Raw genomic sequence first — 288,358 nt, forward strand, 5'->3', positions numbered from 1 at the left:
ATGTAAATGAAAAATCTTAGTTGATAAAAACTTTATTCAAAACATATAAAGAACCATATAGTTCAAAACTGCAAAAATAAAAGACAATTTCTTGTAACTTAAAAATAAAGTATATATCTAGAAACCACCACATTAACATCTACTATTTATAATACAATTGCTAATTCAAAGCTAATCTTTGTATTTCTGTATTTTGCAAACTTTGAGCTAGAATCTTCCTCCCTATCCAACTACACTGTAATGTAACCCCATTGTTTTAACATTTAACAATACAACTTGGGTATTCTCTAACAAGCAAGAATATATACTATTGATCACTTCTACCCACCAAAATAAAAATAGTTCAAATGACTAGAAACTAATTTTACAAAAAACAAAAACAAAAACAAACAAACAAAAAAAGCAGGTTAGTGAAACATTTCTTTTGAAAACAATGGGTAAATTAGTATTCTGAATTGAGCTAGAGCACATTTCTGCTTGAAGACTCTCCATATTAGGCACTATGCATTTATATAGTACAGAACATTTGCAAAATGCTTTTCACCATTTATTAGGACTCACAACACCTGGGTGCTGGGGAATAGCCGGATTACCTCAGTTTACACAGGGAGAACCAAGGCACACTGTGAGATCTTGCCAGGGCCAGAGTGAGACCTTATTAGCTTCTGACTTCTTGTAAGAAGAGTAAGATATTTCTTTGTGGAGGACATTAATTTGTTTAATGATAGAAGTAAAAGTATATCGGATTTGTTGTGGGAAAATTAGTTTGGGCTCCATAAATAAAAAGTTCAGAGCATGGATAAGGTAGAGATTTCACTGTGAAAAGGGTTAATGAGAAGTTAAAACCAGATATAAGGCTCTTTTCAGACAGATCACTTTTCAGAAATAAAAACAGCAAAATGAGAATAGGGAAAAAAAAATAGCTATAGAGTTTCTCATTTCTAACCCAAGGGGCTTTGATAAAATCACTTTAAAAGAAGGATCTCTCTCTTAAAACAACCCTTAAACATCTTATTTTTCCCCCCTCATTAACCCCTGTGAGGTAGAGAGCACTTACAAGGATGAAGCTAAGAAGTAAAGAAGGGTTTAAAACCACATGGATAGTGAATAGGCTGGAGCAGATGTTATGTCTTAAAGCATTGACTTAGAAATAGAAACAGAGGTAGAGAATAAACAGGAACTTTTATGGATGGACAAGTGGGATAATCCAGGGACCTAGTAGCAACACCAGCTACTTAACATTTCTTTTAAAAAGGACTTGGAATTTCAAGTATGCAATGAGGCCTAAAATGACAAACACTTGTCTGGGTATTGAAATGCTCAGCTGAAGGGAATATATGCAATATGTTCTCATAAGATCTTGTGGGAAAAAGCAGAGGCATAAAAGAGCTACAACCTGGACAAGTGCAAACTAATGCATTTAGGACAAACTGCTGTTACCTCTAGTTAAAATATAATGAGCACTGAGCCATCAATAAAGCTTGAGAGAGGAACTTAATTTAGCCTGATCAACATGCTAGGGTAGGTTTTTTAAAAATACCAGTCATTACTGGAAAGGGTATTTAAAACCAAAACAATGGCGCCCATTCACTTGGAAAATCATGTACAACTCTGGTATTCATAGATCTGCTGTGAGTTATTAGGGGAAATTAACTTCTGGAAGAGACATATAAAACATCTCTTCATGGCTGACAGACATATCTGTAGTAGGATAGGCCACAGTTCTAAGCCAGCATAGCAAATCTGATGTTCTGGATCTCCAGAGAGGCTTTCCCTCAAGGTCTCTAATCAACTTTCACAGTCAAATTCCATACTAGGATAATAAATACAACCAATTTAGGTCATGGTACCAAGGATCCTGCTGGGTCATAGGGCACCTGATTATAGGAACTTTATAAATTGTATTGCTGGGAAAAACCACAAGAGGACAACTGTTTGGTTTCCCATCTTTCACTGCAGCAAAAGAATGATATAGCTCACCTGGGTTTTGTTTATTAAAGATTGTGTGGGATGGCATTTATAATCTAATCATCTTAAGTCCATGAGTGTATCTCCTTGGGTCCAGCTGATATGCCTCTTCTAGAAATCATGTGCTAGTGGCAGCTGTAAACACAGCTACAGAATGGGACCATTTAGGGGACAGTACCCTGCCCATTTTCAACTCGAAAATGTTGTTTTCCATAAATATATGTGGCAACAATATTCAAAATATCTATTCCTCTGAAATTATGGAAGTTAATCCTAAACCTCACAGCTTTTAAGACAACAGAATGTAACTAGTACTTTTTGATGCAGGGAGGCATGTCATTTGATATATATCATAACTTCAGCCCCCAAACACTGACTAGAATATTCTGGGGGAAGGATTAATGGAATTGATTTATTCATAACTAATGGAATGGAGAATGTTTTTATTTGTCAATGGTAGTTTTCTCTCTCCCTGAGGCCCAGAGGGAACTTATATGTCATTGCCCCAATTGAAAACGTATGACAAAATTTTCGATGTTCTTCTGAATTGTTTACGTTCTCTTTTATTTTTAGTCTACTCTGCTTCAAACTTCTACAGTCAAATTAAACCTTGAGTAGAGAAGAATAACAAACATAGAAGAAAAAAACATAGAAGTAACCTAATGTTTCAAGTATTGAGAGAAGGTTGCAGGGGTGGGATTCTCTTGTACATGTGAACTGCAAAATGTTTTTGTGAGCTGCAAATTTTAAGTAGACATTTCTTGCTGTCTTACACATGCACACACATGTGCACACACACATGTGCACGCACACACACCCTTAAGAAAGAACAGGCTATCTGTCACTAAGGATAAATGCCAGTTCAACTCTGTGCAGCAGTGTAGAGTATTAAAAGAACTCCACTCCACCCTAGTGTGAAGGTATAATAACCTGTGAAATCTTTAACAAGTTCTGTTATACTTGATATAATTTTTAAAAATTATTTTGGCATATGTTAATCAGTCATAATACTTACTCTGGGGGTGCTTGCTTAACATCTGACATATCCTAATTGGGAATACAACTTCAGGGCTGTTAGCATTTGAAAAAAACTCTAGTCACTTCAGACACTACCACAAAAGCTTTATCTGTAGCTTAACACAGACTGTTAATAAGTAAATATTTCCAATGATCAAATTAATGGCATTAAAGATATGTGGATTGGCCCAAATATTGTAGGGCACCCTAGCCCTTCCACGAGCAGTATATAAGAATCTGACAAGCCCAGCAGTTTGGGATTTCTAACTTACTCTTTTAGAAGTGAAACTAAGAATTGACTCGGCTGACTGAATCTGCTAGAATATTGCTGGATTCACTTCTAATAACTCTTCCAGGTAGGATAATGTTGGGTTGCACAGAAGGACAGAATTGGGACTTTTTCAAGCTTACAGGACAGGTTGCATGACTGTTCTAATGCCTGCTTGCTCATAAAAACACATGACAGCACTTGGTCTAAGACCTGATTTCAGTGCAAAGTATCACCTGGTGAGGTTGGGAGACCTATAGCCCTCACACATTTCTATCTACTGAAGGCTACCAAAACAACCTAATAATTGTGAGTGCCCAAACTGGCAAAGGCCAGGTTATAATTTTCTCTAGCGGAGGAAACTCAATACTTTTATAGATATAACAATATTAATCCAGTCATAGTCTACAGTTGAAATAAGCTTGCAAATAGCAGCTTCTAGTTTAACAGGGATGAAAGTCCCTCGTCCTGCTATAAGGTCTGCAAATGACTTCAGAAAGAAGGAAGGTCCTTGTCAGCCAAACACAGGAAGAAGAGAACCACAGAGCTGAGCCATGGGTGGGGACTGTGACATTTCTATTTGATGTTTTTCTATTCTTCTGCCTTTTTGGCTTCTTTCCAGTTGTCCAGCATAGGAGTGTCGCCACTCCTGGGAGTTCAATAAAGGTGAAACACACAGAGCAATGAGCATATTGAACAACTAAATTGAGGGAGAGATGTTAGAGAGAAGTCTGTGCCCACTAAAACTGAGCCAACTGAGATGGAGTGGTTATAATTATTTGGTTGGTTGTCTTTGTAGCTATGGGTAATCTAATGAATATGAGAGTCTGAGCATTTGGATTACCCATAGTGAAGTAAAAAAAAAAAAAATGAGCATATGTACTTGCTTTTGTCAATAAACATTTCTTATGGTTTTATTCCATATACTCTCTTATATCTCTGCTTTAAAAATAATGTAAATGTACTCCCCACTCCCCAAAAGCAGATGTGAAAGAAGTAACAGCCAACTGATGCTCAGCATACCCTATGATTGTACAGTAGGGGAGTATGAGCCTGTCTATCCCCACAGGAGCTCCTGGGAAGAGGGCAAAACAGGAGTCTGGTTCTATTCCTTGAGATGATTCATGTAAGGTACTTGCCCTAGAACCCAATCCATATTACATACTCAATAATGTTACTTGCTATTAGTAGTAATTTTTAAAATAAGAGTAAATACTGGTAATAGTAACATGCATTTTCAATTCTAGCTAAAGCCTAAGCAGCTAAGATTCAGATAAAAAGCTTTTCACATGACAATTATTTGTTATAGTGAAAGGAATCTCTCTAACTTGGACTTGGCTATACGTGAATTCAATCAAACTGAATTTTTCATTTTGCCACTTGGTAATCCCTAAAGAAACTACAGTACTCTCAATACTGGCAAGGACCCTGGACGTTTAGGTTCAATATGCAAAGATAATAGAGTAATAGGCATTTGTCAGTTTTTGAAGGAAAATTACAATTCTCCAATTCCCCATCCATTATCATCTTCTTTAACTCTCACAATTCTGAGAGGTTGCAAATGATACCCCAGACAGGTCGTGACTTGCCTGTTTCAATGGCTAGAAAGAGGTGAAGCTGGGAGTACCTTTTCTTCTGATTCTTGGTAAATGGTCTATCTTCCAAACTCCAGGGAATGAGGCTTAAAGGAAGGCTCTACTGTGAATTTTAGACTACTGTGAAAGAGGTCTTAGGAAATCATTTGCAATAGCAGGACGAAGAAACTATCTTGTCCCTTTTAGTAAACAAGCTCATAGGAAAGTAATGGGGAAACCAGTTCATTGTAGTTTTCAGCACATTTCTTAAGTATCTATTATGCACATGTTACACAGAAGCCTAGCCCAGGTAAGAATTTTCTATTAGATGCCCCAAAGAGCATGGACTTCTTATACCATTGCATGTGGTGTGTAAAGAACATGGTGATCTGCTACTGTAGCAACAATGCACACTCCTGGAGCTTGGGCTGCCTACAAAATAGGCAATAAAGGCTGTGCATTTAAGGTAAGCATGCACACCCCCACCAGAAATGCAAAGTTGCAACCATAAGTAGATAAGTGCTCTGGGGATTTATTTCTGTTTCAGAGTGTTTTACTAAACAATTTATGGGAAGAGTATCTAATATCAGCTGCGGATTATATCCCTAAACCCCAATCACTGACCTTTAATAATCTAACTTCCAAATTTAAATGGCATCGTCAAGTAGTCTAGGCTCCAAATTTAGAGATCAACAGGCTACTTTTGGATGGCAGTTTTTGGTAGAGAGGGCTGGTTGATCAAACCCTTTTAAAACTGCTTTCTATTTAGCCCAGTTTTTAGAGAGAACAGATGGAAGGCACCAGGATAAGCTATTATAGAGCTTATATGACCTGTGTAAAGGGCCAAGAGTTATACCATCTACCAGTATGTTAAAGAAGTATCATAGCTAACACAAAGGCAAGGAAGATAATTGAACTCACTGGCTGCAGGAGAGGTGAGACTACATCCTGAAATTTCTTTTCCATAACTACACTGAGAATTTTAAAAGGTAGACAGTGGGTTCCTCAAAGTATGGAGGGTGCTGAAGACAGGTCACAGGGCTCCTGAGAACCAGTGTTTCCAAATCCCTTTCTCTGGTGCAAATGAAGGCAGCTACTCCCCTGGGTCTATAGAATGCTTTTGTGAAACTAAGTCAACAATTTACTTCCCAGCAGGACCCTACCCTGGAAACCATCCCCAAGGCATTGACATTTTTGAAGCTTTCTAAAGGAGATGATGTACTACCTTATTGTGTCCATAGCATCCAGTGTTTATGAAACACTTCCCTGTCAAGCAGAGCTCTGATCACAGCCATCCTCCTATTGGAAAACAAATGCCAGGATTCCTACACTTTCAGTTATACTAACTTAGCGTCGGCCTTCCAAATAATAAAGTTGAATATTTTCTTTGCTACAAAGGGCAGTACACTCCTACTCTGAGTAGCACAGTAGCAATGGGTGTCCTTGGAATTTACCCTTTGATCCTTACAGCTACAGACTTTAAAATTGCTCATTACCTAGCTAAAGCATTGAGTTGAAATTTAAGCATCCTTTCTCCCAGAGTTGCTGGTCACTCGGGTAAATGGGGGAGAATATATTTCTGCTGTAGAACTACCGAGATAATTTGATAAAGCATGACAACTGGAAAAAAGAAACAAACACACAAAAAAGAACTAGAGCCAGCACAACATAAATCATAACGTATCTTTGGCATCTCATTAGAAATCTGTGCTAACATTCTCCTCTACCATTGAAGTTTAGGTTGGAAATATACACTACTTTATGTATTTTATTGCTTATGTCACTCTTTCTTAAACACTCTTTGTAGTGTTTTCTATACCTTTGACACACCTCTAATCTTCCAGAACACAAAGTAAGATGCTTTCCTTAAGATGTGAGAGAAGTGATGGACATTCATGTGAAACTGCATTCCTTCCACCTCTGTCTGTAATGACCTCATTGCAATTATTACTGTCAATCTCAGGGATGGAAAGTTGGCAAAGGGAGATGAGAAAACTCAAGACAGACATTTACAGACACTAAAGAGTTGCAGGACACCCCAGTAGACAAGTCATTATATTATTTACTTTTTAGCATCTCTTGACTCTTGGTGACCAGGTAAAGTAGGGGAGAAGGGATAAAAAACACGTCAGTTTAACATACATGCCACATTGAAGTGCCTCTTCTTTTAAGTTTTCTAAATTTTCACCTGGCTTTTAAAAGCAGAAGTTATTACATGGTGACTTTCCAGCAGGCTTTTCTGAGGTAGATAAAACATGGATGATAAGTAGTCTGAAGAATGCAAAAGGGAAGGTAAAGACTATGTGGCTGGGATTCGTTTGAAAGAAATTTCAGAAGTGAAAGCTGAGCCTGTCATGTACAATACTAGAGAAAAGAGGAACAAGGTTAAAGGCTGTACAACATTTAAAGAAGGTTTTTAGAATTTAATAGGTGCAAAATAGGCTAATCTAGCTAATAAAGAACAGTATTGTAGGAACAGTGACAGAGCAAAAGAAGAGCCTTTGTTACATACAGCTAGTCAAAAGTAGGCAGAAAACAGAAAGAGATATGTATCCCTCAGGACCTCAGTGTTCAACAAGGAATATATATCATAATAACACAAGGGTTTAAAAGCAACCAACAGGCTTGAAGGTTTCAACTGCCTTTTGTTGCTGTTTTGATGAAGAACAAATTTTGCCTCTTTCCTCAGGCCTCTGTTTGTACACAGGTATTGTAATTGTATTAAGTATGTCAGGGAAATCCAAATCCCAGCTAAAGAATTAGTGAAATAGATTTTGAACTCATTTTCATGCCCATGTGAATTACAGATGAACAGGCTAGCATGCCTGAGACCCAACGAGGTTAATAGTACCAGCTGGGGCCTTTTTTTCTGGAGAATCACTGCAGTTATCACAGGCAGATGCCGTACTGTTAAATGAAAATGCCATTGTAGGCCAAATGTTAGCAGTTAAACACCATCGTCACAGAAACACACAAAGCTATAGTCAAGTTCACAAACACAGCTGGTGGTTAAGGAACCCTTAATGAAGAAAAGAAATTTGCTATTGGCTTTACGTCATTCATTAGGACTTCCAATACCCTTAGAGTGGGACTGTTCTATATGAGAGACAGTAAAACAACTATTGGCCTTAGTTTCTCTCCCCAATCTAAGAATAAACATTTGTTATAACGGCCATTGGAAAAAGAGAAAAATCACACATAATGCTCTCGTGGGTCGATGTAGACTCTCTTAGGGTCGTTATTTTGATGATGTTTGCCAGGGCTCCGGTCTTGGTAGCACATCTGATTGTAAAGGGGGTACATCTGCTGAATGCCATCTTCCCCAACTGGATTCTCATCTTCATAGTCAAAACTCCTGCTATTTAGTCCATTCTAAAAATTCAAACATTGCTTACATTAGCAGAGCAGCTGTTTGCATTTTTTCTAGCACTGGTAAAAACAGGCACGAATAGAATTCATTACAGTTTAGTGTCCCTGATTCACTACCCCAAAAACTACTGAATGGCAAGATAAGTTCAACAACTTATATTTTCCAGTCATTTGTTGCTTACGTTACCCTGAATAAGAATAGTAGTAGCTCCTAGATACAAAATTGTGACTAATGGAGACTGGGATCAGTTTCACATTTTGAAATTTGGAGTTGCTATCAGTTAAGGTAAACTGGAGAAGAACAGGGTTATAAACCTCAGGAGTCTCTAAAGCAAGGCTCAAGCTTGAAATGAACATACGAGGTATACAGAGAATTAAACCAACCAAACAAAAGAAACCTCGACTCAGCTCTGGGGAACTGGGGAAAGGACACAGAAAAATGAACTGGCATTTGAACATATGCCTGATAAAACTGAAAATAAACTCTGCCAAAAATATCGTCTTGTCTTGACCTTTCCTTCTGGCTTGACCTTGCCACAGCTAGCACTTATAAAATGAACCCCCCATGATGTTCTGTGGTGTCTCTGGTACAGATTCTTCTGCCCGTTATTGGTTTCATAAAACTTGATTACTTCTAAGAGTAAAATTCAAGGACTACCAGATCTTAGCAGAGACACTCCAATAGGGGAAAGATGAATAAAATGAACTTGTATAGAATTAAATGATATTTTAATAAGCATGTTAGCTACCAGCTCCACCTGGGCTGATAACCACAACATGGTTACTTACAGAGTGCTGAAGATTGCCAACTTCTCTTTCTTTGAACTGAGTCTGCAAAGGCAAGTGTTCAGGCTGGAAGAAAACACAAAAAGACATGCACTGTAAAACACATGGCAAACATATCAACCACTAAGATTCCTATTTTTAAAAGAGCCAATCATGTCTTGTTATAAATGTCTACCAACTAAGCAAAATGTTCCACATGAGAGTAAGAAAAGCAACCATATTTTTTAACAGTTTCACTCACTCTCTCCTGGCTCTTGATTTCTAGAAAGAAGAAAATATAGGATTGGGCACAGTGGCTCTTACCTGTAATCCTAGCACTTTGAGAGGCCGAGACAGGTGGATAACTTGAGGCCAGAAGTTTGAAACCAGCCTGATCAACATGTGAAACCCCGTCTCCACTAAAAATACAAAAATTAGTTGGGCGTGGTGGTGCACACCTGTAATCCCAGCTATTTGGGAGGCTGAGGCAGGAGAATTGTTTGAACTGGGGAAGCAGACGTTACAGTGAGCCAAGATCGTGCCACTGCACTCCAGCCTGGGCTACAGAGCAACTGAGACTTGGTCTTAAAAAAAAAGAAAGAGAAAACATAGACAACATCTGCTGCAGAAGTTCTCATGCAAACTGGTTTACATCTTATATGAGGGAGAGGTCACCACAGAAGGTCTCCTGTCTTTTCTCAGTGGAAGAGTCTGATATTTTGAATCAGGTAAAAGTGGTTTGGGGTGGTTAATGAGACATTATTTTTTTGTCTTTATACATAGATTTAAAGGATATATGATCATCCTTTTCTTGCTTGCTACTCTCCCATTCTTATCCCCACCCTCACCCCACATAGATTATAAAGGGAGTTCATTTTCAAACCTCACCCTAGGTAGAATTTTTTTCAGTTTTCCTCAGCTTACAAACACATGACTCACCCTTCAGACTTCAGTTCAAATATCACCTCTTTCACGAAGCCTTGCACAACAGCCTCGAGCAGAGATAGCCACCCTTTTCTGAGCCTTCATAGCATTTATTATCACAATTATAAGTCTACTTGCTTTCCCCTTTTCCAGATAGAGAGTGCTGGCTGAAGTGTTTCACAAGTATTATCTCACCTAATACTTCAACAAGACTAGTATCTTTATTTTACAGATGACTAAAACTGAGGCTTAGTTAAGCAAGTTGTCTCCAGTCACACAACTGGTAAGTGGTAAAGAGTGATTCAAATGTGGCTTTTTCTAATTCCAAATTCTGTATTTTTACATCCCTGCTTTCATTTTAGTGTCAGGAAAATAGATTTTCAGTCAATATAATAAAATAATGCCTGAATCAGATATGCCATATGCAGGCATATCTATCAACAAGCTCTGCATTTCACTATCTTTGCTCATACTGTCCCTTTTGGTTTGGAAGGACAAATTTCTGGGAGTAGAAATTCTACCTAGCCAACATGGGCTGACTAAAGTGATTTTCTTTTTTCACAAGGCTTGTCCACATTCCATCAAAGTTAATCTCTTTACTCCTAGTTTTCCTATTGTTCTTGTTTTTATCTCTATTACAGCACACATCATGACTGTCTTGTTTTACAGTCCCTAATGTTAACTTTCAACTCCAGTAAGTAGTGAGCCTTTCTTAGCCATTGCTAATGGTCTGAATGTTTGTACACTCCCAAAATTCATATGTTGACACCTAATCGCAATGTGAAAGTACTAAAAGGTAAGGGGCCCTTGGGAGGTGAATAGGGTATAAGGGTGGAGCTGTCATAAATGGGATTAGTGCCCTTATAAGGGATTGAAGAGATCAGAGTTCTCCCCTTCCTTCTTATGAAGTTATAGTGAGAAGACAGCCATCTATCAGGAATAAGGCCCTCATCAGACACTAAATCTGCTGATACCTTGATCTTGGACTTCCCAGCCTCCAGAAATATAAGAAATAAATTTCTGTTGTTTGTTAGCTACCTAGTTTACAGTGTTTTGTTACAGAAGCCTGAACAGACTAACATAGTCATCCTCCTCCATCCCTCTACCTTAGTGTGGGTTTGTGCAATAATAAGAATAGTTCACTAATGAATGTATTGGAATCTAAACTATCATCAATTCTTGATATTTATGTCAAGGTTATCTATGTTACAAATATGTGACATGTTCACTCCTCCTGTAAAAGTCAGCATAATTCTACAGTGCTTCCCACATGATGGGGTGATATTAACCAGTAAACACTAGTAGAAGTCCAGGGCAGGGCCAGTCATGGATGGATGGCCAATCATACAGGGCCCCTGGGGTTTAATACTTTTAATACTTTGCAGTTGCCATCTAAGATTTCTTAATAATTTCGCCATTAATTTCTGTTGTAAGTGGTCTAACAAGACAAAAAAGCATGCTTCAGGGACTTGTAGGCTAGGCTCACAGGCATCCCTGCCTCCTGCTGTGTGGTTCTTGGCCACTGCTTCCCCATCTTGCTGCCCTAGGTCCTACGTGGCCTCCCTCTCAGTGTACCCTCTCCAGTGACTGCTGCTGTCCTCGGCCCAGGCAGGTGCCTGGGCATTGGTTCAGGAGCACATGCCCACAGTCATGGTGCATACGGCAGGTGCCTGGAGGCCATGTCCCAGTGAAGATGAGCCTCTCATTCATCCCCTATCTAGGCACCTAATAATGCCATCTTGACAGCCTTAATTTTTGAACATGGGGACCAACGTTTTCATTTTTCACTGTGCCTCAGGAATTATGTAGCAGTCCTGGTCAAAGGAAATTAGACTTGGGAAAAAATACCTTATATTAAAATCAGCATTTTCATTTGTTTCTTTGCCGTTTATTATTCTCCATCCATTAATACAGATAATTAAGAAATGATTTCACATCACTCACTGCTGCATCTAACTTGACAAGAGGTGGTGTAATCAGAAGCTTCTCTGTAAAGGGGGTGGGTGTGAATTTTCTAAGCCATGAAAGAGTTAATCTATATTTTAAAAAGTGGTATTTGGATATCTTTAAAAAATCAAATTACAATCTCATTTCCTCCCACTTCAAGTTTCCCTTTATTACAATAATAAAACCTAAAGACATTTGTGTTGATTCTTAGGACAAGTCAGCAGAAGCCATCATAACCCACTACCTCTTTTACCAGCATGAAGGAACCTCTGACAGACAGGCCACAGTCTGCTCATACCATTTTCTTCAGCAGTCCCTCATGTCTAATAGTGTGACTTAATTTCTAAGTCTGACACTTGTAGAAGGAAAAGGCAATTTAAGTGATGTTCTAAGCAACCTTGGCTTCCAAGAAATAAACAGTAGCTACCAAATGGAGGGCAGCCAAAGATTTCTGGTGGTTGTTTCTATTCCTTAACAGTAGTACATTCATGTTGAAAAGTTAAAAAAAAAAAAAAAGGAAAAGAAATCTTGAACATAGTCTCTGATAACAATATGGTCCTTGCCTATTCCTCGTGGCAGTGTGGGGGAAAGCAGGGGTACAGTCAACACTGAAAGGGAGCATATTCTAGGAACACAGTGTTTATGGCCTCAACAGTTCAAGGGAAGATTTGGTTGGAAGATGTGCTGTTCTATGCTTATATTTAAAATTCCAAATGGTAAATTTAACATGACCGGAAAATAAATGATCATTCACACTTTGCTGGACACCCTGGGTTAAGACCTGTATTTGGTCATTACCTATCAAATGTGGTAACAACTTTCAAGTCTCTGGAAGTCAGTAATGCAGTGTCATAAGTAACAATATAAGAAGTATTAATAGTATTTGGGAACTACATAGATAAATGATCTGTCTATTCTGCTTCAATACAAACAGATTTTAAAGAGCCATAGCTTTATGAGTAATAATAACATTGCTGTCTTTTGCTCATGGTAGAAGATTTTTTTTTAAATAGCCAGAAGTGGTGCATTTGACAATCAGGACAAGAAGAGAAAGTTCTCAGGCTTGAACAGGAAAAATTGGTGCCTGGACACTACAAACAATCTTCACTTGCACTGATTGGACAATAAGTGAATGGGTAAGTTCCTTTTCTCTACCCCATATTCTGAATCTTCATCATTAAATCATCATAACTTTTGTAATCTAACATTTAATAAAATTGTGTATGCAGACAAAGACCCAACCCACCCTAGAAAAGGCCCTGAATTAGGAAGTGGGCTATGGAAAGCGTTATGTATCTGTTTCTGCACTGTGTGGCTATCTAATCTCTGATAAAAATTAGCCAGGCACACATCACCACGCCTGGCTAATTTTTTAAATTTATTTTTCATAGAGACAGGGTATTGCTATATTGCCCAGGCTCATCTCAAACTCCTGGTCTCAAATGATCCTCCCACAGTGTTGGGATTATAGGCATGAGGTATATGCTTAGTTTTTAAGAAACTGCCAAACTGTCTCCCAAAGCATCTATACCATTTTGTATTCCCACCAGTAATGAATGAGAGTCTCAGCTGCTCCATGTCCTCAACAGGATTTGGTATTAAAAAAAAAAAAATTAACAAAATATCTATGTTTGAAAAGTGTCTTAAATAATACTGTATATATATTTGGTGACTAATATCTATGTACTGAATAAAACTCTAATACTTTAACTGATGGATACACAGCATATGTTATTCTATTATTCTTGTATCTTTTCCTAGAAAGTCTGGGGCTACTCTAAATCTGTAATACATATTTCAACTTCTCTTTCATGTATTATCTTACAGCAATTTCTACTGAGTTATAATCCATATTCACTCTCCTGATTTGCTAAAGTCACAGAGGCTTTCATCCCTGGTTTCAAAAGTGTTAACACTAGTTTTTCAGGCTTGTTTTTGACTTTATTTTAAGTTCAGGGGTACATGTGCAGGTTTGTTACATAGGTTAATTGTGTATCATGGGGATCTAATGTACAGATTATTTCATCACCCAGGTAATAGGCATAGTATCCAATAGGTAGGAGTTGATTTTTTGTATAATGTGTAAGGAAGGGGTCCAGTTTTGATTTTCTGTATATGGCTAGCCATTTACCCTAGCACCATTTATTGAATACAGAGTCCTTTCCTCATTGCTTGTTTTTTGTTGACTTTGTCAAAGATCAGATGATGTTAGTTGTACAGCTTTATTTTTGGGCTCGCCATTCTGTCATATTAGTCTGTTACCTGTTTTTGTACCAGTACTATGCGGTTTTGGTTACTGTAGCCTTATAATACAGTTTGAAGTTGGATTACATGATGCCTCTAGCTTTGTTCTTTTTGCTTATGATTGTCTTGGCTATTCAAACTCTTTTTTGGTTCCATATGAATTTTAAAACAGTTTTTCCTAATTGTGAGAAATTTTAAAGTTCCATGTAAATTTTGTTTTATTTTTTCATTTTACTTTTTGAGATAGTCTTGCTCTTTCACCCAGGATGGAGTACAGAGGCATGATCTCAGCTGACTGCAACCTCCGCCTCCCAGGTTCAAGTGATTCTCGTGTCTCAGCCTCCTGAGTAGCTGAGATTACAAGGGTGTGCCACCATGACCTGGCTAATTTTTGTATTTTTAGTAAAGATGGGGTTTCACCATGTTAGCCAGGCTGGTCCTGAACTCCTGACTTCAAGTGATCCACCCACCTTGGCTTCCCAAATTGCTGGGACTACAAATGTGATCCACTGTGACGAGCTACATGTGAATTTTTAAAGTATTTTTTTTTCCTAATTCTGTGAGAAATGTCATTGGTAGTTTGCTAGGAATAGCATTGAATCTGTAAATTGCTTTGGGCAGTAGGGCCATTTTCACAACACTGATTCTTGCTATCCATAAGCAAGAAATGTTTTTCCATTTGTTTGTGTCATTTGATTTCTTTGAACAGTGTTTTGTAGTTTTTGTTATACAGATCTTTCACCTCCCTGGTTAGCTATATTCCTAGGTATTTTATTCTTTTTGTGGCTATTGTGAATGGGATTGTGTTCTTCATCTGGCACTCAGGTTGTAGGTTCTCGATATAAAGGAATGCTACTGATTTTTGTGCACTGATTTTGCCACCTGAAATTTTGCTGAAGTTGTTTTTCAGATCTAGGAACCTTTGGGCAGAGGCTATCTAGTTTTTAGGCAAAGAAGCATATCATCTGCAAACAGATGGTTTGACTTCCTCTCTATTTGGATGCCTTTTATTTCTTTATCTTGCCTGATTATTCTGGCCAGGCCTTCCAGTACTATGTTGAATAGGAGTGGTGAGACTGAGTATCCTTGTTTTGTACCAGTTCTCAAGGGGAATGCTTCCAGCCTTTGCCTGTTCAGTATGATGTTGGCTGTGAGTTATAATTGTTATAGATGGCTTTTATTATAATATTTTGAAGGATGTTCCTTCAATGCTTAGTTTGTTGAGGGTTTTTAACATGAAGGGATGTTGATTTTCATCAAAAGTCTTTCTTGCATCCATTGGGGTGATCATATGGTTTTGTTTTTAGTTCTGTTTTATGTGATGAATCACATTTACTGAGTTCCATTATACTGAACCAACCTTGCATCCCAGGAATAAAGCCTAATAGGTTGTGGTGGATTAGTTTTTTGATTTCCTGCTGGATTTTGTTTGCTGGTATTTTGTTGAGGATTTTTGCATCTATGTTCATCAAGGATATTGCCTGCAGTTTTCTTTTTTTGTTGTCCCATGTGTGCCAGTGGGGGAGGCGAGGTCTGCCCATGTGCATGCACTGGCAAGGAAGTAGGGGAGTCACGGGGGCATGGGTGTGTCACGGCAAAGTGGTGCAGGGAGGCTGTGGGTGGGCCGGTGCATGTCAGTGGAGGGCAGTCTGCTGGAGTTCTCCAACAGCTGGGCACAGTCTGCTGGTGAAGGAGCTATGATGCAGTCCTCCAGGAAGCACCCTGGTTGGGTATTCAAAGTTGTGCGGCAGGCATGCACAGCCAGACTGGGAGAGGCCAGAAGAGAGGGGAGCATTCAGATCAGACTAGCCCCATCCCAAGGGCAAGACTGCCCTGCTCTGTCCAGATCCGACAGTCACCCAAAGGCTAAAGTCTCCTAGAGGAGCATGGCAAGCCTTGGGAGATGGGCACCCTTGGCCATACTCCACTGTAGCTATTCTCACACCAAACCCTCTGGTTTCCACACAGGCTGGAGTGCTGCCCCGCCACCTCTTTAAGCAGCTCAAGTGTCTGTGGAGGTTGTGGGTCTCCTCCTGCTAGGATCCCAGAGGTCCAAGGCTCACTCCTCAACTGTTCAGCTCACCCCTTCACCAGGAGTCACTCGGGGTTAGGAAAAAGTTCTGGTGCTCAGCCACCCTGGCCAGAGTTCCCAACTTCCTCCTGCTTCAGCCCAGTCCCAGCGTCCTCCCTCCATCCACTCTCAATTCCTTCCCTCTGAAGATTTTCTAGAGTGTGCTAGTCTTCCCAATGTCCTTGTCTCTCAGCAGCAGATGTTCCTCCTTGCTGCATCTAGTTGGCTATCTGGAATCTGGAATCTTATTTGTTATCTTAGTAAACATTTTACCTTCTCTGATCCAACAAATAAACCAGAGCCTCTCCTCTTTCATATGTATTATATTTCATCCTGTTTCCATATAGATAATGCTTAAAATCCTACCAGTAGAGCTTTCAGAGTTGTTAAGGTTTATTCTCAGCGGTGACAGAACTAAGATTTCAAGTTGCTATTGTCACAGGACATAAAATAACCCTAAACACTCTCCTGGCTCTGGCAGTAAAAAACCTTCAAACTACAGTTCCATTTGGAACCATTGTCCCTGATGCCGAATTTAAGTCTCTTTAATCTTCTATTTTCTTTCATAATTTCATCCCCCAAAGCTCTGTTCTTCCTTCCTTAGAACCATACTTCTCTTTTACCCTAACTCACTGCAATTTGTAAACCTTAAACAATACTACTTTTAAAACTCCTACCTTCTCAAACTTTTCCCTAACCCGTTACCTCTAACTGCTATCACCAACTGATATCTACCTCTTCCAGGATTTTCTGAAACCTAGAGAGAGCAGAACTCCTTCTAGCTACCACCTTATAGTCACAACAGCTTTCCCACCAAGGACTTTGGCATCTAGGTTACTCTCTTCTCCATTCTGTTCGGGCCATCATCTTAAAGGACCTCGATGTTCACAAAAATGACTCATCTTATGCCTCCAATTCACTCTTTTTTGGCTCTTCTCCCCACTTCAGCAAATCATTCCCACACCTTCAAGAACTTCCATATCATTTCCTTGTCTTGCAACTCTCTTACTTTTCTTGTCACTGATTCTTTCCTCCTGGCATACAAGCATGTTTGAGCTTCTCCTATCTTAAAAATGAAATGAAACAATAATATCTTTTAAAACTTCAACTTCCTAAATTTTTAAAGGCCCCTAACTTACCTCTGAAAACCTCACCTTGACAAGATACTTCAAACTCACCACCTTCCTGTTGAAGGACCATCCATCTTCCTTCAGTTCCTAAGGCTGTGATAAAGATACACTAAGCACCCTCTGTCACACCTCACGTGTAACTGGTCTATTTTCCCCTGCTGCCTTTCCAATTCAAGCAGTTTCCCAGCTTCCCTGTCACATCCTTGGGTAACTTCCCACTGCCACTCACTGCATACTAGACATAATTAAATATTTTAATGTGCACTCACTGTTTTTTATGGAGTACCGAGTATATGAAGAATGCATAATGAATATGTTACTTAATTACTTTGATTCTGCCTGAATTCTTGTGTCGTGCCTTAGAAAAAAGGAACAAATTACTATATACTGCTCTCCTATGCCTGTCAAGAAACTCTGAATCCAAGTAATAATACAATATTTTATAATTACCCTTTCCTGTTTAGTTCACTTCTATTTGTGCTTCTGTTATTCTCCCAATTCTACTGTCGACCAGGGAATTGTGTCTCTTTTTTTTACCCACCCACCAGAACTTTAGATTAATACCTAGGATTCTTGTTGAAATTATTTTTCATTCAACCCTAAACAAAGAGATTTCTGGAATTACTGGATCATGGAAAACCCAGTGATTTTCTCTGCTGAGTCTTTCTTCCATGACCTTCCTACTTCTTCCTTAGGTTTATTTTCTACAATGTGCTCTGTATCTATCTGATGGCATTTTCCCTCTCTTCTGCTTATAACTCCACAAGGCATTGTGAAAGTTTCATTTGATTGATATATCTTGTCCTAATGCTTCTTCCTCATACTGACAAGTGATACATTTTTACTTCTGCTTCCAGTCATGATGGAGAACTAATACCAGACTAATCTTCCTGTCATAAACTAATAGAAAATTGGACAAAATACACAAAACAACAGTTTTCCCAGACACTGGACAACTGAGTTGTATAGGACTGGGATCCCAGATAATGGAAAAATACATACACACAAAATATCCACACACACACGCACATGTGTTATCTTTTGATAACTTTTTTTTTTTTTTTTGGTGGCATAAGAAGAGAAAAAATCAAGAAAAGTACAGGATCTTGCTGAACCGCGGAGACGGAGTTTGGCATTCAGGAAAGTTGAAGTGACTGAAATCTGTGGAACAGGGTCCTGAAGAAGAGAAAGACACACACAGAAAAAGTTCCAGAACTCTGCATGAGAGTTCCCTGGCAGGATACTAGGCTGGGCATCCACAGAGCAAAGAATAACTGTTGGAGAAAAAAAATTTGCTAGGGATCTGTTATCTTAACAATTACAGAACTTAATTAGAGTTGAGTGACACTTATGATCCAACCAGCTGAAGTAGAACATCCTCACTGAACTTGTGAGACATCCAGCAGAGACCCAGGTTCACCCCTTAGAATGCTAAAGCAGCTCTAGAAGATAGGTTATTCTAGAACCATCCTAACAAAACTTAAAAACAAACTTCCAGAAGATCAGGTTGATCTTGAAGTAAATTAACTGATTTCCAGAAATAACTGAATTCTTATTAAGAAATAAGAGCAAAATTCAAACAAATGAAAACACAACATTCATAGTGTCCAGCATCCAATTGAAATGTACTGACCAGGAAAAAACAAAAAAGTGAGAAAAAATAAGTATATAGAAACTAAACCAGAAATAACATGTCTTAGTCTGTTTTGTGTTGCTATAAAAGAATGCCACAGACTGGGTAATTTATAAACAATAGAAGTTTATTTGGCTCATGAAGGCTGGGAAGTTCAATATCAAGGTGCTAGCATCTGGCAAAGGCCTTCATGTTACATCAATCTACGGTGGAAAGCAGAAGGCCAAGCAAGCACACAATGCAGAGAGAAAAGTAGGGCTGCAGTCTCGAGATAACTAACCCACTTCAAAGATAATGGTATTAATCTATTAATGAAGGTAGAAGGTGATTAGATCAACAGTATTACAATGGCAATTAAATTTCAACATGAGTTTTCAAAGCATAACATGACATATGATGGAATTAGCAGACAAAAACTTTAAAATGGCTATTATAAATATGTTTAAGGCTATAAAGGAAAACATGAACAAAACATGAGAGTTGATAACTATAAAAAATAACCAAAAAGAACTTTAGAGCTGGAAAAAAATACAATGTTTGAAATGGAAAAAGTCACTGGATCGCCTTAGTTGCAGAGTAGACACTGCAGAAGAAAAAAATCACTGTACTTCAGGCAGAAACTATCAACAGAAAAGAACAGAGGGCAAAAAAGGCTGAAAATATTGAATACAGCCTTAGTAATCTGTGAGATAATATTAAAAAATCTACCATTTGTGGAATCACAGAAGGAAGGGAAAACTACAATATTCAAAGAACTGCCAAAATTTTTCAAATTTTATGAAATATATAAACCTACAGTTCTATGAAGCTCAATGAACCCCAAAAATGGTAAACATAAAGAAAGCCACTCTAACACCTTTCAAAATCTAATTGCTAAAAACTAACAATAAAGAGAAAATCAAAGATGTAGCTAGAGGGAAAAACAAGACATAGTCCAATTAGAGAAATAAAGCATTATCACTGGCTTCTCACTAGGAAAAAGAAAGAGTACAGAAGACAATAAAACTATGATTTTAAAGTGCTAAATGAAAAAAAATTAAAAAACTAGAATTCTATATCCCACAAAATATTCAAAAATAGGCTGGGCATTGTGGCTCATGTCTGTAATCCTAGCACTTTGGGAGGCTGAGGTGGGCAGATCACCTCAGATCAGGAGTTTGAGACTAGCCTGGCCAACATGGTAAAACTCCGTCTCCAATAAAAATACAAAAAAATTAGCCAGGTGTGGTGGCAGGCGCCTGTAATCCCAGCTACTTGAGAGGCTAAGGTCAGAGAATCACTTGAACCTGGGAGGCAGAGGTTGCAGTGAACTGAGACCACACCATTGCACTCCAGCCTGGGAAACAAGAATGAAACTTCGTTTCCAAAAAAAAAAAAAAAAAAAAAAAAAAATTGTGAAATAAAGAAAAAATTGTTTTATCAGTAGATCTGTACCATAAGAAATGTTATGGAAAAGTTATTCAGGTTGAAGAAAATGGACTTCGAACATAACTTTATCAGTTTGTAGTTTTTAAAAAAAGGACATATTATGGTTTAAAACAAAAATAGTAATAATGTATTGTCAGGTTTATAACACAGGGAGAAATAAAATGCATAAGATGATAAGTAAAGAAGGAAAGAAATTGAAATGTATATTAAAATTCATCTAATATATATGAAGTAGTATTATGTAATATTAAGGTAGAGATAAGTTAACAATGTGTATGCTAAACTCTAGATAAATCATGATAACAGTAAAAACAAAGTGGTACAGCTAATAATTCAATAGACTAAATAAGGCTTTAAATTAAAAAATACTAAAAATACTAAATCCCTCAGCTAATTTAAAAGAACGCAAAAAAGGCCAGGCGCAGTGGCTCATGCCTGTAATCCCAGCACTTTGGGAGGCCGAGGCAGGTGGATCACAAAGTCAGGAGATCGAGACCATCCTGGCTAACACGGTGAAACCCCATCTCTACTAAAAATACAAGAAATTAGCTGGGTGTGCTGGCGGGTGCCTGTAGTCCCAGCTACACGGGAGGCTGAGGCAGGAGAATGGCGTGAACCTGGGGGGCGGAGCTTGCAGTGAGCCCAGATCGTGCCACTGCAGTCCAGCCTGGGAGACAGAGTAAGACTCCGTCTCAAAAAAAAAAAGGAAAAGTGAAAAAAAGGACAAAGATCCAATGGGACAAGCAGAAGACAAATAACAAGATGATGGACTTAAGACCAACCACAGCAATAAATAAGTAATAATGGCAATAAACATAAACATAGTAATTTAAGGTAAGGATTTTCAGATTGGTAACAAGGCTATTTACCCAACTACATGTGACCAATATGAAAATTATTGTAAATATGTAAGACATAGACTGGCTAAAAGCAAAGGGATAGAAAAACACACACTATACACAAATCATAAAAAAAAAAGTTTGACAACCAGAGTAGCTATAGTAATATCAAAGTAAAGTAACTTGAGAACAAAGAAAATGACCAGAAATAAAAAAGGATCTTTCATAAATGATAAAAGGATCAGTTCATCAAGAAGACATAACAATCCTAAATGTGTACATATCCAATAAGAGAACTACAAAAATATATGAATAACCGACAGAACTGAAAGGAGAAATGGATATATTCACAAATGTAGTAGAAAATAACATTCCCATCTTAGTTACTATAGAAATGAAAAAGGAAAATCAGTACATATTTATAAGACCTGAACAACACTATCAACCAACTTAAGTGACATAGACTACCACATCCAACAACAGGATAATATACATTAGTTTCAGTACACATAGAACATTCACTAAGACAGACCATACACTGGGTTTTAAAAGAAGTCTCAATATACTTAAAAGATTGAAGTCAAACAGATATATTTTCTAACCATAAAAGAATTAATGAAAAATCAATAATTTAAACATTTGAAAATTACAAAATGTTTGTAAAATAAATATACTTCATTGAGCCAAGAAATAAAAGAGAAACTAGAAAATATTTTCCTGAATAATAGTATCTTAAAAAACTCAAGTTTGCATAATTTCAAACAAAGAAGTGCTCAAAGGAAACTTTATATTTTAAATGCTTGTATTAGAAAAGAAGAAAGGTCTCAAATTAATGATATAAACTTAAGAAACTGAAAAAAGAAGAACAAATTAAATCCAAAGGAAATAGAAAAAAAGTGAAAAATCAATAAACAAGCAAAACAAACACACAAATGTTGGAAAGAATAAAACCAAAAGCTGTGTCTTTGAAAATATTAATAAAATGGGAAAACCCCAGCAAGAAAAACAGAGAAAACACAAATCAATATCAAAACGAAAAAGGTGACATTACTGCTGATCCCATATAAATTAAAAGGATAAAAAAGTGTATTATGAAAAATTTGATGCTAATTAATTTCGACAACCTAGATGAAACAAATATACTGAAAGGCACAATTAAAATCCTTAAACAAAGAAACTCCAGGCCCAGATGATTTCACTAGTAAATTTTACCAAACATTTTAAAGAAGGAATAACACTGCTCTTAAAAATTATTTCAGCAAATGGAGAAAAAGAGAATACTCTGGAACTCCTTTTATGAAATTAACATCACCTGGATACTAAAACCACACAAATATATTACAAAAAAAGGATAAAAGTTTTTTTTTTTCTTCACAACATCCCAAAACTTTAAACCAAAATGGTCCTCAACAGGTGAATGAATATAAAAAATTATGGTATACTCTTAAAATGGAACACTTCTCAGCAAAAAAGAAAGTTTATTCATGCAATAAGATGGGTGAATCTTAAAAACATTATACTGAGCTAAAGAAACTAGATGAAAAGAACACACTGGGATTCCATTCATGTGAGGTTCTTTAAAAATGGCATAACTAATATATTGAGATAGAAATCCCATCGGTGGTTGCCAGAGATAGGAGGTGTGTGGGATGACGGTGGTGGTAGTGATGATAATGATGATGGTGGAGGGTATACATGAGAAATTTTTCAGGCGATGGAAAAGTTCTTGCTTGGACAATGGTTACACCCATGTATACATTTGCCAAAGCTTATCAAAATGTACACTTAAAATATGGCATGGTATTATGTAAACTCCAACTCAAACTTTTTTTAAAAAAAACTCTTAACTTGGCCGGGCGCGGTGGCTCAAGCCTGTAATCCCAGCACTTTGGGAGGCCGAGACGGGCGGATCACGAGGTCAGGAGATCGAGACCATCCTGGCTAACATGGTGAAACCCCCTCTCTACTAATAAAATACAAAAAACTAGCCGGGCGAGGTGGCGGGCGCCTGTAGTCCCAGCTACTCGGGAGGCTGAGGCAGGAGAATGGCATAAACCCGGGAGGCGGAGCTTGCAGTGAGCTGAGATCCGGCCACTGCACTCCAGCCTGGGCAACAGAGCAAGACTCCGTCTCAAAAAAAACAAAAACAAACAAACAAAAAAAACAAAAAAACCCTCTAACTTGTCATTTTATTATAATTACTTCGTTTTAGAGAAACATGGGTAGGGAGATTTAGTAAACTGAGAAGTCATTGACATAGTCTGGAATCTGCTATGATAAAAGTACATATTAAATTATTAATAAATACTTTATAACAGACTGTCCCTGATGTAGAAGTTTCTCCGTTAAAAAGTATCCAATTGCTTATTTGGATGACTGAGTTTCTAGAGAGATGATTTCTCCACACTAAAGGAGCAGCACATAAACAACTGGTCACCATATATGATTCACAAAATACGGATTCTTCAAGGCATATAGGATATTACACTCGTATCTATGAAGTACCTCTCTAAAAGAATTAATATAATATTATTAAAACTGTGAACCAAAGGTTGATTTCCCTTTTACTTTTTAAAATAGTTATGAGAGAGGTCGACCATGTTTCAGGATCAGCAACTATAAAGATTGTATCCTAATCAGGCAAAATTTACAACAACATTAATTAGGCAGTTGTTTAATGAGATACATAATTGTTACTGTTCTCCAAGATAATTACACACATGGGTATGCTAGTCACATGAATGTCTTAATAATTTAGCAGACCCTTAGTATTCACAGATTCAACATTGCTGGTTAATGTTAAAGCTGACTCATTCATGAGTAAGCTTAAAAGGTTTATGATAGGTAGTAATGTGTAATTTTGTTGAGACATAAATTAGAATCAAGACCTGGAAGGTTTTCAATATGAGGCTAATCATTTAGCTATATCCACCTCTCAAGGTGTTTTTTATTCTCAACTCTTATATATGAGTTTTATAAAAGATAGGGGTATTTAGTAATGTAGGTTTCTCAAAATTCTATGAAGTATTCTCTGTGAATGTCAACGGGGTTGCTGTAGTATTATTAATCAACTTTTTTCTTTTACATTTGAAATTCTGCCTTTGTTATTTTTTAAGTTGATTCTTTGTTCTCTAGTATCTACAATCAGTTGTGATCAATGCAGACTGCCACCACATATTATATGAGTTAAATGTGTAAAGTCTGCCCGGATCTTACTCCCCAAGACTTGAGATTTATTTGCTTATACTTCCTCTATCCCAATGTCTTCTGTCCATGTATTCCATCCCATAAATCCTCTACTGTTAACCCTCTAAGAGAATGACAGATTTCTCCCAAACCACACATGCTGCTATCAAAGCAGGTGCTCAGAAAACACTTATTGAAAAACTATCAACACACAGAAACTGACTCCCACTTTTAGTCAGAGGTCCCCACAGATATCTTGGGTGCTAGATTATGTAGAGAAACCTGCCTGTGCCAGCTGGACTAGAAATCTTGAGGTCTGAATTACCACTTGCAAAGAACAGGGCAGACATAGGTCTGAGATGGTTCATGGGAAGGGAGTGAATGCTGTGAAAAGAGGTTCTAGATCCTTGGGACTTAGACTGAAGAAGAGGTTCTAGCATTAAAGAAAGAAGGCAAGGGAACATGGAAGTTGGCTCAATAATGGCAACATTATTAAAATAGACAAAATTAGTCTCAGCTTAGGAAAAACTACAATTACAACTTATAAGGACTGACAAAAGATTCTTCCCCTACTACCTGCCTTATCCATTAGCTAATACTCCTCTTTAATTTTTTACTATACAATCTCAGGCTAAAAGCTTCAATTGAAAATGTCTCAGAGATTTAACATATTAATATAATTACATTTTCCTGAAAGTATAATATAAACAAGTTTTATTACAGCCAAGATTTATAGCAAGATAAGCACTGTTTAAGATGCTTTGGTTATACTCATAGTCTTACACTATGCCCTTGAGGCAATATCATTGTCCCCATATCACAGATGGAGCAACTGAGGCTTAGAATGATTGAACAATGGTTCCAAGTACGTACAGCTAAGATTCAAATTCATCTTTATGTAACTCCAAAGTCTGTGCCTTAAACCATCACATAAAACTTCTCATCTTGAGTATATCCAGTCTCTTAATCTGTTTGCAGAAGGGGGCTAAAAAGCGGGAAGACAATGAACATTTGAGAGGGCAGATGGCAGATAAGTGAGGGGAAAGACTAGTGATGCTCAAGACTGGTGAGCTTTGCCACATGCTCTGGTTTATCTTCATCTGTACGAGTCTAAGTTACTTCACCTCCTGCTTGAGCTCCAGCCTCAATTAGAGGAAAACAAAGGCAAGGCTTTTCTCAAGCAGTCATGAGACTCTGAGAGTTTCCCATTCTGCCCCAGCCCAGGGCTGAACACACAGTGGTCATTTGTTGTAGGATAATGCCTTAAAAATTTATTAGGAGGGTATTTCCCCTCTCTTTTTGAGTGTTTGTTTATATTCACAGTGATATAGTGCAGTACCTCAAAATGCAATGTCTTATCCCCTAATTTATAATATTACAATGAGTCAGTTAAAGAAGAAATGACTATAGAAAGTCCTCATGGCAAAGTTTTCAAATATAGGCTACTATCATGAGGTTTATTTGCAAGATAGAAGAATATTGGATATTTTATCCCACAAGGTAGCACTGAATTTTTCTCAAGTCACCAGAGTTATAGCAGCTTTTTTGCTGAAAATGCTGTCTTCACCAAAAGACAGGCAGTGTTTCTTGTTATCACTGGTAAATACATTTCATTACTTCTACTGAGTATACATTCTAGGTTTTAATTTTTCAAAGCGAAATTTGATATGACACATTTTAATGAAATTTCTTATCTTGGTTTATGGTCTTGTTTAATTCTCATATTAAAATACACAAGAAAATGATACTTTACCTAAATTGTAATATATATGCAAAGCAAAGTATCTAATTAAAGCAGATAGATGGTAAAGGTGATGAATTATTTGCAGGCAAATGATACCCAAATATAATTCCAAGATGTTCTTAATTGTAAATCCTAACCATTTATGGGGTACAAATGCAGTTTTCCATAACTAATAAATGCCTACACATTTTAACACCAGAAAACCAGGCTGTCATTTTCACAAAGGGCATTTCTGCTCTTCAATGAGATGCCCTAATGCAGTACCTAATTACCCACTCATACCATTTTATCTCCAAATTTTCCCATAAGGTAAACCTCAGTTTAATCTACACACCCAAACACCCTCAAAGATGGTAGCTGCCTTTTCTGTATCAAGCACACTATTGCCACAAAGCCAACAAGTACAGAAATATTACCTATCATCTTACTACTACATAGTATCTTAAAAAACACATATCTTAAAAGATGTGTTCTCAGAGAAGCTATGCCAAAAATCATTCCATTACTGCCTAGATGTTGTAATGATCAAAATTTTACATGCCAAAATAACAACCAAAATTGAATTCCTCTCTAGAGATCATTAATATGGGCCTTCCCAAATCTCATATTTAATCTAGTATCTAAGTTCCTTCTTGCTTTCATGTCTTCCTTATCTACATGTATAATAAATATCAATTAGAGAAAAATTAGATATACATTTTAAAATAATGAATAAAAAAGGGTATAGATAAATGTGGGCTTCCTTAAAAATGCCACCTTATTTCATATATTAACTAAGTTCTTTTTAAAAACTTAATTTTTATGTCTTTTTGAAATAAGTAATTTCAAAGCTGACTGCTGACCCTTCACTCACAGAACTGGAAAAAGACACTCTGTTAAGATTTTTCATGTAGTTAATAATTTATGCCATTCTTTGCAAAAATGAAAGTAAAAATCAAAACAGAAAAGGCCTCCCAAAATCTTCAATACTGAATGTATTTTAGATCCCAAAACAATAGGCTATATACTAAGTGAAGAAAGCCAGTTCCCTTATATTCCTTCTTATCGAAAGATAAGACAATACAGAAATAACTGCCCTTACCAACAATCTATTTTTCCTATTGAGGGTGTAAAAGAAATGTAGAAAATGAAATACAAAAGGGTCTCTATCCATTTACCTAATGGTTACTTTCTATAAGCCTTCTAAGTTATCTCTTGAACATATTTAGTTAATACATGTATTTTTCTTGGGATCTTAATTAATTGAATATTTTTCAACATATTCCCAGAAGAAAAAAAAAGAAAATAAAGGTAACATATATAGTTTGTCCTTCTGAAGGAAAATAACCTAATAATGGTTAAGAAGGTAAAATACAAAGATTAACTGTCTGCTATGGAAAGTTAATATTAACTTTCAGGAACACCAATTTTATAAATATAAAACCCAAAGAATGCAGTTTTATTTGAATTAGAGAAGTAACTGTAGTCTCAATTTGGCATTTCCCCCCAACAGAAACACTAAAGTTTTAAGTGACCTGCACAGAGGCAGCTTGAGCTAGAATCCAGCTTATGACTTCAGGAGAGCCAGGTGCATCAGTGATTAGGATGAAGGCTCACAGCACCAGTGACTTTAAAAGGAAAGTGAAGCAGATGATACAAAAGCTGGAGAATCCTTCCAGTGAAGGTAGGTTGCATGACTAATAAAATGAGTCAAAGATTTTTCTTATGTCTTCAATTCACCCTACAGCATCACTATTTCATTTTCACATAGTGATACTGACTTAGATGCTACTCCATGAGGCAAGAACAGTGAAAACTATTTTCTCTTCATGTACACATAATTCATATGGCCAAATAGAGTTTGGGTATTTTCTTTTTTTTTTTTTTGAGACAGAGTCTCGCTTAGTCGCCCAGGCTGGAGTGCAGTGGCGCGATCTCAGCTCACTGCAAGCTCCGCCTCCCGGGTTCACGCCATTCTCCTGCCTCAGCCTCCCGAGTGGCTGGGACTACAGGCGCCCGCCGCCTCGCCCGGCTAATTTTTTGCATTTTTAGTAGAGACGGGGTTTCACAGTGTTAGCCAGGATGGTCTCGATCTCCTGACCTTGTGATCCGCCCGCCTTGGCCTCCCAAAGTGCTGGGATTACAGGCGTAAGCCACCGCGCCCGGCCGAGTTTGGGTATTTTCTATTGGCCCTCAAAACATGCTAATAACTACAAATAACAGGCCATCTACTTAGTGTGGAATTGGTAAATGTCATTGCAGGATGACATTCCTTGACCTGATAGTGAAAGGAGTCACTCTGTTAAGATAGGAGCATTTTCATTGTAACAAATAACTAAATGTAGACTTTTGGAAAAATAGTAGAGGAAATAAATTTTTAAAAAATACCAATGCAAAAAATACTTAACAGTTAAATACTTATCATTTTACCTACTCCCTGAACAAACTGGAATGGCCCCACCCTCTGGGTGACGCTGGCTGGAATTGGTAATACCTAGGGATACCTCCTTGGGAGCCATCAGAGGGTTTTACTGAAGCAGAAGCAGCTCTTCCCTCAGTCCCAGGAAGTTAGTTAAAAGACAACGAGAAATGTCATCATGTTTCCAGTATCTAGTTTGAAATCTGATGAGAATTGTGGTTCTGTGTCTATGAGAACTGAGCTCTACAGAGGTGAATGGACTGAAAATTAATAATCTGATCTTCTGAAATAATCTCATCATAAGTAGGATCTACTTGTAAAAGAATGTATAGGCCCCTGTCCTCCAGGAATTTATAATCTTGTTTCATGTAGCTTGTCATTCAAATGGTTAAACAACAAAGTGAGGCAATTTGAACACAAGTGGGAAGCCTTTCTATGCTTTTACTTGTCTTTATGTCCCATGGTACTGATACAAACAGAAGAAACTGGGTAGAAGAGGGTGGTTGCTTGGCAAAGGTTCCACTCTCAAGCCTGGAGACCAGCGGCCCTAAATGAGGACAGGCATTCCTGTTTTCATGCCCCAAAAGTTGCATTTTGGTCCACCATGCCCACTATTGTACCCATATAAACCTGAACCCCAGGCTCCAGAAGCAGACCAGCAGTCAAGGAGAGGAAGGGACAAGCAGTCGGATGGTGGAACAATGTGGCAGAGAAATAGAGAAGAGGAGCAACACCTGAACACTGAGAGGAGTTTGGCTGGGGATGGTGGAAGAGGAGTTTGGCCACTGGATGGCCAGGCTCCAGGGGAAGATCATCTTCCCACTCCATCCCTGCTGCCAGCTCCCCATCCATCCCACTGAGAGCCACCTCCACCACTCAATGAAATCCTGCATTCATCCTTCAAGTCCACACTGATCCACTGAGTCCGTGTGTGACCCAATTCTACCAGGACACTGGACAAGAGTTCAGGATACAGAAAGTTGTCACACTGGCCTTCTGCCCTTGCAGAAAGGCAGAGGGTCCAGTGAGCTGGTTAACACTCAAGCCATCTGCAGACAGCAGGGCTAAAAGGACACACTGTAACACATGCCCACTTGGGCTCTTGCACCTGTCCGTCTGCATGCTCACCCCACACCCGCTCCCCGCAAACCTCAGTGATTTGAGCAGCAGTGGTGATGGAACAGGCAAGCCACAACCCTGCTGTATGTCCTTGAAAGGGGATCAAAGAATCCCCTGTTTCAGTACCCAGCACACTGTAGACATGTAACTACCTGTTGACCTAATATGATTAAATGGCTAAATCACTACAAGTCTACAGTCTCTCTTCTGAAACTCTTAGGACCAGATGTGTTTTGGAATTCAGAGTTTTTCTGATTTTACAAAAGTTACAGGTATATAGTCCATGCATTTATAAAGCACCTCCAGGAGGATATAGTACAGAACCCTATGATCAAGCACATAAATATATCTGCAGTGGGAAACTGAATGTTCATATTAAGTGAGAAAAATGATTATAAATAACACTGTGAGAATCAGTAGTTCAGCTCAGATTTGAGTGCAAAATGGGTTAGGAAAAACTTGATTTGCTTAGAGATTTTTGAAATTGTAGATCACACACTGAAGACTTATAATACAGACTACAGAAATGACAGGGGTTCAGAGGCTACCACAATCAACATAAGCTATGAAGAGGTAAAGGTTAACCAGTATTAGTGAGGACTCACACTTTATTGGTTGGATGGGAGAACTCACTTGAACATACTGGGAGTACTGGGTTAGGTATGGTGGAGTCACATCACATAGGGCTAGACTCAGAGTCCCAAGCCTCCAGAGCCACCCAGCTCCTAGGTGAAAGCAACACAGTGAGAGCAGGACTTGAGAAACATTAATCTGGATGATGACGACGATGATAATGATGATGATGATAGCTAGGTTCTCAGAGCCCAGGAGAATCCAGGATTTTACTATTAACAATAGGGAGTCAAGAAGGGGAAACAAAACCATGCAAAAAATACCAATGGACTGTAATCAAGTATGCAGAAGCTGCAGGTGTACAAAAAAAAAAAAAAAAAAGGAGAAGATATAAGAAAAAATGTAGGCTGTAAATTTTACTAAAGGCTTGTGAGACAAAAGGATATTATTTGTCTATGAAAGGATAGCAGTGTGGATAATAAAAGAGACTATTACTGTACACTGAGTCTAAGAGTGAGGAGGATCATATTCTACCCAGGAAATCACAACACAGATTTTTCAAAACAACAATAGAAGGAGAAAGGAATACCAGCTCAACTGAAGAAAGGAATGTAGTACAGGGGCTGACTACAGGGAGAAGCGATTGTTCTTCAAGAGAGGACAAAGACTGTAAATTCCCTGGGTGGTGACTGGGCAGCTCATATTACAAACCAAATGTGAGGTTCAGGGAGGTGGAGCAGAAGGTGTAAGACTGCCATGAACTGAAACAGATGCGTAAGAGTTTATAAGCCCTGTAGAGGATCTTGACTGAAAAAATCATGTATGATTACAGGTGAAAGATCCAGAAGAGATGAAAGCTGTTCATGTTTTGATAATAAGTTGTAAGAAAATGGGAAGGGCTAAATGTTATCACCTGCAGGAAAAGACCACTGGTCTTGTAAAGATGTGGAGCAGATGCAGGTTCAGAAATAGATTTTCCTTGTTCACAGAGATGAAGCATCTTGTATTAAAGGGGAGTGGCATGCTCTTGGAATAGGAGTCAAGTTTTCCTAACAGACCCAGAAAGCGTAACACATCAAAGAGAATATGCACCATCTATGTATTAAAAGAAAAAGGCACAATTGTTTACTTTTCACTGTAGCCCTGTTTCTAAAAGAATATGGCATTTGTATGAAAGTTGCTTGGAGGAAAAAATGGAAAGATCATACTGGATATAAGTGACTTCAAAAGCTGTAAAAAATCTATCACATTTCTTTCACAGCAGCTTGGAATGATTTGCTGCAATCTCATGTTTAGTTCAAAAGACCTGAGGAAACTGGATAATATACAGTAAAACACAAAAGGTTCTCAGAACAACGTGTGCAGGATTTCACAAATAAGTCTAGGTGCTATAAAATGTTTATAGAAAAATGGGGCCTCCAACCAATGTGCATGGTAAATGGCAGATCAAGGAAACAGGTCAATAGGAAAAATATCCACCTGATAACAATTTGTGGGTGGAGAATTCTATGATGAGTATTATGTCACCATTAAGCATGAAAGTTTAATTTGTTAGCACGTTCAATAATTCAACTTTAGGATCCACTTTCTTTTTTTTCCCTTCTATTAATAATATCATTTTTGAACACAATACCATCTTACATTTAGTAAGGTTTGAAGAAATGTAAGCTTTTAAAAAATGAGCACATAAAGAAGCTGAGGTAATCCGAAGTTCTGTAAAACAAAATCCAAGATAACTCTGGACACTTTAAATGTGTCAAAGTAGATGGAAATGATATTATTTTTATTTCTATCCTTCCTCATCCAAGATCTAAGCATGTTTATGTCACCTCATATGTATCTTAACATAGTATCATTAAGCCTTCTGCATCGAAGTGACAAGTGCCCAGAATAATACATGATGTGTGGGTATGCTTGTGTGCACATGCATGAGTGTATGTGGAGCTGGAAGTAGGGGAGTGACGGTGATGAGAGGCACTAAAATGAGGAAGTTAGAAGGAAGAAAGAGGATCATGAAAGGAAGCAGCTGCTACAAACACAAGGGAAAACGATAAGCACTAAGATTACAGGGCTTAAAAAATCTACTTGTAGAACTCACGGAGAAAAGTCTTAAAATATGGCAAGTGTCCATAAGAAAAAAGAGTTGTGACAGTACTAAGTACCCAATTTCTTTATTTTAACATATCATTTTAGTTGAATCTGCATATCGTTCAAAACAAGAAGATGCAGAATATTTAGGTAACTCTTGTTGGCAAAAATGCCTCAATGTTTCCTTATTTTATAAAATGTTGAAAATAATCTACTTCAAGTACTTGGCCACAAATCTGTGTAACAGACGTTTAGCAGGGCAAGTTGGAAAAAGAAGTGAATTGTTCTAAGAAAATATGTGCACTTTACACTGTAAGTTAACTTTTTTCTTAAGCTTACCAGGAGATGACATGTGTATCCTTCAACTGCTTTCCAGAGTTTTTTTTTTTTTTTTTTTTCTTACGAGGTCCCACCCACATGTGCAGTAGGGTCATATAATATCTCTATAAGTAGGTTTCAAATGTCAATATGCACTGGTATATGGAGCTCTGTCCTACAGAGATGTAAATGCACCTGATGTGTTGGGAAAAGGATGGTATATTAAATTGCGGAAGGTGAGCATCTTCTGGGTACAATCCCAGAGGCTGTGGAATAACCTAACTACTAAAGTCTAAGGTTATCCTCAACAACTGATGAATGAGAAGTAGCACACTTGTTCAACCCCTTTCATTGATAAACCTAAAGTGTTAGTGCAAGTAGTCCACTTGTTCAACCCCTTTCATTGATAAACCTAAAGTGTTAGTGCAAGTAGTCCCTCAGGACTATGGAGAAACAAACGCCCTCCTTTTACACGAGGAAACAGAATTGAGGTGAAAGGATTTCCCCCAAGGGTTCACTCATGATGTAGCTGGGACACAAATCCAAATCCATGCTCCTTGACTGGTGGGCCAGTGATCTTTTCAGTACTTGAAACCCATTGTAGGCTCTTGAGCTAGACTGCATGGGTTCTAATTCTACCTCAGATAGATGGTGGCACTAATGAAGTGATTAACCTTCTGAGCTTCAGTATGCTCATCTTAAATGTGAGGATAATAATGGCATGTGCTTCACAATATTATGAGAATTTCATGAGGTAATGTGTATAAAGAACTTAGAACAATGCCATACATTTAGAAAATGCTAAATATCAGCTTTAATTAGTATTAACATATGTTCTCTTGGTTGGTAGGCAGCAAGGAATAGAAGAACCCAAACTTAGAAGCTGTATATTAAAGAAGGTCTTGGTAAAATTACTTAATCTGTGAGAAAGATTCCTTGCTTGGCCAAGCTTGAGTGAGTCTTCTGAACCTTCTCCAAGGCCCATCTGTCCACTTCCTCATAAACTCTGTGTTTTAGCAATCCCTGCTAAGTTAGTTTAGCAAGAATTTCCCACCCTCAATATATGATCATCCCAGATAGCTCATCAGGTGCTTAATCCTCCACTATCTCCCAGGTAATATCTGATCACACTGCCCTGTCTTCAACAGGAATCCTGTTAGGTTGGTTTAGCCAGATATTCCCCTTACCTCCGATGTTTCCTCTTAGTAATTTTTCATCCACTGACCCCCCACTCTGCTCCTTGGTTATAAATGCCCACTTGTATATGCTGTATTCAGAATTAAGCCCAATCTTTCTCCCCTATCGCAAGACTCCCTATATCTATTTCTATGGTCCTGAATAAAGTCTGCCTTACTATGCTTTAATAAAGTATCACTGAATTTTTTTTTCCTTAATACCCCTTAAAGCCTCAGTTTCCTCACTGATAGAAGGGAGAAAACAGTAATTCCCACCTGAGGGGTTGACTGTAAGAATTAAATGAGACCGTTCATGTAAAGTGCTTGTAACAATGCCTACCATATAAGTAGCGCTCAATAATAGCTATTATTCACAATAGAGTAATTCAATAAAAGCTTTAACGTTTTATCACCAACCTAATTCCATCCTACCCTCACTTACTGTCTCCCTCTACCTTTCACTTTTCTTCATCTTCATGCCTAATAAAGAAGAACAGAGTTGGAGATTTATGCTTCAACTTAAATATGGCAAGGAAGAATAAAAGTTTAAAGAGCATTTCACTTAATATATAAACAGCCAAATTTATCCAATACATCAATGGATAAGAGCTCACACTTTGGATAGAGACAAAGGGGGGCACACAAGAACACTTTCAACTGGACAGTATATCACTTAGTAGCATAGCAATGGTTTTGTTAAATGCCAAGCTAGCTAATAACTAAAGAACATACTTTCCTCTCATATGCTATCAGTGGCAGTGTACGTTGGTACAAAGTATAAATTCATTAGCAATAACCATCAAAATTAAAATCCATGTATCCATGAGTTTTCACTTCTAAGGGATTCATCTGATTGGTATGCTTCCATATGCATTAATATTTATATTTGCAATTTCATTACTGCAGCTGAATATAACACGGTTGCCCTAATTCTTAGTTTGAGATTTTAGGCATCTTTCCAGGAGTTAGGAGATAAATAGAATGTACTTGTCGTTGAGTGTTTTAATGGAGAAAGGACATCTTCACATTAGACCGTGGAAATGAATGGAATAATCATCAACAACTTTAAAATGTGCTCTAGTAACTGTGCTTATAATCTATTAATTTTCTATGACAGTGCATTTTACTTATCCTTGAGCATAATTTAACAGGCAAAAATATTTATTGACAATATCCCAATACGTTGTATTATGCTTGATGTCAAATTTTGATTTAAGACATCAAGCATCTTGAATATCCAACTGTATTCTCTTTAAAAAAATATTGTGGGGGATAGCATTAGGAGATATACCTAATGTAAATGACGAGTTAATGGGTGCAGCACACCAACATGGCACATGTATACATATGTAACAAACCTGCACGTTGTGCACATGTACTCTAGAACATAAAGTATAATAAAAAAAATGTGAATAGTCCTGATATACTAGTATAAACTACATTTGTCCTAGGATTTCCTTTCTTTTTGAATAAAGAAAAGTATATTTGTTTTCTTTTCCCTAATCATTATTCTAGTAATCCAAAAACTTACAGAGCCCCAGTACAAGGTAATATAGGGAGGACTACAGAATTAAGAGCTAAATGATATAGATATTACTCTAATAACTGCAGATCCAACCATCTATCCATCAAGGTACTGAATGCCTAATGTGTGCCAGACATATGCTAAAAGGCAGCAGTAGAGGATTCAAATAACTAAGGCATGCTCCTATCCTCAATTGTGATTAGCTTTGAAAACCTATATTCTTTTGGTAGTCTCTGAACTTTCCTTTGCCCAGAATCTGCTTCTGCAAATTATCCCTATAGCAGCTTGTAAACTGTCCTCCCAAAGCATAAGATCATGTCACTGCCCTTCTCAAACACTTTTGATTGATTAATCCACTCAATAAACATTTGAGCACCAACCATTTGCCAGACACTTTTGTAGATGCTTAAGACAGGGCAGTGTTGACAAAAACTTCCTGTCCTAATGTATTCTAATAGGATATATAATATTCCTAATGTACATACTTGTATATTATTCCTAATGTATTCTAATAGGATAGAAAAACATTTATATATGTGTGTGTGCGTGTATATGTGTGTGTATATACACGCACACACACACATATACATATATTAGTAATAAGTACTAGGGGAAGATATAAAAGGGAAGGGGGTAGGAAGTCTGTGTATGTATGTGTGTATGAACATATCTAGCTTATTCTTGTCTTCCTGCTTCTGCTCACCTATTTACTCTACCTGGGAATGTCTTCTGCTGCTTCTCTGCCTACTAAAATTCTTCCATTTTAAATACTTACTTCAAATTACTGTCTCTCTTTGCAAAGCCTTCGCAGATTCCTAACTAGAATGAATGACTCTATCTTCTCCTCTGTATTACCACAGCTCTTTGTATTTCTAGCATGTTATTTTTTTTCCCCTTATCTGGCTGTTCATCCAAGGTTACTACAAGTTGAGTATTACGAATCTGAATATGTAAAATGCTCCAAAATTCTAAACTTTTCGAGCACTGATGTGACACTCAAAGAAAATGCTTTTTGGAGCATTTCAGATTTTCAGATTAGGGATGCTCAACTGGTAAGCACAACACAAATATTCTGAAGTCTGAAATAAAAAACCTGAAATCCAAAACACTTCTAGTCCCAAGTGTCATCTGTATGGAGTGCCTAACACAAAGGCTGGTAACTAACATCCAAAAAAACAAAACAAAACAAAACAAAAGTGAGTTGTCTAGGATTATAATGCTGTCCTAATCTTCTTGTTGTGAAAAGGGGGCTTTTTCCCAATGATACAGACACTGATGTCTGTGGCCTCTCTGCTCACCCTGGAGCAGATGTGTATATAAAGTTTATACACAGGGAGACACAAAAATACCACCAGCAAAGGAGACCACTCACCTCCAAATGTTCTAACGCCATTTACCTACCAATCCCCAGCATAATCTCTCATTATATCCCATAACTCACAGAATTATTTTCACCATCTTCATCAACCTACTCTAAGTTGTATCTACAACACACCAGCTTTTATACTCAATATAAAAAATTGAGCTTTTATTGTTTCTTTTTGTGATTATAACAACAAATATAAAGAATAGGTCAGTTTGTAAGAGGAACTCACTTCATCCTTCTATTTATGGCTAGCATAGGCCCTTTTACTCAGCAACAGCTAGTGTCTCATTACAACTCTCAATATTAGAAGAAATTGCATGTTGTTTTAGATAATAATTACGTACTTAAAAGAGGAAAGGGGGTTAGATAATGTGCTTTCTGAGGTCTCTTACCGCTGAAAATGCTGATTCTAATGCCTTTCTTAAAATAGTACTAACAAACTAGTCTGCTAGTCTTTATTCTTGAACTATTTCCCAGCTGCAGAAATATCTCCAGATGTAGAGTTATCTCTTTAAATATCTTTTGACTCATTGCAAAAATTCACTTCTAATTGACGTTCAATTTTACAAAGTGAATGTGGCTACATAATGCAAATATCACTTAGCTCAAATGGGTGAATCACCTACATGTACATCTGATTCAGTCATTTATGGGTTCAAATCTACCTACCTACCTACCTACCTATCTTTATTAAATATTATAAACACAATTTACTACTTATATATTATTCCTACATTACATGTATTCACATATACATAGTATATATAGCTTTAGTGATACAAATTCTAAACAGAAAGATTACTGGGGCTTGAGATATAGCCAAAGAGAATGGACCCAAAGCTTTTGATCATTACTGTCAAGTGAGTATCATTCCCCTCAAGATTACCAAAGCCAATATTTACACACATCTAATAATCCACATTCATGCTGCACCCAGGAGTTCTGTCTCTTAAAGGCAGACCTTAATCTAGATTGATCCCAGATCTCAAATTAGATAAACATCAAGTAGGCACAGAAAACAGAATATAAGAAAGTCATTTATCTTGGGCTGATTTCCTAGTCTTAACTACAACTCAGAGAACAGTTAATGTAGTCCCATCTGAGACTTCTGCAGGTTCTACAAAGGAATTAGGTAGATAATTATGAGTTTAGTTTGGGGATTATTCAATTTCCTTGCTGCTCATTGTTTTCTTTGGTTGTGTATCATGTCACAAGAAAGTGGACAGGGATCAAAAAAGGAGCACGGGGGACATAACATTGTTCACTGGCATGTTGTTCCCCTCTTTCTAGGTACTTGAGAGGATTATATAACCCATCCCCCTTGAAGTTATGTGACTTGCTGGAGCCAACAGAATGGGAGAAAGAAAGATAGCACTTGAAGCTTCAAGTATTTAATTGCTGGGGGTCAATTCTCCAGCCTTCCTTTGCCCATTCCAGTGACTATGGCAGTATGTGTTGACATGAAACTGCAACTCTAAATTGGCAAATGTAGAGAAGCTACCCAGGAGCATCACCAAAACTTGCAGCAGACCTCAGGCACGCAGCAACCAACTTGTTGTTTTAAGACCCTGAAATCTGAGGATTGTTGGTTCCTGCAGCATAACCAAGCCTGTCCTGACTGATACAAGAAGTACCCAATTTTGCCACATTTAGCAGCTCAGGAAAACTTTTTTGGAGAATGAGTTTAGGTTACTGGTTTCTGAATTACTGCTGGAATTTAGCTATCTCTCTTTTACTTATGTTATTCATATTTGGCTACAATTCAGACCAGGCAATTTCCCAAATATTGTTCTTGAAATAGAGTATCTTACTCATTAGTAATTCATTATTCTATAACTATAGCCTTCCATTGTGCAACTAATACAAGCTTATGGAATAGTGATGCTCATGCAAAGTAGCCAAGTTGCTTATCTGTGATGGCTTTTTAAATTTTACAGGCATGGTGAAGCATCCAAGTTTGCCCTCTGGGAAAATCAGAACTAAAAAGACTTCCTTTGTGCTCTGTCAATGGCTCATCTGTCAATTCCATACCATACTCAGGCAGTATGGGGCAGTTTCAGTCTTCTCCTTACATTTCCTTAAAAGATTCTGTCTACTCATACATATTCTGGTTCTTTCAGGAAAGCCATTTTGAAGAAATCCATCTCATTCTCTAAGTAGTAAAGATCTAACATGTCATGTGAACAACTTTTGGCTGAAGAATTTCATCAGTTCAGTTACCATAATGTGGACAGCAAAAAGAATGCTTTTAAAAAAGTATCTGCATTCTGATTAAAGTTAAGCTTAGCTGTATTCAATGGTAAAATTTTGACAATAAAAGATGAAACAGGCATGAAATGTTTTGTCATTTCAAAATGCTTTTGGCATTAAGTCTAGTGCCTGAGTTACATGGTGGTGTGTGCTGAACTGTGTTTTCAAAAAAGTTACGTCTAAGTTCTAATCCTGGGTACCTGTGAATGTGGCCTTATTTAGAAATGGAATTTTTGCCAATGTCATCGAGTTAAAATGAGGACATGCTGATTCGGGTGGACCCTAGTTCAACGACTGGTGTTCTTGTAAGAAAAAGAAAATGTAGTTATAGAGAGGAAGAACACCATGTAAAGATTATACGCCAGTGAATGTCAAGGATTCCCAGCAACCACCAGAACCAAAAGAGAGGCATGGAAAAGATTTCCCCTCAGGGCCTCAGACACCGTGCCAACACCTTGATTTGGGATTTCTGCCTCCAGAATTGTGAGAGAATAAATTTCAGTTGTTTTAAGTCACCCAGTTTTTGGTACTTTGTTAAGGCAGTGGGGAAATATATAACATATGGTAATATATTTCAGTCACAGTATTTGCTAATGGTAGTAACATGAGGAAAGAAACCCCTTTTGAAGGCTGACTATGCAAAACCAGGGCAGGACATGATGGTATACAGCTGACAGAAATAAAGCTGAGAGACTCCACATGGGAGATAGCTTCAACGCAAAGCATCTACATATTTAACAAATACAACTATATTTGAGGAAATTAAATATTTAAATTTGATGTAAATGATGTATCTTGATAACTAGACTTTTAAAAAATGACAAATGTATACAAGGTAAAGATTTACAAAAACTGGGTCTTAAAACTATGGTATTTTGCTAACTTTCAAATCTTAATTCTAGTTAAAAATTTCACAAACATTTGATTGTCAATATATCAATTATGAAATACAAATACTTTGCATATTTGGTACTTTTCTTTTGTACTTAAGTTTTCTTTTGGTTTCACAAATAGTAATGCCTGTTTCTTATTTGACTTTTTTTGTTTTCAGATTTACTTTGATAGTATTCCCAGATCGTACTTGTTTCATCTTTTCACTGTGAAATCTTTTCTTGATTCTGAATTCTCCATTTACTTTATAGATCTGATCTATCCATATATAAAAATTAGAAAATCCTCTTTCTCAATATACTATTTATTCAAGTAACTGCAGTCATGACAATGCACAAAGAAAAAAATCATTGTGACATAAAAAATTAATGTATAACCACCTATAAAATGAATCTTCCCTCTCATAGCCTTCCCTAATTAATTCTTTCCTATTAGCATTAAAATTTTACTTTCAGTCTTTCATTGGTCAGCAGATGTTATGACCATCCACTGATGTATAACAATACAATGCAAATATAAGGTAAATGAATTATAAAGTGACATTATAAACCTTGCAAAGATTTACTGACCTCTATTGATATTTACCCTTCATTTTAGTTTTATATTTGCATGTTTCAAAACATTCTGGATATATGACAACACAGAGGACACAGACTGTATTTTCCAAAACCTGCTACAGCATTATTTCTAGTCACACAGACTTCCCAGAATACTGCCACTCCCCCATTAAGAACTGGAGTTTACATAAAACCTTGCCTTATGAGTGGGCCTTTGTAGTTGCTTCAACTATTAAAGTATGGTGGAAGTGATCCTATGGTAACACAGCTTTCACTTACCTTTCTCTCTGTGAACATGCACCTCAGGAATCCTGAGCTGCCATGTAAGAAGTCTAGCTACTAGGAAGCTACCATGCTGGAGAGACCATGTAGAAAGACTATAAAGAGAGACCCTTGGGCAGTGGGAGTGTAAACTGTTCAGCCCCCATCTGTTTGTGTTTTGTTATCCCAGGAACCAAACAAGTGAGTGAGCATTCAGATGACTACAGCCCCAGCCACCATCTGACTGCAACTATGTGAGAAACCCTAAGCTGCCCAGGGCTTCTCACAAAGCACCCTGTCAACTTCAGAATCATGAGAGAGAGTAATAAAATGGCTGCTGTTCATTTAAGCCACTAAATTGAGGTTGTTACATAGCAAAAGAAAGCCAAAAGATTTTTACACATGGAAGTAGAGTGCTGCTGTAACAAAACCTAAAACACGTGGCAACAGCTTTGAGACCAGGCTATGGGCAGATGTTGGAAGGGCCTTAGAAGAGACAGCTAACAGAAGAAGCTTGGTGGTCTTCAAGGAGGCTGTTGGTAAAAGGTTAAAGAAAGATCAGGAAAATGTTACTGGAAGCTGAAAGGGAATCATTACATGGTAGGAGAAAGTTTAACAACACTGTTGGCTGTGGTGCTGTAAACAAAATTATATATATAATGAATCGGTGAATTTATCTGAGATTTCTAGGCAGTTTGATTGCATTAGTCTGTTCTCACACTGCTATAAAGGAAAGCCTGAGACTGCGTACTTTACAAAGGAAAGAGGTTTAATTGACTCACAGTTCCGCATGGCTGGTGAGGCCTTGAGAAACTTACAGTCATGGCAGAAAGGGAAGCAAACACATCCTTCTTCACATTAGCAAAAGGGGGAAAAGCCCCTTATAACACCATCAGGTTTCATGAGAACTTATTACCACAAGAACAGCAGCATGGGGAAGCCTGCCTCCATGATTCAATTACCTCCCACCAGGTCCTTCCCATGATGTGGGGATTATGGGAACTACAATTCAAGATGAGATTTAGGTGGGGACACTGCCAAACCATATCAATGATATGAGTGCCAAATATTTCCTTTTAACTGTCTATGACTGAGTTTTTTTTCAAAGGCAGTGTTTAATTTTCAAGATCTATTTAACTCAGAGGTTAAATCACAAAGAGTGACCTGCCCTCCCAAGAAAACCCTGCAAGATATTGCCAAATTAGAGAGAGAAATCTTAAGAATCTACATGGAAAGGGATGCTAAGGGGTTGGAATCAGAATGGAAGGATCATAATGTTGACTTAAAATTTGTTTATACAGATCTGCTAAGTTGTGATTCTGGATTCAATGTATTGGAGTGGCTATTAGTGGTAACAGGTTGGCTGGCTGACTGAAATCCAGGCTCAAAGGTGGACTACACTAAATGAAGGTGAAATTCTAGAACTTCCTTGATATACTGTAGAAGAAAGAATTCAAATGCTTAAGGAGATAAAATGCTAAGGTGGATTTCTCTTATGTAAGATCTGTTTAATCACCTGTTAACTTTGTCCTCCAGAACAGCAGTGACCAACCTTTTTGGAACGAGGGATGGGTTTCATGGAAGACATTTTTTCCATGGATCAGGGTACAGGGGATGGTTTCGGGATGAAACTGTTCCACAAGGAGCATGCAACCTAGATCCCTTGCATGCACAGTTCGCAATAGTTTGCGCTCCTATGAGAATCTGATGCCACTGCTGATCTGACAGGAGGTGGAGCTCAGGCGGTAATGCTCACTCCCCTGCTGCTGTGTGGCCTGGTTCCTAACAAGCCACAGACCACTACTGGTCTGTGGCATGGGGGTTGGGGACCCCTGCTCCAGAGGTCTTGAGAACATTCCCTTCACCAATTCTGTGTGAAATACATTCATGAGGGGAGATCTGGCATCCTTGAGAATTCACTGGTTGCTCTTCTCTGTAGACCCAAGCATGGCAGTGGGTTAAAAAAAATGGCATTTTGCGGTGACAAAGGCCAAGTGGCAGCATTTAACCACCAGAAACAAGGTGGATATGGTGCCAGACTAACACCGTGAGACAGCAATTTCTGTTTGAAACTTTAATTACCTCATTAGTATAATACGCCTTATGTCTCCAGGTTGTGTTTGAAAAGCTTTGGAAGCTCACACATATCTACCATTTCTCCCTGCTCTACTTTTACTCCATACCGTCACACTAATTCTTACTTTCAAGATTACTAGAGATATAAATTCATTCTCTAATTCCGTTCCCAAAACTCATCTTCCCTACTCTCCATTCTTTTTTATTTTTTTTGAGACGTAGTCTCGCTCTGTCGCCCAGGCTGGACTGCAGTGGTGCTATCTCAGTTCACTGCAAGCTCTGCCTCCCAGGTTCACGCCATTCTCCTGCCTCAGCCTCCCGAGTCGCTGGGACTACAGGTGCCCACCACCATGTCCGGCTAAGTTTTTGTATTTTTAGTAGAGACGGGGTTTCACCGTGTTAGCCAGGATGGTCTCGATCTCCTGACCTCCTGATCCTCCTGCCTTGGCCTCCCAAAGTGCCGGGATTATAGGCATTAGCCACTGTGCCCAGCCCCCTAAACTCCATTCTATTTTATTCTCCCTTTAGCTCCAATTTTCCACTAGAAATAATTTTTAAAATTGGAAAATATATGATCATCACTTTGGTTGCAAAAAGAAAAAAAATCTATACAGTGGAAAAATATATAAAGTAAAATAAAAATCATGTAAAAAAGAGTTAATGTGAAACATGGGTAAAAATAGCAAGATACTAATAACTGATTTTGATAATCCAACTGGGTTTGGCCATTTCCTTTTACTGTTGTTTTGAGTCTTATCACTTTGGTTTCCCATTTTTCACATCAGTTCAGGGCACTAGAAAAATCAAAATTTATGAATCTTGACTGTAAAAAAAAAAAACTGGCAAAAAAGGAACATTAATCTAAAAGAAAGGTTAAATTTAAGAGACAGAAACACAATTAGGTTAACAAAATGAATATATCTGTATGGAAGATGTCTGAATTGACAGGGATTTTAAGATACTAAGATGGTAGCTAGCTGTGAAATATATATACATACATGCAGAAATGGAAGCAGATAACTTTAACAGAAGTACAGGGATTAGAAAAGGTTATAAATTCATTTGGCACTTATCACCATGGAGTATTCTATTTTGTTCCAGAAACATATTTCATGATGAATATTACATTTCAATGAAATGAAACACAGGGACCAGTGAGGGGAGATAAAATACATTATATTAGAAATGGTTAAAAATACTGGGAGTACTCAAGCTAGTTTAAATAAAATAGTGACAGCAAGTCAGAGAACTTTAAATACTTGAAAGGCTATCAAACAATTCCTGAAGGATTGTTGCAAGCATTTAATTTTTGTAGAAAAAGTGGGCTAAGAAATTTATGTTCTTAATAAATGTAGCTTAAAATGCTTAAGAGATTTTTTAAAATTACAGAGATCATAATCAGGGCTAATTAAGTTGAAAGGAGGGTAGATTTCTAATTTGCTAGCAATTTGGCCTATCAAAAAAGAAATATAATGTCTCATGAGGTAGTAAAATTGTTAACTGAAGTGTTTTCAGTTGAAAGCTAGATGGCGATCTTTTAGGAGTGATGTTGGAGGAAATTTCGCCTTGAGTAGAAGACTGAGCTTTGAGACCTCAAATGGTGTTTCCAACTCCAGGGCAATGACTCATACTTGCCATGTGCTGCCCTGACAACTCTCTCCCTTGTCAAGTTAGGTAACTCATAATATCACATTCCTCACTTAAAAAGAAAAAAAAAAAAAAAAGAGTACAGTGGATTACTTAATTAATTCCAGTTAGTTCACTATGGAAAACTACCATCAAGGATAGGATTACTCAGTTGTAGAGGACTTTAAAATAAAAATAAACTTGAGTAACTTTTTATGAGCCAAAAACCATACTCATTATAAATCCCTGTATACAAGAACTATAATGGGAGTGGAAGTGAAGGAATATTCCCCCAGAACAATTTTGGTGTTTGGACTTACAATTACATGCAGTATTTTGGGATGTAAGAATAGAAAACAATAAAATATAAACCTACTAGAGCAAAAATAGAAAATAATAAAATTAAGTATAAATTGTTATATAAACTCAGCACGTATAAAAACAGATTTACAAAAGAAACTGGAAGCTATTAATTATAATATCAACAAACAGTTCAGTCAGTCTTAATGTTAGCAAATCTAATGGATGTGCAGTGGCAATTCATTGTGGTTTAACTTGTATTTATCTGGTGACTAGTAATGTTGAGTATTTTTTCATGTGCTTATTGGCCATTAGTACATTTTCTTTGACAAAAAGTCTAAATAAATCTGCTCATTTTAAAAAACTGGGTTGTCTTCCTATTGAGTTCTAAGACTTCTTCATATATTCTGGAAGATAGTCTTTTGTCTGATACAAATTTTGTTTGTGTCTGTGGTTTGCCTTTGCTTTCCTAATGGTGTCTTTCAAAGACCTAAAGTTTTTAATTTTAATGAAGTCCAACTTATCACTTTAAGTTTTATGTTTTTATGATCTGGTACAATTAATGTGTGTGTGTGTGTGTGTGTAAACATGCCACACATGGTTTAACAATTATACATGCAGTTCATTTCTCAATGGGAAATACCCACAGTAAAATTATTCAACTTTGTAACTACCTTTTCTTAAATATAGTCTGCAATTTCTCAGGTTCTACTTAAAAGTAAAGCTACTATTTTACATTATTTTTCTAAAAAGGTATTTGTGGTTTCCTTGGGAATACATGTATCAATAATAAGGCATTTGAAAAGTTTCAGACAAATACATTTACATGCCATTTCTTTTCATAAACAGGACTGATAGTCTATAGAATTACCGCCCGCCAAACATCTGAAATTGAGATTATTACCTTCTGTAAAGTGCCAATGAATTTAAAATACGAATCTTCATAAAGCTAAGCATTTCCTTTTAAAGGCCTTTAACAAATCTCATTCTTCTAAAGTTACTTATGTACAAAAAATACTCCACCGACAGCAAGTTTTATATCTCATCTATATTCATTGTGGTTAAAGCTACTGTAAAGATATCATTCAAAGTGCATTTTAAGCTTCTAGTATCTATGTGAGCTGTCAAATAGTCCTAAGTGTAAAGCAACCAAAATACAATGTTTAATTCACATTTTTAAGAAGAAAATCTTGTTCTTAAAGCAAAAAAAAATTTGAAGTAATTTTTGTCTACATTGTTTTTTAAATTCAATGATATTTGGATTGGCAACAGTTCTTAAAATGAAACTCGAAAACATGTACAGAATAGTGTTGGTTACTTCTACTGTGTGTGCTTTTATAATAACCCATTAACTAATCAACTGTATAGTTAAATGTTACACTAAGAATCACATGAAGATATCTATGTAGAACATTGGTCTCAAGTAATACCAATGTTACTTTTGAATCTACCATCTGTATTATTTTCCCAGGGGAAAAAAAAGGAGTCAAGATGTAGAACTGGAAGAGGCCTTAAAACGTAACTTTATTCCCAATGCAGGAATGCTTCCTATAACCTACAACAATAGACAAAAGCTGAGTCCAATACACAATGTCAGTATTACTGTGCAAAGTATCAGCCCCACTATCAGACAAATCTAATTATTGGAAACGTCATCTTATGCTGAGTATTCTATTCTACCTTCTTGTGACCTTCACCTTGCGGTTCAAGTTCTGTTTTTTAAAATTATAAAGAAAAACTACACTCCCCCATCAATGGAACAGTAAGAAATCATCATGGAGTTTGGCTCTGTGGAAGAAACAGACAAATTATGCAGTCATAGAAATGTTAAATGAAGCCGGGCGCGGTGGCTCACGCTTGTAATCCCAGCACTTTGGGAGGCCGAGGCGGGCGGATCACAAGGTCAGGAGATCGAGACCATCCTGGCTAACATGGTGAAACCCCGTCTCTACTAAAAATACAAAAAAATTAGCCGGGCGCGGTGGCGAGCGCCTGTAGTCCCAGCTACTCGGGAGGCTGAGGCAGGAGAATGGCATGATCCCGGGAGGCGGAGCTTGCAGTGAGCCGAGATAGTGCCACTGCACTCCAGCCAGGGGGACAGGGCAAAACTCCGTCTCAAAAAAAAAAAAAAAAAAAAAAAAAAAAAAAAAGAAATAAAAAAAAAAAAGAAATGTTAAATGAACTCAAGCTGGATCTCTTGAAAAACCAGAAGTAGGCCTAAAAGAATTTAATGTATTTTAAGTTCTAAGTTTTTTGTTTGGTTGTCATGGAAACTCATCAAAAAGAATGATCCTGAATATGAATGTGTAACCTATGTATTTTGCTATTAATCAAAGGTAAGGAAAGTAAGTTGTGACATGTTAGTAAATATGAAAATGATTTTAACAGGCCTAATGCGTTTTGAAACATATTTGTAAAGCAGTATCAATGATTCAAACTAAAGTACCACTCCAGATAGGGCCCCTCCCCTAAAACAGTGGGTCTTACTAACTTTTCAATAATAAAATGCTGTTTAGTCTGAATTTCAAGATTAACATTTTAATTTACATGCCCAAAAATACACATATGTTACTGTGGGGCTTATTTCTCAGAATAAGATTCCCAAGTAGCAAGTGATATATATTTAAAAAGATGGAGTTACCAACTGGCTAACTGCTTGCCCTGAACACATTCCCAATCAAGATATATCAATAAATCAAATAATGGGATGTTATTATACAAAAACCTAAGTGGATGAACATCTGGGTTTGAAAATATGTTCCAAGAAACCAGCAAAATAAATTTGGAATCATACCACAACCAGATTTAGCCAGTGGTGAAAACATGTCTGTGGGGAAAGAGAGGTAACTATGTCTATTATCATGCCTAGAAACAGGAATTTGAACTATGGTAGCTTGGTAGCTATGGAAACCTATCTGACAGTTTGCCAAGGCAAACTGGGTTAAAGATTCCCATTCTCATAAAAGAAAATGGAATAATTTGGTGGCTGCAGATAAGGTCAACTCAACCAAGAATAAACTGTGGTCATGACTACTTTCCCCAAAACAAATCCTTTTGAATGTTTTCCCATTTATTCAGTTATTTTTAAACATTTCTTAATTTTTGGCATTTTAAATCTTTCTAAACCAAAACGTATCTTGAATTTAATCTAGTATTTCTAACTTACTTGAAAACTGTAGCCTTTTAAAGAGTTATGGTCTATTTTTTTTTAACCAATGAACTCTTTATAAACATTTAAATTAATTCATTCTAACATGTCTTCTTCAAACTTAAGATGTTTCTAAATAAAAATTTTACTTTAACAAAAGTTTTAATTCTAATTTCATTTTATTTAAGGTATCTGAATAGATTCAAAAACAAAAGTGTGCTAAGTATTCAATAAATTTGTTCTAAGACACTTCCAGAGTACTAGAGAAGTATCTTAGAGAGCTTTAAGTACCAGTGAAGGCTGGTGATTTGAGATAAAAGTCGAAAAGTCATGTTTTCAGTGGAACACTATCACAGGAGTTAATATAACACCATGATTATTTAGCAGCTCAAAGTCAGGCTACATGGACTTAAATACATACTGGCACTAGGACATAAATACGTGAAATCAGGACAATCCTGGACATTCTAGGATATAAGATTACTGTGCTCATATATAAGGAGGGTTATCAATAGCCTGAGATAGTCTCCCCATTGGTATTTTCGTGTAAACAGGTAGTAACGGATATTATTAATCTCTAATCCTGGGAAGTAAGGCAAGCACTGAGGTCTCACTGGCATTGCTAATGTCACAATATGAAGATAGCTAACTTGGACAACTCTCCACTTAGGGCAGCCTTAATTTAGCCTAATTTTTATTCTCTCAGAAGTCCATAAATAGACCAATTTTCTATTTTTAACGTATCAAAAGAACTTCAACAAAACCATCTGTTCAGAATAAAATCAACACTAAATGGCCAAATTCAAAGTAAAATTAGATTAATAGTGGTTATGTAAAATTTAATTCACAAATAATATGTCCATTCTCTGACAACAATTTAGTTTCTTTGTTCTGAACATTTATAAATAGTTCAGCTCTCTGTCCAGACTTCTTCGTATTTACAAAGGAACTGCTCCCAATACATAAACATCATGCTTTTATGAAGAAAGCTACTAGGTGCTCTGAAATTGGGAGGAAATTTCATTGTACTTGGCTTACCACATTAAGCTTCAATGGTTCCTTATTTCTGTTTACTCATGAGTCAATCAAGTTTTGATTAAATAAAACGACAACTAACAAAAAATAGGTCCTCCACAGCCCCATTCCAGAGATAAAAGCATAGCACTACATTGTTATCATATAATCTGAATATCATCAAAATTAACATCTTCTTTTAAAAAGTCACTGTTGACTGGGCGCAGTGGCTCACGCCCGCAATCCCAACACTTTGGGAGGCTGAGGTGGGCGGATCACGAGGTCAAGAGATCAAGATTATCCTGGACAACATGGTGAAACCCCATCTCTACTAAAATACAGAAATTAGCTGGGCCTGCTGGTGTGCGCCTGTAGTCCCAGCTACTTGGGAGGCTGAGGCAGGAGAATCGCTCGAACCCGGGAGCAGGAAGTTGCAGTGAGCCAAGATTGCACCACTGCACTCCAGTCTGGCAACAGAGCAAGACTTGTTTCAAAAAAAAAGAAAAGAAAAGAAAGTCACTGTTAAAGAGAATGACAAGCAAAAGAATAGGAGAAAATATCTGCTAATTATATAGCTGACAAAGGATTTGTATCTAAAATATATAAAGAACTCTCAAAACTCATCAATAAGAAAGTGATCCAATAAAAATGAAAAATCTGAACAGATATTTCACCAAAGAACATAAACTGATGACAAACCAGCAAATGAAAAAATGTTCTACATATTAGTAACTAGGAAAAATGAAAATATAAACCTAAATAAAACACAACCACACAACTATTAGAATATCTAAAAATTTTAATGTCTGATCATAGTAAGTGTTGGTAAGGGTATGAAGCAACTCACATGGCTGATAGGAACATAAATGGTAAAACCATTTAGGATGACAGTTTGGCATTTTCTTAGAAAGTTAAACACACACTTACCATATGACCCAGTCATTCCACTCCTAGGTGTTTACCCAAGAGAAATGAAAGCATATATTTACACAAAGACTTGTACATAAATGTTCATAGCAACTCTGTAATAGTCTCAAACTGGAAACAAAAATGTCCATCAACAGATAAATATATAAACAAAAATGCAGTATATTATAGCTACGTAAAAGGAATTAACTACTGATCAACATAACATGAATGAATCTCAGAATTGCTATGTAAAGTGAAAGAAGCAAGACCAAAAGAGAGAACAAATTGTATAAAATTTGTGTAAAATTTGAGAATATGTAAACTAATACATGACAGAAAGCAGATGAGTGGTTAGTTTCCAGAGGATATGAAAGAGAAGCTGGTAAAGGACTAGAGGGGGGAGATTACAAAGGGACACTAGGACTTTTGGAAATGATGGATATGTACAGTATTTTCATTGTGGTGATATCTGCCAGGTATATTTGTGTGTGTGCGCAGTATATGTAAAACATATCAAATTTACATTCCTAATATGTGAAGTTTAGTGTGTGTTAATTAACATTTTAATAAAGCTCTTCTTAAAAAAGGAAGAAAGCTGTCACCATAGATGTTGTCCATTCATCACTAAAACGTAAGCTCCATAGACAATTTTTTTCATCTTTTATTAACTACATATTCTCAGTACTGGCACATATTAAATATTCAAGAAATATTTATTTGATAAATGAATGACAAAGGAAAAAAAACAAAACACTACTATGAATCAAAAATTGTAGATCCCATATATTCTAGTTTCATTTCAAGCACTACTAAGGTTATAATAAAGGTATGAATATTTCCAAAAGAAACATATGCTAAGTTTAAATAAATCAAAGTGGCATCAGCTTTGTTTTTCTACTGAAATAATTTCACTGCTTAGCATCTTTAATATTTTTATCAAGAATTATACAGCTTCTTTTAAAATAATAATAGCAAATGCACAGTAATTACTGTGTTGTCAGGCACTATTCTAAGGATGTAGCATATATTAGTTTATTAATCCCTATAAACCCTTATAAAACAAGCTTATCTTTTTCTCATTTATAAGACAGATAGCAAAAGCTTTGATATGATGAAGACATCAATCTTTTACACTTCACATGTTACAGCTATATCTCCTTTAAATTTATGATTCTTGACAAATATTTTTAGATATTTAGATTTTTAATATTTCTTTTTGCTTTGAAGGGCGCTCCCCAACTAAAATTAGTTAATAAATCATTATTTTAACCGAGCTTTGTTGATCACAAAATTTTTTTTCACCTCAGAGCAGAATAAGGACCCACAATTCTTGCACTACTTGTCTCAATAACTGCCAGTACTTACTAACTGAAGGCAATATGAAAGATGAAAACATTTTTCTACTCAAGGGGAAAACTATGCTAGAAATAATCCTTATTTGAATAATCCACTCGGTCATATACTTTTATATAATTTGGGAAAAAAATATTAACTCTTCTATCATATTCCTCTCTCCCTTCCCTAATCCCAAAGATCATAACTACTGGTAGTGCCTGGAAACATGTTAAAATATTCAGATCCTGAGAGAAAATAAGACCATCAATGATTACTAACAAAAGCAGCCTACCTAAAAATTACTATTGGAAGATGGCAATGATGTATTGGAAAAATGACTTTTAAAAAGATATAATAAAAATACATGAAACTATAAAGAGGAGAAAAGTGAATGGGTTCAAGAAAGGTTTAAATGAAATATGGCCTGATTATAACTGAATACCTGGAGGGACTTATCTCTTGAACTTAAATTCTTAAAACCACAAATTTTAGTAACATTTGAGTTCCAACCATAATTGTTTTGCTTTTCTAAAACTTCTTATAACATAAACCAATGGAGACACATGATTCATCTTACTAAACTGTTTTTGCCACAGATTTGGATACCATGGAGCAATGCACATGAAACAAAATATTTTCACATCTACTTATAAAACGTTTAGAAAACGTTCATCACAATTTTGTCCAATAAATAAATAGACAAAAGAATAACAATTTGCAGGAAAAAATGGCTTTTTAAACACTTGAAAGGATGCAGAAACTCACTAAAAGATTGCAAAATTACAATTATATGTACGTGCCATTCCTATCAGATTAGCAATAATCAAGAGGAATACATATACATACTATTGGTGAGGTTGTGGAGAAACAGGTATTTTTATATATTATTAGTAGAAGTGCAAAATAGTACAGTTCTTATAGAGGATTATTTGGCAATATATATCAAAACTATAAATACATTTACTGTTTGATGTAGCAAGATCAAATTTAAAAATTTACCCTGCAGATACTTGCATACATACAAAAGAGCATAGATACCAGGCTATTCGTTATAGCATTATTGGTTTATTAAAATCTTTTGACATTGCAAACTACGTAATATACACACATTACAATACTATGTAGACATAAAAAAGGTTGAGAATGCTCTCTGCATCTCAATAATAAAAGATCTGCAGTATATTTTAGGAGAAAATGGCAAGATATGTAACAAGGTATATGTATACATTACTTTTAAACAGGGGGAAAATAAATTAAAATGCACCTGAGTGTGTGTGCGTGTGTGTGTTTTCTTGTCTATGCTTAAAGAAACAGTACGAAGACATAAATTAATAAAAGTGGTTATCTGTAGATGATGGGGGTAGGGTAAATAGGTATGGGAATGAGACCTTAGAAAACAACTCTTTATATTGTTGTGTATGTATTATCTATACACTTCAAAACATGTAACAACATTCTTTCTCTACTAACACTGTCATGAATATTTACAAACATTTACTAAAGAAAGAAATATACTATAGTAAATTATTGGAAAGAAATTCAGTTTTTTCAGATAGTTAACACTGCTGACACACTGACCAGTATGACTAGCTTAACATTCCAGGTCAGCGACTCAGGTATTCAATAGATCTCTATTTTCTTATGCTAAAAGGCTACTTACAGAGGCGGGTAAAGGCACTGCAGAAAAAACAGAAACTACAGAAAATATTAAAAAAATAATATTCACTGAGAAATCTATTACAAAGATAATTGCTAACATTTAAAAATATTTCTATAGTCTGTTTTTCTCTGTTCTTTTACATATATTATATATTGATATCTCATACTTGATACAGTGATATTATGGACACTGACATTAAATATACTGAAATATAGTATCTGTGATACGGATATTATAAATGATGCAGAGGCCGGGCGCGGTGGCTCAAGCCTGTAATCCCAGCACTTTGGGAGGCCGAGGCGGGTGGATCACGAGGTCAGGAGATCGAGACTATCCTGGCTAACACGGTAAAACCCCGTCTCTACTAAAAATACAAAAAAATTAGCCGGGCGTGGTAGCGGGCGCCTGTAGTCCCAGCTACTTGGGAGGCTGAGTCGGGAGAATGGCGTGAACCCAGGGGGCGGAGCTTGCAGTGAGCCGAGATCGCGCCACTGCACTCCAGCCTGGGAGACACAGCGAGACTCCGTCTCAAAAAAATAAATAAATAAATAAATAAATAAATAAATGATGCAGAAATTTTCACAGATTATAAACTGAAGAGGATATAAAAAAGGGCTTGATTCTTTCACCTACTCATTCAAAAACTGTTTATCAGAATACATAAGGTGATGCATATGTTAATTTGCTTTAGTTATTCCACATACATTAAAGCATCGCGTTGCATGTTGTATATCACGAAAATATACAATTTTGATCTAATTAAAAAAAAATTATCAGGTACTTATATGTGCCAAGCACTGTATTATGCACTAAGATTATGGTACTAAACCACAGTGACATGACCCCTGCCTTCATACCACTTACAATTTACAACAGCAGTTCTCAAATTTTTGGCCCCAGGACCCCTTTACGAACTTTTACATTTTGAGAACCCCAAGCACTTTCATTTATAGGAATAACAGCTATCTATATTTATCATGTTATTCATTTAAACTAAGAGTTTTTAAAAATTTAATTCATTTAAAAAGAATAGGAAACCTATTATAGGTTAATATAAACAGTATCTCCTAAATTTTATAAATCTTTTAATATCTGGGTCAAAAGAGGAAAGTTTGATTTTCATATCTGCTACAGCATTCAGTCTACCATAATATGTTGTTTAGTTGAAGTATATAAAGAAAAATAAAAGCTTCACACAAATACATTAGTTGGAAAAGGGAGACTATTTCAATAGTCTTCAGATAATTAGAAAAATACTTCTGCAATACTAAACTAAAATGCTACAAGTGGTAGTTTCTTAAGGTTAGTTGCTATGTGGAATCTAAAAACATACCAATAAGCTTTTTATATTCTGTGTCATTCATTAAAGTACTTTATGCATATATTACATTTCATCACATAGAAAGCTTACACACACATATACAAATATACATATTGTGTATACATAAACCAAATATCTGTCATGAAAACTGGTATGTGTATTCTTATACATGAAATACTGTTCATAAAACTGTTTTAGGATTGTTAAAAATTAAACATTTACCAAAAATCATCTGACAGACAACTACTGTGAAAATAGGTATAAGGAGAGAAAAATCTCATGATAGTTCAAGCGATTGAAAAGCTTTTATTAACATGGTATGTCAGCACTGTAAAAATAACTTCAAAAGCCTCATTCCCCGTAATATTGCTGCTAAACTGAAATTCCTATTATCATTCTCAGTAGAGTCAAATAAATATCCATTTCATGGGATCTCCTGGTCATCATTTCTAGAGTAAATGCTACTTTAGGCTGAAACACAGACTATTCTAAAAGATTCACATTTTCATTAAGATTTTTCCATATCAGAAATCCAACTATATTCAAAATATTAGATATGTTTTCCTGAAAATGTTCCCTACATCATTTTACTTGATTTGGAAAATAGTTTTCACAATGTTTTTAATTCTTTCAAATCAAGGCTAAAAAACAGCATTATTCATAGAATGCAGTGTTTTCAAAAATTTTAATGCAAGGAAATTCTATATTAGTCTTCAATTATTTCATATCAGATTTAAAATTGAATGACATAAGGAAACCCCTCATATGTATTCCCCTGAGAAATCACAATATGCAAAGGATAAAAAGGAGAACGTCATTTGCAGCAAATAGATTATATTCCTAAAAAAATAAAATGAAAAACCATTAGAATGAATCAAAAACTTGATAAAAGAGGCTGCATATAAGATTCATATTTTTAATCAGGCATTTCTATATGCTAATAGCCAATTTAAAAAGTTCACAGGGGGAGGGTGGAGAGAAATCCCAGTGACTATCAAAATACTTAAAATGCCTAAAGTAAACCTAATAGGAATGTGGAAAGCATGTACCAGAAAGAGATTTTATTCCAGCATACACACACACACACACACACACATACACACAGACACACCCCACCAGAAACCAGAATAGAGGCTTATCTGGTTTCTAGATGGGAAGAAATGACGTTATCATAAAGTTGTCAATTCTTATTAAATTAATTCAGGAGTTCAATAGAATGTTTATGGAATCTGGGAAGGTAATTCTGAAGCAGACAGAGAAAAGAAAAGTCAAGAAAAATTTTGAAAGCAAGAACAGAGATAAGGGAATTTACTGAATATCAAATCATATTATAAAACAATTATAATTGAAATACCAGTATCCTGGTTTAGGAAGAGAAAGACATAGCAATATAACAGAATTAAGAGTTCAGAAACAGACCTAATATGTATGAGAATTTACCTTAGGGTAAAAGTGCTCTTGAACCATGCAGAAGTATAGGTAATTGAAAAGTATTTGGACAACTGGTTATCCCATTGGGAAAAAAATGGGTCTCTACCTCTTTATTAAGTTTAATAAAGTTTCAGATTAAAATGAAACATAAACCATAAAACTATTAGTTTTCTTTTTTTTTTTTTTTTGAGACGGAGTCTCACTCTGTCTCCCAGGCTGGAGTGCAGTGGCGCAATCTCGGCTCACTGCAAGCTCCGCCTCCCGGGTTCACGCCATTCTCCTGCCTCAGACTCCCGAGTAGCTGGGACTACAGGTGCCCGCCACCGCACCTGGCTAATTTTTTTGTATTTTTAGTAGAGACGGGGTTTCACCGCGTTAGCCAGGATGGTCTCGATCTCCTGACCTCGTGATCCGCCCGTCTCGGCCTCCCAGAGTGCTGGGATTACAGAAGTGAGCCAAAACTATTAGTTTTCTAAGACTTTTTTCTACACTCTAGTTCAAGGATAGAGAAGGAAATGTAAGGAAGTAATTTCAGACAACACACAACTTCCAACAAACACAATGAAAGAAATAGATTTTTACTACATATAAACGTAATATTTTCTATATGACACTATACGGTTAAAAAATAAGAGATAAATATAATACAAAAGATTACTATCCATATCAAAGAGTTCCTAAAAAACTAAGAAGCAAAATTCAAAAAGTAACCAAAAATCTGAAAAATGACGCAAAAAGGTAATTTACATAATTATTAATACCTATAGCCAATCGATTATGAAAAGCAGACCAACTTCATCTAGGAATCTACAAAACATTTTAATGAGCTACTTTTTCAGTTATCTAACTGGCAAAAAAACAAACCCAAACCCAAACCAAAACCAAAACGAAAACAAAACACAACAAAAAAACCCAACAGCTCCAGCTAAGAATTTTATGACATTTCACACTGCTTGTCAATTTCATTTATTTGCCAAGAGATGAGACTACACTCTTTATGTGAGAACGAAAGGTCTGAAAAAATGGCACATCTTCACTATCAGGACACCTAACTGTGTAAGATGACAAAGCTAGCACCCACTGACAGTGGGTCCACGTGCCAGGGAATGCTCCTTCCTGCCCCATTCTTGGTCAGTAGACTGACTACACAGTCAGCTAAGGAAGAGAAGCTGAGAACATCTTGGCAGAAACATTCCTTTAGAATTTTTCCACCAAATTAAATCAATGAATGGATGGGCTAATGATTTGCCTTATTCAGGCTGAAGATACAGGACATATTTTAGGAGGAAAGTATTATAAGATATGCCCCCAGACGTTATAAAACCCCAGTACAGGCTTAGAGATCCAATATGTTGTGTTGGTGATAGAGAAAAAGACAAAACAAACATACAAACACAACCACTAAAGTTGAGAATCAAAGAATTCAAATATTCTGATAGTTTATAACTTTCTCAAATAACAAGTACAGCACATTAATCCAGGTATAGAATACAAGATAAAAGCACTGAATCATACTTTCACATGAATTAATGGGAACTGATTCCAAAACAGAATAAAATACTGTACACTCCAAGGAAAAGAAGCCCTTCATGCTACTCAACAGATATTCATTTTCTACTTTTTATTTTACAATAAACTTGTATGTCAATAAAACTGTGTTAACAGTAAGTCTTCAACAAGTATTCAGTGAAAAGCCTAATATAATGTTGATTTGTCTTATCTATACTGGCCATAACAACTTGTTGACAAAATTTGATCTCTTAAATGTTTCAGCGAAATGACTGAGCAAGTTAAAACTTAGGTACTGCTATGTAATCTTTAATGCATAATGACTGAACAACATTTTGAAAGAAATAATATAAATGGCTTAGTATTTTTTTAATTGTATCTCACATTATCTTAAGTGTACTCATGAACACATACCTGATACAGGTCTTTCTGAGGCAAAGGTGGGGATCGTTCTTCATACATAGGAGGTGGTTTATGTGTGGGTGGAAGGTCAATCCTGCATTGCAAAGGTTAAAATATGTGATTGTCACATTTAGGAAAAAAAAAAAAAAAGAGCAAAAGAAAATCAAGGTTCTCATAAGTTTTGAGAATATTTTCCTCATACTATATAATATTTACACTAGCCTACATGTTTAATTCAGTTCTTAGATTGCCATTAATCAAAGATCAAAAATAAAAGTAAACACTGGTGTTAAAGGTTCCTGTATGTAGAACCAATCATGTTTAAAGAAGGAATTAAAATAGAAGAACTGAAATTAAGTAATTCAGTATACGACATGACTTTAGTGCATGTTTTAATATTTGACTATGTCTATCAACATTTTAGAGTGTCACTACACTTTCCTCCAAAGTGTCGTAATAAGAAATATTTACACTGTATTTTAGAAATACTTCCAAAACTGATTTTCAAAAGCTTTAGTCACAATTACAATATTGTCAGATAATTTTTTCAATCTACAGACCATTATAAATCTTGCCATCTGAAATAAACAAAATAATCATTACATTTTTAGTGAATGCATTTTTTTCCAAAGTTGCATATCAGAAAATCAATATTTTCATATATTTTAAATATTGTTTACTTATAACAAATATAGGTTTTAATATACCTTGTAGCTCTCTGCATTTTACAAGATTTTATATAGTCTCATGCTTTTGAAGATCACAGGTAACATTTTCAGTACTTGTGCTTAGAAAATCAAAAAGTTAACTATATTAAAGGATAAAGGGAATGAAAACTATAGATCCTGAAGTAATAAATTCTGTGGTCTAATAATGTCTCCATGAACATAAACTAGTATTTTAAATGATTAAAACTTAAGTGATAAATAAAATGGCTACATTAATTTGTTAGCCTATCAGTACATTATGTTTTTGAAATTATAGAAAAGCCAAGATAATCTGGAAATTAAGATTAAGTAACCACATGCTAATCACTCTTGAAAGATTGAAGGACTCCAGTCCCACAAGTATTATACTGAAAGAGCATTTTTTCATCCTTTGTTTAAATAATTGTTTCTTCTTATCTAACGAAAATCACAGCAAATTTCTAGCTCCAAGGTGCCATAGGCCATTTAGGTGAGAAACTGAGGCTCATTGAGATAAAGTAACTTACTTGTTCATGGTCATAGTACTAATTTGATCATGACAGAGCTGTAACTGACACACAAGTGTCTTTGATCCAAAGACTACTGCTATAATTGTGCCAAATTAGAGAAGCAAAGACATATACAAAGCATTTATGAAGATAGAACTATCTTATGTCCTAACATAAAAACATTAATAAACCACATAAGAAATAATGCCATGTGTAAAGAGCTTCACAGTTTATAAAATATTATCTTATTCTACTATCATCTCAACCATGTGAGGCAAGTAGGAAGAGCATTATTCATATTTCTCAGATGAAGCAACAAAGCTGTTGATGGAATTAATAGAACTGAGACAGTGGTCATCTGATTCTACTGCACGGTGCAATTTCTGCCTTACAATTCTATCTCAATGACTAGGACAAAAATATTGCTTATTCTTTAAATAAGAAGATGTATATTTTACAATTCACTAAAAAAAAGTGTTTTTAAGAAAAAAGTTATAAAACTCAATCTATTTAATAACTTGATAGTTCAAAGTTATATCTATACATAAGACATGCATATACAACCTGAAGAAGCCATTAAAACTTCAAAGATATTTTTATATGTCTTTTGGTTACCACTTCATGAAAGACTTACATTTCTATTCAGAAGGCAGGACCACATAAAGTATTACTATGTTACCCTCTAGAAAGATGTCTAATACACTCTAGGTGAAAAATGTAAAGCTGTTCTGTACCTCTAGCAGTCCCTTGACAATGTTCATTTACCAAGATACAGTTTGAGATATTCTGATGAAACCAGGGTCATCTAACAAAGGCCTAATATTATCCTTACTTCTATCCCTTAATTTCTTTATGAGGAGCTGTAAAGGTAAACATAGACACATACTGATATGCATAGTTGAACGAAGGCAGAAACAGTTACCTACACTTTGTCAAGATAGGATGGTCTCTTTTTTCGGGGAGTCAGCAGCACAGTCACAAAGATAGCAATGATGAAAAGGGCAAGAACAGCTCCAATTACCGCTCCAGCTACAGCTATGGAAGAGGTCTGCTTAAATGGAACATCTGTAAAGTAACAAAAATTAGGCTTTTCAAATAATCTTAAAATTAATTCTTGAAATTGCATACCTTTTCTACAATATGCAAACTATTTGACTGAAGTATGTTATTCAAGAGCCAGGTTACAGGACTCCAAATTTGATTCATTAGGTTTAGTGGCATTATGCTAAAACCCTTCCTTCTTTTATTACTTTAATACCTCAACTTAACTTTTTAAAAATTATGTAAGTATCCCCAAACATCATCAGGAGAATATATTCTCGATATGCAAAGAGTATCTGGAGAAGATAGAGAAAAAGATGAAAGTAATTTTAAGTTTGTACTCTAAAAGGTAATTTTAAAAATCAGTATTCTCTAATATAAACGACCAGTAATACAGACATTTAGCATTTTTATTCTCTTAAAATAAACTATTAACAGAATTGAAAAATTTCAGGTGCGAAACAGAAAATATCCCATATCAAAAAAAATTGACATTGGACATTGTAAAATTTGAAAAGTATTTTAAAATGTAAATATTAAAACAGGACTTGCACAAAATTTCCCTTAATTCATGAACATTTAATACAAAGTGCACTAAAAATAGCTTCTCTACTACAACATTAAATAGAAATTCTGACTATCTCCTGGCCATAGACATATGTCATCTCTGAATACCAACTTCTCTTTCCCACATTGCACCACAATTTTGTAAGAAAGGATTTAAAAAACATATTTGGCTGTTAGCATTTCACACTTTTCCCAGAAAATTGAATAACAATTTTATGAACTCCCAAATAACGGAATGTACTAAAACTATTACAAGTACTACATATTTTCAAATGTTAAGTATTAAGGAATGTAACAAAACAATCTTTATGTGTATTACTTTGACAATTTCGGCTATATTAAATCCAGTAACTAAATTTTGTGGAGATTCGTGAATTACAAAGTTCCTTCACACATCTGATTTTGTCTTTCTTACCAACAAAAAAAAGATACTGAGATAACATTCTATAAATAAAGATATTGCAGTTCTGAAGTTAAATAATCTGCCAAGACCATTCAATCAATGAATAGTAGAGAGCAGAGAGAGAAATAAAGTTAGGTTGGAGGAGGGTAGAAGCCTCCACTGTTACCCCTTGTTGGAAGACAAGAATGTTTTTGTTAACATTAATATAGACTAATGAAGAAGTCTCAGCTTTACTTAAATTGACATAATCTTCACATATACTCTTAAATAACTGCAATAATTGTTGTGAACCAGACACAGCAAAGTTACAGAATTAGCACTGTTGGTTTTGAAATATGTTTCACCTACTTACCATGATAGTATTCCCATATAAATACGTAAGTATTTTCTAATTGTTTTTATTAAAATGTGGGTAACATGGTACTTTAGATTACCAAAAAGAATGTTTTACTTTCTTTCAAATTATAAAAATGTCTTTAGAATACTAACAATCCTGAGTTTATTAATGGCTTATTTTGTTAGACTCATTTTGAGATAAAGATCTTACACCAGTAAGTGCAAGTCACTCATTTCAATAATGTTTCCAATGTATAGATTCTGAAACATTATAACTCAATCATTCATGGTGACCTTCATTTGCTAATACCAGCCTGGTTTATCTATTGTTGCTAAATTTTCTAATCTATCTCTATTTGGATATGTACTAGATAAAAAAAAAAAATTTGAAATCCAGTACATCCAAATATCATTCTGCACTTGTAAATGTGAGATTTGGGATGACCTACGGATAATCTCTACTATCATTTTCCCCACCATATAGATTACAGCTTTAACCACTGAACACAGCCATAAAGTAGATGGTCTTACTTAATCCTTAATAATAGGCCAGTTAAAACTATTAAGATTATGCCATTTGACCAAAGTCATATATCTCTAGTCAGTGGCACAAATAAAAAATACTAATTGTCAAGTACGTTATTTACTCCACATCAATTATTCTAAAGGTTTTCCTCTCTTGGAAATTTTTCTTTTGCTAAAGATGACCTATCATGTTTGCCCAACTGTACAGAATTTAAATTTTTGTTCTTATTTTGATGACAAATTTTTTCAAAATTGGTTTTGAAAAGTTCATGTTACTCTTTGAGGCCAAACTGAGATTCTCAATCTAGAGATCATTACAAATTTTTATCAAACTATACATCTCCTCTAAGAAAGCCTTTCATTTAACTTCAGCAATAATCTAAGGTTTGGTAGTGCTGTGTAATAAAACAACATAATGTAGACTTTTAATCTCTTAGTTTCCAACTTTAAATACTATTTTTTAATATATTCAAGTAACGCTTGTCTAAATATGTATTATTTCTTAAACATTTTAATTACAATCTATCCAATTTTGTCACACTAGTCTTATAAAATTTTTAGCTCTAGGATTCTGTGAGAGTTGACTGTATCACAACACTTCCTTCTGTCTTAATTTGGGCATCTTCATTTTACCTGGTTCCATTCATTCTTTATCATATGTATCCTCTTTCTCCAATACCTCTTTGTAGTATTAGAATAGGCTGGTAGCTGCTGAAATGAGCAAATGGAGGACAGACTAGATATGAATCTATTTCCCAAATAGATAATCTACTTTATTTAGGTCAATTGATTATGCTAAATATGCATATGGGATATTTTTCATGTTTTCTGATTCTAATTGAGGGGAAAAAAAGAGGTAAGTACTTAAGGTGTTAATAATTTAAGGGTATTAACAGTTGATGAAAACTAGTATGAAAGCAAAGGAGGTGCCTGAATCTTTTGCATTCAAGTATTTTGATGAAAATTGATAATTTAGCCCCAACACTGTTTCCCACATATCCCAGACGAAATAAACAAGTATTTTGGCGAAAACTGAGAATTTAGCCTCAACACTGTTTCCCGCATATCTCAGCCCAAATAAACACATACATACTACATAAATTCTGTATTCCAACCAAACCACTACAGAGGAAAAAAATTAAGTGATCAAATGTATAAACACAGCATTTTTAAACACTAAGGTAGTTTACTGAGTGAATAACATGAAACATTACCATCAACCTAAGGAGATGTTCTACTAAGAGCAATATATGCTTATAAGAGGCAGAAAACAAGACAAAAATTATAGACTATTTACCATTAAAATACTGGTGCATGCATTGCTAAAAAGAAGACCAGTTTGCTGTTATCACAATAGTAACGGTAACTCGTATTCACTGGAAACTTACCTCCAAAAACAGAAAAAGAGCATTCCCCAACACAAGATTATACTGCCACATCTAATTAAAAGATAGCATGCACATGTCTTCTGGGGAAGATGTTTAAAAATCAACTAGCTACCAACCATAAAAAAATGAATATGGATATAAGAAATGATTCACTTTTTGGAAAATAGTACACAAATATTATAGATAATAAAGTGAAGTTTTTAAATCATTCATAAACAAATAATTTTTTAAAGTAAAGCTATTGAAACGTGTACACCTAATTCACATCTAAAAAAACTGAGACATGCCCTATTTTTTCTCTTCAGGCCCTTTGACAAAACTTTAGTGATGGCATCACAGGTTTATGTGTTGGTCTACAAAGTTATCTTCCCACCTTTGATTTGCTCCCATACTATATATTATTGTATTACCAATTTTCCCCCATAAATAATCCCATTCTCCAATTGTAACAGCCCCTTTAATGTTTATCTTCTCAATATGACTTATTAGCTTTTATATCCATCCAAACATTTATGTCTCACTACTTATTTATTTATTTGGATCAGGTCAGTCTCCTCAGCCTCTCAACCAAAAAATTACCCCAAGCACCTAGTATGTGTCAGGCCTTGTGCTAAGTGCCAGGAATGCAGGGATAAATTTTACGTGGTAATAGAGAGCAAAATCCCCCAAAGTAGAGTCAAAGAATCCACAAAATATATATCATCCAGTAAGTATAGAAATATTACCACTTATCTTTAAAAAAGACATTTCATGAAAATAATTGTTTACTAGTATATAATACATGGATTGGCATTGGTTGCTCCCCTTGTCCAAGTATCAGGTGTTTTCCTGTCACACAGAGCACCCACTATATCTATGGGGAAAGTGAAATGGGATAGTTCCAGAACAAAATTAAGTAGACAGCGCTTCACTTGGTTGTTCCTTCATGTCTTGTGACACGATTCATGAGAGCTCAGCAGAGTGAACTAGTGACTTATCTAGATTTAGCCAGTAATCAAACATGTAAAGGAAGAATTGTATGAGTGTCCCATGTGACAGGTAAAAAGCTAAGACACATGGACTCTGTGGAGGTATCAGTGCTAATCTACATGTTATATATTAGAAAGTATTTATTCCTAGTATCATTCCTGCAAATAATTGGCAAAAAATCCCCACATAACACTAATAATACCGGTACTAATAACTGGCAATACAGATATCTTACTCTTAATACACAAATTTTATCAGTTAGCTACAGTATGAAGTAAAATTTGCATGGCAATCAAACCAGATGTAACAAGTCAACAAAAAAAAAAAAAAAAAAAAAAAAAAAGATCAAATGCATCAGCAGACCAGTTAAAATATATTTACATTTACTCATTAACAATAAACCTCACCCTCTTACACTAAGCCTATAATGTGCTGAAAGAGTAGCTAATGTGAAGGAGACGTTATTGATTAGCAAGACATTGAACAATCAAATATCTAGGACATAAAGATACACTCTAAAAATAGTGGTTGGGATGAAAACTGTTAACATCCAAACAATGTACTTCTTCCATTTGAATCTATCTGAGGTGGCATTTTAGTTATCACATCTAAAACCCAAGTATCAACATACACTGACCATGATATGAGACCTTTCAATCACTGAATCAAAAGGTATAAAATTGAAAATAAAAAATGCATAAAGAACATTCAATTATGTAGTTTTACCAAAAATGTTTTAGTAATAAAAAAGTTAACTTTTAAAATAAAATGCAATCATACTGTTTCCCCCAAATCTTAGTTTTAGTGAGAAAAAATTAACATGTTAAATGTATCATCAGATATCTAAAATTTCCATTTTTGAATATTTTATAATGCATGTAACAAACTGCTGTAGTAGCTCATGTATAATGGGAGTACATACTAATTTTGAGCTGGTACGTACACTTAAAGGAGTTTTCACTCATCTGGAGAAGAGGAGAAATAAAAACTAGAAGAAGATGTGAGGTTATGATAGACGAAGTTGATAGGAAACACCATGACAATTATTCAGACATCTATGATATGGTAAAAGAACAGGGTTAATAGATCTAGGCATTGAGCACCAAATGACAGCTAATATCACACACAAAAAAGTAGGCATTATATGCTTTCTGATGGAAAAACATAGCACCACTTATGTATGATGTAATCTTGCCTTCAAATTAAACCTCAGTCTAACCAAGGCTCTAGATCTCACTACCAATTTACAGTAAACACAGAGGGATGTGTGTGGAATGCAAATGGGACTTTAAACCAGAAAAATTTAGAACAAATGAAGCAGTTTCTTTAAGAAATAAATTGCAAGGGAAAATGGGGTGGGGGGTAAACAGAGTAAAAGATATTTCTATCAATCACCATGAATGGATCATATTTGGAAAACCTGATTAAAACTGCAAAATACATATGATTAGAAATTTGAATGCTCACTTGATACAATGTTAGGGAATTATTATTAATTTTTGGTATAATAACGATACTGTGGTTTTTAAAATGGTCCTTATCTTTCAGAGCTATATACTGATTTATTTACAGATGAAATAAAACCAGGAGGGATTATATAGGTAGGGGTCTAAATGGAATAAGACTGACCAGGAATTGATGATAACTGAAGCTAGTACATGGAGGTCCATTTCATTATTCTGTCCTATTTTTGTATAATTTTCCATAACAAGAAGTTTTTGTGTTGTTGTTGTTTAGGTTTTCCTTTTTTAAAGAGAGGCCAAGTCACCTAGATCCTACTTTTGGCTTTTAGATAAAACTGTCACTTTACAATTAGGTTTTCCCTGGGATATTTCTCGTAACTGAGACTGTACAACTTGCATTATTATGTCTATGTAGAAATACTATGCATATAAGGAAATGAGGCTCTAAACTATTCTCAAGTTTTGAAGATTACATTATAAAGTTATTGCTCTGAAAGGTCATTGCTCTAAAAGGTCACTTTCAATCAGCTTCATTAGCAACCAGCCAGAAAAAGCAGCAGCTACTAATTAAAAGGCAAATGAAACAAGATATATCCCAAAACTGAATCATGTTTTATCCTTCTAAATTGAAATAAACATAACTGTCACGAAGGTTCAAGAAAATAAATGATACCTAAGGGAATACAAGGCAAAGCTTTTGTAAACAATTTTGGTTTCAAGCTCTTGATAAAAACCTAACACTACTCAAGTCAAAGTGGTCAAGTCAAAGTATATATGTACTTCACAAAAAAGCAGATGACTGGACTATAACAGAAAAAAATATATATATAAACAGAAAGCATTTTAAAAAAACAGATAAAAGTTGGTTTACTGTGCAAACCCCTCAAAGACTGTTTCATGCATGAATTTTTTTATTGGGATACCAAGAAGGGAACAAAACAATCCAGTCTAATTGTGTATTATCAAAGAAAAACCCTGGTCAAAAATAGTTTAAAAAATACAGTTTAAAAAGCCAGAAATAGGAAACAAAGTGATGCATCACAAGGTGATTATAAACAATTCAAAGCAATGGCATTTCTAATCAAAGTAGCTCACAAAAATAAGTAAAAAAAAAAAAAATGTCAACTTAAGAAATACCTTATAAAGTGTTAATTCGAAATTGAAAGCAATATATAAAATTTGACTTATGCCAAAGTAATAGCAAAAACATCTAAAATGGGTTTTAAGAGCTACAGCTACAGAGATAAGATAATTTATAACTATGGAGAACGTTAATTCATGACTGGGAATTAAATGGTTAATTAAAAATCAAATATTATAGTTAATGCATGCTGGGCTTAATACCTAAGTGATGGGTTGATTTTTGTAGTAAACCACCATGGCACGTTACCTGTGTAACAAACCTGCACATGCACCCCTGAACTTAAAAGTGGAAGAAAAAAACCCAACCACCTAAAAACAAAAAACAGAACAAAAAAGGACAAAATCATACAGTGGCCCACATGCCAACTATCCTCGACCTGATATTACAGTCTTGTTTTAGGAAGAGAAAACAGGTTTCTGATTCCCACAAATCATTTTAATTACACTTTGATAATTAAAATAAACTAGGTTACACACACACACACTTTAACAAATATAATGATCATTATACAAACACACACATACACACATTTAGCAAATATAATGAGGACAAAGAAGGTAACACAGAGCAATGAACTTATTACAGAAATATGCCTCTAAATAACTTTTTAAACTTTTATTTAAAGATTTCTTGCATGGCTACTGGGGCTAACACCTAATACACAGGTTGGTTAAAAAAGAAACAAACAAAAAAACAAAACAAAATAAAAAAACCACCAAACAAAACCAAACCAAAACTTAGTGCTGGTACAAAATAAAACCCAAACCCAAACACAATATACGAAAAATTTGAGAAAGGAGCTGTTTATGAAGGATGCATTTTCTAATTAACAAGTAAACAGGAAAGACAATTCAATCTACAATCTACTCCCCTATTAGAATTAAAAATTCAAATTGGGTACCATTTATTCCTTTCTTATATTTTACATTGATTACTTTCATACATAAACTTACTTGTTCATATACTGTGTTTTAGCAGTATTTATCAAAAACAAACTCCAATCAGATGTTTTCACATTTAAAATGACTACATTTCTTTTTATTTCTGTACTTATACACTGTACTCCTACAGTTCCTTAATGCAAAATATTTAGCCATGGGTTATCTTATAAAACTTTCCTGTATACGGCTATTAGAAGCAACACTTACTACTGAAAAACCTTAATAGTTTCCTTAATATTAGACTTAGCAAATAGAACCCTACTAGGCACATGGTAAAATACTAAATCTTTCAACTCTAAAGCACTTCTCAAATATCACTTTTAAAGTTAACCCCTAGCCTACTTTAGTTTCAATGTATTTTAATAAAAATGGCAGAAAAAATAAGAGTTGCATTCTTCTTCATTATATTATTGAAATATTTTAACCAGTATGAAAGAAAACTCTCAAGTGAATTTACAAAAATGCAAAAACAGTTCAAACCATATGAAAGAAATAAATATAAATATGGCAAAAAATAGTACAAATATATATTTTTTCAAGATAGCAGAACTTTCATATATACCTGTCAAATAGCTATGAATATCACTGGAATTCAAAAACTAATTTAGCAATATGTTTATTTAATGACTATTCATGTTTTCAAACAAGTCTCTATGTACAGTAAATATACATAAAGTTCTAATAAACAACAGTGCAATGCTTCCCAAAGTGTTAAGCACTAGTATCAGATTCTTCTAACACAGAAACCTTCTAGTTTGCCAAATGATTGGTTTAAGGATACAGAATATGTCAAATACTCACTTGTGGTTTTCCAGGTCACACTCTCCCGCCAAAAAAACACAAAACAAACAAACAAACAAAAAAACCCACTCACACACACAACCTCAATGTAAAAGGAAGTTCATAACCGGTATTTATAGTTTTGAAATATATTTCTTAAAATACATTGCTAAATTCCTTCAGATGTATACTCCAGTTCAGATTTATATAGAATCCTAAATGTGATTATTCTGTTCAGATCCATACAGTATTTCAAACCATTATTTTTAAAAGATGAAATTTTGATTTAAAAAAAAAGTTATAGTTTTACATCTTTCATGGGAAGAAATTTTAGACCCATCTTTCTTCTGGCCACCTCATGAATGATATTTAAATTAAAAATAAACTTACGCCAATAACAGTGTTTTATCAAAAAGTTTTCTTCCAAAAACTTGTACTAAAAAGCTGTAGTATTTGTATATAAGTGATTAACCATATTAAAACCGAGACATTTGTAAGAAGATATAAGTGAACTTTATTTACCTGTATCCTTAACCTGATACTACAGTCTTATACTAAGTATTACTTTTGGGAAGAGAAATAAAATAGGTTTCTAATTTCCACAAAATAGTGCTAGTTATAATGAAGAAAACTAGTTTATAATCCTTCAGAATACGCCTTCCACTATTTGCAAGATACTATGAACATGTTAGAATTTTACCCCCTAAATGTTTTAGATTTGATGAATATTGAGAAAGGGCTGGTTGGGAGGGTTTAAAAAGTACCTACTACTTTGCCTTTTTATTAACAAAATAATATATTTATGATTCTCCTACTAACTTCCACTTCATTGCACTGGCAATGTAGTCACTTTTTCAAATGACTTATCAATAGAAAAACATATCCTTTCAGCTTCAAAATAGTTGTCATTATTATAATTTTGTAAGACTCCACTGTAGAAGCAATTTAATTACCTTACAAACAAAAAGCACATTTGAAGTTTAGGTAACATTTCTTTCTCAAAAGATAAATGATTCAGAAGGAATATACATAATTATGTAATAAACAAAAACAAAAAACCTCATGTTTCCAGTTTTAATTGTAAAAACAAAAATCTTAAAATACATACATAAACGTAGGAGGAAAAAGGAGATGAATGCCAATATCCATTAGCAAATGTCACCAACTGATTCTATACTTTAGATTTTTCTAGTTAAATCCAATGTTTCCAAGTTTACTCTAAAATTTTCTTTGTATACATTTACCCGTTTGAACATCAACATTAAATAACTAAAACAAGATGGTCTAGAAAATTCTTTCTATAGATTGTTGGCTGAAATGTCTCATTTCTAAAACTAGTACCTCAGTATTCTGAAATGCTCTCTCTGCATCTTTTCATTTCTATTAGTATGTTTAGGACATAAAGCATTAAAATAAGGCTACTGCTAATGTGCCAAAATCCATGTTCACATGACAATATAAGAATTGTTTTCCAAAAAGGAAAAAAAAAACTAATAATTATCACGTTTGAAAGGCATGTATTTTATTACTCTTGTAGGTATTTTGGACAAAAATATTGACCAGCTAATTATGCTCTTCCACACATCATGTTCACTGAGTTTACTACCACAGTTTTAGTGCAACAAAGTATCTTTGAAAAGCCACTCTACAGTAATTATGGCAAGGCTCATTAATATGCAGAGGTAAAGATTTCATTTGTATAGAAACTTAGAAAATAATGTTTGAAAAGGAAAGCCATTCCATCAGGCTAAATATTTTTTGTATATTAAAAAATATATATAAATATTTCTTGAATTAGTTTTATAGTCAATTTTGATGCAGTGTCATTGAGTGGTGATAAATTTTGAGAGGTATATGTTAAACAAACATACTTGAGATTATTGTCTTAGGTAAACATTTAATACACAATGTCAAGGTAGTTCCCTTTTTTAAAAATTTTTGTACCAAATAAGTCATACATTTAATGTTGACATTTCTTCTTACCTGTGTGCCTCACACCAATAAAGTACTCTGCATTAAAATTTAAATCTTGAGACAGTAGTACAGCATTGAAAAAAAATTGTAAAGCAGCTTAGATACACTGAACTCAGATTTTACATTTTCATTTGTCAGATTAGAATATAAAAAGCTTGAAAATCAACTTGAAAAAGCTTATTCTTCCTCAAGAAAAAGTATGAACAATCTGAAAATGATCAACTAGTATGAATGAACATTGTACATAGTTAAGTCACATTCAGTGGTTGCTAAACATACCACTCCCTCCTGGAAATTACGGAACCATCTACATGTGAAACTAAGTCATCTTCATTTTCATTATAATGTTCATCACTGACGAACTTCATTCCCATTTTTAGATCTTCATAATAATCCATTGGTCTTTCAAACCTATTGAGATTTTCTACATTGTTCCACTGAGTTTTTTCAGGCTCCTCTATATAGTCTTTACGTATTAGATTGTTCACTGGATTTTTGTTTTCTTTTTTTACACTATCTGGGTAAGAATCAAGCTCATCTTGTTGAAGAACATCTATTTGTGATTCTTTTTGCATATCTGATGGTGGAATGTAGTTCTTGGCAAAGTAGTCTCCACGAAACGTCCGTCTTCTCCTATAGCAGAATATTCCAGCCAAAACACTTACAAGTACTATGAAGAGAGCCCCACCCACTACACTAGCAATGATCGTGGCAATTGTGTCATCCTTAATTGTTGCCAAAGTTGACAATGGGAAGGGCAATTTTTTAGGTTCTGTTGCTAGATCCTCGATGTCAGCAGTTGAGGGATGCCACTGAATTGTAGGCTGAAGGGTGGTAGTAGTAGGAGGATCTAATGGAAACAGTAAAGACAGAGAAGACACAGAAAGGCAAAGAATGTCAATGCAGGCTGATTCAGCAGCATGTTGACAAGACAGCACAGTTAATGAATATATATTCATAGTAACAATAGTTTTTCATTCTTAATTTGATTAAGATTAGAATGTAGTGGTACTTATCTATTTAAAAAGAAAACAAAACTGACATTTAGTCAGTCACCAATAAAGAGAAAGGAATAAAACCTATGGTGTAAACCTATGTTGTAATTCTTCCATTCCACGTTTATGAGTGATATTGTACTCTAGAAAAGAGGAACTTATTTTTTTTAAAGAAGAGTATTACTTAAGCGTCCCATTACATAGCCGGTTTAAAAATTACTATAACAAAAAAGTAAATCAAATAATTCAAATGTACATTTTCTTAGCCAGTAGCTCAAGAAAATAAAAAGAATAAAAAAATTAAAGTTTTTCTCAATATCCATTTTACCTACCAATAATATGGTTTATTTTTATAAGAGCTGAGCATATCTTTAAAAGAATGAAAAACTATAGACTCTTGTTAAGTGGGCATAGTATAAGCTGTTGGTTTAATAATTCTCTCAAAAATATTTTCTTTAAATAAAAAAGCTCAAAATTTTTGGAAGGAGATATATTGTAAATACTATTATTTAGTAATTAAAAAAAATAAAAAAGCATATGCTTAAACTTATGTTAGCCTGATAGGCTATTACCAAATGAGACTAATAGACAAAGTAAAAATATGTTATAAAGTAATTAAAATATCATCGCCATGTCTAACACCCTATGAGCAAGTTATCTAAACATTCAGAAATTTAAAAACTTCAACTATATCTGCAAAATTTTATGTCACTACTTTAGGATGGAGTCTCAAAAAGAACAGCTAATATTTTAGAGAGAACATTCTAATAATATTTAAATATTAGATGCCAATGAACCTGTGTATCGACATTAGATAATAGAGTAAATAGCCAGTAATATTAAAAAGCAACTAAACATAAATAGCAAAAATTAAAGACTGGTTAATTATCAATTAAGTAGTATTTATAGGTCATGTAACACAAAACTGTAGAGTTTGAAGAAAGGATAAGTTTAAAAATATTGTTTCCTTCACAGTGAAAGAAATAAATGACCCAAATGGTAATCTCCTATAATTAATTTTTAAATGAGTGATACTGATAAAGCTTTAAAAAATGATTGTTAGAAAAATACTAAATCTACATGGGGTAAGTTATTCTAATATTACAAGCTAAAGAAAAATACTTACTGAACAGGTTTCATCACGGAATGCCATATGTATAGAATGTGGTAAAAATTTAGCAAGTACAGTATAAAATTTAATAAGTACAATATAACTAATTTTCTATGAGTTTAAATTTATAATCGGTAACCCTGTCAAGTACTTTCAGATGAGTATGAGTTATCAGAGTATATTTAAGTGAATCAAGGAAGTTTTAATTTATGAAAACATTCACTAATGGAACAAATTAAATCTCAAGAAAACAAGTGTAGAATTGAAGGATCATGTCTAGTATAAAAGTAGTAAAGTCTCACATCATTCAACTTCACAGCATTAGAACATTAAAAATATAGACTAAAAATGAAATCATTTGTAAGACAATTCATGTATTTTCTGAGGAAGCAGGAGTACTGGGAAAGTCAACTTTAATGTATTGAATGTCATCCTTATAATGATTCGCAAAGAAAAAAAATTACAATAAACTGGCATCAGCATATTTAAAGTAAAAATCTAATTATTTATAATTTGCTTTTCTGCCAGTAGAGTTTTAAAGTTTTTCATGGTTCTTTATATGCTAGTTTTTTTCAGAACAGTGACTATACTTGAGCTCTCACCAAATAAGACACATTTTTACCAAGTATCCTAAATAATGAAACCCTAACATTTATTACTTCTACTTGCAAATTTCTTTATGAACACAAATGGTCATCTATTGTCCATTTCACTCAGATTTAACAAAATACAGCTTTGAGAAAAATCTAACCAAAAGGATTATTTTAAAATCTTATTTTTGTTCATGGTTCTAGAAATGTTTCAACCCACCATCCCACTCCTTAATCAATGTTAAAAAAAAAAAAACTGAGCCTCACTAGTAATGTCATTCTATGAAAGAAAGGACATTTAGTACTTCATTATTTTGCCTTTTAAGCAATGGAAATATGACAATGCATACAAAATATTTCTTCCGTTTTCTAATTTACAATGAAAGTCACAATTATTATAAGGCAGAATTATTTTTAATCACCATATCATGATGTTAAATCCTTCCCAAAAGCACTCCTCATTTTTCAGTTAGATATTATTTTTCATACTCTTTGCTGACTGTGTGATAAATGAGTATATAATGGACATAATGACTTTCATAGTTCTTCTCACCCAAATGAAGAACTTTAAGTTTCCTTTTCTAATGAATTCTGCCAAACCATAAAACAAGTCATGTAATGCCCCATAAAAGGCATATTTCAGTCTTCTAAGGTATATTTTCAGTGTCATAAAAATTAATTGGCTTATTTTTCTTTTAGACTATCATATGGGTTATTTAAATATATGAAATAAATGCATTTTAAAGTTTAAGGACTGCTAAGTAAGCAAATTCTTAAGTCTGACACTACACTTGGATCCTAACATCAATATGACCTGAAATTCAAGTTTTGCACAGGAATAAGAGTTTTAGACATAGTGGCACTTATTTGACATATCAAAATTTGCTTTTCTAAATTTAAAGAGAAGTAACAGGTGTTAAGGGAAAAATATACATCAAAAGCAAACCAGAAAAACACAATTTCCAGTAGTCAGTAAGTACTAGTCAAAGAGCTACTATACCCCTTGAGAGTATTACTATTATATAATAGAGTACAATTTAATAACTGAGGTTGAATATTGCAATCCTAAATCAAAAACCTCTTATCCAAAAATCTTACATTTATCAATATGGGAAAATGTGTAACAAAATTAAGAACAATTTCCCTCAGAGTTGCTTATTCTGTTCTGAGCAGAACTTTCATCTCTAGTCCTAAGATGCATTTATTTAACATATATTAAAAATAATTTCTCAAATTTTTAAATATCTATTTTAATACTGAGGTAAAATTTTTTTCCTAGAGGACAATGAGTACATGCAACAATGAAAAGGATTAATTGGTCATTTATTTTGTGAATTGTGGCTTCTTACTCTTGTAAAAGCCCACTAAGTTTTACTAAATAGTCATTCTGGAAAGGCAGCATTATACCTAGGGCACCTGACATACTTCAAGCAGTTGTTAGATGAGTTAACTAATCTCAGCATAGTATGCTGTATTACAGACTCTGGATAGAAAAGTAAAGTCTAACTATTGATTACTAAAAAAAAAAAATTCTCGGCTGGGCACGGTGGCTTATGCCTGTAATCCCAGCACTTTGGGAGGCCAAGGCAGGTGGATCATGAGGTCAGGAGATTGAAACCATCCTGGCTAACACGGTGAAACCCCGTCTCTACTAAAAATACAAAAAATTAGCCGGGTGTGGTGGTGGGCGCCTGTGGTCCCAGCTACTCGGGAGGCTGAGGCAGGAGAATGGCGTGAACCTGGGAGGGAGAGCTTGCTGTGAGCCGAGATCGCGACACTGCACTCCAGTCTGGGCGACACAGTGAGATTCCGTCTCAAAAAAAATAATAAATAAATAAAATAAAAAATTCTCTGCTGGGCACGGTGGCTCACATCTGTAATCCTAGCACAATGGGAGCCTGAGGCCGGTGGATTACCTGAGCTCAGGAGTTCAAGACCAGCCTGGGCAACACAGTGAAACCCCATCTCTACCAAAATACAAAAAATTAGTCAAGCATGGCAGCATGTGCCTGTAGTTCCAGCTACTTGGGAGGCTGAGGCAGGAGAACCGCTTGAATCCGGGAGGCAGAGGTGGCAGTGAGCCAAGATAGCGCCACGGTACTCCAGCCTGGGCAACAGAGCAAGCCTCCATCTCCAAAAAAAAAACCCCCCCAAAATTATGTCATATAATGCCACTTCTTCGAAAGTGCTGAAACTGTGATTTTGTTCATATTTACTCAAAATTTGAGTTCCCTTTTTAAGTTACATAAAAGCAGACTCTGGATTTGTAAACTGATTCCTGATTGTTTTATTCTCAAATTTATTCATTCATGCAACAAAACTTTATTGAACACCTATCATATGCTAAACATCATTGTAGATAATGGAAATATGGCAGTAATTAAAGCAGGCTTTATGTTTAGACTTATGTTCTGAGGGTAAAAACAGAGAAGCATATAAAAAACAATAAAATTTACATGGCAATACGTGCTAAAAAGAAAAAGAAGGGGACCAATAGTAGTAAAGGGGTGAGAAGGGAGGGTATTTTATTTCAAATATAATCATGAAGAAAGACCTCGCTGAAAAAGGTGAAGGTGAAGGCCTTAAGAAATGAGGTAAAGAACTCAGATGATCCCTGGTAAAAGCATTCCAGGCAGTGAAAACAGTTACTGTAAAAGACTCTGAGGTAGGAATGTGCCTGCTATGTTCGAAGAACAGCAAGGAGTCCAGTAGTGACTCATCCAATGAGCAAAACATGTAAGAAATGAAGTTAGAGAGATCATCTGGAAGGAGGGCTTGTATGGAGTCTTGTAAGTCCAACTGTAAGGATTTGGTTTTCATTGTGGGTAAAATGGGAAGCCCATGGAAGGTTTTGAGGAGAGGAGTGACAAGAGCTGACATGTCCTTTAAAAGAACCACCCTAGCTGTTCATTTGCTGAGAAACTGAAGGGGGACAGAGGCAAAGTAGGGAGATTAAATGGTTATTGTAATAGTGAAGTAAGAGTGGCTTATGGCTTAGACTAGTGTGTAGTAGCAGTAGTAGAAGAGTTGAAGAACTGGTAAGATTCTGCATTTAACATAATGGAAGAGCTGGTATTGATTTGTTAATGAACTAACTAGGGTGTGAGAGAAAAAGCAAAATCAAGAATAACTATCAAGGGTTGTATCCTGAACAAATGTGAGGAAAGAAGTACCAGTAACTGAAAGAAGGAAGATGGGTACAGAAATATGTTTGGTATCAAGGAGCAACAGAAACATCAGGACCTCTGTTTTGAATATGTTAAGTTGTAAATACCTATTAAACTACTACATAGAGTTAATGATCATTAATAGGCAACTGGACACACAAGTCAAGAGTACTTAACACTGAACTCAGAATGATAAGAGTATAAATCTAGGATACCATTAATTAAATCAGTACATACAAAAGCATCCAAAATGAGTCTGGATATTTATTAATTTATTTTAAATTTTTTTTTTTTTTTGAGACAGTTTCGCTCCGTCATGCATGGTACGATCTGGGCTCAGTGCAACCTCTGCCTCCCAGGTTCAAGCGATTCTCCTGCCTTAGACTCCTGAGTAGCTGGGATCACAGGCGCATACCACCTTGCTGGCTAATTTTTGTATTTTCAGTAGAAACAGGTTTTCACCGTGGTGGCCAGGCTGATCTCAAGCTCCTGACCTCAGGTGATCTGCCTGCCTCAGCCTCCCAAAGTGCTGGAATTATAGGTGTGAGCCAACACGCCCAGCCAAGCCTTGATATTTAAATGATTACATAGACATATTGAGTCTAAGGTTTACAAGTAATAACCCACACCAAATTGTACAACAGACACACAAAATAAACAGTCCTTAAGTATATTTTAACTATGCATTTCCCTGGCTTATTCTCTAATTAAAGAGAGAGAGAGTAATATACTAATATGTAACCTCATTCAGATTTCCAGCTAGGCATAGTAGCTCATGCTTGTAATCCCAGCACTTTAGGAGGTAGAGGTGGGCAGATCACTTGAGCTCAGAAGTTCAAGACCAGCCTGGACAACATAGAGAGACCACCCCCGTCTCTACAAAAAATACAAAAATTAGCTGGGCATAGTGGTGCCCAGCTGAGACCTGTAGTCTCAGCTACTAGAGGCTGAGGTGAAGGACTGCTTGAGCCTGGGAGGCAGAGGTTGCAGTGAGCTGAGATCACACCACTGCACTCACTCCAGTCTGGGCGACAGAGCGAGACCATGTCTCAAAAAAAAAAAAAAATACAGATTTCCACCAAAGCACTGATAACGGCAGAAAGGGCTAGGGATGTATACAGTTCTAAGCTTCTTGCTAGAGTCACGCCAAAAAAAAAAGTTTGCACCTCTATAATGTGCCAGGCACAATGCTCACTGCTGAGTATACAGTCATGAATAAAGCAAGCACAAACTACTGAATTGTGAAGATAAATAATAAGCAAGGAAATGAGCAAACAACTAAAAACTGTGGTGAGTGCTGTAAGACAATAACACATTAATACATGGTACTGTTCTTAGACTGATCACACAAGGACGGAGAATATAACACTTAAGGAAGCACAAAATTTCGCCAAAACCTCTAATTTATCTAGTTTTAGATTTGAACAAAGGTAAAACCCTTAACTATTTATTCCATAATTACCACACAAACCTGTGTTTCTTAGGTTCTCTTCCTTTTCCCTCTTAATTTTCCATTTGTTAGACAGGAAGATGGCTACATTCTTGTAATCAGTAAGGAGATGCTCAAAATATTTTATTGAATTTTTATAAATAAGCATTCAATTGATAATTTATTACTTGCAGCCACAAGGAAAAGATGTATTTTTAGCTATTTTATGAATGCCAAAATTTATACTCAGCCAAATTAACAAATATTCACAGTGACACAAACAGAATGTGAAAAATCTAAGCTATCAGTGGTTGAAGGACAATAAAAAACATCATACATTTTATTTCATTAACACATTTTAAGTAGCATTCCTGTTTCACCTCTTGGTAATACAATATGGTATAGTCCCATATTAAGTGGGAAACAATGTTATTTCACAAGCCAAGTCATCAAATTTAATATTCCATTTTATTAAACAACTGTGTACAAAGTGGCCATCAAAGCAAAAGAAAAAAAAATCACTATTTGTTCTTAAAGATAAAATAATCTAGAAAGTCATACTATGTATTAGAGAAATAGTACTGTTGAACTGAAAAATTAACTATATGTACAGGCATCAAAATGTATATAAACTTGTTGCATAGACACTGACATTTTAATAAGGGATGTCACATTACATACCTATCTCAGGATAGGGTTATTTTATCATATTCCTTTTAGATTATTTGGAAAAACGCCACTCTGAGGAACTGTTATCTTTACAAGTATAAATAATTGCAGCATATTGTTATTATGATTATTCAGAAATATTTTAAATAACCCATTTTGTAAGCAGATAGTAACTTACCTGAAATGTAGATGACTTTTTGGTCACTTCTTTGACCAAGGGAATTGGTCACTTTACAGATATAAACACCAGAATAGTTGAAAGTCAATGGATGGACAAAATGAAGAGTATTGTCTGAAGCCAATAAACCATCAGGCCATTGTCCATCCAACCTAGATTTTAAAATGCATAAAATTATTTTAAATATCTTCAGACTATATTTATTGACAGCTAGTTAAAATGAGACATTATATGTTTGAGATACTAGTCAAAATAAAAAAGCATCTTTTAGACAAAATTCAGTATGAAAGTATAAAAAAAGTAACAAATTTTCATTTTAATAAAGATGAACTAATAAAGGCCATTAAGAACACCCATTCTTCCAAAATAGCAGTCCATGTAAGAGTGGCACTGCCAACATAATAAAACAGCAGAAAAGCAGAGAAAAAATACAATTAAAAAAGTTTTATTCAGAAAACTGGAAGTTAGAAAAACATACTATTTGAAGACATACATACAGTATCAAGTAAATTAAAATTCTCATTGAATCAGAGATCTATTCATGACATATCTACAATTTTCTTCATGCAAAGTCATCCAACTTAAATACATAATGTTTTAGCACCCTCTATAACACATTTATAGAGCATCATTTAATGCTAATGCAAACAGACACTGTGCTCCATCCAAAGATAGTTTCTAAAGCAGCAAAATGGGTCTTCTTATAAAATAATTTCATGTGTAAGGTGGGCATCTGTGACAATAAAAACCAAGACACCATGTGGTATCAATAATAAGTCTTTTAAACAGTATTTACACTAGTTTGGCTAAGAGGTCCTATACCTAGTATACATAGTGCTCTAAATCATGTAGAGTCCCACTATGAGAACTCTAAAGCCATTCACTGTTAATGGAACTAAGCACACTGCTAAAAATCACTTTTCTAACCAGAGGATACCAAAAAATAAAAAAATAAAAAAAATAACAAATAAGTGTTTTTAAAGCTTAAGGTGTTTTTTTTGTTGTTGTTGTTTTTGTTTTTTATTAAAGTAAGAGGATAAGGCCGGGCACAGTGGCTCACACCTGTAATCTCAGCACTTTGGGAGGCTGAGGCAAGCACATCACTTGAGGTCAGGAGTTCGAGACCAGCCTGGCCACCATGGTGAAATCTTGTCTCTAAAAAAATACAAAAATTAGTTCGATATGGTGGTGGGTGCCTGTAATCCCAGCTACTTGGGATGCTGAGGTAGGAGAATCACTTGAACCCAGGAAGGAGAGGTTGCAGTGAGGCAAGATGGCACCACTGCACTCTAGCCTGGGTGACAGAGTGAGACTCTGTCTCAAAAAAAAAAAAAGAAGATTAAAAAGTCAAGTAAACCTAGGTCTCAACTACTACAGTTTAGGCTAAGTAGATTTTCAAAAAGTTTATTCACTTATTCCTTCATTCAATTACTAGGAGCCCACTATTTGCCATACTCTGCTTTGCTGGTGGTGCTGAGATATAGAAGTAAATAAAACATAGTCTCTATTTTCAATTATGTAAGTACATAGAAGATTGATAAATTATTACACAGGGAATAAGAACAATAATAAAAATGTGGAAAGAAGCAAATCAACACCAAAGAATAGATAGAATAATTTTGTTTTGCAATCTCGAGTGCAGTGAGTGGTAAAATAATCTGTAAAATCTTTTAGAGTTGATAGTACTTTAATTCAGCACTGAAGGATAAAGATAATATGCTTACATGGCTTAAGAAACAAAAATAAAAGCACCCAACCTTTTCCTTTAGAAGGCTTTGGAAAGAAAATTTTTGCAAGTATTGGCTTTCAAAAGGTAAATTCTTTCTACAAGAATAACAATGAAAATAAATTATATATGTCTTAACAATTACCTTTGTACTTTGGGCTCGAAGTTTTAATCCCTTTAATTCTCTGAGAAATTGTAAAATGACTTAGAGTGAGAAATATCTAAATATCACATTAAACCTACAACAAAAGCATATTCTATGCCCTTGTGTCTAGGTTACATGACTTATATTCATTGTCTGTACCTCACAAAAACTCTACGAAGTAGTTATTGGCAAGGAAATTTAGGGTTAGAGGGGTTAAATGACTTACTCAAAAAAGACATATAGAAGTTAAGACACTGGGATGAGAATCCACAATTGTACGGCTTTTAGAAATATTCTATCAAATAAAAATCTTAACTAATGATTGCTTCCCATTTTTTTAAAATGTAAATGAAAATTTTTCTCTACCTTTAAAATAGTATCTATGCTTAGAGACAACTGATTGACCACATATAGTGCTTCCTAACTCCCATAAAATCCCACCAGAAAGAGAACAGAAATTAAAAAGTTATTAAAAACCTTAGAGGAGAAAACAGGAGGCAGAATTCAACAGACAAGATGTTTCAACAAACTTTCCAAAGACAGAAAATAGATTTAAAAAACAATATATGCCTTAGGTCAGTGTTTCTCAACCCAGGGATGCTTCAAAACATCCTACAATTCACAGGACTGCCCACTACAAAAAATAATTTCGGCCTAAAATATCAATAGTGCCAAAGTTGAAAAGTTGTACTTTAGGGTGAAGGGTTGCCTATGAAAAGCACATGGATGAGAAAGCAGCCAATTTGGTCCAAATAATCAAACAAAAATTTTGGAGTTCAACTCAGTGTACCTCAGAAAACTAGAAGGAGGCCAAGAGCAAGTTAAAAGATACACCACAAAACAACAGATTCCTCCCGACTCTGTACAAATACCAGACATTTATCTCTTGGGCAAAAAAATGGAGGTTAATTCTAGAAATAAACTGAATGGTCACAAAATAAAGACTTCCACTCTTCTATTAGTGATATCTGGAGTCTCCCCAGGAAAATAATCACATCTCTACCTGATCACTCTAAGTGGACTCTAATGAGCAATCCCCACTACAGAGAGAGCATCCACTAAGCATTTTATTTTAATGCTTCACTGTGAAAGACTAAACAACCAACAAGATTAAGAAATATCTACATAATGAAAGACCAAACCAAAAAAAAACAAAAGAACTTGGAGGGAAAAGAGACAGTATGTAGAAAGCAGAAAAAACTCTCTGGGGAAGAAGTAACACCAGTATCCCTGGGAAGAAACAAGAAAGACACTACACTCATAAAATAAGAAAAGGGTGCTATGAAAACAATGTATTTTTATAGTTGGCGTATTTTCAGTTTATAAGAGCATCTTCTCATTCTCCAAAGAATATTCAATGAGAAGATGCTCCATCTCATGAGAAGATGCTCTTAAAAACTGAAAACAGGCCAAAAATTTTTTTTATATCATTAAGTCAATGGAAAATTTTTTTAAAAATCAAGAAAAACTTCTAGGAAGAATAAGACCATCTGAAAATATAAAAGAAAGGATATTTATTATACAATAAATAGGAGTTCCAAAAAGAACGAACAGGAATAAGAAAGAGGGAAACGACCAAAAAATAAGAAAATTATTCAAGTTGATAGATACATCTGGAGATCAAAATGGGCCCTAAATACTGACAAAATATGAATAAAAACCTTGTTATAACAGTTTGAAATTTCAGAGAAAGAAAATTATGCACATAGTAACTACACAAGTAAAAAGAGGCAATATTAGCCAATGGGAAAACAAATGGCTATAGACAAGAGAAAACAGAAGTCTGGTATATGTCTTAGCTTTTTGTAACATTTACCTGCCCTAGAGAAGCCAACAGTGATTACTGAGTTTAACTAAAAATCGCTAAAATTTCATTCGGACTATGAAAGGTAGGAATGTGTGTATATGGGTGTGTTTGTAAATGAAGAAGTAGACATAAAATTATAATTATTTATCTAAGAAGTCAACAGACAATATTAAAAACTATTAAGTAGTAGCAGCCTAAGACCTCTGACTGCAACTAACCACAAGAAACTGCTAAAATTGCTTAAGTAGCCTCAAAAGATCAGAACTGAGGGGGTAGGAAGGTGGGGACAGGTAGGGCAGGATAAGACAGAAAATTTAATTAAAATTTTCATTTTCTGCTATTACTATAATTGTGTATTATATAGATAAAAACAACTTTTAATGGGGATTTAAGAAGGTTTCACTTTTAGATAATTTCTCTTTCAAAGTATATAACATTACCTGCTCCACACAGATTTGAAGGGTGGTGGATTTGCATCAGCATTACATTTGAGATTAACACCTTTTCTTCCTACAAACCAATTTCCATCATACCCTGTTACCGAAACTTCAGGAGCATCTATAAAATGAATGCATGACAGGACAGATTATCTTTTGTTAATGATAAATGCAATACATATGATAAAATATTAACACAACAAAGCCTTAAAAGAACAGGAATCATTTTTCCTTAGTCTCAACATGTATAATCAATATGGAAGACACTACTCCGTAAATATTGGCTGAACGAATAAAATGAAGAATGAGTACCCCCCAAAATGGCAATTATACCACATACAGTTTGAGTAATTAGAAATGCTAAATGTTAAGGAATATTCATAAACCTATAATCACCAAAAGCAAAATGAAAGAATCCTATTAAGCAAGACGTAGAGATACAGGAACAAAGCAAATATGTTATAGTATTTAATTAAATAAGACATGGCATTTAAGTACCATGTAGTACCAAGTCACCATATAAAACAGTCTTTAAAGAGATATTTAATCTAAAAGGAAATATCTTCTAAGAGATATTAGGTCAATTGCAGAGATTAGATTCCCTATGTTACAATTAATTAATATATTGGGGTCATGTAGAGATGTGACACAGGCTTTCTATGACTACATACTTACAACTGAAGTAAATTAGCTAGGGCCTCAAATGTACTAAAACATAAACTTTTATCCATTTCACGTACCCAAAAGTCTTTTAGCATATGTGCAACATAACTAGTTGAATGAGCAATTATCCATATCTACCAGCAATATAAATATATACTTCCAAACTATTAAGTCCAAACCTATCATTCATTCAACCATCATTCTGTTTGGCTCCTAATGAGTGCTAGGCATGGCACTTAGAAATAATACACTGTTTTGGCCGGGCACGGTGGCTCACGCCTGTAATCCCAGCATTTTGGGAGGCCAAGGCGGGCAAATCATGAGGTCAAGAGATGGAGACCATCCTGGCTAACACAGTGAAACCCTGTCTCTACTGAAAAATACAAAAAAAAAAAACAAATTAGCTGGGCGTGATGGTGGGTGCCTGTAGTCCCAGCTACTCGGGAGGCTGAGGCAGGAGAATGGTGTGAACCTGGGAGGCAGAGCTTGCAGTGAGCCAAGTTCGCACCACTGCACTACACTGTTTTAGGTATTTGGTATACACACAGACTTTATATACATACAATTTATATTCTAATAGTAATAGGGAAGATGACATTTAAAAATACTTAACTAAAACTCCTTATGAGGGCCAGGAAGAAAAAGAATAGGATGCTAAGAGAGAATATAAAAAGAAAGGCCTAATTTAGGTTGGGGATGGGGTTGGAGGTGATAAAAGGCTTCCCCAAGGAAGTGTTAAATTATGTATGATGCAGAGACTCTCTAGCTTTCTGTGAGCTACATAGAAAACTAAGTTAGCAGCATATGATCTGATGAGAAGCTAGAGAGAGACCAGATCAGTATTTACCTCTGCCAGGGAAGACTGTTCTACTGGAAAGCAAAGTTTACAGAAGAGTTGTAAAAAATTGAACTTTTAATAAGGTACAATTATCTTAGAAATTTAAAAAAAGAAACAGCAAAGATTAACAAATATTTTGTAACTTAAAAGTGGTACTAAAAAATGTTGCTGAAAGAACAGTCCAGATATCTGTGAGTTTAAGTTTACAGAAGAGTTGTAAAAAATTGAACTTTTAATAAGGTACAATTATCTTAGAAATTTAAAAAAAGAAACAGCAAAGATTAACAAATATTTTGTAACTTAAAAGTGGTACTAAAAAATGTTGCTGAAAGAACAGTCCAGATATCTGTGAGTTTAGGCATTAAAGTATCCCAAAAGGATACCTCTAAATATTGAGGCATAAATTTGTCATATAAGACAATATTTAAGTTTGTTTACATGTCCTATAGGTCTCCAATTTACAAAAGGAAAAATGTCATGACTATTCTAAGAACATTTTAGGAGTAAGCCAATAAATCAAAACCATATTATACATTAGAAGAAATATTTTATATATCTAAGATTTCATTCAAGCAAACAAAAAACTACAAATTGAAAACATCAGTCATTATTAGACACTGGAAAGGTAAACATATGCATATGCAAAATACATTAACTTCCAATTGGGATGTGAATTTTATGAGACAAGGAAAAAAGTTAAGACTCTGTAAAAGCAAGGTAGGAAAAGGAAAAAGAAAAATTTTAACAGAATTCTCCAGAGAATTAGGAAAAGAAGGTATTAGCATTTAAGAATGCAATGGCAGTAACAGTTTTTGAACGATAGCTTTTCAAGTTAACCCTATAAAGGCTGAAAAAGATCCTGGGAATTAGCTTTAAAAACCATTACACCAAGTGTAATGAATATGTGTAACTTAAAACTCCATGCATGTCATATCAAAAAGCAAGTAAGTAGCAACAACAAAAAATAGAATTTCCTCAAAAACACCTAAATTTATAATTTGTACATGGATAGAAGTAAAAGCAGAACCTAAATACTTTTCCTAATGTTGTCTCTAATCTGCCTAATTTTCATTATCTTTGCTATAAACTATCTACAGCCATCACCTTTTCTACTACTTGAAATTTTTAAATTGTATACAAATCACAAAGAATGTATTAAAAACTAAGAAACTTTATTCAAAGGGAAAAGTAGATACAAAAGAATATATAAACACATACACAGGAAAGTATACCTTAACAAAAATACACAAGTAACAAGTGGCTCAGCTTTGAACCTGTATCTACAATGGTTATTATCCAATGATGTATTTAAAATATTGTTTTTTAACCTAAGAAAATTCTTATAACATGATCAATGAGACAAGATTAGAAATAATATTGAAAAATACAGATTTTCAAACTAATTAATATGCATATAGGGAAATCAAAGAAAACAAGGCCAGGTGTGGTGGCTCACGCCTGTAATCCCAGCACTCTGGGAGACCGAGGCGGGAGGATCACAAGGTCAGGAGATGGAGACCACCCTGGCCAACATGGTGAAACCCCATCTGTACTAAAAATACAAAAATTAGCTGGGCATGGTGGTGCACGGTTGTAATCCCAGCTACTTGGGAGGCTGAGGCAGGAGAATCACTTAACCCGGGAGGCAGAAGTTGCAGTGAGCAGAGATCATGCCACTGCACTCCAGCCTGTCGGCAGAGCAAGACTCCATCTCAAAAACAACAACAAGAAAATAGATGGGGGGCATCAGTGAAACTGAGTAACAGCTCAGTTAATTAGAATGCAGAAATTGTTTGTCCTTCAGCATTGTACATTTTGAGGTACAAGTTGCCATAACTCCCTAAGTTGAGCCTAATTTTAAGATCTTAAAAGGAAATGGTTACATTATAATTTTAAGTTGGAGAGCAACTTTAAAGTCATCTGTTCATCTTTACAAAAGTGATTAAAAATGTTTTGGTTAAATGAAATTTCCATGAAAACATAAACAAAATTAAAAGAAAAACAAAAATAAACAAGGACAAGCTATTAAATAGTCAAACTAAAAATAGTTTGATAAACATGCTGACAAATATTAAAAAAGCAAATGTTACATTTACTTACACTGTATGTCTAATATGAAAGAGTATCGGATGTCCTTTTCCAAGGCTGGATGTTTTACAACGCAAGTAATTCGCCTTCCTCTAGCGAATCTGGTTGGAAATAGCTTGTACTGGCTGATAATCGTTGCCGTTTCATTTGGAAAAGAAGTTGTAGTGGATTCCATTTCACCAAGATCACCTTCCCAGTCAATATGTGCAACGGGTTTTCCAGTGGCTGCGATACAAATGGCTGCTACTGTTTCATTTCCTCCATCAATTAAAGAATCTGGCCCTTTTATCAGGCTCACAGTGGGTTCAACTGTTTAAATATTTTTTTAAAAATGAGTTACATTCAAACAAGAATATGTTTATATCTTTGCAAGTCACATCTAAACATATTTCACAAGCTTAAGGACAAATGCATATAAAATCTACACACATTTTTTAGGTAATGCCATCGTCAATCACATTCTTGGAAAAACTAAAGATCATAAGCCAGGACAAATGAGACCAAGAATTCATACCACCACTACAAAGATGGCTCTACCTGATAAAGATATATATTCCTTTAGGGAACGATGAATTCTTTCCAACTTAATATATACAAAAAATTTCTGTGAACTAGATCACAATTCCCTTTATGAGATTAAAGGTATTATTTCTCTGCAAGATAAGTTTTATACATATATAAAATATATATATATATAGCTTCATTTTGCAGCAAAAAAATTTTAAAGCAAACTTTTAAAAATAAGTTATGATTTTGACTTACTGTTAAAATGTTATGAAAAAAAAAAGTTCCTCTGAACATACGCTTTGGAGATGAAATGTTTTTCTTGGCCCAATAAGTGACTCAATAATTTCATTTAAAACACTGCCTTTTGAACTTTCAACCTTTAACTCCTCATATATCCAAAAGAACCAACTAGGGTTGCTGAATGTGTTCAATTACTTTTATTTACAACATACACTTCAAGGTCATCCTAACATGTACCATCACTAATAGTTAAGTTTATTGGAATGGACATACCACCTATCTTCTTCCAATACAAGAAAGTTCCTCAGCAGGGTAAAGTAACAATGTTAGAACCTCTCAATCTACTCGACCCCCAATATCTCTTATCTTTTCACATTTTCCAGCAATTGTTATGTGCTTCTGTGTAAATTCCTCAGTACTGACTTCATAAATTTTGTGTCCAGTCTTTAGTTTATTGTGTGCATTGAGTTTTTATTTCAATGATTTTTTTTTTCATTTCCAGGATTTCAAGTTGGTTCTTTCAATACCATCTGTTCTTGATGGTACTGAAAGAACCAAATTTTGTTTCACATTTTACTTTGAAAGCTATTTTTACTTCACATTTTACTCTCATGGATATGATTATTTTCCTTATGTAGTTCCTTTCATAAGATGCATTATTGTAAAATAACAAATGAAAAAGTACATGCAACACATGCAATGAACAATTTTATAGCAAACATCCACATAACCACCACACATCTTAACAAACATTATTACTGGAACCTCATAAGTCCCTCATATTCCTCTACTACATCTTAAAACCCTGCCTGCCTCAATGTGAAACTATTATATTGACTTTGGAGATCAACTGTTTATTTTTCATTATAGTTCTACAACCAACTCATGCAAATCTAAACAACACAGTTTAGCCTGTTTCTGAACTTTTTAAGAATGGAATTAGACCACATGTATTTTTGTACTTTTTCTTTGACTCAACTTCGTGTTCTGGAGATTCATTCATATTGGAACATTTAGCTTTAGCTTATTGTTTTGGAATTCATTTTTTTACTTTTTTATTTTTAGATCATTTGGATTTATATACAATTGTATATATTATTAGTTTTAATTGCTTTATAGTTTATTAATGGACAATGGAGTTCCTGTTTCATCTGAACAATTTTACAAGAAACATTTCCATTCATGTATCTTAGCATATTTGTGCACAAGTATATCCTCAGAATTGCTACTACTTATTTTCAACTTGACCAGATAATTTCAAAAACCTTTCCAAAGTACCAATCTCCTCCCAGTCTTAGCGCTCCTGCTGGTCCACATACTCACCAGTTGATACTGTCACCCAGCTGATATTGTCACAGACTTCTCAATGTTTGCAATCTGATAGGTATGTAATGGTATGCCACTGAGATTTTATGTTTAATATCTCAGATTATGAATGAGGTTGAAGATCTTTTCATATGTTTATGAGTCATTTGGAATCTTTTCTTCTGCAAAATGACTATTATAGTCAGCTGTCTATTTTTTTCTTACTGGTGAGTAAAAGTTCTACATAGATCTGGGAAAACAGTCATTTGTGATCATACGTGGTGCAAATACTACATTCCTTAAATTTGGTTCTGCTACTACCTCCATTGAAACTCTAATGTCATCAAAGACCCCTAATCTAAAACTCAACACTTTTATGTCTAGTCTCTTTAACTTTGTCAAATTTGATACTTCAGCACAGCTCTTCCCAATCAGTTGAAAATTAAATCCTAATGTGTTAAAGTATTTGTTGTAAGTAATGAAGTAATTCCTAAGTTATGCATTCAGAATGATACTAGCTACGTGCTGTCCTTAGGAGAAACTAAAAAATAGTCAAAACATTTTCTGTAGGGCTTACTTCTTACTGTGGAAATGGTTGCTAGAGTAACATTTCCTTAAAAACTTTCCTATCTTTTCTTCATATGATATTACTCTGCCTGAGTTCTTCTCATAACTCTCTCTGAGAACTCTTATTTTTTCTAACCTCTTCCTTTAAATAAATAATCAGTCCTGGGCCTGCAATTACTTTTGTATCTCACTTAAAAACTTTTATCTGATAAAGACTACTACCCAGATGATTCTGAACTTTCCTCAATTTTAATACAAGGCTTGACGCCTCAGCTTCTAACTACCTACACCTGGTTATTTCCACCTATAGCTCCTCAAACTCAAACCTAACACCAAAATCATTTTATCCTCCCAATCACCAGCACCTGTTTTTCATTCATATGTGCCCATTTAACTAGCGGTAACATAATTTAATCACAAACTTTCAAAATTTATTACTGTTCAAACTTTCCTTACTTCTTATATCCAATCAGATACAAAATTCTGCTAATTATTCCTCTGTAACAGTTCTTTTCTTCATTCATGTGGCAGAAATTACAAAATTAATTGCAAGTCTTCATGGCCTCATAGCTGAGACATTATGATTTAAGGACCTCTTCATTTCAATTGATCAAAAACACCAGACCCATCTTCCTAATCACAACTGTCATCACACTGCTCTCTAAATCAGGTCAGTCGTGAGTTAGGCATTCCTCTACGTGATGTGATCAAAGCAGTGTTTCTCAAACTTCACTGTGTATATAAGTCACTGGGGAATCTTGCTAAAATGCAGACTATCATTCAATAAGCCTAAGACGGATCTGAAATTCTATATTTTTAACAAGTTCTCAAGTGATGCCAATGCTGCTGGTCCATGAACTACATTTTAAATAGCAAGGGTCTGAGAATAGAAGACAAGTGAGAGGCAGCACAACTATTGAATACAAAGTATGAATTTCCAATAATATAGAGCTCAAATTCCCTGTTCTAGCATTCAAGTTACTTTAACGTGGTCCTACTCTATAATTCTAAAATTTAATTCTTATACTCTATGTAAATCCTTTGAACAACGAATAAATTACTTATTCAGTGTTCCACTAACACAGGGCTCTCAACAGGGGGTGATTCCCCACTAACTCCTGCTCCCCTCTTAAAGACACTTGGGAGTGTCTGGAGACATTATGAGTTTAACAACGAGGAATGCTATTGGTATTTACTGGCATAGTGTTTAGAGGCCACAGATGCTGTCTACAACGAATGTACAGCTCACTACAACAAAGAATTCTGGCCCCAAATTTCAACAACACTGGGGTTAAGAAAAATTTCCCTTAATGTATACTGGTCCCTTAGTATTCTGCAGTGGGGTGAGGGTCGGTTCCAGCATCCCTGAGTATAAACAAATCCATGCATACTTAAGTCCTGCAGTTAGCCCTACGAAACCCATGTACAGAAAGTCGGCCCTTCATATATGCAGGTTTCACATCCCACAAATACTCTATTTTCTACTTGCAGTTAGTTGAAAAAACATCCATGTATAAAGGGACCCACACAGCTCTAACCCATGATGTTCAAGGGTGAACTGCATATTGTTTTGTTTTCCCTGCCTTGGTTCACATACTATCACAATCCTAGAATACCATTTTCATATTCTTTCATTTTTGCCTACCCAAAACCTACTCACCACTGACTGACTCAACTACCTCTCCTAAGAAATACTTCTTGACTACCAAGTTCACTAATCCATTCCTATATCCTACTCAAATAACACTGTATGACTGCTATATACTGGAAACTCTTATTGCTTTTAGGGACATAAAATTAAATTTGTAAATGCACAGTTACTCTCCAACACTTGTTTATAGTGCAGAAAACATTTGTAATAGTGTGGTAACTGCTACAATAAAGATATGTTCAACATAACAACGACAGCCAAAAAAGCATCAGATTTGGAGAAAGGGGTCAAGAATGGCTACTAAAAGGATGTGATTTGATGAATAATAGTTACATGGAAGAAAGAAAGGCCAGAAAAAAAGGCAATCCAGGCAGAAAGAGAAACACCCATAAAAACGTAGGTCAAAAGAACTGCAAATAGTTTATGATGATGATAAGACTTGGGTTTTTGAAAAAACAGCAGCAAGGAGTAGAACAAATGAAGCAAGAGAAGTAGGTGTGGGCAAAATAATGACTAATCTTGTAACAAACAGCCTGGATTTTAAGCCAGTAAGTACTGTATTAATTTAGAGGGAACTACTACAATTTAAAGCAAAATGAAAAGTGATTTTATCCCCATGAGCTTGCTCTTTTCACATGCAAGGTCCTTTTTTTTCTTTTTTCTTTTTGAGAGAGTCTCATTCTGTTGCCCAGGCTGGAGTGCAGTGTTGTAATCTTGGCTCACTGCAACTTCTGCCTCCCGGGTACAGGTGATTCTCAAGACCCAGCCATCCGACTAGCTGGGATTACAGGCATGCACTACCATGCCTGGCTAATTTTTGTATTTTTAGTAGAGATGGGGTTTTGCCATGTTGGCCAGGCTGGTCTTGTACTCCTGACCTCAGGTGATTCACCTGCCTCTGCCTCCCAAAGTACTGGGATTACAGGAGTGAGCCATACAGTACTTTATGTTACCTTTTTTACTGACGTCCTGCACGTGAGTTTTCGGATATTCATGCCTTGCCTTCCAATCAGAAAATTTCTCAAAAATATAAATCTCTTAAATGTAAGTTATATGTCCCCACAGCTCTTAGGGCAGTGTCTTAAATATATTAAGCCTCAAATATCTAATTTTATATTAAAATATCTCTCAACATGAAAAAATATATAATAAATTTGGACAAAATTGCTGTCCTGTATTTCGGAGACACTAATATTATGTCCTTAAACATTGGAGCTATTAACTTGTTTGGTTCTCCGGGAAGCAGACACTGTGATGTGAGAAGTATAAAAGGTTTATCAGGGAGTGACAACTGGGAGAAAAGAGAGAAGGAAGATTCAATTGAGTAAATGGAGCTACCAGTACCCTGACAAAGTCTCCATTCAGGCCAATGGGCATATTCCATTAAAGGAGTCCCACTTTGGGTAAAAATCTTCACACTACTATCTTGTTCAATCACTAGCCCCAAGAAGCGCTTACCCTTGGCTACCACTGCCTCACTCAGTCACTGGTCTGAGGTCACTCACAAAAAGAATAGCCCTGAAAACTGAAGTAATCTTAAAGGACCTAACAGCTGGAAGCTGTCAGCTACCCACACTACTAGTAGCTGTCTGAATAAGAATCTAAGCAGCAGATCTTCATGTGAGCAGCTACCAGTTGCTATTGCTCCTCAATTTTCATTTCTATCATTTCAAAAGTACTTATCAGCATTTCCAAATTGGTTTACATTTCACTGCAAGTAGCTTAAGGTTAATGAGCTTTTTCAACATTTTACCATAAACTTTAACAGGTATCATAGGAAATAGTGGAATATCACTATTATGAGTGAAGGCACAATATTCAGATAGTTATGAAAACCTAAAATAGCAGGAATAAAATTTGATATGAAAAATTAAAACATGAGGTTTCAATGGCTCCTAGATGCAAAACTCAATTTTTTAAAAATGAAAAAACTTAAGATGGTAATTTAATTAAAGGCGGAAAATTTGAGGGGAGATAATGAAAATAAAGATGTTACAGAAACTCAGAACTTAGATTATAATTAAAACTCATCACTATCTTTCATAGACACTAGCTAAAACTATGCAGCATTACATAGATAAGTAGGTATATACAGACAAGATTTTATTTAAAGGAAACCTAGAATCATAAATTTTAAGGATCTTGAAAAATCATATTTGAATTATTTTACTTTAAAGTTAAATCAAATTTCAACCATTTTAATTTCTTTAAAATATTTTTATTATAATCTTCACCAGTATCACCAAAATACATAATTCAAGCATACCTACCTAACACAGTTACGGTTGTAGAGGACTGGGCATTTCCAAGCGGGAATGTAACAGCTTTGCAGATGTATTTTCCAGAATCAGAGAATCCTATGTTATGCAGGGTAATTGTTGCATCATTAAGTGAGTAATTTTTAAACAAGACTCTTCCCTGATATTCTCCTTGAACAGAGAATCCATATTGGGGATGGTGAACTGCAACAGTCTGTGAACTTTTGCCATGTATCTTCTCCCATGAAATCTGCGTTATGGTTTCATTTACTTCAATTAAACACTTTAGTGAAACATTCTTTCCCCATACTGCTGTGACATGTGGCTCCACAATAATTGGTCCAGCTAAGGCACCTATGGCGGGAAAAAAAACTATTACAATTCTTAAAATAGAAAAAAGCTGTCAACACTCTCCTCCCTTCCTGACCCCCTCTGTAACTATCTCTAGCTGCACACACACACACACACACACACACACACGTGCACACACACACACATGCACTCACATGCACCACACACAAAACTTACAACAAAAAGAAATGAACCAGGTGTTTTCTGGGCTTGATATGAGATTCAAATGTGACTATCAAATAAACTAACAATATGCCAATATGTGTTGCGTGAAAAAAAGCACTAGATGAGGACCAAGTTGACTTCGAAGCATGATCCTTCCCCAGTTAAGCCTTCACATGAGTTCCCAGCGCTGGCTGACACTTTGACTGCAGCCTTGAGAGAGAGACTCAGGTAGAAGATTCAGTTACGTCATGCCTCGATTCCTGGCACACAGAAACTGACAGATAATACATGGATATTGTTTTAAAGCCACTATGTTTTTGGGTAAATTTTTTACACGGCAATAGATAACTTATGCATGTAGGATCTCCCAAACCAAATAAAAGACTGAAGTATCTTTTTTGGAGGATCCCTATATCAAGTATCTCTACCGAAAAGTCATTAAAGACAGATCAATTGCCAGAAAATATTAATGAAGAAATGTTTATATAAATGTAAAATAATTTTGTTTTTTCCATTTCAGGGTTAAGAAAAAAAATTTCACAAGCAAAAGTTAAAATGACATCAAACTTCTTCCATATAATACGTATTTCCTTCCCAAAAGCAATAGAGCAAAACTTATAATGTTTTGAGGGAAATAAAACTAACATTCATGACTACTATAGTCAAGCAAGATGCTGCTCATTGACAAGTATATTAGAATATGTATAACAAGTCCTTGGAGGTCTACCACTCACATATGTGCCCTAACAAAATAAAAGAACAAATACACAAACCAAGAAGTAAACCAAAATAAGCACTCAAAAATGGAAATTGTATAAACAATACGTTTACAAGTTACATCTAATTAATATTTTTAAATGAATACTGAAATGCAGAAGGGTACCACTAGATAATCAAGAAAAATGCATTTAAACATGTTCAAACACATCCAAATGTTAAAAAAAAAAAAAAACTTCATGCAATATTATTTCCATGAATCTTTTTTAGAGGAAAAAACAAAAACAAAAAAGTAAATTAGAAGGCAAATTTTATCACCTAAGAGATGACTGAGGATATTACAAAAAGGGACTGACATTGACACTGACTACACTTAACAGCTACACATTTAAAAGTTTCAGTTTTTTAACCATTGCTTCAAAAAAGTATCAGGCCCTGAAAATTTACTATCATGTTCTATAATGCTAGAGTACAGATAATTACTAAGCTTTTAAAATTAATCCAAGATACATGAAATGTGAAAGTATTCTAATGTATTTTAGCAACCTATCACAAGCTTGGTATTTTACAAACAAATAAAAAAGTTGTCTCATGAATATTAATAAAAAATGTCATTTATTATGAAATAATAGCTCAGTATTTAAGAAAACTACACAGCCGAGTAGGACTATTCTAAGAACAAAAGGACATTTTTAGACTACTCATCACATTAAAAGCTCACACGACTCTCTTATTTGATATTACAAAGGTATTTAATAAAACATTTACTATCTGATTTAAAAAGAAAATCTAACTAAGAAAAGGACTCTGAAGTAGATTCTTTTCAAATCAGTGGCCATTATCAGCACTAAAGAGAAAGAGGCATGGCTATTAAAAAAAGATCAAGACAAGATGGTGCACTATCATTACCATTGTTCAACTGAGACTGGAAATTCAATCCAGTGTAATAAGAAAAAGGAAACGATAAATATTAGGAAGGAACAGAAAGAATTATTATTTGAAAAATCTATTACCTGAAAAATCCAAGAAGATGAAATGAAATGAAAGGCTACTAGAACCAATAATGTGGTTGTTTATAAACATATGCAAAATATATATGAACTATATAATCAGTATGTTATGAAGGGTGACATCTTTACACATTTATTGCAGAAAAGGGTTTAATTTGTAAACATTAATATTTAAAACACTCATGAATAAAACTGTAAAAAACTTATAAACCTGACTTGAAAAAATAGCAGCTATGCCATATTCCTAGGTAGGAAAACTTATTTACATGTCAATTCTCCCCATATTAATACACAAATGCAATACAATTATAGTGAAAACCCTGATAAAAATTTTTTAAAAAACAGGGTAGAAATAACTGCCAAAAATATTTTAAAACACTAACAGACTACTGAAGAGGGAAAATATTAAAGTAAAAATAATAAAAATTTGGTATTAGTAACATAAAATAATTGAAAGTACACAAACAGACCTATATATAATAGGACGTGGTATATAACAAAGCTAATATTTTGAGTGGGGAAATATATTAGTCAAGAAATGCCGAAAGAGCATGAGCAAAATACTTGAAAAATACAGACCCCTCTTCTATACTAAACACTGAAAGAAAAAAAAAACCCTAGATGGACTGAAGACCTAAAAGTAAAAAATTATTGCCTGTACATATGTCTGCAGATAAAACTTTCTGTGTATTTTGTCAAATAATTACCCTAATTACCCTAGAAAGGTAAACTTAACATTACTGAGGACTAAAGAAAGAATTTCTAGTTTTTATCCCCTTCAGATGGAGGTAAAATAACAAGAATTAAAAAATGGAGTAAGAGAAGTTTTGTGGAGTGAATGTTTGTGTCCTCCCTAAAATTCATTCTGAAGCTCTGACCTCAATGGTAGTATTTGGTAGGCCTCTGCCTGATAATCAGGTTTACATAAAGTCATACAGGTGGGGCTCCCCATGATGGGATTGGTGTCCTTAAAACAAAGAAAGGAGAGCTCACTCTCTCACTTTTTCTAGGCCACATGAGGAAACAGTGAGAAAGTGATTGTCTACAATCCAGGAAGAAGATCCTCATCAAGAACTGGATCTGCTGGCACATGGATCTTGGACTTCCCAACCTCCCCAGCTGTGAGAAATAAATGCTGTTTAAGCTGCCCAGTTTATGGTATTTTGTTACAGCAGCCTGCAATGGTTTGGATGTTTTGTCCCCTCCAAATTTCATGTTGAAATGTGACCTCCCATATTGAAGATGGACCTAATGAGAGGTCACAGGAGTGGAGCCCTCATTAATAGCTTGGTGCTGTCCCTGTGGTGATGAGTTTCCACTCTCTGCGTTCACAGGAGAGGAGATCTGGCTGTTTAAAAGAGGCTGGCACTTCCCGCTTTCTTTTGCCTTATGTAACATGTTCGCTCCCCTTCACCTTCTCCCATGATTCTAAGCTTCCTGAGGCCCTCACCAGAAACAGATGCCAGCACCATGTTTCCTATGCAGCCTGAAGAATGGTGAGCCAAAATAAGCCTGTTTCCTTTAAAATTACCAGTATCAGGTATTCCTTTATAGCAACACAAATGGACTATAATACACACCCCAAGTTGACTAAGACAGGTAGTATGTCTTAGTTATGTTTTAATTAGCCAGAGTTCTGTTGTTGCAAATAAAAGAATCTAATACATTTCCATTCCTGGATGAAATCCAAATGTTAAAAACCACTTCTGAATAAGATTTTCCCCCATGGAATCTTAAAACTGTGGAGAAACAGATTTTCTGTTGTGGTTCTTAAACCAAAGTCCAAATTAGAAAGCCTCACTACTAAGACACTACCAATCTTTAAGCCTACTAATACTTCCTTCCCTCTACTTTCCCACATGAAACTGAGTTTAACTGGAGAGCAGAAAGGTCCTGGAGAAATGTAAACGTTTATTATTAAGGAGCTAAATTATTTAAAGTAAGTTCATCACTACTGGTAATGTAAGTCTAGAATATAAAGAGGCAAAGGAATAGCAAAGAATTGAATCTTACATATCTAGCAAGACTCCAACCTTGTCATAAGGTGGTCCTAGCTACTGCACACTCCAGACATGAAGGAAAACCATAATAAAATAGGATACTCTGTTTCTACTCTGTCTTCCTGATTTAAAAGTTTAGTTTTGCATCATTAGCTAATTAATTAAATTGAACTTCTTATTTCAGAGAAAGAGACAGACAGCATTTATTCCCCTATCTGTAGCTCCACAAAAACACTACAACCATGAAAACACAACTCTTTGAAGTCTTCATGTGTCTGTGAACAGTCATTCAGTCAGTATTTACAGAGTGCCTGGGAGATACAAAACATTTGTAAATACACACATTCAAGATGTTTGCGACAGAAAAGAAAATGTAATGACGTATATAACTGCTATGGGTTATTAAAAAAATGGGTTATAAAAAAAATGAAGTGAGATCCACATTACAGATCACACTAAAAGTGTTTGAAATGAAAGTACGAATAAAATGGCAACCATTCCCTTTCTTTCTTCCCTGACTCTCAGAAATGAACCAAGAAGTAACAGAAACCATCACAAACTTTTGAAACTACACTTTTTAAAACTCTGATGCTATCTTTTACCACATTTCACTTCTCAATCTACAGTAATAGCATGCATACTGGACATTTCAATTCCCAGGATCTTTCAAATGTTAAGATCTACATAATGGGTAGGTATATGCAAATATGCTATAAATGAAACATTTATTTTAGTCTGTGTCCAACTACACACCACCTTTGAAAATCTCTTAAGATATGAATCCTTTCAGAGTCCTCAAAATTTAGAATAATTTAGAGGCAACTAATAAAATATACATTAACAAACTAGCAATGTGATAGCATATAGTTGTCCTCAAACATTTCAACATCTTCAACAAAACATATTTTGGAAGAATAAAATTTACCACCAGCACATTCAGTAATTAACCTGATTTGTTTTAAACTGATAGGTAAGTCATGTGAACTCTGTAAATAAAACAAAAACGTTTTTCAATAAACTCTCCAAACAATACTCAAACAGAAATAACCATGTAAGAATAAAGCCAAGTGAATTAAATAACATACTCTTGTTTTTTTTTTTTTTTTGGAGACGGAGTCTCGCTCTGTCGCCCAGGCTGGAGTGCAGTGGCCGGATCTCAGCTCACTGCAAGCTCCGCCTCCCGGGTCTACGCCATTCTCCTGCCTCAGCCTCCCGAGTAGCTGGGACTACAGGCGCCCGCCACCTCGCCCGGCTAGTTTTTTGTATTTTTTAGTAGAGACGGGGTTTCACTGTGTTAGCCAGGATGGTCTCGATCTCCTGACCTCGTGATCCGCCCGTCTCGGCCTCCCAAAGTGCTGGGATTACAGGCTTGAGCCACCGCGCCCGGCCCTAAATAACATACTTAACACTATAAACTGCAAACAAATATTATCAGAGTATGAAAGAATCTCTAACTTCATCTCATGTCATAACTAGAAATAATTCTGGAATTAAAGGTTTCTATGTTCTAAGGAGAAACCTGGGTCACGTGCCAAAAACTGGTTGAGAAAACCAACCATTTCTTCATTCATTCATATGTGTTGGGTGAACACTTTGTGCCAGGCACTGCCCTAAGTGCTGAGCCATTAGAGAGTTTGCATTTTAATGAGGAAACAGACAATTAGCAAGGCAGTAAAAATACAGAGAACAGAGGTGTAAATGACAAGGATCCATAGTGCATCCTAACATTTAAATTGCATAGCATCAATAAAGCTGTCCAGGGAAGCAGGAAGGGAACCAAGAGGGTATCCTATACATTAAGCGAAGAAAGTACCTAGAGAGTGCTCAATTATTCCAAATGCTGCCAAGAAGTTTAAAAAAAAAAAGCACTAATAAGTAACCACTGAATTTAGCAACTGTTTTGGTGGAGTGGTGAGAATAAAAGCTTGATGTGAAATAGAATAGAGATTGCTCCTTTCAGAAATGAAGGAGTAACAAGATTTATCCTTTTGCCTGAAACAACCATTTCAAGTTAATAGTCAACAGGCAAGAAAGTTCTGATCCCTCAGAGGCAGCAGACAAACTGAAGCACAAGGACAGAGAAACTAAGTAGAGCTAGGCAGTCTTGGAGTGACATCCAAAATCGTACTGAAGATTCTAGCCAGTACAATCAAGCAAGAAAAAGAAATAAATTCCAAATCAAAAAGGAACAAATGAAATGTCTTTATTCACAGAAAACATAATTGTCTTTAGAGAAAATATGATGGAATCTACAATAAAGCCACTATGACAAGGGTGTTCAGCAAGGACAGTAGTAGCCCTTATGCAGGACCTAAGACCAATATATATATATCGATTGTATTTCTATGCATTAGCAGCAGAAAATTAGAAAATAAAAATTGTAAAACATTGCTAGCTAGAATAGCATCAAAAGTAGAAAATAAGGGCTGGGCTGGTGGCAGTGGCTCACACCTGTAATGTGAACACTTTGGGAGGCCGAGGCAGGTAAATTGCTTGAGCTCAGGAATTTGAGACCAGCCTGGGCAACATAGCCAAACCCCGTCTCTACAAAAAATACTAAGTTACCAAAGCATGGTGGCTGGGGTACCAGCTATTCAGGAGGCTGAGGTGGGAAGATCGCTTGAGCCTGGGAGGCAGAGGTTGCAATGAGCCAAGATCGTGCAACTGCACTCCAGCCTGGGTGACAGAGCAAGACCCTGCCTCAAAAAAAAAAAAAAGAAAAAGAAAAAGAAAAAGAAAAAAAGATGAAATACAGATAAATCTGACCAAAGGTGTGAAAAAACTGTACAGTTAAAACTGTAAAATTTGCTGAGAGAAATTAAAGATTATCTAAAGAAATGGAGAGACATACTGTATTCATGGATCAGAAGATACAACATTATTAACACATTAATTCTCTCTAAATTGATCTACAGATTTAACACAATCAAATTCCCATCTTTATTAGAAAGTGACAAGTTGTTCTAAAATTTATCTAGAAATGCAAGTATCTGTGACCTTAGGTTAGGCACGTATTTCTTACATATGTCTCTAAAAGCACAATGAGTGGGCTTCATCAAAATAAAAAAAAAATTCTGCTCTTCGACACTTAAACCACTAATTAGGAGAAAATCCTTGCAAAACATGCATCTAGTAATGGATTTATATCTGTTAAGATTCAAAACACATAAAGAACTCCCAAAATTCCACAATAAAGACAAGCCAATAAAACATGAGCTAAAGAGGCCAGGTGCAGTAGCTCATGACTGTAACCCCAGCAACTTGGGGAAGCTATAGCAGGAGGACTGCTTGAGCCCAGGAGTTTGAGACCACCCTGGCCAACATAGTGAGAACCCATCTCTACAAAAAATAAAAAATGAGCCAAACATGGTGGTGCACGCCTGTAGTCCCAGCTATTCAGGAGTCTGAGATGGAAGAATTGCTTGAGCCTAGAAGGTAAGTCATGCCACTGTAAGCTGCAGTAAGCTGCAGTCATGCCACTGCACTCCAGCCTTGTAGACAGAGCAAGACCCTCTCCCTCAAAAAAAAAAAAAAAAAAAAAAAAAATCTGAACAGACATCACCGAAGAAGATACATGAACAAGCACATGAAAAGATGATCAACATCATTAAGGAAATGTAAATTAAAACTAAAATAAGGTGCTACTACATAGCCATAAGAGTGGACAAAATTAAATGGGCTGACAATAACAAGTTTTGAAGAAAATGTGGATAAATTAGAACGCTCCTACATTGCTGGTTAAACTGCAAAATGGTAAAACCACACTGGAATACACTTAGCAGTTTCTTAAAGTTAAACATACCATATGATCCAGCCATATCATTCCTGTGTCTTTACTCATCAGTAAAAAAAGCATGTGTCCAAAGGTTTGTACACTTGTATACCAATGTTCACAATGGTTTTATTTGTACACCCAAGAAATAGAAACAATCCAAATGTTTATCAAGAGAAGAATGAATATACAAACTGTGGTAAACCCATACAACGAAATATTAGTCAGCAATACAAAGGGACATCCAAAGGGACATCCAACTAGCAATAGCGGCAACTTCCCCAGCTTGATAAAGACCATCTACAAAACAAAACACCCACAGCCGGTATCATACTTAATGTCAAGAAATTAGAATCTTTCCAGTTAAGATTAGAAATAGGCAAGGATTTTCCCCTCACTACTCCTTTTTCAACAGCATACTAGAAGTTCTTACTAAAGTCATAAGAAAAGGCAAGTCATAAACGTATACTGATTAGAAAGGAAGAAATAAAACTGTCATTGTTTGTGGGTGATGAAAAAACTCCTGGAGCTAATAATCAATTATAGCGAGGTTACAGAGTGCAAAGTTAATAATAAAAAAAAAAGTCAATCACTTTGTTATGTACCAGTAACGATCAAGTGGAATTTGAAGTTAAAAACACAGTCCCATTTACATAGCACCCAAAACAATAAAATGCTTAGGTATAAATCTAAGAAAATATGTGTAAGATCTACCTGCAGAAAACTATACAATTCTGAGAAAATAAAATAACTAAATAAATGGAGTGATATTTCATGTTCTTGAATAGGAAGACTCAATATTGTCAAGATGTTAGTTCTTCCCAACTTGATCTACAGATTCAACATTCCAATCAAAATCTCAGCTAGCAACAAACTGATCCTAAAATGTATATGGAGAGACAAAAGACCCGGCATAGTCAACACAATGTTGAAGAACAAAGTCAGAGGACTTACATTATCTGACTTCGAGACTTACCATAAAGTTACTGTGATCAAGACCATGTGGTACTGGCTAAAGAACAGACAGGTCAGTGGAACAGAATAGAGTCCCAAAACAGACTCATATAGTCTTTATATGTTAACTTTGATTTTTAACAAAAGACCAAAGTCAATGTAATAAAGAAAAGATATTTTCAACAAATGATGCTGGAACAACCAGACATCCACAAACAAATAAATAATTCTAGACACAGATTTTATATCCTTCACAAAAATTAACTTGAAATAGATAATAAACCTAAGTATAAAATGCAAAACTATAAAAACCCTAGAGGACAACAGAGCAAAAAAAACCCAGATGACCTTAGATATGACAATAATGTTTTAGATGCAACACCAAAGGCATGATCCATAAAAGAAACTCTTGATAAGCTAGGCTGCTCTGCAAAACACACTATAAAGAGAATAAAAAGACAAGTCATGCTTAAAGTTACTGATCTTGAATTATAGCAGCATCGACCAGCTTTCAGCTGCCTGAGTGGAGGCGTGAAGAAGGCACAGAGCAAGATTTAACCTGGGTTGGACATTTTACCAGGCATGCACAATTTAAAAGAGAAACAGGCAAGGGAGTTGATGGTGTAGACAAATAAGTGGTTTTAATGATGGATTATGAACTTTAAGTTGGTCAAGAAGTGGGGGAGGAGGAAGTAGGATGAAAGGGTTATAGAAACCAATATAGCTAACCAATTATTGCAAATGAGGTACTAAGTGGGATGAGGTGGAAAATGGGAGATGATGGGTGGATAGTGGGAAAGTTAATTTCTCTGGGACTCAGTCTTAATGTTTATAAAATGGCTCATCACCTTAAAATTGTACATTCTTGAAAACTGTCAAAAAGCTTTTATATATACCATTTCTACTGATCTCCACATCCAAACCCTTGCCCCTAAAAAATCACCCTGTTAGGCGCAGGTAATTTTTTTTTCCATATGACGGATCAAGAATCAAAAAGGTCAAGACTTACCCTGGGTCATATAAATAATAAGGGACAGTATCATTTGCCATAGTCCAGAGGATCAAGGGAGACTTTGCTAGATGTGACATTTAAGCTATCCCTTGAAGGCTCATATTTTCATAGGCTGAGAAGACCATTCCATGCTAAGCAAAGATTCAGTATGAGGCCAAAATATGTAAGTACAAATAAGGCTGAAAAGCAAGGCTGAATACAAAATGGGAAAGGACAGTAATCTGAAATGGCACAAAGAACTAGAACTAAAGTCTTGTAATTATTCTCTGGCACATTGCTTAGCATTTTCTAAAACAGTACTGTCTCAGTCACTAGCCACATGTGGCTATTTAAATTTAAATTAAATTAGGTTTTCAGTTATATGCCATATTTCAAGTACTCAATTTCCACAATTAGCTAGTGACAATCATACTGAACAGTATAGCTACATTACATTTGCATCACTGCAGAAAGTTCTAGATAACACAATTCTAGAATAGAAATTCAATAAAAGTCAACTTCCTTTCTAAATAAAGGTTTACAGGTTTCTATGAAGCTAAAAAATTCAGCTTCAAATAATTTTTAAAAGTTTACATTTCTATAATTACTTACACATAACCAATATACTGAATAACAGATACAGAAAATAGCAAATTTCTACAAAAATATTTCATACACATTAATACTAACTATAAAGTTAATCCTACTGTATCATGGTATTTTTAATAATCTTTCAGTAGCAATTTCAAGCTTTTATAAAATGTTCTTTCTAAAATGGGGTTTTCATCATCTATTCTCAAACAATTGCTATGTTTTAATTTCAAATAAGGACAGTATCTTGATTTAACCACGTTAAGTAAGGGTTTTCTTTAGTTGAATTTACTGTATGGGTGAAAGCACAATTTCTTCATATTTTCAGAAGAGAAGCACAAAACTTTATAACAGGAAGAGACCTTAGAAGGTATCTGATATAACCTCATTTTACAGAGATAGTGATCTGCTGTTATTACATGACTAGTTAGTGGCAAAACATAGATAAGCAGCAGCCTCCTGGCTTTCAGCAGTTATCTTCCCAACTCCCTCATGTTAAGCACAATATGAGTAAAACTGAACGTTTTATAGAAAGAAAATCTAGAAGAGCTACTAGTCACGACATTCAAAATCTCAATGATTTTCAAATTACAAAGGTAGAGAGGTATTGCAGTTCTTAAACCAAGCACTATGGCAAGCAAAATGCAGAGGCAGAGTTTTCATAGCAATTATTCAGATTCTACTCTTTTCATTCCCACTTCAACCTGTGAAACTGTTGCAATTTTAAAATACTAATGAATTATTTTCAGAATAATTTTAAAATGTTTTTTAAAAAGTCTTAAAGTTAGTTTAAATTACTATTTAAATATTTAAATGAGTTTTAACCCTAATAAAATATATTCCCAAAAGTATCACAAAAATTATACTACAGGATGAGTATCCCTTATCTGAAATACTTAGGACAAGATGTGTTTCAAATTTCGGATTTTTTTTTTTTTTTAATTTTGAAATATTTACATATACATGATGAGATATCTTGGGAATAGGACCAAAGCCTAAACACAAAATTCATTTATGGCTGGGTGCGGTGACTCACTTCTGTAATCCCAACACTTTGGGAGGCTGAGGCGGGTGGATCACGAGGTCAGGAGATCGAGACCATCCTGGCTAACACGGTGAAACTCCATCTCTACTAAAAATACAAAAAAAAATCAGCCGGGCGTGGTGGCAGGCGCCTGTAGTCCTAGCTACTCGGGAGGCTGAGGCAGGAGAATGGTGTGAACCTGGGAGGCGGAGCTTGCAGTGAGCCGAGATCGCTCCACTGCACTCCAGCCTGGGCAACTGAGAAAGACTCCGTCTCAGAAAAAACAAACAAACAAACAAAAAATTCATTTATGTTTCATATACACCTTACACATATAGCTTGAAAGTAATTTTACACAGTATTTTTTAAATTTTTGTGCATGAAAGCAAGTTTGTGTGCACTGAACCATCAGAGAACAAAGGTGTCAGCTGTGGAAAGTTTCAAATTTTAGAGCATTTCAAATTTTGTGAACTTGTAAATATCTTCTTAGAAGTTGACAATGTAAGGAACTAGCACTTTAAAGACAAAAATCTACCAATTCTCATAAACGATAGCCTTCTATAATGGTCCAGGTAATAATTTGCATACAACATGTCAACCTTCATTAATAATCCAAAAATCTCAAACTTGGTGTTTTAAAGGAAGCACCTCTATACAATTACATATGGCTTATCGTTCAGTAATACACGTACTTCTAAGACCTAAGAATGAGAAAACTGTAGATGAGTAACAGAATGGAATTAAAAAAGCAAGAACTTTGGAGTTGGACTAACCCAGATTCAAGAACAGTGTGACTCTGGGTCCTTGAGCTGTTTTATCACCTATAAAATAGGACTATTATCACCTAATTAACAAGGTCTCAGTAAAATTTAAAAGGAAGCACTCAAACATGGAAATAGGTACTAACTAAACACTAACAGAAGAAGCACTAGAATTGTTTGAGTTCCAGTTAAAACTAAAGCCTGATTCAGTAGTGGCACTAATCTACAAGGCTATATGATTTCTGCCCTGCTCCCCTAACCCCAGCAACACTAGCAGCTAAGAGGTAAGCACAGAGAATGTATAGAGCCAGACTAATCCACAGTTAGATTTTGCAAGGCTGGTGTGACTGCAAATTTTTGTTTGAGACACTTAGACACTCCATGACAACTGAAGGTTAAGAAAAAAGAGTGCTAATATAGGTAAAATATAGGATACACAGCACATATTAAGTGTTCAAATATTTATTGAGTTTCACTGACGGAATATAAAGTATTAATACTATGTTCTACAACACAGAAGATGGTATAGCTACAACTTCCAAGAACTGATAATCTAGAAAAGAAAATAAGACATACAAGGCAATGAACAGTATGGCTACAGCGACCACGTAATTTGTTAACCAAGCCAAAATATTGTTTAGAGAAACATTATTAATAATTTTACCACAATAGTTGTAAACCTAGATATTCCAAGGCAAACAGGACATATTATCCTTATGAGAGCCTCCTAGATAAGAGTACAAACTTAAAAAGATACTTAGGAAAAGGAATGAGAGAAGTGTGTAGAGTAAGAAAAGCTACATCTAGAAAGTAACATTTTCTTTCAGCTACAACTAAACTAGTGACTCTAATTTTGTCTGGGTAAGCTGTAGGAGATCAGTAGCATTTATGCTGAATGTTAGGTGAGGCGGGATTTTCCAGGCAGGGTAAAGGCACTAAAGGAAAAACAAAAGCAAAGAGACTCGCAGAAACAGAAAAATACAAGGAAAGTTTATGAAAGTCAGAAAAATCCAAGTATCAGTAACAAAATGACCGGAGATAAGGCCAGAAAGGCAAGGTCTTAATTAAGTTTGTTTGCTCAGCCATTTTTTTTTTTAAACTAACATTTATTTAACAACCTACCTGTATGGGCCAGACATTTATGCTGAGGAAGGACAAAGGAGATGAAGCACGCTCCTCACCTTGGGGAGCTTAAAGTGTAATCAGGAGAAACAGAACATTGGTGGTTGAAAATGCAGGAAGTCAAAAAATTAGCAAGAGTAAATAGGAAAACTGGTCTAACAGTTCTACTGTACTGGAAAAAAAAGAGAGCACAGATGCAGAAAGAGTAATTAGGTGAAATGAACCTGTTATCTTATTTGGAAAAAGGAGTCTCTGAAGATGCAATTAAGTTAAAGATCTCAGGATGAGATGACAGTGGATTATCCAGGTAGATCCCAAATCCAATGACATGTGTCCTTACAGAAAATACACAGAGTGAAGTCAGAGAGATGAGAAGGCCAGGAAAAGACTGGAGTTATGCAGCCACAAGCCAAGGAATGTCTGTAGCCACGGAAGCTGAAAGAAGCATAGAACAAAATCTCCCTTAGAGCCTCTGGAAGGAACACAGCTTGATTTCGAAATAGTATGCATAGCACAAATTACAGACTTCTGCACTCCAGAACTGTGTGAGAATATATTTAAGTCACTAGTTTATGATAATGTGTTACAGAAGCACTAGGAAACTAATATGAGAAACTACTGCACTAAATTTGGCATAGTACCCACAACAACAGTAGTGATAACATGAACAAAAACAGGGAAGATGTTCAGACTTGCACTCTGCTCAAAGGTCCTAGAATCAGTGTTAGTTTAGATGTATTTTTTTTCTTCTCTGTTCTAAATCCAGGTAACTTTACAGATTAAAACCAAAGAAAAGGACAATTATAAACTCAATAGGTTTCACCTTCCTCCTCATCTAGAAAAGGAAGAATCTAGACTAGAAAAGTGGTTTTCTAATTGATCTCCATGTTCAATTCTAGTAATGTAACTCAAGGAAGAGGTGGGGGAAAGTACTACACAAGAGAATTTCAAAGCACAAGGCTTACAGCTTCTATCAGAGCAGCTTCACTTTTATACATGTAAAATTTTTATATATGTCTATTAGTCCATTTTCACGCTGCTGATAAAGACATACTCGAGACTGGACAATTTACAAAAGGAAGAGGTTTAATGGAGAACTCACAGTTCCACAGGGCTGGAGAAGCCTCAAAATCAGAGAGGAAGGCAAGGAGTAAAGTCACATCTTACATGGATGGCAGCAGGCATAGAGAGCTTGTGCAAGGAATCTCCCCTTTTTAAAACCATCAGATCTTGTGAGACTTATTCACTACCATGAGAACAGCACAGGAAAGACCTGCCCCCATGATTTAATTACCTCTCACCAGGTCCCTCCCACAACATGTAGGAAATTCAAGATGAGATTTGGGTGAGGACACAGCCAAACCATATCATTCAATGTCTGGCCCCTCCCAAATCTCATGTCCTCCCATTTCGAAACCAATCATGCCTTCCCAACAGTCCCCCAAAGCCTTAACTCATTTCAGAATTAACTCAAGAGTCCACAGTCCAAAGTCTCATTTGAGACAAGGCAAATCCCTTCTGCCTATGAGCCTGTAAAATCAAAAGCAAGTTAGTTACTTCCTAGATACAATGCAGGTACAGCTAATGGATAAATACAGCCATTCCAAATGAAAGATACTGGCCAAAACAAAGGGGCTACAGGCCCCATGCAAGTCCAAAATCCATTGGGGCAGGCAAATCTTTTTAAAGCTCCAAAATGATCTCCTTTGACTATATGTCTCACATTCAGGTCACGATGATACAAGAGATGGGTTCCCATGGTCTCGGGAAGCTCCAGCCCTGTGGCATTGCAGGGTACAGCCTCCCTCGCGGCTTTCACGGGCTGGCATTGAATGTCTGCAGTTTTTCCAAGTGAACAGTGCAAGCTGTCGGTGGATCTACAGTTCTGGGGTCTGAAGGACAGTGGCCCGCTTCTCACAGCTCCACTAGGTGGTATTCCAGTACGGACTCTGTGGGGGAGATCCAACCCCACATTTCCCTTCTGCACTGCCCTAACAGAGATTCTCCGTGAGGGCCCCAACCCAGCAACAAACATTTGCCTGGGCATCCAGGCCTTTCCATACATCTTCTGAAATCTAGGTGGAGGTTCCTAAACCCAAATTCTTGATTTAGGAGGTTCCTAAACCGAAATCCGTGCACCCACAGGCTCAACAACACGTGGAAGCTGCCAAGGCTTGAGGCTTCCACCCTCTGAAGCAACAGCCTGAGCTGTACCTTGGCCACTTTTAGTCATGGCTGGAGCGGCTGGGACACAGGATACTAAGTCCTGGACTGCATATAGCAGAGGGACCCTGGGCCCAGCCCACGAAACCATTTTTCTTCCTAAACCTCCAGGCCTGTGATGGGAGAGAGGGGATGCTGTAGAGGTCTCTGACATGGCCTGGAGACATTTTCCCCATTATCTTGATGATTAACATTTGGCTCATCATTACTTAAGCAAATGTCTGCAGCCAGCTTGAATTTCTCCTCAGAAAATGGGATTTTCTTGTCTATCATATTGTCAAGCTGCAAATTTTCCAAACTTGCATGGTCTGTTTTCCTTTTAAAACTAAATGCCTTTAATAGCACCCAAGTCACCTCTTGAATGCTTTGCTGCCTAGAAATTTCTTCCACCAGATACTCTAAATCAACTCTCTCAACCTCGAAGTTCCACAAATCTCTAGGGTAGGGGGTAAAATGCTGCCAGAATCTTTGCAGAAACATGACAAGAGTCACCTTTGCTCCAGTTTCCAACAGGTTCCTCATCTCCATCTGAGACCAACTCAGCCTGGATTTTACTGTCCATATCATTATCAGCATTTTGGGCAAAACCATTCAACAAGTCTCTAGGAAGTTTCAAACTTTTCCACATTTTCCTGTCTTCTTCTGAGCCCTCCAAACTGTTTCAACCTCTGCCTGTTACCCAGTTCCAAAGTCACTTCCACATTTTCAGGTATCTTTTCAGTAATGCCCCACTCTACTGACACCAACTTACTGTACTAAGTTTGTTTTCACGGTGCTGATAAAGACATACCCGAGACCGAGCAATTTACAAAGGAAAGAGGCTTAATGGAGAACTCACAGTTCCAGGTGGCCCAGGAAGCCTCACAAATCACAGTGGAAGGCAACAAGGAGCAAGTCACATCTTACATGGATGGCTACAGGCATAGAGAGCTTGTGCAGAGAAACTCTCCATTGTAAAACCATCAGATCTCATGAGACTTACTCATTACCACAAGGAGATCACAGGAAAGACCTGCCCCCATGATTCAATTACCTCCTATTGGGTCCCTCCCACAACACATGGGAATTCAAGATGAGATTCGGGTCAGTGACTATTGTCTTTTGTGTACTAATGAGTTAACATAGCAAGCATAATGGTTATCCTTGAAAAAAAGCATTCCTGCAAAATTAGCCCTTAACTGGCATTGGTAAACTTAGATTTGGGGAGGGTTTCTACTATTAACTGATGATAGTTCACTCTTCGTTCAAATATGGTTTATGCTGAATAACTACTTTCCTTCTAAGAGTCTGGAATTTGGGTATATGTTAGGCAGGGAGTACCCTCATGATCAGCCCCAAATGAAAACCCTGTTCACTGGGTCACTAGTCTCTAAAGAGTTTCTGTGGTTGGTAACATTTCATAAATGTCACAACTTGTTCCTGAGGGAACTGAATCCATCTTGTGTGACTCTGGAAAAGGACTGTGGAATCTTGTTCCTGGTTTTTCCAAGACTTTGCCTCAGGCCCCACTGCTGACTGTGCTTGGTATCCTTTATATGTCATAAATCATAGCCTTGCTTATGACTCTTCTGAGTCCTGTAAGGCCCCAGAGAATTACTGAATCTGAGGGTAGTCTTGGTGATCTTTTAACGTGTATTTTATGAAAGACAGCATCAAATAACTCCTCACAGCACTGAGGAAAAAGCACAAAAAGGCAAAAAGCAATACAAAAAAGTAAGACTCCGAATATTAAAAATAGGAGTACCTTAAATATTATCCACTTATATTTCCATTTTCATGTATGCACACAAATTATGATGATTTTTAAAATTATGCCTATGGGTGAAATATTGACAAGTATAAAAGTATAGTAAACATGAAATAAGTCAATACACATAAAATAAAAATTACAAGTGATATAAAATTATTGTTTTGTCTTTTCCTTCCTTTTCTGAAAAGCAACTTTAGGTTCCTTTTTTTTCCATCAACTCCAAGATGAAGATTTCACCCCCAATGTCTCTAAATTAGAAACATAGGTGGTCTGTGTATATGCAAACTTGTTTATTATTCATAGTGGCATGACTGATAGTATGCAACATTTACGACCTATGACTTTTAAGTCAATGAGAACCCTATGTTCCACTAATTTCTTCTGGTATGATGAGGACAGCACCAGAATGAAAACTTACAGAATGGCTATTAGAGCCTTGTAAGAAAAATCTCAGTGACTATTGTCTTTTGTGTACTAATGAGTTAACATAGCAAGCATAATGGCTATCCTTGAAAAAAAGCATTCCTGCAAAATTCCTTGTACGAAATAAAAGTATAGTAAATATAAAATAAGTCAATATATATAAAATAAAAATTATAAGTGATACAAAAGTATTGTCAGTTCTGTTGTCTTTTCCTTTCCTTAATAAAATCATAATATCTTTTAATCAATGACAATTTATATCCAATGAAATAAAGTAACTGTCACATTTTGATATCCTAAAGCAGTAGATCAGCACTACAGAATAAGTGTTTCACATAAGTGACAAGTCAATGCAAGTTATGACACACTAAAAACAGACTAAGAGAGGTTTTAAAACAATTGTTTACATTGTTTTTACATTCCATCCACTATCTAAATATTTAAATGTTTTAGTTACATGAATTAATATGTATAACTCTCAAAGTTTCTAGAAAGGCAATAATATAAACATTTTTTCATTTCATTTGGTTTAAGAGATACATAAGGCCAGGCATGGTGGTTCACGCCTGTAATTCCAGCACTTTGGGAGGCAGAGGCAGGCGGATCACCTGAGGTTAGGAGTTCGAGGCCAGCCTGGCTAACATGGTGAAACCCCGTTTCTAATTTAAAAATAATTATCTGGGCGTGGTGGCACGTGCCTGTAATCCCAGTTACTTAGGAGGCTGGGACAAGAGAACCGCTTGAACCTGGAAGGCGGAGGTTGCAGTGAGCCGAGATCACGCCATTGTACTCCAGCTTAGGCAACATTGCGCAACAAGAGCGAAACTCCGTCTCAAAAAAAAAAAAAAAAAATCAAAAAACCACACACATAATACTTAGCTTCTAATCTTGTGCATGAACACCTTTAAAATACGTTCACACTATGGAAATGTGTACATTATCAATGTATTGCCTCTCAGCTCCAAATGCATCCTTCTGTATATGCTAGGTGATAAAATGGAATTCCTTTAAGTATTTCTCCTTTAATGTGAACAGTGTTGCATTGTCTTGGGAGAGGGGACTGAAAAGATATTGCAGGAGGAAGAGTCTGTTAGAACTAATACAACAGTTCATCAGGGGTGAAGGATACAAGATCAATACACAAAATTCAACTGCATTTCTAAAGACTAGGAATAAACAATCCAAAAATGAAATTAAGAAAGCAATGCCACTGACAATACCAACAAAAGTAAATATGAAAAAAATTCAACAATGTAAAGCTTACACTGAAAATTATGAAACCATGTTAAAATAAATTAAAGAAAGCCTAAATAAATGTAAACTTATCCTATGTTCATGTATCAACAGACTTAATACTGTTAAAATGGCAACAGTCTCCAAATTAATCTACAGATTCAACATACTCTCTTATCCAAATCCTACCTGGCACAATTGCTGAAATTGACAAATTAAACCTGAAATTTATATGGAAACTAAAGAGTCTAGTAATAACCAAACAAACTTGAAAAAACAAAATTGGAGGATGAACACTGCCCAATTTCAGGACTCTCTTCAAAACTACAGTGATTAAAACTGTATGACTGAAACTAATCAAAACTGTGTGACACTAGAATAAGAAGACATATGAATCAACAGAACAGTACTGAGTCCAGAAATAAACCATCACATTTATCATCAATTTATTTTCTAAGAGTACCAAGTCAATTCAATGGGGGAAAGAATAATCTTTTCAACAAATGTTCCTGCAACAACTAGATATCCATATTAAAAAATGATGTTAGACTCTTTCCTTCCACCATACACAAAATTTATTTCAAAATGTATCATAGAGCTGAATATAAGAGGTAAAACTAAAAAACTCACCATCAATCTGACTAGTACTATAATTACTAAAATGTTAAATCTGTAATTAAAAATCCTTCCCTTAAAAATAAAACTACATGCTCAGATGAATCCTGCAAAACAAAGAAAAAAATTATCAATCTTAAACTCTTACACAAGACAAAAAAAAAAAAAAAAAAGATGAACACTTCCCAACTTTTTAATGAGTCCAGCATAGCCTTGACACCAAAAGATGGCAAAAAGCATTTTAAGAAAGAAAAATTTGAGGCCAATGCAATTCATTAACATAGGTGGAAAAAAAATAAAACAGCAAATAGAATCCAGTGATATAATAAAGGATATATTAATCAAAAACAAACTGAGATTACTCCAGAAACACAATAATGGTTTAATATTTTTATAAATACTAGAGTGTATAAAATATACACCATCAGTAGAGCTGTATAGCAGAAGCATGTTGGGCCCATAGGACGTAATTTACCATATTATTTTAAAAATGGGGAAAAAATCATATCCTCAACTTTAAGATAAAACATTTTATAAAATTAAGGACCCAGTCACGATAAAAATTCTTGGAAAAAATGGGAACAAAAAGAAACTTCCTGCTTTAGTCCATTTTGTGTTGCAATGAAGGAATACCTGACAATGGGTAATTTATAAAGAAAAAAGGTTTATTTGGCTCACAATTCTGATACCTGAAAAAGTTTAGGACTGGGTATCTGATGAGAGCCTTAGGACACTTTTACTCATGCAGAAGGCAAAGGACAGATGGTATGTGCAGAGATCACATGGCAAGAGGGGAAGCAACAAAGTTAGAGAGGAGGTGTCAGACTCTTTTTAACAACCAGCTCTTGCAGGAATTAATAAGAGTGAGAACTCACTCATCTCCCTCTACCACCCAAGGGAGGGCATTACTCTATTCATCAGGGGATCTGCCCTGCAACACAAACACCTTCCAACAGACCCTACCTCCAACCCTGAGGATCACATTTCAACATGAGGCTTGGCAGAGTCAAACATCCAAAACTATAGTACCTCCCTAACCTGAGAAAAAGGCTTCTTCTGCCAGGCACAGTGGCTCACACCTGTAATCCCAACACTTTGGGAGGCTGAGGCAGGTGGACTGCTTGAGGTCAGGAGTTCAAGACAAGCCTGCCCAACATGGTGAAATGCCGTCTCTACTAAAAACACAAAAATTTGCCGGGCGTGATGGCGGGCGCCTGTAATCCAAGCTACTCAGGAGACTGAGGCAGGAGAATCCCTTGAACCCGGGAGTCGGAAGTTGCAGTGAGCTGGGATAGTGCCATTGCACTCCAGCCTGGGCAACAGAAGATGACTCTGACTCAAAATTTAAAAAAAAAAAAAAATTAAAATTAATTTTAAAAAGGCTGGTTTTTTTTTAAATTTTATTTATTATTTTTTTGAGACAGAGTCTGGCTCTGTTGCTCAGGCTAGAGTACAGTGGCACAATCTCCGCTCACTGCAACCTCCACCTCCTGGGCTCAAGTGATTCTCCTGCCTCAGTGTCCCAGGTAGCTGGGATTACAGGTGTGCGCCACCACACTAGGCTAATTTTTGTATTTTTAGTAGAGACGGGATTTCGCCATGTTGGCCAGGCTGGTCTTGAACTCCTGACCTCCAGTGATCCGCGCGACTTGGTCTCCCAAAGTGCTGGGATTACAGGCGTGAGCCACAGCACCCGGCCTGGCGTCTTCTGTTTTTTTAAAACACTACAAAAAAAAAAAAAAAAATCATACGTAATTTTGAAATGCTGAACACTTTTACCTCTGAGATTACACATGTTACACATTGTGTAACAATGCTTGTAGTCACCACATTAACATCATACTGGAGGTCCTAGCCACTGCAATAAGGCAAAGGAAAAGAAAAACAATACAATCATTGAAGAGAAACAGGGCTTCATCATCGTAGATGGCATGCTTATATAGACGGAAAATCCAAAAGATTCTACAAAGTATTAGAAATAAGTGAAATTAAGCAAGGTCTCTTTACATAAGGTCACAGTACCAAAATGCACTGCATTTTACATGCCCACAACAGTGAGAAAACATTTTATAAATATTATTTATAATAACATCAAAAAGCCAAATAACTTGAAATAAATCTATAATTAAAATCAGATTAAGTTTAATCTAAAATTTATAGTTATATAAGACTTCTACACACAGAACACTAGGTTCACGGATTGGAAGACTCAGCATTAGAAAGATGCCAAATCTAGCCCCACATTAATCTATATAAATTTAATGAACTCCCACTAAATATCCTGCAGGCTTTTTATGAAAATTAATAAACTGCCACTAAATTTTATGTGGAAAGGAAAAAGGAACAAGACTAAGTACAATAAACCTGAATAGGTGAGCTTACTCCACCCAATATGAGGATCTATTATAAAGCTATAATGAGACATTATGATACTTGTACAAAGATAGAAAAATGGACCACTGGAACAGAGTCCAAAAAAACCCCAGGCATATATGGCTACTTGATTTATTATAAAACCAGCATTGTACAGCAGAGAGTCTTTTCCATAAATGGTGATGGCTGATTACAAAATGGGGGAAAAAATATGAACCCTATCTTATATAATCACAAAAATAAACTTTAGATGTACTACAGTAAAGGTAAATAATAAAGATTCTAGCAGAAAAAAAATTCATGATGGTGTGGTAGAGAAAGATGTCGTAAACAAAAACACAACAAATTGTAAAGAAAAAGACTGGTTTTGACTACACAGATAGATATGAAGGAACTGCTTTTTATTAACAGAAACCATTCTAGAGTAAAATGGCCAGAGTAGAAAACATTTGTAATACATATGATTAATAAAGGGTTCATATTTAGTATATATAAACAATTCCCCCACAAAAAGATGAAAGACAACCTAACTGAATAAAAAGGATAAAGAATGAACAGGCACTTCACAAAAGAGGTTATTCAAATGGCCCATAATCATAAATCTCAATCATCAGGGAATTACAAATTAAAATCATCATCACCATTACATGCTGACCAGAATGATTAAAAGAAAAATACTGATATTACAAAGGACTGGTGAGGATGTAGAGCAACTCAAACTCTCAAACACTACTGGTGGGAGTGTGAATTGTCATAAGCACTATCTGTCTGAAAACTCCAAAATCACCGATTTTCCTCCATTTCTTATATCCTAAAATCATTAAGAAGTATTATTTTACCTTTTAATTATCTCACTTCTAAACCTTTCCCTTCCTTTCTACCATTACAACCCTAATTCAGGCCCCAATAATACCTGTATTTCTTAAATCCTACCTTCCTTATATCAGCCCCCTGTTCTCAAACTTTCAGACATCCTATCACATCATATTCAAAAAGCACTCGGCCTGACTCTATTCTACTTCTTTCCATACATAAACCCAACTGGTTCCCAGAACACATTTTGTTCTTTATCGGCTAGTCTTTCACAGTACCTAGAACAGTCTCTGGTAGACCTAGTGCTCAATTAAGTATTAACAGCCACCAACATAAACTTACTACTGCCTCCACACCATCTTTCACGTTTCACAAGTTCATATTATGCCAATTCATGCCTTCAATACTGACTCATTTCATTCATTCTTAGTCGATGTCTTACTCCATTTTTCACCACAGGTTCTATCCTAAGTCCCAACATCACTCCACGCTCATTCTAAAAGTTTATCACTTAAATCACTAAAGAACAAAACCTTTTTGTAACTTCCCTCTCACACCTAACTTCCCTCTCACACCTAGAAGTGTCTCAACATCTTCACCTATCATTTTCTCTTCCCTATCTAGTAGAAAGAAGTGTCTTCCATATCTAATACCAGCCTCTCTCATTTGTGTTTTTAATGTTTCCACTTATCTCTTTCCCTTGACCTTGCCATATCAATGAGCTTCTCCTGCTTCTCTCCCAAAGACACAGAAGTCTCATCATATAAATTTTTTTTAAAAAGTTTTTCAACTTTCTATAGTGGACACTTCTGGACAATATATTTTCTTGGGCTATGGCAACAACAACATCCAGTTTCTATGAGCAGTAATGCCAGTGTCAGAGACAAGGCTATAATATCCACCATCCAGGAGAGAGCAGGTAATGAATGACCTTGACAAACTGACCCTCAATATAGTATCTTAGCTATGGTTCTGGATATAGTTCTAGATAACTACCTTCTTTCAGTTCTTGATTTCCATACCTGAAGCAACCAATATCTTTCAAAAAACTGTCTTTTAACCATGGGATAAGTTTCTGATGTTTGTGAATAAAACCTTGACTGATGTCTTGGCTTGGGCTGCTGTAACAAAATACCATAGACTAGCTGACTTACACTCTTTCTTACAGCTCTGGGGCATAAAAGTCTGAGACAAGGGTGCCAGCATTATCAGGTTCCTGGTGATGGCCCTCTTCCTGGCATGCAGATGCCTGCTTTTCTGCTATATCCTTGTATGATGGAGAGAAACAGCTCTAGTGTCTTCCTCTTCTTATAAGGACACTAATCACATTATGAGGCTCTACCCTTCTGACCTCATCTAAACCTAATTACTTCCCAAAGGCCCTATGCCCCCTAATACCATCATATTGAAGGTTGGGAGCTCAACATACGGATTTGGGGGAGAAGGGGAACACAAACTTTCAGTCCATAACAACTGACACAGTCGTCTTCCCTCACAAATTACTTTTTTCTCTTTCCTTTCTTTCCCAAGAGTTGTCCCTAATCTACTTCTTCACTATCCTGTCATTTCTTAATCCTTTAAGACAGGGGTCTCCAACCCCTGTACGAGTCAGTAGCCTGTCAGGAACTGGACTGCACAGCAGCAAGTGACTGGTGGGCAAGCAAGTGAAGCTTCATGTGTATTTACCAGCCACTCCCCATCTCTTATCTGTATTTACAACTGCTCCCCATCGCTTGTATTACCGCCTGAGCTCTGCCTCTTATCAGATCAGCAGCAGCATTAGATTCTCATAGGAACACGAACCCTACTGAGAATTGCACATGTGAGGAATCTAGGTTGTGCACTCCTTACAAGAATCTAACGCCTGATGATCACCTCCAGATGGGACTGTCTAGTTGCAGGAAAACAAGCTCTGGGCTCCCACTGATTCTACATTACAGGGAGCTGTATAATTATTTCATGATATATTACAATGTAATAATAATAAATAAACTACACAATAAATGTAATGCACTTCAATTATCCCAAAACCATCCACTTCCCCTAACCCCAGTCCATGGGAAAATTGCCTTCCACAAAACCAGTCCCTGGTGCCAAAAAAGTTGGGGACTTCTGCTTTGAGATGTGACATTTTTCTCCTAACCACTTTTACTAAAATTACTAAGAGTCACGAATGCCCTCACCTCTACTAAATGTATTCATTTATTTATCAACTAAGATTTTTCCTTGTATAGTATTTTTCTCCTCTCTCCCCTCTGATAGCTTATCCAATCAAAATACCTCAATCTAAAAAATATTTCTAGCCCCATCCACTATTCCCTTCCCTCTTTCCACTTTTCTTTCTTCTCCCCCTCTCTCTCTTCTGCCTGTGTTCCCTTCTCTCTCTGGAACAGCTTATCCAATGCAAATACCTCAATCCTGCTAATTCCCAGTTTCACAACCTACCTCCTACCCCTCGTGCCTCACCCTCCTATTCCTACCTCTCACAAATTTCCAGCTACAGCTCAAAACTACAGCACAAATGCATGTGAAACCTTACTGGATTGACTAATCAATCATCTCATCCTCCTTTCCTAGTTATTCCTAGTTATTCCAAGTTGGTTCATATCTAACTCCTCCTTCCTCACCCACAATGATATCGGAACACCATATCATCTACTTCTCAGACCCAAGCCTCCCTTCAAATCCCTTTGCAAAATTGCCATTTATCTCTGTAATCCTCTCTCTTTCCATGGAACATCACAATGGTTGTCACCTTCACTTGTCTGTCATAGCTCCAATATATCTTTTACATTTCTGCCAGAGCTATACAATCTATCAAGTCATGGATGGACTCAACAGTTCCCTGCCTTCAAAAGCTCCTCGTCTTGTCATAGCTCCAATATATCCTTTACATTTCTGCCAGAGCTATACAATCTATCTACCTGCCTTCAAAAGCTCCTCAGTGGTTACTACAGTCTCATCTCCTCAGCAAAGTATTTAAAAATCCATGACTTCCCTCCATAAAGTTCATGCTTGAGTCACATGGGAACACTAATTCCTTCTAGAGTCCTCATCTCAGTGGTCTTTTTAACTTGGAACACCCTCTTTTTCATTGACCTTCCCTCACAAATGGAAATCTAAGCTATTCCTTCAAGATTCAGCTGGAAAATTAGCTCCTCTAAGTCTTCTTCCATCCCTAAATTGGTCCTCTTTCTATAATCTGACAATACGTTGTTTAAATTTCTAACATAAGACAAGTCATTTTTGTTCACTGTATTGTTTGTTGTATTTACATAGCACTTTATTGCAATTTAATTTCATAGCAATTCTGTGAAGAAAGTATTATTTAGCCAATTTAACAGGGGAGGAAACAGGCAGAGAACTGGGTTTAATACACACACACAAACACACACACACATACACACAGAGAAAGACATCTTTCATTCCAATGTCCTGACAATTAAGTTTTACATTTCTTAAGGGCAGAGACTCCAAGGAGCCTAGAAGAGTCCTTTCTATGTAACAGATGCTTTGTAGGGTTGTGGGGTTGTTTTGTTTTTTGTTTTTTTGGTGAGACAGAGTCTTGCCCTACTGTCCAGGATGGAATACAGAGAGGCAAAATCTTAGCTCACTACAGCCTCCACCTTTCGGGCTCAAGCAATCCTCCCACCTTATCCTCCTGGGTAGCTGCTACTACAGGTGGACTCCACCATGCCTGGTTATTTATTTATTTATTTATTTTGGTAGAGACAAGGTCTCACTATGTTGCCCAGGCTGGTCTCAAAGAATTGGGTTCAAACGATCCTCCTGCCTCAGCCTCTAAGGGATTACAAGTGTGAGCCACCGCACCCAGCCTGCTTTGTGTTTTAAATATGTTTGAAACCACCCTGTTTTTCTGTCTGAACTCTTGAAGACATAGCTCAAAAGTCTCATTTTTAACTCTTCCAGTCCTTACTAATATTTCTGTAAACTATATCATATCACTCGGCATGTTGTTACAAATGTCATTTTATATATAAGCATTTTATATATAAGCCATTAATCGTACTCATGAGTTCATAAGCTTTAGAGGGTCAACATGCCTCATTCCACAGTGGTATCCTTTATACTCCCTAGCACATGGTTGTTGCTCAGTAGTCCCCAATTTATCCCTTGCTCAAATCTCTAAGTCCTTTTTTTTTTTTTTTTTTTTGCATGACAGATATAGATCAACTGTGACTAAACTTTACTTCTACTGTAATAGTAAAAATTACTTAACCCATTCCTGAAATATAAAGCTCATACATAGGTCAGGGAAGTATTACAAGTATCTGATGACAGAAAAATCTAGAGTGCCTATTTTAGATGACTGTAGAGGGCAGCAAAGCAACAGTAGTATCCTCAAAGAAAACCATGTATTTTTCTTAGGGAACTGAAATTTGTTTTTATATTTAAAGAGATGCTGTCAGGATTAAAGCTTTTGAAGGAAAAGGGGGTTTTGGGGATGCCAAACACAAATTTCATCAGCTCTACTTATATATTTAAACATTTTTAACTATTAACTATAAATATAATGAAAATATATCAATGCCCAGATCCTTTTACATGAAAAACAAGCTTGATAAACAATAGCCACCATAATTGCTGAGTACTTTAAGAATCTAAAAGTTGAAAATCTTTTCTCATTGAAAACCGCAAACATAATCTATTTCTTAATTTTATTTTCTTAAATACAGAAAAGAACGTCAATAATCTAGATAGTCTTATTTCCTGCTAATTAGTATTACTAATTCTAAACTTGATATGCCTTTTTGTTATTCAAAATCAGTCAACTGTAGGGTCTATATCAGTTTGAAAGAAAAAAATTATAAATCCTTTGGCAGTGTACTAGTATACAACAATGAATAATGCAACACTTTGAAAAAGAACAGACATTCCCTTACTGCTATTTCAATATTGAAGCTCACCCTGCTTTTAATATGAACTAGGCAGAAAAACTGCATCAAGATAATCATATACTTACAACCTCAGAAGTGTTTACAGGAATGGGGAAACTACTACAAAAGCTGACATTAAATACAACTGCATTATTTGCATGTTTCTCAAAGATTGTGTTGGCAGTAATTTTTTACTTCCTTTAAATTTAACAAGCAGAAATGCAGCGTTTTAGAGTGACTGCTGTAGTCATTAACATAAGCAGGCTTATGATTTAGTGAGAAATGCTGCTATCATGTTTTAGCCCTGTGCCCTTAAAGAGAAGTATAGAACTGTTAGCTATATGCCTTCTTCCACTTGACTGTCTTCCAAAAAATTAAAGGAATGGAGAAGCACTTTTTTATTTTGCATTTAAAATAAAGTAGGTAGGGTATCTCTAAGCAGGTTTTAAAAACTAGGCAGTTTATTGTTAGACTCAGTATTAAATTAAATGTATAACCATGAATGATTATCTCTAAATCAAATTAGTAGGGAGTTTGAGTCTATAATGAAAGAACATTTAAACATTTACATATTTTTACTATTAACTACAAATATAATGAAAATATATCAATGCCCAGATCCTTTTACATGAAAAACAAGCTTGATAAACAATGCACAGTTTCGCTGGGCGCGGTGGCTCACGCCTGCAATCCCAGCACTTTGGGAGGCTGAGGCTAGCAGGTCACAAGGTCAGGAGATCGAGACCGTCCTGGCTAACACGGTGAAACCCTATCTCTACTAAAAATACAAAAAATCAGTCGGCTGTGGTGGCAGGCACCTGTAGTCCCAGCTACTCTGGAGGCTGACGCGGGAGAATCGCTTGAACCCGGGAGGCAGAGCTTGCAGTGAGCGGAGATCGCGTTACTGCACTCCAGCCTGGGCGACAGAGTAAGACTCTGTCTCAAAAAAAAAAAAAAAAAAAAAAGCACAATTTCAAAATAGCCACCATAATTGCTGAGTACTTTAAGGATCTAGCTACAACTAAATTAGAAATCTTATAAATAATCTCCAAAAACTAGGGCCTAAGATTTTCAGTAACAGCAATCATGTCTATCATGAATAATTCACATAATTACTATATTAAATTGATTTTACTACAGTTTACCAATACTAGCATTTCATTAATAATTTTTTCTTCTGAATTGAAGAAACAGAAGAGTCAAGCACACTCCTGACATTCTATATAATGTTCTCAGACACTTAGTTGGAGTCCTAGTCCTGCATAGTTTTATATTAGCATACTTCCATTACAAAATAGACTATCTTAAATTCACCCACTTCATTCATGAAACTCAATTCCAGAGTCAGATGTGTCATACATAAAGTACAATACAACTCACAGAAGCTGCTTAAGCTAAACAGGTAAATAATATATAGCTGATTTTGAAATAACAAAGCAGAAGACTACTATTCTCCTAGAAAGTCAATTCTGCAAACATCTCAAATTCAAAATGGGTGAGGCAATGGGAAATAGAACTGAAGAGAGGAAAAATAATTTTTTTAAAAGGACAAATCAGTGGAGAACTACCTCAAATAATATCTTTAAGTCTACCAACTTTTTCTAATTATCAAGAGTACAAATCTCTTTAAGAATATATTCCTATAGTGTGTTCTGCATAACATAACTTCTGTAACATAATATATATTACACCCAAGAATTTGTTAAATGGGATATTTTACTGAAGAATTTCTTAGACCATTAATAAACTAATTCACATTGTAACTTTCCATGACGGGGGTATATCATTAGCTTTCCCTATTCCCAAATGTATTAAACCATGGTACTTCTTCCAAAAACCTACCTTCTGAGACAAGGGTTTCACTGTAACACTTTAACAAAGACTGTTCTAAACCTGAAAGCATGAAAAAATGAAAACAGAATTGCATTCTCACTGTATGCAAGAAGTGATGAGGGAGGCCTTCCTGGAGAAAGTCAATCCTAAACCAAGACCTTCAGAATTTGATTAGGTAGGAAGGAAGAGCAACATCATTCTAGGCCTTATGGGTAAAGACCACAAAAGGGCATAATCCACTTTAGAGACAATTAAAGCTTTGGACTTGAACTATCCAAACTGGTAGCCACCAGGAATATCACACTTGACTACGAAGTGCATTATATGTGGCTAGTCCAAACTGAAATGATCTATAAGTATAACGTATCTACTGGATTTCAAAAAATTACTATGAAAGAAAATGTAAAATATCTCAATTTTTAATAACAATTGCACGTTGAAATGATATTTTGGTTACACTGTGTCAAAATAAGATTAATTTCATGTATTTCTTCTTTTTTTTAAATGTGGCATCAAGAAAACTTGAAATTACATGGCTTGTATTATATTTCTATTAAAACATGCTGGTTTGGACTAACCTTGATTTCGCCATCAAGCTCTTGAAATAAATATGAGTGCCTACTACATGCCAAGCACATGGGAATACAAATAGTGAACAAAACAGTGAAACACATTTCTTTCAGAAGATTGATAATATTTGGTCAAATCATAAATGAAAATGCTATAATAAATAGCACTTGTCGAGAGAAGAATTATCTGATATTGTCTTTCAAAACACAAATGTCCCAACCCTTGGACTCCAAACCTCACCTGTCTTAACAAAAACTGTTGATCTAGTAAGTCCATAGTGGGGCCTGGCCACATTGCTTTGAAAAAGATTCCCTAGTAACTATGATTTTAACTCACACATCCTATCTTTGCAGGCTCTAGCTATTTGAGAATAGCGATTTACAGGCCTACTCCCTTTTTCTGTTATTTTATTTCTTATGATGAAACCTAGGCTGAGAGCCTAAAGGGCCTCTACTCGGTGCAACAGCCAACCTATTTAAAGTAAGAACAAGTTTGATCTTTTTTTTTTTTATCATTAAAGTTGAAACCAAAGTTTTTTACACATGGCTCACATTCCAGTTTATGAATATCTACTCACAATGCAACAGGTCTTCCCTACTCATCTTATTTAGCAGAAGGAATGGTGGGCAGTCAATAGTCTTGCAAGAAAAACAATCTCCTGGATGCTATACTAAAGAAAACAGGTAAACTTCACAATATAAGTATATAATATCCTTTCTAAAACAACTATAGTACCTGCAATATGGCTGTATCTAGACTCATAGGAAGCAGCCCTCATTAAAATTTGTAATTGGTAAGTTACATTATAGTTAGTAACTCTTTTAGGAAAAAACCTTGAAGCTACCCTTAGCAAAGTTTCATAACAGATTTTTTTTTTTTTGAGATGGAGTCTCGCTCTGTCACCCAGGCTGGAGTACAATAGCACAGTCAGAGTTCACTCCAGCCTCCTCCCCCTGGGGTTCAAGCGATTCACCTGCCTCAGCCTCCCGAGTAGCTGGGATTACAGGGTCCTGCCACCATGCCCAGCTAATTTTTATATTTTTGGTAAAGATGGGGTTTCGCTATGTTGGTCAGGCTGGTCTCAAACTCCTGACCTAAAGTAATCTGTCCTAAAGTAATCAGCCTCCCAAAGTGCTGGGATTACAAGCGTGAGCAACGGCGCCCGACCTCACAACAGATGTTAAATAAATAATTAAACTATATCAGAGTTTATCCTGATAAATAAAAATCATAAATTTTATAAAATTCAGTAAAGAATATAGATTCAACAATTTAAAGACCATTTTAGACAAAAATATATGAAGTAATCAAACATATGACAGATTAATAGTGCTCAGATTTTTGGATGTGTGTGTATGGTACACAAAACTGTCTTTAAAGTTTCATTATTGACTTAAGGGTTACTTGATTTTAACCTACATTTACATATTAATAGTAATTATTAACTGTCTCATCTTTGCAAACCATGTAGTGTTTGTCAATTTTTATGAAGATTTTAATAGATTACAGAATATGTTATAGTAATGTATTATTTACTCACTAATTTTTAATGGTAAAGTTACAGAATGTCAAAATGCTCTCTTTTAACAATGATTGTCATAAAAAGCTTCCCTTCAATAATTTTCAAGTAATTAACAATAACCTATAAGTTTTATCCCTTAACTATACACATACAAAACACACATAAGAATTGCCAAATTACTAAATTGTAAATAGATGTAAGTATAAGTGACACAAACAAGGTAAAATATATATAATACACACAATTGTCCAGCTTTTCCAATTCTTATTTCTGATGTAGATAGCTGCAAGAAAGAAAGATTCCATCTTTTCTGCTTGCTTCTAAATTTGTGTTACTTTCCAAAAATATCTGTTTAGGATGCAGAAAGACTCATACAGGCAATATGTACTACAGAACCCAACTGATACCATCATTAACTTAAAGCAGGAGCAAATTGTGAGTCCCTTCTCCCAACTCCTATCTTCAGTATAATCACTAACATTCTAAGTGACCTTATGGAACTGCCAAATCTTAAAATGCACTGGACATCATTAAGGGAATAGTCAACTAGGTTCCATACAATTATACAATTGAATTAATTTGACTATATTCTAATATTCTGAACACTCATCATCTGTATATTTACATAAATTTAACAAATATTTGAAGATCACTGGGCTAAGACTCAATATAAAGATGTAAAGTACAAATACAGCAAGTCAATTTGAAAACTCAATTATTCAGCACATCGGTGTAGAATTTAAGAATCACTAATACCAGCCCGGTTAGTTTATGCTGTGCAATATAATAAATGCTAACATTTGAGTGTTACTATATTTCATGCACTCTCCTAAGTGTTTTATTCTATTCTGTCATTTAATCCTCACAAGATCTCTATCAGCAAGGTAGTAATGTTATCTCTCTTTAAAACAAGAGAAACTTCAAGTTTCCAAGCTTAAATAACTTGTCAATGATTTACAGCTAGAAAGAGAGAGAAAGGGAGGAAGGAAGGGCCTTAAGGACAGGGAGGGAAGGAAGAAGACATCTCAATAAGATCTTTTAAAAGATGATTTTTTTAAAGTGACTGTTTTTTTTTTCATTGAACATTCATAAGTGTTTACCTAATGGGTTAGTTGTCCCGTTTCCGGGCAAATCAAAATACCTCATAAACACCAAACTGTTCTATAATCATGCTTCCTTTAGGTCGATCACAAAGTTATAAGCATCTTGAAGCCAGGACTCTGTCTTATGCGTGTGTTATGTTCCCAAGCCTATCAAGTAGTCAAAGTGCTTTTAAAAGTTCCACATCACATCAGATCTTCTTTTCTGTGCTCTTTTAAACATCCATCTTAACATGAAACTTTGCTGAAAATGGAAAGAGGCGTAGAATCCCAGAGCCAAATGGGACCTTACAAAGGTCAAACAGTCTACCTTGTTATTGATCATGACCATACCCATGCTAATATTCTCTATGTCCCCAAAAAAATGTGGGAAGAAAAAGTGAGATAAATCTGATCATCTATGAATTGATTATTGCCATCATAAAGAAATTTAGAATTTCATAATTAAATGACGTTTATCAAGTCAGATGATGATGTAAGCCCAGCACCCTTGACACTTATACCTAGAAATTTCTCAGGCTTAAAAACAAAACAAAACAAAGAAAACCTGGCAATTTGACAACCTGTAAAATTCTCATTTTAAAAGTTCAGTTCTCCAAATAAGATAATGCACAACCCCAAAACAAATGGCCAGCAAGTCTGATATAAACATTTTTATAGCTTTCAGAATATCAGATCCACCAGTTTTGATGGATATTTTTAACAGTTAAATTAACGCGATAAAGTTAAGGCCACGCTACATATCAAACATATCAAAATATCAAAAATAGCAGCAAAAAGAAAAATCTGTATGTGATAAAACAAAGCATTCTCATCAACAGATCATCAGCTATAGTCATCTTTTTCAAGCTTAAAACTCTTTTCAACTCTAAAACTGGCTCCAAGCAAATATTAATTACATGCCAAACCTTGAAAGTAGTACTACGAATGTCATTGTAACTAACAGGAGTTAAATCAACAACTTGTTAGACTTAACAGCTTACTGGAAGAAAATTTTGCTTCCATACCACTAAGCTTCCATAAGTCACAACAACTGTGCCCTATTCAAAGACTGAATTTTAAAATAAAGGTTGATGGAAAAAACTCGTCATAAGGGCTCACAAATTAGGGTGTTATAACACTATTAAGCCAAAAAAGGAAGCTGTTTTAAATGAGTAGCACACAGGAATACAAAACTAGTGTCTACCTCTACAACAAGAAGAGTTGACTCTAAACACTACACCTGCTTTAAAACACAGTCCATTTGCCTACACTGCTTAAGTTTTAACATTAGGCTCTGAATTAAAATATCAAGTCCTTCCAATGCTACATTATTGAGGAGATTTTTAAAAAGTGTTTTCTTCTTCCATGGGAAAACCAATGTGTTCCTTCAAAAAGTAATCAACAATTCATTTTCACAACCACTAAGAAATTATCATGTAAATAATTCCTGTATCAGCTATGCATACTACCTGGCTTCAGTCTTCCACAGAGCTTTGCCTAACTAGATCTGCCTCTGTAGAGGTATATTCTCTCAGTCCTTAACACAAACGAAGTCAGGATAGTAAACTCGTAAGGTCCCCTCCAACTATCCTGTCACTCAACTGCAAGCAACATCCCCAATTCTCCTTCATGGAATAGAACAGCACACAAATTCAATCTAGACTCTGGCATCAATTTAAAAAGGTATATAGCATTAAGAACTTTGTATTGGAATCAAGTATCTGGGGAGTCGGCATACAGAAACAGTGTACAATTAATAACATTCCATTTATCATACTATACTCTGTGTAAATTAGATTTCATTACAGTGCTGGAAACGTGGTGGTAAACTGGAAGTGGAAATTCTCAGCCCAGACGGGACACTCAATTCCATCATGCAAACTTTGCTTCCCTCATAAGCAACTACCTTGACTCACCTACCGTGTAATAGGATTCTCCTCCTCCTAAATCACACTATCCAAGAAATATGCACACATCTCTTTTAACAAATACTAGTAAAACTTCAGTTTACGGTTTCACGAAATGCTGAAAACCAATCTTTGAGCAAGCTTAAGCTCTGCCCCTCTACTTTTCTTACCAAGAGCCCTCTAATAATGTCTCGCAGTGTTCTGATACTCCTCTCCCACCAAAGGCTGGTGTCCTTATTTTCCCAAATCACTGCCTTCCATTAATTACCACTTAAGTCCGTTTCTCTTGCATGAAAGGCAGACTTTTTTTTTTTTTTTTTAGCACGATCCTTAATAAGTAGGCTTCTGGTCTGGCATACCTGGGAACAAAACTCACAGAGACTAACTCCCAAACATGACAGGAAAACAGGAACACAACACGAGGGAAAGGATGGGAAACAGGCGCGTGACTGTTTTGGTTAGAACAGCCGGGGCACACAGTCCATGAAATTAGGTATTTAACACGTAAATCTTGTTCCTGGGGGTTGGTAAAATAAGCACGGGCAGTGTGAGAGACGTCCCACAAGCTGGAAGGCAGGGACGAGGCTCAATCTAGAGAGATCCAGAAGCTGCCAGGGCAGAGCCGGGCGCGGGGGCGGGGGGCACAAGACGGAAGAAAACTGGCTGTAGGGGATTCTGCGGCTGGGTGGGCTAAAATGGTGCCTTCTCCAGGGTGGAAGGCCATGAGAAGTGGACCCGGAGGCTTCATTCCGTCGGGCTCTGGTCCCTAGTGTTTCTGGCCTCACAGCTCAAGTTTCACCGGGAAAAAAAGAAAGCGGCAAACGTGCATCCCGGCACCTTAACCCACGAGTCTGCGCTCTCGGCTTCCCACGGAACGAGCGAGGAAGTAACGGTCCCCGGAGCAAACCCGGAGTTCGGAGCGCGAAGCACCATCGCCAACCCTCGGCCATCCGCACGGCGACCCGCGCGGCCGCGGGGGAGGGGAGCGGGCCGCCGGCGCAGCATTCGCTGGCCCGGCCCTTCCAGGGCCTCGCCCCGGGCGCGGCGAAAAGTTTCCAACCAAAGTCCTCGGCACTCGCTCGCACAGCCAACCGCCTCGCTGCCCCGAAGAACGGCTGGCAGAGCCGGCCGCGGCGCCCGCACCCTCAGTGGCGGCTCCCTCAGCCCACGCCGGCCGCCGAGGTTCACCTACCACAGAGCCTGGAGAAGAGCAGCAGCGGGAAGAGCAGCAGCAGCAGCGGAGGTGGCGTCGGGGGCTGCAGCAAGAGCCCGGCTCCGAGGAGAGAAGCGGAGGAAAGTTGTGCTTTGCCGCCTCCAGGACACAGCGGGGCCGGCCGCGGAGTCCGCGCCATCCCCCACCCTCCCCCCGGCCCGCTCTCCCGCCCGCCCCCTGGCTCCCCCGGCCCCGGCGCCTCAGGCTCTGGGCGGAGGCTGTGGAAGGTCCGGCGCGCGCGTCCCCAGCTCCCAGCTCTAGCGCCGTCGCTGCCGGCTGACACTCGGCGGAGCGCTGGCGGCTGCCTCGACACCGCCGTCGCCGACGCCACTGCCGAGGCTGAGGCGGGAGCCGCCCGCCGCCGCCGCCACTCCCCTCCCCCCGGCACCCGCCCGCTTCGAACTCCTGGGAACTCGGAACGCACCACCCCGCCCCACGCGAGAGGGGGAAAAGAAGCCGACCCTCAGAGCCGGCGCCCGACTCGCCCGCCCTCCCCGCGCAACTCCAGCTCCCGTCTGATCCCCGGGCGCAAGCCCTGTCTCCTCCCACCCCGCCCTCCTACACATGCTCCTCCCCTTTCAAAAAAAAAAAAACTCTTTTCATCCACTTTGATAACGGGGTTTCTCCCAAAGCAGAGCTTTAAAAGGGACAGGAAAATCTGGAATAGGTTAGTCGGCCCCGCCCCTCGTTCCTGCCTGGTTTCCCCCCTTCCCTGCCTTTCCAATGGTCTCGCCCACTCCACCCCTAGCGGGTCCACGGAGGCCCCGGCGCTGACTGAGGCGAGGGCTGCGGGACAATCACGCTCGGCCCTCGCCTCTCCCGGGTGGCGCTCTCCTTCTGGCGGGGACCTGGGACGAGGAGGGGTGGGGAGGGGAAGGCGGGATGGGGCTGCCCTTCCGTTGCCCATGCTAAAGGTTCCTGTGTAGGAAGCTGGACGCAGCCTGCTGGACTAGTAATCTTCCTCCTCGCTGGGGCGCGGGGGACTGAAGGGAGAGACTTTCTCCTCCTTCCTGTTCCCCGGGACAGCTGTGCTCTCCGAATCCCTCCGTTCTTCCCAGCCCGCTTATCCCCCGCTCGCCAAGGCACGTTTGCACAGGCGTTTTTCCTGCTCTTTTCTGTGGGAGGGCGGCTTGGTAGAACGGCCGGCTGAGCTGGGCGAGGAGAGGGGTCTCAGAAGGTTTGCTTTCTTGCTGTTGCTTCTCACTGGCCGCTGGGCTGTCCACTTTCCGCGCCGGGCGACTGGCAACAGGAGGCCATGGATTTCCCCCAACGAGTGCGTTGGTGTTTTTCCTTGGTTTTGTTTCATTTGCATGTTCGTATGTGTAGTTTTATTTTCTTGCCTGTTTCCCTTTGATCGCAGAGAAGCGACCTCGGGAAGTATTAAACATTTGCCCTTATAAGAAGAGCGTCTGTGGTCCACCATGACCCTCGCTCATCCCAGGTGGCTGCCCGCCCTGCCCTCTCCATCCTCCCGCCTCGCACAGTACCGGCGGCTTGACCTTGGAGCCACTGCCACATCGGTTCCGCGGGGGGGGAGTAGGAGGGTGGACAATTTGGACTGTCCGTCGTAGGGCGGCGGATTGTAGGCAGAGGACACCAGTCCGCAGGCCTGACACTATTAATTTTATGTAGGTCCTGTCATCTACACGAGATAGCCATAAATGTGTTCCAGTAGCAGGAAAGCTGAACAAGGATCAGCCGCCCAGAAATTAGCCTGTCGCAGCTAAACTAATGCATGCTTGCGGCCAAGACCACGCTGTCCTCGGCTTTCAGTCAATAGGGTCTTCCCACCTTCCGCCCGCTGGATTACAAGGCCTTACTCACCTCCAAGGCTACAAGCCATTCTACACCCTGCCCACCTCTTTTTTCTTTCTTAACTTCTGCCTCCCATCCAGTCTCCCAGCGCTCGGTCTAGTGCCTTTTTTCCTTCCAGCCCTTTCCTCTTCCCTCCCTCCCTGTGCCTGTCTGCCTCTGTCGTCCCCTGTAAGCTTGTCTCCTGCAGCCAAGGTTTTCTATCACCTATCCTCAAGATGCATTTATGAATACACCTTGTCCTGCATCGCTCCGGGAGATCCCCTGATGATGATCATAATTGACAAAATGTAGCTATTGTGACATTCCTCAGCTGTGCTGACACCACCGTTTCCCTTGAGAAAATTTCTTTTTCTATATTCTCATTCCCTAAACCTAATTTCACTGCTAAATTTAGACAGCCCACTGCACAGCCACTAGCTAATTATCTGTTTAGATAGCACTTTAACACGTTGTTGAGACTCAGTTAAATGTTAAACAACCAAAATTTTAATATCACTAGCCAATTTCATTCCTCCAGGTTTTCCCTGATGGTTCTGCATCTCCAAGAATTTAGCCAACATTTTTAAAAATACCAAAGGCTCAACTTGGGTGGGGGCCATTGGGCAATTGCTACAGAGACCATGAGGAATTAGCAGGTTTAGTTCTCAAAAAGATGACATGGAGCTTTAACAAATATATTTCCTCCATACTTATGGAAATTGAATAGTGGTCTGCTATGATCTTCTCTGACCTAAAGTGAATAGAGAGCATGGAAGAGCATTATTTATAGATGTTACATAAGCATTAAAAGAGCACCATGCTGGTGTTTTATGTGCATATATGTATTGTGTTCTAATAATAATAATTTGTGTTTATACAGCATCTTCAACTAAAGATGTCAAAGCACAAGCTCACTTCCCACGGAAGGTAGCAATTACTATTATCTCTACTTGACAGCTACAAGAACCTAGGCACAGAGGTTAAGTGCTCTGCAAATACTACCAGCCATATGTGATGGTTTTCCTGCCAGAACCAAGTTCTTACCTTCCAGTGGACACCATTGACCTCTCAAGATTATTCTTTAAGTTAAAAAGTAATATAAGGTAACTCAAATTTCTATTTTCTGTAATAAAAGTGCCCAATCTTAAATTACATTCTCAGATGAATGAATTTTAGACATACCCACCCAGGCTTTCCTGTTGGAAATTTTTACTGGCCACAGAAAAAGATTTTACGTTACATATACAACTCATGTTTTTCAAGGGCAGAAATACTGTGAATTTTTTAAAAACCTTTAACATGAGAGTATTACTGCTTTCTGTGCCATTTTTAGTCCTCTAACTTTATAGATAAGTTCACATTTATTGTTTGAGTAACAAACTGTTTAAGGAATACTTAATTATACTTAACTTATTAATATTTCTGACACCATTGAATAACAAAGTATGCATACATTTTTTTCAGAAAAAAAATTATCTGAACAGAAAGCAACATAATCCTAATGCCAACAATGGTTTCATTGTTTTGGGTTAAGAGTACTGATGGTGTCCATCCTACTTTTGGCTCAAAGATTGTTTGCCAGTTATCAAGGTTCATTAACTCTTAACTAAAAAACAAAGGTTGACATCTTAACAAAGAAGTAATTATGTACAGTGCTGGGCATTTTACATTTACTAACATAATCCGAGTGAAAGGTTTGAGACTATTATTAGAATTTCATAGCTGACTCTGAAACAAAGGAGGTATTTTTATAGGAGAGGTAAGACATTATATACTTCGGCTAATTCTTCTTAACATCAGCAAATTTTTTATAACCTGCTGTGTGAGGAAGCATAGCTTTTCCTTTAGTAGAAGCGGTGAACAATATTTTGTAGAATATTTGAACTTTGTACTGTATTTGATAATAAGCTTATGTTACCCAGTTAGGATCACAGTTTTTGTAAAGAGAATTATGCAAATAATAAAAAACAAACTGCAGAACCACGGAAAAGTCCATCCACTTGCAAAACGTTCAACAACCTTACTCTTATTAAATTCTAGTCTTTCTTACTGAAGAGATCTTCCCTGTATGCTCATGTGATTTTCTCCCTCTTATTTCCTTTGAGTCTTTGATAAAATTTATCATTGAGGCTTTCCAGGACCACATCATATGAAAGAGCTGCCCCCACCCTAATCCCTCTGCCCTTAACTTGCTTTATTTTCTCCATTGCCCTTACCATCTGACATGTCTCTAATTTACTGTCTGTTCCCTTTCACTGGAATGAACATTCCACAAGGGCAAGCAAGTATCTATATTTTCGCTGTTAAAACTCAAGTAGGCCAGGCACGGTGCCTCCTGCCTGAAATCCCACCACTTTGGGAGGCCGAGGCTGGCAGATTGCTTGGGTCCAGGAGTTCAAGACTAGCCTGGGCAACATGGCTGTGTTAGTCTGTCCTCATGCTGCTAATAAAGACATACTCGAGATTGGGTAATTTATAAAGGAAAGAGGTTTAATTGACTCACAGTTCCACATGGCTTGGGAGGCCTTAATCATGGCGGAAGGCAAGGAGGAGCAAAGTCACATCTTACGTGGTGGCAGACAAGAGAACATGTCCAGGGGGACTCCCCTTTATAAAACCATCAGATCTCATGAGACTTACTCATTATGAGGAGAACAACACAGGAAAGACCTGCCCCCACGATTCAATTACCTTCCACTAGGTCCCTTCTACAACACGTGGGAATTGTGGGAGCTACAATTCAAGATGAGATTTGGGTGGGGACACAGCCAAACCATATCAATAGTAAAACCTCGTCTCTACTAAAAATACAAAAAAAATTAGCTGGGTGTGGTGGCGTGTTCCTATAGTCCCAGCTACTCTGGAGGCTGAGGTGGGAGAATCGCTTGAGTCCGGGAGGTCGAGGCTGCAGTAAGCCAAGATCGCATCCCTGTACTGTAGCCTAGGCAGCTGGAGAAAGACCCTGTCCCTGCAAAAAACCAAAACCAAGACAAAACAAAACCAAAACCCCAAGTACCTAGAATAATGTCTGCCATATAGATTCCAAATTGGATGACTAAATGATTATGATGACATACCATACTCAAGTGCATGTCTCATTCAGTAGAGGTTTATACTTCTTGAAGGTTTTGAACATAGGATTGATCGTGTATAGTTTTTTTAAGCTGGAAGGTGGTTACTCTGACCATTGTTTAATACTCTTCATATAATTGTTGTTAGTGCTGTTTATTAAACTATTATCTCTCCACTTCGTATTCATAGTTCTGCCCTGGTTTTGTAAGGCTGGTGCTAGGACTCTGCAAACAATGTATCTCCTTTACCAACTGGCTTCCTGACAGGTTCTATCAATAGAGGTTACTGGAGGAAATGTGGACCCCTGGAGTAGGAGAAAAGGGACTTGCTCCTTTCCATTTGCTTCCTGCTATCAGCATCACCTCAGCAATAATAACCTGTCATCCTGTCTTTAGCTGTTGATTCCAGTCTCCTACTTCTTTTACACTCTAAGTCCCAGAGTCCTCATGACTCCTCAAAAGTACCAGCCCCAGCTAGGCTGTTTCTACTTCTCAGAGGTCCAAGCCCCAGCTAAGAAGGATGGCTCCTCTAAACTTCTGAGTTCTAATAACACAACCTTTTCCCCTTGTCCTCCTAGCTCTAAGGGTAGTAACAGCTTCCCACAGCCTATATCTGTGGATCACCACAGTGTTTCCCTTTTTGGTCTGGAGAACCATCCCTCCATCCCTGTGTAACATTTTAATAATATTCCCTTGGTTACATAGTATAGTTTCTGTATTCCTGATTGGACCTCAACTTGTTTTTCAGTGAATATTTCCCCAAAGCTTCCCTTCTAACAGTTACGTTTTGCTAAGATGAACTGCTTAAAATCACAGAGCCAACATCACTCCATCAGTTAATGTAAGTAAAAACAAGGCAAATGAGCAAAATTTATTCTTTCATTGGCAATAATCCAGGTTAGCAGAGATGGGTTGGAAAGAAGTAAATTTGGAGGTAATTATGTTGTCATTTCAGCAATATATACATATGCTTTGTATTTTTGTTGTTGCTCCTCATCCAGGTGATGGTAAAACAAACATAAATTTCTCATTTTAGATGGTTTAGGTGATTTTTAAGTGAACTTTGCACTTGAGAATTATTATGAAATTAAAAACAAAAGGTATATACAATTTGATAGAAGAAATAAGACTTTGTGTTTGATAGGCTACTAGGGTGACTATAGTTTACTATAATCTATCATGTATTTCAAAATAACTAGAAGAGAATAATTCAAATGTTTCTCGCAGAAAGAAAAAACAAATATTTAAAGTGATGGATATCCCAATTATACTGATTTTATCTTTACAAATTACATGAATGTATTGTCACATGTACCCCCCTCCAAATATGTACATCTATTATGTATCAGTATAAACAAATGAAATTTAAAAAATGAGAAAAGAAAATTTGGACTTTTCTCTTAAACTTATAATAAAAACAAACTTACATTTTACATAACTATCTAAAGCCTAACTCTATTCATAGTATACAACTCCTGTAGAGGTGCTGGTGTTCCAAAAAATATAGTTTGAGAAACTGATATGCAGGCAGAAAGAAGAGCTATACTCTATCGTTATGGTAGGTAGGCTAAATAATAGGTAGCTTTAATAAAGATGATTAAACTACTATGTACTGGAGTCTGTGTTACGTATTGGACATGGAAAACCCCAAGTCCTGACTCCAAATGCTAATGTCAATATTCTTGCAAACATTGGAGGGATGTACAGTATGTGAGAGAGCAGAGGAGGACTCTCAGGTCTGCCTAAATGAGACTGGGAATCCTTCACAGCACAGATAACATTTGAACAGTCTTAAAGAATGACTAGAAATTTTACATATGGATGGAGGAAAAGCAGCAGAGTGAATAGGAGAATGATAGATGGAAGATTACAGAGGCATGGCTGAGTGTGATGTGTTCTGTAACCCACAAGCATGCCTGTGCTGCTAGAGAGTACCACACCAAGGGGAATTGGGAGATAAGGTAAAAATGAAGTTAGATGGGTAGGTAGGGATTGTTTGTACCTTGTAAGGGACTTTGGATTTTATCTGGTCGATCATGAGAACAAACGAATTTTGAGTAGGGGAATGACAAGATTCGATTTGCTAGAAAAGTCAGAGAAAAATGTGAAGACAGATATATTGTCAGGAGATTTGGGAGAATTATAAGCAGGAGTTTAGTAAAAAACTTGTTATAAGGAGCAGAGTGAATGAAGGTCTGAACTTTTATTCATGGATGAAATAAAGTGATAAAGCAGTTGGAAAGGAGAAAATGAATTCAGGGGAATTTTAGTATTTTAAAATAAAATAGTTTATTTCCAGAGTGTGTTCAATATATGGTGTGGCTACCTAGGAGATAATAATCTAGACAACTGAGAGAAGCAAAAAACAAAAGGCATGAGAGCAAAGTGATGAAAAACAACGCTCAAAGAAGGTAATGAAAATATGAGTAGAGGCAGAGAGATACTAGAAGACAGAATATAGAGAAGAAAATAGGGGTGGAAAAAAGAAATGAAAAAGGTTTACAATAATGCAATTATGATTTTATAAATTAATGAGCAAAATTTTGGGCAGATTTTATCATTTACTTCCACTAAATATTGTTCATTGGAGTCTCATGTCTGAGTTAACGAGCTTTATATAATGTCCAGTACAGTTTGTTTTAACATTGTCAATAACCAAAAAATATTTGTTGAAAGGAAGAGAGGAAGAGAGGGAAAAGAAAAGAGTAGATGGTTTTGCTGTTGTATTTAGATTGACCTGAACTAAAGAAGCCTGGTGTCTGTGTAGGTTCAGTACGGTAAAAAGCCACTTCTTCCCGCATGGGTGTTTCAAAAGATCCTGCCCCAATTAATCTCCTAAAGCATTGTTTCTAACTTGTACCCTTTGATATCTAACCCAAAACAGATATTCATGAGACACGCCATGCCCCCCAACCCAGAGAGACACACAGAAGGAGTCTGTATAATGTAATGACAAAATCCCTGGAGCCACATTGCCTGGGTTGCAGTTCAAATCCTCACCTTGTAACCCTGGACAAGTTACTATCTTACTTTCCTCATGTGAAAATAGGGAAAATGATTGTTTCTTCCTCACAATATTTCAGGATAAAGTTAGTTCATATAATTAGTTTAAAAGGGGCCTAATACATAAAGCCCAAGAAATGTTAGGTGTGGTAGTAGTTTTATTATCAGTAATATTAATATTAGTATTTTATTATACTTCTGAGACAGGGTTTTGCTCTGTCACCCAGGCAGGAGTACAGTGACACCATCACAGCTCACTGTAGCCTCAACTTCCCCAACTCAAGTGATCCCCTCCCACTTCAGCTTCCCGAGTAGCTAGGACTAGCAGCATGCACCACCATACCTGGCATTTTTTTATTTTTTGCAGAGATGGGGGGGTCTCACTGTGTTACCCAAGCTGTATTAGTATTTTAAACATACATTTAGAAATTGCATATCAATCGTAGCAGCCTGGGAGTGGAATTTTGATTAGGCTCATGTTGCCAACAACCCAATTGAAATCTCAAAAGCAATTCTGAAAAAGTCTGACTTACATTAACCAGACTGTATTAATTCAGCATCATTCTTTTTTGTTTACAAACCTCTGCAGTTTACCTCGTGAATAACACTCCCCAAGAGGTCTACATTTTAATCCCCCAAACCTGTGAACAATATATGGCAAAAGGAGATTAAGTTTGCAGATAGAATTAAGATTGCTAATCAGCTGACCTTAAAAATAGGGAGATTACCCTAGATTATCCAGTTGGGCACAATGTAATCACAAGGATCCTTAAAAGTCAGAGGAAGGTAAAAGACAAGAGTAAGGGAGATGTGACCACAGAAGAATGGTCAGTAAGAAACAGGTTACTGGCTTTGAAGATAGAGGAAGGGGAACAGTGAGGCAAGTAATATGGCAGTATCTAAAAGACTGAAAAGGCAGGCTGGGTGCAGTGCCTCATATCTGTAATCTTAGCATGTTGGGAGGTCAGGGTGGGAGTCCAGGAGCTTGAGACCAGACTGGGCAACATAACAAGACCCTGTCTCTACAAAAAATTTTTAAAAATAGTTGAACATGGTGGTGCACATCTGTGGTCCCAGCTACTCTGGAGGCTGAGGTAGAAAGATCACTTGAGCCTGGGAGGTTGAGGCTGCAGTGAGCTGACATCTCGCCACTGCACCTCAGCCTGGACAACACAGCAAGACCTCATCTCGAAAAACAAAAGAGCAAAGACACATATTCCCCTTAGATCCTTCAGAAAGGAGTACAACCCTGCCCATACCTTGATTTTGGCCGGTGATATCCGTGTTAAGACTCCTAACCAACAGAACTATAAGATAATAAATTTGTGTTGTTGTAAGCCATTGAATCTGTGGTAATATTACAGCAGCAGTAGAAAACTAATCCATCCCCCAATCCCCTTAGCTTAACTTATTTGACCAACACTCAAGAACCTTAACATAAAACTCAGTTTATTTATTTATTTTATCATTATACTTTAAGTTCTGGGATACATGTACAGAATGTGTATGTTGGTTACGTAGGTATACATGTGCCATGGTGGTTTGCTGCACCCATCAACCTGTCATCTACATTAGGTATTTCTCCTAATGCTATCCTTCCCTGGCCCCCCACAACCTGAGAGGCCCCAGTGTGTTATGGTCCCCTGCCTGTGTCCATATGTTCTCACTGTTCAACTTCCACTCATGAGTGAGAACATGCAGTGTTCAGTTTTCTGTTCCTATGTTAGTTTGCTGAGAATGATGGTTTCCAGCATCATCCATGTCCCTGTAAAGGACATTAACTCATTCTTTTTTATGGCTGCGTAGTATTGTATGGTCTTTATATGCTACATTTTCTTTATCGAGTCTATAATTGATGGGCATTTGGGTTAGTTCCAAGTCTTTGCTATTGTGAATAGTGCCGCAATAAACATACATGTGCATGTGTCTTTGTAGTAGAATGATTTACAATTTTTGGGGTATATAGCCAGTAACAGGATTGCTGGGTCAAATGGTTTTTCTAGTTCTAGATCCTTGAGGAATCGCCACACTGTTTTCCACAACAGTTGTACAAATTTACACTCCCAGCAAGAGAGTAAAGGCATTCCTAGTTCTCCACATCCTCTCCAGCATCTTTTGTTTCCTGACTTTTTAATGATCGCCCTTCTAACAGGCAAGAGATGGCATCCTATTGTGGTTTTGATTTGCATTTCTCTAATGAGCAGTGTTGTTGAGCTTGTTTTCATATGTTTATTGGCTGCATAAATGTCTTCTTTTGAGAAGCATCTGTTCATATCCTTCACCCACTTTTTGATGCTTGTTTGTTTTTTTCTTTTCAATTTGTTTAAGTTCCCAGTAGATTATTGATATTAGCCCTTTGTCAGGTGGATAGATTGCAAAATTTTTCTCCCATTCTGTAGGTTGCCTGTTCAATCTGATGATAGTTTCTATTGCTGTGCAGAACCTCTTTAGTTTGATTAGATCCCATTTGTCAATTTTGGCTTTTGTTGCCATTGCTTTTGGTGTGTTAGTCATGAAGTCTTTGCCCATGCCTATGTCCTGAATGGTATTGCCTAGCTTTTCTTCGAGGGTTTTTATGGTTTTAGGTCTTACGTTTAAATCTTTAACCCATCTTGAGTTAATTTTTGCATATGGTGTAAGGAAGGGGTCCAGTTTTAGTTTTCTGCATATGGCTAGACTGTTTTCCCAACACCATTTATTAAATAGGGAATCCTTTCCCCATTGCTTGTTTTTGTCACATTTGTCAAAGATCAGATGGTTGTAGATGTGTGGTTTTATTTCTGAGGCCTCTGTTACTATTCCATTGGTCTATATTTCTGTTTTGGTACCAGTACCATGCTGTTTTGGTTACTGTAGCCTTGTAATATAGTTTGAAGCCAGGTAGCATGATGACTCCAGTTTTGTTCTTTTTTGCTTAGGATTGTCTTGGCTATATGGGCTCTTTTTGGGTTTAGTATGAAATTTAAAGTAGTTTTTTCTAATTCTGTGAATAAAGTCAATGGTAGCTTGATGGGAATAGCTTTGAATCTATAAATTACTTTGGGCAGTATGGCCATTTTCATGATATTGATTCTTCCTATCCATGAGCATGGAATGTTTTCCCATTTGTTTGTGCCCTCTCTTATATCCTTGAGCAGTGGTTTGTAGTTCTCTTTGAAGAGGTCCTTCATATCCCTTGTAAGTTGTATTCCTAGGTATTTTGTTGTCTTTGTAGCAATTGTGAATGGGAGTTCACTCATGATTTGGCTCTCTATTATTGCTGTATATGAATGCTTGTGATTTTTGCACATTGATTTTGCATCCTGAGACTTTGCTGAAGTTCCTTATTAGCTTAAGGAGTTTTTGGGCTGAGATGATGGGGTTTTCTAAATATACAATCATGTTATCTGCAAACAGAGATAAGTTGACTTCCTCTCTTCCTATATGAATACTCTTTATTTCTTTCTCTTCCCTGATTACCCTGGCCAGAACTTTGAATACTATGTTGAATAGGAGTAGTGAGAGAGGGCATCCTTGTCTTGTGCCAGTTTTCAAAGGGAATGCTTCCAGCTTTTGCCTATTCAGTATGATATTGGCTATGGGTTTGTCGTAAATAGCTCTTATTATTTTGAGGTACAGTCCATCATTAACTAGTTTATTGAGTGTTTTTAGCATGAAGGGTATTGAATTTTATCAAAGGCCTTTTCTGCATCTATTGAGATAATCATGTGTTTTTTGTCATTGGTTCTGTTTATGTGATAGATTATGTTTATTGACTTGCATATGTTGAACCAGCCTTGCATCCCAGGGATGAAGCTGACTTGATCATGGTGGATAAGCTTTAAAATGTCCTGCTGGATTCGGTTTGCCAGTATTTTATTGAGGATTATCACATCAATGTTCATCAGGGATATTGGCCTGAAATTTTCTTTTTTGGTTGTGTCTCTGCCAGTGTTTGGTATCAGGATGATGCTGGCCTCATAAAATGAGTTAGGGAGGAGTCCCTCTTTTTCTTTTGTCTGGAATAGTTTCAGAAGGAAGTGTATCAGCTCTTCATTTTACCTCTGGTAGAATTCGGCTATGAATCCTTCTGGATTTTTTAGGTTGGGAGGCTATTAAGTACTGCCTCAATTTCAGAACTTGTTATTGGTCTATTTATGGATTCGACTTCTTCCTGATTTAGTCTTGGGAGGGTGTATTTGTCCAGACATTTATCAATTTCTTCTAGGTTTTCTAGTTTATTAGCATAGAGGTGTTTATAGTATTCTCTGATGGTAGTTTGTATTTCTCTGGGATCCATGGTGATATCCCCTTTATCATTTTTTATTGTATCTATTTGATCGTTCTCTCTTTTCTTCTTTATTATTCTGGGTAGTGTTTTATCTATTTTGTTAATCTTTAAAAAAAAACAACTTCTAGATTAATTGATTTTTTTTAAGGGTTTTTCGTGTCTCTATCTCCTTCAGTTCAGCTCTAATCTTAGTTATTTCTTGTCTTCTGCTAGCTTTTGAATTTGTTTGCTCTTGCTTCTCTAGTTCTTATAATTGGGATGTTAGGGTGTCAATTTTAGATCTTTCCTGCCTTCTGATGTGGGCATTTAGTGCTATAAATTTCCCTCTAAACACTGCTTTAGCTGTGTCCCAGATATTCTGTTACATTGTGTCTTTGTTCTCACTGGTTTCAAAGAACTTATTTATTTCTGCCTTAATTTCATTATTACCCAGTAGTCATTCAGGAGCAGGTCATTCAGTTTCCATGTAATTGTGTGGTTTTGAGTGAGTGTCTTTTTTTTTTTTTTTTTTCTTTTTTTTTTTTGAGACGGAGTCTGGCTCTGTCGCCCAGGCTGGAGTGCAGTGGCCGGATCTCAGCTCACTGCAAGCTCCGCCTCCCGGGTTTACGCCATTCTCCTGCCTCAGCCTCCCGAGTAGCTGAGACTACAAGCACCCACCACCTCACCCGGCTAGTTTTTTGTATTTTTTAGTAGAGACGGGGTTTCACCGTGTTCGCCAGGATGGTCTCGATCTCCTGACCTCGTGATTCGCCCGTCTCGGCCTCCCAAAGTGCTGGGATTACAGGCTTGAGCCACTGCGCCCAGCCTTGAGTGAGTTTCTTAATCCTGAGTTCTAATTTGATTGCACTGTGGTCTGAGAGACTATTATGATTTTCATTATTTTGCATTTGCTGAGGAGTGTTTTACTTCCATTTTTGTGGTTGATTTTAGAACGATTGCTGTGTGATGCTGAGAAAATGTGTATTATGTTGATTTGGGGTGGAGAGTTCTGTAGATGTCTATTAGGTCTGCTTGGTCCAGAGCTGAGTTCAAGTCCTGAAAATCTTTGTTAATTCTCTGTCTCATGAATCTGTCTAATATTGACAGTGGGGTGTTAAATTTCCCACTATTGTTGTATGTGAGTCTAAGTCTCTTTGTAGGTCTCTAAGAACTTGCTTTTTGAATCTATGTTCTCCTATATTGGGTGCATATATATTTAGGATAGTTAGCTCTTTTTGTTGCATTGATCCCTTTACCATTATGTAGTGCCCTTCTTTGTCTTTTTTGATCTATGTTGGTTTAAACTCTGTTTTATCAGAGACTAGGATTGAAACTACTGCTGTTTTTCTTCTTTCCCTTTTCTTGGTAAATATTATTTCATCTCTTTATTTTAACCCTATGTGTGTGTCTCTGCATGTGAGATGGGTCTCCTGAATATAGCACACCAATGGATCTTGACTCTTTATCCAATTTGCCAGTCTGTGCCTTTTAATTGGGGCATTTAGCCCATCTGCATTTAAGGTTAATATTGTTATGTGTGAATTTGATCCTGTCATTATGATGCTAGCTGGTTATTTTACTCATTAGTTGATGCAGTTTCTTCATAGTGTGGATGGTCTTTACATTTTGGTTTGTTTATGCATTGGCTGATACCAGTTTTTCCTTTCCATATTTAGTGCTTCCTTTAGGAGCTCTTGTAAGGCAGGCCTGGTGGTGACAAAATCCCTCAGTATTTGCTTGTTTAAAGGATTTTATTTCTCCTTCACTTATGAAGCTTAGTTTGGCTGGATACCAAATTCTGGTTTGAAAATTCTTTTCTTTAAGAATCTTGAATATTGACCCTCACTCTCTTCTGGCTTGTAGTGTTCTGCAGAGAGATCTTCTGTTAGTCTAATAGACTTCCCTTTGTGGGTAACCCGACCTTTCTCTCTGACTGCCTTTTACATTTTTTCCTTCATTTCAACCTTTGTGAATGTGATGATTATGTGTCTTGGGGTTGCTCTTCTTGAGGAGTATCTTTGTGGTGTTCTCTGTATTTCCTGAGTTTAAATGTTGGCCTGTCTTGCTAGGTTGGGGAAGTTCTCCTGGATAATGTCCCGAAGTGTGTTTTCCAAATTGGTTCCATTCTCCCCATCACTTTCAGGTACACCAATCAAACGTAGGTTTGGTCTTTTCACATAATCACATATTTCTTGGAGGCTTTGTTCATTCCTTTTCATTATTTTTTCTCTAATCTTGTCTTCATGGTTTATTTCATTAAGTTGATCATCAATTTCTGATATCCTTTCTTCCACTTGATCGATTCAGCTATTGATACTTGTGTATGCTTCATGAAGTTCTCATGCTGTGTTTTTCAGCTCTATCAGGTCATTTATGTTCTCCTTGAAACTGGTTATTCTAGTTACCAATTTCTCTAACCTTTTATCAAGGTTCTTAGCTTCCTTGCATTGGATTAGAACATGCTCCTTTAGCTCGGAAGAGTTTGTTATTACCCACCTTCTGAAGCCTACTTTTGTCAATTCATCAAACTCATTCTCCATCAAGATTTGTTACCTTGCTGGTGATGATTTGTGATCCTTTGGAAGAGAAGAGGCATTCTGATTTTTGGAATTTCCAGTCTTTTTGCGCTGGTTTTTCCTCATCTTCATGGATTTATTTACCTTTGATCTTTGCTGTTGGTGATCTTCCAATGGAGTTTTTGTGTGGATGCCCTTTTTGTTGATGCTGATGCGATTGCTTTCTGTTAGTTTTCCTTCTAACAGTCAGGCCCCTCTGCTGCAGTTCTGCTGGAGTTTGCTGGGGGTTCACTCCAGACTCTGTTTCCCTGGGTATCACCAGCAGAGGCTACAGAACAGCAAAGATTGATGCCTGCTCCTTCCTCTGGAATCTTCATCTCAGACAGGCACCCACCAGATGCCAGCCAGAGCTCTCCTGCATGAGATGTCTGTCAGCCTCTGTTGGGAGGTGTCCCCCCTGTCAGGAGGCACAGGTGTCAGGGACCCACTTAAGGAGTCAGACTGTCCCATAGCAGAGCTCCACTCCTCTCTTCCATGTTGGCAGGCAGGAATATTTAAGTCTACTGAAACTGCACCCACAGCCATCCCTTCCCCCAGGTGCTCTTTCCCAGGGAGATGGGAGTTTTATCTGTAAGTCCCTGACTGGGGCTGCTGCCTTTTTTTCCGAGATGCCCTGCCCAGAGAGGCGGAATCTAGAGAGGCAATCTGGGTACATCGGCTTTGTGGCTCTGTGGTGGGTCCCACCCAGTCTCAACTTCCTGGGGACTTTGTTTCCACTGTAAGAGGAAAACCGCCTACTCAAGTGTCAGTAATGGCAGATGCCGCGCCCCCAACTAAACCTGAGCATCCCAGATCGACTTCAGACTGCTGGGCTGACAGCGAGAATTTCAAGCCAGTGGATCTTAGCTTGCTGGACTCCATGGGAGTGGGAGCTGCTGAGCTAGACTACTTGTTTCCCTGGCTTCAGCCCCCTTTTTAGGGGAGTGAACGATTCTGTCTCACAGGTGTGAGACAGGTGCGCAAGCAGCCATCCAATTTTGGGCTTGAAACCCAGGGCCATTGTGCTGTAGGCACCCGAGGAAATCTCCTGGTCTGTGGGTTGCAAAGACTGCGGGGAAAGCGTAGTATCTGGACTGGATAGCACCATCCCTCTTGGCACGCTCTGTTATGGCTACCCTTAGCTAGGGAAGGGAGTTCCCCAACCCTTGCACTTCCCAGATGAGCCAATGCCCCACCCTGCTTCAACTCACCCTCTGTGGGCTGCACCCACTGTCTAACCTGTCCCAGTGAGATGAACCGGGTACCTCAGTTGGATATGCAGAAATCATCCGCCTTCTGTGTTGATCTCACTGGGAGCTGCAGACCAGAGCTTTTCCTATTCGGCCATCTTGCCTGGGAAATCAAAATTCCGTTTATTTCTAACTACCTTATCTAGCTTGCCTCCCTGGGCCCTAGGCCCACTCCATTCCTGAGTAGTCTCTTTGTTTTCCTCATAAGGCCCTTTAGGACCCTGTTCCACGGTAAACAAACATCTCAGTCTACCTTCTCAAACTAAATGAAACATGAATTTTTATCTTAAAATTTAAGATCTTCTGCAGCTTTTCTAAAAGAAAGCTTTTGTTTATTCCCCTTTCTTCAACACATGTTGCTTGAAACAGGACTGGGTAATCTACTTCTAGACCATTGTTTGTAGCCCTTCTTCAACAACCCCCCTCCCCCGCCTTTGGACTTCTGTGTCTAGTTTTTAAATTCTGCTTCTACTTGAAGTCCTTGACAAAATCATTGTTTTCAATCTCCTGAGAACCTCTGGTCTCAGTAGGAATTTCTCATTTAAGAGTTTTTTCTATCCTAGCCTGCTATTTCCCTACCAATTTATCATCACTGTTAAATTGATTCTTTGTCTTCTAATTTTTGTCTTCTAATACTTATCTCCAAATCCATTACTCGCATTTAGCTTTTCTTCCTTTATATTCAGACTGGACTTCATAGTAAACTTTTCAATAATGTGCTCATCAGCCCTTGTATGCCTTGCTAACCCTCACTAATGGCATTCAGCACTCCTGCCATACCTATCAGAAGTAGCTGCATAAAATCTCAACAAGGTGCCAATTATAATTCCTGATAGTTCATGGTATCAGACTTCTCTTCAGGTTCTCAAAGCTGTGCAAGAATCTATAGTCATCTTTTTGAAGCCTTTGCAGTGACTGCTTCACATTTTTCCCTTTCTCCTCAAGCCTCCTTCCATTTCCTTAGCGCATACACTCTCATTGGATAACACTGCTTCTTATTTCTCTGAGAAAAAAGCATTCCTAGATGAACTACATCAATTGCCTTCTAATGTGTTGGGGTGATCAGACTCAACACCAGGCCGTTGGGGCTACAAAGTCTGACAGAGTCAAAGGAATGAGAAAAGAAAAGTTAAGAGTACATAAGGTGGATCCAGGGGGCCAATGCTGGTATGGAGGCTGCAAAGGCCCTGAGCTCTGGGAGCCCGCATTATTTATTGTTGATCAAAGAAGCAGGTGGTGAGGACCTGTGGATGTGGGGGTAAACAGGTGAGGACGTGAGGACGTCGTGGTAGACAGGTAGTGGTGCATCAAGTGTAGCTGTGATGGTTTAGCATTTTCTTTGATGCTTATGTAATATGCTCTGCTACCTGAGATAATAGAAAACATGTTTATGAGCCTGGGAGAGCAACCAACAAGTCTGTGCATATTCCAGAGGCCACGAGGGGTTTTATGCCCTGAGCCCTGGATTCCATCCAAGCCGGGAGGGATGTTATGCCCTGGGCTTAGATTTGTGATGCGGCAGGGCAGCCTTCCCCGCTTTGGCACAGAGCTTGCTGTTCCAAAGGCCACAAGGGGTTTTAGACCCTGGACTCCAGACATCTTCCAAGATTCTTTTATATTATGACAGACAAGCCAGTCTGTCTTCAGCTTTTCTACCAACACTAATGTAACTTCTCTTGTCACCCTTTCCTCTCTCTCAGCAATAATTTCAAGGTTCGTTGACTGTAACATTATCTCCACCCTCCCCCACAAATCAGAACCTATAAATGATTATAAACAGCTGAAGATGGAAGAGCATAGATACAACTCACCTCTTAAAAATAGATCCAACACTGAATATTAGAATTCCTAAAATCTAATTTCAGAATCAGGAACCCAGCTTCAAAGATAACAGACTGCTGATAGCTCAGCTGCCCTCTTCTACCCTAGAGTCTTTTTGTTATGGGAATAAAGAGCCGAAGGAGTTGACCTAATAGATAGAATTAAATTGGAGCACTATCAGCCAGCTTGTCATGGGAATCAGTTCTATTTCTTTCATAATGAAATACTTTAATGCTCAGCTGTTGCCATTCACTATTTGAAAATATCATTATGGCATAAAATGTATGTGAATATTTGGGTAAACAGATTTTGTTGATTTCATATTCCCAGTAGCTGATACCAAGGTATGCCCCCCACCATGTCCAACTAATTTTTTAAATTTTTGTAGAGACAGGGTCTTGCCATGTTGTCCAGGCTGGTGTCTAACTCGTGGACTCCCACCTTAACCTCCCAATGTGCTAAGATTACAGATTTCATTGTTTTTATATTTTGTTGTCTTCAAATCTGTGAAAATCTGTTTTCACAGATTTTGTTGTGTTTCTATAACTAGATGTGCTAGAACCTCAAGATTAAAGGGAATCTTTGCTCTCTAATTTTTTTTTTTTGGACTCCTTTCCTATCTATTTTCATAACTATCTTCATGGTTACTTAAATTAATGTGAAATACATTAGATTATTGAAAAATATCTAGGCATTCATGCTTCCAATACAATTATATTAGTCAGGGTTTTCCAGAGAGATAGAACCAATAGGATACATAGGTAGGTAAGTAGGTAGGTAAATAGGTAGATATATGATTGCTTTATAGATAAATGGATAGGTACATAATAGATAGATAGATAGATAGATAGATAGATAGATAGATAGATAGATAGATAGATAGGATTTATTAGAAGAATTGGCTCATGTGATTATGGAAGCTGAGAAATCCCACCACAGGCTATCTGCAAGCTGAAGATTTTGGAATGCCAGCATCATGGCTCGGTATAAGTTTAAAAACCTTGGAACCAGGGAAGTGGATGGTGTAATTCTCAGTTTGACGTCAAAGGCCTGAGAACCCAAGGTGGGGTTGCCACTGGTGTAAGTCCTGGAGTCCTTAGGCTGGAGAGCCTGGAGTTCTGATGTTCAAGGACAGAGAAAGGAGGGCATCCAACTTCCAGGAGAGAAACAGGGGAAATCTTTTTCTGTCTTTTTTTGTTCTATTGGGCCTCCAGCCAGTTGGATGGTGCCTGCCCACATGGAGGCAGATTTTCTCCACTCTGTCCACTGACTGACAAGCTAGTCTCCTTTGGAAACACCCTCACAAACACACCCAGAAGTATTGCTTTACAAGTTCTGTGGGTATTCCTTAGTCCAGTCAAGTTGACACTTAAAATTAATCATCACAATGAATATGTCACTTTTTGGTAAATTTTTGTATAACATAAGAGAAATCCCTGAGAAACGGACTCTTTTGTCTATGGTAAAATAACCATTCCAAACAGTTTTTGTCGCTGAAGGGATTATTAACAATAAATGAAGGAACTGCCCTTTTGCGTACTCTAATAGAAGATACACTGCATATATTCAGCAAGTATTTATTCCACATCTTCCATGCTCCATCCAGTGGAGTTGTAGCAATGAATAAGGCATATATGTCTTTCATTTCTATGACTTTTCATTTTGGCATGAGTGGTAGATATTAAATGAATATCATCATTTAATTATTTAGTCTCAATTTTATGAATGTTATGAGGAAAGGCACAGGGTACCAGAGGATACATACAGAGGGAACAAAATTAATATGTTGGGGACAAAAATAGCTTTGTTGATGAACTGTTGTTGTTTAGGCTAAGACCCAAAGGATAACCCTATGGAAAGTGTGTGTGTGTGTGTGTGTGTGTGTGTGTGTGTGTGTCTTGATAGAGTGGTTTAAAAGCCAAGTTTGGTTAATTTGAAAAATTAGAGTAGGAACATGTGCCTTTTATTTGATCCCCTCTCAATCACAGGAGCTGAAAGCCTTCAAACTACATTTTGTTAAGTCTTTGGTAAACACATTTCATATTAATTTCTGTTACAAGGCAGCAGGAAGGCCGGGCGCGGTGGCTCAAGCCTGTAATCCCAGCACTTTGGGAGGCCGAGACGGACGGATCACGAGGTCAGGAGATCGAGACCATCCTGGCTAACACGGTGAAACCCCGTCTCTACTAAAAAAAATACAAAAAACTAGCCGGGCGAGGTGGCGGGCGCCTGTAGTCCCAGCTACTCGGGAGGCTGAGGCAGGAGAATGGCGTGAACCCAGGAGGCGGAGCTTGCAGTGAGCTGAGATCTGGCCACTGCACTCCAGCCTGGGCGACAGAGCGAGACTCCGTCTCAAAAAAAAAAAAAAAAAAAAAGGCAGCAGGAATAGGCACAGTGCCTCCAACATGTCAAAGGGAAGTAAAGGCTAGTGGAAGGCGATAACAGCTTCCTGATCTCCAGGTAATATTTCATTCATTGAAATGGTTCTTGGATTGTGTTTTTCCGGCTGTACAGTGACTAATACAGGATAGACTAATGGCATAAGAGCCTAATGAGGTCAAAAGGGACCAGGTAAAGGATACTCTTATGGGTTGGATGAAGTATATTGGATTTCATTGTAACAGCAATGGGAACCCATTGAAAGATTCGCAGTACAGAAGAGAGATCATCAATTTTCCATTTTTAAAAATAGCAATTTGACTGCCATAAAGAGAATGGATTTGGTGAAAATAAGAGTGAATTCAAGAGTGGATATAAGAATTCAAATAAGAAATGATGGTAGTTATATCCAAATGAAAAACTGGAGAAGTTGACAGAGCTGAAAAGAAATTGATAGGACTAGGGGCTTGGTCGGATTTAGGGGGTAAGATGGGAAAAGTGAAGAATGATTCTAAGATTTCTACCATGAGCACTGGGTAGATGATGAGGTAATTCACTGAGATAAGACAATTTTAGGGGCAAATATCATAACTTTGAGTTTGAGTTGCATATGAGATATACAAGCAGATATGCTGAGTATAGTTATATATGCAGATGTAGAACTCCTAACATCAATCTATGCTGGGAAGTAAGTTTAGAAGTCATCAGCAAATTGATTATATTTCCAGCCATGTAAATATATGAGATCTGTTAGGACATGAGCATATTGTGAGAAGAATAAGGTCTAATCCTGAGAAATGGGAATATTTAAATGACATGCTGAAGAAAAGGTAGTGCCAGAAAAAGAAAATGAAAAGTGGCCAGAGGGGAAAAAGGGAAATTAAAATGTGGCGTCATAGAAACAGAGGGACAAGAATATTTCTAGAAAGAGGAAATAAATATGTTGAATACTATGATTGAATGAATACATTGGTAATCTCAGCAGGAGCAAGTAGCAGAAACCAAACAGTTACTAATATAAACAGACACTGAATTTGTTTAAAAGAAGTTAGTTAATTTATTAAATCTCTGAAAGGTGTGGTAAACCACATTAGAGTCCAGCAGTGAGAAACAATGTCCAAAACCATGTTGCAGAAGTAATCAAGAGAAGATACTATTGATGCAGCCAGTGGACACTAGCTGCCACATTTGGCAGCAGGGAGAAGACTTGAACTATTCATTAGACATCACTTTTTACACTGCTGCCATGGTCACTTCTGAAACTCAGTTTCCCTGCAACTTTCACCACCACAAAAGACTTTCTTGAGGGCTGCATTATTCACAAGCCAGTGTACCTGACCTACCTGGTAATGGAAACAGAAGCTAGATTGAAACTAATGGTGGAATAAATGGAAGATGAGAATTTGAGAAGAAAAAGAATACAGTTGACGTTTGAACTATGCAGGAGTTAGGGGTACTGACTCTCTGCACAGTCAAAATTCCACATGTAATTTTTGACTTCCCAAAACTTAACTACTAATAGCCTACTGTTGGGGTACTGATAACATAATTGATTTACACGTATTTTGTATGTTAAATGTATGATATACTTTATTCTTATGAGAAAGTAACCCAGATAAAAGAAAATGTTATTAAGAAAATCATAAGGAAGAGAAAGTATACTTCCTATTCATTAAATGGAAGTGGATCATCATAAAGGTCTCCATCCTCATCATTTTCACATTAAGTAGGCTGAGGAGGAGGAGGAAGAGGAAGGGTTGGTCTTGCTGTCTCAAAGTTAGCAGAGGCAGAAGAGAATCCACATATAAGTGAACCCATGGAGTCCAAACCCATGTTGTTCAAGGGTCAATTGTAGATAACTTTTCTAAGACATTTAAAATAAAGGTGAGAGAGCAGTGACTAAAAGTCAGTATGACATCCACAGAGAGTTTTTCAGGATTAGAAAGATCTAGCAAGTAGGGAGAAGCTAATAATATTAGGAAGTCAGAAGGTGTTTTAAGATATGAGATTACCTGAGTAACAAGACAATAATGCTTACTATTACAGTATTGTCTAACGTTATTCTGAGGATACCAAACATAGAAAATGAAAGAAGAATTTTGAGGTTTAAATATGAGAAAGGAAGAGGTTTAGATTATTACGATTTGCAGGTAATATAATTATATTTGTGAAAATCTTAAGACAATTAACTAAATACCTTTTAAGATCAGAATTCAGTAAGGTGACTGACTAAAAAATGTGTATACAGAAATTAGCAGCCCTCATATATTGAAACAACAGCGAGTTGGGAGATCTAATAAAAGACAAAGTCCACTTACAATACCAATAAAAATGATAAAATACCTAGAAATGATTTAACAAGAAATATGTAAAATTTATTTGAAGAAAATTTCAAAATATAAATTACAAAAGTAATAGAAGAAACCATTAGGTTTTTTGTAATCATGGATTACAAAAGGATTTTCCAAGTATATAACAAAAGCCAGAATCCATCAAAGTAAAACTTTAATAAATCTGATTATAAAAAATTTCCTACATGGCAAAAAAAAAAAAAAATACAACACACATTACAAAAGCCATCTTTACATATAAATAATGTCTACAATTCAATTCTCTAAAAATGTAACATGAGAAAATAGGAAAAGGATAAGAATAGAGAAAAGGAATCACAAATGGATTTTAAATATTTGAAGAGGCTCAATCTTATAATAGGCCAAATGTTAATTAAAATTATATTATGAAATCAGCAAAACCATTGTGATGGCCTTGTGTTGGGTGAGTTTTACTGCTTGTTGGGGCTTAGAAAACAATACCCCAAAATGAAGGCTTCAGGAGTAGCCTCAGAAGCAAAGGTGTTTCTTTGACATTCTCCTATCCTCCTGTCTCTGGCCTTTCATTCTTCCTTGAGGTTAGCCACAGAAACTAGAATCCATCTTTTCCAAGGCAGATCACAGAAACCAGAGCCCCTTTCCCCTAAAACCAGCCATAAAACTTAAAAATATTACTCCAGTTTGCCCCAGTGTCCCCATTTTCTGTGTAAAAATTGGCCATAAAGAAATTATCTGACTTGTCTTGTTTGATTGTAGGTTGTAAGACTTCCATTCCAGAGAGGGTCTTGCCCCATATCTAGAAGGAAGAAATGCATGCTTGAGAGGTCAAGAATCTAGGCAGACAGACCTTACTCGGTTTCCCCATTCAATCTATTAGCATTAGATCATATCCTTTGTGTCCAGTCATATTTCTACATGGCTGTACATACTACATTTAACCTAAGCATAAAAATAGGCAGTTTTCTTTGAGTATTCATTCTGAAAGCACTCATATACATAAAAGTACAATCAAATAATTTTATGTACCTTTTCTCCTATTAGTCTGCCTCTTAGTGATTTTCAGCAAACCTTCAGAGGGCAAAGGGGAGGGTTTCCCATGGCCCCTACATTCTCATACATTTTTGGTGGGACTGTTATTTGGTTTGATCTATATGGAGAATAATTTGGCAATATTTATCAAAATTATAATTGCGTTTACCCTTTAGCCAAGTAATCCCACTATTAGGAATTTAACTCGTAAATATATTGTTCAGATATGTGAAATAATGTACAAAAATATTCATTGCAATGTTGCTTATAATAGTAAAAGTTTGGAGACAATGTAAATGTCCATCAGTAGGGTCAGATTAAATAAATTATGCAACATTCATAATTTATATTATGCAATTTAAAAAGAATGAATCAATACTTTGTGAATTAATATTGTGTCTAAGATATATTTTAGGTGAAAAAAGCAAGATATGCCACAGTGTATAAAGTGCGTTGCTTTTTTTTTTAAGCTTGAAAAAAAAATATTTGTATGGATTTACTTAGGTGTGCATAGAATATCTCTGGTAGGACACCTGCCCCTCAGAGAAGATAGATTACTGGGGCTAGAAATAAAAAAGAAATTTTCTGTCATAATCCCTTTGTAATTTTTGAAATTTTAGACATTTGAATATTTTGCTTACTGAAAACAGTTAAAATTTGAGCAAAAAGCATAAAATTCCTGGAAATATATAAAGGAATAGATGGCAGAGTAGTGGAGACATTGACTTTGCATGTAAGAGGAAACATTTCCTCCATTTTTACAGATCAGAAAGAATATAGGGGAGTTGTAGCATTGATTTGGTGCAGGAAGTTGAAGGGTTAAAGAAATTTTTCGCTTGACGCTTTTTTTTTTTTTTTTTTTTTTAGGGAGGATGCAAAGTCATGAAAGTATAAGAGATGAGTAGAAGTTTGAAATAATTATTGTGAATATAGGAGAGTCAGTTGACTATAGGAGTGTAAACTTGCAAGGCAGTATTAAGGGCCAAGTAAAGGTTAGGCATTAGAGATCAAAACTGATTTCTATTTGCTCAGTTGTCTGATATTTCACCATCAACTCTTAGCTGATTGGGGTGAGACAAAAAAGTTAATGAAAATGAGATGTTCACTTTTCTTGCTAAGAGGAAGACTGAAAACAAGATGATCTCTATGAGTAGAATAATACCCTAAAAATGGGTGATTAAGCTGCCAGGAAATGCCACCCTGGTAGGGAAAAGTACCATTTGACTGTTTGCCATCATCTGTCACAAAGAGACAAGAACAAATTTACAAAGATTTGCTTACACAGAAGCAACACAAATCTTATTTGGTTTTCCTAAGTTCTCAGAAGTTTTGTAAGATCCTGACTAGTTTAAGCTCTATCTGTAAAAACTATAAACAAGTTATCAGTTTGCAAACTCCTTTTTACTCATTTGTTACTCATGTTAAATTCAGCATAATAAGAATCTATTGTGAGAGATTTCTTAAAGGAACTTTAAAAAGAATAATATGCTAAACTGGATTTAAAAAATATTCTACCATTTAAGCCAAACTTAGAAGTAGAACTGTTATATCCTGATTCACACTGATTTATAATTATTACAATGTTTAGTAGAAAGAATGTGTGTATGTGCTGTTCTTGACATATTAACTTAAAAATTGAAGGACATAAAAATAATGAATTATTATTTTTAAGCTTTTCCTCTTGAATATAGCACTCTGTTTCTGTTCACTAGAAATGTCTTTTAAAATACTAATTTTTAAGATTAAAAATAAATGTGATTTCTCAGTAATTTAATCTTCAGATGTATTAAGTGCCTTTTGTTATTTAAAACTCTTAAAATTATATGTGAGAAGATCCAATAGCTTATTTTTATTATGATAACATGGCCTCCTATTGAAATTGAAGGTAATATTCATTTCCCGAAAGTCTGTTTTTGCAAATCCTCTTAGAAAGTTCTTTAAAAAGCTCTTACTTTATTCATATGCTTATGGAGGTAGTTCCCAGTCAGTGCCCAAGCATTGCCACCCACAGTGATATTGAAATAGTAACAATGAAAAGGCTGCTTCTTCAGAGTTCTCATTGAAAAAGGAATTTTCTTTATGCTAGGTGCAGACTGAGAACTTGATTGATAGTCCTTTAGATATTCTTCAGTGATAGGCCAGTAGTTCTGTATGTATTTGTATGGGAGTATAAATTGTACATTCTTACAATACAAAAAATTATGTGGCTTTCCATATAGGTCCAACGGGAAAGTCCCATTGCATTGACTAGGACCCACACTTGTGAAGAATTGTGAAAACATAGAGCATTTTGCAACAAAATATATAATCATGTAAATAGTAAACTAATAATAAACAGTAAACTGATAATAGCAAAATATATTTAAAATTTGTACTGTTACATATCTTCATGGCACACAAAGGTAATGCTATTTTAAAAAATAAAATCAGAAGCTTGAAATGTGTACAGTACTTCTTTTATTGCTTATGAATGCGATTAGGCCAATGTAATTTTTGAATCAGATAATTTTTTGACTTAAATGGGTTCAATCCTCTTCTACTTTATGCACAAGGAAACAGGCTTGTAGAGAAGAAAAGATTTCTTTTCTCACCCATTGCTAGGTTTTCAGCTTAGGGCCCTATTAAAAAAAAGAGGTCAACAAGAGAAAAATCACAAATGTTTATTTACTATAAAGTTAATGCGACATGGGAGACTTCATAAAGAAATGAAGATCTGAAGAACAGGTAAACCTACGTGTATTGTATGCTAGGTTTAATGGAGAAGTGGATAGTCATGAAGAGGTATGATTGGACTAAGTGGATTAGCAAGGCAGGTTTGTACAGATTCTTCTCTGTGTCATTGGGTCTTCACAGACAAGGATGTTTGTTATTTCCAGGAATGGGAATGGTACTTCTAAGATGTGGGTCTTATGACCTTGCTTCAGGGAAGGAGGGTGGGAGAAGGTCAGAGAGTAACTTTCCTGCTTCTGCTATTTTCTCAAATGCCAAGGTGACATATTTTGGGGTAACATGTCCTGAATCCCATCGCTTGCAAGTTTTTGCCTTATTCAGGGACTTCTATCCTCTTTCTTTTGCATTCTTTTTAATGCAATATACTCATGGCAGAAATGCATCTATGAAACTGTGGGTTTCACCTTAGTCAAGTTTGTCTCCACAGGCACGAGTCACAAAGGGCCTCAAAACCGTGTTAAAATTTAGGATCTGCTGTTTTGCTTCTGAATGTGAGAGCCTATACTGGATCTCTGAAGAAAACAAAGATGAGATGAGGTTCTGATCCCTTGGACTTCATGAAGTGACGTGACAGAAAGTACGATTGTCTAGCCAACACTTTACTGTGTGAAACCTTCATCTTCTATTCCTGCTGAATCCTGAGGGACAGAGTCAGGGGCCCTCTGACTCACGATTAGGGTCATCAGGGTGATACAACAGCAAGACCATAGGCTTTGGTGTCAGAATACCAAGTTTTGAAGCTCAGTTTCCCCAGTCACTAATTTTCAATGAGCACATACATAATTTGAAATCTGAAAATGGATAATAATGCCTACCTACTTCAAAAATTTGGTTTGAGAATCAAGTGAAATATTAATATATGTGTAAGCATTTTATGAACAAGGAAGCAAGTTATAAATGCATGATCTTGTTAAATTAGTCATCTCACTAGGGATGGTCCAATGTGGGCCTCCTTTGAGGTAGACTGTATTTCATGAATTTATAACAAAATTCTAAAGTTTAACCAAGACAATATCTGGAAAAATTACTTTATCATGTTTTTATGTTTTGTGTCCACTCTGTGGCAATAACAACACAGATGTAAAAGGATTTGAGCCTGTTTATAGTATTAATCAGATTCCCACTCTCATTCATAGTGAGATTTTAAAACCTTTTCTTATACATCTAAAGGAAAATGTGTCTGACCCAGTGTTGTTTTCTTTACCCTGTCACTTTATTTAGTATGCCTCATTAGCATCAAATAATAAGGTATTTTATTTGGGGTCTTCTCTCATGGTATTAGACAATGCAGTTTTGCTAGATGAAATTGGTTTCAATCCTAAAAAGCTTAATATTTCTTTTCTAACAAATAAATGTTTATCCTTTTTTATAACATTCATTTTCCAGATATGTAGACTTGCTCAGAGGTAATATTATATCAGAAGATTTAGGAGAGTAATTTGTCGAGAATATATAGAATCATCCTCAAATATTTTTAAAGTTTTTAGTTGTTTTTGCTTTTTTGCCTCCTTTTATTTATACGTAATAATTTACATATTTGTGGGGTACATTTGAGTTTTAAACTCACAGCATGTATAACGATGAAGTCAGGGTATTTGGAGTATTCATCACCTTGAATGTTTATCATTTTTACATGTTAGTATCATTTAAAGTCCTCTCCTCTAGTTACTTTGAAATATACATAAAATTGTTGCTTAGTCACCCTAGTCTGTTATCAAACATTAGAACTTATTTATCTCATCTAACTGTATATTCGTACCCATAATCAACATCTCTTCATTTCCCCCAGCCTCCCTTCCCAGTTTCTGTTATTGTTCTATTCTAATGTCCACGAGATCAAATATTTTAGCTCCCACCTATGAGTAAGAGCATGCGGTATTTGTCTTTAAGTGCCTGGCTTATTTAACGTAATGACCTTCAGTTCAATACATGTTGCTGCAAATGACATGATCTTATTTTTTTCTATGGCTGAATAATATTTCATTGTATACATATGCCACATTTTCTTTATCCATTTGTCCATTGATGAGCACTTAGGCTGATTCCATATCTTTGCTATTGTGAATACTGCTATGATAACACACGATGGAGATACCCTTTTGATATACTGATGTCTTTCCCTTTGTGTAGACACCTAGTAGTGGGATTACTGGATAGTATATTAGTTCTATTTTTAGTTTCTTTGAAAACATCTCTGTATTCTTTTCCATAGTGGTTGTACTAATTTACATTTTCACCAACATTGTGTAAGAATTCCCTTTCCTCCACATCCTGTGCCAGTGTCTGATATATTTTGTCTTTTTAATAATCAGCATTCTAAATGGGGTGAGATGATATCTCATTGAGATTTTGATTTGCATTTCCCTGATGATTAGTGATATTGAACATTTTTTCATATACCTGTTGGCCATCCAGATGTTTTCTTTTGAGAAGTGTCTATTCATGTTCTTTGCCCATTTTTAATGGGATTATTATTATTATTTTAACTATTAATATATTTGAGTTCCTTGTATATCCTGGATACCAGTCTCGTGTCAGATAGGTAATTTTCAAATATTTTCTCCCATTTAGGAGGTTAGGGCCAGGCACAATGGCTTATGCCTGTAATCCCAGTGCATTGGGAGTCCATGGTAAGAGGATCACTTGAAGCCTGGAATTTGAGACCAGCCTGGGCAACGTAGCAAGACCCTGTCTCTACAAAAGTAAATAAATAAACTAGTTGGATGTGGTGACACACACCTGTACTCCCAGGTACTTGGGAGGTTGAGACATGAGAATCACTTGAGCCCAGGAATTTGAGGCTGCAGTGATCTATGATTGTGCCACTGCTCTCCAGCCCGGGTGACAGAGGAAGACTCCATCTCTAAACCCAAACAAAAAAAAAAGGTGTTTCTTTACTCTGTTCATTATTTCTTTTGCAGTGCAGAAGCGTTTTAGTTTAATGTAGTCCTGTTTGTCATTTTTGTTTTTGTTGCTTGTGCTTTTGAGATCTGAACCATAAAGTCTTTGCCTAAATCAATGTTCTGAAGAGCTTTTCCTGTGTTTTCTCCTAGTAGTTTTATACTTTTGGGTCTTACATTTAAGTCTTCAATCCATCTTGATTGATTTTTACATAAGGAGAGAGACAAAGACCCAGTTTCTTTCTTCCACATATGCTTATCCAGTTATCCCAGCACCATTTATTGAAGAGGGTACCCTTTCCCCAATGTGTATTCTTGGCAGCTTTGTCAAAGATCAGTTGGCTGTAGATATGTGGCTTTCTACCTGGGTTCTGTATTCTGTTCCATTGGTCTATGTGTCTGTTTTTATACCAATACCATGCTGTTTTGGTTACTTGTAACATGTTTTGAAGTCAGGAAATGTGATGCTTCCAGCTTTGTTCTTTTGGCTTAGGAATCGTTTTGGCTATTCAGGCTCTTTTTGGGTTCCATACCAATTTTAAAGTTGTTTTTTCCATTACTTTGAAGAATAATGTTGGCATTTGATAGAGATTGCATTGAATATATAGATTGCTTTGAGTAATATGGACATTTTAACCAACAGTCCTCAACCTTTTTGGCACCAGGGACCAGTTTTGTGGAAGACAATTTTTCCACAGACTAGGGTCAGGGGAGGGGGGATGGTTTCAGGATGAAACTGTTCCACCTCAGAACATCAGGCATTAGATTCTCATAAGGAGCACACAACATAGATCCCTTTCATGTGCAGTTCACAATAAGGTTCATGCTCCTGTGACAATCTAAAGCTGCCACTGATCTGACAGAAGATGGAGCTCAGGCGGTAATGCTCGCTCACCTGTGGCTTACCTCCTGCTGTGTGGCCTGGTTCCTAACAGGCCGTGGACCAGTACTAAAAGTTTATGACCCCTGATTTTAACAATAGTAATTCTTCAAACCATGAGAATGAGATGTCTTTCCATTTGGTCATGTCTTTCTAGTTTCTTTCCTCATTGTTTTGTAGTTTTCCTTGTAGAGATCTTTTAGCTCTGGTTAAATTTATTTCTAGGTATTTCTTTTTCTTTCTTTTCTTTTTTGTAGCTGTTGTGAATGGGATTATCTTGATTTCTTTTTCAGCTATATTATTATTGGTATGCAGAAATGCTACTGGCTTTTGTATGTTGATTTAGCATCCTGCAACCTTAGTAAACCTGTTTATAAGTTCTGAGAGTTTTTTGAGTCACCTTTTGTTTTTTCTAGCTATATTATGTTGTCTGCAAAGAACAATTTGACTTTTTCTTTTCCAATTTTTGTGCTAGATTTCTATTTCTTTTTCTTCTCTTGTTACTTTAGCTAGGACTTCCAGCACTGTGTTGAATAGGAGTGGTGAAAATGGGCATCCTAGTCTTCTAATTCTAGAGAAAAAGTTTTCAACTTTTTTGATTCGGTATGATGTTAGCTGTGGGGTTGTCACATATGGTCTTTTAAATTTTGAGGTATGGTCCTTTCATGTCCAGTTTATTGAGAGTTTTTTTGTTTTTATCATAAAGGGTGTTGACTATTGTCAAATGACTTGTCTGCATCTATTGAGATGATCATATGGTTTTTGTTCTTCATTCTGTTGTTATGTCACATTTGATTTGCATATGCTGAATCATCCTTGATCTCTGAAATCACACTGATAATGGTATATTACCTTTTTGATGAGCTGTTGGATTTGGTTGGCTTGCGTTGGTGAAGATTTTGGCATCTGTGTTCATCAGGGATATTAGACTGTAGCTTTCTTCTTTCGTTGTGGTGTCCTTGTTTGATTTTGGTGTCAGCGTAATGCTGGCCTCATAGATGAATTAATGAGAATTCCCTCCTCTTCAGTTTTTTAAAAACAGCTTGAGGAGGATTGGTATTAGTTCTTCTTTATACATTTGATGTAATTCCTCAGTGAATCAATCCAGTCCTGGGCTTTTATTTGCTGGGAGTTTTTTGTTACTGATTCAATCTTGCTATTAATTATTGGTTGGTTCAGGCTTTCTATTTCATTCTGATTCTATCTTGGTAGGTTGTATGTTTCCAGAAGTTTATCTGTTTCCTCTAGGTTTTCAAGTTTTTTTAATATATAATTGTTCATAATAGTCTGATCTTATGTCTTCTTGTGGCACCAGCTGATTTTGTTTATTTGGGTATTTTCTTGGTAAGTCTAGTTAGTGGTTGATATGGTGTATTAACCTGTTTTCACACTGCTGATAAAGACATACATGAGACTGGGTAATTTATGAAAAAATATTTCATGGACTCACAGTTCCATGTGGCTGGGGAGCCTTCACAATCATGGTTGAAGGTGAAAGGAACATCTTACATGGCAGCAGGAAAGAGAAAAATGAGAGCCAAGTGAAAGAGGAAACCCCTTGTAAAACTACCAGAACTTGTGAGACTTACTCACTATCATAAGAACAATATGGGGGAAACTGCCCCCATGATTCAATTATCTCCCACCAGGTCCCTCCCACAACACATGGGAATTAAGGGAACTAAAATTCAAGATGAGATTCGGGTGGGGACAGAATCAAACTATATTATTCATCCTCTGACCCCTCCTAAATCTCATGTTCTCACATTTCGAAACCAGTCATGCCTTCCCAACTGTCCCACAAAGTCTTATCTCGTTTCAGCATTAGCTCAAAAGTCCACAGTCCAAAGCCGCATCAAGAAAAGGCAAGTCCCTTCCACCTATGAGCCTGTAAAATAAAACACAGGTTAGTTACTTCCTAGATGCAATAGGGGTACAGGTGTTGGATAAATACACTCATTCCAAATGGGGAGAAACTGGCCAAAACAAAGGGACTACAGGCCCCATGCAAGTCCAAAATCCAGCAGGCAATCAAATCTTAAAGCTCCAAAATGATCTTCTTTGACTCCATATCTCACATTCAGGTCATGCTGATGCAAGAGGTGGGCTCCCACAGCCTTGGGCATCTCCACCCCTATGGCTTTGCAGGGTATAACCCCACTCCTAGCTGCTTTCATGAGCTGGTGTTGATTGCCTGTGGCTTTTCCAGGTGCCTGGTGCAGGCTGTCAGTGGATCTTCCACTCTGGAGTCTGAAGGATGGTGGCCATCTTCTCACAGCTCTACTAGGCAGTGCCCCAGTGGGGACTCTGTGTAGAGGCTTGCATCCTACATTTCCTTTCATACTTCACAGCGTTTCTCCATGAGAGCTCCACCTCTGCAGCACACCTCTGCCTGGACATCCAGGTGTTTCCATACATCCTCTGAAATCTAGGTGGAGGTTCCCATGCCTCAATTCTTGACTTCTATGCACCTGCAGACTCAACACCATGTGGAAGCTGCCAAGGCTTGGATCTTGCACCCTTTGGACCCACGGCCCGAGCTGTACCTTGGCCCCTTTTAGCCATAGCTGGAGCAACTGGGATACAGGGCACCAAGTCCCTAGGCTGCACACAGCAGGGGGACCCTGGGCCTGGCCCACAAAACCATTTTTCCTCCTAGGCTCCCAGGCCTGTGATGGGAGGGGCTGCTAGAAAGGTCTCTGACATGCCCTGGAGACATTTTCCCCATTGTCTTGGTGATTAACATTGGGCTCCTTGTTACACAAATTTCTGCAGCAGGCTTGTATTTCTCCCATTCTCTTCTGTTGCATTGTCAGGCTGCAAATTTTCCAAACTTTTATGCTCTGCTTCCTCTTGAACACTTTGCCACTTAGAAATTTCTTCCACCAGATACCCTAAGTTGTCTCCCTCAAGTTCAAAGTTCCACAGATCTCAATTGGGCAAAGGCAAAATACTGCCATTCCTTTTGCTAAAACATAGCAAGAGTCACCTTTACTCCAGTTCCCATCAAATTTCTCATCTCCATCTGAGACCACTTCAGCCTGGGTTTCATTGTCCATATCATTATCAGCATTTTCGTCAAAGCCATTCAACAAATCTTTAGGAAGTTCCAAACTTTCCTACATTTTCCTGTCTTTTTCTGAGCCTTCCAAACTATTTCACCCTTTGCCTGTTACCTATTTCCAAAGTCGTTTCCACATATTTAGGTACTTTTATAGCAGTGCCCCACTCTTTGGTACCAATTTACTTTCCATTTTCATGCTGCTGATAAAGACATACCCAAGACTGGGTAATTTATGAAGAAAAGAAGTAATTTATAAAGAAAAGAGGCTGGGGAGGCTTCACACTCATGGTGGAAGACAAAAGACACCTCTTACATGGTGGCAGGCAAGAGAAAAATGAGAGCCAACTGAAAGGGGAAACCCCTTATAAAACCAGTAGAACTTGTGAGACTTACTAACATGTGAAGAGTATGGGGAAAACCGCCCCCATGATTAAGTTATCTCCCACTAGGTCCTTCCCACAACACATGGGGATTATGGGAACTCCAATTCAAGATGATAGTTGGGTGGGGACACATTCATCCTGAATTGTAGCTCCCATAATCCCCAAGTGTCATGGGAGGGACCCAGTGGGAGGTAATTGAACCATGGGGGTGGTTACCCCTATGCTGATGTTCTCTTGATAGTGAGTGGGTTCTCACGAGATCTGATGGTTTTATAAGAGGGTTTTCCCCCTTTTGCTTGACACTTCTTTCTGCCATCATGTGAAAAAGGCTGTGTTTGCTTCCTCTTCTGCCATGATTATAAGTTTCCTTAGACCTCCTCAGCCATGCTGAACTGTGAGTCAATTAAACCTCTTTACTTTATAAATTACCCAGTCTCAGGTATGTCTTTATTAGCAGTGTAAGAACAGACTAATACAGTGGTTTTTCAATTTTGCTTATCTTTTTAAAGAATCGATTTTTCATTTTGTTAATCCTTTATATTATTTTTCAGTATTTCATTTAGTTCTGCTCTGATCTTTTTTCTTTCTTTTCTTTTGTTAATTTTGGGGTTGGTTTGTTCTTAATTTTCTAGTTCCTTGAAGTGTATCATTAGATTATTTGAAATCTGTTTTTTAAACTTAGGGGCTTATTTCTATAAACTTCTTTCTTACTACTGCTTTTGCTGTGTCCCACATGTTTTGATATGTTATGTTTCCATTTTCATTTGTTTCAATATTCTTTTTTTGATTTCCATGTTATTCGTTGACTCAATAGTTGTCAGGAGCAAGTTGTTTAATTTCCATATATTTATATACTTTCCAAAGTTCCTCTTGGTGTTGATTTCTAGTTTTGTTTGATTGTAGTCTGAAAAGATACTTGATAAGATTTTTACATTTTTTGAGACTTATTTTGTAGCCTAACATATGGTGAGTCTTAGAGAATGTTCCATGGGCTGATGTGAAGAATGTGTATTCTGCCATTTTTGGGTCGAACATTCTGTAAATGTCTATTAAACCCATTTGATCTAAAGTCAAGCTTATGTCCAACGTTTCTTTGTTCATTTTCTGTCTAGATGATTCGTCTAAAGCTAAGAGTGGGGTATTGAAGTTTCCCATTATTACTGCATTGCAGTCTGTCTCTCTTTTTAGACTTAATAATATTTGCTTTATGAATCTGTGTGTTCCAGTGTTGGGTGCATATATATTTAGTATTGTTATATCCTCTTGCTGGACTAGTCTCTTTATCATGTAATGACCTTCATTTTCATGGTTTTGTTGTTTGTTTTTGTTTTTTACTGTTTTTGACAGAAAGCCTGTTTTATCTGAAATAAGTATAGCTACTTCTGCTCACTTTTGGTTTCTGTTTGCATGAAATATCTCTTCATACCTTTACTTTTCATCTCTATGTGTTTTTACAGGTAATGTTCATTTCTTGCAGGCAGCATATAACTGGATGTTTGTTTTTTGAAAATTCATTCATCCAGTCTATGTCTTTTAAGTAGAGAATTTAATAACATTCAGAGTTATTATTGATATGCGAGGATTGTTTTCAGTTATATTTCTGTCATACTATTGTTTTCTGGTTGTTTTTATATTTGTCATTTCTTTTTTTTTCTTTATCAATATTCCTTGTGTTTTGTTGATTTTCTGGGATGGTACCATTTGAGTTTACTGTCTTCGTTGGTTGTTTGTTTCCTTTACCAGTGAGTTTTATAGTTTTGTGTGCTTTCTTGATGGAAACTGTCTTCCTTTTGCTTCAAGGTTTATAACTCCTATGAACATTTCTTGTAAGGTCAGTCTAGTGGTGATGAATTCCCCCAGCATTTGCTTATCTGGAATAGACCACATCTCTCCTTCATTTATGAAGAATAATTTTGCTGGATATAATATACTTGGGTGGCCATTTCTATCTTTCAGCACTTTGAATATATCCTTCCATTCTCTCCTGGCCTATAAGGTATCTGCTGCAAACTCTGTGCTTAATCTGATAGGGGCTTCTTTACATAATGAGACACTTTTCTCTTGGTGCTTTTTGAATGTTCCTTTGTCATTGATTTTAGACAATTTTATTATAATGTGCCATGGAGAAGAACCTTTTTCATTTTATCTGTTTGTGGATCACTGGGCCTCCTGTATATAGGTATCTAAATATCTTGCTAGACTTGGGAAGTTTTCATCTATTATTTTGTTAAATAGGTTTTCCAACCCTTTCATTCTCTCTTTGCCTGGAGATTCTGATAATTTGTGTATTTGGCTGCTTTGTGGTGGTCTGTATATCATGATGATTGTTATCATTCTTTTTTATTCTTTTTTCTTTTTTTTAGTCTGACTGGGTTATTTTAAAAGACCCATCTTCAAGTTCTGATATGATTTCTTCTGCTTGATCTAGTCTATTGTTGAACTTTTTAAGTATTTTTTTTAATTTTATTGAAGAAGTTCTTCAGTCCCAGAATTTCTGTTTGGTTCTTTTTTATAGTATCTATCTCTTTGGTAAATTTCTCATTTATATTCTTAATTGCTTTTTCTGATTTATTTGCATTGTTTTTCAGAATTCTCTTGTATCTTACTGAACGTTAGTACCATAATTTTGAATTCTTTTTCTAGGATTTCAAGAATTTCTTTTTGATCATGACCTATTACTGGGGAATTATTATATTCTTTTGAAGTTGTCATAGATTCTTAATTTTTCATGTTTCCTCTGTCCTTACTTTGATATCTGCACATCTGCAATAATAGATACTTCTTTCAATTTTTTGGATTGACTCCATAGGGGAGGACTTTTTCCTGAAGGTGTATCAATATTATTGATTGGGTAGGTTCTCTGGCTTTGATTTTGGGTATATGTAGTAGAGTAGTCTCTGTATGGTTTCTTTGTCTATAATCAGTATCAGTGGTATCTGTGATTCCTCAGTGATTTAAGTCGGGGCTATTAATGGAGGCTGTAGTGAAGTTTTGCCAGGGACAGGGGTGCCAGGTGGGCCAGTCTTTAGGCCCCAGTTGTGACAGTGATTGGCTAAGTATGCCTGGCATTAGGCACCATGGTATTGTATGCTGGCCCTGGGGATATTTGGATCAGGCAGGCAGGCAAATTCTTGGACCTCCAGGTGGCTTGCTCACATGCTGGTAGTGGCAGCAGTGGACCAAATGAGTGAGCAGGTTCTTGGATCCCTGAGTAGCTGGCGTGGATTGGGTGATGCCAGTAGAGTGGCACAGTGACCCTCTGGGTCCTGAGCTTTACATGCTGATGTTGGCGGTTGCCATGGTGCAGGATCACCATCCACAGCCTCAGACACACAGCTCTCAAGTTCACTGCTCTTGCAGCAGAAGTGCTGCAGCACCATACAGAGAGGGGAAGTACCCAGTCCTTCTTGTGCAAGCCCAGGCATGAAGGCCACACCATCAGTGGGGGTACAGTCACCACTCATAGCCTCAAACAGACAGTACGCTAATTCACCCACCTCAGCCTTCAGTGGCAGCAGTAGTGGCTGTGCCTATTGTGGTGTACAAAAGAGGAAAAAGGGTTCTGCTCTCTATGGGTGAGCCTGAGCACAGAGGCCACTCCTCTGGTGGGAGGAGCTCTCACTCTCCACTTGCATGGCTGAGCACAGAGTTTGTGCCACAGCTGGGGGTGAGGTCATTTCTCACGGCCACAGAGAGGGAGCTCTCAAGCTCTGAAAAATGTGTATTTTGGTTTCCTTTGTCCCAGGGGCTGCCTTTTTTGTTCAAAATTGTCAGGTACTAGGGACCCTGCAGCACCTTTGGGTCCAGCCAGCACTATGGCACTGTAGCCCTCCAGGTAGATACTGGGAGATGACATTTGGAGCTCCCAGTATGTAGATATATGAGATCTGGGGTTCCCAGGGCAGGATTCAGCCCCATCACTGCTGTGCTCTCACAATGACAGTGTGCTGCAGCTGCTTAGGTCTCTGGGAGGTGAGTGACCCAGTATGAGTTCCCTGTCTGGTGCAGTGATCTCATGTGAAGTCTCCAAATTCTGATAATTTGCCACCCACGCTAGTGGCAGTGTTTGTGTGAATAGAGAAGCTCTCCCATAGTTCAGATCATAGCAGTACGTGGGGGGGATGTGGACAACTAATCTTCTCTCACTTAGTTTTTCTTTGCAATACCAGACCCACCTGGGCTCCCAGCCACTTTGGCCAAGCTGGCCTTTTGCTTACTTTTACTTCTGTGCTTCAGGTATTTCTCGTGACTTATCTGTTGGACTCCAGTGTTCTCTCCTAGATGCTCTGTTTGTGGTATGATTATCTATTTGTAATTTTGTTTTTGCTTTCTGGAGAGGGAAGATGTTTAAAGTCTCTAGTCAGTTCTTTAAATAGGATCCTTTTTCAGATATTCATATGTGTCATTACCTCAGAAAATTTTTCCTTGACCTTACGGTCTAAATTAATTACACCTGATTATTTATTCACATAGAAAATGTTTATTTAATTTAATGTGTAACTCACAGGAATATAAGCTTCATTATGACCTTGTCTATTTTGTTGACTACCATATCCATACTCAGCATTTAGCTAATATTATACATTGATGAACTCAACGAATATTTGTTAAATGAACAAATAATAAAAGCAAATAATTGATAGTGCTCTTAATGAAACATTCCATATTTATTTACATATTTCCCTCTTCCATAAAGTATGGTAGAAAAAAAACATAGAGAAGAAAAGAGAGGCATTCAAAAGGCATTCAAAAGGCATTTAAAAGGCATTCTTATACTGAGATTTTCCTCTCTTTAAAAGTTCTAAACCTGAAAAGTTGGTCCAGAGGAAGTGGTATCAAGCAGTTCTACAAAATCCAGTTTAATTGTTCAGTGTTTGTAGCAAGATTACGAGTACTTTTTTTTTTTTTTTTTTTTTGCCTATGTATGTAAACAGTAAAGTTTAGAGGGAAAACACAAGGCAAAACAATAAGAGGCATCTGGGACTGGGAAGCAGGTAAAGGAGTGAGTGCTAGGCAATTTTCCCCTGGCCTTCCCTTCCATGAAGAGAAGGCAGACATTGCTGCCATCCTGTCTATTCAGTTCTGTTTGTCTGCTTTGCTCAGGACAAGGGCACATTCTACTTCAAAAAAAAAAAAAATGTTTTCCAAAGAAAGGTGATGGTGCTAACTGTGAAACTGATTGATGCTTTCGAAGCTTCCTCATACCCTGTCCTGGTAGTGGCAGTTATTATCTTGAAGTAAAAAAAAGTAAATGTATTTGAAGCAATCTTTTCATGATTTTTTTTCTCTTGGAGTGCGTGTGTGTGTGTGTAACATTGTGGAGTAAGCGAAGTTAGTAATATTTCAGTAAATTTGATTTCTAATTATATAAACTCTAACTCTGAGTTACTCTCTTAGTTTTATTACATAAACAATCTCAGATATGTGAATCATTAAGGGGATCCTGTTTAAAAAATGATTTCTAGATATTCAAGGAAATTGTACCTCCAATTTCATTTTTTCCCCCAAGACACTGGATTTCCTGTTACATAATACAAACATTTAATACAGTCATGCATCATGTAACCATAGGAATATGTTCTGAGAAATGCATTGTCAGGTGGTTTTGTCATTGTGCAAACAAAGAATATACTTAACGCAAACCTAGCCGGTATAGCCTACTACACACCTAGACTATATGGTATAGCCTGTTGCTCCTACACTACAAACCTGTAAAGCAAGTTACTATACTGTAGGTAATTATAACACAATGGTAAGTATTTGTGTGTCTAAACATATATAAACATAGAAAAGGTACAGTGAAAATGCAGTAAAAAGATAAAAGATGGTACACCTGTATAGGGCTCTTACCATGAATGGAGCTTTTAAGAGTGGACATTGCTCTGGGTGAGTGAGTGACTGGTAAGTGAGTGATAAGTGAATGGTAAAGGCTTAGGACATTGCTGTACACTACTGTAGACTTTAGAAACACTGTACACTTAGCCTACATTACATTTATAAAAAATTTTTCTTTATTCAATAATTAACCTGAGCTTACTGTAACCTTTTAATTTTATATACGTTAAAATTTTTTTCACTTTTGTCTCTTGTAATAATGCTTAGCTTAAAACACAAACATATTACACAACTCTACAAAAGTATTTTCTTCCTTTAATATTTATGAGCTGTTTTCTATTATTATTTTTATTTTTATTTTTATTTTTTTACTTTTTAAATTGTTTTGTTAAAAATAACACAAATACACACATTAGCCTAGGCTTACACAGGATCAGGATCATCAATATCACTATCTTCCATCTCCACTTCTTGTCTTACTGGAAGGTCTTCAGGGGTGGTAACATAAATGAAGCTGTTATCTCTTATGATAACAATGCCTTCTGCTGGAATATCTCCTGAAGAACCTGCCTGAGGCTATTTTATGGTTAACATAAAAAAAATAAGTATAAGGAGTACACTCTAAATTAACAATAAAAAGTATGGATAGTAAATTTATAAGCCAGTAGTAGCAATTTATTATCATTATCAAGTATTTTGTGCTGTATATAATTGTATGTGTTATACTTTTATACTACTGGCAGCATAGTAGCTTTGCTTATACCAGCATCCCCATAAAAATGTAAGCAATGTATTTACCTATGACATTATGATGGCTATGATGACTCCAGTGATATGAGTTTTTCAATAGTATTATAATCTTACGGGGACATCATCATGTATGTGTTCCTTTATTGACAGAAACTTTGTTTTTCTGCGCATGACTGTACTTGATGTTTGAGATGTACCTTTGTTTCTAAGAATTCCTGCCATATTCTTTGGCTCAGGGAATGACCAGAAGGGTACATGTATCCAAAGGCCTTTTCTCAAGGCAAGACAGCCCACAGTGACTTACTATGCCACTAATCTTCACAATTCAGAGGTACACAGAGAAACTAGAGTCAGAAGCCAGGAACTGCCTGTTGGCCACAGGGCCGCAATTTGGTTCCTGAAGTTTGTTGTTTTTCTCAAAATTGGAAGTACATTGAAAAGGATTCTCCCTTGTAGTATGCAGGATATAAGCTATAGAGTTGAGGTAGGCACAAAATAGAGTAATTTATCAGGCTTCCCACAATTTGTCCCAGACCTGAAAAGCCTGAAAGGAACATGAGATCTTATCGCCCTAATTGAGTGGGTAAGACAGCCATAAAGAAGCTATTTAATTTGTATGAAGAGAATTATCAAAAATTATATTCATGTAAAATAGAAATAGTGGCTCTAACAGCTATTTACTGAATGAGTCCTCTGGAAATAAGCAGAACTTTAAGACTGAGCATTCTTGTCAGTGTGTGTATTTTGCTAATTGAAAACTTTGGGGGAATAGCTGGGTGGAAGGTGAAAAGTTGTAGTCTAGTCTACCTGCAAAACATGAGATCTCATGAGAGCCTTACAATGCCTGCAGTGATATACATGATGACTCTAGGAATCACTTTTAGCTACAGTCTAATTTCCATAGGTAAGCTGGATCAAATATATTCAATTTCCTTGTTTGCTGTATAGTGAAGAGAAAGAGGAAAAAAACAATTGAAGCCAAATACTACCACTTCTTCCCCTACATTTATTTCCTTATACCCACACACAGCTGACTGAAGGAATCTTATAATTTATAAGGGGCTATAGAGATCAGCCCATTTTAATGTGTTTGCTTTTAGTTGATACAGCACGAGTGTATGCAGAACTGAATCAATTGACCTAAGGTAACATGATGTGAAAAGGAGGATACTGTATAGAACAAGAGAAATGGATTCAAGTCCAAGATCTGTCACTACAGAGCTTGACCAAATTAGCCAATCTCTTTGGGCCTTGGCTTCCTCATCTTAAAATAAAGAATTTGGATTATAGCAATGGCTTTCAAAGAGTTGGGGATGGGTGGAGCTTCCCAGTTGAGACCCATTGAAATTAAATAATTGAATCAATCCTAGAAGTTCTAACACTCCAATATTCTAAACCTGTGGGATAACAAAATCAGGGTATAAATAAGTTTTCATCCACTTCCCTGTGGTTATGCAGCAACTGACTTTAAAAAAACATAATAAAGAAGGAGGAGGAGGAGGAGGAGGAGAAGAAAAAAAGAACTACTTTTGAAGTATCAGTGGAGAGCAAACATGACTGACAAGTCAATCTTCTTGTTTTAATATCATGAAAATGTGATTACATTATTATGTGAAGGTCATTCAACCCTGGGTTGATTTAATTACTCTGACTGTAATGACCCAAGTGGACTACCATATAATCAGTTTAGCTTTAGAAATAAGTATTTAATTCCTTGGCATTTAAACATTTGGGTTGGTGACAATATGACTAATGTCAGCAGGCTTGTGCATGTATTTTCCAGCCATTCATTATAGAATGAGTGAATATATGTTGTGTATGTTGCAATCTATGTTGTACAAAACCTCTGTAAGGTACAAAGATCAATCTCCCTAATAATGCTGATAACCAGCAGGTCACATTTCAGCAGGAGAAAATGCTAAATAATCTGTATCAGTTTCAAGATAATTCCCTTTTTAAAATTAAAGGTTTTAAAAAATTTATCACTGATTTCTAAAAATTGATTTTTAAAGCATTCTCACTTTTTTTCCAGAAGCAAAATTTAATATTCACTGTAAATCTGGGTTGGCATTTAGTCTTTTGTGCGTTTTAAAGAAGATGTTTCCAGTGGAGCTTCATTGATGGAGCAAACTGGTGATATGATGTTGTAGCCTCACAATAGGTTACTGGTGGATTTTTCCACCAGTATAATTTAACACTAATTAATAGACTTTATTTTTTTGAACAGTTTTATAATTTCAGAAAAACTGAGCAGAAAGTTCAGAGTTCCTATTCGTTTTCCCTACCTCCCCAGTTTTTCCCTATTATAAACATCTTGCATGTGTGATACATTTGTTAGAATTAATGAGCCAATACTGATACAGTATCATTATTAACTAAAGTCCATACTTTAAGGTTTACTCTTTGTGTTATTCCACCTATGATTGTAACAAATGTATAATGACTATTCTCTTTTGTTATAACAGATGTAGTAAACTGAATAGATTAAATAGACATTAATTTATAGCAGTAAGAAACTGAGGGATATCTTATGTAATTGACTACTTGCAAAGATTTTCAGCTGCCTACTGGACATTGCCAAATACATGTTTCACTTTACCCATCATGTTTAAAACTCAAATTTATTGTATCTTCCTCTAGGAGAAATTCTCTTTCCAACTCTCTAGTCTGTCAGTGGCACTACTTTGCCTCCAGGCAGAGAAGCACCTGCTTTACATGTTAGGGGCACCATGGCACAATTAGTCCTTATGTGGTTATGAGTGTTAAATTATTTAACTGGTTTTGTCTTTGCCTTCCTATTGCAATCTCAAAACAATAAAATTTAGTGGTAATTAGATTAGATTAAGACCCAGAAAATGTAGATGGTAATCTTAACTTTGATATTAACCAGATGTGAAACGGCAAATACAATCCTTTACAACTTTGAGCTTCAGTTTCCTGTAAAATGGGGGCATGAGATTAAATGATCTCTCAGGCTTTTTCCAGCTCTAATGTAGCAATTTCCCTCTCCTGGTGACTTTTCTTTAACTTTCTCTCCATCTTGCAGCCATCAACCACCTGGTCAGTTTATCCCGTGCCTATGTTAACCTAACCAAATATGTATTAGACTATTTGGAATCAGGCTCTTTCACACTCCAAATTATACATAAACTGGCAGGTTAATTTCCCTGAAACACTATTTTTATCATTGCACACTCATGTTCAAAATATTGAATAGTTTCCTATTACCTGTCATATTAAGCATCAAATATTAATTAGTTTGTTTCTCCTAAGGCAGAAGTTGCAAACTTAAATGCTTACACATGCCAAACAAAGTAAAGTGAAGCCAATTGAGCAGGTCTTGTAGCCAATCAGAGAATATGTCTTCCTGAAAACGAGGTTGCTAAAGCTTGGCTTCCTCAGGTGACTGCCACATGGGAAAGTGGACTCAGAAATACCAGCCAGATCTTTCAATAGTTCAAGAGAAAGAAAATTCAGATTTCTTTGAAATATCCCAGTTTTTAAATGTTGACAACTAAATCAATTTTTTCTTTGTGAGTTCATTTTTTGTTGATTATGTCAAAACTGCATCCCAAAGTCAAAGTGATATTACCAGTACATTCACAAAAGTCTTGCTCCCATTTATTTTTACTGTGGTCTGTTTCATCCCTCTTATAAGTAATTTCTTTAATTAGTTTTTGTTTTAACCTCCATCCTATATTTTTGAAAATAAAAACATTGTATATATATACACTCATATTTCCTTCAATTTTTTAAACAATAGCATACTCTAAACACTGTCTGCCCCTTGTTTTTTTCACTTACTACATTCTGGATCCATATTAGGATGGGCAACTATACAGGGTTCCATTATGGGGAGGTACCATTGTTTATACCTATTTTTTATGAACTTCAAGCTAAAATCAGTTTTATGTTTCTAAATTACTGAAAATAAAATTAAAATAATAATATTTTTAAAAAATGAAAATTAAAAGGCAAATTTCAGTGTTCACAAATAAAGTTATAGTAAAACACAACCATGCTCATTTGTATATTGTCTATTGCTGCTTTTGTGCTACAATGAGAAAGATGAGTAGTTGCAACAGAGACCATATAGACCACAGAACCTAAAATATTTACTATGTGGCCTTTTACTGAGAAATTTTGCCAACTCTGGTTTATTGAGCCCATCTACCATTAATAGATGTTTTGGTTGTTCCAGTTTACTAGAAATAGTAAATAAATAAAGCTTTAAAGTATAGCCTTCAACATAAGTCATTTTGTATTTTTGCTGGTATGTCTTCACAACAGATGCCTAAAATTGGAATTGCTGTGCCAAAGGACAATGCTTAAGTAATTACAGTAGAATTTGGCAAATTCCTCTCTGTAGGAATTGTATGACTTTTACTTTCCCACCAGCAGTGTGTGAGAGTACCTGTTTACCCAAGTCTAGCCAATATAACATATTGCCAACTAATTTGTTAATTCAAGTGATTTTAATGCAGTAGAAGATGTCAACAAAATATGTCCAAACACAAGCTACAGTTAGGGATCCACTCATTTGCAGATCTGCAATGTATTATTGGTCAGGTTGTGCTGTGCAAGAGTGTTCAGTTTGGGGGATGCAATGGAGACTGAAAGCCATCCTTCTTTACCTTATTTTGTGTCCAAATACGGGTCTGCTTACATCGCTGGAGGAAAGTGTGCCTTCCCTCACAGGTCCAGCCAGAGAGAGTTGCCAATTTTTAGCCTACTCAGTGGGTGTGGCTTTTTGCTGTTTATTGCTACAGGAAGTGGGAGATTGGGGAAGTGAGGCAGCTTCACAATTTCTGACATATATTGTAGGAAGGTCATTCAAATATAGAATTCATTTCACCTACCTATTTATTTTTTCTGCTTTCCCCTAGTATCTATTCTGCAAAGTCACACTATCTTCCACTAACTTAGGTCTAATCTTCCCAGTGGAGTCTTTTTTTTTTTTTTTTAATTATTTCCATTCCACCTATCCATCTTTTATTTTTGAATTTCTATCATCTTGTCTGTAACTCACAGCCTATCACTAAACTGATTCATTTTCTTGATTGTTTTATCTCACTACCTTTTTTTTTTTGTCCCTTTCTTCTTCCCAAAACCACCTTTCTCACTACCTCCTATACACCTCCCTCTTACATACTAGAGTCTTAGGTATATAGCAGTTGTTTAATACACATAGTGGGTGAGTGAAATGCACCAAATTTTCCAAAAGTGCATCCAGAAAACACTTGGAAATTCCCACTGGATTAAGTTGCTGGAGCAGGGTTTTATGTCTGAATGGGATCCAATGGTCTCTTCGATCTGATTAGCAGGAACTGATGTATTATTAGAAATAAGTGTGAGTTGTGGTTAAGAAGTGAGGTCAGAGCCATCAGGGCAAATGCAGATATCAGGAGATGGATGAGGAATCAGGAGTTGGGGAGTCAGGATGATTTGATGGTGGAATGTGAAGTGCTACAGGAGATCTGTTTCCAGACAGAGAGACAACAATGTGAGCATGCTAGAGTGGTCTCATTGGATTGTGGCAGTGTAGCAAGAAGTCAGGACTGGACTAGTGGGGGTGGGGGTTCAGTAAACTTTTTCTGTTAAGATCTGGATACTAAACGTTTTAGCTTTGCAGGCCATAAGGTCTGTGTTGTAACAATTTAAATGTTGTTGTGTCTCAACAAGCCATAGACAATACGTAAACACGTGAATATGGCTGAGTTATGATGAAACAATTTATGGACACTAAAATTTAAATTTCATAAAATTTTCTCACAAATTTCTTTTTCAGTGATTTAAAAGTGTAGAAACCCGTTTTATCTCAAAAGCTGTATAAAAGCAAGCAGTGGGCCATAGTTTCAATCCCTGGTCGAAAGCACAGTGCTGATCTATTAAGAAGCTGAGTCCTGATTTCTGTCCATGAAACTATATATTAGGATGTTTGAATTGGGTTCTTTTGAAATAATTTTCTTGTATAAAAATTGATATGCTTGGTTATTTTAAAAATAATATTACTATTCCTATTGTTCTAATAACATAATAACAATAGTGGCAATTGTTTGCTGAGTACCTATTATGTGTCTGAAATTACACATACATTAGTTAGTCCTCACAAGAACCCTATGGAATTTGAAGGATTTTGTAATTTATTTGATGCCACACAGCTAGTTAGTAACTAATCCAGGATTCAAACACTGAAACGGAGCATCTGCACAAACTTACGAATGAATATAGAGCTTGAAATTGGGTAAAGGCCTGTCACTTTGATAGCATCACCAGGTGAAACACAAGGCACAAGGCAGATTGTGAATCAAAAATCCAAAAATCTGAAATCTGAAGTGCTTTAAAATCTGAAGCTTTTGAAACACTCAACATGACACTCAAAAGAAATGCTCATTGGAGCATTTTGGATTTTGGATTTTAGATTTTCAGATTTGAATAATGCTCAGTTGAATAATGCAAATATTTCAGAATCTGAAAAAAACCTGAAATCCAAATGGTTCTTGTGTGAAGCATTTTGGATAAGGGATACTCAACCTGTTTAGTAAATCACTGTGTTTTCACTGATATTTTACAACTTAAGGCAGATTTAAGTGCTGACTAAAATGCCATTGGTATTTGGTATCCATTGGTATCCATAAAAAGTTTATTAGTTTTGGGGCTGGGCGCGGTGGCTGAAGTCTGTAATCCCAGCACTTTGGGAGACCAAGATGGACGGATCACGAGGTCAGGAGATCGAGACCATCCTGGCTAACATGGTTAAACCCTGTCTCTACTAAAAAAATACAAAAAACTAGCTAGGCATGGTGGCGGGTGCCTGTAGTCCCAGCTACTTGGGAGGCTGAGGCAGGAGAATGGCGTAAACCCGGGAGGCAGAGCTTGCAGTGAGCTGAGATCCGGCCACTGCACTCCAGCCTGGGTGACAGAGTGAGACTCCGTCTCAAAAAAAAAAAAAAGTTTATTAGTTTTGGGTTTTAGATTATGATGTGATTTCAATAATGTGTTACAGCTTCAGTTCTACAAAACTAGTGTTGGGATAGCTCTAAAATATATATTTGAAGTATTTGAAGCTGTGAAATGTCTGTACGGTAGTTATCCATCTGTAAAAGAGGGTACAATGAAGCACACATCAACCTAACACTTTCTATCAATGATACAGGAAAGTATTCCACATATAATAACTTTTTTTACACTTTTATGATTTACATACTGCTAACACATATATTATTTTAACAATAGTGGCAACTGTATATATTATAACAATAGTGGCAAGTATATATTATATTATATATAAGCCAGCACAATCCATGGTTGGAAGGGAAGATACCATTATCTACCCTTGCTTTAGATTTGGAACTATAGAATTAGAACTATAGAATTGGAACTTCCAGCTTTAGAATTGGAACTATAAGGCTCAGTGAAATGAATTGAGGGATTGAAGATTAAAGAGATGGTCTATAGATCCACATCTTAAAGCAAGGCCAGCTTCACAGGCATATGACCTGTGCAGTTGAGTAGGGCCCTGAACTTAAAAGACCCTTGTGGGCTGGGCACAGTGTCTCAAGCCTGTAATCCCAGCACTTTGGGAGGTGGAGGCAGGTGAATCATGAGGTCAGGAGTTCGAGACCAGCCTGATCAACATAGTGAAACTCCGTCTCTACTAAAAATACAAAAATTAATTGGGCGTGGTGGTGGGTGCCTGTAATTCCAGCTACTCCGGAGGCTGAGACAGGAGAATCACTTGAACCTAGAAGGCTCAGGGTGCAGTGAGCTAGGATCACACCACTGCACTCCAGCCCGGGTAACAGTGCCAGACTCCATCCATCTCCAAAAATAAAAATAAAAAATAATAATTAAAAAAATAAAGCCCTGTGTTTGGTTTAATACTCTACTGTCAATATTTTGAAATTCCTCATAACTTATTAACAAGGGGCTCCACATCATCATTTTGCATTGGGCTCTGAAGATTATGTAGTCAGTTCTACTTTAAACCAAAATCTTGTTATCATGAGATCTATACCTTTTTTTTTAATTCTCCAAGAGTTATTTTTTTTCTTTCCCTTAAGCTTGTAGTGTATCAAAACATTCTCTAAGAATTCTTACAATGTTTTCATATGGGGGTGCCAAACTAGACCATGGCATGTTTAATCCATTACTGTCTAGTGTATTTATTGTTAGTGATCTATTGTCTTTAAAATTCTCATGGAAAACGATTTTCTACCTAGAATTATATACTTATACAAAGTATCAAGTGTGAAGGTGGAGAGAAGAAAAACATTTTCAGTCAGCAAAGACTCAGAACATTTGCCTCCAGCAATACAGGTAGTAAATCAGGAAATAGGAAGACATGAAATCGAGGAAATTGCTGCTGCAGCCCAGAAGAGTAGTCAAGGGTAGTCCCAGGATACCTATGCAGCAGGTCTGGAGAGCAGCAGGCCCAGATGAAGCAGAAAGTTGAGACAGAAACTTTCTGTGGATAGGGGTGGGGAGAGACGGGACTCATTTTATAAATACTTAATATGATGAGACTACAGGAAAAAAGTAAGAATGACTTTAAGGAATAATATATAGGAATAAAGTGAAATAATTAGGAATTCCAGAAACAAACCGAAAAAGCTGTGTAAGAAATAACTATAGTAAAATTGCTTGGGTGAGGGTCCAACTACTTGACTGCAGTGATATTTATAAAATATAAACACTATTAGGTTACTTAACTAAAAATTATATAACTATATTGGAAGGAATTGGGGAGAGGTTGTGGTTGTGTTGTAAGAGCTAAATCATCACATATTAGAGAAAGACATAAATAGTGTCTAACATTGGTAAATCAAGAATAGCAATATAGGCTGCATGTGATGGCTCACGCCTATAATCCCAGCACTTCGGATGATGTGGTAGGAGGAAGGTTTGAGCCTAGGCTTTGGAGATCAGCCTAGACAACATAGTGGGACTTGGTCTCTGCCAAAAATCAAAAAATTAGCCAGGCTTGGTGGCATGGCTATGTTCTCAGTTACTTGGGAGGCTGAGGTGTGAGAATTGCTTGAGCCTGGGAGGTTGAGGCTATAGGGAGCTGTGATGGTGCCACTGCATTGCAGTCTGAGTAACAGAGCAAGACACTGTCTCACACACACACACACACACAATAGCAATGTAAACATATTATTTATAAATGCAGAAGCTTGTATTAAAAATAGATTATCTCTAGGGAATAGAATCTGGTGTTGGAGAGATGGAGAAAAAAATGGTTGATATATTCATTATAACTTTTTCAGTACTATTTGATTTTTATAAGCATGTATATGCTTTGCTTTTATATAAACATGATTTTAAAAATTCTTTTCAAATGATTCTCAGAGTTCAAAAGTTTTCAGACCTCTTTTCAGTTACCAAAATCAGAATATACAGACTGGCTGTGCTGTAATCTGTTCAGTTTACTTTGATTGATATAGTATAAGCCCCTATTTCTTAAACTAGCCTATGTGGTTTTAGTCTAGGTGTTCGAATTCTTACTTTACTGATGAAGGTGTCTTAAAACTTAATTAGCTAATGCCTATAAAGGAATTTCAGGTACTTGGATAAATGACTTAGTCAATGTTGAAGCTATTTTTTCTAATGAGAAATTTTAAGGTACATTTAGCTATGACTTTTATTTGGCATCAAATGACAAGAAAATATAGAAAACTGAACATTAGAACAACCACTGTGACATTCTATTACAGTCTGTTGCAGTTTTTAAAACTTTAGATATTTTTTAAATCAAAGGAAATTTATTTTATACTTCTTAGAGGTCACCAAAATGAAGGAAGAATAAAATATACAGAGTAAAGTTAAATCAAACTTTAAAAGTAAGAAAAAAGTACCCTCATATCATTACCTGGTATCACATGATGTTAAAGAAAGAGAAAAAGGTTGTGATATAAAAATTTAAATCATATTTGTTGAGCAACTACTATAAGTCAGACCTTGTTGATAGCTTATTTCAAATAGAGCTGACTTTTGAACAATATGGGTTTGAGCTGTGTGGACATGCTTGTATGTGTTCTTTTTCTCCAACCAAATGCAGACTGAAAATACAGTATTCTCAGATGCAACCCAAGTATATGGAGGACTGACTTTTCATGTACATGGGTTGTAGGAGTTGACTGTGGGACTTGAGTATGCATGGATTTGGTTATATGGGAATTACTCTGGAACTAACAATCCTCCATATGGATGACTGTACATAATCTCTTCCAATCCATGTCATTTTCATTGTGCAGATAAGGAAATGAACTTCAAAAATTTTAAGTGACTTGTTCAAAATTACACAGGTAATGCAAATTTATAACGTAGGCCTATACAATCTAACTCAAAGTTGTACCCAATTCAACATGCTGTGAGGTTTTCTGATAAGGCATGTGAAGCAAAAGTGAAGATAATGAGGGAGATAATACTAACAGGGTACAGTGACAGTTGTTGTGTATTGCTACCAAATTTGAAAGACTTTGAGTTCACAAGTTGGGCCTCAAACTTTCCAACAAACTTGGGTTTAGTTTGGAAAAGTAGAGAATGAGGATAAAAAAATAATTTAGGGAGATTTAGATGTAGGCTGTTGTTGAGGAACAGGGAAAAGAACTTAAACTTCTAGATTAATGGTTCTCAAAGTGGGGTCCCTGGACTAGTAGCATCAACATTACCTGAAAGCTTATTAGAAATGCAAATTCTTGGACCCCAGTCTAGATCAAGACATGTTTCTCAGACCTTGGTTACATAGGAATTCCATGAGCAGGTAGTTACAAAAATTCCTAGGTCCCACCTTCAGAGATTCTGATTCAGTGGGTGTGAGGTGGGTACTAGAAATCTGTACCTCTAACAAACTTTCAGGTGACGTTGGTGCTGCCATTCTGCAGACCACATTTTTACTTGAATTGTAGATCACCATATCCCATAATAGGTTATCAACTAATCATTGTTCAAAGAGTGAATATATGAATGTGTGAACTTTTCATCAGGACAAGGAATTGGTACAGTGCAGTGGGATAGGTAGAAAGGAGGGTAAGAATGGAAGAACCAGGTAGATAGGCAGAACAGATAGATCAGTCAAAAGGTCTAGTAGTTAGTTTTGTACTTAGAGTGGTTGATGTTTACATCAAGCACTTATGTTAGGAGATGATCTAGAATATTTTTAGCGGCCCTAGTTTGATTTTATTCATCCTGCATTTATTAGGTCTGAAACATGGCAAGAAAGGGGCTCTTTTTATTAGTGATTGCAGTTACTTTTATCCAAAAGCCCATGAATCATTGGAGGGAAGAAATAGCAAGTAGCAATTAATATTTTAAGTTTTAGCATCCTATTATTATTTTTTCTTCCAAGGCAACTCCCCAAATGGGATGTCTAACTAAGACCCTGTCAACATCCTCTAATCTTTCCCTTTCACATCAGGAGTAAGAAGCAGTGCTTGAGGATATTTAATTTTTTAAAAAAATCAAGTTCCTTAGTGTTAAAAATTCTAAAATAAAGATTTAAAACTTAAGAAAATTAAGTATAAAACATATTTTCATCTAAAAAAACCCACACCTCCTATACCTTTACATCATTTCCAACTTCTTACCCAAATCTGGAAAGAAATGTTGAAGTCACATTTACAGATTCAATTGAACATACTGTGTTTGTTTTCAAGAACAAAGATTCAGAAATACATTGTGTAGGCTGTTTGTAATTTTAGGGTCATATTTAACAAAAATAAACACCTCCATACAGAATTCAGAAATCCATAGAAAATTATTGTGCTTTGTGGTAATAGGTATAGGGCAACTATTTCATTTCTTGAAGAGAGAGACCAGAACATTCATTGAATTATAGAGTGGGGAGGAACCTTGGGAGACTCAAACTCTGTTCATTCAGACCAGGCGGTAAAATAAAGGGAAAAAATGAAATTTGATTTTGTGTTCTAGATACTAAAAGGTAAACAAAAATACAAACTCTAAGCCTTTGAATTAGAGAGAAGACTGAGGAGGAAAAGACCCACTCTGCTGGAGAAATTTATTTTTCAAGTAGTCAAGGCTATTAGAAATGTCTCTCTCAAATTTTGGCTTATGAATCTATCTTATATTGAGTTTCTCCAGAAACAGACCCTGAGATAAGGATTCAAGTCCAAGTGGTTTACTTGAGAGCTGATCTCAGGAAACACCAGTAGAGAAGTGAGGAAGAGAGATAGAGAAGGGAAGGCAGCCAATAAAGAGTGCATCATCATGCAGGTTACCACTGAGGATAGAAGGAGTTGCATCCTGCTGGAGAGCACTGGAGCCAGTGTAGAACATGTGCCTCAAAAATTCTACCACTAACTCCAACAACCAGTTATTAGTTAAGGGTAGGGTGAGGGGGGTGGGAATTGATTCTCTGGCACTGCTGGTCTGCCATGTGTATCGGCAGAGAGAGTTCCACCCAGGGTCAACTACAGGATTTTTGTGGCTCAGAGCAAAATCAAAATGAGAATGTGAGATCCCTTGTGGAAAAAGGCTTTTGCTATTTTTTCCTCTCTCTCTCTCTCTGTCTGTGTCTCCTCTGTCTCTCACACACACAAAAAACACACACACACACTCACACAGTGTGTGTTTACTCTTCAATGTCGCGCTCCCTCTGGCATGTAGATACATGCAGGGAAAGTGCAGATCCTCATAGTTGGCTGGTCCCTGCCCCATTTTGTCCTGAAATTGGGCACATAGGGCATGCTGAACACATGTGCCTAACCCTGACTCTCATCACAACTTGTGTCCAGTCACCCTCTATGGTAGGAGGGTAGCAGAAGTCACTGGGTCTGGGTAGGGAATAGGCAGGGAAGCAGCAGGAGCAGGGAGTGTGCAGAAGTGGTGGCTCCAAGCCCCTTGTGCAGTTCTGTTGTCCCATTGAACTTCTCTTACAGAATGAAGATTCAAAGATAAACAGTAAGAATTTCAATACAGCAAATGCAGAGAATTAAACCTCAAGCATGTGGTACCCACTTTTGAGTACAGGGCCCTGGGTGGCTGCACTGGTCACACACCATGAAGTTAGCTCTGATTCTGCCAGCTAGATGAGCCCTTTAGCAAAGAGATGAAGATGCTGGTAGTTGGAGACTAGAGTGGACCACAATGGTTATAGTCCAAGGGAGTATGGATGGGACGCAAACAGTGTACACTAGAGAGTCAAAGATTTAAACTGTAAAAACCCATTCCTGTAATTAATTTTACTTTTCAAATGAGATCACAGGAAGTTCTTTAACTGATCCTGAATAAAGTTACTCCAACACTTCTGGATGATCTTTCCTTTTGGCTCATTCCCATACATTAGGGACTCTAGTCATATATCTTGCATTAGCAACTGTGGAAACAAGTATGGTTTTCCCAATAAGCTCAATCATGTATTAAATATATTTGTTGAGCTCCTAATATGTACCAGACACTGTGCTATGTACTATAGATACAGTGATGAACAAGACCAAAAAGCTCCCTACTATAATGGTAATTATATTCCAAGTTTCATTGGAGGAATCTGCTACTTGTATCTCGCTGAAATTCTTCCCACATCTAGGAAGTAGTGCTAGTACTTGGAAAGAAAGAGAAGAAATATTGTTATTTCATGTCAATTTCAGACTTTAAGAGTTATTCATGAAAATGCAATAGCTATATTCTTGCCTACCTTGTAAATCCATTTAGAATCCTTGCTAAGCTACAAATTCGTGGAAAGTCCTTTGGGTTAATTTTAGATTTTGTAAAAATAGTTCTTTCTATTCCTTTTCACAGTGACAAGCTCACCGGCATATCATCCAGGATAAACATATAAGCAGAGGTATTTAGAATACTGTGGTTCCTAATTGTCCTAAGGTTGCTCTAAAGAGCAATGCTTTGTAATAAGTCATCTGTACTCCCATCCTAACTCATGGGGTTCCGTTTCTCTTATCGGAGTGAATGAAAGTGGCAACAGTCTTTCCTTTGGTACTTCACCAGTTATGATCTCAAAACTGCTCCTGAATATTTGGATTTTAACTTCTCTTTAGTGCTCCTTTACAACATGAAAGTAGCACTATATTGATGGCTTCCCCCCTTTTCTCTCTTTTTTACTTCATCTTTGGTGTGAAGATTTTAAGAAATAACCACACCAACAAGGCTTTCAGAACTGTGAAAGAAAAATCACATCATGAAACAAAATAATTCTCATTTTGTTCCTTGAAGAAAATGACCATTGTTTCTTATCTCTGAGGTAGTTCTGGGGATGATGGCTGAAGGCAAGAATTATTGAGAAAAATAGCTGTGTGCATCACAAAGGCCAAAATGCACCTTTTCTATTATACAAATAATCATCAACTCTTACTGACAGTTGATATGTTCTATTCAGAGAAGAGGCATTTATCATATCTAGGAATCTAGATATGATATGAAAAGCATCTTATCTCTCCTTCACCATATTTGTAGTGATTTAAAATACCATTTGCAGCATGCAGTATGCATACTGTTCACATAGGGATGAAATGTATCTTAGAACATACTTATTTCAAATGATGCTGTTGGTAGACTATACATCTGATTCTAAAAGATCACAAATAGCTTGCAAAAGAAATATTAAAATAAGGGAAATCTCATAGAAGTCAATTTGGTTTTCAGCAGTGTTGAAATATATATTGATGGTGTGGTACATTTTACTGATAAAACTATTTGGAAAGAAAGCTTTTAGACATTTTAAATGCCATTTTGTGTCACTTTAGAACTTGTATTTTCTATATCATAATACAGAAAAATAATTCCAAAACATTCCACTAGCAAAAAAAAAAAAATGGCAATATTGGAGGCAATTTTCAATTTTTCCTTTATAAAATTTCTAACACCAAAAAAACATATAAGAAATTCTAGATGAGCCACAGCCTATTTCAGTGAAATAAATATTAAATTAACTTTAACATCTGTTTATATGGCTCTTTTACATACTTACTGCAAAATCTCCAGCTCCAGCCTCCTGCAAACTTGGCCACAGTTATTTCTAAAGGTTCCCCTGGGAAGGTTTTATTACTATTCAAAGTTTTATCAGCTATTATTATATAATGCTTTCCATTTTCTTTATCTACATTTTCTTTATCTCTAATTCTGACCTGTAGCTGAGGGTCTGATGCTGAGGGATTTGTTGTCTACTAGGCTACATGAAGGTGCCCCAAAACAGCTGTCTCTTTTTCCCACAAATGTTCTGCTGGTATCTTGCTCTGATAAGCTGCTATGATAGGAAGGACTCTTATTCTTTCGGGCATTGTTCTCTCCTGCCAATTATTTCCTTCTCCTACTAAGTTGTTAATCAAGTGAGTTGATAGAGTCCTCCAAGAAGTCAAAATTTCTGCTACTAATTAAAAAACTTTTCTCACTCTTGTCATAAGTATATACTCTATTAAGCTTTCATACTTTCAGTGCTTAAGTTTGAAATCCTGAGTCATCTTTTATTCCTTCATTTCCTTCACTCCCTACATCTAATCCATAAGTAAGCCCACTTGAATCTACCTTTAAATCTATCCACAATCTGACCAGTTTTCACCCCATCTACCTCTGTCACCTTAATCCAACTCTCCATCACCACTTCTTGCTTGGGTTATTAGAATAGTTTCCTAACTGATGTCGTTGTTTCCAACTTTGCAACTAATACAGCAGCCAGAATGATCATTTAAAAACCTAGTTATAATTCTACTTTAACCACTTTGATGGTTTCTTAGAATGAAATATAAAAGATTTATCTTGTTTTGCACAGCCCTTAGTAATCTGGCTCCTGGTTTCCTAACACCTCTTCTTTACCTCCCCCTCACTCTTATCTCTCCTTCACCATATTTGTAGTGATTTAAAATATCATTTGTAGCATGCACTATGCATACTATACACATAGGGATGAAATGTATCTTAGAATATACTTATTTCAAATGATGCTGTCGGTAGACTACTTTTTTTAAAAAATTTATTTATTATTATTATACTTTAAGTTGTAGGGTACATGTGCATAACGTGCAGGTTTGTTACATATGTATACTTGTGCCATGTTGGTGTGCTGCACCCATCAACTCGTCATTTACATCAGGTATAACTCCCAATGCAATCCCTCCCCCCTCCCTCCTCCCCATGATAGGCCCCGGTGTATGATGTTCCACTTCCTGAGTCCAAGTGATCTCATTGTTCAGTTCCCACCTATGAGTGAGAACATGTGGTGTTTGGTTTTCTGTTCTTGTGATAGTTTGCTAAGAATGATGGTTTCCAGCTGCATCCATGTCCCTACAAAGGACACAAACTCATCCTTTTTTATGGCTGCATAGTATTCCATGGTGTATATGTGCCACATTTTCTTTTTTTTTTTTTTTCATTTTTTATTTTTTATTTATTTATTTATTTATTATTATTATACTTTAAGTTGTAGGGTACATGTGCATAACGTGCAGGTTTGTTACATATGTATACTTGTGCCATGTTGGTGTGCTGCACCCATCAACTCATCATTTACATCAGGTATAACTCCCAATGCAATCCCTCCCCCCTCCCCCCTCCCCATGATAGGCCCCTGTGTGTGATGTTCCCCTTCCTGAGTCCAAGTGATCTCATTGTTCAGTTCCCACCTATGAGTGAGAACATGCGGTGTCTGGTTTTCTGTTCTTGTGATAGTTTGCTAAGAATGATGGTTTCCAGCTGCATCCATGTCCCTACAAAGGACACAAACTCATCCTTTTTGATGGCTGCATAGTATTCCATGGTGTATATGTGCCACATTTTCTTAATCCAATCTGTCACTGATGGACATTTGGGTTGATTCCAAGTCTTTGCTATTGTGAATAGTGCTGCAATAAACATACATGTGCATGTGTTTTATAGCAGCATAATTTATAATCCTTTGGGTATATACCCAGTAATGGGATGGCTGGGTCATATGGTACATCTAGTTCTAGATCCTTGAGGAATCGCCATACTGTTTTCCATAATGGTTGAACTAGTTTACAATCCCACCAACAGTGTAAAAGTGTTCCTATTTCTCCACATCCTCTCCAGCACCTGTTGTTTCCTGACTTTTTAATGATCGCCATTCTAACTGGTGTGAGATGGTATCTCATTGTGGTTTTGATTTGCATTTCTCTGATGGCCAGTGATGGTGAGCATTTTTTTCATGTGTCTGTTGGCTGTATGAATGTCTTCTTTTGAGAAATGTCTGTTCATATCCTTTGCCCACTTTTTGATGGGGTTGTTTGTTTTTTTCTTATAAACTTGTTTGAGTTCTTTGTAGGTTCTGGATATTAGCCCTTTGTCAGATGAGTAGATTGCAAAAATTTTCTCCCATTCTGTAGGTTGCCTGTTCACTCTGATGGTAGTTTCTTTTGCTGTGCAGAAGCTCTTTAGTTTAATGAGATCCCATTTGTCAATTTTGGCTTTTGCTGCCGTTGCTTTTGGTGTTTTAGACATGAAGTCTTTGCCCATGCCTATGTCCTGAATGGTACTACCTAGGTTTTCCTCTAGGATTTTTATGGTATTAGGTCTAACATTTAAGTCTCTAATCCATCTTGAATTAATTTTCGTATAAGGAGTAAGGAAAGGATCCAGTTTCAGCTTTCTACTTATGGCTAGCCAATTTTCCCAGCACCATTTATTAAATAGGGAATCCTTTCCCCATTTCTTGTTTCTCTCAGGTTTGTCAAAGATCAGATGGCTGTAGATGTGTGGTATTATTTCTGAGGACTCTGTTCTGTTCCATTGGTCTATATCTCTGTTTTGGTACCAGTACCATGCTGTTTTGGTACCAGTACCATGCTATTTTGGTTACTGTAGCCTTGTAGTATAGTTTGAAGTCAGGTAGCGTGATGCCTCCAGCTTTGTTCTTTTGACTTAGGATTCTCTTGGAGATGCGGGCTCTTTTTTGGTTCCATATGAACTTTAAAGCAGTTTTTTCCAATTCTGTGAAGAAACTCATTGGTAGCTTGATGGGGATGGCATTGAATCTATAAATTACCTTGGGCAGTATGGCCATTTTCACGATATTGATTCTTCCTATCCATGAGCATGGTATGTTCTTCCATTTGTTTGTGTCCTCTTTTATTTCACTGAGCAGTGGTTTGTAGTTCTCCTTGAAGAGGTCTTTTACATCCCTTGTAAGTTGGATTCCTAGGTATTTTATTCTCTTTGAAGCAATCGTGAATGGAAGTTCATTCCTGATTTGGCTCTCTGTTTGTCTGTTACTGGTGTATAAGAATGCTTGTGATTTTTGCACATTAATTTTGTATCCTGAGACTTTGCTGAAGTTGCTTATCAGCTTAAGGAGATTTTGGGCTGAGACAATGGGGTTTTCTAAATATACAATCATGTCATCTGCAAACAGGGACAATTTGACTTCTTCTTTTCCTAACTGAATACCCTTGATTTCTTTCTCTTGCCTGATTGCCCTAGCCAGAACTTCCAACACTATGTTGAATAGGAGTGGTGAGAGAGGGCATCCCTGTCTTGTGCCAGTTTTCAAAGGGGATTTTTCCAGTTTTTGCCCATTCAATATGATATTGGCTGTGGGTTTGTCATAAATAGCTTTTATTATTTTGAGGTACGTTCCATCAATACCGAATTTACTGAGAGTTTTTAGCATGAAGGGCTGTTGAATTTTGTCAAAAGCCTTTTCTGCATCTATTGAGATAATCATGTGGTTCTTGTCTTTGGTTCTGTTTATATGCTGGATTATGTTTATTGATTTGCGAATGTTGAACCAGCCTTGCATCCCAGGGATGAAGCCCACTTGATCATGATGGATAAGCTTTTTGATGTGCTGCTGAATCCGGTTTGCCAGTATTTTATTGAGGATTTTTGCATCGATGTTCATCAGGGATATTGGTCTAAAATTCTCTTTTTTTGTTGTGTCTCTGCCAGGCTTTGGTCTCAGGATGATGTTGGCCTCATAAAATGAGTTAGGGAGGATTCCCTCTTTTTCTATTGATTGGAATAGTTTCAGAAGGAATGGTACCAACTCCTCCTTGTACCTCTGGTAGAATTCAGCTGTGAATCCATCTGGTCCTGGACTTTTTTTGGTTGGTAGGCTATTATTTATTGCCTCAATTTTAGAGCCTGCTATTGGTCTATTCAGTGATTCAACTTCTTCCTGGTTTAGTCTTGGAAGAGTGTAAGTGTCCAGGAAATTATCCATTTCTTCTAGATTTTCCAGTTTATTTGCGTAGAGGTGTTTATAGTATTCTCTGATGGTAGTTTGTATTTCTGTGGGGTCGGTGGTGATAACCCCTTTATCATTTTTAATTGCATCGATTTGATTCTTCTCTCTTTTCTTCTTTATTAGTCTTGCTAGTGGTCTGTCAATTTTGTTGATCTTTTCAAAAAACCAACTCCTGGATTCATTGATTTTTTGGAGGGTTTTTTGTGTCTCTATCTCCTTCAGTTCTGCTCTGATCTTAGTTATTTCTTGCCTTCTGCTAGCTTTCGAATGTGTTTGCTCTTGCTTCTCTAGTTCTTTTAATGGCGATGTTAGAGTGTCAATTTTAGATCTTTCCTGCTTTGTCTTGTGGGCATTTAGTGCTATCAATTTCCCTCTACACACTGCTTTAAATGTGTCCCAGAGATTCTGGTATGTTGTATCTTTGTTCTCATTGGTTTCAAAGAACATCTTTATTTCTGCCTTCATTTCGTTATGTACCCAGTAGTCATTCAGGAGCAGGTTGTTCAGTTTCCATGTAGTTGAGCGGTTTTCATTGAGTTTCTTAGTCCTGAGTTCTAGTTTGATTGCACTGTGGTCTGAGAGACAGTTTGTTATAATTTCTGTTCTTGTACATTTGCTGAGGAGTGCTTTACTTCCAATTACGTGGTCAATTTTGGAGTAAGTATGATGTGGTGCTGAGAAGAATGTATATTCTGTTGATTTGGGGTGGAGAGTTCTATAGATGTCTATTAGGTCTGCTTGCTGCAGAGATGAGTTCAATTCCTGGATATCCTTGTTAACTTTCTGTCTCGTTGATCTGTCTAATGTTGACAGTGGAGTGTTGAAGTCTCCCATTATTATTGTATGGCAGTCTAAGTCTCTTTGTAAGTCTCTAAGGACTTGCTTTATGAATCTGGGTGCTCCTGTATTGGGTGCATATATATTTAGGATAGTTAGCTCTTCCTGTTGAATTGATCCCTTTACCATTATGTAATGGCCTTCTTTGTCTCTTTTGATCTTTGATGGTTTAAAGTCTGTTTTATCAGAGACTAGTATTGCAACCCCCGCTTTTTTTTTGTTCTCCATTTGCTTGGTAAGTCTTCCTCCATCCCTTTATTTTGAGCCTATGTATGTCTCTGCATGTGAGATGGGTCTCCTGAATACAGCAGACTGATGGGTCTTGACTCTTTATCCAGTTTGCCAGTCTGTGTCTTTTAATTGGAGCATTTAGTCCATTTACATTTAAGGTTAAGATTGTTATGTGTGAACTTGATCCTGCCATTATGATATTAACTGGTTATTTTGCTCGTTAGTTGATGCAGTTTCTTCCTAGCCTCGATGGTCTTTACATTTTGGCATGTTTTTGCAATGGCTGGTACCGGTTGTTCCTTTCCGTACCAGTTGTTTAGTGCTTCCTTCAGGGTCTCTTGTAAGGCAGGCCTAGTGGTGACAAAATCTCTAAGCATTTGCTTATCTGTAAAGGATTTTATTTCTCCTTCACTTATGAAACTTAGTTTGGCTGGATATTAAATTCTGGGTTTAAAATTCTTTTCTTTAAGAATGTTGAATATTGGCCCCCACTCTCTTCTGGCTTGTAGAGTTTCTGCTGAGAGATCTGCTGTTAGTCTGATGGGCTTCCCTTTGTGGGTAACCCGACCTTTCTCTCTGGCTGCCCTTAAGATTTTTTCCTTCATTTCAACTTTGGTGAATCTGGCAATTATGTGTCTTGGAGTTGCTCTTCTCGAGGAGTATCTTTGTGGCGTTCTCTGTATTTCCTGGATTTGAATGTTGGCCTGCCCTACTAGGTTGGGGAAGTTCTCCTGGATGATATCCTGAAGAGTGTTTTCCAACTTGGTTCCATTTTCCCCCTCACTTTCAGGCACCCCAATCAGACGTAGATTTGGTCTTTTTACATAATCCCATACTTCTTGCAGGCTTTGTTCATTTCTTTTTCTTCTTTTTTCTTTTGGTTTCTCTTCTCGCTTCATTTCATTCATTTGATCCTCAATCGCTGATACTCTTTCTTCCAGTTGATCGAGTCGGTTACTGAAGCTTGTGCATTTGTCATGTATTTCTCGTGTCATGGTTTTCATCTCTTTCATTTCGTTTATGACCTTCTCTGCATTAATTACACTAGCCATCAATTCTTCCACTTTTTTTTCAAGATTTTTAGTTTCTTCGTGCTGGGTACGTAATTCCTCCTTTAGCTCTGAGAAATTTGATGGACTGAAGCCTTCTTCTCTCATCTCGTCAAAGTCATTCTCCATCCAGCTCTGATCCGTTGCTGGCGATGAGCTGCGCTCCTTTGCCGGGGGAGATGCGCTCTTATTTTTTGAATTTCCAGCTTTTCTGCCCTGCTTTTTCCCCATCTTTGTGGTTTTATCTGCCTCTGGTCTTTGATGATGGTGATGTACTGATGGGGTTTTGGTGTAGGTGTCCTTCCTGTTTGATAGTTTTCCTTCTAACATTCAGGACCCTCAGCTGTAGGTCTGTTGGAGATTGCTTGAGGTCCACTCCAGACCCTGTTTGCCTGGGTATCTGCAGCAGAGGCTGCAGAAGATAGAATATTTCTGAACAGCGAGTGTACCTGTCTGATTCTTGCTTTGGAAGCTTCCTCTCAGGGGTGTACTCCACCCTGTGAGGTGTGGGGTGTCAGACTGCCCCTAGTGGGGGATGTCTCCCAGTTAGGCTACTCAGGGGTCAGGGACCCACTTGAGCAGGCAGTCTGTCCCTTCTCAGATCTCAACCTCCGTGTTGGGAGATCCACTGCTCTCTTCAAAGCTGTCAGACAGAGTCGTTTGCGTCTGCAGAGGTTTCTGCTGCGTTTGTTATTGTTTAATGTGCCCTGTCCCCAGAGGTGGAGTCTACAGAGACAGGCAGGTTTCCTTGAGCTGCTGTGAGCTCCACCCAGTTCGAGCTTCCCAGCAGCTTTGTTTACCTACTGAAGCCTCAGCAATGGCAGGCGCCCCTCCCCCAGCCTCACTGCTGCCTTGCCGGTAGATCACAGACTGCTGTGCTGGCAATGAGGGAGGCTCTGTGGGCGTGGGACCCTCCCGGCCAGGTGTGGGATATGATCTCCTGGTGTGCCTGTTTGCTTAAAGCGCAGTATTGGAGTGGGAGTTACCTGATTTTCCAGGTGTTGTGTGTCTCAGTTCCCCTGGCTAGGAAAAGGGATTCCCTTCCCCCTTGCGCTTCCCAGGTGAGGCAATGCCTCGCCCTGCTTCAGCTCTCGCTGGTCGGGCTGCAGCAGCTGACCAGCACCGATCGTCCGGCACTCCCCAGTGAGATGAATCCAGTACCTCAGTTGAAAATGCAGAAATCACCGGTCTTCTGGGTCGCTCGCGCTGGGAGTTGGAGACTGGAGCTGTTCCTATTCGGCCATCTTGCTCCGCCCCCCGGTAGACTACTTTAAACATCTGATAAAATAGGTGTAACTCACCCTTCACCCCCAACCCCTGTGTTCATAAAGTCCTCTTACTTTATTTTCTGCTCTATGCAAGTATCACCTTCTCAGAGAGGGCTTTCCTAAACTAACCACCTTACATTAAGAAAACTACCTTTCCCTGGCCGGGTGCGGTGATTCCTAGCACTCCATGCCTGTAATCCTAGCACTTTCGGAGGCCGAGGCAGGTGGATTGCCTGAGCACAGGAGTTCAAGACCAGCCGGGGCAACACGGTAAAACCCCGTCTATACTAAAATACAAAAAAAAAAAAAAAAAAAAAATTAGCTGGGCGTGGCAGCATGCATCTGTAGTTACAGCTGCTCAAGAGGCTGAGGCAAGAGAATTGCTTGAACCCAGGAGGTAGAGGTTGCAGTGAGCTGAGATCGTGCCACTACACTCCAGCCTGGGTGACAGAGCGAGATTCCATCTCTAAAAAAAAGAAAACTACTTTTCCCTGTCCACTATATCCCACTTACTTTCTAGCCCCTTTATTGACTTTTCTTTGTCGCACTACTTTTTGCCATCTGATACATTAAATGTTTCCTTGATATATTTGTTTATGATCTGTCAGTCCAATTAGAATGCCAATTCTGTGAAAGTAGCAATGTGATTTGTTTTGCTTATTATTGTAACTCTAGAACTTGGCAAATAGTAGGTGCTTATTTATATATTTGTTGACTGAAGGAATGGGTGTTTCACCCTTCCTATGTGAAGGGTGGCTACTTGGACAAAATTTGGTATTTCTGGATCTTTGGTTAAATATTATAATAACATCATTGTATCCTAATGTCTTAGTTCATTCTGTGTTGCTGTAAAGGATTACCAGAGACTGGGTAATTTATTTTTTTAAAAAAAGGTTTATTTAATTCATGATTCTGATAGCTAAAATGTTAATGACTGGACATCTGTATCTAGTGACGGCCTCAGGCTGCTTCTCATGGCAGAAGGTGAAGGAAGGCTGGCTTGTGCAGAAATCACATGGCAAGAGTGGAGGAAAACGAAAGGGGGGAGGTGCCAAGCTCTTTTGAACAACCAGCACTCATGGGAACTAATGGAGTGAGAATTCACTCTCCATCAGGGGAGCGAGGGCTGGCCGTCATGACCCAAACACCTTCCATTAGACCCCACCTCCAACACTGGGAATCAAATTTCTACATGAGGTTCGGAGGGGACAAACATCCAAACCATAGCACCCACTATTACTGCAAGGTATTATAGCCAACGATGATGTTGATTGAGAAATGTGAATGAGAAATGTGATTGAAACGTATATTTCATATATATATGGTATATATACACTATATATATTTAGCATATGTATATATGGTACTAAATGAATATCTTCAAATATTTGGCTACCTTTTAGGGAAAGTATGGCTATCAGTCTGGGTAGTTATAATAATAATATTTTAGGATATGTGATAACCATATTATATGCATCATACAATTCATACAGAGGACAATTTTTAGCTATTATTTTTGATTCAATAATATCTAAGATTTTTCTTGGAAGTTACATTTTATATATTTTCCTTTCAAAGTTAAAGAAAAATAACTAGCTGGGTGTGGTGGCTCACGCCTGTAATCCCAGCACTTTGGGAGGCCGAGGCAGGCTGATCACGAGTTCAGGAGATCAAGACCATACTGGCCGACATGGTGAAACCCTGTCTTTACTAAAAATACAAAAATTAGCTGGGATGGCAGCATGCATCTGTAGTCCCAGCTACTTGGGAGGCTGAAGCAGGAGAATTGCTTGAACCTGGGTGGCAGAGGCTGTGCTGAGCCGAGATCTCACCACTGCACTCCAGCCTGGGTGACAGAGTGAGACTCCATGTAAAAAAAAAAAAAAAAGAAAAGAAAAGTAACTAAGAGTATATACTAAAGAGGAAGAGGTCTTAAAAAAGAAAATTTCTTAGTCTGTTTATAAGCTCAAAAAGGAAAACATTTTGTAAATGAATAGTGAACAGAGAAAATGCACTGAGCTCTCTGCTGTGTTTTTCCTTCTCCCATACTCTATTACAATACTTAATACTTTGCTCTGGTTACCAAATGTGTGGGGGTTTCTCCTACACCAATCAATGCTCTGATACTAACTCTGTGTCTCACAATTCAATTCAATTATAATACTGACCAGTTAGCCCAGACCCCACTGGTTAAGGGCTGAGTCCCTTAAGGCTGCCCCACACTTAAGATGCCTTTCACAGATAACTAGGTTCACAGGTTACCCACAACTTTGGTCTGACTTGGCTACAAATGAGAGGTTCCCACAACCCCCTTTTCCAATTCAATCATTTATTCAAATGGCTGACAGAGTTCGGGAAAACACTTTACTTGTTTTTACCTGTTTATTATTAAAGGATACAACTCTGGAACAGCCAGATGGAAGAGATGTATAGGGCAAGGTATGGTAAAAGGTGTGGGGATCTCAGTACTTCCAAGTATTCACCAACCTAGACTCCAAACCCTGTCCTTTTGGGTTTTAGGGGCTTTGTTATGTAGTCATGATTGATTGAATCAATAATTATTGCTGATCCATTCAACCTTCAGCTCTTCTCCCCTACCCAGAGGCAGGATGCCATATTCTGTGGTTGAAAGGTTCAACCTTCTAATGATTGGTTCCCCTTGCAACCAGCCTCCCTCTGGAGGCTATTCAGGACCCTACAGCTATCAGTCATCTCATTATTCCAAGACTCCAAGGAGTTTAACAGCTGTGTGCCAGAAAACAGAGACAGACACCAAATATATATATTTCTTGTTATATCAAAATATCACAGACAAGTTTACTTTGTACATAGCTCATATGGATTTAAGTAAGAGGGAATGTGTTTTCCTGTCTTTGTCTTCAAATGTCTTTCTCCTTTCTAATCAAAGTTGTAATTTATTTTCTTTATAAGTTGACAGTGCACTTAAAATCCTGCTTCAGAACAGTGTAATTTAAAATGAGCCTATTTGTAAATGGGTCATTTGTGTGCAAGAAGTTTGATTAGGCCTAAACAATTGTCCAAACACTTATTTTGAAAGTTGTATAAAAGTGTTGTTAATATCCTCAGTAAGTCTAATCAGTTTTCTAATCTATAATTAGCTTTATTAATCTCTGGACAATATTACTAGCCTCTGAGAGCTCTGTAGACCAAAAAGGAAGGTCTGAGAAGCATGGAGAAACATGTAGGAAAAAGAAATAAAGAAATTCAGCTATAAAATAGATAGTAATCGGCCCGGCGTGGTGGCTCAAGCCTGTGATCCCAGCACTTTGGGAGGCCGAGACGGGCGGATCACGAGGTCAGGAGATCGAGACTATCCTGGCTAACATGGGGTGAAACCCCGTCTCTACTACAAAAATACAAAAAAACTAGCCGGGCTAGGTGGCAGGCGCCTGTAGTCCCAGCTACTCGGGAGGCTGAGGCAGGAGAATGGCGTGAACCCGGGAGGCAGAGCTTGCAGTGAGCCGAGATCCGGCCACTGCACTCCAGCCTGGGTGACAGAGCAGGACTCTGTCTCAAGAAAAAAAAATAATAATAAAAAAATAAAAAAAAATAAAATAGATAGTAATCAGTTCCATTATGTTAAATAGCATTTGTAACATTTTTGGAGTCCTCAGAGGTTTCATGCCTGGGAAAACTAGGAAGGGGAGAAAAATGAAATATGAGTATAGAATGATCTTTTGAAACAAAATAACAGTATAAAAACCTTTAGGCCAGGGGAAAACTTTCTCTGAAATTTCAATTCAAGTTCTTGAATTAAACAACCTCATTAAACATGCATTCTCTGTCATTGCCACAGTATCATTTCTGTAGTGCTATGATTATGGAGAATGCCATAATTAGAATCTTCAATAGCCAAAGAAAAATTACTGTAATACTATTTGCAATACTTTTCACCTGAAAAATAGAAACTTGCCCTCTTTTATCTGAAATAATGTAATGCTTAAAGGCTGCTGAATTGCAATTATTTTGGTTAATCTTTATTCCAGGCTGAATGATTAATCCATCAAGGCGTAAGAATATGTTTTCAGGTGTTTTGATAAAGAATTCATTTTTATCAGTGGCATAGATTTTCCCCTTTTTCCAATAAAGGTCATTAGGTTAGAATGGTTTAAAGCTGTGATTCTTAAACTGTAATGCATTTGAGTCATCTGGAAGTCTTGTTAAAATTGCTGGGCCCTGCTTTCACAAGTTTTGATTCAGTAGATTTGTCATGGAGACTAAAAATTTGTATTGCCCATAAGTTTCTAAGTGGTCCTTGTGCTGCTGGTCTGAGAATTGTGTTTTGAGCACAATAAACCACTAGTTTGAATTAGGCAAGTTGTTACCCGACAAATAATTTTTTTTGAATTTATGTTCTATTCCTTTATTGAAAGATATTATTGATCACCTAAGGAAAAAGTTTAGAATACATTGTTCAGACACGGTTTTTAAATGTAGTAAGCTCTCTACTGTGTCTTTCCAAATATTACCTGGGGCTAGCCTGCAACACATGTTCTCAAGATTGGAGACCTATGCAAAATGTAAAGTTCTAGCCATAGAAGAACATCTATATATTTAAAGTTATTGGCCCATGACTTCTTTCTCTTAATAACAATCAAACTAATTAAGAGAAGTATAGGTAATGTTAAACTGTAATAAAAATCTTCTAGTTTTGATCATATTCATTGATTGTCAGGTTAACAGTTTAGTGACACTGCACCAATTTCTGGAACTCTTTAATGGTACACTGAATCTTCCTTACTTTGAAAGAGTCCTGGCAGGGCGCAGTGGCACATGCCTATAATCCCAGCACTTTGGGAGGCCGAGGCAGGTGGATCACCTGAGGTCAGGAGTTCTAGACCAGCCTGGCCAACATGGTAAAACCCCATCTCTACTAATAATACAAAAATTAGCCAGGTGTGGTGGTGGGCTCCTGTAATCCCAGCTACTCGGGGGATTGAGGCAGGAGAATCGCTTGAACCTGGGAGGCAGAGGTTGCAGTGAGCCGAGATGGTGCCATTGCACTCCAGCCTGGGGGATAAGAGCGAGACTTTGTCTCAAAAAAAAAAAAAAGAAAAGAAAAAAGAAAGAGTCCTTCATCTAGTCTGTACTTTTTCATATCTCTGTTGCCTGAAAAAAAGTTTGTATGATTAGATGTGCAATGCCAAGCTATTAAGATATGATTCACAATAGATAGATTCCTATTTGTAAATAAATTCCTCACACCTCAACTATCTTTTGGTTTAATTAAATATTCAGGTTGAAAGTTACGGAAGCTACAACTGAAATAAAGATGAGAAACAAAAGAGTAAAAAATTCACTTCCAGGTCATGACAATAAAAAAGAAATTATTCTCTCAACAGGTTTTTATTTTGTTTGGCCTAATTGCATTTGTCTCTTTGTACATTGCTATTTTAAGTTTTATGTTAGAAACTGGTTTCTATTGCTCGTTTTTTCACATATTATCTTCACGAATATACCTAATACATTGACTTCTTCTCTCAGACTATCTCTTTCCAGCAAAACACCGGAATTTCTCTTGTCTAGAGGAGACTGGCAGCATCTCCTTGCACATATTGCCAACAAGGTTATGTGCAATCAATAACGTGTCATCTTCCTTTACAGCCCCCGAGTGACTTTTGTTATTTTCACCTTTCCTCATGGCATAGGTATTTTATGTTAAGTAGCGTTCTTGGGCTTCGGAGTTTGCAGAGATGTTTCTGATTTATAAAGCAATGTATACCCTTTTAAGTGTTATCTTTTCTAAATAATATAAATACAAATTTCCATGGATAAAATAGTCTGATGAAAATTCAAATGTAATATTACTAAAAATGTCATATATAAATATTATAAATAAATTTGACACTGAACTTTGGAACATATGGAGTGGACAGCATATTCCCACAACTCAAACCTTTGCACACTATTAGAGCAACATAGCACCCTTTTAAAAGAGACGCTATTCTTTCCTTCCTGCCCCCACCTTCCATATCTTAGAGAACTTGTCCATTTCATGCTCTCAGAGATCACTCTCCATCAATGCCTGTGAAGTGGAAAAAAAGGGACATGTGAATCTAACACTCCTGTAAAGCTGACTGACATTAGGGAACAATCTGGGATTTAAATTGTGATTTAGAAATTTAATTTTAGTAAAATAAGGATTCATGTTTTAGGGCTTCTCCCACTCTATAATGTTTACAAAGTAAAACTGCTAGTTAAGATATGAAGTTGTAAATTTCTTATTTGGAATTAAAATAAAGTAAGAAAAAAATTTGTGGTGCTAAACTAACAGTCACACCTTCAATAAATACAAATTAAAAGTAGGATGAATGGAGCTTATATAAGTTACTGCACTGAAAATTACAAACAAAAGATATTTTAGGAAATGTCTTACCACATTATTTAAATGAGATATCATTGGGAAAATTCTAAATAGCTTTTTGGATAAATTATCATTCCTTTCTATAAGTGCATTTGAGTAGAAGCATAGACTATTATTGATAATATTTATTTTACAACATGTAATTGTTTGTGTATTTTGTATTAGAAAAACTTCAAAAAGCTCATATATATCTCATTCAATACAAGCCTAAAGTCTTTGAAGTGAAGGTTGACACATTCACAGAAAAAGCTACAGATCAGTCTTACCACTGTAAAGTAATGAAATGGTTATAGATTTCTGCTCACACGACTTCAGAAATTGTACAGTGAAACACTCTGTAATTTGTGAAAAAAAGAAAGTTTAGGGATTTGGCTATAAAAGATAGTTTTAGAAAATCATGTAGATTCAGAAATGAAGGACACCATCTTTTACGCGCAGAAAAATGAGGAAAATTGTTTACACATAGGAAAAGAGAAGAGGAAAGCAAATAAGCATAGAGGAGCAGAAAGAAGAGAGCATTTGGGATGGAGGGCTCCCTCCAGCTTTCTTTCCAGTTCCTGGCCATTCTTTTTCTTTTCTTTTTTTTTTTTTTTTTAATTATACTTTAAGTTCTGAGATACATGTGCAGAACGTGCAGGTTTGTTACACAGGTATACATGTGCCATGGTGGTTTGCTGCACCCATCAACCCATCATCTACATTAGGTATTTCTCCTAATGCTATCCCTCCCCTTGCCCCTCACACCCTGACAACCCCAGTGTGTGATGTTCCCCCCCACGGTCCATGTGTTCTCATTGCTCAGCTCCCACTTATGAGTGAGAATATGTATGTTTGGTTTTCTGTTCCTGTGTAGGTTTGCTGAGAATGATGGTTTCCAGCATCATCGATGTCCCTTCCCAGGACATAAACTCATTCTTTTTTATGGCTGCATAGTATTCCATGGTACATATGTGCTACGTTTTCTTTATCCAGTCTATCATTGATGGGCATTTGGGTTGGTTCCAAGTCTTTGCTATTGTTAGTAGTGCTGCAGTAAGCATATGTGTGCAGGTGTCTTTATAGAAAAATAATTTATAATCCTTTGGGAATATACCCAGTAATGGTATTGCTGGGTCAAATGGTATTTTTAGTTCTAGATCCTTGAGGAATCACCACACTGTCTTCCACAGTGGTTGAACTAATTTACACTCTCATCAGGAGTGTAAAAACATTCCTATTTCTCCACATCCTCTCCAGCATCTGTTGTTTCCTGACCTTTTAATGATTGCCATTCTAACAGGGTGAGATAATATCTCATTGTGGTTTTGATTTGCATTTCTTGAATGACCAGTGATATTGAGCTTATTTTCATATGTTTGTTAGCTGCATAAATGTCTTTTTTTAAGAAGTGTCTGTTCATATCCTTTGCTCACTTTTTGATGGAGTTGTTTTTTTCTTGTAAATTTGCTTAAGTTCCTTGTAGGTTCTGGATATTAGCCCTTCGTCAGATGGATAGATTGCAAAAATTTTCTCCCATTCTGTGGGTTGCTGGTTCACTCTCGTGATAGTTTCTTTTGCTGTGCAGAAGCTCTTTAGTTTAATTAGATCCCATTTGTCAATTTTGGCTTTTGTTGCCATTGCTTTTGGTGTTTCAGTCATGAAGTCATTGCCCAAGCCTATGTCCTGAATGGTATTGCCTAGCTTTTCTTCGAGGGTTTTTATGGATTTAGGTCTTATGGTCTTATGTTTAAGTCTTCAATCAATTTTGAGTTAATTTTTGTATAAGGTATAAGGAGGGGGTTCAGTTTCAGTTTTCTGCATATGGCTAGCCAGTTTTCCCAACATCATTTGGGAATCCTTTCCCCATTGCTTGTTTTTGTCACGTATGTCAAGCATCAGATGGTTGTAGATGTGTGGTGTTACTTCTGAGGCCTCTGTCCTGTTGCATTGGTCTATGTATCTGTTTTGATACTGGTACCATGCTGTTTTGATTACTGTAGCCTTGTAGTATAGTCTGAAGTCAGGTAAGGTGATACCTTCAGTTTTGTTCTTTTTGCTTAGGATTGTCTTGCCTGTATGTGCTCTTTTTTGGTTCCATATGAAATTTAAAGTAATTTTTTAAATTCTGTGAAGGAAGTCAATGGTAGCCTGATGGGGATAGCATTGAATCTATAAATTACTTTGGGCAGTATGGCCATGTAAACGATATTGATTCTGCCTATCCATGAGCATGGAATGTTTTTCCATTTGTTTGTGTCCTCTCTTATTTCCTTGAGCAGTGGTTTGTATTCCTCCTTGAAGAGGTCCTTCACATCCCTTGTAAGTTGTATTCCTGGGTATTTTATTCTCTTTGTAGAAATTGTTAATGGGAGTTCACTCATGATTTGGCGCTCTATTATTGCTATATAAGAATGCTTGTGATTTTTGCACATTGATTTTGTATCCTGAGACTTTGCTGAAGTTTCTTATTAGCTTAAGGAGTTTTTGGGCTGAGATGATGAGATTCTAAATATACAATCATATCATCTGCAAACAGAGATAAGTTGACGTCCTCTCTTCCTATTTGAATACCCTCTATTTCTTTCCCGTGCCTGAATGCCCTGACCAGAAATTCTAATACTATGTTGGAATAGGAGTGGTGAGAGAAGGCATCCTTGTCTTGTGCCGGTTTTTAAAGGGAATGCTTCCAGCTTTTGCCAAGTCAGTATGATATTGGCTGTAGGTTTGTCATAAACAGCTCTTATTATTTTGAGGTACGTTCCATCATTACCTAGTTTATTGAGTGTTTTTAGAATGAAAGGTGTTGAATTTTATGCAAGGACTTTTCGGCATGTATTGAGATAATCATGTGTTTTTTTGTCATTTGTTCTGTTTATGTGATGGATTATGTATATTGATTTGCATATGTTGAACCAGCCTTCCATCCCAGGGATGAAGCTGACTTGATCGTGGTGGATAAGGTTTTTAATGTGCTGCTGGATTCAGATTGCCAGTATTTTATTGAGGATTTTCGCATTGATGTTCATCAGGGATATTGGCATGAAATATTCTTTTTTTTTTTTTTTTGCTGTATCTCTGCCATGTTTTGGTATCAGGATGATGCTGGCCTCATAAAATGAGTTAGAGAGGGGTCCCTCTTTTTCTATTGTTTGGAATAGTTTCAGAAGAAATGGTATCATCTCCTCTTTGTACCTCTGATAGAATTCAGGTGTGAATTCATTTGGTCCTGGGCTTTTTGTTGGTTGGTAGACTATTAATTACTGCCTCAATTTCAGAACCTTATTGATCTGTTTAGGAATTCAGATTCTTCCTGGTTTAGTCTTGGGAGGTTGTATGTGTCCAGGAATTTATCCATTTCTTCTAGATTTTCCAGTTTATTTGTGTAAAGGTGTTTATAGTATTCTCTGATGGTAGTTTGTATTTCTGTGGGATCTGTGGTGATATTTCCTTCATCATTTTTTATTGTGTCTATTTGATTCTTCTCTCTTTTCTTCTTTATTAGTCTGGCTAGTGGTCTATCTACATTGTTAATCTTTTCAAAAAACCAGCTTCTGGATTCATTGATTTTTTTGAAGGGTTTTTCGTGATTCTATCTCCTTCAGTTCTGCTCTAATCTTAGTTATTTCTTGTCTTCTGCAAGGTTTTGAATTTGTTTGTTCTTACCTCTCTAGTTCTTATAATTTTGATGTTAGTGTTTCGATTTTAGATCTTTCCCGCTTTCTCCTGTGGGTATTTAGTGCCATAAATTTACCTCTAAACACTGCTTTAGCTGTGTCCCAGAGATTCCTGTACATTGTGTCTTTGTTCTCATTGGTTTCAAAGAACTTATTTATTTCTGCTTTAATTTTTTATTTACCTGGTAGTTATTCCAGAGCAGATTTTTCAGCTTCCCTGTAGTTTTGTGGTTTAGAGTGAGTTTCTTAATCCTGAGTTCTAATTTGATTGCACTGTGTTCAGAGAGTCTGTTTGTTATGATTTCTGTTCTTTTGCATTTGCTGAGGAGTGTTTTACTTCCAATTATGTGGTCAATTTTAGAATAAGTGCTATGTGGTGCCGAGAAAATGTATATTATATTGATTTGGGGTGGAGAGTTCTGTAGATGTCTAAGATGTCCCTTTGGCCCAGAGCTGAGTTCAAGTTCTGAATATCCTTGTTAATTTTCTGTCTCGTTAATCTGTCTAATAGTGACAGTGGGGTGTTAAAGTCTCCTACTATTATAGAGTGTGAGTCTAAGTCTTTTTCTAAGTCTCTTTATGAATGTGGTTGCTTTATGAATGTGGTTGCTCCTGTATTGGGTGCATATATATTTAGCATAGTTAGCTCTTTTTGTTGCATTGATCCCTTTACCATTACATAATGCCCTATTTGTCTCTTTTGATCTTTGTTCGTTTAATGTCTGTTTTATCGGAGACTAGGATTGCACTCACTGCTTTTTTTTTTTTTTTTTTTTGCTTTCCATTTACTTGGTAAATCTTCCTCCATCCCTTCATTTTGAGCCTATGTGTGTCTTTGCACGTGAGATGGGTCTCCTGAATACAGCACACAGATAGATCTTGACTCTATCCAATTTGCCAATCTATGTCGTTTAATTGGGGCGTTTAGCCCATTTACATTTACAGTTAGTATTTTATGTGTGAATTTGAGCCTGTCATATGATGCTTGTTGGTTTTTTTGCCCATTATTTGATGCAGTTTCTTCATAGTGTCAATGGTCATTATATTTTGGTATGTTTTTTTCCAGTGGCTAGTACCAGTTTTTCCTTTACATATTTGGTGCTTCCTTCAGGAGCTCTTGTAAGGCAGGTCTGGCGGTGACAAAATGCCTCAGCATTTGCTTGTCTGTAAAGGGTTTTATTTCTCCTTCACTTATGAAGTTTAGTTTGGCTAGTTATGAAAATCTGGGTTGAAAATTCTTTTCTTTAAACATGTTGACTATTGTCTCCCACTCTCTTCTGACTTGTAGGGTTTCTTCAGAGAGATCTGCTGTTAGTCTGATCCGCTTCCCTTTGTGGGTAACCCAACCTTTCTCTCTGGTTGCCCTTAATATTTTTTCCTTCATTTCAACCTTGGTTAATCTGACGATTATGTGTCTTGGTTTGTTCTTCTCGAGGAGTGTCTTTGTGGTGTTCTCTGTATTTCCTGAATTTGAATGTTGGCCTGTCATGCTAGGTTGCAGAAGTTCTCCTGGACAATATCCTGAAGTGTTTTCTCCTACTTGGTTCCATTCTCACCATCACTCTCAGGTTACCAATCAAACATAGGTTTGGTCTTTTCACATAGGCCCATATTTTTTGTATACTTTGTTTGTTCCTTTTCATTCTTTTTTCTCTAATCTTGTCTTCATGCTTTATTTCATTAAGTTGATCATCAATCTCTGATATCCTTTCTTCCACTTGACTGATTCAGCTATTGATACTTGTGTGTGCCTCACAAAGTTCTCGTGCTGTATTTTTCAGCTCCATCAGGTCATTTATGTTCTTCTTTATTCTGGTTATTCTAGTTAGCAGTTCCTCTAACCTTCTATCAAGTTTCTTAGCTTCGTTGCTTTGGGTTAGAATATGCTCCTTTAGCTTGGAGGAGTTTGTTATTACCCATGTTCTGAAGACTACTTCTGTTAATTCGTCAAACTCATTCTCTTTCCAGTTTTGTTCTCTTGCTGGTGAGGAGTTGTGATCTGTTGGAGGAGAAGAGTCGTTCTGGTTTTTGGAATTTTCAGCCTTTTTTGCACTGGTTTTTCCTCATCTTCATGGATTTATCTACCTTCAGTCTTTAATTTTGGGGACATTCGATGGGGTTTCGGGGTAGGCATCATTTTTGTTGATCAAAAATATTATTGCTTTCTGTATGTTAGTTTTCCTTCTAACAGTCAGGCCCCTCTTCTGCAGCTCTGCTGGAGTTTGCTGGAGGTCCACTCCAGACCCTGTTTACCTGGGTATCACCAGCAGAGGCTGCAGAATAGCAAAGATTACTGCCTTCTCCTTCCTCTGGAAGCTTCATCCCAGAGGGGAACTTGCCAGATGCCAGCTGGAGCTCTCCTGTATGAGGTGTCTATTGACCCCTGTTGGGAGGTATCCCCCAGTCAGGAGGCTCAGGGTTCAGAAACCCATTTGAGGAGGCAGTCTGTCCCCTAGCAGAGCTCAAGTACTGTGCTGGGAGATCCCCTACTCTCTTTAGAGCCTACAGTCAGGAACGTTTAAATCGGCTGAAGCTGCACGCACAGCCGCCCTTTCCCCCAGGTGCTCTGTCCCAGGGAGATGGGAGTTTTATCTATAAGCCCCTGACTGGGACTGCTGCCTTTTTTTCTGAGATGCCCTGCCCAGAGAGGAGCAATCTAGAGAGGCAGTCTGGCTTCAGCGGGTTCTGACCGGTTCAAACTATCTGGGGTTTTGTTTACACTGTGAAGGGAAAACTGCTTACTCAAACCTCAGTAATGGCAGACTCCTCTCTCCCCACCAAGCTTGAGTGTCACAGTTCAACTTCAGACTGCTGTGCTCCAGAAAGAATTTCAAGCCAGTGGACCTTAGCTTGTTGGTCTCCATGGGGGTGGGATCCACTGAGCAAGATCACTTGGCTCTCTGGCTTCAGCTTCCTTTCCAGGGGAGTGAATGGTTCTGTCTCACTGGTATTCCCGGGGCCACTGTGCAAAAAAACAAAAAAACCAAAAAACAAAAAAAAAGAAAAAAACTGCTGCCGCTAGCTCCGTGTCTGTTTAAATGGCTGCCCAGTTTTGTGCTTAAAACCCCAGGGCCCTGGTGGTGTAGGTACTCGAGGGAATCTCCTGGTCTCCAAGTTGCGAAGACAGTGGGAGTGGGAAAAGCATAGTATCTGGGCAAGATAGCACCGTCTCTCATGGCACATTCCCTTATGGCTTCCCTTGGCTAGGGGAGGGAGTTCCTCAGCTCCTTGCACTTCCTGGGTGAGGTGATGCCTCATCCTGCTTTTGCTCAACCTCCGTGGGCTGCACCTACTGTCTAACCAGTCCCAATGAGATGAGCCAAGTACCTCAGTTGGAAATGTAGAGATCACCTGCCTTCTGCATTGGTCTCACTGGGAGCTGCAGACTAGACCTGTTCCTATTTGGTCATCTTGCCTCACACATTGTTCCTGGCCATTCCATACTTCCTGTCCTCTGGAAGAGCCTTGTTTAAGCTAACTCAAGTGAATTTCTATTTCTTACAACTAAACAATCCTTGACTCAGACAATGCTTATGGCTAAAAGTTCTTTGTTTCCAATTGAAATAACAGAGATAACAGACTCAGAGCCATGATGCTGTCCAGTTCAAATGTTTTCTATTGTATTTTTTCTTTATTAACAATTTATTAATATTTGAGGTGATGAATATGTGTATCATTCCACACTGTGCTAAAAATCATAACATCACTTTGTAACCCACACATATATAGAGCTATGTTTTTAATTTATAATAAAAATAATTTAAATTAGAAAAGTAAAAAGTAATATATGCTCCATGTACAAAAACATCAAATAATATGGAAGAATAGAAAGCAAAGATGCATATTCCAAGCCTTACTCTCTCCTAATGCCATTCCTCAGAAAAAAATTCCTGTTAAGTGTTGTTGCATATCATTTCAGACATATTTATGTATATTTATAAACAAAAACCTATATTAATATACATGTATGTATATGTATGTATCTATCTATCTATCCTATTTCAATTGAAATATGATGTCTCCTGTTTATTCTTCTCCAGCCACAGGAAACATCTGCTCAGCCTCTGTATAAGCCTTCATGAGTCTGAGGTCAACCATTAATTGCTTTTTAATTTTCCTTTCTCCTGGTCAAATAATCTCAACTCCATTAACTTTTCCTTGGTAAATCTATTTAAACACTTTTTTCTCTTTCTCACTATAAAAGAAAAATTGGTTCGTGAATTAAGCGCCCTAATAAAATTTTTAAATATCTCTAAGATTATGTTTTTAATACTGGCTAGCTCTGGATCAAAGTCTCACCATCTGTGTAAAGGGGTCATTGACTATCCAGTCAGTTTTGCAGCCTAATTTTGTTTGACATTCAGCTGATTACTCTCTGGTAATAGATATTACAGTTATGTAGAATGGGATGTCATCTCAGTTAATTCATTGTCATTTTTTAAATTTATACTAAATAGTAACTTGAGTTTGCTGTTTAACAAGATGTGACTACCTTAAAACTGAAGATAGATGATAGATTTTCTTTACAGATATTCCTCATTTTTCCACATTTGCTCCACAATGGTGATCATCTAAATTATCTATTGTCCATCAATGTATGAATACTTACCTAGAGAATACCTGGAGGAAGTTATTTTTAGTAGAGTAGCTAATTAATTTCTAAAATATTTTTGATATTCCTGAGATATCAAAATAGAAAAAAATCTCCCCATGGCTTCCGTTTAATTTATTTCTTAAACCTCTGTGTAAAATTTTTTGAGATATAGGTACATACAGAAAAATATATAAAACCTATCTGTAGGGCTTAAATAATAAAAGAAATATCTGTGTACTCACCACCCAGGGTTAAGAAACAGGATATAACCAGCACTTTGGAGGCACCTTGCCAATTTCATCCCTCAGACTCTCTCCCAGAGATTAAGCTTGGTCTTATACTTTTATTCTCCTTGCTTTCTTTGAAGTTTTGCCATCTAGATATCTATCCTTAAACACTTTTATATTGTTTATTCTACATTTTGTTGTCTTATTATATTTAAAAATTTTTTAAACTTTATATACATTGAATCCTACTGTATGAATTTTTGTGATTTCAGCAAGAGGATCTTGAGATTAATTCATATTGATGAATATAAGTTGAGTTAATTAATTTCAGTCACAAATAATGTTTCATTGTATAAATATTTTACAATATTTATTCATTGTATTACTAATGAACTTTTGGGTTGCTTTCAGTTTTGCTATTATTGATAATGCTCATGGACATTCTTAGATATTTGCCCAGCAGAGGGATTGCTTAGTTCCATCAAAAAAATTTACTTTAACATCGTGAAAATCTTTGCACATAGTAGACCCTGAGAAATGCTTGAATGAATTAATTTCAATAATTTGATAGTAGATTAAAGTCTCTTTAATATTCCCTAGCAAATATGTACTGGGGAACAAATATATAGGACATATTTGGAGATGGAATCCAAGGTAAAGACTTAATAATTGCTTAATTTGATTTACATGTTCCAGAAGGAACTAAATCCTTGTTGAAGAAAACACAGCACAACTAGAAAGGAATAACTTATTGTCAATAAGTGTGTTCATGCTGGACCACCAAGCAAGAACATATTTGCCCAACTAAGCTCTTTTAAAACCTTTAGGGGCAAAGACAGATAGAGACAAGCACAGTAAGTCAAATATTTGCCCAGCTGACTTTTCCTGTCGTGTTGGTCTTTATATAGGTGGCAGTAAATTTTCCCTTCAGGTCTCTTCATGGTCCTTCTATTATGATTCATTACATTCCAATCCCCATCCAAAAGCATTTATTAAGTGCTTAGTTCTTCATCGTAATGCAAATGAAATCATGGCTACAAAGTGGATTAGTATTCTTTGTTGCTGAAAAAGCTGAATAACTTCGTTTAACCTCTATCTTATGTTAGAACTCCAGTTGTACTATCAATTCTTCCCACACAGTTTGAATGATTTATATGATATGCAAAAGCCTGTACATTTGGAACACAAGGGTAACTGTAATGACATCCCTTTAGTCACTTGCAGCCCCAGGGAGACTAGTTTAGTCACCATCTCCCTCTGGCAGGAAATATCAAGAAATGAAGTACTTCCTGCCTTGGAATTAAGCTTTTCTGAGTTTTTGTGGCAGGGGTGTTGATTAAGACACAGTTTTCTGGGTTCCACATTTGCTTGTCCTGACATCAGTTACCCATCTGATTTCTTTAGCTTTTCTTACCTGAATTCCTGGCTTCCAAAGCTTAGCTTATTTCTTTAATTTCTTAATAATTCTAATTCTCTATTTCCCAAATGATGATTGTAGATGTAATTGGAGGTGTCCTGACTTATAGCTTGGGTATGAATAACTGCCCCCAGCAGCAAACCACATTTCCAAGTATTATATTTGACTTTACCAATTTATATTAGTAGGAGAACAAGAAATCCAATCTGTCTCCCCGACACTCACCTAACCTCCCTTTTGTATTCCAAGGACTGGGCCTATTTTTGTCTTATTGCTAGCTCTACTGGTTTTATTTTTCATGGAATTAAAATGCCCAAAGCAATTCCTATGGTTTAAGTTCTCCTTTAAATCTAATATGCGGTGACTCCTAGCTCAATAGTAATAGGACCCCTCTTACAAAGTGAACTCAGCTGCCATGTGCTATCTTTTCTCTTTTTTTGTAGTATCTACTTGACAAGGTATTGAAGACACCATGAAGTCTAATTCTAATGTTTTCTATTATAATATTTTCTGTAGTAATATTTTAGGTTAGAAAAATGAGAATATACAATTACGCTGCTGGAGTGTGAATTTGGGTTCATCACTTGATAGAGTTGCTGGAAAACAGATGCCCAGTTAAGCATGAATTTCAGATAAACAACAATTTTTTAGCATAAGCATGTCCTATGCAAAGTTTGAGGCATACTTACACTGTAAAATTATTCATTGTTTATCTAAAAATCCAATTTAACAGAGCATTTTGTATTTTAGTTTGCTAAATCTGGCAATCCTACTTCTTGAGCTGGAGGACTTCGCAAATGCCAGCAGATGTTGGTTACTCTTAAAAACCACTACGTTCTCCAACAGCATCCATCTGTGTAATTCCTTGTAAAACCCAGTTTTAGTAAAGAACCCAACTAAGTCAGTTTAGCAAGAACCACCCCCGCAAACATCTGATCATCCTCAATATCTGATTGGGTTCCTCATCCTCCACTATTCCCCAAGTGATAAATGATCACTTCAGCCTGTCTTCAGCTAGAATCCTGTTAGGTCAGCTTAGCCAGAATCCCTCTAAGCCCTGATGTTTCCTTAGTAATTTTCTGTCAACTGACTCCTACCTTGCTACTTGGCTATAAACTCCCACTTGCCCACGCTGTATTCAGAGTTGAACCCAATTTCTCTCTTTCACTGCAAGACCCAGTTGCAGTGGTCTCTATACCTATTATGATTGTCCTGAATAAAGTCTTCCTTACTGTGCTTTAACAAATATTATTGAATAAATTTTAGCAATGTACCATAAGATAAAGCTTATGACGATGAACAATAAAATCCAGTAACTTTTGTATCAATCATTGCAGATCACTTCCCAGTGATTCTTCAATATTTCTGAGGTAACCTTTCTCCCTAACACCCTCGTCAGTACTCTCTGAGGACAGTGGTGTTCCATAATGAAATTGTCCTGTGGTCCCAATATTCTAGTTCTTTAGATTTATGCACATAGTTACTTTGGAAAGACATAAGGCTGCCCATGGAAAGACTAATTTGGGATGTGCCTGGGCCCCCTCACCTATGCAGAATCACTCTTCTCTTAACAGTCATGTGGCTTGGGCTCAGCTTTTTCTGCCCTCATGGTTACCAAATTTCTGTGGCTTCTTTGCCTTTCATTGTCACTGAATCTCTTTTAGGGTTATCCTAATCTAACAAGTTTTAATAATCTTGAGTCTTGGGGGGAATGTGGTTTAAGCTCCTACCCTTTTACATATCTCAGGAAGCCACTAATCTTAGGCAAATATGTTTCCTTCAAGCAATCTCAAAAATATGGCTAGTATAGTAGTATCTCTTGACAAATGAAGGAAGGAAAGAAGGAAGGAAAAGGATGGGAAAGGGAAGAGGAAAGAAAGAAAGGGGGAGGGGAGAAGGAGGGAAGGAGAGAGAGCAAGAGAGAAAGAGGAAGAGACAAATAGGGAGAAAGACAGAGGGATGGAACGTTCCACCTCTGGGCATACCGAAAAAGGAAGAAAGGAAGAAAAAAGTATTTGAAGTTGTATTTCAATGGACACAGTTAAATTAGTATTAAACACCATTTAATACCTAATAATTATTAAAATTAGGGGAAAATGAAGCAACAATGATTCCCAAATCTAGCAGTGATCACTATTACTATAATGTCTTTGGTCTTTCAAAGATTTATCTATGCATGTTTGTGTGAGTATATGTGTGTATTTTTCTGTGAGAGTGTCTACATACTCACACAAATGGATTCATACTCTACAGACTATTTTCAAATATATATATATATAGTCACTTAATAGTATATGTTTTTCCCATATCATTATACATCTAAAATGTTATTGTAGTAACTATAGAATATTTCACTGATTGTAATGCTTAATGAATTTATGGATTGGATCCTTAACAGAAAAAAAAAAAAAAACTACTTTGTACTTTTATTTCCAATTAACAGCTTGTGGCTAAATTTTTGCACATATCTTTATTTCCTTAGTATGAATCATCAGTTGTAAAGTGTCTGAAACTGGGTAAAGGGTATTTTATATATATGTTTAATTTTATTTTGAAATAGTTTTAGATTTAGGGAAGAGTTGCAAAGACAGTGCAGACAGTTTCTCTATACTCTGCATCCAGCTTCCCCTAATGGTTAAAGTCTTACATATAGTACATTTATCAGTACTAGGAAATCAACACTGATATATACTCTTAATTGAGCTACAATTAGTAGTATTAAAATACTAATGTCTTTTCTTTTCTGTTAAGAATCCAATCCATAAAAGCATGTTGCATTTAGTCATCATGTTTTTCAAATCTTTTTCAAATTGTTTTTCATGACCTTGATACTTTTGAAAAGTACGTGTTAGCTAATTTGTAGAATGTCCCTCAATTTGAATTTGTCTGATTTTTTTTCATTATTAGGTTGGAAACGTGTCCATATTGTTTAAAGGTTTTTGACATATACATTAGAAGTGCTCTCACCCAATATGAGTGATTATGAGTGATAGGTTAAATAAGTTGTTTAAAGCAAGAGATCTTTTAAAATGATACATATATATTTATGTATATAAAATTTGCTTTTAATGACTTCACTTGGCAATGTTTTTATGTTGGGCCAAGGTTTTGTTTGCTTTTTGTTACTAGTAAATTCTACTGTTTGGAGTTCTAGATCTTCATAAATCACAAGTAGAATGAATAAATAATTCATGATTCTAGTTTCAATTTGTTTAAAATGGAGAGAGAACTTAAAGCACTTGAAATTCAAGATTTTTACAGTTTTATTTTGAATTTGACTCACCCACATCTCACAATTTTCTTTTTCTATTTTCTTTTGAAATGCATATTCATTGAGTGTTTTCAAAGCACTTAGTTTTCATTGAAAAAACAAATCACTTTTTAATCTCATCATACTGTATAATATTTACTTAAATAAGTGTTATAATAAAGAATGCAACTGAAATGAGTACATTTAGGAAAAACAAAACTGACTCTTGTTAGATAAATCCCTTTGGTCACTAACCATTGAGAAAGCAGCAGTTCTTAGGTGAACCCGAGAGAAGCCTGCTAGCTTCAAGTGTTCTGCATGCAGAGTACCTGGTTCTTTGTAGAGGGAATGGTGAGTTCCAGTTAATCTAGAAAGCTGTTTAAGAAGAGACCAGTTAAGAGAGCTGCTGATGTATTTCCAGTTGTCCTCCAGTGGAGTTGTAACCTATTTATGTTCCCAATTACATGATAGGAGAATTGCTGTTCCTCTATCTTTGGTAACAGTGAATAAGAGTATATCAAACTTGCAATATTGCAAAACATTATATAGAAATAATTTATCTTAATAGTAGAAAATTATTTCTTAGTGATGACCAAAAAGACTGATTCTCTTTGTTATTTTGCTTATTAATCATCTGTATTTCTCTATTTGTTTCTGATCTTAATGTGGTTTTACACAGATAGCAACCAAATTCTCTGACCTGCTTTTATTTCAGTTTCTAGATGGTGACCTGCTTCAATTACCTGGTAACAATTGTTCTGTTAACTGCTGTATTATGAATCTTGGACAGAATTATGTTTCTTTGAATCACTCTCTCTCTGGTGACTTCCAGCACAAACATTATAAGTATCTTCTGAATTTAAAAAGCCAGATAGAAAAAGAAAGAAATCATTCACCAACAAAGGGGGGATTTAACATGGGGATTAGAAACAACATGTCCAGATAAGCCATGCTACTTGAATTTATTTCATTTGTTACCTCTCTACGTATACTCCTACTATTCTTCTTTCACTGGCCTTCCTACTGTTCTTGGAATGCACTGGGCACATTCCCACCCTGGGTCTTTCTGCTGGCTGTTCCCTTTGCCAGGAACATTCTTTTCCCAGTTATCTGCATGGCTAGCTCCCTTACCTCCTCCAAGTCTTTGCTCAAATGATACATTTGCACAGAAGTCTGCACTGATTATCCTACTTAAAACTTACCACTCCAACCACTTTTGACTACCCTGACTTGTTCTTTATTCTTATAGCACTTACAACTGTTCTTATATTATCCCATTTACTTTTTAATCATATACATTAGTTTTTTTTAAATTATGAGTGCATAGTAGGTATATATATTTATGGAGTACGTATTTTCATAAAGGCATATGATGTATACTAATCACTTCAGGGTAAATGGAGTATCCATCATCTCAAGCATTTATAATTTCTTTGTGTTATAAACATTCCAATTATACTCTTAGTTTTTTTAAAAAATTATTTTATTTATTTATTGTTTGTTTGTTTGTTTGTTTGTTTGTTTGTTTGCGATGGAGTCTCACTCTGTTGCCCAGGCTGGAGTACAGTGGCACGATCTCATCTCACTGCAACCTCCACCTCCTGGGTTCAAGCAACTCTCCTGCCTCAACCTCCCGAGTAGCTGGGACTACAGGTGTGCACCACTACGCCTGGCTAATTTTTGTATTTTTAAAGTAGAAACAGGGTTTTGCCATGTTGGCCAGACTGGTCTCAAACTCCTCGACCTCAGGTGATCCACCCACCTCGGCCTCCCAAAGTGCTGGGATTACAGGCGTGAGCCACCGCGCCCGGCCACTCTTAGTTATTTTTAAACGTACAATAAATTATTTTTGACTGTGGTTAACTCTGTTGTGCTATAAAATACTAGATCTTATTCACGCTATCTATTATTGTACTCATTAAACATTCCCACTCTCCCTCCCCTTACTACCCTTCCTAGCCTCTGGTAACAATCGTTCTACTCTCAGTCTTCATCAGTTCAATTGTTCTAATTTTTAGGTTCCACAAATGAGTGTACCAGTTAGCTAATTTGTAGAATGTCCCTCTACAAATTCTACAATTTGTAGAGTAATTCTAGTTTGTAGAATATGTGAAGTTTGTCTTTCTGTACCTGCCTTATTTAACTTAGTGCAATGAGCATCCATGCGGTTGCAAATGACAGGATGTCATTCTTTTTTTATGGCTGAATAGTAGTACTTCATTGTGTTTATGTACCACGTTTTCTTTATCCATTCATCTGTTGATGAACACTTAGGTCGCTTACGAATCTTTGCTATCGTGAATAGTACTGTAATAAACATGAGAGTGCAGATATCTCTTTGACATACTGACTTAATTTCCTTTGGATAAAGAACCAGTAGTGGAATTGCTGGGTCATATGATAGCTCTATTTAAATTTTTCTCTGGAAGCTCTATACTGTTCTCTATCTTGGCTGTACTTACATTCCCACCAACGAGAATTCCCTTTTCTCCACATCCTCACCAGCATTTGTTATTGCATGACTTTTGGATAAATACAAGTTTTACTGGGGCGAGATGATACCTCATTGTAGTTTTAATTTGCATTTCTCTAATGATTAGTGAAGTTGAACACCTTTCCATATGTCTGCCATTTGTGTGTCTTCTTTTGAGAAATGTCTATTCAGCTCTTTTAACCATTGTAAATTGTATTATTAGATCTTTTCCTATTGAGTTGTTTGAGCTTCATGCATACTTTGCTTATTGATTCCTTGTCAGACGGATAGTTTGCAAATATTTTCTTCTATTCTGTGGGTTGTTTCTTCACTTTGCTGATTGTTTCCTTGCTGTAGAGAAGCTTTTTAACTTGATGTGATCCCATTTATCCATTTTTTTCTTTGGTTACCTGTGCTTTGGGTGTATTAACTAATAAATCTTTGCCCATTCAGATTTCCTAAAGACTTTCTCCAAAGTTTCCTTTCAGTAGTTTCAGAATTTGAGGTCTTGGATTTCAGTATGTAATCCATTTTGATTTGATTTTCGTATATTGTGAGAGATAGGGGTCTAGTTTCATTCTGCATATGAATATCCAATTTTCCCTGCACCATTTATTGAAGAGACTGTCCTTTTCCCAATGTATGTTCTTGACACCTTTGTTGAAAATGAGTTCACTGTAGATGTATACATTTATTTCTGTGTTCTCTATTGTGTCCATTGGTCTTTATGTCTGTTTTTTTCTGTCTGTACCATGCTGTTTTGGTTATTATAGCTATGTAGTACAATATGACATCTGGTAATGTGATTCCTACACTGTTGTTCCTTTTGCTCAGAATGCCTTTGGCTTTCCTGGGTCTTTTGTGGCTCCACATACAGTTTAGGATTTTTTTTTTTTTTTTCTTTTCTGTAGAGAATGTCATTGGTACTTTTATAGGGATTTCATTGAATCTGTAGATTATTTTGGGTAGCATGAACACTTTAACAATATTGATTCTTCCAATCCATAAACATGGAATATCTTTCCATTTTTTTGTGTCCTCTTCAATTTCTTGATCAATGTTTTGTAGTTTTCGTTGTAGACACCTTACATTTCTTTGGTTAAATTTATTCTTAAGTGTCTAATTTTATTTATAGCTATTGTAAATGGGATTACTTTCTTGATTTCTTTTTTAGATTGTTCACTGCATATAGAAATGCTACTGATTTTTGTATGTTGCTTCAGTTTCCTGAAAATTTGCCAAATTTGTTCATCAGTTTTAGTAGTTTTTTTGGTAGAGTCTTTAGGTTTTTTCAAATACGAGATCACATCATCTGCAAAGAAGGATAATTTGACTTCTTCCTTTCCAATTGGATATCCTTTATTTCTTTTCGTGTGTGATTTTTATAGTAGTTGTGGGTCTATGATTTATAGCTTATATTGCTTTGAAGTAAGGTCTTTCTATCCCCGGTTTTTTGAGGGTTTTTGTCATGACGGTATGTTGAATTTTATCAAATGCTTTTTCAGCACTCTGCCTATGTAATGTACCACGTTGGTTGACTGGTTGAAGTGTCCTTACATCCCTGGGATAAATCCCACTTGGTCATGCTGGATGTTATTTTTAATGTGTTGTTGAATTTGGTTTGTCAGCGTTTTGTGGAGAAATTTTATATCAATGTTCACCAAGGATATTGTCTTTTTTTTAATGTGTGTGTTTTTTTTTCTGGTTTTGGTATCATGGTAATATTAGCCTTGTAGAATGAGTTTGGAATAATTACCTCCTCCTCTATTTTTGGAATAGTTTGAGTAGGATTGATATTAGTTCTGTAAATGCTTGATCAAATTCAGCAGTGAAGCCATTGGGTCCTGGGCTTTTCTTTGCTGGGAGACTTTTTATATGATTTCAATCTCATTACTTGTTATTGGTCTATTCAGATTTTGAATTTCTTCTGGGCTCAATCATTGTAGGCTGTATGTGTCTAGGAATTTATCCATTTCTTATAGGTTTTCCAACTTATTGTCATATATTAGTAGTTGCTCATGGCAGCATCTAATGATCCTTTGCATTTTTGCAGTATCAGTTGTAATGTCTCCTTTTTCATCTCTGATTGTGTTTATATGAGTCTTCTCTCTTTTTGTCTTATTTAGTATGGCTAAAGGTTTGTCAATTTTGCTTACCATTTCATAAAACTAACTTCTTCTTTTGTTGATCTTTGGTATTATTTTTGGTTTCAATTTCATTTATCCTTGCTCCGATGTTTAGTATTTCTTTTCTTCTGCTAATTTTAGGTTTGGTTTGCTCTTGCTTTCCTAGTTCTTTAAGAAGCATTGTTAAGTTGTTTATTTGAATTTTTAAAAGCTTTTTCAGTGTCAGTACTTATTGTTATAAACTTTCTTCTTATTCCTGCTCTTGCTCTATCCCAAATGTTTTGGTATGATGTGTTTCCATCTTCATTTGTTTCAAGAAATTTAAAATTTTCTTTTTAATGTCTTCATTGACTCGCTGTTCAGGAGTCAGGAACATGTTGTTTAATTTCCATGTGTTTGTATAGTTTCCAAAGTTTCTCTTGTTATTGACTTCTCCTTTTATTCCATTGTGGTCAAAGAAGATACTTGACATAACTTCAATTTTTTGAAATTTTAAAGACTTGTTTTGTGGCCTTACATAAGGTCTACCCTTGAGAATGATCCATGTGTTGAGGAGAAACTGTATTCTGAAAACATTGAATCACTATCCCTATTGGATATCTATAAGGTTCATATGGTCTACAGTGCAGCTTAAGCCTGGTGTTTCTTTGTCGACTTTCTGTTTGGATGATCTGCCCAATGCTAAAAGTGGGGTGCTGAAGTCTCCAACTATTATTTTATTGAGGTCTATCTCTCTAATTAGCTCTAATAATATTTGCTTTATATATCTACATGTTCTGGTGTTGGGTGCATGTATATTTACAGTTGTTATATTCTCTCGCTGAATTGATACTTTTTATTACCTTCTTTGACTCCTTTGATGGTTTTTGTCTGGAAATCTATTTTGTCTGATATAAGTATAGCTAATTCTGCTCTTTTCTGGTTTCCATTTACATGAAATATATTTCCCCATTCCTTTATGATACTTTCTGTTTGTATTTATAGGTGATATAGGTTTCTTGTAGACTACAGATCACTGGCTCTTGTTTTTTTTTTATCCGTTAAGCTACTATATCTCTTCTGATTGAAGAGTTTAGTCTATTTACAGTCAGTGTTTTTACTGATAAGTAAGGACTGACTCCTGCCACTTAATGATTTGTTTTCTAGTTGTTTTGTGCCGTTCTCTTCCTTCTTTACCGTCTTCCTTTTACTAAAGGTGATTTTCTCTGGTGGTATGTTTTCATTTATTACTTTTGATTTTTTAATGCATCCATTGTACGTTTTTTGATTTGAGTTACCATGAAGCTTGCAAATAATATCTTATAACCCATTATTTTAAACAGATGACAACCTAACACTGATTGGATAAAGAAACTAACAATGAGACAACTTATAAAAATTCTGCACCATCTCCCACACAACTTTTTAACTTTTTGTTATTTCTGTTTACATCTTATTACATATACTATGTCTTGAAAAGCTGTTTTTCAAGTTACTTTTGATAGTCATCTTTTAATCTTTCTACTGTAGATATGAATAGTTTGCATGCCACAATTACAGTGTTATAATGTTTTCTGTTTTTCTGTGTACTTACTATTACCAGTGAGTTTTCCACCTTCAGATGACTTCTTATTTCTCCTTAACATTCTTTTCTTTCAGATGGAAGAACTTGCTTTAGCATTTCTTATAGGACCAATCTGGTATTGTTAAAGTGCCTCAGCTTTTGTATGGGAAAGTCTGTATTTCTCCTACATGTTTGAAGGATATTTGCACCAGATATATATTTCTAGGCTAAAATATTTTTTTCTTCAACACTTTAAATGTGTTATGCCACTCTCTTCTGGCCTGAAAGTTTCCACTGAGAAGTCTGCTGTCAGAGAAGTGGAGCTCCTTTGTATGTTATTTTTTTTCTCTTGGTGCTTTTAGGATCCTTTCTTTATCCTTGACCTGTGGGAGTCTATTTAATTTATTGAGGTAAGTCTTATTTGGGTTAAATCTACTTGATCTTCTATAACCTTCTTGTACTTGAATATTAATACTAGGTTTAGGAAGTTCTCTGTTATTATCCTTTAAATAAACTTTCTACCCCTTTCTCTCTTTTTCTACCTCCTTTTTAAAGCTAGTAACTCTTAAATTTGCCTCTTTGAGGCTATTTTCTAGATCTTGTAGGCATATATATATATTTTTTCTTTTATCTTGTCTCTTCTGACTATATATTTTCAAATAGCCTGCCATTTGCTTGTGACGGTCACTACTGGACTGAACAAAGGGGAGGTGAATGCAAAAATGAAAACTAAGATAAAATAATCTGTTTTAAAGAAGTGACCAGAGGGCTCCTTGCTTCTAGTGAGCAAGGACCCTGAGCTTCCACAGCCGTTTGTATTTATTGGGTAGAAAGAGCAGGGAGAAAGAGTTAATGGTTGGCCGGCTGCTTGATTTATCATAGGTTCACATGATTGCTAAGAGGCTTCAGATGCACCTGTATATATTCACAAGAAACACTGCACCTGGGGCATGACTGCCCTCAGTATTCCTTCTGGGTGGCAGACACAGTTTGCCAGCTTGCCGACATCCTGCTTTCATGAGAACAGTTTGCTGTTTGCTTATATAGCCTCCATGGTGTACTAAGTTGATCATGACCCTCATTCCATCGGCCTCCAACATTTGCTTACTGATACTTTCTTCTGTTTGATGAATTCTGCTGTTAAGAGACTCTGATGCATTTTTCCATATGTCAATTGCATTTTTTAGCTCCAGAAATTCTGCTTGACTCTTTTTAATTATTTCAATCTCTTTGTTAAATGTATCTGGTAGGATTCTGAATTGTAGGTAGGATTTATCTGGTAGGATTTATCTCTTTGTTAAATTTATCTGGTAGAATTCTGAATTTGTTAAATTTATCTGGTAGGATTCCTTGTCTGTGTTATCTTGAGTTGTGTTGAGCTTCCTCAAAACAGCTATTTTGAATTCTCTGTGTGAAAGGTCACATATCTCTCTCTCCAGGATTCGTCCTTCATGCCTTATTTAGTTTACTTGGTGAGGTCATGTTTCCTGAATGGTCTTGATACTTGATGTTTGTCAGTTTCCAGGCATTGAAGAGTTAGGTATTTATTGTAGTCTTCACAGCCTGGATTTGTTTGTACCTGTCCTTGGGAAGACTTTCCAAGGATTCAAAGGGACTTGGGTGTTGTGTTCTAAATTTTTGGTCACTGTATTAGGGGCACGCTAAGCCCAGTAATACTGTGGTTCTTGGGGACTTCTAGAAGTACTCCCTTGTTGGTCTTGAGTAAGAACTGGCAGAATTCCCTGGATTAGCAGGCTGAGACTTTTGTTCTCTTCCCTTACTTTCCTCCAAAGGGAGTCTCATTCTCTGTGCTGAGCTCCCAGGAGCTGGAGGAGGGCTGACATAAAGACCTCTGTGGCCAACACCACCAGGCCTGTGCTGGGTCAGATCTGAAGCCAACACAGCACTGGGTCTTGTCCGAGGCTGGTGGTGACCACTGTCTGGCTATTGCCTATGTTTACGCAAGGCCCATGGGCTCTACAACCAGCAAGTAGGGAATCTAGGGAAGGCTTGTGTCCTTCCCTTCAGGGTGGAGAGTTCCTCTGGGCCCTGGGAAGTTCCAGAAATACTGTCTGGAACCTAGGGCCTGGAGTTGAGACTCTGAGGACTACCTGTTGCCCTAGTCTACTGTGCCTAAATTGGTATCCAAGTTGCAAAACAAAATCGTCTTTACTCTCCACTCTCCTGTCCTCAAGCAAAAAGAAGGATTCTCCCTTGGAGTTGCAAGCTGAACTGCCCCAGGTTGAGGAAGGGTATCACAAGCACTCCCTTGGCTTCCCTTGCTCGTGTCTCACTAAGTAATGTGCATCCCAATTCCACTGACTCTGAGCCCAGCACAATACCAAGACTTGCCCAGGAATTGCAGTTCTTATAGCCTAGACTGCTTTCAAGTTTATTTGGGACCCTAGAGCACTTCAGCATGTGGCAGTGGGGGCTTCCCAGAACTCCAGTTCTGACCGGTGGCATGAACAACTTGCCTTTGGCCAGGGCTAGTTTAAATGCCCCTCCATGGGGCATTTAGTGTGAATAGTTGTTCAATATTGTATTATTGTATGGGGAATGACTGCTGGAGGCTTCTGTTCAGCTATCTTGCTCTGCCCCCTCTACATACATTGTTTAATTCTGACTCCCATTACTAGAATGGAAACTCCATATCAGAGATAAGAATCTTGGTTTTGTGTTCTGATATAGTCCAGCATCCCAAGGCAGTGCCTAGAATATGGTAAATACTCAACATTATTTGTTAAATGAATAAATCAATTTAAAAAGAAGGTTTCTACACATGCAAAGAAGAGACACAGGAAAGTGACATCCTTAGTAGGATACTCTATCTGGGAAAATGTAAGTATTTTAATCAGAATCTTTTGAAGATGTTGTCCCTGCTTTGTTGGCCATCTTCATAGGAGTGACTTGTAGATCTTCAAGGCACATAGGTCCATCCTACGTATCTCTTCTAATGGTTTGGTTTACCCAAGCAAGGCTATCTTGATGTTACACAAAAGCCACTTCGTAACTAAAACTCTCTAGATTAGAGATTTTCATAGTCCAGTGTCAAACCGTCACAGTTTTTGTTAAGGAATTTTTCTAGACAAAATTCTTGACTGCTCAATATTGAGTGATCAGGACCCTGAGTTATGCAGGCCTGAGTATAAGAAGCTAGAGGAAATACTTCTCATACCCATCTTTTAGAGCTTACCAGCAGGGTGTTTGTCCTAAGGCAGTAAGTGTTTTTCTAAGTCCTTTGAGGACACATCCAGAGAAAGTTCTGTAGGCAAAGACACTGTTGTTCCTCATTTTCTTTCAATTCACTGTGACTATTATAGTCTGATTTAAACATTTTATAAGAAAGTTTTAAGAATGTTTTATTTTAGATAATAATGAAAAAGCGGAGGTTCCACTTCTGCTTAAGGATGTAGAAAAATGCAAAAAACATATTGCCCCCATACTAACAAGAAGAAAAGTCCAGATATAATCTAAAAAAAAATCTTTTCTTAAACTCATCATATAACTGAAGTTGCAAAACAGCTGAGGGAATTGAATCCCAATGAGCATCAAGCCCCTCTGTGCAGGGATAGGCCACATGATCTGTTTCATCTTTAGCACAGTAAGGGAGGAAGAGGTGGCTTCCATAAAAGCAGGGAAGAAAGCAGCTAAAATTTCAACACATTTCTAAATGCCAAGTGTGGGCTAGCATATCAATTTAGAATAACTGGGAGCTCCATTCACAGTCATTTACAAAATCTTCTCCATGGGCTTACACTGGATGCTCACAAGAAAGATTGGAGGTCAAGGAAAAAGAACAATAATAACTGTTCTTGGAGCCGCTAGAAACAAGAGGAGGTTTGTTTGCAAGGAGATAGAGGCAGGCATGCTAAGAGGGCCCTGTTTCCAAGGCCCAGGTGCACATATTCTGCCTAACACTAAGGCGAGACCAGAAGAACGGGGCATTACTACAGTTCCCAGCATTAGCTTAGCACCAAATAATAAGCAATAAAAGTCTACTGCTGAGGGAGGGGGCAAGAGTTTGGAGAGACATGCCCTGTGAGGCATGTGTGTTCAGGGTCTGATGAAATCTAGCGGTAGAGCAGGGACACTGAGAAGAGCCCTTCAGCACTTTCATGCCCCACACTGCACGCAAACCCATCACTGGAGAAATATGAAGATTGGTGTGCTGCGAAAATGACAGCAACAACAATATTCAAACAGGGCTTTTAGATTGACTGCAGAAGAGTTAAGAAAACATAAATCTGATGGCATAATTTTTCAATATTTTCCACATTACGTCTGGATCAAGGCTTTTGATCTTAAAAAAAAAAATAAGTTTGTGTGTTTGAGATTTTTGGTAACTCCACTGTTGGCAGTGGAGGCCCTCCCATAGGAGGTAACTAGGAAAACAGTAGGTTCAGGGCAGGAGGAATTAAGAAATTATCTTTCTGCACTCATCTCTTTGGTCCTGAGTTATATCAAACTTCGGCATTCTGTGGTTCTAAATCAAATGTTAAGGGAAGAATCTAATGTTTGGAGTCCCGTGCCTGCTTTCACCTGTTGCTGCAGTTTTGTGGTTTGATTTGGTATCTACTGCCTGGTCCTCGCACCAATATTCATGATATTGAAACCAGACTAATGGCTATGGCCAGGGTGAATTATAAGATAATTCATTTATCATCATTTCCAGTGGAATGATTTTTTTCAAATATTACATGCTGGAAAACATGTACAGGCAATTTGGCTTTATAAAACTTGTGCTAAGGAAATCAATATAACATAGACAATGTTAAATGTTAAGATTTTTTTTAAAGCAATATATCCCTGGATTTTCTGGCACATTCTCTAGCAATTCTAATATAAATTCTGTAAATATTCATAAGATTCTATAAATACTTGAAGAGATAATTCATTTTTCAAGGTTAAATTTACTTAGAATGCCTTCTTTTTAGAAAGCTCTCCACTTTATATTCTGCATGTAAACATAATAGCACAGTTAGGAAACACAAACTCAAATATGTTGATTACAATATAATTCCCATCACTACATATATGAATTGCCCAAGATTTCAACTTCAACTTTAAATATAACATACTTAATATATAAAAGAGAGAGAGGGAGAAAACAGTAACAGCATTTACTCATACTGTTCTTCAGAATTTCAAATGAAAATTTGTTGATTACTAAATCAAAGTTGGAATTCAAGATTACACTGAATGTGTACAGATACAATTTTTCAAAAAAAAGCAACAACCACCAAAAATAACTGTTTTGTATTTAAATAATGAGGTAAAAGCAACTGACAAATTTGGTTTATTTATAAATTATAACATAGGCCTATTATATGAAAAGTAGAAAAATACCTCTATCTTAAATCAATTTCCTTCCTATTCTGAAGAAGCTGGAAAAAAGATAACACAAGCAAATTAACATTTCTTTTGCTTGTAGTAATGATAGTCCTAAAAATAAAGTCAACTCTACCTATATTATAACTTTAGTACAAGAATAGGATGATTTATCAGTGTTACAGAAGGTAGTCAGAAGAATAAAAGAAAACCCATGGCATCCATCCTCCTAGCCTATCTTCAGACATCAGTTTTCACCAAATAAAAATTGGGTGGGAGTATACACTCTGTCTTTCTCATGTCCTTAGGGCAAGGCTGGTCTTTTTTAACGTCTATATACCTACATAAGCAAAAATGTACACATATATAGATAAACAATATTTACATATTTATTTATTTGCTTCCTAAAATAGTCTTGATCTTCTTGTTAAGGTATTTTAACCTGTAGAAAAATGTGGCAGACACTTGATTTGCTGAGGCCCACACAGTGCTTTAGAGCTAGCTCATTACAAAAGCCGTTTACTTCATTAATTGTCACACAATTTCCGAATTAGTAGAACTTCAATTTTATTCCAGCGTAATTTGAGTATCTAGCAGATTGTATAAATCTTATCTTGTTTTTTTCCCATGCTCTCTCTTTTATTTAAGTACAGGAGTAATACATGTTCATTATACATAATCCAAATGTTACAGGAATATATCTCCTATATGCTTTCCCAAAGACATTAATAGTTTAGACCAGAAGACTTTTCATTTTGTAGCTTAAAGCAATGTGATGATAGTCTGTGATATGAAGAGAGATGATATTCATAGACAATTAGGATATTTGTTAGATTTCTAAGATGTTACCACAATGTGTGTGGCTCTACAGTTAAATATCTGTCTTCTGACCCTTCTTAGACCATATTTTGAGTATATGCTTTTCTTATAAATTATGATATGATTATTTTCAATCCAGTGTAAAGAATAGCTTCAGGCTGAGCTCAAAATTTCAATGATGCTATTAGTGGTTTTCCCAAAGGAATCAATTTCGTTTGAATTTAGATCTTGGCTCACTAAAAATATCTTTAGTTTACTTTCCAAATGATGAAAAAATATATAGGCCAAAAAAAAAAAAAAAAAAAACCCACTGGAACTGAAGGAGTTTTGGCTTAGTATCATTCATTTAAAATTTACTAAAGGTTAATTAAATATTTAAATTAATTATATTTAGTAATTTTATTATACTACTTATGTACAGAGTAATACCTTACTTACTTATAACTTTGCCACTAACCTCACCTCCCCAGAACATAGACCGAAACAAAAAATAAAACCAAAATGTATGACATGAACTAAAGCTCTTGTGGGAAGAACTAAAGTTTTCTTGTGGGAAGGTTTTAAATTAAATTTCCTTAATTTACATACTATTATTCAAATTTTATTTCTTTTTCTTTCTTTTTTTTTTCTTTTTTTTTTTTTTAGATAGAGTCTCTCTCTGTCGCCCAGCCTGGAGTGCGGTGGTGTGATCTCAGCTCACTGCAACCTCTGCCTCCCGGGTTCAAGCAATTCTCTGCCTCAGCCTCCCGAGTAGCTGGGATTACAGGTGGCTGCCACCATGCCCAGCTAATTTTTGTATTTTTAGTAGAGATGGGGTTTCACCATCTTGGCCAGGCTACTCTTGAACTCCTGACCTTGTGATCCACCCGCCTCAGCCTCCCAAAGTGCTGGGATTACAGACGTGAGCCACCACCCCCGGTCCTCTTTTTTCTTTCTTTTTTGAGACAGGTTCTCACTCTGCCACCCAGGCTGGAGTGCAGTGGCATGATTACCACTCAATGTGGCCTCAACCCGCTGGGTTCAAGAAATCTTCCCACCTCAGCCTCCCGAGCAGCTAGGATTCCCGTTACATGCCACCACACCTGGCAAATTTTTGTATTATTTTTAGAGATGGGGTCTCACTATGTTGCCCAGCCTGGTGTCAAACTCCTAGGCTCAAGCAATCCTTTTGCTTCAGTCTCCCAAAGTGTTGGAATTATAGGTATGAGCCACAGCACCTAGCCAGATTTTCTTTTTCCTTTTTTTGTATTAGTTTGGATTATTTGTCTTTCAAGAAATTAGTTCATTTCAATGATGTTATCCAAATTATTGACATAAAGTTATTCATATTTCTTTTTTTTTTTGAAACATGGTCTCATTCTCAAACCCAGGCTGGAGAGCAGGGGTGCAATCATAGCTCACTGTAACCTTGAACTCCTGGGTTCAAGCAATCCTCCCACATCAGCCTCCTGAGTAGCTAGTACTACAGGCACCTGCCACCATACCCAGCTAATGTTTTTATTTTTTGTAGCTATGGGGTCTTTCTATGTTGCTCAGGCTGGTCTCAAACTCCTAACTTCAAGGGATTCTGCTGCATCGGCTTCCCAAAGAACTGGGATTACAGGCATGTAATACAGGATTACAGGGATTCCACGCCTTGCCTATAGTATTTCTTTATTATAATTTTATATCTGAGTTACCCCATGAGATCTCCTAATGTACACTTAATATACTCTTATACTTTGATATGGGTAATTAATGTTTTCTCTCTATTTTTTTTCTTAATCAGTCTAACTAGAGATTTATTGGTTTTATTAATCCTGACAAAGAACCAAATTTGTTTTTGTTGAATTCATTCTTAAAAAATTGATTTCTTCTCAGTTTTATTATGCCTTTTCTTCTACTCACATTAAATTCAATTTGTTCTTTAGCTCCTTAAGGTAGAAGCATAAATAATGAATTTTAAAACAGCTATCTTTTCTAATATAAATATTCAAGGCCATTATTTTTTCTCCAAGCCCTGGTTTAATTATATTTCATACATTTGTGTATATTTTGTTTACATTTTCATTTAATTCAAAATTTAAAAAATTGCTCTTATAATTTCTTCTTTGCCCTAAAGGTTATTTAGAATTATGTTGTATAATTTCTAAGCATATACATCTATTTAAAGCATCTTAATTTTTTTCTTCTAATTTAATTCTACTTTGGCCAGAGAATATGATGTGTATTGTTCCGATTCTTTGAAATTTATTTCTGGAAGGTCAAGCATATTCCTTGTCTTAGTAAATATTCCATCTGTATTTGTAAAGAATTTGTATCCTCCCGTTTTTGAAGGTAGTGTTCTATAAAATCAATTAGTTTAAGTTGGTAGCTACTGTTGTTCAAATCTTCCATACACATTACACTTTCTTTTTTCCAATCTAGTTTTTCTATCAATGCCTTAGGAGAAGTTCTAGAACCTCCCTCTCTAATTTAGCTATTTCTATTTCACTCTTTTGATTTTGGCTTTATTTTGAACCTTTGTTACTAGGTGCATACACATTAACAATCATTATGTCTCTTTGGTAAATTAATTCCTTCTTAATTATCAATTGTTCCTCTATATCTCTACTACTTTTTGTCCCAATGTCTATTTTGTCTGCTATTAACATAGTCACTTAAATGGCAGTTTGTCACATTTTCCTGTTTTTTTTTTCCCTTATTCTTTTACTTTTAACCCTCTATGTCAACTTATTTCAGTGACATTTCTTTAAACAGAATGTATTTTTATCGCACTTTTTAAATCCAGTTGACAATCTCTGCTTTTAAATTTGTATGTTCAGTGCTACTACATTTAACATGTTTATTGATATTGATAGATATTGATATTATAACATTTAACTATGCCACTTCTCTTTTTATTTTCTATTTGTCCCATTTGTTCCTTCCCTTTCTTTTTTAGACTAATTTATATTTATAAGTATTTCATTTTATCTCATTTTGTGGCTATGTGGTTTTGATATAACTGTTTGGTTTCTTGTTTGTGTATGGTCTCTGCAAGATTTACTATATCCATCCATAACTTATAACAGTCTACCTGGAGTTAATATGCTATCATAGGATACATAATTTAACACTCTTAGAATATACTTACATTTATCCTCTTCTAGATTATTGTGTCATTGCTGTTATTCATTTTACTTGTACTTTTATATTTCCTACAATTAATTTTAATTATATTTTGTTTTAAAAAGTAAATTTTCTTTTAAAGATATTGAGAAACAGGAAAAAATGTTTCCTATTTACCTTCATATTTACCATTTCTAATGCTCTCATTCCTTGGTATAAGTCTGAGTTTTTATCTAGTCTCATTTCACTTCAGACTAAATAACTTCTTTTAAGATTTCTTGTAGTACAGATTTACTGATTTAAAAAATGTATCCCTTCCTTTTTATGCCCATAGCCATGGCCACACCTCCAGGGTCATTAGATCCTGCATTACCAGGAATCCTTCAGTTGGTCCCTAACTTGTCCTTTTATCACTAATGTCATTTTCCGGGTATCTACTCTTCACATTTCTGCCAGAATCATCCTTCCAAAATGTGAGTCTGATCCTGTAAGTTTCTCCTTAAAATCTCCAATGGCTTCCAATAGTCTTCATGGTAAATGTCAAACTCCTAATTTGGCATTCAAAATTCTTTATTTTCTAGTCTACGCCTACTTCTCCACTACTATTTCTTGTAATGCTGTGACCTGTACTCCATTAAAGTGCCAAACCAAACTCCTTTCAGTTCCTAGAATTCCAGCTGTAACTTGTTTTTAGTTATATATTTTTAGCAACAATGAAGAAAACCATTTTGTTGTATAGAATAGAAGAAAACAAGAAAACCTTAGGTTATCAGGAAAAATTACAAAGCACTGTCTAAAATATAGAGCAGAAGGGAACAGAGATTTCTTGCAAAGAAATCTGTCAAAATTTCTCGTCACTTAAATTATCTCTTTTAAGACAGGCAGGTTCTGTCATTTTGGGTAAGGATCAACAAGTCTTGTCCCATTGTTAACTCTCACCTCTGTTACAAAAGTTAATAATCGTCTCTACTTGTTATTTGCCATGATTTGGTACCTTTATAGATATCAGTAAACTGAGAAGTGAAGCAATTTGCCTCAGGTAAAACAGAGGTGGTAGATGGTATTTAACCTCAGCCCTGTATGACTATAAACCCTATAACTATCCTACTAAATGCTCTGGAGTACCAGAACCTCTTCTGTTTTCATGCAGTAGACTATTGTTAACCTAGATAGTTGTCAAAACTATCCTACTTTTGTTGATAACCATGGGTCATAAACACAGAACCTAATGTAAGAATTGTTACTACCTGTTTAGTTTTTTTGCTAGTGAGTAACTCCAGCAATATTCCAGTTTTCTTATTTGTAACATTTTATTCATAATCTTTCCTTACAGGAGAGAATAAAAAATATTTGTGAGATATTATAAGATATTTCTAACACAAACAAATGCCTTATAAACCCCTTTAAGTTGCTTGAAGAAATGTGTAATATGAAGGCAAGTTTTTAGTGGTTGAAATGTATTTTCCACAAGTACCGCCAGTTGTTTTAAACACAATCTCATGGTAACAGTTTGTTCATCCAAGATTAACATAAGCCAATATAGACATTTGTAGAAAAACGTAACCCAATTACTTTGAGGAACACTGACATATTTTAGATCAAAATGCCAAAAAATGAATTTTCTTAATAATTAGTTTCAAACATGACATTTTTAAGATTAAAAACTGTTCTTAAAAACACCTCTATGCCCTTATGTTACATCTATTTTACCAGATATTGAGTAACATAAGTGGGCAAAAATAACAAGAGCAACTCATCTCAATAGTTATAGCTCATGTTTTTTTCTTGTTGACATATGAGGCAAATTGCCTTAAAGGTCATTAACCATGTGTTCTGCAGATAAATCTCACAACTGTTGCTGTTTATCTCGGCAGCACTGTAAAATATCAGAAATCTTTGATTAAAATTCTAAGTTCCTGTAAAGCCCTAAAACTTTAAAATTTTAAGCTAGGAAAGGATTTATTCAAGTTTTTATATTGTAAAATCAAACAACAGCAACTTCTGGCTCTTTTACCTGCTCAAATACAAGCATCCCTTTCTTGTTCTGGAGAAACATATCTAAAGATATATAATGGATAAGAATTCAACATGCATATGTGATATTTATTAGAACTTTGGGGAAAAGCCTTGAGAAATATACCTATTATATTACTTTATTTTGTTATTCAGAAGATTAAAGCAAAATTAATAGACTATGAGGCTAGATGAGTAAATGTTAACAAAATATTTTGGAGATGAACACTAGGCAAGAACTAGCTAAAAAATTATCATAATTTCAGATGTTGACTGCATAAAAAATTATTATAGCAAATGAATTACAGCATTTTAGAAGTTATGAGAGCTGATAGGGAGAAGGAAATTTAGAATAGATCAATTCTAGACTTAAATCATATGTGTAAAATGTGTTAGAATTTGAAGTTCTTATTTCATCAGAACTTGTGTAATCTTTCATACACATAGTTCTTTAGCTCCCTGGGCCTGGAACACAGTCTCAATTCTTTCTGAAATTTTAGAGACTACTGATTCTTCAACATCAAGGTCACATATCGCTCAGTCCTTCATCTGAACAGTCATATTATTTCTCGTCTAGACCATTCATTTGGACTACCTGGGGATACTCCTGAACTATTATCTAAAAGTCTAATTTAATTCTTCAGGTTTTCCTGCAGAAAGCAAATCCTTTACTTATTGCTATACCTCCTATCACCTTAGCATAGTAGAGAAACTTTAAAATTCACTGAAACCTGTCAGGTAAACATGGGTGATTAAACAAATGTGTTTATCTCTGCTCCCTCTCAAATTTCCAGCAAAATTACAAGAAGTTATGGAAAATGTACTGATTCATACATGACAAGGCAATGAAAATTGAAGAGAAGACTTCAACAGGCAAGAAAGAGAAAAGTTAGAGAGGAATATGACAAAGGAATGAAAGAAAAAATAAGGCACAGGAAAATGAATCTTAAAAGCAGGCAGAAGGAGATAACAAGGTGCAAACCTATTGATGTGTCAAACCATGGAAATATTGAGATATTAGAGGTACCAGTTATCAAGAAGGAGGGGTATGATGGAGATTAAAAACAAAGGAATTGGTTTGAAATATAGATTTAAGATATGAATTAAAATTAGGCAGACATCCAGGCCTTCACACCCATCTGAGAAGCACGTGCCCATCCTTCTGCCACCTCCAGAGGAGATGAAAGGTTTGATTTCACAGAAATGTCACCATAAGGACTAGACTTGTGGTTAGCAGTCACAAAAGGTAAGTTGTCTAAATCAAATCAGAATAGATTAAGTGAAAGTGTGCAATATATGATGAGAACACATCTTTCCCCCTTTTCCTGCACAGCTCTCAGAAAATCAGCAGTCACCTCCTTCCTGAGGCAGGAACCTGGAGGGTACCTTTCTAAGGATATTGAAGAGCCAAAGTGAAACTAACCACAGATATTGACATGTCGTATACCCTAAAAAAGAAGTTAGCTGGCCACCCAATCTGCACAGTGAAGTGAATATTCTGAAAAGACTTTTCTTTGTTTATTCATATTTGAAAGACTTATGGAGTTTCCTATAAGCTTTATCGTGTATCACTTTCAAATATGAATAAATCATCAAGGGTAACCTGACATTTGAGGAACTCCTCCCAACAAGAAAGAAGACAAAACAAAGAAAAGGAAATTGACAAAAATAGAAGCAATACGAGAATCAGAGAAAAGCTAAAAACAAATTATGATTCTTATTCTCAGAAAAAATGAAATGATGTCATTTTCATTAAATAACTAGTTGCTAAAAAGGTAAATTATTGAAAATTAAGAATGAAGTCTTAGAAAATAAAACATGATACCTGAAATAATAAAAAAAAAAATCAATATACTACTTGGAAGTTAAATCAAGGAAATTTCTCAGAAAATAGAATGAAAAGGTAGAAAGGAGAGAAAAGCTTAGAAAAATCAAAGATCAATCCAGTAGTTTTTACAGTGGATGAGAACACATCCCCCATCTATTATAAATGTCTAATAGATGATCTAGAAAGAGACAATAAATAAAATAGGAACAAATTTCAAGAAAATAATACAAGAAAATTTCCATTAATAAAAGGCATGAATCTCGAGACTGAAAGGGACTTCTGAGGTATTAGGGTAATTAATTTACAAAAACAAAAAGTAGAAGAAAAAAGGTAAAATAGACCCAAACCAACGTATGCCCTCATGAAATTCATACCAGCAGGATAATGAGAAAATCCTAAAATTCTTGACAGAACAAAACAGATTGCGTACAAAAGATTGGGATTAAAAATGCCATCATATTTTTCAACAGCTATCATCAGAAGGAATGCCTTAAAAACTGTGATAAAAACAATTTTCACTCCCCAGACTCATTCTACAAACAAATTATAAAGAAATTGTGAGAATACCATAATGTCTAAAAATGTTTACTCTCCTACCCTATTTTTTAGGTAGTTACTCTAAAATGAGGGGCTAATTCCAAAACAACAACCACCAAACAAAAACAAGACAAAATCTTGAAATAGTAGATTCAACACTAGGGAGGTGAAAGCACTTTCCATAATGATGGCAAAGAAAAGTGCCAGGATGAGAGCTTTTGTGCTTCAAACTTAGCAACAAGCTAAGAGAAGGTAGAGTGACTTTGGAAAAGCATAGAACTCATGGATATTTATAAAAAATAAATGTGACTATGTGGAAAAGTGAAACAAGAAATTGTTGGAAACTGCTAGTAAAGTTATAAATGGACCAAAAAACGTTAAAGATGTACAAATAAGAAAGGACGAAATTGTTAGCTTTAGGGAAAACTGAAATTAAGAAAGAATATGTAGTAGTAGGTGGTCTTGCAGAAAACAATGTAGATACTAAATACCACCTTTATAAAATATATATTTTTAATTTTGTTAAGTAGAGAAAGAGAAAGCAGAGTAAGACTGCTATTGTCTTCAAATATGATAAAATCAGAAGTCTAACTTGATAAATCAGGATATAACAGAATAGGCATATTATTTTTTAACATGAAGTTAAATGTCAGAAAAAAGATCCACAACCTTGTAAGTGACTGTATAGTAGGATAAGTTAGAGGCAAGGGACTGCTGTTTCCATTACGAGCCTTTAAATTCTGTGCCTATATTACTCTGATAAATATAAGGATTAGCAACTAATTATTAAATATTGGGATTTAACTTATTTACAATAAGAAGGTTCAGTCTATTTTACCTTGTTGCCTATGGTGTCCAAAGGTCTCTGGTTCCCTAAAGGAGGGGCAAGGAAAAGAGAGGCACCTGTTTCTCCTTTCACCCTGAAATATTGCCTAGAGTGTAAACTACAGGCCTCTACACTACCTCCATACCATGATCTCAAAGATCATCCCAGAGAGACGGCCCTTTCTCCTTCCTAATATTCTTTTAAAAGGCCACACTGATGTTCTCAGAGGCAAGGCTCAGGATCCCTGTAAGCAACAATCTTCATTTTCAGCTCTTCTAGTTTCCTGGAGGAAGACTTTTCTTGTAACACTTATAGTATCCTCTACCTCTCACTGGCTCCTCCCTGAGCAAGGACGAAGGACTTGATCATATTAGGGGATAGGAGAGGAGGAACTAGGCATGCCTGTTTCTGTTCCTTCCAGCCATCTTGGAAGTGCGCACTTCTAAGGATGTGCAAACCGAAGTCTGCTCTTCCGTGTTGTACCAGGTAACATCTCTTACCCGAAGGCTCTGAATGGGGAAGTCTAGCCATTTATCTGGTGCTGCCAGTGACTATGTGGGTTAGTCTTCTCAGTTCTGCAGTTCACAATTAGGAAGTCCATTACTGCCCCATACCTCTACTGGAGCTTTCAGTAGTAGTAAAGGTAATGTTTTGGTTCCATTAGCCAACTATCCAATAGTCCTTAGTTATTATTTATGGGGCCAGACCTAATTCAACATTAACTCTGTCAAATATCTGACTGTGGTGTCTTTGTGTTTCTTGGTTCTCCCATGGGATTTTCTGTGGTCAACTTGGTGGCAGTGTATAAATACCATTCTAGTAAATTTTAAATACTACAGTCTTATGTAAAATTTCTTTATTGGAGTTGTAAAGTCAACTACTTAATGAAGAAAATGAAGAGATTAAGTTAGATTTTCTTTATTTGCAAGCAACCAACGTTGAAAATGTAAATAAAAGCTATCAGTTGAAAGACAGAATAACACTTTACATTCTCCTCCTGGGAAAACATGAAAGTTAGGAATTTGAGGATTCAGTTAAGGGAAAAGATAATGAAAATGTAATATATTTTCATATGGTATCCCAAGAGAAGATGATCATCTTGATTTAGGTAACTGATTTATATAAAAAACATACTTTGTAACATAGAATTATTGAGCATCTCCTGTGTGCCAGGCACTGTTTTAATGATAATGATACAAAATTTGATGGTGATGATACAATAGTGAACAGACAAAAATCCCTGCCCTTGTGGAGATTACTTTTTTATGGAGATTACTTTCTAAGAGAATAAACCATAAGTAGGTAAAACATATGGTATGTTAGAAGATAATGAATGTTATGGAGAAAAAATAATTTATCTAATTTTGGTCATTATAGAAAAAAAAATAAGTAGAGGTTCCTCTTCAAAGGGACTTTCCTCCCAGTCTAATTGAGAATAGATAGTAACCTCTCTTAGAAGTAAAATTTCCTCAAAGAATTCTGCTAATATTCTTCAACATCTTCTAGCTGTCATAAAGAAATCAATATACTCTGTGTTCTTAGCTCCCACATTTTAGCCTAGATATTTGCCCTGGCATGCCTGAACCAGTCCAAGGAAGCATTAGGTCATAGCCTATTCCTCTTCCTTATTTGGAAGTGCTTTTGCCTCTCAGCATTCCACAAGTTACTTCCTCTCTTCCTTTGTTCTCCTCTGTCTTTGCCTCTTTTGGGAAGCTCTAAGTTGCTAGCCAATCGGGTGGAGTACAGAATGTAAGGTCCCATTACAGCCAGTGGAAACCAAACCAGATGCAGCAGTAGGGTGGACGTGTCAGGTTATAAATGACCCTGTCTCCTTTGTTCATGTGTGCTTTCCTGGCAAGACTGCTAGTGAGCAGCACCCTTTCTGCAGAAAGTAAACTAGCCTTGCTGAGAGATCCTTTGTCTCAATGTTGATTTTTGCGACACCAAGCACCCGTTCCCAACAATTTGGTGGCCCATATGGGGAATAACATTCCCCTCTGGGACAGTCTTTGCCCATGGGGAGGCACCCTGCCACCCGTTGCAGTGGCCCCGGGAGGAGAGCTGGGACCTACCCTGTGCAAGGAATATACTTGGATTCTTAGCAACAGGGGGAAAGAGAGAGGCTTGCGGGACCGCAGTGACCAGGTGACTCCATGCACAGGCCAAGGTAGGAAAAGTCACAGGAAGGCAGCAAAGTACTTCCTTGGTGGTCAGCTTTCGAGGCTGAGTAATTGTGTGTATGTGTGAATGATTATCTGTGCTACGAGTCCTGCTGTTCGGCAGAATGTGTGAACATAGACAGAAAGAGTGTAAGGGACCTCCAAACGGGAAAGGGAGGAAGGTTAACCTCTTGGGAAAGAGAATCGGGGAGGCATCTCTGGTGTGAGAGATTGAGCCTTTAGCATACTTTTAAAGACTGGACAGGTGAGAAATCTCCAGTCTGAAGGATCTGGGGGATTGGGCCTCCCTGGGAGAAAGATAGGCAAGACATCTCTAGTATGTGAGATTGGACTTATCTAGGATCAAACATGGGAAAAGGCCCTTGGCAAGCCTCCAGAGGAAGGGAGGGTGAGAAGCCTCTAGTAGGAGAGGTTGAGCCCCCTTCCATGCACCCAAGAGTGCTGGAAACCTCCAGCAAGGGGGGTTGAAAGCTCCAGGGAAAAGGCCTATTCTAGTTAGGCACCACCCCAAACCTTCAAGATAAGAAATGTTCTGAGTAAAACAGGGAAAATAAAGAGCTGTGGCTCCAGCAGTATTAGTTGAAGAAGGTAGAAAATTAACCTTTGGGGGGGAATTAATTGTAAGCATGTCCCACCAAGGTAGAGCTATTTTAAATCAAAAAGCAAGGGGCCGGGTGCGGTGGCTCAAGCCTGTAATCCAAGCACTTTGGGAGGCCGAGACGGGCGGATCACCAGGTCAGGAGATGGAGATCATTCTGGCTAACACGGTGAAACCCTGTCTCTACTAAAAAATACACACACACACACACACAAAATAGCCGGGCGAGGTGGCGGGTGCCTGTAGTCCCAGCTACTCGGGAGGCTGAGGCAGGAGAATGGCATAAACTCAGGAGGCGGAGCTTGCAGTGAGCTGAGATCTGGCCACTGCACTCCAGTCTGGGCAACAGAGCAAGACTCCATCTCAAAAAAAAAAAAAAAAAAAAGCAGGAAGGTGGCTTACTGACTCTAGAATCTTAAAATATAAGGCTATTTTGCTAGGAAAAGATGATTTAACCTTGACTACTGATAATTCACTCAACCCAGCAGGTTTCTTGTCAGGAGACCCAAATCTAAAAAAAATAAAATAAAAAAATAAAAAATAACACTTGTGTCTAGATTGATTGACTACCAAACAAACGTCAGGCCAGATCTAGGAGAAGCCCCTTTGGAAACAGGGCAACACTTGTTTATAGATGGTTCCTCAAAAATAGTCAAAGGAGAAAAACATAAAAGGTTTTCAATAATTGGCGGAGAAACTCTTGACGAAGTAGAGTCAGCAAAACTACCCAATAATTAGTCTGTCGGAACCTGTGAACTGTTTGCACTCAAACAAGCTTTGAAACACTTGCAGAGCAAAGAAGGAATTGCTTATACTGATTCTAAGTATGCCTTTGGTGTAGCACATACAGTTAGAAAAATTTGGGCTGAGCAAGGTCTTATTAACAGTAAAGGCTAAGATCTAGTCCACAAAGAACTAATTGTTTGTGTTCTAGACAATCTCCAGTTGCCAGAAGAGAGATACCTATTGTACATGTCCCAAGGCATAAAAAGGACTTTTTTTTTTTTTTCCCCACAAGTTGGGGAAATAACCAAATGACCTTGCAGATCAGATAGCCAAACAAACTGCTGTTTCTTCTGAAATGCCTTTCACTTAACTCCTTGCCTTCCTTCCCCTACTGTAGTCCCCATCTTCTCTTCCACTGAAAAAGAAAAGTTAATAAACATAGTAGCTAAAGAGAACACAGAAGGAAAATGGATATTACCAGATCAAAGGGAGATATTATCCAAACCTCTCATGAGGGAGGTCTTAACTACGGTTCTCAGAGTTTATGGGTGTATTGGAATTTATACCTTAGCCGAACAGGTCACAGACAGTTGTCTAACATGCAGGAAAACTAATAAACAAGCCATAAGAAAATCACCCCCTGGGGGACGAGATCCAGAGCTAAGACCATTCAAAGTGTTCAAATTGATTACACCAAAGTGCCTCCAATTGGTCACCTGAAGTATTCATCTGTAATACTAGATCATCTCACTCACTGGATCGAAGCTATCTCCTTTCCAAATGTAACAGCTAATAATGTAATTAAAACATTAATTGAGAATATACTGCCCCTTGTGTTAATAGAGAATATTAACTCAGACAATGGAACCCATTTTATGGCACATATTATTAAGAAGCTGGCCCAAGTGCTAGACATAAAATGGGAATACCATATTCCCGGGCATCCCTCATCCTCCAGATAAGTAGAAAGAATGAATCAAACCCTTAAGAATCATCTGACTAAATTAGTTCTAGAGACTCGTTTACCGTGGACCAAATGTCTTCCCGTTGCCTTATTGAGAATCAGGACAGCTCCTTGAAAAGATATAGGCCTATCTCCATATGAAATGTTATATGGATTGCAGTATTTATATTCCTGAGCTGATGTTCCTATGTTTGAAACTAAGGATCAGTTCCTCAGAAATTATATACTTGGTCTCTCCTCTACCTTTTTTTCTCTTAAGATCAAAGGTCTCTTAGCACAGGTGCCATCACTAGAATTTCCAGCACACAAGCACCAACCAAGGGACCATGTTCTCATCAAAGAGTGGAAAGAAGGGAAACTCGAACACACCTGGGAAGGCCCCTATCTTGTGCTGTTAACCACTGAGACTGCTGTCTGCACAGCAGAGAAAGGATGAATCCACTGTACTCGAGTCAAGAAATCATTTTCCTCATCAGAATCATGGGTTACTGTACCAGGATCAAGCCCTACCAAGTTAAAGAAAGCTTAATTTTCATATAACTTGTATATTACTTCCTTTCCTTTCCTTTCCTTTCCTTATTCTGCTACTAGCTCCTTTGTTATTCATGTAACTAAGTCTGACTCACCTCAGACTTTTGATGCTTGCTGTGTCATACCTTGTGGAGATGTGACAGATCAACAATAGCTAGCCTTTTCACACAAATATTTATGTCCCAGCCCTCTAATTGATACAGTTACTCCTAGTACTCATCATTGTGATCACCTGTAGCTGAGACGCCGACTTTCTGCTCCTACAGCCTGGCAACCTTGTAGTAGATGGGACTACGTCCTTTGTACTACTCAGGAGCAAGGTTGGACTTCTATGGAAGAGGTTTGTGCAGATCTAAAACCCCTCATCTATTTCACTAAAGGGACTACCCCTTCTCAGTGTAACCCTGTCCTTTTCTCTATCACCACCTCCACCTTAACTGACTCTAGACCTGCCCTTAGTTGCTTCTATGGTATGGGGAATGATGTAAATGGGAAAGACCCCCTAGGCATTTTTAAGACATGCAATATTCCCCCATCTTCCCCTTCTTCAGTAGCTTCAGTTTTAGATCCCACACTGGTTGCTCCTACACATAATAATAAAACTAGGGTGTCTATTGTGAAGGTAAAAGATCTAAGACAGACCTTAGCCATTGAGACAGAATATCAAGATGCAAATGCCTGGCTGGAATGGAATAAATATTCCATTCACACTTTAAATAAGAGTGATTGTTATGCTTGTGCTCATGGTAGGCCACAGGCTCAAATTGTCACCTTTCCACTTGCATGGTCTCCTCATTGACCAGGTACAGACTGTATGGTGGCTGTCTTTCAGAATCCCACTGCTTGGGATAATCCATCATGCTGAGCTCTCTCTGCTGTTTCCTGAAGTTCAACACCCTGTGGGTCAGCCCCCGAGGGCAATCAAGCTTCCACCTCTAAATGCCAAGTTTACTTTGTGCCTCTCACAGCAAGGGGAAAATTTGATGTTCCTTGGAAGCATAAAAGGATGCAAGGAGCTCAAACCTTTCCAGGAGCTTGCCCATCAGTTTGTACTTAGCCATTGCCAAGCAGATGTATGCTGGTATTGTGGTAGACTTTTACTGGACACTCTGCCAAGTAACTGGAGCAGAACTTGTGCTTTAGTCCACTTGGTTATCCCTTTTACCCTGGCATCTCATCAGTCTGGGAAAGTAAAAACAACACATCATAAGCCAAAAGAAACTCCTTGTAAGTCTTTTGATCCTCAAGTTTATAAAGATGCTATTGGGGTTCCACGAGGAGTGCCAGATAAATTCAAAGTGCAAAATTAAATAGCTGCAGGATTTGAGTATATGTTATTCTGGTGGGTAACTATTAATAAAAATGTAGACTGGATAAACTATATCTATTACAATCAGCAATGATTCATAAATTGCACTAGGGATGCCATTAAAGGGACAGCTAAACAATTAGGACCTACCAGTCAGATGGCCTGGGAAAATAGAATAGCCTTAGATATGATATTGGCAGAAAAAGGAGGTGTTTGTGTTATGATCGTGATGTAATGTTGTACCTTTATTCCTAATAATACTGCCCCTGATGGAACTATAAAGAGAACACTATAGGGATTAACAGACTTATCCGATGAACTTGCCAAAAATTCTGGAATAAATGATCCTTTTTCTAAAATAATAGAACATTGGTTCAGCAAATGGAAAGGAATTTTGACTTCAGTTCTCACCTTGTTTGCTCTTGTTATTAGTGTACTTAATCTTGTAGGCTGCTGTTATTATTCCCTGTCTTCAAAGTTTTATACAAAATCTTGTCTCTGCTACTCTCACAAAATTATTTCCTAACTCTCCTCCACCCTATTCGGAAAGATTACTTCTTTTAGAAGGACAAACAGAGCAATTGAGTCAAGACATAGTAAACAAGTTTGAAGAGGAATTATAAAATAAAAGAAGGGGGAATTGTAGAAAATGAAATAAGTAGAGGTTCTCTTCAAAGGGACTTTCCTCACAGTCTAATTGAGAATAGATAGTAATCTCTCTTAGAAGCAAAATTTACTCAAAGAATTGTGCTGATATTCTTAAGTATCTGCTAGCTATAATAAAGAAATCAATATACCCTGTGTTCTTGGCTCCCACATTTTAGCCTAGATATTTGCCCTGGCATGCCTGAACCAGTCCAAGGAAGCATTAGGTCATAGCCTATTCCTCTTCCTTATTTGGAAATGCTTTTGCCTCTCTCAGTATTCCACAAGTTACTTCCTCTCTTCCTTTGTTCTTCTCTGTCTTTGCCTCTTTTGGGAAATTCTAAGTTGCTAGCCAGTCAGGTTGAGTACAGAATATGAGGTCGTGTTTCAGCCAGTGGAAACTAGACAGAGCAGTAGGGTGGATGCGTCATGTTATAAATGACCCTGTCTCCTTTGTTCGTGTGTGCTCTCATGGCAAGACTGCTGGTGAGTGGCACCCTTTCTGCAGAAAGTAAACTAGCCTTGCTGAGAGATCGCTTGTCTCAGTGTTGATTTTTCTGACACCAAGCACTGGTTCCTAATAGTCATTCAATGCTTTTTTGCTTTGTCAAGCGTGTATACTGGTTTCTGATCTTTTAACTGTGAGCAAAAATATTGCTTACCTGTTAAATAAGAACATTGAATATATCTGTTATGAAGTTTCCCAGCTTTGTTTCTTTCTAAACTGTCTTTGTATTTTTATGCATCTTCTAAACTGTCTTTGCAGTTACATTCATCTTCTAATTGTTTTTGTTTCAAAGAAAGATGTGTGCCTTTTCCTTTTCAAAGTTGTTTTACCTTCTGTGCCTAGGACCCCCTAACCTCTTTTTTTGGACTTTGTCTAAACAACCACTATCTCTTGCATCTGTTACCATCTCCTTATATATTTACTCTTTCTCCTGAACTTATTCATTTTATGAAATTTCTCCTGTCCTAAAACAAGAAAAAAGAACAAGGACCACTCACACAAAAATGTCTCCTTCTATAGTTATTATTTTTCTGCTTCCTTTTATTGCCTTACCTCATTTTTTAAAAACTTCATTTTTTTTTTTTAATTACAAAAGTAATATACACCTCAGAAAACTTGGAAAACAAAGAGCTCAAAGGAAGAACATCCACAGTTGAAAGATTATTAACATTGTATGGTGTATTCTTACATTATTTTTCTAATACTGTATTTTTTTTGTGACAAATATGGTATTATTCAGTTTACATATATCTCATAGTGCACATTACAGATTGTGATATATTGGCAATGTCTTCTCATGTCATTATTTTTGTTTGCTTATTTGTTTGCTTCAATGTTATTTTAATGGCTACATAACATGCTATTGTATAAATATACCAAAATTTACTTAGCAACTTCATACATTTTCATATTGCTACCAGAAATTTTATATTTATTGTTTAGTTTTTAATGGTTTGTCTCTCCCACTAGCATAGAAAGTACATATATGTGCATATTATGATTTGTTTAGTATACATTTTTACAAGGTAAATTTCTAAGTCAAATTATGCAAAATTTAAAGTTTATAATAAATCACCTAATATCCTCTTGAATAATTTTACCAATATACACTCCCATTAGCTGTAAATGAGAGTGTCTATTTTAGCAATTTTTTCCAAAATTGTACCTTAGTATTAAAAAAATTATTTCCAAGTTAGTAGATAGATTCTTTTTTTTTAATGTGCATTTCTTTGATTATATGGTAAGTTTGAGAATATATTTGTTTAATTTTTTAATATATGTTAAATTTTGTTTTATAACCCAGAATATGGCCTATCTTGGTGAATGTTTCATGTACTCTTAAAAATTATATGTATTCTGTTATAATTGGGTAGAATGTTGTATAAAATATCAGTGAGGCCAAGTTGATGTTAGGTTTCCATATCTTTTGTCTATTTATTTCTTCAATTACCAAAAAAGGGGAATTGAAATTTTCAACTGCAATTGTGAATTAATCTATTTTTTCTTTCATTTCTATTAGTTTTTACCTTATGTATTTTAAAACTCTGTTGTTAAATGCATAAAAATTTGGATTATTATCTTTTGGATTAGTACGTTTTCTTGAAGAGTTGGCCTGTTTATTCTAACGTTTCTCTTCATCCCTGGCAATATTCCTTGTTCTGAGGTTAGCTTTGACAGATATTAATGTAGGTACTCAATCTTTCTTTTTTTAGTGCTTACACAATAAATCTTTTACTTTAACCCTCTATGGCTTTATATTTAAGACATCTTACAGACAAAAACAAGTTGTGTTGTACTCTTTCATCCAGTATGATAAATTTGCCTTTTAAATTGATATATTTAGACCCTTTACATATAATGTAATTATTGAAATGATTAGTTAAAATCTACCGTTTTGCTGGTTGTTTTCTATTTGTTTTTTCTTATTTTTTCTACCTTATTTTAGACTGAGCATTTTTTATGATTCAATTTTTAACTACTATTGCCTTATTATTTGTTCTTTTTCATAAAATATTTTAGTGACTTTCGTAACATTTTAGTATTCATTTTTAAATAGTCAGGGAATATATTATGGCAGTTAACATGTATTATAAGAACTTTATAACAACATATTCTCAATGCTTCACTGTCATTGTACTATTGTCATACATTTTATTTTTACATATGCTATAAGCATAAAATACATTGCCACTATTTTTGCTTTAGGCAGTCAGTTATCTTTTAGAACCAATTAAAAATAAAAAAATAAGTTTATATCAACATTCATTATTCCATTTCTAGTGCTATTCATTTCTTTCTGTATATCCAGGTTTCTGACTGGTATCATATACCTTTGCCCGAAGAACTCTCTTAAAATTTAGTATAATGCATTTCTGCTGGCCATGAATTTATTTATTTATTTATTTATTTATTTATTTATTTATCTATCTGAATGTATTTATTTATCTGAGTTTATTTGTTTCAGGAAGTTTTTATTTCTCCTTTATTTTTAACCGATACTTCACTAGATATAGAATTGAGGATTAACAGTTTTTCTTTTGGTGCCTAAGATGTCATTCAGTGTTTATCTTTCTTGCATTGTTTCTGATGAGAAATCTGGTGCAATCCTTATATTTGTTCTTCTGTACATAATGTATCTGTTTTCCTCCTCTGGCTGTGTTCAAGATTTTCTCTTTGTTTTTGGTTTTCAACAGTACAAACATGATATACCTAGTTATTTTCTGTTTCATTTTTGTATTTATCCTGCTTGATGTTCTCTGCACATCTTGGATCTATAGTTTGGAGCCTGTCATTAATTCAGAAAATTTTTTTACCCATTGTTTCTTCATTTTTTTGTCCTATTCTATCTCTCTTCTCTTTTTGATATTTTAATTGCACACACTTTAAACTGTTCGATATTGCTTCATTACTCTCAGATGCTCTGCTCACTTTTTTCTTTTCTACCCATAGTTCCCTTTGTGTCTTTTTTTTCTTTTGGTTAATTCTTATTGACTTATCTTACTTATCTTACATTTCATCTATTCTCTTCTCTGCTGTGTCAAGTCTATTGCCGAGTCTATTGAAGGCATTCTTCATCTTTATTATATTTTAATTTTTTGGATTTCCATTTGATTTTTTGTTACAGTTTCAGTTCTGTTACTGAAATTACCTATTTGGCTTTGCATGTTGTCTATTTTTTCCACTAGAGCCTTTTCTATATTAAAACTGAGAAGTCTTATGCCTTTTCTAGAGGAGAAGACACATCTTGTTGAGACTGCTTGTAAGAAGTGGGAAGAGTGATTTCTGATCTCTTTAGAGTAGTGACAACACAAAGAGTTGGATTTTACAATTCTTGTTTTCAAGTGCCCTTGATACATGTTTAAACAAAAAGAAGAAAAAAGATGATAAAATGACAACTGAGCTCCGTATAATGCTAAACGTTGCTGGAAAACCTCTTGGCCGTCCTAGTTATCTCATATCACAGGATCCATTTACCTATAATCTTAAAGGATATTTGACAAATTCAACATGGTTAATATGTAGCAATGATACAGACAGGATGCAGGACAATACTGGGTAGAAGAGGGTGGTTCTCTGACAAAGGCTCCACCCTCAAACCTGGAGACCGATGACCCTAAATGGGGACAGGCATTCCCGTTTTTGTGCCCAAAAAGTTGCCTTTTGGCCTGCCACACCCACTATCCTGTACCTATATAAATCTGAACCCCAGGCTCCAGAAGCAGACAAACAGACGAGGAGACAAGCAGATGTACCATGAAACGACACAGCAGAGAAAGAGAGAAGAGGAAAAATGTCTGAACACTGAGAGAAATTTGACTGGGGGGTGGTCAGAGAGGAGTTTGGCTGCTGGATGGCCAAACTCCAGGGGAAGATCATCTTCCCACTCCATCACCACTTCTGGCTCCCCATCCATCCTTATGAGAACCACTTCCACCACTCGATAAAACTCCCACATTCATCCTTCAAGTTCATGTGTGATCCTTTTCTTCTAGGACACTAGACAAGAGTTCAGGATACAGAAGACTGTCACACTGGTCCTCTGCCTTGCAGAAAGACAGAGGGTCCACTGAGCTGGTTAATTGTTGTCTTGCACAGACAACAAGACTAAAAGAACACTCTGTAACACATACCCATTTGGGCTTCTACACCTGTCTGTCTGCGTATTCCCCCTCCCATCAGGGGTTTCAGCAGTGGCAACGATGGAACAGATGAGCCACACCCCTGTCACATGTCGTGTGAGGGGGGTCTGGGAACTCTCCTGTTTCAACAAGACTGGTGACTTTTTGGCATATACATACATACCAGCTGGATAAACAAGCATGGAGCCCTGTTGATTAAAAGACAGTACAGCTATTATTTATTGTGAAATTTAGCCATCTCATTATAGGTGAACGAAACTCAAATTGTCACAGTATCAAGTATACAAAAAGCTTTATCTGCTTTCCTGTCCTTCCTGTCAAATACACACTACAAACACACATTTCACTTTAGGAAAAGACTTAAAAGTACTCTGAAGTGAAAACTATACAAAGGTCTCCAGTTTCTGCAATAAGAACACATAACAGCAAGGCAATTGCAGATCAGACTGATTTTTAAGGTAAAAGGATACTCTTTAAATCCCTTAAACTATGTCTGTTTTGTATATTGACACTACAGAAGTATCAGAGAAAAGGACGGAGAATCTCATAGTACCTTTGGATCTTAAGTTTTAAAAATCGAATTCATTTTATATTCAGTCATAAAAAATGTAGGTCCTTAAAACCTAATGTTCTGTACAGTTTACTTGATGGAATTGTATTGTTACTGAACACTGCCAGTGATACTCTTTAAATAGTAGTCTTCTTTGTTCTATTTCTCTGCCTTCTGTCACACCAAGGCCCATCCTTTGTGCCTTAAAATTTCTGCACAAACTCTCCATTTTTATTCAGCTTTCAGATACATGGCCCCAGAGCCTGGTCTCTCAGCAACGGTGCAGCCCTCATGTTTGATCCTTTGCATAGCTGAAACTAGCTGTGTGTTTTTTTCTGTGTTTTTATATACTTACATATTTATGTTTATTTTATCTAGCAGTAAATGATATGCTTTTCAAGTACAGAAAACATATCTACTCCCTTCACAGCTTTCTACAACATCTGTTGTGCTGCTCTAGTATCATATTTTTCCTTGGAATTAGAAATAGATATAAAAATCAAGCTACAAAGTACTGACATTTTGGAAAATCTTACTAGCCAATTATAATTGCAAACGGACTGGCTGGGGTATGCAAAAGAAAGATACTAATGTTTATTGAGCACAGGATAATGGACAGGCAGTAATTTAACTTAATATTTATTGTTCTTTAAATCCCCCATATGTATATGTGGGGTGTGTGTGTGTACATGTGTATATGGCAGTCTTTGTTATTCTAATCCTTATAGATGGGACAAATGAGCTCAAAGTTAATAAACTTTTTCAAGATCACTCATGTAATACTTAGAAAGAGAGAATTTAAACAAACAAAGAAATATTCACCTATTAATATATAGTTTGTGCTATAGCCATCTACTGCCTGTCTATATAAACTCACCAGTGATTATCTTGAAGTCAAGATGGGAAGCCTATTCAATGAATTACGTATTGACCACTTCCAAGGGTAAGAGCTTGGCATATTAGTTTACGTAGTAATTAGTAATTTTGTAAAGAGCACTTGACAGGGTACCAATTGTAGAGCAGCCTCTTTCCTGTTGGTCTTATTGGTAATACCTGATGCGTGAAAAAAATACACCTGGGTTTAGAAATTTCTGCTAAAGTTTATACTTAAAGACATTATTATATTGGGCCTTTGGAAATAAAAGTGTAAATCAACACATTTTACTGAATAGTTGTCTTACACACGTGTATAACATTCTATAATTGGGAAGGAAAATTTATGTTTAGAATAAGAGCCAACTACAGAAGTTTTAGTATACGAGGGAAGTTGCAAGATTCTTGTCAGTGAGCTGCTATTGGTTTGGAAATGGAAACGATGACAGATATAGCAGACTCGCCCTTCCTGAATTCATGGTTTAAAATAAGGATTTGGAAGCACCTATAAAATTTTAAAAATCCTAATATCTGGGGCTGGAAGCCAGACAGCAGTAGTTTCTAAAGATGTCCAGGTGATACTAATGTGGAACAAGTTTGGAAACCACTGGTCTAGAATTTTGCTACTCAAAGTGTGGTCCTAAGTAATTGTTAGAATTGCAGAATCTTGGGCTCCACTCTAGGTCTACTAAATCATAATCTGCCTTTTAACAAGATCCCCAGGTAGTTCTCACGAACACTAAAGCTCAAGAAGCGCTGGGCTAGAAAAGTTTTTTAGCTTGTACATTAGAATCTCCCGGGGAAGTTTTAAAGTATAATGATATTCTGGCCTTCCTGACTGAGACTGTAATTCATTTGATGTACGGTGGGGCCTGGTCTTTGATATGCCATATGCTCCTCAGATGGTTCCAGTGTGTGGTCATGATTGTGAAATAGAGGGCAAAGCTGAATGCTGATTAACTTTACATAAAAAATCTACAGTTTGCTCAGGTAGCCTGAGAGATTGAGGTTAAGGACACCTAAAAAGGAGAAATTTAAGGATGCATATGGTGGGGGATACAGCAATGTATTAGGAAGCTTCACTTGGAGAGAAAATGTTTTCCCATGAAAAGTTTCCCTGGGGAGAGGGCTTGGTGGAGGGAGGAAGAGGGGTGGGTTGAAAGACTTTAAAAACACAGAAGTATAATAATTGATTTTAGGTTGTTGATAGTGCTGTTATGAAGCAGGATAAGAGGTGACTATGAGAGCATTCGACTCCAGAAATTCTCAGATTTCTTGTGAAAAGAGTCCAAATTCTCACAAGAGAAAGTAGGATGGAGGCTTGAGTTATTTAAAATATAGCTAAAGGAAGACTGACCCTAGAAGCCAGAAGGACCTAGAGTTGGAGGCATTTTGTCATTAGTCATTTGGGAAACAAACATATTGTGTAAGGAGAGTTCTTCCTTTTACCACCCGCTGCTTCTTCAGAATAATGAGTAGTATCTCTCTGGCCTGACTCTAGGTTAGTGTCTCATTCTTGTCTGTTGTTATCTAGCCTTCTCTTCTTCGGTTACTCATGCTGATGACTTCTTGAGTACCATGTTGCCCTTTTACTTGGAGGAATTTTCAGAGTTTCATGTCTAGTTATTAAGCCATGATAACTTTTCTATAAATTGAAAACACTTAATGCTGATCTTTATGGCTCTTTGCCATTACATTCAGATACTTCCTAAGCAGTGATGAAACTTGTCTGGCTGTTAAGTTCAGGATACCTCACTTCTAAAAAAGAAGACAAAATAACGCAAAGAAATGACAAACTCAAAATTCTTTCTCTCTAGAATAAAAGGGGTTATTTATCTCTACTTTCTGATTTCAGAAGGAATTGTAAAAATAAAACCTCATCTTGAGGCACTCAAGTCATTTTCCTTAAGTTTGGGTATACATTTACATTGTGTGGCTATATCCTCTAACAAATACTCTTAAACAAAACAAAATAAAACAAAACAAAACAAGAAAGAAAAAAAAGCTGTAGTAGCAAGAGCTCAAATTATTGAGCAAACAGATTTTCAAGTGGGGAAATGCTTTACCTCATTGCATCTAATTCCTCCTGTTCCCTTCTGAAAGAAGGAAAAATGAACAAGAAATAGGTATCGGAAAAAATTTTGCATTTACGGTTGTGATATGTTTCCTAATTGTATTATATTTGTGTAACACCCATCCTGAACTTCATAACAGATCAGGGCTTCCTTGGAGCTTTTGCGTGAACACAGAAGTAGCCATGTGAAAAATAGGAAAGTGATCAAGGCTGAGTATGGACAGTTGGAACAAAGTTGAATGCAAGGGGAAAATCAGAGATGAGGGAAAGCAAGGTAACACCAAGGCATACCACCCCTGTAGCTATCAGTGTCAAGTACTATATAACTTTCATTATCCAAAATTTAGTAGGAAATACCTTTAAATAACAGCCAGTGCACGAAGATATGTTTTGCTACCTAAAGTAAAACCACAGTTTTCCTTTTTTTGAGTCAATACTACATAAGATAAAAACTAATTTTACCACTGTCAATCTTTACTTAATGTGAAGTTACAACCAGAAAGCAAGCAAGGTGGAGGGGGCTTGTCTAGGAAGCCAGCCTGGGGATTAAGGGAAAAAAACTGATTAAATAACTGGAGCAGCAGACAGTCTAATGTCATTGGTGTTGTGAACTGCCCTCTATACCATTGTACTACCACATAGGGAAGAGATACCAAAATTGTCAACTTGAATAGACTTAGTAGGTGGGAGGAATTCAGTGAATCTGGTCTGAAATCCGTAGCCCTCACTGGCGTTGAGATGTTCAGAACAACATGATATGCTCACGATAAGGATTCTGTGTTGCAGGAAAAGGTTAAATCTTATTCTGTATGCTGATTTGAATAGGAAAGAATATTATACTTGGTGAGTTTTGTTTTGAAATATATTTTAAAATTATAAATTTACAAATTATAGTTGTATATATTTATGAGGTACAAAGTGATATCATAAATTATGAATTATGAAACAGAATAATTAAATAAAGCTAATTAACATATCTATCACCACAAATACTTAACTTTCTATGGTGAGAAGATTTGAAATTTACTCTCTTAGGAATTTTAAAATGTACAATACCTAATTATTTACTATATTCATCATGCTATGAAGTATATCTCAAAAAAAGAAAAGTCTGTCTTCTAATTGAGGCTTTATTGTCTTTGACAATCATCTTTCCACCCCACCCCAGTGGTCTTTCTGGTAACCACCATTATTCTCATTGCTTCTTTGAGTTTGATTGTTTTAGATTCCACATGTAAGTGAGAACATGCAGGAGTATCTGTCTTTCTGTGCCTGGCTTATTTCACTTAGCATAATGTTCTTTAGTTCCATTCAGGTTGTCACAAATGACAGAATTTCTTTCTTTTTTTAAGGCTGAATAAGTGTTCCATTGAGTATATATCACATACTTTCTTTATCTATTCATGTGCTGATGGACACTTAAATTGATTTTATAACTTGGCTATTATGAAGAGTGTTGCAGTGACCATAGGAGAGGAGTGCAGACAACTCTTAGACATACTGATTTTAAATCTTATGGATAAATAACTAGAAGTGGAATTGCTGGATCATATAGTAGTTCTGTTTTTAGTATTTTGAGAAACCACCATACTGTTTTCTGTAATAGCTGTGCTAACCTACCATCTCATCAACAGTATACAAGGATTTCCTTTTCTCTGTATCCTTGCTAACACTTGTTTTTTATTTGTTTGTTTGTTTGTTTGTTTTGATAATGGCCACTCTGACAAGTGTGAGGTGCAATCTCATTACATTTCCTTAATATTTAGTGATGTTGAGCATTTTTTTTTCATTTAACAGTTGGCCCTTTGTATGTATTCTTTTAAGAAATGCTTACTCAGGTCCCTTACCCATTTTTAATCTGATTGTTTTCTTTCTATAGTGTTGTTTATATTTTTATTTTTCTTTCTCTTGTCTAATTGCTCTGCCAAGGACTTCTAGTACTATGGTGAAGGAAGTGTCAAGAGTGAACATTCTAGTCTTGTTCATGATCTTAAAGGTAAAGCTTTCAACTTTACAGCATACAAGTATGAGCTTCTTGTATATGGCCATTATTGTATCGATGTACCTTCCTTCTATACCTAATTTGTTGAGAATTTTTATCATGAATGTATGTTGTATTTTGTTGAATTCCTTTTCTGGATCTATTGAGATGATCATCTATTTTTTTCCTTTGTTCTGTTAAGGTGGTGTATCACATTTATTCATTTGTTTATGTTGAGCCATCCTTGAATCCTGGGGATATACCCCACTTGAGCATGGTGAATGATCCCTTTAAGGTGACATTGAATTCCATATACTAGTATTTGTTGCAGAATTGTGCATATATGTTCATGAGGAATATTGGGACTGTAACTTTCTTTTCCTGTAATGTTGTTACCTGGCTGATATGATTTGTCTGTGTCCTCACCCAAATCTCATCTTGAATTCCCACATGTTGTGGGAGGAACCCAGTAGGAGCTGTTCTCATTATAGTGAAAAAGTCTCATGAGATCTTAAAAGGGGAGTTTCCCTGCACAAGCTTTCTTCTCTTGTCTGCCACCATGTGAGACATGTCTTTCACCTTCTGCCATGATTGTGAGGCCTCCCTAGCCACGTAGAACTGTAAGTCCATTAAACCTTTTTTTGTGTATAAATTACCCAGTCTCAGGTATGTCTTTATCAGCAGCGTGAAAACAGACTAATATACTGACTGTGGTATCAAGGCAATGCTTGCCTTGTCAAATGAGTTTGGAAGTATTTCCTTGTATTAGTCCATTCTAACATTGCTATAAGTACCTGAGACTAGGCAGTTTATAAAGAAAAGATGTTTAATTGGCTCATGGTTCCACAGGCTATACATGAAGCATAATGCTAGTATCTGCATGTTTTCTGGGGAGGCCTCAGGAAACTTATGATTGTGGTAGAAGGTGAAAAAGGAGCAGGCACATCACATGACTGAAGCAGGAGCAAGGGGGAGCGGGGAGGTGCCACATACTTTTAAACAACCAAATCTCATGAGAACTCACTCACTGCCATTAGAGCAGGATGAAGGGGATGGTGTTAAACCATTCATGAGAAATTCACCCCAATGATTGAATTACCTCAAACCAGGTCCCCACCTCCAACACTGGGGATTAGATTTCAATGTGAGATTTGGGTGGAGACACATTCAAACTATATCATTTTGTCCTGACCCCTCCCAAATTTTATGTCCTTCTCACATTTTAAGATACAATCACGCCTTCCTAATAATCCTCAAAGTCTTAACTTGTTCCAGCATTGACCAAAAAGTCCAAAGTCTTTTCTGAGACAAAGCTAGTTCCTTTTGCCTATGAGTCTGCAACATCAAAAACAAGTTAGTTACTTCTAAGATACCATGGGGTTATAGGTCTTGGGTAAATATTTCCATTCCAAAAGGGAGAAATTGGCCAAGAGAAAGATGCTGTGGGTCCCATTAAGTCCAAAACCCAACAGGGCAGTCATTAAATCTTAAAGCTCCAAAATAATCTTTGACTCCATGTCTTACATCCATGGCAGCCTGATGCAAGGGGTGGGCTCCCAAGGCCTTGAACAACTCTGCCCCTGTGGTTTTGCAGTATTCAACCCCTGCAGCTACTCTCACAGGGTGTAGCTGAATGCTTCCAACTTTCCCAGGCACAGGGTATAAGCTGCTGATGGATCTACCATTCTGGAGTCTAGAGGGTGGTGGCTGTCTTCTCACAGCTCCACTGGGCAGGGCCCCAGTAGGGACTCTGTGTGAGGACTCCAACCCCACATTCCCCCTCCACACTGCCCTAGTAGAGGTTCTCCATGAGGACTCTGCCCCTGCAGCAGGCCTGGGCACCCATGCTTTTCCATACACCTTCTGAAATCTAGGTGGAGACTTCCAAACCTCAACTCTTGCACTCTACATGCCTGCAGGCTTAGCAACACATGGAAACTACCAAGGCTTATGGCTTGTCCTCTCTGAAGCAGCAGCTCGAGCTGTACCTGGGCCCATCTGAGCCATGGCTGGAAGTGGAGTTACTGGGAAACAGGGAGCAGTGTCCCAAGACTGCGTAAGATAGTGGGGCCCTGGGCCTGGCCCTTGAAACCATTCAGTCCTTCAGACCTTAGGGCCTATGAGGGGCTGGGCTGCCCTGAAGGTCTCTGAAATGCTTTCTAGGCCTTTTCTTCATTGTCTTCGCTATTAGCATTTGGCTCCCATTTGCTTATACAAATTTCTGCAGGCTGCTTGAATTCCTCCTCTGAAAATGCAACTTTCTTTTCTACCACATGGCCAGGCTGCAAACTTTTCAAACTTTTATGCTGTGCTTCCCCTTTAAATATAAGTTCCAACTTTAGATCACTTCTTTGCCCAAGCACATGAGCATACATTGTTAGAAGCAACCACATCACAGCTTCAACTACTTTGCTGCTTAGTAATTTCTTCTGCCAGATACCCTAAACCAAACCTCTCAAGTTCAAACTTCTATAGTTCTCTAGGGCAGGGGCACAATGTAGCCAAGTTATTTTGCTATGTCATAACAAAAGTGACCTTTGCTCCAGTTCCCAGTAAGTTCCTCATTTCTATCTGAGCCCTCCTCAGCCTGGACTTCATTGTCCATATCACTATTAGTATTATGGTCGCAACCATTTAACCAGTCTCTAAGATGTTCCGAACTGTAACTAATCATCCTGTCTTTTGAGCCCTCCAGACTTTTCCAAACTCTATCTGTTCCCAAATCCAAAACTGCTTCTACATTGATATGGTTTTGCTGTGTCCCCACTCAAATCTCATCTTGAATTTTAGCTCCCATAGTTCCCACATGTTGTGGGAGGAACCCAGTGGGAGATAATTGAATCATGGGGGTGGTTTCCTCCATAATGTTCTTGTGGTAGTGAATAAGTCTCACAAGATCTGGAGGTTTTATAAGGGGAAACCTCTTTTGCTTGACTGTCATTTCTCTCTTGCCTGCTGCCATGTAAGATGTGCCTTTCAACTTCTGCCATAATCGTGAGGCCTCCCCAGCCATGTCTAACTGTGAATCCATTAAACCTCTTTTTTTCATAAGTTATTCAGTCTCAGATATGGCTTTATCAGCAGCATGAAAATGAACTAATAGAATAAATTAGTACTGGGAGTGGAGTGCTGCTCTAAAGATAGCCAAAAATGTGGAAGTGATGGTGGAACTGGGTAACAAGCAGAGGATGGAACAGTTTGGAGGGCTGAGGAAAATGTTGGAAAGTTTGGAACTTCCTAGACACTTGTTGAATGGCTTTGACCAAAATGCTGATAATGATATGGACAATGAAGTCCAGGCTGACGTGGTCTCAGATGGAGATGAGGAACTTGTTGGGAACTTGAGCAAAGGTGACTCTTGCTGTGCTTTAGCAAAGAGACTGGCAGCATTTTTCCCCAGCCGTAGAGATCTTTGGAACTTTGAACTTGAAAGAGATGATTTAGGGTATCTGGCAGAAGAAATTTCTAAGTAGCAAAGCATTGAAGAGGAAGTGGAGCATAAAAGTTTTGAAAATTTGCAGCCTGACAATATGACAGAAAAGAAAAACCCATTTCCTGAGGAGAAATTCAAGCTGGCTGCAGAAGTTTGCATAAGTAACAAGGAGCCAAATGTGAATCACCAAGACAATGGGGAAATTGTCTCCAGGGCATGTCAGAGACTTTTGCAGCAGCCCCTTCCATCACAGGCCTGGAGGCCTGGGAGGAAAAAATGGTTTTGTGGACTAAGCCCAGGGCCCCCCCTGCTGTTAAAGCCTAGGAACTTAGAACCCTGTGTCCCAGACACTTCAGCCATGGCTAAAAGGGGCCAAGGTATGGCTCAGGTCATTTCTTCAGAAGGTGCAAGTCCCAAGCCTTGGCAAATTCCATGTGGTATTGAGCCTGTGGGTGCACAGAAGTCAAGAATTGAGGTTTGGGAACTTCTGCCTAGATTTCAGAGGATGTATGGAAATGCCTGAATGCCCAGGCAAAAGTTTGCTACAGGGGCAGGGCCTGCACTTCTGCAAGGGCAGTGTGGAAGGAAAATGTGGGGTTTAAGCTTCCACAGTATCCCCACTGGGGCACTGCCTAGGGGTGCTGTGAGGAGAGAACCACCATCTTCCAGAATGCAGAATGGTAGATCCACTGACAGCTTGCAACATGTACCTGGAAAAGCTGCAGATACTCAATGCCAGCCCATGAAAGCAGCTAGGAGGGAGGCTGTACCCTGCAAAGCCTCAGCAGTCCAAGACCATGAGAACCCACATCTTGCATCAGTGTGACCTGGATATGAGACATGGAGTCAAAGGAGATCATTTTGGAGCTTTAAGATTTGACTGCCCTGTTGGATTTTGGACTTGCATGGGGCCTTCAGCTGCTCCATTTGGCCAACTTCTCCCATTTGGAATGGGTACATTCATCCAATGCTTGTACCTTTATTGTGTCTAGAAAGTAACTAACTTGCCTTTGATTTTAAGGTCTCATAGATGGAAGGGGCTTGCCTTATCTCAGATGAGAATTTGGACTTTGAACTTCTGAGTTAATTCTGAAATGAGTTAATACTTTGTGGGGACTGTTGGAAAGGCATGATTGGTTTTGAAATGTGAAGACATGAGATTTGTGAGGGGCCAAGGGTGGAATGATATGGTTTGGCTATGTCCTCACCCAAATCTCATCTTTAATTGTAGCTACCATAATTCCTACATGTTATGGGAGGGACCTGGCGGGAGATAATTGAATCATGGGGGTGGTTTTCCCCATACTATTCTCATGGTAGTGAATAAGTCTCAGGAGATCTGAAGGTTTTATAAGGGGAAACTTCTTTTGACTGACTCTTATTTCTCTTTTACCTGCTGCCATGTAAGATGTCCCTGGCTCTTCCACCATGTTTGTGAGGCCTCCCCAGCCATGTGGAACTGGGAGTCAATTAAACTTCTTTCCTTGATAAATTACCCAGTTTCAGGTATGTCTTTATTAGCAGTGTGAGAACAGACTAATACACACATTTTCAGATATCTTTATAGCAATTTCCCACTCCTCGTACCAATTTTCTGTATTAGTTCCTTCTCTCATTGTTGTAAAGCAATATCTGAGACTAGTTACATTTTAAAGAAAAGTAGTTTAATTGGCTCGCATTTCTGCAGGCTGTACAGGCATCATGATGCTGGCATCCTTCAGCTTCTGGGGAGGCCTCAGGAAACTTATGACAGAAAGGAAAGGGGAAGCAGGCACATCACATGGCTGGAACAGGAGCTAGAGCGTGGAGAGGGAGGTGCTACACACTTTTAAACAACCAGATCTTATGAGGACTCATTGCCATGAGAGCAACACCAAGGGAATGGTGCTAAACCATTCATGAGAAATCCATCTCCATGATCCAGTTGCCTCAAACCAGATCCCACCTCCAACACTCGGGACTCTTTCTCTTTCTTTCCTCCTTTCCTTCCCTCCTTCCCTCCTTTCTTTCTTGCTTTCTTGCTCACTCTTTCTTTCTTTTTTCTTTCTTTCTTTCTTTCTTTCTTTCTTTCTTTCTTCCTTTCTTTCTTTCTTTCTTTCTTTCTTTTCTTTCTTTCTTTCTTTCTTTTCTTTCTTTCTTTCTTTCTCTCTTTCTTTCTCTCTCTCCCCCTCCCCTCCCCTCCCCTCCCCTCCCCTCCCCTCCCCTCCCCTCCCCTCCCCTCCCCTCCCCTCCCCTCCCCTCCCCTCCCCTCCCCTCCCCTCCCCTCCCCTCCCCCCCCTCCCCTCCCCTTCCCTTCCCTTCCCTTCCCTTCTGTTTCCCAGGCTGGAGTGCAATGACACAGTCTCTGCTCACTGCAACTCTGCCTCCCAGGTTCAAGTGATTCTTGTGTCTCAGCGCCCTGAGTAGCTGGGATTACAGGCAAGTGCCACCACACCCGGCTAATTTTTTTTGTATTTAGTAGAGATGGGGTTTCACCATGTTGGTTGGGCTGGTCTCAAACTCCCGACCTCAGGTGATCCACCTGCCTCGGTCTCTCAAAGTGTTGGGATTACAGACATGAGCCACAGCACCCAGCCTGGACTTTTCAATATCAGATTTGGGCAGGTACACACACCAAAATATATCATCCCTCCTCTTCAATTTTTTGGAAGAGTTTGAGAAAGATTGGTATTAGTTCTTTAGATATTTGGTAGAATTTATCAGTGAAGCTATCAAGTCCTGAGCTTTTATTTAGGAATGTGTTGTTTAATTTTCACATATTTGTGAATTTTTAGAAGTATCTTCTATTGATTTTGAGTTTCATATCATTATGGAAGGAAAATACTTTATATAATTTTAATCTTCTTAAATTTGTTAAGGCTTGTTTTATGACCTGAAGCATGATCTATTGAGAATGTTCTGTTTGTGTTTGAGAAGAATGTGTTTTCTGCTGCTGTAAATGTCTGTTAGGTTAATTTTGTCTGAAGTTCAATGTTTCTTTGTTAATTTTTCTGTCTCATTTATTTGTCTAGTGCTGTCAGAGTATTGATGAACCCCACTGTTATTGTACTGCTATATATCTATTTTTTTAGCTCTAGTAAAATTTGTTATGAATCTGGGTGCTCAGGTGTTTGGTTCATATATATTTAGGATTGTTATATTCTTTTGGTGAATTGATCTTTTTGTCATTAAATAATGACTTTCTTTAATTTATTTAACTGTTTTCTTTAAATTTTTTTACTTAAAGTCTGTTTTATCTGATCTAAGTATAGATACTCCTGCTTGCTTTTGGTTTGTTTGTATGGAATATCTTTTTCCACCCCTTTACTTTCAGGCTATATGTGTTTTTACTGGTAAGGTGAGTCTCTTGTAAATAGCATATAGTTGCATCGTGTTTTATTTCAATCCATTTCACCAATCTATGTATTGTAAGTGGAGGATTTAGTCCATTTACATTCAGGGTTAATTTTTATATGTGATGTTTTGTTTCTCTCATATTGTTGGTTGTTATCTATTTGTTTTATTAATTTTTTTTTATTTTTCTGTCTTTGTGGTTTGGTGGAGTTCTGTTTTTGTATTGCCATTTGACCCCTTTCTCTTCCTCCTCTGTGTAATTTTAAAATAATATCTGTGAATTTTATTTTATACTTTTGTTTGTTTTAATGATGGCAAACATGAAACTTTTGTCTTCATGTTTATGGCTTCTTTGAGCACTTGTCAGTCTGGGTGAGTGTTGATTAATTTTCTGTGTTTGCTTGTCCAGGAAAGACTTTATTTCTCCTTCACTTATCAAGTTTATTTTAGCTGGATATAACATTTTTGGCTGGCAGTTTTTTTTCTTATTTTAGCACTTTGAAAATAACATCCAATTCTCTTCGGGCTTGTAAGGTTTCTGCTGAGAATTCTGCTGTTAGTCTGATTGGGTTTTATTTATAGGTGAGTTCATGCTTTAGACAAACATGAAAGACAAACATGATGATTATATGGTATTGTCGTCTGTTTTGCAATTTATTTTCTTGGTGATTTTTGGGACTACTGTATCTGGATGTCTAAATCTCCTGCTAGACTAGGGAAGTTTTCATCAATTATTTCCTTAAATAGGTTTTCTAAATTTTTTGCTTTTTTTGTTTCCCTCAGGAATACCCATGATTCATAAGTTTGGTTGCTTTATGTAGTCCCATACTTTTCAAAGGCTTTGTTCATTCTTTTTCATTCTTTTTTAAAATTTTTTCCACCTGCATTTATTAAAAAGGCCTGTCTTCAAGTTCTGAGATTCTTTATTCTTTTTCTAGTTTGTTATTGAAACTTTCAAATGTATTTTGTAATTCCTTTAATGAATTTTTTATTTTTAGAAGTTCTTTTTGTTTTTGTGAAAGATATATATCTCCTTACTACGTTTCTTCTTCATATTCTGAATTGATTTTCTGATTTCTTCATACTGGTTTTCAAATTTCTCTGGCATCTCAGTGATCTTTTTAAAATTAATATTTTGGGTTCTTTATCTGGCATTTTTAGGATTTTTTTTTTTTTTGGTTAGCATCTATTGCTAAAAAATTACTGTGTTTCTTTGAAAGTGTCATAATATCTTTCTTTCTTATACTTCCAGCGTTATTATGCTGATTTCCTCACAACTGGAGAAACAGTCACTTTTTTTGTCTGTTTTTTGAATTTACTTTTTTTTACAATGGTATATATATATTTTTTCCTGGAAATGTGACTATCGTGTATACTGAATTGGGCTGTTTGACTCTGCTTCTAGATATGTTCAGTGGCAAAGACTCTGTATGATTTTCTTTGTGATAAATAGCCTTAGTGAGATGACTTTTTCAAATGTCAGTTTTAGCAGTAGTGTACCAGACAGATGAGCAGGCTCATAGCCTCTTGAATAGCTGAGATGACAAGATGTAATTGTTGTAGTAGAAGTTGCAAAAAGCTTATCTTTTTCCCAAGAGGTGTGCACTTGCGTCAGCAGATGTTGTAATGAATGGGCTGTGTGGGTCAAACTCCAGGCCAATAGATGGCATTTGCAGATAGGAAATGGCTGTGGTGGTAGCAGTAGAATTTATATTTGACCTTTGTGATCTTGGAGAAGTGTTTGGGTGTCCCAGGTAATGATTTGGGCCATGGAACACTCTGTGGTCTGGGTCCCACATTCTGTCTCAGTGGAGGGTCAGGGAGGGAGCTGGGTAGAGCTGGACTGGGCAAGTCTGCACTTGGGCCTCCCAATGGCAGGCACAAGCACTGGCCCTGATGGGGATCTGGGAGAAGTCCTCAGCTCCTGTATAGATGCCTGGGCAAGGAGTGAAACAACTGTAACTGCACCAAGGTCTCAGCCTGGGAAACTAGGGGTGACCCAGGGTACATAGCATAGGTGAGCAAGAGTGGGACATGCTTCCTTCTCATGCACCAGACCCAGCAGGGCCCATTCCACTGTCTCAACTGTCGGAGACAGTTAAGTCATACACAGTTTGCTTTCAGTTTGCATAGTTGCCTTGAGCTATAAAACTTGCCATGCAGGTCCAAATCATACTTCTCAGGAAAATAGCCTTCTTCTCTGGTTCCTTGAAGGATGGGGCCAAAGTCCAGCACCCGTGAGTGGACACCATACTACACTTGTTTTTTCCATTCTGGCAGTGGGATCCTCTCCCCACCTGCCTGCTGATTTGAGACCCAGATCTCCATTCCCTGGCCTGAGATTCTCTAATGCCAATGGCTACTGCTACTGCTAGTTTTCAGGATCCTGTGCAGCTTGCTCTAAACTGGGGTTGAGAATGGCATCCTTGTATCAATGCTTTGGTCTGGGAAAATGTGTGAGATACTGGCTAGTGCCATTCCTTCTTACAGTCTCCCAGCCACTCCTCAAGTTAGATCCAGGGATGGGGAAGGTCAAGGTGCTCTCTTGTTGCGTGGATTACATGGTTCCCCTGTAAGAAGTGGATTGTAGAGAGACACTCATTCCCCTTCTTCTGTATTGGGGATTCACTCACAGTTTTCAGCCAGATTGCAACACGTAGTCTGCCTGCCTACCTTCTTTTTTCTGGTATCTGAAGTTTTCTTTTGCTTTGCTGTTGAATTTCTGTGTTCCTTTTTGGATAAAAGGTCACAGTTTCAATCTCTACACACTATTTCACTTCTTCGAAATGAGTGAGGCACAGTGTAAAAGCCTCTAGCCTGACAGCTTGGGGTCTAGGATTTCTATTTTTTAATTGTTCTTAGATCATTGCCAAACTTTTCATTTTGTGTATTGTTTTCCAAATTCTATTTCATTTTTATCCATATACTCTTAGATTAATAGTTCATTAACTTCAAGACGATTATTCTGAATTCTTTGTCATTTCATAGATCTCCATTTCTTTAGGGTTCTTTATTGAAGCTTTGCTAGTTTAGTTTCTTTTGGAGGTGTCGTATTTCCTGAGTCTTTTTAATCCTCGTGCCCTTGTGTTGGTTTCTGTGCATTTGAGGACACAGCCACCTTTTCTGGCTTTTACAGATGTTTTTTGACAGAAATAGATCTTCACTATTTAGTCTAGTTTGTGATTCAGGATGGGCCAACTGGTAATGACCCAGGGAAGGTAGAGTTGCTTTTGGGTTCTCTAGATGACTTCAGTAGTTGTCTCCCTCCCTGGTTGGGGTCCTGCAATAGTGTATAAGGCTAGCTATCTAGGGATTCAAGCCAGGCAGAACTTCTTACCACCCACCACCTATGGGAGCAACTGGCTTGGGTTTTTGGGTGGTCATTGCTGTTAGCTGGTACCTTTGATTGGACACTACTGCTGGCAGGTACACAGAGCTACCATCAAGATCTGCATGCTGTTTGCTATGGGCTTTGCTTCCTTGCTTTATTTCTACCTGATTCCAGGTAGTCTCGCTGTGCTGTTTTCCCCTGCATTCTCCATTAGGTGAGACCAATTTCCTGGAAAGCATCTGGGAATGCTAGGGAATCTGCATATCTGCCTTTGGTTCTTTTTTTCACTCTGTCAAGACCATGGTCCCTGGGGAATGCCCTCTGTGTGATGTTGCGCTGACTTGCAGATGGGAGGAGGAAGACATGGTCAGACTGAGACCATTTCTTTTACCTTTTCTATGTGGTTTTTATTCTGTTCAGTGGATCATCTATGCAGGTTACTCAGGCTTATTTCCCATTTTTGGAGTTTTCACCAAGGTGTTATTGTCTGTGGATTGTTGCTAGTGGAACTTTCTTTGGGGGACAAGAAAGGCTGATACTTCCTAATTTACCATCTTGCTCTTCAGTTAGATTTTCAACAAAATAATTATATTGTTTTGTAATGAGATTTAAGTAGATAATATTTCATTATATTAATTACTCGCTTGTAAGACCCACTTATCATCTTCTAGGGATGCTACCTTGGATAACTAAGGTGTCATGTTACAAACATTTGGTATTGTCTTAGTTACCAAATAGCATGCCTCTTCCTCGTCTACTTTGCTACTTGCATCAGTCCATTTTTTTTTTTTTTTTTTTTGAGATGGAGTCTCACTCTGTTGCCCAGTGCAGTGGCACAATCTTGGCTCACTGCAAACTCTGCCTCCCAGATTCAAGCAATTCTCTGACCTCAGCCTCCTGAGTAGCTGGGATTACAGGCACATACCACCACAACCAGCTAATTTTTTTTTGTATTTTTTAGTAGAGATGGGGTTTCACCGTGTTGGCCAGACTGGTCGTGAACTCCTGACCTCAGGTTATCCACCTGCCTCGGCCTCCCACAGTGCTGGAATTACAGGCATGAGCCACCGTGCCAGGCCACATTAGTCCTTTTAACCATATTTTAACATCATGATTACAAGTTAACTTGAAATTGTATTTAATTGGTTGCTTAAGAAAGTATGTTGGTATGGGCTTCTCGTTCTTGCCTTCTTTTTATCATGCACTTAGCCTACCTTCCTCTCCCCACACATTTCTCAAATACTGGCCAAATATAATTGGTTCAGAACATTTCTCCTATCCTCTCTCTAGCCTCTGGTTCTGTTTCCCATCTCCTATATTGAAACTAACACCTAGACAATTTGTTTCTTGGTCATTGTCATTGTTCACCTCCAATTTTAGATCTTCAAATGGTATCACACTTCTCTTTCAACACATATGCTAGTAATTCAGCTGCTCGACATGTTTACTCCTCACATTTATACAAAACACATTTAAACTCTCACTTCTCAATTTCATCTGCATTTCATCCCTTTTAGAAGAAACATCACATAAGAAAAGCATCTGCCAGAGGTCCAGTTCTTGTTTCAATTTTATTGTACTTATCTTTTTTTAATTTTTTGACTCATTTAGTAATGAGAGAAACTATGCCATAGTTTTGTAATACTTGGCCCTTACCGTATCAAATTACTAGTATTTCCTTAATAAATTTATACTTGCGTAAATATATTTGGGAGTAATATTTCTATATGTGTGTATGTGTAAAACATATGATGCACATGTCACATATGTAATATGTTATTTACAACAAGGTTAGAAGATTGGCATCTTAACTGTCAATTTTTATCAGTGAGGAAACAAACCTGCCTCTTCTTTAGCACAAAACCATCACAGAGACAGTTCTATCTTACAGTTGCTTTCAGGCGAGTGACCAGTTGTTTCTTTGCTTCCAGTTCTACTAGTGAAATTTCTACCCTGGACCAGAAATACTCCAAAGCAAGAATTTACTCTTTCAGTACTTCCAGACTATAGCCCAGGTCATAGATTTTATCTTAAGAACTCAGTTTTTCTTTCATTTAATTGTATCCATGTGATAGTTTCTTGTTCTCTACTTCAGCCTCAGAATTCACTCAAGTATATGTAAGTAACTGCTAATGATGCAGCCGGGAATATATGAATAAGAAGACAGGCTATTTTGGTAGCTAAGCAACAGGCCTAGAGTGATACATTATAATTTGCATTACTTTGTGACCCCCAGCCACTTTTTGCCTTATTTCTGGTAAGTAGGGGCTAGTGGGCTGATAGTGGGTATTGATGTGGCTTGTAATAGGCAAAAAGTATTTATTCCTTAAATCACAGAATCCCACTTTCATCTTCAGAAACTTTCTCAGTCTGAATTTTATATTCAAGGCTCCCCCTGTGCTTGAAGAATATCTAAAAATTACTTTGTATGTCATTGTTTTTTTCTCCTTCAGATGTAGGGTTATCCATCGATTCTCTCTGCTGTTGTTAACCTCATTGTATGTGACCCCAGGAAATTCATAAACCTATCTACTTCGTTGGGCTACTATGTCTCCTGCACAATAAAATACACAAATCAGTTTGTTTTCTATGTACTTGCTTCTATTATTTTGTCTTTCAAAGCATCTCAGTTTTCCTTCTCCCAGTTCTGCAATTATTTAGAGTCCTGGGAAACTTACTGGCTTGAAGCTTTAAAAACACTGCTCTCATATGATGTGAAGCAGCTCTCTTGCTTGCTAAGCATACCCTATTAGTAATAATGTTTGTTTGAACTATCTGTTATACTTATACCCTCATCTTGATTTACAAGAAAAGTTTCCTTTTGGAAATACAGACATCTAATGAATAAGAATTTTAAGTGAGGAAACTTTAACTTTTCAAACCAGTGGTGTGAATAGACCTAGGAGCACCACCTTAGCTAGATGACTATAAAAGCCCTCCAATAGTGCACGCTAAACTTTGCTCCTCAGGAAATTCTTGTACTTTAGCTCACAGTGCCTGTCAAACATGGTAATGTGTCTGTAAATTTCACCTGACAGAAAACATGTCAGTTAATCAGCAACCTCAGAAAGTAAACAAAGCTGAGCTACAGACAACAATTGCGAAGCAGCTAGAGTGTTTCATGAAGGTGGTGTTAGGAAAAACATACCAACACTAGAAGAGAAACCAAACATCATTCTCCTTAGTCTGTGTGAGAAACTGCCCTCCAGTCACTTCCAGATGCTGTGACATTAAATACTCGTCTGTCTCCCTTGGCTGGTAATTAGTGGGTAAGACCATGTACCTCGCTATATCACACTTTGTCCTCAAAATCCTTTCCATCTCTCTCTCTCACATTTGATTTTAGAAACTTTAAAACAGCAAGATAAGAACACACGTTGTGAAAATACAGAGAGTAATGTAACAAACACACATGTACTCACCTGGAATTTACAAACGTGGCTGTTGTCACGTTTTGCATTGGACTTAAAGTGCAGATAAAATTGACATCTTTGGTTCATTTTCTCAGTCCCATTCTTCTCCCTACTTCTCTCACAGAGAGAGCCATTTTATGAACTGAATGTAATTTTTCCAGTCAGTTTTAAAAACTTAGTTACAAATGTGTCCCTAAAACAACATATAATTTCTTTTGTTATATATGAAAGTTTACATAAATGATAGTCCCATGTACTTCACCCAACCACCTATTTCCTCACTTTGTAAACTTATACTTTTGTATCCCTGTCTTTCATTTTTTTGTTATATATTCTTTCTCCTCATTTATACTTATATGTAGCTTACTCCATACACTTCATTTTTTCCCTCCCTCATCTTTGTCCTATTTTCTTACTTCTAAGACAAACACACTTGATCATCTAAACTGTACAGAGGAAAGATCAGCATAGCAGGCTTCACGTATCCTCTTGCTGATAGACCTAGCCAGAGATACCTTGGGTGATGTAACCTCTACTACCACAAAAAAGAGCACTAAGTCTGCACCAAGAAAGGAGGAGAAGTAGATGAGCATGGAGTCTCTAACCTCTTGACTAACTCAAGTGTCTAATAATCCTCTTATGGAAAATGAGCCATCTGTGGGTGATAGGTAAGCCTTGTGAAAATTGACCAGTGAATGGTGATGTGGCTGCTTAATCTTTCCTGCGGATGGAAGTAGCTGGAGTTTCTTACAACTTGTACAGGGATATAAGGGATTTGACACTTAAAAAGATCCCAGGACCCACTTTTCCCCAATAGTTTTGTACTAGGTCTTAGAATTTCTGTAGAGAATAATAAAATTATCCTCTTTACTATGTATCTACATATCTATATATCTATGTATCTATCTGTATTCTGTTGTACTTTTCCAGTCCACTTACTGAACTCCCACTCAGATCAAAGAGCCCTATGTATTGACTCACTGCATTCTTGACCAACTCTTGCCCTTTGCTAGGTTACCTGATGCTTTTGCCATGTGGCTTCTTCATCACATGCTCCTACCTTCAGTCAAATACTGACATTTACTAGTATTTCCTTGCATACTTTTGACTTACTTCTTCTTGTAAGATTACCAGAGAGCATACTCAGACTCAGACAAATTGTCAACCTCTTCTAAGGAGTTTGAGTTACATGGGGTCCTGTTCTTCATTTTCACAGAACTTCTTTTATAGTTCACAGAGATGCTGAAGAGAGGAGAAAGGGAGGTGAGGTCCCCTTTTCTCTGACTGAATTAATAATCTTTGAACACTTCTTCTCTATGTAGTTAATCCTTGATTGAGTCACATTTTAGTCTTATCTGCCCAAATGGAGTTAACCTCTTTGAGAGGAAGGCTCACAGCTATGTCCGTTAAATGTATTTATATGAAGCAGGCCTTATAAGAGGAACTCTCTATGCTCCAGGCATACTGAACGTTTTCTAGTTTCTTGATTAGAGTATGAATATACCATAGGCCCTTAAACATTTGGTTACCTTTGCCTGGAACATCCCCAGTAAACCAATTTCCCCACTCTGTTATAATCTATCCCAAATGTTCATCTAAATAACTCACCTTCATATATTATGTCTCCAAAAAATATTCCTTGATATTCCAAGTCAGAGAAAAATGCTTATGACACTACTTTTATTGCTGGCTTCATTGTATGCCTCCTCAACTAGATTGCAGGCTCTGTGTCTGTCATGTTCAAGTCGTACCTTGAATGACTAGCATAGAATCTATAACCTAGTAAAATGTCTTCCAATGAGCTAGCATTCTTAGATTGAGAGAGATTTTCTTTTACTCTGTCCAATAACTTTGTAGAAGCATTTAACTTTTTCCACCTCCCCCTTTTTCTTTCCCTAGACAGTTTTCTCCGGTATATTTCAGAGGAAGGAAAGTTGGTTTGCTCTTAACCTTTTTGTGAGTTAATGTGGTGCACATTTGCCCAATCCAAGAGATTGAGAGAAACATCTTTACACATTATTAGCCACTTAAGTTTTCCTGTAAAATCTTGAGTTAAATGAGTTGAAACTTACCTTGCTAAAAAACCTTCACCTTAAGGAATATGAAACACATTAAGAAGAATCCATATTTCAATGCAAGAAAATACAAATGCTGCTGCTAATACATTCACCAACATCTATGTATATTGTTTAGCATTTTTATTTTAGGATATCACATGGGTTACCAACACTAATTAACTGGTAGAAACAAGGTCCCACGTGCAGAGATAAAGAGATGGCATCAATAGCTCTTTTTGCCACTGTGAATTAAGAAACCTGTAGATTCTTATCCATCAATGAGAAAGTATACATTAAAGTTTTAGTAGTTCAAATCATTTCTTTATGCAGGAACCTTTCTTGTTCTTTGGTAGTTAGCCATTCCCATATAGACTATCCATACCTATATAGGCTACTTGAAAACTTTGAAAACCTTGATCCCTGTACTTATAGCCAAGCCAAAAACCTCTAAGAAGAGCCAAGTGATTATTTTTTTCCATCCTTTCCTGTATGGTCCTTTGTGAAAAGAAGAAAACACCTGATAACTGATGTCAAACAAGTAAAGAAAAATGACCGTGAAATATACCAAATGGCAGTACTGACTCATCACAGTTACACTTACATTCTAGCTTATATTAGTATAAATTCAAGTTGCTAAAAATTACTCCCACAGGCAGCTGTGTAAAGTCACTTTTTTCACTTATTTTCTTGTAATAACTGAAATTTTACAGTAATTTCTTTAAATAGTTATAGAAGAGAAAATGGAGATTATGTGCCAGTTTCCAAACTAGGAAACTTTACCTCAGTGCATTGCCTATTTCCAGAGAGCTGAGGTTCCCCTTGCTTGGGAGAGCCCACTCCTTTCCAACATTAAGTCTTGGCTCCTGCTAGGCTAGTCTCCTTATTATCTGGTATAGGTACCATGGTGTACAGCACAAAAGTAGATTCTGGATTCAGACAATCCTTGCTCAGATATTCTCTCTGCTGCCTTCCAGCTGGGTTACTTTTACAATTTATTTATCACTTATATTTTACCTCCTAGGCTTGCGGTGAGGATCAAGTTAGATAATGTAAGTCAGGTGTCCAGTGCTCTGGCTAGCATGTAATGTTACTTAATAAACGTTAGTTCTTTCTTCTCTCCTCTGTGCCTTTGCACATTCTTTTTCCCTCTTAGTAGATTCTCTTCTTCCATCTTACCTCAAGGAATAGCACTTATAACACTTACTCTGAGAATTTCCTTATAATTCCAGTCCACACCGAGTGGCCTCCTGCTTTAAAATACTCTTTTTTTTTTTTTCTCTCTCTGTCGTCAAGCTGGAGTGCAGTGGCACCATCTCAGCTCACTGCAATCTCCGCCTCCCAGGTTCAAGCGATTCTCCTGCCTCAGTGTCCCTAGTAGCTGGGACTAAAATACTCTTATTTTTAATTGGGTCATCAGCTTGTTATTATATTTTTCTAGTTATATGTGTAAGTATATCCAGAGTATTCAATAAAAATGTCTGTAGACTTGTGGCATTTCATTTTTATGTAACTATCATAGTAACTAACATATATCTAGGTAATGCGGGTTCCATAAACTGTGGAATTGATTATTATTATGTAGGACCCACCTAGATTTATAAAATATCTAAAATGCTAACCTCTAATGTGGGACACACAGTGGCTTACCCACTTTGGGATTTATAGCTTCTAGTTAATTAAATAGTCATCCTTTGATTCTGTGAGATGACCTACTTTTTAAGATAAACTATCATCTGGTTGGGGTTTTTTTAAAACATTTTTTTCCTGCAAAAATTAAAACAAAAGCATAACTTCTCATTCTGTTATTCTGTTTGAATTTCAGTGACTTTGGATAGCTAAGCACTTGCTGTGCAGTCACTGATTCTATCCTTAAGTATTTAGATGGTAGATTTAATTTTGGTGGCATGAGAAACAAGTTTCAGGAAAATTAATCAGTAACATTCCTGCCAAATGTGGTAAAATATACTGGGGAAGAAGAACATAGAAACAGTTCTTTGAAAGCTTCTAACATAAATTGAAAATATGAGATTCGGACTTAAATGTAGCCAAGTCTATTTATAAATACATGGAAAAGTTCACAGCAAAAAACATTTGCAGATTATGAGGTAAATTGAAACACTGTGATACAGACAATTTATTTGTTTCAGTTAGCTAGTATTGCTCCAAAGAAATTATTATCTATCACTAAATATATAAATTCTTCCTATGCCTCGGTCTAGAACACCATACATGGCATTGCCCATTCCAGAAGCAACTCAAGTGCAGAATAATACTCCTTAGTCTAGTTTTGTGATTTTTCCCTTTAGGGCTAAAGTGACCATCCATTACAGTTTGTTAAGGATAGTTTGGCTTATATCTGTTGTCCTGACGTTAATTGTACTCACTGTCACTATCACAAGTAATTTAGTTTGGACAGTAATTTTTTCTTTATTATTTTTAGAGTTCTAATTGCAATCCTATTTGTTTTCTGTGTTCATAGCATCTTATATCCTGGGGCCCATCTTCCTAGATTGTTATTTAGAGCCTGGCATAAAGTGGCTTCTCCACTCATGTTGGGCACATGGTTCACGTTTATTGAATTGTGTCCATCGAAAAGATACATTGAGATCTCAATCCCTGGAAACTATGAATGTGATGCAAATGTAACCAAATGAAGATAAGGTCATACTGGCTGAGGGTGGGCCCTAAATTCAGTGACTAGTGTCCTTATAAGGTGAGAAAGATTGGAAGACACAGAAGAGACATAGGGAATAAGGCCATGTGAAGACCAGGGCAGACATTAGAGTCGTGTTTTCACAAGGCAAGAAACGCAAAAGATTGGCAGCAACCACCTAAAGATAGAAGAAGCAAGTAAAGATAGAAGAAGCAAGAAGCAAGGAAGCAAGCTTCCTCTAAAGCTATTAGAGGAAGCATGGAAACATCCTGATTTCAGACTTCTAGTTTCCAAAACAATAAGAGATCAATTTGTTTTAAGTCACTTGGTTTGTGGTAATTTTTTATATAGCAGCTGTAAGAAACTACTAACAATTTCCTCTATTCATCTGCTCTGAAAGATGACTGAGGGGTTCTTTGGGGCTCAAAAACTGAAATTTGTATACTCCATATAACCCACATCTTAATTCACAGCATCCTAAATGTATTCAGTTGACCCTTGAACAACACAGGTTTGAAGTGTGTGAGTCCATTTACACATGGTATTTTTTCAATACATATATTAGAAAATTTTTTGGAGATTTTTGACAATTTGAAAAAACAGGCAAACCTCATAGCCTAGAAACGTTGAAAAATGAAGAAAAAATTAGATATGTTGTGAGTGTTTAAAATATATGTAGATACTAACTTATTTTATCATTTACTTCCCTATACATGAATCTACAATAAAAAGTTAAAATTTATCAAAACATATACAAATAAATGAAGACCATATATGGCACTATTCATAGTTGAGAGAAATGTAAACAAATGTAAAGATGCAATATTAAATCATAGATGTATAAAATTAGCTGTAGTATATACCATGCTACTGTAATAATTTCATAGGCACTTCCTATTGCTAGTGCATTGAGCCCAGGTGTTGGGAGTATCCTCTTAAAAACATCATGTGATGATAATTATTTCCACATGCGCAGATTGTCTCTCCAGTAAATTGCATACTGCACTAAAAAGTGATCTATCATGGTTCTTCAGTATTTTGCATCGTGCTTAGTGCAATACCATAAAACTTGAGTAACACTATGGGACCCATATGAAGTGCCACAGTGATGCTAGAAGTGCTCCCAAGAAGCCAAGTCATGATATTAGCAGAAAAAGTTGAATTGCTTGATGTGTGCCTTAGATTGAGGTCTGCAGCTATGGTTGCCTGCCATTTCAGATAGATGATTCATCTTGTAAACAAACAATATAATATTATGGTCTTGATAAATACAGTACTACAAATTTATTTTCACTCCCTTATGATTTTAAATAACATTTTCTTTGCTCTAGCTTACTTTATTGTAAGAATACAATATACAATACACGCAACATACAAAATGCATTAATCAACTGTTTATGTTATTGATAAGGCTTCTGGTCAGCAGTAGGTTGTTAGCAGTTAAGTATTTGGGGAGTCAAAAGTTATATCCAGGTTTTTCACTGTGTGAGGGTCAGCATCCCTAACCCCTGTGTTGTTCAGAGATTACCTGTACTTCAAATGAGGTAACAATCCATCCTCAGTTTTGGCTACCTTAGAAAGCCTCCTTTCTATGCCAGATTGAATCTGGCATTTGACGGAGTCTATGTTTTAAGTCACATCATCCCAAACACACTCTTTAAATTTGGTGAAAATCTTTATAGCTAGCTTGCCTCACATGTTATGGCAACCACAGGTAAACTGACAAATTGTCAGAAACTCTTTAAAAATCTTCATATGGATAGATGAACATAGATATATCTATCTGTAATAGTGTCTATTGCCACTATCTATAAGAGTGTCTATTGTCAGTTTTGAAAATTTTATATCTATATCTGTATAGATGTAGCTGTATTTATGGATATCTATATATACATATGTCTATGTCTCTACATATGGTATTTTTCAAACAGTGTCTGTTCATCTGTCAGTTTGACATAGCTATCTGTCATTCATAAGATCAATTCAAGATATAGATATATAAGTAAAAGGTCATTTATATACCTAGGAAAATGCTATGAATAAAAATCAACTTTTAGAATACTCCATATTTGGACCTCATTATATTGTATAAAGATATTTCATCTTTTCTAAAGCTGACTCTATTCTATGGGAATAAATGCTCTACTAAGCTGCTGTTAAAATTTAGGGAAGACATTAAGCCTGATGGCACTAATGGCAGAGAGATCAGGAAGGGGTGGATGCTGCTGAAACCCTGCTGGGGAATGAGGAATGAGCCATCTGGACCTCCAGCTGAGACCAATTGGATCCAGACAAGAGCTGCCAGTGGGAATGGTCTGGATTTGGATGAAGTTCATCCCTGCCTAAGGAAGTGGGCTGGCCCTGGAGCAGAGAGAAAAAGATGGTCTTCTCAGAAGAAGGGACTTGGAAGACAAGTTCTCTCGGAGGTCACAGTAGGGACAGACATGTTATAATTATTAACACTGACTGAAGGCCAGCAAGATGATGAGTACTGTTGAGAACATAGAAGCATTCTTGATTTCTGTCCAGAGAATCATTCTGGTAGAGAGGTCAACTCTTGGTGTTTTTTCCCCTTAAATTTTTGCTCAGCAGAGGAGTCATTTTACTGGAATCAAAGAGATCAACCATTTTCTTTTATCAACCCCATCCCAGATGTTATGTTTCCATTGAAAACAGCTTTCCTCTGTGATTGCTGTCATTGTCTCTCTGCTCTCATTACTTTGTCATCAACTCTAGAATAAAAGAAACATATCCCGGATAGCCTAAATCTTTTCTAGTAGTATCTTCTGGATACTGTAGTTTAGTAAAATTATTACAGCTTCACTTTCATAAATTATGAATTTACTAGGTTTGTATGGGTACCTCATTAATTCTAGAATAGGCAAAAAGGAACTCTGAAAAAACTCTCATTCTTTATTATAGTCCATTCATTGGGTTTGCTATGGTTTGAATGTGCCCCTAAAATGTATGTGTTAGAAATGTAATCCCCAATGAAACAGTGTTGGTAGGTGGTTGGGTCATGAGGGCTCTACCATCAAGAATAGATTAATTCCATTCCTGAGGGCATTAGGGCTTCGAGGCTGCCAGTCTGATTTCTTGCTCTCTTGATGTGTGATGCCTTCTGCCATATTATGACACAGTAAGAAGGCCCTCACTACGTGTGGTCCCTTGATCTTAGACTTCCCAGCCTCCAGAATGGGAAGAAATAAACATCTGTTCTCTATAAATTACCCAGTCTGTGACATTCTGTTCGAGTAACCCCAAATGGACTAAGACCGAGTTCAAAATGTGCTCTTGGTGAAATTTTGTCTAAATATGTGATATTTTTAGGGTTACAATTTTTTTTTCTTCCAGCTTTATTAAAGTCGAATTGACAGATAAAAATTATGTATATTCAAGGGGTACAATGTGATAATTTGATATGTGTATACATTGTGAAATGTTTACCACAATCAAATTAACATATCCACTGTCATACTTAGTTATCATTTATATGTCTATATACCTGTGTATATGTGTGTGCATGTGTGTACATGTGTGTGTTGGGGGGGGTGAGGACACTTAAGATCTCCTCTCTTAACAAATTTCAAGTAAACAATGCAGTATTAACTATAGTCACCATGCTGTATGTTAGATTTCCAGAACTTATTTGTCTTTTAACTGAAAGTTTGTACCCTTTGACAATCATCTCTCCATTTTCCTCGTGCCCCAGCCCCTGCTAACCACTGTTTTATGCTTCTGTAAATTATAATTTTTTTAGATTACTCATATAAGTGAGATCATACAGTATTTGTCTTTCTGTGTCTGGCACTTAGCATAATGTCCTCCAGACTCATCTATGTTGTTGCAAATGGTGTGATGTTCTCGTTTTTTATAGATGATTAATATTCCTTTGCATACACAATATGTAATATATATACTACATATAAACACATTTTTCTCTGTCCATTCATTCGTCAATGGACACTTAGGTTGTTTCCACATCTTTGCTGTTGTGAATAATGCTGCTGCGATCATGTGGGTGAGCCATCTCTTTCAGATATTGGTTTCCTTTGGCTATATACTCAGAATTGGGACTTTCATATTGTGTAGTTCCATCTTAATTTTTTGAGGAAACTTCATAATGACTGTACCAATTTATGTTCCCACCAAACAGTAAACAAGGATTTTCTTTCCTCCACATCCTTGCCTACCCTTGTCATCTTTTGTCTTTTTAAAAATAGCCATCCTAACAAGTGTGAGGTGATACCGCCTTCTGGTTTTAATTAAATGTGTGATTTTTTTAGTCTAGTTTAGATCAAGGTAATTGAAGGTGATTGCTATGTTTATTGACTTGATCTGTTCTCTTACAGAATGAGTCTGTGGTATTAGACACTTCACTGTGCATCAGTATCATGAAAAGCATATTAGCCATTGTCGCCATAAGCACAGGCAGAGGATCCAAAGAAAACGTCTTGCCAAGGAATTTTTGTTCTTTAACTATTCTAAACTATTTTATTAATTTTTTTTGAATTAATCGGTTTTGGCACTATGTGGACAATAATTAAACAGTAGTTTATTATTATTTAAAATGTTCATCAGACCCACCTGGATACTTAAATATGTTGTTTTTAAAATACTTGTGTTTAGGCAACCTCTGGAGCTTTGGGTTCATTCTTTTAGGGTAGACACTAGCTATGTGTATTTTTCCAAAACCAGCTCAAGTGACTAGATGCATACTCCTAAATAAGAACCATTATTTGCAAGTACGTTCTGTTGTATATTATATACTTAGCAACCCAAGGGTTTCAATACTAACCTTGCTTTTGTCTCACTTCTTCCTCCCTCAAAATGCTAAGATTGTACTCTGTACCTGGTAACAAGTTGCTCAGTTGTCTCTGTGTATGTATGTGTAGGTCTGCACACCTAAACCCCTCAAATTTTATATTCCTGGTAGTCAAACATTTCCACAGCTATGAACAACAAAAGCTTTTATTAATGTGACAGTCTTTACCTTCCTACTACTGACAAAACAAGTTAAGTTAGCCTTTACCTCTTTGTTTCCTCCTTTATCCTCTGCTGGATATGATGCTTGAATAGTGAAAGGGTCAAGAAGGAGATTGGCTGTATCAAGATGAAGCACGGGTCCTCATCACTCAAGTAAAATTAGTCACTAGACAGGCATCTCTTGGGTAATGGAGAATAGACTGAGGAAGGCTGAGATAGATGCAGTAAAGTAAAAACTGAGGTGGCTAACAGTCTGCCATAGCTGTACACATAAAACCAAATAAAATATCCAAAAAGGATTTACAAAATAATAGAGGGTTAAGTAGTACTGTAATAGACTATATTTCATTTGAGACTGCTTCCACTGGAACGTATCAGAAACCCAAATTGGAAATAATGGCTATTAAGTTTCAGTCAACCCATGAAATTATTACTGCAAACATTCATTATTTTTCAAAGCTGTCTATTGACAACCCCTTTCCTGAAGAATTATATACCCAAGTCACAGTGGAACACAATCACTGAGTTTCAGATTATAAATTCATCATTGTGTTCAGAAGTCCTTGCTGTTGTTTCAAGTAATATTTAGGTAAAATGTATGTTTATTTTTGCTTTTTAAAACCCTTTTGGTCAGATGTATTATCTGATACAAATTATAATGTTGAAAACCAAAATGTGTCAGATTATGCACAGAAGCCAAAATTCGAATATCTTTGTATAACATTGAAATGTAGGATAGGGAATAAATAGAAAGGTCTGAGGATACAATTTTGAGCATGTATGCAGAAGGAACTACCTATTAAGTGAATAGATATTGTTTATTTGTCATTTATTCATTTAAACAAACATGTATTGAGCAGCTGCTTTGTTCCACATTCTGAACTGGCAATGGGAAAACAAAGTTGAGTAAGTCATACTCTTTGTTCTTAAGGACAAGAAAGTAAAAAACTATAGGATAGAGTAAGTAAATTCAGCTTCAGAGTTGTACATAAGAAGCTATGGGAGCACAGAGGGGAGACATTTAAGTGGAACTTGGTACTTAAAGGAGCACTTGCCTGCCATTGAGGTGACACTTGAGCTGAGTTTTTAAGGGACATGGTTATTTCATATTTTGCTTTGGTGTAGACACAGCAAAGAGGGAGAAAAAGTGAAAAAAAAGTTATTCTGATAGGATGCTAAATGAAAATTTAGATCCCCAATACCCTTTAAGTCTCTTACAAGGCCACAGGCCTGATAGAGCTGCTAATCTTGGAGATCGAGTACCCACCATGCCTTTGGATATTTGAACTTCTGGGCCGCAGGACTGAACAAAATCCATTTTGAAAGTTGTTTGTTATTTTTATTTCTAAGGAGCCTGTTTTTGAGGATGACAGCTTCAAAAAATTATATTTTTATTATGATTTATCTTCAGAGAGACATCTATTTTATAGGATTACAAAATTCTACAGTCCTGCTCCACATACTGACATTTTGGTCAACTGCAGGCCAATTATAAGACAATGTTTTCATAAGATATAATACTGTATTTTTACTGTACCTTGCTAGTTTTAGCTATGTTTAGATACACAAATACCATTGTATTACAGTTCCCTACAGTACTCAGTACAATAACATGCTGTGCAGGTTTGTAGCTTAGGAGCAATAGGTTGTACCATATAGGCTAGGTGTATAGTGGGCTATAGAATGTAAGTTTGTGGAAGTGCACCTTATGATGTTTGAACAAAGCTGAAATCACCTAACAATGCATTTCTCAGAATATAACCCTGTCGTTAAGTGACACATGACTGTGTTTTCTTTATTCATTTTGAGTTTAGTGAGGTACCGTATACTGCAATACAAATCTGGGGAATGGATGATTCTTCTTTGTAACAAAGACACTATTGAAGTGATCTGATACATCAGTTCTAATTAGAACAAAGCAATCTTCAGTTCAAGTTGAGATATCCTTTTACATAGGGCTTCTATTTACCAAAGCAAGACAAATACTTTTTACAGGTCAGTATCCTTTGAGAATAGAATTTGGTACACTTTCAGCATAAACAATGTTAAGAACCTTTAGATTTCTATCTTACATTTACTGTGTCAATAGAAACCTGGTAAATTTCTGGATTCTTTTTCTCTTGACTTGGCAGGGAAATATGGAAAACAATTTTGTTTGATATTTTATAGAGACGGTAAGGCATACAAACAAGAACATACATATTCTAGAAATAATGAAGTAATACTAATGAAAATATATTTGGAAACTTCGTCTCTGAAAAGGAAAAATTGGGTATTTGTTGAATTATTATTTAATATTTGATTATAAATATATAGAATCATTATCATATAGTATATATTTGGTTGACTACAATAATCATATTGTAACTAAATGTACATCTCGTGTACACTTAGTACATACTTGGTATAATCATAGCCTGAGAATAAATTGAGTCATGAGATAAAGTATTCGGAGAAGCCTACGAATTAGGGCAAATTTGATGAAGTTTCCAAGTAAGTTGAATTTATGGCAACAGCTGAAGAGAAATTCATTTTTCTGGTATTTTTTAGTACAAATTTTGTATATCAAATGACTTCTTTCTCCTACCCCATTTTCTAAAACTTTGTCAGTAGGTTAACGTGTGCCAATGATAGAATTTCAAGTGCTTTGAAGACTGTAAGAGCATGATGAATTTCAAGTACTTTGAAGACTATACAAGCATGAGAATAACCTATGAATTTGATTTCTTTAGGCTCTAGTTTTCCCATTCTCTTCTTTTTCCTTCTTCCTTTTCTTTCTTCAAGAAATATTTAAATATTAATTATAAAATATTCCATTTATTGCTCATCTGATTGCTAAAAACAACACCAACCCCAACAATTTTAGCCATCTAGTAAGTATTGAGTATCTAACATATATGCCTTAAATGTAGTGGAGTTTTCTTAATTCAAGATTGATCAGAGTGAGGAGGAGACATAGATGAATAACTGGGAGAGTGACTATGATTTATATTTTTCTAAGATTTGAACTTTTTGTGTCTACATTTACCACTTGAAATGTTTCCAGCCTCATCTTCTGTATCCACTCATGTGTTTGATGCTTCAACCTCATTCAATTTCAAAATTTGCAATGCACTTTTACTCCCCTGTTTCTTTATTCATGTTGATCTCTCTATCTCCATCTATTGAATCTTTCTACATCTTGATGGATCAGTTCAAAGTTGTCTCCTTGGTGTGGTGACATGGCATTCAACACAGAGAGGCCTGGACACAACTGTCTGTTATAGTTCAGTTCAGCTATCTTGGGCAAGTTTTTAAATTCCTGTGAGCTTTAATTTTTAATCTGTAAATTGGGTATAAAACTATTAAGCAAGAAAAAAATATTTTCTTCTTCCTCTTTAACCTCCTCCATTTGTGAAACCTCTGATTACCCTATGACCTCACAATCAAAATCCTTCCTATGTGTTACCATGCTTGCTTTGCCTCAATAATAAAAGTACTTTGTTTCATTATAATTGGCTATTTACATGTCCGGCTTATTTTATTTTATTTTATTTTTGATGAGCTAAAGCCCCATGAGGGCAAGGGTAATATTTTGCCCAGTGCATACCAAATATTCAATAAAAAACATGATGACATATACTAAATCGGAGCTACATGATTCCTTTCCACTCTCCTCCCCATACCACCCAATTTTCTGTATCTAGCATCATTTTCAGGCATTTTCTAGGATTGGAGGCTATAGAATCTATATAACACTAAAATTGTAACAAAGAGTAGCATAATCTCAGTTCAGTTTGTTTAACTGGTACTTTGTTTTATTTTTGTTTGTATTTAGGATCAGAGAATTGAGGTATTCCTGAGTGAATTTATTCTTATTCTTATATTGTTGATACATTCTAGGATGCCTTTTTTGTTGTTGTTGTTAGGTTTCTATCCTAAAATGGGTACATTGTTAGGGCAATGATGAGATAAGTATGACTGGCCCTCTCCCTGTGTCTTACTTCTATGGGGAACTCTAAACACTGCACAGCAGCAAAGCCTTCTTCCTCACTTTGACTTACTTTGTAGTCCCCTGCCAGAAGTGCAGGGCAGGAGAAAAGTTGTAGGTGATGTGTGTGTGTGTGTGTGTGTGTGTGTGTGTGTGTGTGTGTGTATTAGAGAGCAAGGGTGAGCTCGCATGCATGTGATTTAGGTGATGTTGGTGACAGAACATTTGGCATGCGTCTCCTACATCTGTTGGAAAAGCCAGCCAAGCCACCTGTTGCATTTCAATTCCCCATTCCTCAGGGATGTGATACTTGCAGCAAAAGGTTTAAGATAGCAGAAATCAGCAAGAATAAAGAAGTTATAGGTCACCCAGTTCTTTACCCCAGGGATCCCCATCAGATCTTTCTCTACCATAAGCTCTTTAATACAATATAGAATATTTCTAAAACAGTGCAGTCGTTGTCTAGCCTAGTTTAAAACATTCTAAGGGACAAAGGCTTCACTCTCTTCTAAAGGAGATGAATCCAGAAGTTCCATTGTTTACAAGGTCAAGAAGCGTGTCCCTGATTGTTAGCCGATAGAGTCACTTTTAAAGCTTCCTGGTATTCTCCACCTCATTTCTTTTGTACATTGGGTCTTGAATGGAGAAGGCTGTGATTTGTCTTGGCCCATAAAATACCCTACAGGCTGTTTTAACACACTAAGGAAAGGTTTAATCTGTTTCTATTAAAACCTGGAGACCTTTCACCCCTTTCTAGGAGCTACTAACTTTGGGATGTCTTTTCTCTCCCCCCTTTCTTTCTGTCATCTGTTTTACCTTTCTTAGAGTCACTAGAGTCACTGCAATCCTAAAGCCCTGCCTCTGTTAGCTTATTTTTGAAATGTTAATCTTTCTTTTCCTTCTTTCCCTCACTCCCCTCCCCTCCCCTCCCTTCCCCTTCCTTCCTTCCTGCCTGCCTGCCTGCCTGCTAAAAGTTTATAGTAAAAATATAAAAACTGCTTTCCCAGTTTTCTAATTCAGAGAGTCTTTCTTTCTTTGTCACACGGAAATTCAGAGGTGAGCTGTTCCAACTCTTTCATTTTATAACAAAGGAAACTAATACCCAGAGAGAGGAAGTAAGTTTGTAGGAAAAATCAGGAAGAATTAAAGTCTCCTTAAGCCTAGCCTAGGTAAGTATCAACAGTGGCCTTCCCAATATGCAGAGAGTATCTACCTCCTGCTCTGTCCACATCAAGGGAATAAGAATTCCCCCCAGGTGAGCGCAGTGGCTCACGCCTGAAATCCCATCACTTTGGGAGGCAAGGCTGGCTGATCACTGGAGGCCAGGAGTTCGGGACCAGACTGGCCAACATGGTGACACCCCATCTGTACAAAAAATACAAAAATTAGCCAGGCCATGGTGGCTATTTGGGAGGCTGAGGCATGAGAATCGCTTGAACCCGGGAGGCAGAGTGAGCTGAGACAGTGCCATTGCACTCCAGCATGAGCAACAGAGTGAGACTCTGTATCCAAAGAAAAGAAAAAAGAAAAAAAGAATTCCCAGTATCTGTGAGCAGTTCCCATGGAGTCTCAGACCGTGTAGCAGCAGCTGCAGGAATGCTGAACAGTCCTGTACCGGCCTCAGCCTATCCTGCTGTATATCAGGCTGCCTGCTCTGGGATGTTTCCTTACCAGGCTATGGAGATTTTTGTGGCTCATTTTAAGAGTCAGTCCTATCCCCTTCCTAGCTGTAGTACATACTTAGCTAATGTTAAACAGCTGTACCAATTTTAGCCGTTATTGAAACAAAGAATTTGTATTTAGCTTTTATAACAAGCCCTCCTAACTCCTTCCATAGTGCGAGCAAGTAGTAGCTTATATTACTTGTAGCTATCCATCAGGCTTTGGAACTTCATTCAAATCTCTAGGCTATTACTGATCAGCTCCTAGCTTTAGGGCCAATTACTTCACCTTTTTAGGACTCAGGTGTCTCACCTCTAAAATGAAGACGATAGTAGTACCTTTCTCATAGAATTGACTTGAGGATCAAATAAACTAGTAAGTAAAAAATGTCTGTTTAAAGCACTCAATAAACATTAGCTATATTGTTATTATTTCCACTCAGTGCACCCTGAGTAAAAATGGGATCAGTTTGGTAGTTTTATGGTATTTCACTGCTGTCACTGGTCATTGCCAGACTCCAGCCCTCTAAACACCTTTAATCACCCTTCTCAAGTATTTCTGAGAAGGCAACAAGGGTGACTGCCATGTGCTTGTGACCAAGACGATCATAAACTCTATGGTGTCTTCTGGGCGCCGCTGGTGCATTTACGCAGCATTGTGCCATCCTCTGGGTGCAGGTGGTGCTGATTGCTCACATGTGTCTCTCCTGCACTGCTGCCTCTTTTGCTGGGGACTACCTTTTCCATTTTGGGAGCTATCCTTTATTAGAGGTTCTTTCAAAGTAGTAGTAACTTGCACCCCAATGTTGTTTAGTTTTTACTCAAAGCCTTCTGTTTTCTTTGGACCCAGATATGAGTCCCTGAGGAGATGGCATGACAGAAACCATGCTGATTTTGTCAGCTGAGTCTTTAGGCCTGATTCCTTCTTTTCTTAGAAAGAATTATTTTCCAAGAGGTTCCAGACTGCCTCGGGCAGATACACTAGCAACCAGATCTCTTGTCCGCAGCATCTCCCAAGGATGTTTGAATCTCAGCTGTGAGACCCCTACTATGCCCTTTTAATGTGACATAGCAGAATTCATATCAATAATACTTATCTAAGCTAAAGAAGATGTTAACCCATTTAAGAGGAGGACCGTAAGGCTCAGTGTATGTGACCAGCCACCAGCTGAGCCACTGTTAAAACTTCTTTTAGGCATTAAAACCTGCCACACAGGAAAGCTATGGGACTTAGCTTTTTGATCTTAACAGCAAAATCCTGTATCTGTCTCAAAATGGCTGGCTTAAAGCTCCAGTCTGCCTAAGGCCTGTCAGTATTTAAATTAATGATATTGGTTTTCATTTTTTGCTTCAACTTTCAGCATCCCTTAGAGCTGTCACTTAGTAATGGGCTAGGTGTGGAAGATGCTAGGGATAACAAGGAAGTGATTTGTCAGCTTAAGGGATGTCACTGGTCATCAAATAGTCTTTTTTTTCTGTGGTATGAGCTGCAAAATCCATTTGAGTCACAAAGTCAGATTGTGACACTTGGTACATCTATAGACACTGAACATTTATGCCAATTACAGGCTCTGTACATGGAGACTAACAGAACTCCACCATGGGGCCCTGAAAAAAAGAGCTTTATGTTAAGTAACAACTAAAATAGGAGCTAAATTTGACCTGACTAGTTCCAATCTGCTGCCATCGCTCTATTTCATTTAAGGTCAGGGAAACAAATCTCACAAAGGGGAGGGTTTCCCAAAATAAGTTAAATGGAACTTTATGAAGCAGAAATAGTAATATTTATATGTAGTATATTTATGTACGATATAGAATTTATACTCAATATTAAGAGTATAAATATATATGTAATAAGAAGTGCCATGAAGAATTAACAATATGCATGATGTAGTTCCTACTCTCAAGTTTCTGCAGTCTAGTTCAAATAAAGATATATACATGGAGAGAAACTGGTAATTCCATGAAATAATTTTGTGCTAAATAAGTGGAATAGACACCTCCCATTTACAATGGACTATCTATTTTATTTGGCATGGTCAGAGCATTTTCCCATAGGAAATACGATCTAAGTTGAACTTTGAAAGATGGAAGAGGAATGACTTTAGGCGAACAGAGGTGAAAGGGGAGATAGAAATGTAGGTTGGGGCTTGGTTATGTGTTTTCTTGAATATTAGGCTAATGATTTAATATATTCTTGAATAGTCAAAAAAGCTCCATTGAAACTGATATACATGGTGTTTGGTGAGTCAATTTTGGGATCGTATGGTATGGATCAAGGAGGTAAGACTGAAGATAGGCAGGCTGGTGAAGAGCCTTGGGATATAATGTGAGGTGATCATTAGTAGAATTTATAGTGGCTAATATTTAATCTAGAAAGAAAAGTCACCTCAAGAATGTAGGGTAATTAAATAAGTAAGTAAAAAGTCACAGGCCTTGGTGTGTATATAAATATGAAAGAAGAAGGAGAAAGAGAAGTGACCTCAGGGTTTTAAGCTTGGATTAAATGACTAAGAGCACAGTGGGACCAATAAGAGAAGTGGGAAAATAGGAGGGGAAAATGGCATTTGCTTGGGTTATTGCTAATACTTCTAAAGTGTCCTTCTTTTTTTTTCTTTTCTTTTTTTAAAATAAGAAATAAACCTTTTTAAGTTGGCAAGTTAAACTTTAATTCCAATCAAATTGCCACCTATGGAGAGCAATTAAAATTACATATGGGAGGGTGGGTTATACAGTGTAAAACGTATAGAAGGATAAAGTATTAAGTGTACTGACAACATCATTGACTGCTCTTCACTTAGAATTTCTTAGAAATTATTCTCTGAAAATATAATGTTTACATTGTACTGCATTCATTTTTCTCTAATAAATCAAGATTGGTTTTAAGAGATTAAGTAGCTAACGCCTTAAATGAACAGGGCTTCAGCTATTTATTATTTTCTTTACTAAGAGAGTTTCATAATAGCATTTGAAATTTGAGATTGATAATGCTGGCCGATTTCTTCTATATTGCTAAACTGATCTTAAATCAGATGGGACTGAGTTTGAATGCTTGCCTTTCACTTAATGATTGCATGATCTTTTGTGAAAGCATGACATGGTGAAGATAAGAATAAGACATGATGAAGGTTAATATGTGTGAAGTGTTTGCTGCTGTGTCTGGCATACACTAAGCTTAGAATAAATGTTAAATGATGTAGTTTGGCATAGATTCACTAGCAGTTATGAACCCCAGAACCAAATGGGGACATATCTCTTTAAATATTCAATTCAGCTTGACCTGGAGCAGCCATCTTAGCATTATAAGGATACCACTGTTCTAGCAGAGCTCAGTAATCCAGAGACTATCTCAGATTCTGTGGGTAATTGAGATTATAACCAAATTCCATCAAGAGGAAATTAGTTGATTGGTTGTCTTCAGCCTCTGGCTTCAGTGGGTAGGTGCTGGCTGTTGAAAATGGTGCTGCTTTCTCACCGTGCCCTGCTGAGATTCCACAGGTGTAGGTCTGAGTAGGGAGAGGAAGCCTTCTTAGCCTCAGCCATGGTTACCCCTTGCCAGCAGACAGTGGGCCCAATATCATGCAGCCACGTACAGACACCCACTCTAAACACACAGGTGCTCATACAGCTTACTTATTTATTTTCTTTTTGTGGCAAACCCACTGTGTCAAGGTGGTTGGTTCAGGAAAGGTTTCCATGGAAGAAAACTGTGCCTAAGAAAACCCAGGCCTAATCTGCAGCCTGACTCCATAGTCCAGAATCTATTCTTTGTGGTAAGTTTTTCAGGGGCTTCTAAACTTCCAGCTAACCTCAGCTACATCATCCTCAGTCAACTAAAGGTGTGTGAACAACCTGCAACCTCAAAGGAAACGGGGGTGAGGTTTTCCATTACTTTCTTTCCAGAAATCATTTTAGAAATTTGCCCATCCCCCTCATGGCATTCTTAGAATTTCATATTCTAAGGGATTTAGAGTAGAGCAGCTTCGGTCACAGGGGAAAAATTAAAAAGAAGCCTAATGCACTTTTGCCCCAGAACAATGGATGCCTATTTGTCTTACATCCACTTAATTAAAAATGCTTCTTCCCACAGCGAAGTAATGTCTACACTGGTAAAAGTCAAAGTATTTGGCATTTTTTAAAATGCATAATTTCTCATTAGAAGACTTCAAGTTCTGCCTCGATAGTTATCCATCTACACTATTATTTTTATTCTTATTGTTTTCATTTCAAAATTGAGGAGTTTAAAAAGTCCCTTGAGAAGACAACTTGAGATAAAGCAGCAAATCTGATTCTTTTAAAATCCTGTACTCTAGTCAGTTACCATTCTGACTTTGGTCTATCATACACAGGAAGATACTTTAGCCTTTCAATGAGGTTTCTCAAATGATATATTGAATTTTAGGTTCATTTCACATGACCACAGTTATCTTTTTTTTTTTTTTTTTCCAATTAAAAATTTCCTGGTAGTTTGTTCCTTTAAAAAAGTCTTTGGAAATTCTCGCTTCTCATAGTTCACATGAAATCCAGGTAACTTCTTTTGACCTGTGGCTTTAATAAAGGAAGAAAAAACCTAGTTGTTACAGTATGATCGGTGTGTTAGTTTGACATCCACATCAAAGAAAATAGCTCTCTAAGCAAGGCTGTCCTTAAAGCTGGAGACAGACTTGTCAGTAACTCACAGCCGGAAAAACTTGATTTCTAGAACCGTGATCAAACTGTCAGGACAATGCTGCTTCCATGAGAATCAAGACAAGCCCACCCGTCTGATTTTTTCCAGACATAACTACGAACTCCAAAGGTGAGCCAACAAACCAAGTGAAAGACATCAAATAATTGCATCACTATTTCCCTTGAGGGATTTTGTCCTAAAGACTAAGAAAACCCTCTTAAATTAGCTCTAATTAAATGTTGTGAATCTGTGGTTCCACCATTCAGAAAATGGATTGCCTCATTGTGTTTTTTCCATGTTACTAAGAGAGAGATTGGGATTCTTTAAAGGAAGAGTAAAAGCATGGAAGGGACAAAAGGAAACAGTGAAAACAGAAAAAAAGTAAGTCCAAGTCTATTCTGGATACTGCATGGATAGATGGTGGCCGTAGGTAATCATTCGGTATGTGTTGACAGAATTGGTTTACGCTATCACTCTGGCCGTGTGCTAGCCATATTGATTATGGGGTGATACATATAGATTAGTGTGATGAGTAACAGTGTTTTCACACCACACTGGCTGACTGCATATACAGACAAGATCAAGTTATTCTGTACAGCCTATTCCTTAGGGAGTGTTGGGGGAAGTAAGGATAGGGGGGCTCACCAGGCACTCTGCTGTTAAGTTATCCTGACAATAGGGTTATTTTAAAATTTATTGCGAAGTGTTTCTATACAAAGGAAATGTTTCGTGGAAGGAATTCGTGATATTATACAAGTATGTTTCTTTAATTGGAAACCAGACACACTCTACTAAACATTTTATTGGAAAATTTATTTCACACTTCACAAAGGATCCCGAGAGAAATGCTTTGTGATTAACTGTGATTGTCCATATATGAAAAATGAGGGCAGGATAAGAATAAATATGCAATTAATGGGGCAGGCCTCCTATTCTTTATTTGTTTTCTGACATTTCCAGCAGTATCTTCTTCTAAAGATGATAATATTAAGCGGGGCATCTAATGCCAAATCTTGTCAGATTGATACCTTGTTATCCTTTATTGTTGTTTTAATCTTTAATACAATTTGGCTGTAAATTGAAAGCTCCGTATACCATTATAATCCTGCAAGCTGATTCACTTGATTGAAGGGAAAAATGAGACACAAAACCCATGCTGCTTTTTTGTTCTTAGACAACACTCCTTACCCACTTGCAGACTAGTGGCTTTTCTTTAGTTTTAATTTGAGGTTTTTTTTTTTTTTTTTTTTTTTTTGGTTGGTTGGTTGGTTTCTTTTTAATTGACAGATTCTTTAAACTATGCCATTGTAGTCTCTGGATGAGCAGCATCAATATCACCTGAACACTTGTTAGCAATACAGATTTTCAGGTGAATTCTTGACCTATTGAGTCAGAAACTCTGTTCTGGGGGTCCAGTGATCTCTGTTTAACAAGCCCTCCAAGATGATTCTGAAGCCCACTAAAATTTGAGAACCACTGCATTACACTGTCAGACTCCTTCCTCTCATTGTTTTGCATCTGGAAGCACACCATGCGTAGAATACAGTTATAACTTAACACAAAATGTAGTTCACTGCCTTTAACTAAACCTGATGGCTTTAGTTTCATTAGCACAGTGCTACAAACAATTGGGCTACCTATACATTGACCAAGGACATAAGTGAGTTTCCTCCCACTTTCCCTTTTTTGGGGGGGAGGAAGCATGGTATTTAAAGGCAGACAAGTCTAATTGCAAGTTCTGATGTATCTCAGCAGGTGGGTGATTTAACCCCTCTAGCTCTTGTGTTCTTCACCTATAAACATATATTCTTTGAGGTGTTGTTCTGAGTATGAAAAGAGATCAGGGCTAATACTAGGTCATACAGTGAATTAGAAAAAGGTGCCCTCTCTGGGGAAACCAATTAGGAAAAAGCATTCATTTCTTAGGGCTAACATTGCCCATGTCTCTTCTCAGACTTGGCAAAGAGAACCCAAACTGGATTTCAGCCCTGACTTCTGCCTGCTCATCTGGACAGTTTCGTCCAAGGTAAGATTGTATGCAGAGTACTTGATTGAAATAATGTACGTAAAGCAGTTGGCATATAGCACTTGCTTTTCATACAGTGTATTACATACATAACACATATTCCACATAAATATTTTTTCTTAGATGTATCAATTATAGTCCAGGGAGAGTAACATATGTAATCATTTGGTTATCAGTAAAGATGCTTAGACTACCTCCTATAGTAAATTTAAAAATAGTTATTTTATTTCTCAATTCTCTGACTCATGGACCAAATTAAGAATTTAATTGAAAGCATTTAATTTTATCCTTCATGCAGTATAGATATAGCCTCTACCTGGATCTTTAAAAAACAGAGAGATCTGAAAGAAATCTGCTTGCACATTTGCTACCCAGGTCCTACCCAGGATGACTAGCTGATTAAATAATTTAAATGGGAAACTGGTATTCCAAAATAATAAGACTGAGATACATATGAAATAAGGAGAGTAAGTTCTCTGACACGATATTTTCTAGGTGCTAAAGCCTGATTTCAAATCCTTTCTTGAAGGCAGGGGTCAATAGTGAGAAAAGCCTGGATTTCTGCAAAAGAGGATAAGGACAGAGACCCAAGAATGGGACGAGTAAAGCTTTCTGCTTCGTCACAAGATTACCGAGGATTAATTCCTCTCGGAGTTTTGTATTTAAGAACTTGAGTGTTGTTATCCTCGGAAAGACACATAACCCACCGTAACGTTTAGTTTTCTTAGATTTTGGTATTCACTTTAGCACGACTCATTATCAGTTCCCTGGTATAAGGAGCTGGGATTCTGCCTAATACTTATCATTACATATTAAATCAGCGTAATAAAAATGACAGAAGAAAGCATTGGCTTTAAAGGCAACAAATTCTTTTAAGGCTACACTAAATCCTTGTCTATCTATACAGTACTAAGTTACAGTAATGCTACCATAATTAGATGTTATATGAGGAAATGTAACAAGATATTATGTGGCCAAAGTAAAATCCTAACCTAAATAGCATTATTAAAACGTAACACATGAAATAATATTGGAAATCACTTTTAGAACACTGCTAATGTTACAAGATGTCAGAATCATGCATAATGCAAGAGTGGAACTGCTTACAGAGTTTACACAAGAGAATTTAAACTTGCTTCCATGGACAAGAGGAACTGCTCTTTGAAGCATGGGCTCTGATGAGATTCTGCCTGGCTCTAACGATATTCCAAGGGAATGTTCTCGTTCTATCTGATGCATATTTATTTATAGGGTGCTGAATGAAGGAGCATTCATACTACATGGCAGATTGCACCTTCACCATATTTTTCATTAATCACCTTTTCTTTAGCATCTTCACCATTGCTTTCTTATTGATCTGTTTTTTGAGCTCCCTTTGTGAATAAACCTACAATCACAAAATTACCCATAGATCAATGTCAGCAAACGCATTCCTGCAAACACAACCTTTAACTCCTTTTCTCCCTCAACCTTCATTCCATTTCATCTCTTGGGCAAAGGCCTGAAAAAACAGATGATCCTCGTATTATTCCCTGAAGGGCAACAAATCCAGACCTTGCTAGGTTTACAAGGCTGAACATAAAGCCCGTCTCAATGACCATACTTTTTCTCTGCTGCTCAGATTTTAAGTCAAAAGGTCCTTCTTGCTCACTGTAACAATCCCCCGTGCTCTGCGTTAAAGACTATTGATCACATGTTGTTCTTTGTTGCCACATGCGGAGAAATCACCATCTCTGAATACATGAACCAAATACAAACATATTTATCCACACACTAACCTCTCTAATTTGGACATAATTAGAAAAAGGGCTATTTAATTAGTGAAAAGTCTTAAATTATAGATGGCTGATTACTTTTGAGTACATAAAGTAATAGCAGGAAATGACTAACAAAGTGTTGCCAAGTACAGGACCTGCCAGGCCTGTTTTAATGAATAGCTAAAGATCACTGAAATTAGCACATTAATTGTATGCATGTAAATTGCTTCTGCTAAGTGCATTAAAATGTTCTCTTTGTAATCATGTTGAAATTATTTATTTGGTTAGTACACCTTTTTCATAATTATTCATGAAAGACAAAAAAAGTGAACTTCAACATAGTTCCTGCCTGAGTCCGAACACTATCATTTACAAACCTCCGCATTTTACTATGCTTGCAAAGGAATCATGACTTAATTTTTAAAAATTCAACATGCACATTTAATAAAGCCTTTCTTCAAGTTACCCATTTCCTTTCTTAGTGTCTTCCTTTCAGTGTCTTGTAGAGGGTAATATCTCAGACTCCAGGTCAAACTCCCTCACTGTGAATCCCTCTCTATCATTTAATAGCTATGTGACTTTGGGCACATTGCTAAATAACTCTGAACCTCAATTTTCTCATCTGCCCTACAGGATTGTTGTGAGGATTAAATGAAATGATGTTTTGAAAAGTATTCTTAAACTTCTATGATGATAAAATTCACCTGGGGCACTTGTTAAACCCAACTTTCCCAGGCTCCTTGTTCAACTACCCCAGGTGATTTTTTCCTCTGGGAAACAGTTTGGAAGCACCTGACTCATAGCAGCTTCTCTTCTGTTATATACTGTGTACTGTATATTGCATTCGTGAGCCAAGAAAAACAAAGGAAAAATAAATGGAAGATATAAGGAACCAGAAAAGTCATCACAGTGTCCCTGCCAGCTTTTCCTTAAATGTGTCCAGGGCAGAGGCATTCACTCTCTTATAGAGAGTACTTTTCTCCACATTTGAACGGTTCCATTGGTTCAAAAGACAAATCTCTTATTGTGCAGGAACCTGTTTCTTTTGAAGTTTTATTCATTGTTCTTGCCTGATATTTGGAGCAATGTGGAACGAGTCGGCTTGTCTGTCCATTTGACAGCCATTCAAACATTAGAAGAACTCTCTTATCTCCTCTTGATCTTCTCTTTCCAGGCTAAATATACCAAATTCCTTCATCCATTATTGGTGATAGAACATGGTTTCTATAGTTCTCACAGTCTTGATCACCCTCCTCTGGAGCCAACTCGAGATTGTCAATTTTCCACTTAAAATATGCTTTGTGACAGAGTTGGACAGAATACCATACATTTCTGAATAAGATAGAATATAGGCAAACCACAGTTCTCTTAAAGATGCTTAAAATAAATTATTTGAAAAGAATGATGTGCTTACAATAAAAGTTTCTGACCCCAGTTCTTTGGCTTACTGTGTGAGCGCGGACCAGTCATTTAACATTTCCAGAATCTTAAAGACCTTGTCTCTGAAACTGGGATAGCAATATTTCTCTACCTACACACAGATCTCATAGGGTTGTTCAGAGAATAAGACAGAAAACAAAGTGGCTTGAATGATTATGTGCTACTTTTATCACCAAGTCAACATTAAAACTGTATTCAAAATAATAAATAGTTACTAAAAACTAAGATATAATTTAAATACTGTTTTTTCCCTGTAAACTTTATGTTAAAAGTTTCTGAATTTGTATTTTCCAAAGTATGAAGCCTCCACATTTCAGTAACGATGCGGAGGAGATTCCAGCCAGATTTTTAAAATCTCTGAATTTGTTGTTAAAAGATAGATTGTTGTCTAATCAGGTTACTTTGTGCTATATTTGTGCAACCAAGTCTTTGAACTGAAATTCCAAAGTAAAAAAAAAAAAAAGCCTTATGTGCTTCTAGGATGAGGGTCTATAGTCAGGACCCTGGACTTTACTATAAAATCATAAAGACCTACCTGTTAGATCTGAAGAGAGAATTGGACACCACCCTCACCTCTTGTGACTTTTCTGGAGTTCTCTTCAGGAAGGAAAGTGAAGTTTGCAGAAATGTCCTATTTCTTAATTGATTTCAGAGATTTTTATTAACAGGATTTTCCTCTTTTTACTTTTCCAGTTGATGTGTTCTCAAGGTAAAGTTTAACATAAATGAGAAGTAACTCTGTCTTTCTTATAAAATATTTGGACTTAGATTAACGGGAGAAATAAAGTCATTATAAGTATGAAGATAGCCTTGCTGATGTTTTAAAATAATATTTAATTGTACAAACATGTGTTTTATATTTAATGATGAGAGAAAAAAGCAGGATACAAATCTATACATATATAGCATGATAACAGGTATGCAAAATATTTGTATGTTTGTGAATATTTATGTAGGTAGAAAAACAACACTAGAAGGAAATAAACCAAAATATTAGAAGTGATTATCACCGGTTAGTGAGCTTACAGGTTTTCTTCTCTTTATACTTCCCTATATTTTATAAATTGCCTACAATGTGCATGTATTATTTTTATAATCATAAAAAAAGTAGCAAGAAAGTGAAAGAAAGAGCTTTGCTGCTAGGTGAGAAGTTGGTATTTGTATTAGAAACACAATTTCATGAATACATTTTTCACTAGTGCCAACTCCGGAAGTTGGGAAAAAGACCTTCTCTTATTCTTCCCCCCATTTCACTTCATCTGACATGTAGGAGTTTCTTTTAATGATAGATTTCACTGAGGGAAAGGCACCTGGGGTAACAATCAAGGGAGATTGCCTTACACTGTGACAAAATCTTTAGAACCGCCTTTCTGTCTGGGCCATCAAACAGACTGAAAAAGGTGTAAATCCTTTCTGTTTTTTAAAGTAATTTTTAAGGAGACTTCTTACACATTGAGATACACATTTAATATTTTTAAACCTCTGGCCTATTTC

At 36.8% G+C, this 288,358-nt stretch overlaps 1 protein-coding gene and 1 pseudogene across 5 annotated transcripts; one reads left to right on the top strand and one right to left on the bottom strand.

The window, feature by feature from the left end:
* Positions 1–5,343: 5,343 nt before the first annotated feature.
* Positions 5,344–128,710, bottom strand: NECTIN3 (nectin cell adhesion molecule 3). 5 transcript variants are annotated; one of them, XM_005548201.5, is made up of 9 exons: positions 128,349–128,710; positions 92,469–92,810; positions 85,941–86,237; positions 82,343–82,460; positions 78,225–78,376; positions 59,481–59,619; positions 57,372–57,453; positions 8,986–9,048; positions 5,344–8,199 (listed from the first exon to the last, which is right to left on the bottom strand). In XM_005548201.5, exons 1-9 carry the CDS (start codon positions 128,506–128,508, stop codon positions 8,020–8,022), a joined length of 1,533 nt encoding a protein of 510 aa, XP_005548258.1. In that variant the 5' UTR covers positions 128,509–128,710; the 3' UTR covers positions 5,344–8,019. The 5 variants fall into 5 exon arrangements, with proteins under 5 accessions (XP_005548258.1, XP_005548259.1, XP_005548260.2 ...); XM_005548202.5 differs by lacking the exon at positions 128,349–128,710 and adding an exon at positions 128,004–128,136; XM_005548203.5 differs by lacking the exons at positions 5,344–8,199; positions 8,986–9,048 and adding an exon at positions 54,786–54,857.
* A 154,821-nt stretch (positions 128,711–283,531) lies between these two features.
* Positions 283,532–288,358, top strand: part of LOC102127586 (uncharacterized protein NECTIN3-AS1-like) — a 20,605-nt pseudogene continuing 15,778 nt past the window's right edge.

Source organism: Macaca fascicularis, chromosome 2 (assembly GCF_037993035.2).
Source record: "Macaca fascicularis isolate 582-1 chromosome 2, T2T-MFA8v1.1".
Taxonomy (NCBI): Eukaryota; Metazoa; Chordata; class Mammalia; order Primates; family Cercopithecidae; genus Macaca; species Macaca fascicularis.

Bases quoted from the DNA above. Each gene is read 5' to 3' on its own strand.
- NECTIN3 (XM_015446463.4), bottom strand. From the start codon at position 128,508: ATGGCGCGGACTCCGCGGCCGGCCCCGCTGTGTCCTGGAGGCGGCAAA. The intron at 92,811-128,348 runs GTAGGTGAACCT...TTCCCGCCATAG, and splicing joins GCTCTTCTCCAGGCTCTGTG to GTGCCTTAGCTGGACCAATT. The intron at 78,377-82,342 runs GTAATGTTATAT...TTTAAAATCTAG, and splicing joins TTCAAATCTGTGTGGAGCAG to GTTGGATGGACAATGGCCTG.